Source organism: Onychostoma macrolepis, chromosome 08 (genome assembly GCF_012432095.1).
Source record: "Onychostoma macrolepis isolate SWU-2019 chromosome 08, ASM1243209v1, whole genome shotgun sequence".
In the NCBI taxonomy this organism is placed as follows: domain Eukaryota; kingdom Metazoa; phylum Chordata; class Actinopteri; order Cypriniformes; family Cyprinidae; genus Onychostoma; species Onychostoma macrolepis.
Genome location: NC_081162.1, coordinates 19015104 through 19303461, shown reverse-complemented (window position 1 = coordinate 19303461; position 288358 = coordinate 19015104). Strand labels below are relative to the sequence as shown.

Sequence of the window (288358 nt, the reverse complement as noted above, 5' to 3'; positions counted from 1 at the left end):
TTATATTAATGTGTACATTGTTTACAACACACTCCAATAGCAGCAATAATTATTTAATAATAATAAAAAATAAAGTAGAAATGTTATAGATGTGAAGCAGTGGGCTTTGCACATACTCAGGACATATATGAGCTCTAAGCTGCTGTCCCAATACCATTCTCCCTTCTCTTCTCTCACATCTGCTTATCTATCTGCGCTTTACTTTCCTATAAAAATACAGGCAAAAAAGACCTGCAAAATTATATCAAAATATTTAATATTAATGTTAAATAATAATGTTTAAGATTTAAATATAATATGATATATTTAAAACTTATACAATACAATACATACATACATATATATATATATATATATATATATATATATATATATATATATATATAAAATTATATATATTGTATATTACAAAATGCATATATTATATTAAATACATATTTTAACAATTTAATATATTTGACAACATGATAATACATAATACTAATAAAACAGCAATTTTACACTTTTACATATTTCTTCAATATTTAGGGGGCTTTTTGGTCTTTGTGCTCTCTCTAAGCGCATATACATATGTATATATATACATTATATATATACATACATTATATATATATATATATATATATATATATATATATATATATATATATATATATATATATATATATATGAAGAGTTTATTTGCAAAAACTGATAACTCTTTTATTAGTAGTTTTTATTAATTAGTTATTATTTATTAATTTATTATTTAAAAATGTATTTATTAATTTATTATTAGTTTTATTATTAGTTTTATTCATTTTCTTAAATCATGTTTTTATTGTGTTAGATAGCTGTATTTTTTGGTTATTATTATTTAATCAAAACAACCCAACTGCAGTTTGATTGATCTTAACTGGAATGCAGGACAAAAAAAAATTACATGATTTTTGAACATTTTCAAAAACTGAGTTTTCTGTTTTTGCAAATGAACTCTTCATATATATATATATATATTCTATTTACATTTAAATACACAGAATATCATGTGATGTTAGATACTTACTTGGTTCTTTGTGCTCCTCTGGGCCAGATGAACCCTCTACCAACAGCCCAGACAAGCCAAAGAGCTTCTTCCCAGCATCCTCAGCTACCTTTAGGGTGTTTGGTGAACCAGTAGGAACATGCGCACCCCCAAAGTCAAAATCTTTTCCCTCCACATCTGTGTAGCGGAGGTGGGGTGATGCCTCTGGTTCCAGACAACCCTTCAAGCGCTTGGCAGGGAGGAAGGCAGACTGGTAAACCCCTGCATCTCGCTCCTCAGGTGGGGAGGAGAACGGCCTGAAGGCCCCGACTGCTCCGTGGTTGAGCATACCCAGCGGTGAGCAGTCAAGATTGGGTGGGGCAAACTGTGGGTGAAGGTGGAGCAGAGGGGTGGGAAAGTCTCGAGTGGGAAAGCCTCCTTGCCGATGATACATGGAGGCAAATGTGTATGAGCCGCTGGGGAACGAGAGGTGCATGTCCTTTTCCAAAGTGACCGGCACTCCAAACGGCCGAGGGGGCTGGCAGGGTACAGAGGCATCTCGTCCAGCCTCAGCTGTTGATGCCAAAACCATGAGGGCAGGGGAGGTCAGCGGGCTGGGCATGTAAGAGGAGTTCTCCATCTTAAAGGCAGTCCGATGGAGGTCCATTTGAGCAATGAAGTGTCCACTTAAACTCAGTGTAATGTGATGAAGAGGCCTGAAGAGCACTTGACTCAATGATTAAAGACTTAAGCCTTACAGATCAGTCATTCTCTGACGGAAATCTGTTGGACAAAAAAAAATAAAAAATCTAAGTCAGAATTATGAGCCCTTCTGGTGGACAAAAGAAAAGCAGTTATTTAAGTAAACAAGCAGACATTCCTTAAAGTTGATATTTTCATGCAGTCATTTTCTTTCTTTAAAAAAAAAAAAAAAAACTGTCACACGATTGAGACAGAAACATTTAGTGGCTAGAATAATTAGACCACAAATGAGTCCTTAAAGAAATGCCTAATAGTGCGTGCAGGATGAACATTATTGTGCGAATTTAAACAACAAGGTGTTATTAAAAGAAGTATGTTAAATAAAGTTAAACAAAGTTTGAGCTAATTAATGAAATGCATTTTCATAAATAAATAAATCACTACATAAAATTATTAATTTATTATAGTTTAATTTATTCTTGTTTAGACTATGGTGCTGGTGTTCTGCATTAATTAGTGTTTATAAATTCTAAACAGCTCTACACTTCCCTGTATGTTTTTTATTTATTTATTTATTTTATGAAGCTAAACTTAATCTAAACTCTAATAGTAATACTCTTAATTTAGTGTTTGGCAATTCCACTTTAAATAGTTTAAGATTAATAATGCTAGTGAACTTTTTGTATTGCTAATTTTAAATGAACATTTTATAACAATTTTAATACTGAATAGGCCTATAGTGTTTTAAATAACGAGCTATTTATATACATTCTTGGTCATTTGCAAATAGCCTAATTGAGTATCTAAAGATATCAACAATAGCCCATCATAATAACTATTATTTGTAATAACAACAAAAATAACAATGATAATAAATAAATTCTAAATAATACAAATTTTAAAACTTAATTCAAAAGATATTAATTATACATATGGAGCAATTCATTATTTGTTCCTATCATCGTTTTTATAATACAAATAAAACAAGTATAAAACTTACAATTTTTACATGAGTTCGCATAAGCGGTGTGAGTGATTGTCTTCAAAACGGTGAACAAACTTTTAAATATTGCCTTTAAGAGGTGATACTGAATCTGAAATCTGCTTTAGCCTAAATTCGATCTAAATAGAACCAATCTGTTGCTGTCCGTTTTTAAATTTAGACTTAAACTTTCTGATTTTGTTATAAATTGTTCAGGTCACAGGTGTTATTCCGTTCTTTAAAAGATGTAATTATGCAGCTTTCCCAAAAAAGTAATAGCCTAGCCTATCAGACAACTTTTCTTGAAAACATGATGAATTTAACGCATCTTACACTCAAAGATTTAATGCACTCCGGAAAAGTTAACTCCCAATACAGCATGCGACAACAACTAAACGTAGCTAAATGATCCTTTAAAAAATAAACATCTAACATAACACAACAAGAAAGACTTGTGAAAACATATTGTCCAGCAAATATCACATTAGTAAAACATAGTAAAAAAAACAAACAAAAATAAAACAGGACTTGTAGTAGCCTACTCACAATACTGTAGCCAAACATCTTTATCATCTCAGTCGGACATCAAACTGTTGGTTTTATCCAAACTCGAAAAAAGAGTTCGCAAATGACTTAAAGAAAAAGCGCGAAAAGACGCCTTAGAAAAGCTTTTTTACGGTTTTGAAAAGAATCACGGAGGTTTAAAGCAGTTTAGCGCGTGCCACCGCTGTGATGTAGATTATGCAGATGCGCGCGATGTGTCAACATCCGATCCGCGCGCACTTCTGTAAATGCTGGCGAGCCGCTCACTGTACTCGCTCTCTCTCTCTCTCTCTCTCTCTCTCCTCTCAGCCCGTCCCGCTCTGTTAACTTTAAATTTATCATCTTCTACCTCTCTGTCCGACTCGAATGTTTTGTCAAATGTAGATCTCCATCCCGCGCCTCTATAGGTAATGTCAATTTATCTGAAGCATATAAATGAACACCAAACATTTACAATGCCTCAAACATACCTTTTGTATGTGTATTAGTTAGTACGGACTCAATACACTACCACGGGTGTCCATCTGCTGGTTAAACATCATATGGCACCGTTAGCGGGGCATTCAATTCACTTAATCTGCCAACCTTCAGAGAAAATTATTGTAGGCCTATTACAAACAGTGTATGTGTAAACAGTAGCTACCACAAATATAAAACTGTGACAAAACTCGGCTTATTGACTGTAAGACAAATGCTTCTTCTTTGTTGAACAATATATTGAGAAAACGTTCCATCCATTTCAGTATCTGTTTTGAATCTCATTTAGCCTGTTAATAGAATTATTATAGTGTAGTATTTTATTATAGGCTATATAATACATGAATGCAGTCTTAAAGTTGATAGGCCAATATTAATGTAATAAAAAATTTGGCCAATGTAAATATAGTTTACATTATAAAAAAATATATATATATATGCATACATTTATTGAGGACTTTGGCCATCCTGTCTCATAATGAGAAACTGTTTGTATATAGAGAGAGAGAACATAAAATAAAGTTACTCTCTCATAAAGAACTAAGGTATTAGCTTGAGTAAATTAAATCACAGTTTAATAGAGGTTTCAGACCCGCTAATTATGACTTCCAAGATCATTAACAAAGTCTTTTAAGTCTCTTGCTTCATAATCCAAGTCCTTAAATGAAAATAAACGAATAAATTTGTATGCTAGAAGGCATGTTTTTGAATATTGAGTCGTACTCTTCTTTTTGAAATTCATTTATTCAGTGGTGAATCAAATTACTTCAGTTAATTCTGCAAAGCCATGAACCTAATTGGAGTTTAATTGCTGTTTGCAAGTTTTCGGGACAAGCAAGAGAGCAGCGTCTTCGGTCTCGGGTAAAGATGCTTCATAGAATGTCATGCATTGGCAGAAAGCTTTATGTATATTTAGTTCTGGAGAAGTTTGAAATAAAACATTATTTTCTCTCCAAATATACATATAGGCTAGGAAGATATTGTTGGCAGACTCAGGATGGAGAACTGTAGTAAGTGTCAAAGTGATGAGCTGTCTGCGCTGCCTCACCATCTGTGCATATGTGTGCGTGTGAACCGAAGAACTCCCAACACAGGCAGAAGGCTTGAGTGTGACAAGGAATACAGCGAGACGCATTATGGTGTCCATCATTGATCGCTTCCTCCCAGGAGTCTTGGCGCCTGCTACCAGGAAACAAAAGGTTAAAATATGATACTCCCATTCTCTCCCCCTCAGTGTCCCAGCAGCACCTCTGTTTACAAATTCACATCGCATTCTCTTTCACTCAGAGTATCCCGCAACCACATCTCCACAACAGAATGCAAACAATACAGTCTTAAAATCTGACATCATAGAGTATATTCTAAACTAGAAAGGCAACAGAAAAACTGTTTATTTTCTTTCCGTGCTGAAATAATTTCACATGCATAAGGGTTTCTAAAACGGACAAGGACATGCAGCAAATCCTCATGTCTTTTTGGTCAAGTCCGGGCGGGCACTGAACAGGAGTGTATGGGCTGTGAAGTGAGTAACAGTGAAAGGCAATGACAGGCTGAGACCCCCAAACCCACTGCCTCCTCCTCCTCCTCCTCCTCCCCGCCTCCCTCTGTAAGCTCTGTCTCTCCTCGCCACAGGGCTGACATTGACATGACACTCCCAAAATAATGATCAACAAACACTCCTTGCCCGAGCGCAAACGGTCTTTTCCCTTCCTCACAGTGTCAGCAGTGATTAAAAAAGACCCCTGCGTTCACTACATACAGAAACACCCAACGATAGTCTGAGGTTGAAGGTGGAATGGACTGAACAAATTCACACAACATGATCAACTTTCTTATACTGGGCCGTTGTGTTCATACTGTGACCGGAAGCAAAAACACAGACTATATATTGCTTTATAACACAAATGTAGGAGAAGTGTGTGGGAAAATCATTATCCTCACCCGTATTCATGTCTTCAAAAGCCCTACAGACATACCAGGCTGCACTTCTGTACTCTGACGTTACTGCATGTTACCTTTAGGACACAGAGAAGGAGAAAGAACGATATTACGTCCCTCCACAATTACCAAGCTAAGCGAATATTAAAATGTCTGGCTCCATCAGTCGAGGCTATCGTGATTGGTATTTTAACCTTTGACTACAGTACAAAGGAACCAGCTCTTGGAACCAATATTGGAAGGACGGAATCTAATTCCGGAATGATCCTTAGTAATGAGGGGGCTGCCGTGGGGGCTGGATAATGCATATATGAGATATTATTTTGGGGCTGAAAGTGTTGAGGCAGAGGGGGCTCTCCGAGAGTTGAATAATCACAGGCAATGAGGTGTAGCCTGTGTGATAGAAACACCTTACTGTCTTGCCCAAGGACAGCACTCTTAAATCAAATACAAATGATTTTTATCACATGCAAATACCCCTTAGGTTTTTTTGTGCATGTGTCGTGGGGCTTTATTTTCAGATTTTCAGTGTAGTGTAAATTTATGTCTGTGACTTAAATGGACAGTTTGTCAATGAAAAGCTTAAAAAAAAAAATCTAAGCTTAAAGGTGATGTAATATTTTTAATGTTAAATACTTGCTAACGAAACATGCACTGTTTGAGCATCCTGATCAGTCTAACATACCGTTTCAACATTGGCTCAACCAATCGAGTGAGTTTGGAGTTTGGACTTCCTGTTTGTCAGACCAATGGAACACAGGAAAAAAATGTGTGTAATAAAATATGTTTTTGCCAACTGAAATAAATAAATAAATATGGGATGAATATTTAGGGGGAAAAAAAAAAATCAGCAAATGAAATTAAATGAGTTGAAGTATTAAAATTACTTTAAAAAAAAATCTAAAACAGAAGTAAAAATAAATTACAGCAAAAATGAAATATTTAAAAACTAATAAAAATGACAAAAGTATTTTTGTAAAATTACTTTCACTTTTAATAATTTAACAAAATGAGAATGATGTAAGGAGTCAAAATAAGCCTGATAAGCAAATGAACATTAGATTTTAAATAATAAAATAAAATAAAATAAAATAAAATAAAATAAAATAAAATAAAATAAATAAAATAAAATAAAATAAAATAAAATAAAATAAAATAAAATAAAATAAAATAAAATAAAATTAAAATATTACTGACATCATTTACTGACCCTCAAGTTGTTCCAATCTCAAATGACTTGATGTCTTCTGTGGAAGACAAAAGATTTTCTCTTCATATATTCATATATGACATGACTATTATTAGCCTGTATTGTAAGTTTTCTGAGTGACATGATCATTTTGTGTGATGAAAAGACTGAAATTTACCACTTTATTCACTCTCAGTCATGTCAAATTAAATCAAATAACTGATTACCTCATGTATACAAATCAAATATAGCAGCACAACACAAGCACCAACAGAAAGCCTAGAACGACATAAGGACGAGCAAAATATGACATTATTTTCATTTTTAAATGAACTATCCCTTTAAAACTCAAATTCCCTCTCTCTACTCTCCCACGCCTGCTGTCCCAATTAAACAATTCCGGCTGTGTGAGTGACTGGCGGGGGCAGCGGAGACAGGTCTGGCTCTGTTAAAGCCACACTCGGCTAGTCTACCGTCGCCCAGGACCTCCGCCGGCTCTATTCCCGGCCCCTAATCAGTGTGTGAGCGTAATATCAGGCTGGGTTAGGTGTCACCATGTTAGAGGCGTTAATGGAAGAGCTCCATCCACTCAGCCGGGGGGACGGCATTACCGCGGGCTGTCACAGTCTGCTGAGGATTGGGACAGTATTACTGCTGGCTTTCATACAACGTTGGTCACTAAACTAATGGGGGCCTCGGCGGAGGAGACGGAGCTGGGAGAGATGGAGATGAGATGGAGAGGTATGGGGGAGGAGGAGGAGAGGAAATGAGAAGGGGGAGTGGTAAAAGAGAGGGAGATGGAAAGGAGGAGAGGGTCGTCTAGCACCTTCTCCTAATTTGCAGGCTCTAATGTATAGGAGAGTGGGAAAGCTCCAGATGCTGAGAGATTCAATCTGATGTGATTTAAGAGGGTGAATGAATAACTTTCTTGAGAGAGTCGAATCCCCGAAATGATAAATGTTAGGCCGAAGACTCTTCAGAACATCCAGCACTTACCCTAACGGTTCACACGCCACAATTCGGCAGCGTCGGCCTCTGTGAAAGATATCTCTATGCAGGGTGCAGATATGCCAATTCATTTTGTGTCCAAAGATTTGACAAGCTAGACTGAGTCTGAACAGCGTCGGTCAAACGCTCCGCTGCTGCCAATCTCTCTCACTTCTCCTCCTCCTCTTCCACCCTGACTCCTCAATCTTCTTTTCTCCAGAGATCCTTAAGCCGTTCGCCAAGAAATCGAAAAGTCAAGGCAGCAACAAAGACTGTAATATCGAAAAAAGGAGCTAATACCATTTTAAGTGTCGGGAATGAAATGAAAGCCTATATATGCAGCTTCGGAGCGAGAGATAACACCTTGAGAATGGGTGACATCAAGTGAAAAAGAACTGAGGTGGCGGGGGGATCAGTGGCCTGGGCTCAGAGTTGAGGAACTGACACTGTCTCTAATACAAGTGTTTAAATATTTGATGCACTGGGATAAAGAGGGCTCCCCTTTGAATGAAATTGAGTGTCTGCTGGAGAATCTATTACCAAGAGTCTGATGCAATTTGACAGTGGCAAAGCAGCCTGGGTGTTATTCTTCAATGGCTCCCCAATCTCCTTTCATTACTCCTCTTAAATGTTTCTCTGTCGTGCTTGACTTACTTCTGATTACAGCCTCTTTCAAGGAAGGGAAAGAGAAGGGGGGACGAGAAGGAGAAAAAGCGGGGGCTGTTTGCGATTGCGTATACTGATTCAATCATACAGAAGGCCAGACATTTGTAGTGGTATTATATTTTTCTGCGCAACAGATCTTCTTTGCAGTGTACTGGTGACTGTATCTATAAGACAACAGGAAAAAGAAAAAAAAATTAAGCATGAAATATCAGTTTTTATTATATAAGACACTACCATTCAAAAGTTTAAGGTCAGTAACGTTTTGAAAGAAAATCGATCAAAAATGACAGCAAACACGTGACAAAAAAATTGTATTTAAAAAAATGCTGTTCTATTCTTTCTATTCAAAGAATCCCAAAAACAATTTAGTAAAAAATATTAGGCAGCACAAGTGTTGTCCACACTGGTAATAATAATAAATGTTTCTTGACCAGCAAATCAGCATATTATAGAATGATTTCTGAAGGATCATGTGACACTGAAGACTGATGTAAAGATGCTAAAAATTCAGCTTTTCCATCAAAGGAATAAATTATATTCATTTTTAAATATTAATAATATTTTTGATCAAATAAATGCAGCCTGGGTGAGCAGTTTAAAAAAAATAGGTATATTTCCTCACATGACATAATTAGTCTTATGGCTAATACTTCACCTGAAAAATATCAATACCACAGAACAGAAGCAGAATATTCTCAATCATGCAGTATCTTCATATTGTGAGTCTCTGGTGCTGTGAGCTGCTGCAATAAACATCATTTTGGATTTCTCTCTATCACCCAGCAGCACCTGCTGTGGCTGTTGGCGTGTAGTCAAGCAGTCTACCAGGTGTGCATAAAAAGACAACAGCATCCTCCAGGACTGACACTGATGTATGGCTTGTTAACACCGCCGCTTTCTTGTATCCTTCCTGATACCCATTATGGCAGGCTTCACCCAGTGCTGGCGCGTGAGTTGCCTTTTCTTCAGCAGATCAATAGTTAATGGCACTTTGTTCCACAAACCAGGAAAAGCAATTAAAAGCCATTGATCATGTGCCACATCACTGTCATTAATATGCATGTCTCCTTAACCTTCCATATGGAGGAGTTTAATCTGCCGCCTCCTCTTACCTTGGGGGTGCCAAGGACCCCAAAATAAGATGATTCCCTTGCAAGAATCCCCTTCCTAAAATATAAAGGCAGTTATATACATTTTCACATATACAAACCCATTTATAATGTAAAATATAGTTATTGTGATGATAACCATGCTGTTTCTGAAATTAAATAAATTAGCTTCTATATCATTGTAAAGCCAAAGCAAATGATTCATATATTATCTGCTAAATATTTCATTGTGTTAAGTTGATGGCATACCTACTTTTAGAGAGTTGTGTGATGTATAAAACTAAAAGAATCAATTAAATGCTAATTTATTTGTATAACACTTTTCACAATAAATATGATTCTAAAGCAGAGTATTTTGCCACAAATTATTTTCTATGTCAGTAGGATAAAATAATCATTATTCATTTCAATAATTATTTCCAATCCGTTTTAAATTTGAATTAAATTAAAATAGTAATTAAATTTTATTACAATAAACAAAATAAAGTAATATGTTAAATTTGGCAGTCTTAAAAAAAATATTTTTGTAACATTTTTTTGCTTTCTCAAATTTTCTGTGGACCCCCAAACAACTTTTCCAGAATCCAGTTTAAAAAAATCTACATGGTCTAATCTACAATTTAAGACCAGTCGATTAGTTCTTCCTGTTTATCAGCGTGATTTCTGCTTTACACAGATGTGCTTCTCACATAAAAATGCACATCTGGGGTCTGTACAACAAAGCAAGAATTGTATGTGCGCGCACAAAAATACAATCTCGCACACACACACACACACACACACACACACATTCATGAATGCACAGTAAAGAGATCATCAGATCATCACTTTATAGATGCATCCAGTTACAATCATATGTAATCTATACGGCACAAGGGCCTGTGTTAAATTACATTCTGCCTGCCTCTAAATTCCTCACTTGTCTGAGGGGAGAAAGAGACCAAGTGGAAAAGGCCTCTGAACTGCAGCTTGCTACCTCTCAGCTTTGATTTCCTGCCTGGTGTCGCATCTGTTTTCACTGACGACACTGTTACAGGCGGGAGGTGGCAGGTAATCAGCAAAACAAGGCGAGAGGAGAGTCAATGGTATCCAGCAGTATTGCAGGAGGCAGGAAGATCAGATGGGTCAAGCAAGGAGGAGGTGATCTAAAAGATTTGAATCCAACAGACACAAAATATTTGAATTACATGAAAACAGACAAGGGGAATTATACGGTTCATTCAGCCATGCACAAAACAATGCGGTGTGCATTATCTCCTCAGTGTGCAAATAGCTTTGGCAGTCCACTCTGACAAGCGAACCCTTAGAATGTTTAATTCACGTATAGAAAGCTTGATGGTGCGATGCAGCGCAGCCATTTTTAACCTTTCCTCTATTTGTGTGTGACTAATGTAGCAGACATCAGTCTGCTGCTCTTTTTCAGGCTTGTGTAAAATGTTAAGTGGGAGCAGCACCACCTAAGGGGAAGCTATTCCTGCCTAATTACCGCAGTACTAAGGACATCTGCATGTTAGCACATACAAGCTGCTGTGGCACATCACTTCACTGTCATGATGAGGCCCTCGGCCTTTGCCAATCCCTGGCAAGGGCGGCCTCATCCCACGTCACCACGAATTAGTGGAGGCAAACTCTGAGCCTTAAGGCAAAGTCACAGATGGGAGGGGGTTAAAAATGAGAGCTGTCAGGAACCTTGTGGCACGCCTTACTGACCTCTTATACTGCTGTTCTTAAGGGAAATCATGAAAAACCTCAGTTTTGAAGTAGGTTGAAAAGTGCACATCCATCCATTTCCCAAACTGCTTGTTCTATGCACACATGTAGATGCAAATAAAATATTTTACTTCAGTGTAGCATATCAAATATAATTCTGACATTTAAATTTTCATTAATACACAAAATTGCACAGCAAATATTACATATTAAAAAGTTAAAGAAATCACACTTATTAAACTGTTGTCATGTTTTTCAGCACTATTAGAACTGTGCTGTGTTTATCTGGGCCAGAGGTGCAGTAGCCTATAACAGTATAGTAGTCTAATACAATAAAGTAAATAATAATCTATAATGTATTTAAAAAATTATATTACTACGTAGTATATAGTAATAATAAAGTAACATTATATGACTTTTCTCTCTAAATTAACAAACATTTGTAACTTTACTTTTTTGACGTGAAGAACAAAACTGTGTGTGGTGCACACTTTGGTAGAAATTTCAGAAGAAAAATCAGTTTAATTTAATATAGATTTTGGCAAAGCAATAATTTGACAGAATTGATTTTTTTTTTTTTTTACAGAATGAAACAGAACGTTTTTTTGTTTTTATTATTTTAGTAGATATTTACTTTAATCTTTGTGTATTTTTTTATTTAAAAAATGTTTTAATATTTACCACAGGTAAATATTATCACCATACTTTCCCAGTTGTCCTTTTTTTTTTTTTTTTTTTTTTAATTAAAAAAAAAAAATTAACAGTCAGAAAAAGTCACCATGTTTTTAGGAAAGGAAGGTTATATGTGACCCTGGACCACAAAACCAGTCTTAAGTGTCAATTTTTCAAAATTGACTGGACAATATTTGGCCGAGATACAACTATTTGAATATCTGGAATCTGAGGGTGCAAAAAATCGAAATATTGAGAAAATCACCTTTAAAGTTGTCCAAATGAAATTCTTAGCAATGTATAGTACTAATCAAAAATTAAGTTTTGATATATTTACGGTAGGAAATTTACAAAATATCTTCATAGAACATGATCTTTACTTAAATTATTAAACAATAATATTTGTTTAAATATTACGTTTGACAGGAATGGTATTTAAACCCCTCTGCAGCTTTTTCCCGCTATTGTTGAAAAAGTGAAAGAAATGGTTCCTCTGCCCTGTGGATGTAATGCAAGTCATAACGGGCAGCAAGAAATCCAGAACAGAGAGAACCACAGTACCTCCTGTTATCCTGTGTCCAAGATAGGTGGCGGTTGAGGGGGAGGGCTGTGAGAGGTAGCGAGGCATCACATCTCCTCCATTTAATTGGCAAGGGAAATGAGTAGGGATGTGGTTAGTATGAATCCAGTCAGTCAGTCACATAGTCTATTACAGGCACACTGGCATTCCGAACTGGCTCTTACTGTCCTGATGGAGGTGTCAGGTCAGTGCCGAGCATGGCCCCCCTCTGGCTTTAACGCCTCTGTCCCGCTCTGTGCTGTCCAGGTGATGGTGATTGTCTCCAGGATTCTCGTGGTGGGACGACTCACCTGTCACTAACTGGTCACAAAGCATTTACCTTGTGACAGAATTCCAATTAGACTGTGATAGAGGTGACACCGGAGAAAGAAGGGCGGAGGTGAGATGCAAAGACGAATGCAGGCACAGAGCGAGGGATGGAGGAGAGAGAGCTTATGTTTACAGACTGAGAATGAATATTACACGTTACCCGTTTCACCGACATAAACTTTCAAAGGACTAAAGCAAATATCATGAACTGTATTGTAGTAATCCTGTGTCTCTCAAAACCATTGTTGACAGAGCGATTAAATAATCCTTTGGGACTAAAGGAGGCAACGGAGACAATCCCTGAAGAATGTTACCTTCATCTTTAATAGTTCTACAGCGGCAGATGATGTTGATCCTCACCTCTACAATGTTAAGCCGTGTGTTGAGGTTTGTCAGGAAACCGTCTGACAGTGAAGTGTCAGAGGTGAGCATGCCTCTGTGTTGTGGACGACTGCGCGTTTACACATGACACAGTTCTAATTATTGTAGACAGGATGTCCTCACCTCACACAGATAGGGTCACTGGGGTGGATCATGTTGATATAACTGCAACACATCTATATTACCATGACAGGATTCTGTTGACCCATAATCTGGAAAATGGAAAGCATGAACAAATAAGGACTTAAAGAAATAGTTCACACAAAAAAATTAATTCTGTCATCATTTACTCACCATTAAGTCACTGTAAACCTTCGTAAACCTCATTGTCTTTCTTCTGTGGAACACAAAAAGAGAAGTTTATCAGCATGTTAACATGCTATTCAAAGAAAGCATATAGTAACAATATATATGCATATATTGTATATAATTCAACTCAATTCAAGTTTATTTGTATAGCGCTTTTCAAGATACAAATCGTTGCCAAGCAGCTTTACAGGAAATTAAGTTTCTACAAGATATTTAGTAGTAGCTTATCAGTGGTGACTATGTCAAGTTGATGTGCATATGGCAGAAATGTACGGTAAAAATCAGTTAATGACGTAATCAAACACACGATGAACACTTAACAGCAGTGATTATATGTTGCTATGTGTTGTTTCAGGGTTGGCATCATCTGGGGTCCTCTGAGGGGTTGGCATCATGTCTTCTCAGATCTTTTAAAGGTTGGATCCAGATTGAAGCTTGTGTAATCCCTAGTTACCACAGGATGTCAATCCCGTGGCAGAAACAGAGAAACAAATAGAGAAATAATTAGCGTAGTTGCTGTTCCAACCAAGCAAAAATGATTTGTTCAACCCAAGCTAAAGAATAATAATGGGCATTTGATCAGGTATAACTGCAGTACAAGATTATGAGACGCATTATATGAATGCTTGGCTAAAGAGATGTGTCTTTAATCTAGATTTAAACTGAGAGAATGTGTCTGAACCCCGAAATTTATCAGGAAGGCTATTCCATAGTTTGGGAGTCAAATGCGAATAAACTCTAACTCCTTTAGTGGACTTTGCTATCCTAGGTACTACCAAAAGTCCAGAGTTTTGCGACCTTAGGGAGCGGGATGGATTGTAGCGAGATAGAAGACTAGTTATAGTACGTAGGAGCTAAACCATTAAGGGTCTTATAGGTAAGTAATCATATTTTGTAACTGATACGGAACTTAATAGTCAGCCAGAGTAGAGACCGTAAAATTGGGGCAATATGATCATATTTTCTTGAACTGGTAAGGACTCTATAGCCGCCGCATTTTGGACCACCTGAAGCTTGTTTATTGAAGACGCAGGACAACCACCTAGCAGTGCGTTACAATAGTCCAGTCTAGAGGTCATGAATGCATGAACTAGCTTTTCTGCATCAGAAACAGGTAACATGTTTCGAAGCTTGGCAATGTTTCTAAGATGGAAGAATGCTGTTTTTGTAACATGGGAAATATGATTTTCAAAGGAATATAACACCTAGATTTTCAACTGTAGAGGAAGTAACAGTTCATCCGTCTAGTTGCAAATTGTAATCCAAGAGATTCTGTGTACTGTTTTTTGGTCCAATAAGTAATATCTCTGTCTTATCCAAATTTAATAGAAGAAAATTATTGGTCATCCAATCTTTTACATTTGAACACACTCTGTTAGCTTAGAAGTTTCATCTGGTCTTGTTGAGATATATAGTTGAGTATCATCAGCATAACAATGAAAACTAATCCCGTATTTTCTAATAATATTACCAAGGGGCAACATGTATACTGAAAATAGCAGAGGACCTAGGACAGATCCTTGTGGTACTCCATACTTTACTGGTGATAATTGAGATGACTCCCCATTTAAAAAAACAAAGTGGTAGCGATCGGACAGGTAGGATCTAAACCATCTTAAAGCCTGCCCTTGAATACCCATATAGTTTTATAACTGTATACTGTATAGTTGTGTAACATAACTGTACTATAATTTAGATTTTCTATAAAATATTACACACATTTCAAAAATAAAAAATAAAATCAATATTTTCAATGTCAGTATTATATGCTCACCAACTCATTTGATAAAAATGTTTTTGAAGAATATTATGTAAAAACTGTAATATACTATGAAGCATTGTTACAATTTAAGATATCTGTGTTCTATTTAAAATAAATAAATAAATGTAATTTCTTCCTGTGATGTAAAGCTGAATTTTCAGCATCATTACTCCAGTTGTCAGTGTCATATGATCCTTCAGAAATCATTATAATTTGCTGATTTAGAGCTTTAGAAACATTTCTTAGTATTATCAATGTTAAGAACAGTTGTGCGGCTTGAAATCTTTGTGGAAACCATGATGAGGGTTTTTTCAGGATTTTCTGATGAATTGCACATTCAAAAGTACTGCATTTATTTGAAATATAAATCTTTTATATATCTTTTATATCTTGTATAAAACATTACGAATGTCTTTACTGTCACATCTGAATAATTTAATGCATCCTTTTATATATATATATATATATATATATATACACACACAATATATTAAATCCTTATACTTCCCCTAGCAATTATAAGTAATATTATAACTTCTTCCAAAAACAAACAAACAAATAATTGTGCTGTCAAAATTAGCGTGTTAATGCAGGCGATAAATGTAAAAAATATTTAACGCAGTTAACGCAGGGTCGGAGCTAGGGTTGGCCACCCCATTCACAACTGCTGCTTCTGTCTCTATCCTTGACAAGAAATGCATTTATTTAGATGCAGAACATCTTTACGACCACATCGAACAGGAGACTTTTCAGATGCACACTCCACTTTAGCGACAGGCGCTAGTCAAACGAGCGCTGAAACAGTACAGGTGACAAGGAGATTCAGTAGAACATCAGTGACCTGTGGTCAAATAAGATGGTGTCAGGCCATATGTCAGTAAAAACGAATTTTCCTGTCCTGTCAGCCGTTATACTGTGCTTATAGCACATACTCTTCAACTGTATGCACAAATACAGCGGTGCACACTGCAGCCTGTATCATTCCATATTAAAACGTGAATGAATCTATGAGCATGCTTGTCAGATTCGTGTCACGTTCCGCAGTGGCAGCTCTTAAAATAATAGCAGCCAAAATAACCTAATAACCCAGGTGCTATGATGTCTGTTAATCAAAGAACAAAAGAAAAAAAAAAAGAGGAAATCAATAACTTGTGTAGCTTTAAGGATTCATCTATATTTAATTTAGAATTTAGTGTTTGATAACTTAATTCAATTTCTGTATATTTCCTACTTGCTGAAGGGCACAGGTAAATATTACTTAAAAAAAAAAAATTGGTTTATGTGAAAATTGTTTTAAGTTCACTTAAATTAAAAGTTGTTAATTTTTAAAGTGTAATAAATGTTCAAATGTATAGCTCTCAATTATACTGCAATGTTAGTATAGTCAACATTACATATAGTGTACAATGGTTAAATATTTGGGGGGGGGCAATTTCCTAGAGACATCAGTAGTATTGGTATCAATGATACTCGCCTTCAGTCATAAAAAAAGATTCAATTAAACAAATATTAAAAATATACTGTCTTTATGTTGTTTCTACATTAATTTGAAGATTGAATGTGAAATTATTGCAATATAAAAGTAGCCTACATTTAAAATCTTTAATGGTAGGTGTGATTAATCGCGATTCATTTCAGAAATTTTTTTTGTGATTAATTAGTTAATTTTTTTAATCGATTGACAGCACTAATAAATAAATTTACTGACCCCAAACATTTGAATGCTAGTGTATAACTATTACAAGCTCAAGTGTGAACCGGAGAGCTGATTGAAAAAGACACTTTCAAGAGCAGGAGCTACTTTGTGGAATACAACATATCTCTTTTTTTCTGCACTGGTTTGAGAACTGAACCATAACGGATACTCCATAACAACTGAAGAGAGAGAAGTATCGCTCCATGTCCAGATCGATAGTGAATTAGCCAGTTCGCTCATCTCTTCAGTGGACTGTTTTGGTGGATCGATTTCTGGCTGCGTAGGGCAGTCGAGGTGACACTGACCAAGAGCATTGTAAAACTTTTTTGAACATCCCACTGGCTGACCTCACAACTGTGGGGAGTACGTTTACATCCCATTTCAGTTTGAGGAGAACGAGTTATAACGATTGTATCCGTCTCACCACACATGAATGAGAGCGTGAAAGTGAGCGAGTGTGACATTAAGCAATCCCCGCTGTTCTTCATTGGTTCCTGTGGTCTAGAACAAGCCAGGTGTGTGTGTTTGTGGTTGCAAGTTGGTGGTTTTTGATGGATGAGCAGGAAGGGAACTGATGGATGAGTCAGTTCTCTGTTGGGACAATATGATGAAGACTATGAGCCAACATACCCAAGAAAGAAGTCTCATCTCTGGCCCTTCCCACAGTCCATTACACACAGGCATGCACTCTTCTGCCCACTGGTGATGGAATAATGATTCACTGAGATTTATTGACAGTATGCTGGTCTGAACTGGTAAAGAAAAAGACCCACGACTGTACTCTTTTTTTTTTTTTTTTAAATACCCAAACAATCATTTTAACTAATATTAATAAGTTAGGGCATCAATATTAGGATTAGGCATCCATACATATTTCCAAATTCTATGCAATTTAGATTGTCAAGCACTCTACTTGATTCATGTGAGTTTCAATGATAATTTCCATGTTTTTTTACAAACAAAATACACACACCCGTCCCACACATATACATCGTTTCTATGTGAATACAGTTTTTCCAGCTGGATTCAGATCAATAACATCTATTTGAAAAGTTCATTAAAATAACCGACTCATAACAGTCATTTTTTTGGGGAATCGGACTACATTGGTCACATTATATGTTTTTGATTCACTACAAAGAGCCAGTTCATAAGAATCATTTGTTTGCGAATCAGATTACATTGGTCGCGTTGTATGTTTTGACTCACTACAAAAGAACCACTTCATATAGAATCATTTGTTTGCAAATCTGACTACATTAGTTGTGATTCACTAAAAAGAAGATTTATCTTGGGATTTTAAGTATTGAAATACAAAATACTGTTCCAATGAAAACAGCAATTAATTAAAAAAAAATAAAAAAAATAGATAAGCACTTTTATCTATCGTGTTGATAATAGCTTTAACATAATCCCTCTGCTGTCCTAGATTAAAAACCTAGACATATTTGCTATCTTTCCTTTATCTCAGTCACCTCACTGTGTCCCATGCCATCAGATTCTTCAGTGTCTTGGTGGCATCAGATTCCTCAGCCAATCTATTATGGCCTCACAAGGGGAAGTGCGGGCCATTGTCCCAAGTCGTTCTATCGCCGATTACTCTTTGCGGTATTGATCGAAATGCTGTCAGGTTTCTTGTCACCTTGGTGATAAATTATAAGTGTGTGTGTATTTGTGCTATGTGTGTATGTGCCTTTTATCTCTCTGAGAATTTGATAAAATGTGATTGATCTCTCTTGAGGCTGCCAGAAGCTAAAGAGGCCCTAGGTGCACATTTTTTATCATCTTATAATCAGATGATTCCCAAAAAGCAAATCAGGGAATCTTTTATCACTCAAGTAGAAAACTGGATTAGTTAGGGAGAACAAGAGAGGAAAACCATACATTCAGTTATGTGAGCCAGTCTAAACCAGTGAGTCTCAATCCAGGGAACCAGGACCCAAGAGGGACTCAACATACTTCCAAGGAGGCCAAAAAATTGCTTAAAATTATTGAAAATAAGACACACACAAAAAAAACTTTAAAATAAACTAGAACAGACACAAATCAAGATGTAAGCTGACATCATATTTTTATTTTAATCGGTTCTCTCAACAACTGTCATTTTTATTTAAGAAACACGGTTCTCATATACATTTTTCAAGTTACGTCAAGCTAAAATATTTTATAATGTAGAAATTGCTATTTGTACGAAAGAGGATTATGGCCAAGCAATAATAAAAAATAAAACCATCTCAAGATTCAAGTCATTATAATGCGAGATTAAACTTGTTATATTTTGAGAAAAATGTCTAAATAAAATGTTGAGAATAAACTCATTACAGTTCGAGAATAAAGTCGTGTTTTGAGAAAAGGTTTGTTAAATTTTAAGAAAAAATGTCGAAATAAAATGCTGAGAATAAACTCATTAAATTTTGAGAATAGTTACTGTGTTTTGAGAAAAGGTTCGTTAAATTTCAAGAAAAAAGTCCAAATGAAATGTTGAGAATAAACTCATAAAAGTTCGAGAATAAAGTCGTTGTGTTTTGAGAAAACTTACAAATTTAATTTTGAGGAAAAATATCCAAATAAAATGCTGAGAATAACATCGTTGGACAACAAAGCCCTCCCCCCTATACCTACCCATTTAATATGGTATTATTAAACACTCGTTAGGCAATTGATTTCCACTTTTCTGATGTGATATGTGATTATGTGATGAGAAAAGGAAGAAGAGCGAGTTTGGCCAAAAGCTGATTTGAACCCTAGTCAATTGGGTCATTCTTCAACTGGGGTGGCAAATGAGAGGCAGAATTTGTAAAACTGCTTTTTTTTATCTAAATTTAATGAGTTTAATCTCACATTATAATGACTTTAATATTGAGATGGTTTTCATTTTTATTATTGCTTGGCCCTAATCCTCTTCCTTATATTTGAGAGGTAAATTGAAAAAAAATAAATAAATAAAATGACTGAAATGACTCAAGCAAACTAACTGCCCATGAAAAATGGAAATGCTAATGAACTTTTTTTTTTTTTTGAAAACAAGTTTGAAAGTCAGCAGATTTGTCATTACAGCAGAAGTACCAAAAATACAATGAAGTGCCATGGAGTCAAAAAGGATGAGAACCACTGGTCTAAACACGATCAGTATGCCATTAAACACAGGGTTTTCATCTAAACTAGCTACAATTAATAATCAGTAATACTGCAGACCATAGGTTACTGTAGTGTAACTGTAAACCAGTCAGCTAAAACAGATTCAGAGTGGCTCTGTAAGAATAGAAAACTTCACCAAAACATAAGTCGAAAAAAAACTACACAAGTTTGAGGAGATGTGCTGAGCAGAAAACATTTTGTGATGCTTCTTAGACCACTGACTACCAAAAATAAAAATAGAGCCAATTACTATAACATCCTCTCTGAGGGATGCCATGATAGGTTGTCAATAGGCAGGCTAAGTGAATGAGTTTGCATTGTCAGTGCAATGCATTCTAATTGACTCCATCTCCTCCTAGTGGCAGTCCGATACTGAAGTGGGCAGACTCGAGTTTCTCATTATAGCGCAAGTAATTGTGGTCTGAGTGGGTCTGTGGATTCAGTCCTACAGCAGTCTGACAACCTCTGTGTGCGAGAATGAGTGTGTGCGTGTTTTGTGGGACAGATTGGCTCTTCTGCGACTGATTGTGGAAGTAAATGAGTCTTCATCTACTCGAGAATGTCTGTCCCTCAGCCAGAGTGACAGAGAAACAAGAGTGGTTAACTTTCCTTTCTCTGTCTGTTAAGTTTTAGGGCTCTGCAATGCAAATTGAAGCTTAAAATAAGCCATAGGGGATGTGCAGAACAGTGTAAAAAGTTAACTTTTTCTATATTTTGTCACACTTTTTGTGTTTTAGGGTATAAGCATGCACCCGTGTGACAAACAAGAACTCAAAATGTTTATAAATGAAACAGACTTTAACCTAAAATGGTCACACAGCAATATTCCTCCTCCTGAGGAGACAAGACACATTTTTTAACAGTCCTAAATCATAAAAATTCAGCTCAAATCCAGCTATATTTCAATAAACCACAAGCCAGTTTCACAGAAACACAGAAAAAGCCCTCCCATAAACTCATGGGATATAACAATGAAGAAATAAATCAAGTTCTCTCAAAAAGCGTGCAAATGGCATCACACCAAGGCATAACAATAAAGCCTGGGCATAGATGTTGTTCAGATGGGAGATGCTTATGGGGAGCGTCTCGCTGCTGCCTTACGGCCGTGACTGTCATTTGGCTATTATTATGAAGAGTGAGTGTAATGCCTGGCTGTATGAATAGGATTGTCGCGCTGATTGTGATGTATAGTTTTTCATTACCATTCCCTGGCCTTTGCCATCCAGCATGTAGGAAATCCTATTTATCCCCTAATTTGTAAGCCCCCCAACCTTGGCTGATAGCAATCAGAGCCTGTAATTGTGTGCGCCGCCGACGGACAACGTAAAGGGTGACAGCGCGAGAAGGCAGGGGAGGGGCGGTGAGAGAGAATAGAAAAAGTGACAAAGAATGAGAAAAGAGAGGGAAACATCTGACCTGAAAGCTCTTTTAAAGCACACAAAACACATCGCACTCTTCAAAACAGGAAAACGGATCTATTTGTAGCTCTTGCTGCCCACCACAGAACTGTTAGATGTGGGAGAAATATGATATCACTTCTGCAAAAATATTAAAGGCACAGTTCACCATAAAATGAAAGTCAATCGGGTGCAACAACAACAATAAAAAAACAGTTCTACAAAAAAATTATTTATGTTTTGCAGAAGAAATATATGTCATACAGGGTGAGTAAATGAGTAAACTATCCTGAACACCCAGCTTTCTAAACTGTGCATTTAGGCAGTTAAAACAGTTTTTATTAGTAGCTTTTTAAACATTGCTATCAAGACAAACACTCCATGCAATTCACGCTGCACTTACAGTCTGTCTGCGCTGCTAATGAATACGTAATTGACTCATTTCTATGCACTGTGCCAAAAGGGATCTTTGCATTAAATGTGTGATTGCGCCCTCTATTAGACATCATTAAACCAATTCCAGATCTGTCTTAATAAGACTTTATGAGCTTTCTTAAAGCTCTAATTCTCTTCTCTGCCCTCATTCAATACAAGTCAAATATTCAAAAATATGAAAATTGCAAATTATATCCTTATTTTGTGATCATTTTGAAGCTTAATAATGGACTGGGAATGGTAAAGTATAAAGATGAAGACTTGCTAATGAGGTTTCTATGGAAGCCCATTTATGCCACATAAAAAAATCACAAGTCGAAATCATGAGATAAGTCATAATTATGAGATTATAACATACTAAATCAAAATATCAAGATTGGCATTATAAAATAAAACATAATTATGACATATAAATGCCACAATTAATTAAATGGATAAAAAGCCATAATTTTAAAAAAGTATCCCCTTTAATTTTCTAATTGTTTTTTTTTACTTTTTATTTCAGAATTTATATTTATTTCATAATTTTGACTTAATATGCCATAATTTCAGCTTTGATTTTTTTCTTATGTAAGCGTACATTCAAATAAAACATGTCAGGTTTGCCTTGTTAACTGTTATAAAGATGCTTTAAACACAACCTTATTCCAAAAATGCACACACTGAATGAATCCAACCAATCTGACATGCATTCCCAAAGCATCTTGTCTTTCTACAAGCACCCTGAGCTGTAATTAAACCCTCTGTTCAGGATTCCAGCTGAACGTATTGATTTTCTCACATTGGGAAGGACTGAAGATTACACTTTAGTGCCTTTAGAGAATTGATAAGTCTGCCTCGCTCACCCGAGGCCATGTCAACAACAATCTGTTTATAGATAGAAAAGCAATTAATATCACTGGACTCAAAAGTGAAATTCAAATGATGGTTCAGAGATAGCCTATGACAAAGTCTTGACAAGAGGTACCAAAGTCTTGAAATTTTATGGTCCAAGCTTTATTCTTGGGTTTAATCTCTCGCTGAAATTGACAGCAGAGGAAGAGGCCTGTCATCCGTGATAGCTCAACAGCATCTTGGGGTTGAATCCTTTAAATCTGCCACTTTCCCTGGGCTTAGCCCTGCGATAACCTCTCTCAGAGTACACACGCAAAGCCTGTTTCAACCGTCAACTAAATTTCCAAGGCTTTGATAGCAAATGTAACCCTGGCTTAGGAATTTTTGGGATTTAATATAACGGTTCCTAAAATTAGCAGCCTAGGTTAGCAACTAGCATGAGTCGTTTTTACCTTCACTTCTTCTCACCACACTTCAGTGCTCCTCCACTGTGGCATCAGCTGCTGAAGCTAATGAAACGTCAGTCTGATAATTGAGGCAGTGCTGGTCAAAGGGATGGAGCAGAATAACTACTCTCTGTCTTGCTCACAGCCATCTGGTTCATTGGCTTGGCTGCTAGATGGGACAGAAACAGCTTTCTCTCAATGCACTAAACAATGTTTTACTTAACAGTGTGAGTAAAAGCTTGTCAATGTCACTTCAAACGCATTTCCTTTATACTGTTAATACTTTCTAAAGGATATGGATCTTGTTATATATGAAGAGTTCATTTGCAAAAACAGATAACTCAGTTTTTAACAATTTTAAAAAATCATGTTTTTTCATTGTGCATTCCAATTAAACTCAATCAAAACGCAGTTGTTGTTTTTATTTTATTTATTTTTTTGATTAGGTTAAAAAAATAACAAAAAATACAGCACAACAAAATAAAACACAATAAAAACATGAGATAACAATAAAAAACATGATTTTCTGTTTTTGCAAATAAACTCTTCATATATTCATTAGATGTGCCGATAATTATTTTCATGTTATGACCGATATTAAAAGTATATATAAAATAATATTATGCCTAAATAAATAAAAAAAATAGCTCAAATGATTTTGAGTGTATGCTATGAGTGTATAAAAAAAATGAAAGAAAGAAAAATACATAACCAATTAATATTTTATAAATAAAATATTTTATATAAATATTTGTGATAAAGTATGCATCCCTAATATATATTATACAAGAAAAATCAGCAGTGTAATATTTGCAGTGTTAAAAGTTATTAATTCCCAAAGAGTTGAATTAACAATCTACAGTGCTAAACAGTACTCATGTTCAGCGTTATTACATGGTGTAATATTTATGTAATTTCACTTTTACACTAAAAAAAAAACCGCCGAATTGATCGGACTCCACCCTTCAAGGACTGCTGCCTCGCAAAGCGACGACGATTGCTTTTCTCTTTATAAAATTACACGGGAGAAATACTTTTTGTTGACAATTTTACTCAAAATATGATTGGTGGTGAACACATTTGGAAATTACTAACTGCCAGTGTTTTTGTCAGGTTTACAGTGTTAAGTTCGTGAGGTGTAGAGATGCAACGTTAGGCTGTGTGAAAGTTTCTAATGCGGGTTCGATTTCCTGAAATAAGGTGATTTTACATGTAAAACAATTCTTGGAATGTGTTTACAATTTATGTTATATATGTACTTTTAGCTTCTTTCATTTTGGTTCGTTGACAGATCCTCTGGCCTTCATTCTGGCACTGAAGATGAGGTCTGAAGTAGGGATGGGCATTTAAAGCAAAAGTAATATTCGAAAATCGCTGGGAATTATTCGATTATTCGAAAATAGCACCCCTTCCCTGTATGCATGCACACCCATAAACAGAGATAGAGAGAGAGACCATTCACGCTTTTAATCTGTATAATAAACCCTTTAATTTATTTAAAGATAGGTATCTTAACTCACGCCATATAATGATTGTAACATGCTGAAACATATGAATATAATAAACATAACAGAATGACATCACTTATTAACCTAGCAGTCCATCAATTAGCATAAATCAACTGCTCAAGGTATTAAACTGCTCAAAAATATATATTCCAATACTTTCTCTTGCAATTATATCGTTGGGTAATTAACCTTATACTGTATATTAACCTCTGGCATCAGTGAGCCGTTTATTAATATGAGGGGCATTGAAACGCTTACTTTCACTTTGGAGATTTGCGATCACGTTTATACTATGGAGCGGCAGTAGCTACTTACCACACTTTTTACAAGATGTTTGTCAGTGGTGCTCAGGATCTGCAAATCATTCACCGTCGTCCTACTCTGTTGCTAGTAAGTGAAACTGCATGTACTGTAATGTAACAGGCTATGGCTAGGGTGTGGCTAACAATATGTCCCTTTAGTGACTCCATAGAACGCGTTGTAATTTTCGCGGGAGTCTCCCGCAGTGTTCGAATTGAGGGGGGGGGGGTCCCGGACCTCCCATAAGCATTAAGGGACCCCTCATAACACCCAAAATATATAATTGGGCTGCTGGTTTTGGTTTTTCGATAAAACTATAATACTTGAAACACTGAACTAGTGAAAATGAAAATTAAATGAAAAATTCGATGGCTGTATTAAATTCAGACCTGCTCATGTTACATCGTATTTTATTTTTAAGCGTTTGTACAGTGTTACTCATCATAACCAATCACACACGATTCTGTTGAGCTTAGGAATGCAATGGCCAATCAGAGGCGGCCAGATTAGTCATCGCTGAATTTTGTTCAGACTTGCGCATAAGCAGTAAGCAATAAAAGTGCAGACATATGTACGATAAAAGTAAGAGATTCATTTATCATACAGATTATAAGAGGAGCTATGAGTGCTTAAACACTAGCTAGACTGACTGAGTGCATTCTTTCACTGCATGATTCAGTCTAATAAAATGCAGAATGCTCCCAAAATTCAAGATGTGGCAGAAAATATGTATATATATATATAATTTCATATAGTTATTCAATATCACACGAAGAGTGCCATTTTTCCCCCGGCAAAAATCACAAATGTGATATTGAGTTTATACAACAGTTCAATAAACAATAAGTTATTAATAGACTTACGTTTTAGACACCATATTGCTTATTTTTGCTCTATTTAGCCAACAAAAAATGGTTCCAAACACATCAGCTACAGCAGTGTTTTGAGTCTCTGAGCAACATGACCGAGTTTCGTTCCTGAATGAATCAACCGTTTAAATGATTCGGTTCAATCGCAATGAATCACTTAATAACAATGACTTACTGCCACCTATTGGCGGTTTTAATTTCACATTTAAAGTATATATTTTTAAAATAATTTCAAATATCAGTATTCAGTGTTTTAGGATTAAAATATCAAAACATTAATGCATTTGTAACTGCAGGTTAAATGCATTCATGTCTTGCATTAAACTGTGTAAATACATCTGAATGCCACTTCAGATGCAGATTCTGTGTTTCCTCTGCATTGCAAAGATGAATTTTGTTGATAATGATTTTAATGATAATGATATTCTAGGGAAAAAAGGCTTTATTTTTAAGAATATCAAAAACTTTAGGAGTCAGCTGCCCACTGCAGTCCTGCAGCTCAGTACACTCAGTAAAATATCGTCATTATCTATCTATCTATCTATCCCCAAAATATTATTTTTTTTTGTCTATATTGCACACCCCTAAGATAGATATTAAAATCTTCTTTGCTTAGTGATTGTTTGCACATAATTCACTGATCATCGTAAAATAAGCTTTTATCTTAGAATTAGGTTTTCTCAACGATAATGAGGACAAGACAAAAAATATTAATCATATTTAGACTATATACAAGGTTTTATATATATTTTTTTGAAGGGGGCGGTCATCGCAGTTTCTCTGGCGCTGCTGGCTGCACGAGCTCTGATGACCTTTAATTCACGATTTACCAGACTCACCGTATTTCATGTCGTGCTTTAAAATGGTAACAAACTCTTGTAAAAATTCTAGTTATATTAATGCAATCAGGGGCGAATTAATTTCTTCCGTGGGTACGCACTTCCCTTACGTCTTCCCCTTCTCCCAAAACAGACTAGCTACTGTTATTAAAATAGTTCAGTTTTGTATGTAATGGAAAAGTGATTGTTTTTTGTTTTGTTTTTTTATAAAGTTAATTTAGAAAAACGAATGGAGCATTTTTTGTTCGTTAAATGCATTTTTTTAAGCAAGGACCAAGCAGCCAGCGGCAGCAGTGAGTTAATCAGCCTGTGTTTGATTAATTTAGCTGTATCAAATCATCACGACTTGCCTAAAATACAATATTTAGATATAAAACAGTTCAAGCATATCCCAATGTTAGTTTAAATGTTTAATCTATATAAATGTGCGCTGTTAGACGCATATCCAACAGTTTGTGTGGAGAGTGTAAGCTGAAGCGCGCTCTGCCGGACATGGAGGCACCAGCACGATCACTTGCATTTTTTTCTTACAGTAGAAACAACTTACAACAGGCCTACACCGTAATTTTTGCTCATTATGGTAAGAAAAATACATCATTCGGAGCTTTAAAGGGTCTACTTTTATTTGTGTGCATTCACAATATCAACAAAATAGGAAAACAGAGGATGCGCTTTCTGCCGGTCTTGAACAGGAGCGCTTCACAATGATGAACCGAAACTCAGCGAAACTGACTCACAGATGTGATACATATGTCTATAGAAAGCTTTAAATTACCATTTTAAAACGAAATAATTCAAATCGATAGTAAAAACCCTTTCATTATGTAATCGGTAAAGACGCATTTCTCTCTAAAAGCATGTACAATGAGGACATGGCGAGTCATTTTTCTCATCACCGTGACACCGTCTAAAATATAAAAAAATGGAAAAGCCTAAAACAGGCCCGATTATAATTTGCGTTTTATTTTATAATTGTATACAATATATAAAATAAAACAAATTATAATGGCATATGTAAAACTTTGTCCTTTAATTGTATAGCTGCGTATATTTTCTGATATTTATGTTGCTCTGTCCTGAATACCTTAAAATTTAAAGGATTAGTTTAACTAGCTACTTATAGCCTTCTATTTTTCATTTGTTTTCTGAATACAGTTAAATTTAAAGTATTTATCATCAAGTGAGAACAACTAAAAAGTTTTTAGAAATGTTTATCTGTATTTATAATGTAAGTAAACATTTAGCTTTATTTACCAGCATTTTACATGAATGTAATAATAAAATGTGACTTGGCCTTAGCCTGCCTTTTTTTTCTTTTTTTTTTCTAAAAAATGCAATTTTATAAAAGTTATTTTTAATTCATGCAGCAAACGTTTAAAACATATCTTTAAAACTTTACTTTAAAAAACGATTAACTTTTTTATGTGCGCGCGCTGGCGCCCGTGCCTGTTTTGTCATTGCGCATGTAAGAAGTGGCGCCCCCCCCATGGGATTGAAATGCCCCCCCAGCCATAACATCCTGGCGCCGGGCCTGACTAAACCACATTATATGTATTGATTAGTTCATGAAGTTTATGAAGTATCAAAGTGGCTATATTCTATTAAAATATCTTCAGTTGTGTTTCAAAGATAACGAAAGTCTTGGTTGAGTAAACCATGGAATTTTCATTTTTGAACTAACCCTGTAATAAAACAATGTGGCCATATGCATCTTGTGTTTGTTCACTTGTGCATCCCCCAAGATGCATGCTAATGCCAGGTGTGAACAGAGCCACAGTGTGACTACACAATCAACTTAGCAGAATGGTTCCTGAGAGAGATATTGTCATTATTTTTGATTTTTGATTTTTTCCAAGAAGCCAAGTTCCTGGTTTTTCCCAAGACCTTCAAGGACACAATTGACCTCGGAATCAGCTGTAAAGGAGGATGAAACCGATGCTTATAAGGTTAGACTATATTTCAGAATAAGATTATCTATATTCATTTATTATCTTTATTCTGTGTTCATGCATTTTTTGCTGAAGTTGTCATATCTGTTATTTAGAATGGGACAGTGATATTGCATCAATTTGTCTCCTACTTCATTTGGTTCCACCATCACCACAAGGCTGCAAGGGACCTGGAAAAATGTCCTCCTATCAAGCTGAAAAACATCTTCAAAAAGGTGCATTTCTGTCAGTACCTATTGTCTGCCTCAAAATATTGGCAGATGTGTTGTATATGAAAGACTAATAAAAATAAAATCAATTGGAGAGCTGACCTTAATTGTTATTTTTGTCTTCGATCTGCAGGCACTAACAAGAATACCACCTTGATTGCATAGAAGAGACCACACAGCCATACCTGCTTGCTGATGAGACAAAAAGGAACATCATTCATGGATGCTACACAACTGTCGACAAGTATCTTGCTGCAATCTTGTTCAAATCTGCCTGTCATGTTTGTTAATGTCTAGGTAAATTTGATGATTTTATGTGTTTTATTAACTATTTTATGTTTCCATGCAACACTTAATGAATGTGACTGACTAATTAACCTCTACACATCTGGTATATGCTTTAAAGTTGCCACTTTCCCCATTTGTTAAATAAACGTTGGAATTTGTACATCTGTCTGAAGACATTAACACCATACAATAGCATTTTTATATTTGCACTGAAAATAATATTTTATTAATAACACTTAAAGGATTAAAACAACATCAGGGGTGTTAAATACCCCATAGTGTAAAATTTGAACAACAAATTGCAAGTGTAACAATTTACACTCAGAGTGTAATTTTTCTACACTGTAAGGTGCTATATTAACACTAAAAATTCAACACTATGAGTGGTGTACTTTTAACACTAGATTGGGACCATATATGATCTTTAGTAGTGTTAAAATTGACACTTTAAGTGTTAAAATGACACTGCGTTTTTTACTGTGAATAAAGACTACCATTGATAAGTTTGGCGTAAGAAAGTATTCTTTTTTTTATATATATTTTTGAAAGATGTCTCTTATGTTCACCAAGGCTGCATCTATTTGATCAAAAACTCAGTAAAACCGTAACTTTAACTGTTAAGTAACTTTTTTTCTATTTTAATATATTTTAAAATGTAATGTATTCCTGTGATGGCAAAGTTAAATTTTCTGCGGCTATTACTCCAGTCCTCAGAGTCACGATTCTTCAGAAATCATTAATATACTGATTTGGTGCTCAAGAAACATTTCTTATTATTAGAAACATTTATAACATTATAAATGTCATACTGTAACTTTTGATCAATTTAATCCATCCTTGCTGAATTAAAGTATTCATTTCTTTAAAAAAAAAGAAAAGAAAAACCCTTTCCACACACTTGCCACTACACAATTAAAAAGTTAATAAGTTGCATTCAGTAAATCACGAATGTAAATGTTTCTGCAGTGTATTCTAGAAAAGTGCATTATGTCTGTCCCCAGTTACATTTCCCCTTCTTACCAAGGTGTCCTACTGAGTGAACAATGAGTTTTCTCCAGAGAGAGACAAAGTGTCCCCATTTAATAACCTTTTCTAACCATCTTAAGGGCATAGATAACGAAACATTGTCCAAAACAGTCTGGGGTGGTTAAAACTGGCCGTGAGCATAAGTACTAACGGGTGACTGGGACAGTAACCTCATCTAATAGGTAAAAGGAAGTTGAAATGAGCTACACTGACCTTTCCCTGCAGACGTCCACTATTTATTCTCAAAACTGATGTCAGCAAAGTCCACTGTAACTCAAAGAATTTCATCGTCTTTCTTGGAAATGAATTCACCTATAAAAAAAAAAAATTCATCAGACAAGTTTTTTTCTAGATTAAATGAGTTTCACCCTTTCAGAACATTTACTGTGGAGTTCAATGAAAGCTCATTATCATCATCTGACTGTGATGGAGATCTATGCATTTTGATAGAGTGATGAAAACTGTATGAAGCCTCGCTCCCTCGATGACAGACCTCAAGTCGTCTTTTTCTTGACTAACTCTTCTCCATCACATCCCTACCGCATCTGCTTCTAGGCGTGCTCTCAGACAATGACGTATAGCCACAATTAGCCCTGGAAAGACTTCAATTATGATAAAAACCCTTCACCCCTCTTAGGCCATGATTAAAAAGCTCTCCTCCACTCCAGTGCCTCTGATAAAGAGCTCTCGTTTCACACCATCACTTCTTCGTCGGGATAATAAACCACTCCGCCAGGGTTCTGCCCGATGCCTTTTACCTCTCCATCCCTTTACGTCTGGTGTCCCACTGAGGAGGAATGCTCAGCCATTTACATTTTCACATGGGTAGCAATGCAATAACCCTGTTTGGGCTCCCAAAGTCAAATTAACATGAACGCAAGCCATTCACCCTGCATTCAAGACAAAAATAAACATGAAAAGCATAAGAGGAAAGACATGAGACTGCTCACATGACCTTCATCCTCATCTGAGAATGACACAAATGCCCATTCAGTATTTTGGAATGAGATTTGCTTAGTAACACGTTTGATAAATGGATTTGCTGTAATGAGATGGAGCCATCACAAAGTCATGAAAAGAAACATAGAGGAAGAGAGAGAGGGGAAAAGAAGGATCGTCTTTCGGCTGTGTTCTGTCAAGGGAGAAATTACACACTTACTGATTTTTTTTTTCCCAAGGATGGCCACCATAGATCATACGTCAGGATTTACGAGCCAATTTCCAACATGAAATATAGACACCAAGAATCAATTTTACCACTGTTTTTCACTTTCTCTTCTCTCAACAGATCACAGCTGCTAGCTTTCCTCAGGTACCATGGAAGCCGCTATCTAAAGTCAGACAAGAAAGATAAAGAGGATTAATTATTTTCCAGTGGACACTACCACTTACCTCATATTTAAAACAATGAAACTACTAACTCTGATTCTGTGCAATAGTAAGCCGCAAAGCCTGTTGCTGTGGTTTCTTTAGAAGCCATTTTCTTTGGTGGAGAAAAATATACTGTCTGAATTTTGTCCATAATGATTTCATGTGTATAGAATTTATGTATTAAAAATAGCACACTGCTAATATTCATAAATAATAATTAATAATTTATAACGTGTCTCACATCGAAACACCAACCGCTCCCCGGGCGCCACAGCAAATGGCTCCGGGTGTGTGTGTTGCTGTGTGTGTGTGTGTTCACTGCTGTGTGTATGTGTTCACTGCTGTGTGTGTGCACTTAGGATGGGATAAATGCAGAGCACTAATTCCGAGTATGGGTTACCATACTTGGCCACATGTCACTTTCACTTTTCACAACGAGAACTATATGAGAACAAGTTCACACCACAGGTATAACGAGAATGACACAGGAACTTTCAGAACATGATAAAACACTGACAGCCAATCAGAATCCAGATGTCAAAGAGCCCGGACATTTAAAACGGCAAAACGACAGAACTACACAATCAACAGAACGTTATCATCAATTGGTGTGGAGTGGACGCTAATAGTTATCAAAGAGAACTATGCTTACCATTGTTGGTGAGAACCGGCCAAGTGATTCCAACGAAATCGTTTCTCTGGTCTTCCATGGCCTATTTTTATAGAATTATATACAATTACTAAAGCTCTATAGTTATTGTCCTTGCTGTTACTTGCTTTTTAACTGAAATTATACATATATTTTAATAAAATATATTTTCAACTACAGATAAACAAGGTGTTACCTTCTAAATAAAATAAATTTGTCATATAAAATAAAGGCTTCTTTAATAGCAAACCTTTAAGTCGGAAGGTCTTCTGTTAAGCTACTGCCTCAGCGGCTCACTACCGCTCTTTACTGTCTCGAAAAAATTTATCACGGGTTATGCGGAGTTGACATGTAAATTATAAATGTTTCCTGTCATGTTCAATACTGTAATGAATTTACTGGAGATGTCTTTATCGCGGTGAATTCATGAAGTGGCGATGACGAGCGGCAGAGCTCGTGCAGTTCAAGTTATTGATGCGCGCGCTTGACAGCTAATTTAAAACGCACCGAGCGCCTCACAAATGCGAAGTGAAATACACGGATGTCATGGAACAAATCAGCGCATGGGTGTGTTCAGTTAACGCTTTCAGCTTCAATATCAAGTGATGGTGAAAATTTTTAACTTTGGCTTTTAGTGTTTTTACAACTACATTTAAAAAAAAATCTAAATCAGTCCATAACCGAACAGGATATTTATATTCTACCTCCTAGATGATAACCAGAGATAGAATACAAAATATTCATTTTTTTCCTTGCATTAAAATTTAGCAAATTAAAAGTGAAACGCTTTGAAAAAAAAAAAACATTTATTAAACACAAGGACATTTTACAGGTAAGGAGCTCAACATACAAGAGCATCTATTTGAGATGGGTGACACTCTGGCTCTTCTGAGAAAATGCAGGATTGCAGGTGAAAACAGGCAAATCAGGATGGCAGACGTAAAGACGCCAGTTAGACAGGGACACCTCCAAAAAATGAGATATTTTTCCAGAGCCTGCTGTTTCAAGACGCAGCCAAAAAGCAAACACTCTTTCAATAAATTCCCCAACAGGATCCAGATTCACTCATACCATCTGTCCAGCATACGTTCATTTCAGACAGACAAGCAGACTTTTCTTTTTTTCTGTCTACTTGCTTCCGTCTTGTCATGTTCCGATTAGCTCTCTTTGCCAATTTAGTTCATCTGGGTTTGGGCTGCCTGGTTGGACAGAAGAGGTGGTATAATGGAATAGGTTGTCAAGGGTGGTCTGTGTCATGGTAGAGGTTTGGTCTGGAGAATGGAGAGAGGAGGGAAGCGGGTGGGACTGAGGGGTGGTGGACAGAGAGGGTAGTCATTGTGTTGAATACATTAACAGAGAGAGCGGTCATCAAAAGAGAAGATAACAGATGACCTACAACCACAACCTCACCCTCTGACCCTGAAGCAGGCAATCACTTAAGAGAGCTCCACAAACCTCTCTATCCTCTTCCAAAAAATGTCCAATTGAGTTTACAAAGTCATTTATGTCACGGTTTCTTCACCTTCTTGATAGATGAGGAACTCGAGGCAGATTCTCTGCGTTTGCGCTGTGAAAAGAGAAGAAAACATGTTGAAATATTAATGCCAGTGGAATTGTTTTAAATATTTTAGTTTAATTTCAGTCATATTCATTAATTCATTTAAAAAAAAAAAAGCTTTTATAATTTTGAAAAAAAAGAAGCAGCGTGCTTTGAATCAATACATTAGTAGACAATGTACAATCAAAATGAATATGTAAAAATACATATATAAATTAAAATAAAAGACAATATGAAAACAACTGAATTTGGGTTTCAAATAAATGTGTCTAATGTTTAAAAGGAGATCAAATTGCACGATGGTGCCTGCTGAGGTCTATCACTAAAATGGTTCTATCATATGAATTACCAAAACAATAATTTAATGTCATGGCAATTTACAGATACGCACTTATAAAAACCTTCCTCTGAATACTCACCGAATTTGGAGTTAGTGGAGCTCCAACCACATCAATAATCTGCTCTTTGGCTTCGGTTTTAATGTCATCAGCGCCAAGCCAGGATTGACTGTCAGGTGCTCCACTGCTCTCGCTCTGTGGTGTGATGGCGCCCCCTGCTTTTAGCAGAGCATCATAGCGGTGCCGCAACATCTGCTGTTCGTACTCACAGTTACTGCAGGCCTGCTTCAACTCATACACCAGGACCAGGTCGCTGCGGAGTTCGTTAAACATCTGTACAATCTCCTCAGTGGGCATGGGGTTGAGGTCTGTCGAGGAAAGAAAAAAGGGATAAATTATGAGATGGTTCAAAGCAAATTCTGTGTTTGGAACTTGTAGTTATCTTTTTTGTTTGGAAGAGTTGATTTTAGAAGGTTTAGATGACGAACACAATACCTGGGTAAAGAATTTCTGCTTTCACAATCCCAATACTGATTCTAAAAATTCCATGATCAATCTATAATTTTATTCTATGCCAGTGTTTTCTGCACCATGGCACAATAAGTCATATTTTACCAGAGTTTAAAGTCTGAACTGAATATTATTAAATAAAAAGACACTGTACTGGATAATGGAACAAAAATATAAATAAATTTTTTTTTTAAAAATAAATATTTATATAAATGTATGTTTCTACTGATTTGTCCCGACAGGCTACATGCAATAGTATACAGCATGAGCATTGTAGTCCAAGTCACAAACGATTCTTTTAAAAGTTATTTTAAGTGAAACAAAGCTCAAACATTGCAATCCATTTCATGAGTAAATAACTGCTTTGAGCCTGTCCATATAATGCTCATCATTCTTTAAAAAATCATTTATAAACCCTATTCAAAAGTCTCAATATCTATACTATTTAATGTGATTTTCAGCAATTTAGCATTAAAAAAAATAATAATAATACAATGTTATATTATTTTTATACAAGAAATGCAAATGCAAGAAAAGAAAATTTCACCATATGCAAGCAAAATAAATATTTTACCTGAATTTTTTCTAAATGAATCACTTTAATTCTAATAATAATTGAAATCATTGAACCTCTTTATTACCATTCATTAGAACCATATGATAGGTAGGAAGTCAGAAGACAGAAGGAATGCTTATAAAAAATGCTACTCACCCACTCCTTGCTCCGTCAGGATCTGTTCAATTGCTTTTATTTTCTTCTGTCCAACTGAGCTGGGCAGCTTCATCTAAGCACACAAATTTATTAGTTAACAAAATCTACAAATAAACTTTCAGTAAACTTAAGTTGTGCTTGTGTACTTGTGTCTTAATCCATGAGGTGTTGGAACATTAACACCTTTAATCTCAGATGGCTACATGGTAGAAAAACGTGGGAGCAATGGAATAAAAATGGGGTCATCTTTCATTCATAATACCCCTGAAATGCACTTCAGAGAGGGCAGATCAAAACATGTTTATGCACCCAAGTCTGACTAACAGATGACCAGCCACATCTGAGTCATACACTACCCCAGTACCATCCTTAATGCGTTTTATATAGAGCAACCTCCCTTCATTACTCTTTAAGAGGAATGCCTTCCTGTGCGTAGATTACTCTACCTATGACTGTGTGAATCAATCAACTCCTGGCTAATGAGAGAGAAGTTAAACGCCACAGGCCCCTGCAGCGAAGAAGGATGTATCATAATATTCTGCATGGATCGTACATTAAGAAACGGATCAGGGGTCAGTTTTGTCGAAGCGTGTAAGTTGATCTTACTCTTTGACTCCGTAGTGAAACACCAGCAGATTTGAAGTCTGGGAATTTGATGCCTGCGGTTTCAGGAACAGCCTGCCATTGGACAGATGAGAAGGCATTAGAGGAGCAAATGCTAGGAAGTATTAAAGTTCACAGATTTTCTTTTTTTTTTACATTTTGCAAAGAATGTGCAAAATTAGAACTATCATTATTGAAAATATAGTTTGTTTTTTCCCCTATCAAACCGCTATTACTAATAGCAGACAGGTTAAAAATTGAATTTAGACAGTTTGAGGTGTAAATAAAGAGATAATTACAGGTTTTTCCATCTCTCGTTTCTGCGGCAGCTTCTTCTTGGTGGCTTTGCGTTCAGCTCTGCGCATCTCTGTCGTCGTGTCAGCGGCTGTAATGAGCTTCTGGAGGTCCTGGGCCTTCTTTTCACGCTCCTTCTTACGCGTCTCAATCTTCCTCAGCTCCTGGATCAGGTATTCCTCTTCTGCCACCTACAGGAAGGAAAAGGAAGCACATTGTCTAAATGAGATCAAGCTTGTCCCCATCAGATATAATGAACTTATATCAGTATCTCCACTGTGTCCCATTAATTACCAACATTATTTACAGACACCAAGATAAATGCAAAATAAATTGTCAAGCTAAGATAATTTTCCTACTGAAGAGTAAAATAAAATTTTATTTACATATATTTTACAATACAGCTGTATTTCAATACTAATATATTTGTGTTAAGGGATGATAACAATAATACCAACATCATTATATTCTAATTGACACTGAAAATTGGTGGGAGCACTCAAAGTGCACCAGATTGATAATGCATAAATGTTTCTTCCACCCCCCATAGTCTCACAAAATCCTGTGTAAAAACACTGCATCACTGCAATAATTATGCAGTATGAAAAAGATCAGTCTTGTCCTCACCTGCTCTGGAGTGCGGCTGAAAAGTCTCTCGAGCTGCTCCTTCCTGCGTCTTTCATGACCAGCATCAAATATGAAGATCTTAGGCTCTGTCCCTGTTCCTGCCCGAACTTTTGTCAGTTTGCCACAAATGCTGTAATAACGCTCCTTAAGATCCTCCACAGATCGCTTCTACAATAATATCAATGAAATCAGTGAAAAAATGTGATTAGAAGGAAGTAAACTGCAACACGGTCAAGTTACTATTTTATGTTCGCTACAAAGCTGAATCGTGATGAAGAACTTACTCTATACTGTTGGTGATCATAGCGATCATGGATAACAATAAACCGCAGGTCAAAACGTTTGCATAAGTCGAACAGGTGATCTGTTTCAGCTTTCGTCCATCCATCGTCATGAAGATACATCTGATACTCCTGCTCTGAGTACACAGGCACCTGCACAGTCTTGGAACAGGAATAATATCATTTTTTAGTAACATGCAATTAGATGAATTTCAATTTCAAAACAAGAATAATACACAATCTCTTCTCTCCTCGACCAATGCCATTTTTTCTTTTCTAGAACTCTGTTCAGTATCACCCTCTCTTTCCTACCTTGTTGAAGCGAGCAAATGGGTAGTCCTTTCCTTCCTCTGCTGCACGTCTCCAGTGATGGAAGATGGCTCCATCTTTTCTGGCTGGATTGGAAAAGGGCATCCACTTCCAGGGCCGCACCTTCTTACAGCCCAGTTTTGCTTTCACTGTCCGGTAGCCTTGAGTAGTATCACTCGGTAACAGGGGAGGGGCATCCCGACTGAAAGAAGCAAAAGCATACAAAAGTTAATTATATGCTGTCACTTTTCAGTGTAACAGTATCAGGTCCACAAGCAGCATACAGGTCTCAACAATAAAAGTTTTTCTTTTATGCTGGATCGGTCAAACCAATAGCTCAAATTTTTACTTCCACCTGCCAACATTTTAACTAGTCCCACAGCAAAACACAATATAGCCTACATTATTTTTATCAAGATATTTTCATGTGCAGGTCAAGATACTCATATATATATATACAGTATCTCAAAGAAGTAAGTACACCCCTCACATTTTATTATATCTTTTCATGTGACAACACTGAAGAAATGACACTTTGCTACAATGTAAAGTAGTGAGTGTACAGCTTGTATAACAGTGTAAATTTGCTGTCCCCTAAAAATAACTCAACACACAGCCATTAATGTCTAAACCACTGGCCACAAAAGTGAGTACACCCCCAACTGAAAATGTCCAAATTGCGCCCAATTAGCCATTTTCTCTCCCTAGTGTCATGTGACTCATTAGTGTTACAAGGTCTCAGGTGTGAATGAGGAGCAGGTGTGTTAAATTTGGTGTTATCGCTCTCACTCTCTCATACTGGTCACTGGAAGTTCAACATTGTATTTATTTAGAAATACTTTTGATAATAGTTGGGTAAATTTATACTGGGATTGAAGCGATGTGGCTTGGTAAACGTTTTATTACCAGTGTAAAGGCTGATAATGGCTGAATAAAAACAAAAGAATAATGATAAAAGAATAATAAGGATTATGTCTCGTACCTGGCGGAAGTGTGAAAGCTTCTGACAAACTAGTTTGTTATGCATTTCTTTTTCAACAAATTTACAGGTAAATCCTAGTATTTTAAATGTGCGATTAATCATGATTAATCACAATCCATGACTGTGATTAACACGATTACATTTTTTAATCGATTGACAGCAATAATATACACACACACACACTACGGTTCAAAACTTTGGGGTCAGGAAGTAGTTTTTGAACAAACTAATATTTTTTATACAGCAAGGATGCAATTGGTCAAAAGTGACAGTAAATACATTTATAATATTACAAAAAATGTCTATTTCAAATGAATGCTGTTCATTTGAACCTTTTACTCAAAGAATCCTGAAATGTATCCTGAGCACCAAAATAAAACCCAAACTTTTAAATAGTAGTGTATATGTACTTTACAAAAAATATGTTTATTTGCTTTTTCATTTACAAGAGCTATCTATAATAAAATCTCATGAGAGCTATGAACTCATACAAACCTATTTGCTGTACAACTAATACAACAAAACATGTTACTCTTTTTTTTCTAGTCATTTTACTAATTTCAAGGAATGATCAATTCAAACAGCAAAATTATCTGCCATTAAGTCATGGGAATCCATTTTTAGAAGGCATAAGGCAATGCAAATACAATCTATGGGCAATAAAGCAGTTAGGCGAAAAGGCTGAGCAGAGAAAGCCAACTTACTTTTTGTCTGAATATAGCAAGGCATAAACTTCTCTGTGCATTCCTTCTGGTCTCTTGAAGGTTAAAGTCTCTGTCACTTTCTTGGCTTTTTTCTACCACAACAAACAGAATGAAAATTGTCTCAATAATGCAAAGCCAAAACGTCTCACAGTAAAATATAACACCCATTTTAAAGCTCCATCTATAGTCAAAAGCCCAATAATGTTGGTTGTCCGCTGACAGGTTACCTTGTCTGAGTTGATGATGTCCTTCTTGCTGATGGGACCTGAATCGTCTCCTCCTGCCAGCTCCAGAATATCCCTCACATCAGCACCGGTCGCCATGGTGAGGGACTAACAGTTTAGACAAAATGATAAGCAAAGAGGTGCACTATAATATACATAACATACAATGAAGTGTTTGGTTTTCTTTATTAAATAAGAATCGTCTTTGTTATATGAACTATTTGCTGAAGTACATCTGAAAGTCGTTACCCACTAACACAGAAAATACATCAGGGTTAAAGGTTCAAAATTGTCTGCTGGATCTGTTTGAGCAAGTAGAAGATAAAGACATAAACCATAGCTAATAAACGAAGCGCTAATGAACTCGAATCTCGGAATCAATGGGCTTACATGCTACCTGACAGGAGGGAACCGTATTGAGCGTATATATTATTTCTAGAACTGTATTTATGAACTGTAACGGTATTAAAAGTAACGTTTGATCTTACCTGACAAAAATACGGGTAGCCTGTGTATCTAAAATATATACGCTAGTCTTTATTTACGGAACAGTCTTAGCTGAGATGCTATATTCAACGGCGGACGCAGATCTCCTCTTCGATGGTCGGCTCCTCTGTGCATCTTGACACAGTCGTGCAAACCGTCGCCACCTATCGGACAGAAGGAAGAAGTGCATCTACAATACTGTTCTCAACCAGTGTTCATAAAATGCCTTACTTTGGGGTTTGTGTGTTTAAAAATGTCAAATGTCACTGTATAGAGTCAATCAAACAAAATAAGTTTTACAGTGTAATAATAAATTTATTGTAAGTACATGGCAATTTGCAGACAAAAAACATACATGCATTGTGTGAAACTATTATCGTCACAGCAGAGAGGCAGCAGTAACCCTTAAATTGACCTTACCACTCTTATAAAATCTACAATCCAAAACCAATAAAATCCTTATACATCAAGTAAAATTTCAAATCAATAAAATCCTAATACATTAAGTAAAATTTGCATTAAAATGAGAAAAAATATAATTGATGAATAAAATACTGCATTTAACCACATCATGTAAATCATACTATAAAATTGTCCCTGATAGAGCAGTGCCATAGAATTTTAACAACACAGGGCAAAAAAAATGCAGGTAATATAATGCAGTGATAACCTGTTCTATTGTGATAACAGTGAAAAAGGATAACCTCTTCTACATCTTACATTCACATAGATAGATAGATTAGATAGATAGATAGATAGATAGATAGATAGATAGATAGATAGATAGATAGATAGATAGATAGATAGATAGATAGATAGATAGATAGATAGATAGATAGATAGATAGATAGATAGATCAGTCAAGAAACTCTAGATGGCGCAGGCTGATGGGTTGTTAACGTAACTGATGATATTCAGAGAGTTAAACGACTTGGCACAAGCTTATTGATTCACGCTGCATATGCAGCCAATGAGCTTACTGCCTTGCGTTTATATGGCTGGCTAGCAATCACCTGAGATTCCTGCAGCGTGCTTTCAGAGTTTCTCTGAAACCCTCCACCTTCCCCAGCTCCACCTGTATAGATCTGCTACGGGTTATTTTAAATGCTATTTGTGCAGCAGTATGTCTTAACTACTCACGGCACCATATCACCATATGTATTGGCAGTAGCAAGTTCCTGTACTTGCTTGCAGCAGCAGCAGCAATAGTCTACAACTATAGCAATAACCAACAGCAGCAGAAATTCATTAGCAGCGTAGCAGATCTATTCCGCCAAGACCAAATACATTAACATTGCCATATCCATCACCATGCTAAAATGTTCCAAGAGTTTTCATGATTGAAATAGATATATAATATATTGATAGATATGCATGCCAAAAGCTATAATACGACTGATCTATATAAATGACATTTATTTACACTACTGCAAAGCAATAACTGAAGCCATGTCATGCAGATTGCCTGATTACGTGTGTTGAAAAATGTTATATCTAAAGAAATAGAATTGATTATCATTACAGCTAAAGCTTTTCATCATAATCTTTCCTTGTGGGAGAGCGGCACAGCTTTTAAAAAACTACAAAAAGCATTTCACAGTTTCACACATCACTTTCAGCCTCCAAATATGTTCTGTCCCTTGAATTATGGGAAGGGCAGATTAATTTTTGTGCGGACATGGTCTCGCTTGACTTCTCGTTCCCTGAGATAGGCCTGCAGCTTGTCTGTTGAGAAACAGACCACAGAGTCGGTGTGTTTGGAGGAAGGACGGTCTCCTTGTATCCAGGGGTTTTGGAGGCACTCTGCAGCTGTAGGTCTTGCCCTGGTGAAACATGAAGCCACATCAAATACTGCCTATGTCCACAAATTAACTGATTCAGTCAACACATTAAGTTTAGAAGCAGGATACATTTTAACTATTGGTTTTGGGTCTAATGATGGAAAGCTTTTCATAATGATATTAGTTTTGATTAGTTTTCTGCCATTAAAGCATCATCTGACTACGATGACATGAAATCTCACTGTCTGTTGTTTGGATATAAACACTCAAAATAAGCAAACATCATCTGTGAATTTATTTACCAGGCTTTGTTGCTCATGGTGTTCTTCATGAAGTTGATGGCTCCCTCTGAGAGACCCGGGTAACAACGATTAAATTGGATCTTGCCTTTTTTGATGTTTCGATCCCTCTCCCAATTTATATCAGCATGGAAGGGACTGTCTGCACTCAACCTAAAGATGAAAATTAAAGAAAATTGTGGAAATCAATGAATATTGGTTGAACAATAAGAAAGCCCTAATGGTGCTGTAACTATTCCTTATGGTTATGGATTTACTGAATGAAAGGACTTACATTATAAAAGCCAAAACACCAACAGCCCAGATATCAGTTTCAGGTCCGACTCCTTGTCCTTCTAAGATTTCAGGAGCTTTAGGAAGGACAATATAACCTAACAAACGAAACAGAAAATATTTTTCATAAACTAAATTGGTTTGTTGGTGATAAGATACTGGATACTTTTTTTTTCTGTTAAGATGCCAGGCAATCCAGAAAATGAAAGTAGTTCTATGTGCAATTACCATTCAACAGTTTGAGATCAGTAAGATTTTTTATTTTAGAAATTAATACTTTTATTCAGCAAGGATTCATTAAATTGACCAAAAGTAACAGTAAAAATGTCTGACCGATTCCATAAAAATTAGCAGCACAACTGTTTTCAGCATTGATAATACTAAAAAATGTCATCACAAGCATAAATTACATTTTAAAATAGATTTAAAACTGTCATTTTAATGCTGTTTAATAATAATTAAATAATATGTCTCAATATTACTGCTTTTGAATGTATTTTTGTTCAAATAAATGCAAGTTTGGTAAGCATTTCAAAACATTAAACAATTCGACTAAACTGACCCCAAACTTTGCAACAGTAATCTATAATGACTGAATAAAAACACAGCAACAAATTCTAGATCATAATACAGTATCATTGATATACCTTTATTATCTGTCATTTCTTTGATGTGTTCAATGTTTAGTGCCTGTCCTGGAGTGAAGGGCTGAGCAGAGCCCAAATCCACAATCTTCACTACATTTCGGCCCGTCACAAGCATGTTGTCCGACTTCAGGTCCAGGTGTACAATGCGTCTGCTGTGCAGGTAATCCACAGCACTCAGAATCTGCTCTAGTAGGTCAGTCACCTCTGTTTCTGAATATAAATTCCTGTAGGCCATCAAGAGTAAAGAGTAAGGTCATTTTGTACAACACTGATTGTTATAGATAATAATTTTCACTAGTATCTGTCAATATATCATTTGTAATTTATAGGACTACATACGTAATTGAACAGAACCCTTTTAACAATGTTATTACTCGCACCTTTCTGCAAGGTTATAAAGAAGCTCTCGTCCTGAGCACAGCTCCTCTATAAGCACCAGGCAGGTGGGGGTGAGGATGGCTGACTGCAGCTGGACGATTCGAGGGTGGTTCAGTCGGCGAAGCAGTTGATATTCCCTTAAAACCAACTGCCTCTGCTCTGGTCTGTAATGTGTCATCTTAGCGGCTAACATCTGAGAGCTGCGGCTATCCTCACACTGCATTACCACACTGAAACGGCCTCTGTTAAAAGAGAAACAAGATTATGTACTTAAATGTAGTTAATTAAAAAATTACAGAAATAAGCAACATAAAAAGGATCGGAAATAATGGTAATCAGCGTTTTGTGAGTTAACAATTCTGCTTTCATGTCATATTTATATGGATTCATTAAAGCTATGTAGAGCTTACTACTATAGTATTAGAGTTTGTTGTGGCAGTGTGAACTGGCCCATAGATTGAGTTTACATAACTTATTAAAGAGGTGTAAATATTCAAAATACACACACACACACACACACACACACACACACATATATATATATATATATATATATATATATATATACATATATATAGATAGATAGATAGATAGATAAATATAGACATAGATATGCATGTATATATATATATATAAATATATATATATATGATGTCAAGTACCTGTTGATTTCAGACAGGAAGCTGTAAGATTTCTCAGTGCCAAGACCTCCAGGTACAGTGACCTTTGACCCAATAGATTCCATTTTAATGAGAGGATTGTGAGAGTCTGCAAAAGTAAAATGAAATAAACTATTTGTAATTAATTACAATAAATTCACTTTCTTTAAATTTCCTTGAAGTAAACTCCTTTATATGACCATATTCTGAGAATATTCCATTTATTTTATAAAAAGAGATGATTGCATTATATTTAAAGATAATAGGGTGTACATATTTAAAGATGTAGGGTGAGGTAATCAATTTGAAGTACTTTTGGATAAAAATAGGTATTATTTCCAGCAAGTCTGTACCTTCATAAGGCATGGCCATAAAGGCTGGTGGTGAAGGGTCACTAAAAGGTGCCAATCCTGTCTTTGTGTTATGGGACACTCTGAACATATATCCCGGTCCTCTCGGAAGGGCATTTGCTGTAAAACAGCTGTCTGTAACATTCTCTGACAACATTCTCCACTCCACACCTAATATAAAGGACAAAACTTTCTTTATGAAGCACCATGGAAAAACACAATGAAAAACAACGCTCATAATACAGGATGTATATTCCCAGTATGTATTCTTACCATTTACACTATACTGAATACAATATGTGACAAGTTCTTTTGATGGCACAGGTTTCCAGAACACAAGCGCTCCTCCCCCTGCTAGCTGAATGACATCTGGCCTGGATGGTTTGACTGGACTTTCTGGTTGGAAATCAGAAAAACATTTTTTTATAACTATTTGAAATACTCTACCATTTGGGGTAAGTTAGATTTTTTAAATACTTACATTTTCACTGAGGATGCAATCAATTGAACAAAAGTAACAGTAAAGACATTTACAATGTTAGAAAAGATCTCTGTTTCAAATTATTTAAAATGTTCTAATCATAAGAAAATCCTGAAAAAGTTTATCATGATGTAAACATTGATAACAATAAGAATATGTTTCTTGAGCACCAAATCAGCACATCAGAATGATTTCTGGAGGATCATGTGACTGGAGTAATGATGCTGAAAATTCAGCTTTATTACATGAATGCAGCCTTGGTGAGCATAAAAAACTTTTATGAGCATTTTTGAGCATTTCAAAAACCTTTTAAAAAAATCCCAAAAGTTTGAAACGGTAGTGTATCTATAATAAGCAATTATATGGTACAGTTTAATGACTTTTTAGTTGTTTAACCTTTGGATTTCTTAAATATTGGCACTTTCAGCGAGAACAATTTGGACTTCTTCTGTGGACTTTCGGATGAGGTGGCGGCTATTACTGTGGTCATTTTCTCTGGCATGACAGGGGAGGAGTTCTTCACAATTGGTCCTGTTAGAAAATTTTTTAGATATAATTATTATGCACAAGCAAATGTATTTTTGAAAATTGAATAGTGTATTTTCAACTGTGTTAAAGCAACAATAGTAGCCTACTGCCTTTCTTCTCTTCATCCTCTTTGCTGGACTGTCGGGTAAACAGTTTGGTAATGCTAGAGGCTGAAGCTCGCATCTTCTTCCTCAGGGTTAGAAGAGGGGTCTTGGGTTGTGAGGATGCTCCTTCTGTTTGTTTGTTTTCCGAGCCTTCTAGATGAGGAGAAGAATGGCTAGCCCATGAATGTTTACGGAAGATCTTCATGAATCCAGGCTTGGAAGATTTCCCACTAGGAGGTTTGGCTTGAAGAGCTGGGGCTGAGGCATGTCTTTGAAGTAACTCTTTGCTTTCTCGTCCTGCTACTGCAGCCTGGACAGGAACCGCAGATGAGCTTCTTCTCAGAAGGATGTCACTCTTATTGCGCATCTCATTTAGTCCAGAGCTTGAACTGTTGGAGCGCCGTCTTGGCGGGGCTTGTGGGAGGTCTTGGCGAAGAGATCTCAGGACCCTCTCCATGTCTTCATCCTCAGAGTCTTGTAGTAAAGAGCATGGAGATGTTTTCCCAGAGGATCCAGCGATCAAGGTCCCATCATGGTGGTGTCTGTGGGAGAGTTCTTCATGTGAGCCTATCCTGCTAGAAGCCTCTGAACCGTGGTCAAGCGAACATGCTAGTGAAAGCTGTGAGCCATCCATGCTCTCCTCATCACCTAAATGTCTTGTCTCTGTTTCCGTGACCTGCAACTGGTTGTCATCCTCACAAGAACTTTGCAAGACTGGCTGATGTCCTTCTTCAGGCTCATGAACCTGTGCTCTCACCTTTCTCACAATTACTGGGCCCTTCTTCGACAAAAATGCATTGCGATGGCAAAGTTTCCTTCTCACTTCGACTTCTTCAGTTTTCTCCTCTTCTTCATCAGTCACATCTGGTTTCTGGCTTTCTTCAACATCATGCTCATCCTCTCCTTGCACTGTTGTCTCAGTTGAAGCTGGAGAGCGTTGTGTGTATACATCTAATGACCTGCTTCTTCTCTGGGTGTGTATGCTTGGCTGGGCAGCACTCACTCCACTATCAAATGAGCTTGACTTAAGGAAAGATGAATGCATTGATCCTCTTCTTTGGTTACGATTAGCTTCTAAGTCTGGGGAATCTTCTACATATTCTATGAGGGGCTCATTTAACCTGCCAGAGAGGCTGGCGCGGAGGGGTTTACGGCCACGCTCTTGCTTTTTAGCTAAGATTTTATCCCGAAGCGTCATGTGACGAGCAGACATGGGTGAGAGCTGCTCTGAACTGCAATGAAAAGTGCTTTTGATGAGGCTACGACGTGGTATTGGATCCAATCCTTCATCTCTCTCTGAGAGGTGAAGATAGGGACTACTGTCCCTACTCTCCAAACTGACTGGCTCTGTTGATGGTGCAGTCATGGGAATCACCAGCGGGCCACTGTGAATGCGGTCCTCACCAATAAGCACATCTTCTTCATCCCGTTTTAAAACTGTGGGCGTCTTTGACACATGAGCGTACGGGTTATATTCCTCTTTCTCTTCTTCTAAATCATCTTCATCCTCCTGGCTCACCTGTTGGAAGAAGTCCCAAGCATCTGCTTCATCAAACTCTGAGGAGGATCCACTACTTAGGGAGGTGCTGCTGGGCTCCTGGGTTTCCCTTGTTGCTGTAATCGAAACGTCACGCAGAGGAGCCTCCAACAACTCTGGGATTGGTCTCAAAGTCATAACCGAGCCGAGACATGTCAAGGAACACTGAAAGAAAAGGGAAGAAGTACGGAAAAGACATGAAAGAAGAAAGTTTTCCTGGATAATCAATGGCAAAGGAAATCATTTCAAATCTTACCTGCCATTTTCTTCTTGAAATAAAAGATTTTAAATTTTTGGTATTTATGTCCTCAGGTTCTTCATCTTCATAATAACCCTAAAAATAATTACATTTCTGATGAACGTCAATTTTAATTTATTTGTGCACACAGCTTATTTTATGTTTGCTTCTTGGTATAAGCACAGATGACTACCTACCTGAAACCACTCGTGACTTAAACACTCAGATGCAGAGGGTCTCATTCTGTGAAGGTGAAACAAAGCAACTTTATCAACTGCTGCTCACAAAAATTTTAATTACATGCAAGTAAGCAGAGCTTACTCTGGGTCTGGCTGTAGAACCCTATGTAGGAAGTCCTGTGCCTCCACACTTCTGCTTGTGATCTCAGGTGTGTCCCAATACAGCATGCCCTCAGCGACCTTCATCAGTGTGGCACGGTCGTTCTCCCCGAAGAAAGGACAGTGGCATGTTAAGCTACCCAGAAAAAAAAGCAATATTAAAGAAAATATTAACAGTACAACTATTTTTAGATTTTATGGCCATACATAATTGCAGCATACTGCGAAAATAGAAATAAAAACAAAGAAAAATATCTGCTTGCTCAATTTCTTCAATGCACTCACCATAAGTAAGTAACCACACCAAGAGACCTGAATAAATGCATAAAAAATGAATTAAAAAACATTCACCAAGCAGTGAGAAAACATGAGAAATTCCGTTCACCACAATTTGCAACAAGCCACAGTAGTTTGTTTACCAGATATCAGTGGCTACTGTCACAGGTTCTTGGTGGACAATTTCTGGTGCAACAAATTCAGGTGTCCCAAACTTGCTGTACTGGTGTCTGGAGTTGTCGATTTCCTGGCAGAAGCCAAAATCACAGATTTTGATGTCTTCTCTCACAGGGGACACCATTAGGATATTGTCTGTCTGCAAAGAAGAGGTTTAAAAATAAGTTTGACAAAATGTTAGAAGGACAGCCACAGGTCAGAAGATGTCTTTACCAAAGACACCAATTATTCCAATTTCAGAAAAGGCTTTTCTTGAAAAAGAATTATTCCTCGTAATATATTGAAGCTTAAATTAATGCCACTTATAATTCCTACTCTTCCTACGTATAATCACTTACTTTGATATCCAGATGTAAGATGTTCATACTGTGTATGTATCCAATGCCCTCCAGAACCTGCTGAATATATAACTGGACCTAAAAACAATGAATAATAATTATCACTTTTTCTTGATTACTGTATAAAAGTGTAAATGACATTCAATAATTTCTCAATATTACCTCCCTCTCTGAAACCGATCCCTTTAAAAACAAATGATCTAGAAACCCCTGTGTAGAACATCTGTGGGAGAGGAAAAAAGAAATGTATATATTTGAGACATTTGATTAAATTTTTAAAAAGCTAATAATAATTACTGGATAAAATTAATAAAGCAAGAAAAAATTAAATCCTACAATTCTACAACCAACACCAGAGTGCGTCTTGTGGCGAAAAAGTCCAAGAGGCATGCTAGTCTGCGGTGAGCTAGACGGGACAGCAGGTCTCTCTCCTGGAACGCTCTGGTCCGTGTGCTGCTTCTGAGTGGAAGGAACTTAGCAGCAAAAAATTCACCACTCGCCTTGTGTGTGACTTTTTTAACCACTCCAAAAGTGCCCCTGGTTATCCAGAAAAAAATTGAAATTATTTTAATAAGGGCTATAAAGGATGTCTTACGATAAATCAGATATTACTATTATTACTATTGTTGTTAACTATTATGATAATTTAAAAAAGAGTTAATGCTAGATTACATAAACGTCAAGATTTATATGATGATATTACCTCCCTATCTCTTCATGAACATCATATACAGAATGTAATTTCCGTCTTTTTCCAAACTCCACTTCTCTCTCTTCCTCAACGTCACCTGGACCTTAAAAAGAAAAAAAGTTAATTTACTTAAACACACTATTCCTTGGCAACAGACATTTAAGATTTGTAAAGATCTGATAAAATGTAAAAACTGTAAAAACTGTAACTTGAATGCAATGTAAGTCGCTTTGGATAAAAGCGTCTGCCAAATGCATAAATGTAAATGTAAATGTAAGATAAATGGAAGGTATATCACCTGTGTCAACGCTGAGTTTAGCGAGGCAAGATGCTTGTCCTGCACTGTTACTAGCTATGCAGGTGTAGGTGCCACAATCCTCTATTTGAGTATTTAGCAAAGTGAGAGAGCAACGTGCACTACTTTGAAATATTTCTGTGTAGTCATTGGATAAGATTTCCTTGTCATCCTGCAGGAAACCAAATAATGAATTTCACTGCGGTAAATACAAGTAAAGATTATTGTGTTTGCATCATAACAATATCAGTAAGCATTGTAATCATTTTGTTTTTATAATACCATAAACCACTGAATATCTGGGGTGGGCTGGCCAGTAATAATGGCAGAGAACGTTGCAGGCTGACCAGGCCGGACTGTCAGGTCTTCAATGGCAACTTGCACAGCTGGAGGCTCTGAGTAAATAAATGACAGATTGAAAAATTCCTCCGGTGATAATTTTTTACACAAGTTGTTTATAAACCTCATATAGTCTGTACCTGTCAGCAACTCCTCCTCTGTGTCTGAGTAAAAGTGCTCCTCAGGCTCCATGGGTGCCTCTTCCTGTGCCGCCTGTACCTGCCTCTCCACGTCATCCTGTTCTTTAAGTGTTTCTGTGTCTTCAACACCAGCAGCAGGTCTTCAGTACCACACATTTTGCATTAAATTGATTGACAGACAGCAAAATGAGATAATCAACTGTCCTGAATATCACTGCTTAAAGAACCACACAGTACAGTATGTATGCATTGCAGTATAATTAAACTATTCATAATAAAGACTATGTTTATAGCCCACAGATTGCACAGACTGTATGTAAACTTACGGTTCAGGGTTTCCAGGCTGAAAGAGTATATGAAACAGGTTCTTCACAAAGGAAGTGGACCAACCTTCTGATTGGGGCTCTGTTTGAAAACAATTAGGTTGTCAAACTGATAAAAACTATTTCATTTTACATACACTACCGTTCAAAAGTTTGAGGTCAATAAGATTTTCCTTTTTTTTTATAAGAATACTTTTATTCAGCAATGAAGTCTTTTTTAAAGACATTTAAGACATGTAAAACTTAACAAAAGATTTCTATTTCAAACTAATTCTGTTCTTATCAAATAGCTTTGCGATCACAGCAATAAATTACAATCTTAAAATATAGAAAAATGCTTTTAAACTGTAATAATATTTCATAATATTAATGTATCTACAGTATTTTTGATCAAATAAATGCAGCCTTGGTGAGCATAAGAGACTTCTTCAAAAGCATTTTTAAAAATCTTACCGACCCAAAACTTTTAATGGTAGTGTATACTGTAAAAAATAAATATAATCTATTAAAAATATATAATATTTATAAAAATTAGATATAACTTATGCCCAAAGTAAATAACTGTACTTACATAAATAATGCAAACATAAAAAAATTTAAAATATTAAAAATACTTATTAATTAATTAAATTAAGGTCTGTGGTCATTCAATCAGCTTTAAATAAGGAATGAAGTAGAATATTTGTTTTAATTTCTTCTCTAAACTCAACTGTAAAATAATATATGCACTTACCCGTATAAGGACAGGTATACAAACAGAGCAAGAAGTGTCATAGCTTTTCCCGACCAGTGTTTTAAGTCACAGATCACATGTATACAGTCACATTGCCTCACAAGCAGCGCAAAGAGCCACTTGGCCCTATCTGCAGCAAGGCTTGAGTCTTAGCACATAACCAGCTTTGAAGATGGACGTGGCATGTTAGCGGAGCATGCACTGGCCGGGACACCATGAGAACATGTATATAAACAGATATGTGGAACAGACAAGGAGAAGAAAAGAGACAGAAAGAAAGAAAAAAGGGAAAGTAGCATGCATGCAAAATGCTGAGGCATCTGTGTGAAGACACTTACATGATGATTTTGATCAGATCTTTAGTCTCCTGCTCTGTGACTATAAAGGAAATGGGATGGAAAGTGTGTTAAACTGGATGTGGAAATGCACATGATTGACAAGTGTTCATAAGCTGCTTATGAAACACGTAATGTATAAATGAAAACATATAACCACAAAGGCATATTAAAGAAAATGTATGACATGATATACTGTACATATGATATATGAAGTAGCATGCAGTTTTATTTAATACCAAATGAATTAAAGACAAATAAAATGAAAACTTACACTGCAGTTCCAAAAATTGGGGTCAGTAAGATTTGTTTTTGTTTTTTTAATTAATACGTTCATTTAGCAAGGACACATTAAATTGAACAAAAACAACAATATAGATATTTATAATAAAAGATTCCTATTTCAAATAAATGCCTCAAAACTTTTAATTCTTCTGAATTCTTTAGAATTTTCTATACATCAAAATATCCTGCAAAAATCAGCATATTAGAATCATTTCTGAAGGATCATGTGACACTGAAAACTGCTGAAAATTCAGCTTTGCCAACACAGGAATAAATTACATTTTAAAATATATTAAAATAGAAAACAGTTATTTTAAATTGTAATAATATTTCACAACTGTTTTACTGTATTTTTATTTTAAATAAATATAGCCTTGATAAGTATAGCAAAACATTTTTAAAACATTAATTTTACCGACCCCAAACTTTTGAAAGGTATTGTATATGTACATATAAAAAATGTAATATTATAATGTAAGTAAATGTTTCCAGTGACATAATGCAATGCAGATGCCTCTATGAAGATGGCCGATGAAGTTTTTGATACAAGTTTGAGTGATCCCATCAAAGGTTTCTTCCAGACCAAGAAGCTCTTGAAAATGGGAAACTGTTGGTGAAATTCAGCACAACATAAAAGTACAGTTTATTAATACATATGATTTTAATCTGAAAATGGTCTCCAGACTACAGAGCTAGTTGTTAGAGGAGTGGAATGGATATTCAGAAGATCTGGAGTTCCAGTGACGGAGCATGAGGAATGGGTGGGAAGTCGGAGTTGGAGATGACTGTGGTATGTGCTCCTTCAAAGCCTACTGGTGCCCACCAACACATGGTGAGACTTAGTGGCCAAATACACACCTTCTCTGCCTTAAAACAGCAATTGCTGTTCACACTCTCTTCATCCTACCTGGAGTTGGGGTAGTTTGTGATTGCTTTTGGGTCCTGACTGTCACAGGTAATGGTGCTGGAGGGCAGAGTTCAGCTTTACACTTAGCACTGCCTACTTCATTCTGTAGCTGTATCATAAACACAGAGAAAAAGTATAAAATGGGATCCAAATACTGTACGATATAAAGTCATCAAAAAGTAGCAGAAGACTCTGGTACCTCACACTGGTATTGACCTAGATCTGCCTCTTCAGCTCTCTTTATAGTGAGAGTGAGAATTCCTGTTTGGACATCAGATTGAATCTGGTGTTTCCTGTTATCCTCAAGCTGAATACCATCCTTAAACCACCTGTGCACATAGATTGTCTGAGCTTGTTTATGTCCATATAAATGCCATTACATTAATATGAGTGAATGGAACCAGTTGTACCTTATTGATGGTAAAGGAGCAGATTGTGTGGAGCACTTGAACTGCACATCTTGTCCCTTTACAAACACTGAGTTGTGCAGTCTGGTTGTAAAACTTGGAGGCACTGTGGGAAACAAAAACCTTTTTCTCAATTTATATCCTTGCTGAATAAAACTATGTAAGAAATCTTACCGACCCCAATTTTTGAACAGTGTAAATGCAACACATGAGTTTGGAAATAAATACAAACATTATAACAGATGGCCATACTAACAATTTCTCCAAAACTTACCATCAATCATGATATTAGCCAGAGTGCTTGCGTTCCCTGCAGGATTGGTTGCATAACACATGTATTGACCTGAGTCCACCTCTGTGACACCAGTCAGTACAAGATAACAAGCACCTAACTGTCCTTCTGATGTAATGTGATGCTCGTCTTCTTCCACAGAGTGACCATCTGAGGACAGCACATCAGCAGAACCCACTTATACACTATGTAAATGTTAACTTTCTATATTTATATACACACAGATAGTATTATTTACCTTTATACCACTTTATTACTGGTTTTGGTGTTCCAGTGACTTTGCAAACCAGTTTTACAGTTTGTCCTAGCTTTGCTGGATAGTCAGTAAGATGCTGCTCAAAGCATGGGGCAGCTGTAGATATGAAACAAAGAGGTGTTGCAAAAATGCAATCATTTCAAGCAGTCAAAACAGATTTATTCTTAAGTTTGCTCTTCTGTGTCCTAACTTACTCCAAGTGGGCTGTTTGCTGCGCTGCTGCAGGTCTCTCAGATCTTTGAGCCAGGAGAGGCGGAGGAGGATGGATCGAGCTTGCAGAATGATTTTTCTCACCATTCCCCGGTGCTCGTGCCAAAGACCAAATGACCTGTCATCTCCTTCCACTGTATCCTTTACATCAATATCACTCAGCTGTGAAGAAAGCAAATGCATTTGGAATGGATGTGAAATGGACTGCAGTGATTAGTGCTGCCATGATATACATGACATTACATGCGCAGTGCACTGTACACATATCTTTTCAAATGCAAGGTGAAACTGTTCATTGAACTGCATTTAGATTGAATTTCATCAGTGAAATTTAGCTATGTTTTCAGCAGAACAGCATGTAGAATAGACTGTAAAAGTTCTGCATTATTAAAAAATGCTATACTAATAAATGCATATCTGATTAAACCTTCATCTTATTCTTGAATATGTAGGCCTCAGTGTATGTGCCAAGTTCTCTCTTCAGCTTGCAGAAAACAATACAGTCTTTGAAGAGAAAGACGTGGCGGTGATGTCCTCTTTGAGAGATTTTGACATCAGGAATTTCCTCCCATACTGTAAAATGGCCCTGGAAAAAAAACACATCGACACTATCATTAGCAGGATGATACCTTCCAATCCTTACTCACACTTGTCATCCTGTCAACCTGCAAACAAAGAGGTTCAGGGTATAATGATACAGTACCTGTCGAATGGGTTCTCCAAGCCCCTTGAGAGGTGCAGGGTAATTCTCAATCATGGACAGATGATGCAAGTTCTCTGCACGCCATGGCAAGCTGGAAACAATGGCAAAGGCATTCTCCAGCAGGCAACAGTTCTGTCCGCTTTTTGCTTTGTTCCTGATCAGCTCCTAAATAAGACAAAAATGGAAGCTGCTAACAGGCTGTATTGAAAGCAATAATTACGACTTTTTAAATATTGTTTTGTTTTTTATTGTTTGTGTGTGAATATATTTTAACACAGACTGAGCCCAACTTTTGAATGGTTGTTGAACCTAAATCATATATATAAATGTGATGTGTGTGTGTGTATTAAAGAAAATGATTAAGCTACCACACCTTAAGTACATTTTTGTATGTTTGAATTCGCTCCATGGGTCTCTGCAAATACGTGCTAACGTTGAAGACCTGGGTATCCAAATGTGCCAACTCTGTGTTTGCATATTGCTGGAACACAGTAGAAAAATAATTTTGGTTTATTTTAAGGTACTTCACATAATTTAAAAGAAGGATCACTTTCTGCCAAACTTAAAACAGTATGTGCTCTTACCTTGAAGAAATGCTGTGTGTTTTTGTCTGAGATGCAAGCCTCGGCTTGGGGCAGGCCTGTAATGAACTGGAGATACATCTCAAAGTCCAGTGCATAACTGACAAAACACTGGGCTACATCATCATCTGAGAAACACATCTCCAGCTTAGGGAGAATACAGCTGTGATGGAGGGACAGAGGGACAAAGAAGTTAAACCACAATGTGAACGCATATATTATATTATATAGAATAAAAGAGATGTGTTTACCATTCATGGAAACTTGCAATATCTCTGATATTGCGGAATATGTACTCTTTTTGACTTAGGATGGTGAGAGGAACTTGAGAGCTTGTCTCTAAGTATTGTAAATGGTGCTCCACAAAGAAGTTTATCTCGCGCACAAAATTATTCTCACCATCAAGGAGTCCCTTGATCAAGCGACTAGAAATAAAAAAGTTAGGCAATTTAGCATTTCACAAAGCCTGATAATAAAATAAACAATAAAGACATTCTTATTTGTGATCTGTGCATACTTAAGTGAAGCTGAAATAGTGAAAAAAAAAACAATTCTATATGAAAAACAAACAGTCTTGTAAGACTTTGAACTTCTGGTAGACTTGAGTCTGATTTACCTTTGGATCAAACTGTGCTCATCCTTTGTAAAAACTATTTTGCTTTTCTCAGGGGATTCTTTTGTCTCTGCTTCATGGGCCAATGAAAATATTTCCTTAGAAAAAAAGAAATGTTATTAAAATAATGTAACAACATTTTTTACCATTTATATACACACACACACACACACACACACATCCATTCACCCTCGTCTTCTTTTCTAGGTATGCCGGGGATACCCAGCCTTGACGGGATGGTGTGATCTTGGTTGGCTTTGTACGGACAAGCCACCTCACAGGATGGGCTGAGTCCAGGACCTCCACAAACTGGCCTTCCTTTAGAACAAAAACCTCTTTGTTTCCTCCGAGAGGCTGACAATCACTTTTGGCTACATAAATATCAAAGGTCTGCAAAGTGACAAACACATATACTCCATTATCAGTGCATTTTATGTTTTACTTTTCACTTGTTTCTAAAGCACTCTGAAATACAATATGCACAAAAAGTCCCAATAATTGAAGTTTATTATTATTATTGTTCACTTATTATAAAAAGTTGCTACCTCTCCTCTATCATCATCTCCATCTGACTCAGAGAACGACTCAGCATTTGCAGAGGACTTGTAGGAATGTATGCGTTTGGGTGAGGGTGTCTGGCTCTGTGAATCACCACCTATGCCAAATACGAACGCAACAATACAGAAGCCCAAAAGGTATATTAAGCTTCTCAAACTGCTATTAGCTGCATATTATTTAATTATCTCTGAGCTTTAAAACATAACTCGTAGTACCAATAGAACTGACCTTTTACTTTTAGCTGGTCTGTATTGTTTGGGAATTGTACACTGATTCTTTTTTCTTCTTCACAATTCTGAGTAGTAGAAGCCTCAGTTTTTGACTTCTCTGCCTCTTTACCTCTGTTTGAGAACATATTCATTTAAAAACATTGCAAAGTATTATTCCAAAGTACAAATAAGTGAAAAATGCTCTTACACTGCCATCATTCTTTATAATTAAGACCCCCTGAGAGGTCTTTACGATGTAAAACTTACCTAGATTGGTATTCCGTCTCAACATCTGGGGCTGTGTCATAATCTGAGTAACAGGATACTAAAGAGGATTACAAAAAACAAAAACGTTCAGCTGCTATTGATGTGCAAAATTCTAATACTACACAAATTAATCTTTGAGAAATAAATAATTTATTAACCTTTAACTAATTTAATATCTAATATTTAATATTCTTTTTTGTGTTTAATTTTTATTTATTTATTTAATTTAAGATTGTTTTTATTTTCCGATAAGGTGCCATTAATCAGTCATAGAACATGACATAATACAGGGAATAATTATTGTCTTTATTGGCATCAGCCAGAAGTTAACATCAGTGCAAACCTACTATTGCGTCTATTATATAGCATAAACACTTTGAAACAGATTATTTAGACAACTCACTAGAGCTGACTGAAATTAGACTTCTCCTTTTCTCCTGGATCTTGCTGTAGGTAGCATCTGCCGGTAGGTCATAGACGAGTCTCAATGACTCCTCTTCAGTGTTAATTGTTGGCAAAACCTCTTTCTCAGAGACCATTTCTGTACCTGGTGTTTGTGCAGTCTGAATTGTTTGTGATGGCTTCTGTGGTTTACCCACCATCACATTCCCATTGTAACTAATTGCTCCAAACTTGTTTGCAACTTCGCATGTGTAGATTCCAGCATCTTTGTTTGTAAAGCTGGAAATTTCTAGAAGACACCTACCATAGGCATTATGGGTGATTTTGTGCCTTTTCCCAGGCTTGAGATCTACTCCATCTTTAAGCCAATGCGCAGTGCTTATTTGACCTTCCACAACACACTCTAGGAATGCAGTGCCACCAAGATCAATATTCTGGTTCTTGAACACTTCTTTAAAGATGAGCCGCATGTCCTTTCTAGTTTTGTAGCCCTTGAAAGCAGCTTGTATTTTAATCGCAGCCTCAAGCATCTCTGGCTCATCTTCAAAATCTATGTCTATACCAGCACCACCTTGTTCTGCTTTTAAACTCTTCTGTTTGTCAGTATCCACACTTGTGATCTGCTCTGGCATCATCTCCTCAGGTTGAGTGTTTGATCCTCTGGAAACATCTTCTTCAAGGACAACCTCCTTCACATTTTTCTGATTTTTATTATCCATGTGTGGCAAGTTTGGTTCAACTTCCTGTGATGCCTTCTGCACGTCCCTAAAAGATGTTGTTATAGCTTTCTCTGCAGGAATTATTTGTTCTCTTAAATGCTGTCTTGTAATGCTTGGTGCCTTTTCCTTAACATGCTTTGGTACTTTTACGTTACATTTATCTGTGACCTGCTTCACATTTTTCTCATCTCTGCTATCAATGTGTAGTAAGTTTGGTTCAAACACCTGTGAATCCCTTTGCACATCCCTAATGGACATAGCTTTCTCTGCAGGAATTATTTCTTCTTTGAATTGGCTTGCAATTGCAATATTTGTTGCTTTTCCTGTAGCATGCTTTGGTACTTTTCCATGATGTTCTTCTACATTCCACTTGACGTGTTTCAGTTCTCCGCTATCAATGTGTAGTAAATTTGGGTCACCTGCTTGTAATTCCTTATGCACATTTCTAATGGGCATTGTCGTGTCCTTCTGTGCAAAAATTATTTGCTCCTTGGGTTTCTGGTTGGTAATGGCAATATTAGTTACTTTTCCTATAACATGCTGTGATGCTTTAACCTTATCTTCATCCAGAGCTTGCTTCACATTTTTCACATCTTCACTATCAGTGTGTGGTAAATTCAGTTCACCTTCCTCTGAATATTTCTGCACTTCTTTAATCGCTGTAGTTTTCTCTGCAGTAATTATTTCTTCTTTGAATTTCTGGCTTGTAATGGCAATATGTGTTGCTTTTCCTGTTACATGCTTCGGTACTTTTCCATGATGTTCATCCACAACCTGCTTGACATGTTTCTGCTCTCCACTATCAATGTGTGGTAAATTCAGTTCACCTGCCTGTAATTCCTTCTGCATATATCTAATGGGCATTGTGGTGTCTCTGGCTTGCGGTGGTTTCTGGCTTGCAATTGCAATACTTGGTGCTTTTTCTGTAATATTCTTTGTTATTTGTCCATGATGTTCATCCATGGATTGAACCTTTTCAATTTCTGATCTCTTTACAGATTGGAAATTTTGATTTTCATGTGCTGCATTCTTATCCAATGATTTCTGTTTTGGTTCTTCCAACTCTGTTTCCTTGTTCACAATTTTCTCTTTCTTTGGTTCCTTGTTTACAGTTGACTCCAGTTTGATATACTGATTATTTTCTTCTAAATTACATGATTGTTCCTGAGATGATTCAATGTGTTTCGCTGTTATCTCTTTGAAGACTGGGGTATTTAAGTCATGTTCTGATATCTTCAAAGTGGTATCCACAGTTTCTTTTATGTCCATATCTTGGATCTTCGTTTCCAAAACATAGGGTTGCCTTTTGGTTTCAACATGAAGCTGGGAGACATTCTCTTTAGGGAGTGACACTGTTAGGTCAACATGCTTTGATGCCTTTGTGGTCTCCACAGTAGCCTTAATGACAACATCTTGTTCCTTGCCTCTCTGGTCTTGGAGTGAATCATCTGGATGTGTGGCCTTACCCTTTGACCGTGGTGGAGGCAGGGGAACGTCTCTGGGTGGTTCCTTGCTCTGTTCATTTGTATCTATGCTTGGAGTTTTCTTTTGAACTTGCCCTGAGATCTCTTCATTGTGCTGGTCCACAGAAATCTTAGTAACCCATTTGGAAGCTGTGTCCAACCCCTTTTTTCTTGGTTCTTCAGGTACATTGGTTGCAAGAGAAGGAATTTCAGGTTCTCCCATGGTCCAACTAGACTCATTGATAACCATTTTGGAACTCACATCTTTTCCCTTTTGTCTCACCAATGATTTTCTCTTGACTTCCTGGTCATCTGTCGATTTCTCACAGAGATCCTGGAAGTGAACCTCTGATGGCTCTAAGATAGAGATGTCTGATTCCTCAATGACTGCAGCTTGTTTCTTATGGACTAGACCACTGTGTGTTTCCTCCATAATGTTTTTTCCTTTTATTCTTGGTGGGGCTTGAGGGATGTCTTTAATTTTAGGTGGAGATTCTGGTGTGAAAATATGAGAAATGCAACAATACTTATTTGAATGTTTTAAGCAAAAATTGAAATTTGGAAAAAATGGAAATGCACATAAATGTACCTTTTACAACAACAGAAGCTGTTGTCTCCATCCTAGCAGCACAGCATTTGTAGACACCACTGTCCTGACATTTTAAATCATGGATTTGAAGGTGCAATTCAGAGCCATTCTGTTTCATCTCATACTTGTTTCCTGGTTTTAGCAACACTGTTCCCTTTTTCCACTGCACGGCAACTCCAGGTTTTGAGAGCTCACATGTCAGGAACGCAGTTTCACCTTCTTCAGCTTCAAGGTTTTGAAGGATCTTGCAGAAAAATACAGGTTGCTCTGTGCATGAGAAAAAAAAATAAAGTTTGGTTTCTTCCATGTATGAAAAACGTTCTACATGGACAAAAAGTTGGGAACTGCAGATACATGTTTCACTAAAACAATATCTGTACCTGTCACTTTAATAGAACCATTAGTTGCCAGGCTTCCAGCGCAGCATTTGTAGGCCCCACTGTCCTGAGCTGTTACTTCATGGATTTGAAGCTGTAGTTGGCAGCCGTCCTGTTTAATCTCATATTTTTTACAAGGTTTAAGTATTACTGCTCCCTTCTTCCACTGCACAGAAACTCCAGGTTTAGAGAGCTCACAGTGCAATGTGACTGTCTTACCCTCCTCTGCTTCTTGGTTATGGAGTTCCTTAGAGAAGAACAAGGGATGTTCTAGTGGGGGAAAACAAAAATATGTTTACATGCCGAACAGAATAAAATGGACAAATGAACAGACTAATAAATTCATTCCTCTGTCACATCTATAAAAACATTTGGAAAATGGCATTTAAATCAAATCACTCACCCTTTACCACAAGAGAATCAGTTGTCACCATAATACCCGAACAACATTTATAAGAGCCACTATCATCACTTTTCAGGTCACGTATCTGGAGCTGTAGCACACAGCCATCTTGTTTCATTTCATACTTGTTTCCAGGTTTTAGCAACACTGTTCCCTTCTTCCACTGCACAGAAACTACAGGTTTTGAGATCTCACAGGTCAGGGTGACTGTCTCACCTTCCTCTGCTTCAAGGCTTTGTAGGTTCTTGCAGAAGAATATTGGTTTCTCTGGACATGGGGAAATAAAAATACATTTCATGTTTCTACCATTTGTGGCTATTCACAAATCATGTGCTCTTAACGAATTATCATGACGTGCTGGTTTAATAGCAAGCAATGTTGTTAGAGTGCTCTACATGGAGAGAGTACTTTTTCCACTTAAACATGTTTTTATACCATTCACTGTAACAGAGCAAGTTGTCACAAGGCTTCCGACACAGCATTTGTAGGCCCCACTGTCTTGAGTTGTTAGCTCATGGATACGAAGCTGTAGTTGATGGCCATCCTGTTTTATCTCATATTTTTTACTAGGTTTCAAAAGCCCTGTTCCCTTCTTCCATTGCACTGAAACTCCAGGTTTAGAGAGCTCACAGCACAATATGGCTGTCTCACCCTCCTCTGCTTCTTGGTTTTGGAGCTCATCAGAGAAAAACAATGGCTTTTCTTGAGAGGGTAAACAAAAACATATGTTGTCATGTTCAACAAAAACAAAATAAACACATGAACAGATTAATAAATTAATTATTATTTCAAAAGTCAAATTGTGAAAAATGGTATTTGCATAATTCATTTACCTTTTACCACAAAAGAAGCAGTTGTGACCAGGTTTCCAACACAACATTTGTAGGCCCCACTGTCCTGAGCTGTTAGCTCATGGATCTGAAGCTGTAGTTGACGTCCATCCTGTTTTATCTCATATTTTTTACTAGGCTTCAAAAGCACTGTCCCCTTCTTCCACTGCACTAACACTCCAGGTTTAGAGAGCTCACAGCACAATGTGACTGTCTTACCCTCCTCTGCTTCTTGGTTATGGAGCTCCTCAGAGAAGAACAAGGGATGTTCTGGTGAGGGAAAATCAAAAATATCTACATCTTTACATGCTCAACAGAAAAAAACTGGACACATAAACAGTCCAAAAAAATTGTTATACCAAACACCATACTTACAGCTATCACATTTGAATAACTTCACTCACCTTTTACCACAAGAGAAGCAGTTGTGACAAGGCTCCCAACACAACATTTGTAGGCCCCACTGTCCTGAGTTGTTAGCTCATGGATCTGAAGCTGTAGCTGCTGGCCATCCTGTTTAATTTCATATTTTTTACTAGGCTTTAAAAGCACTGTTCCCTTTTTCCACTGCACTGAATCGCCAGGTTTAGAGAGCTCACAGTGCAATGTAACTGTGTTACCCTCCTCTACTTCTTGGTTTTGGAGCTCTTCAGAGAAGAACAATGGCTGTTCTGGAAGGGGAAAACAAAAGCATATATGTCTGTTTTCTGTTCATGTGTCTATTTGTTTTCTATTGAACATATACTTTATTAATTTTTATATCAAATGTGGGCATGTGAATAATCCATTTACCTATTATTACAAGAGAAGCAGTTGTGACCAGATTTCCAGCACAACATTTGTAGGCCCCACTGTCCTGAGCTGTTAGCTCATGGATCTGAAGCTGTAGTTTGCGGCCAACCTCTTTAATCTCATATTTGTTACTAGGCTTCAAAAGTACTGTTCCCTTTTTCCACTGCACTGAAACTCCAGGTTTAGAGAGCTCACAGCACAATATGGCTGTCTTACCCTCCTCTGCTTTATGGTTTTGGAGCTCCTCCGAGAAGTACAATGGCTTTTCTGTAGAGGGAAAACAAAAGCATACATATCTTTAAACTGTTCATGTGTCCATTTGTTTCTTGCTGAAATTAATCAATTCTTATATCAAAGGTCAAAATGTGGAAAACTGGCATTTGAATTACCTTTTATCACAAGAGATCCAGTTGTGACCAGGCTACCAGCACAACATTTGTAGGCCCCACTGTCCTGAGCTGTTAGCTCATGTATCTGAAGCTGTAGTTGACAGCCATCCTCTTTAATCTCATATTTTCTACTAGGCTTCAGCAACACTGTTCCCTTCTTCCACTGCACAGAAACTCCAGGTTTAGAGAGCTCAGAGCAAAATATTGCTGTCCTACCCTCTTCTGCTTCTTGGTTTTGGAGCTCCTTGGAAAAGAACAAGGGATGTTCTGTAGAAGGCAAACAAAAAATATGCATTCATGCTTTACTGAAAGACAACTGGATAGAAAAAAAAGATTAATGATTGAGTGATTTTTATGTCAGAATATTGTTATGTCCCTTACCCTTTACCACAAGCGAAGCAGTTGTCACCAGACTGCCAGCACAACATTTATACGAGCCACTATCTTCATGTTTCAGGTCATATATTTGAAGCTGTTGTAGACAGCCATCTTGTTTCATCTCATACTTGTTACCTGGCTTTAGCCTCACTGTTCCCTTCTTCCACTGCACAGCAACTCCAGGTTTAGAGAGCTCACAGGTCAGGGTGGCCGTCTCACCTTCCTCTGCTTCAAGGCTTTGGAGCTCCTCTTGAAAGACAACTGGTGATTCTGGAGAACATCAAATAAATTTTAACAATTTCTGCTACCTGAAAGGAAGCTAATCTTATGCTGGATCACGCCATACTTACTCGTTTTCCTATCCAGTGCATAGATTGTTGCATCTCTACTTTTTTATATTTTATTCAAGAGTCAGTCGATTTAACAATTTTGTAGAATTTTCATTATAGAAAAACACATACCTTTCACATCGATAGATGCTGCGGTCACCAAGCTACCAGCACAACATTTGTAGACGCCACTGTCCTGACTGTTGAGCTCATGTATCAGAAGCTGTAATTTACAGCCATCTTGCTTCATCTCATATCTGTTTCCTGGTCGAAGCAACACAATTCCCTTCCTCCACTGCACTTCCACTCCAGGTTTAGAGAGCTCACAGCTCAATATGGCAGTCTCACCCTCTTCTATTTCTTGCTTTTGGAGCTCCTCACAGAAATACAGTGGTTGTTCTGAATGCAGCAAATGAGTATGTTAATTAACGTGTACTCTAACAACTCAAATTGGAAGCTAAATTGAATATACCATACCTTTCACTTCCAGAGATGCTGAGGTCACTAGACTACCAACACAGCATGTGTAGACACCACTGTCTTGGCTTGTGAGCTCATGGATCTGAAGCTGCAGTTCACTGCCATTCTGCTTTATTTCATACTTCCTTCCAGGCTTTAGCAGCACAGATCCCTTCTTCCACTGTACGGCAGCCCCAGGTTTGGAAAGCTCACAGCAAAGGAAGGCAGTTTCGCCCTCTTCTGCTTCTTGACACTCAAGCATCTTGATGAAGTACAAAGGATGTTCTGAAAAATAAATTGTAATCTTTCAATTATTCAGTCTTTAGGAATTAAAAAGTCTTTAATAAATAAGCTAATTATGTATGTTTATGTTATTTCAAGTAGTTTTTATTTTTAAATACAGTGGGAGAAAAATTATTTGATCTCCTGCTGATTTTGTACGTTTGCCCACTGACAAAGAAATGATCAGTCTATAATTTTAATGGTAGGTTTATTTTAACAGTGAAAGACAGAATAACAACAAAAAAATCCAGAAAAACGCATTTCAAAAAAGTTATAAATCGATTTGCATTTTAATGAGTCAAATAAGTATTTGACCCCTTCGCAAAACATGACTTAGTACTTGGTGGCAAAATCCTTGTTGGCAATCACAGAGGTAAGACATTTCTTGTAGTTGGCCACAAGGTTTGCACACATCTCAGGAGGGATTTTGTCCCACTCCTCTTTACAGATCCTCTCCAAGTCATTAAGGTTTCGAGGCTGACATTTGGCAACTCGAACCTTCAGCTCCCTCCACAGATTTTCTATGGGATTAAGGTCTGGAGACTCAGTAGGCCACTCCAGGACCTTAATGTGCTTCTTCTTGAGCCACTCCTTTGTTGCCTTGGCCGTGTGTTTTGGGTCATTGTCATGCTGGAATACCCATCCACGACCCATTTTCAATGCCCTGACTGGCTTCAATGACCTGGCCCTGACATTACATGGCCCCGTCCATCGTTCCTTTGATGCAGTGCAGTTGTCCTGTCCCCTTAGCAGAAAAACACCCCCAAAGCATAATGTTTCCACCTCCATGTTTGACGGTGGGGATGGTGTTCTTGGGGTTATAGGTAGCATTCCTCCTCCTCCAAACACGGAGAGTTGAGTTGATGCCAAAGAGCTGGATTTTGGTCTCATCTGACCACAACACTTTCACCCAGTTCTCCTTTGAATCATTGGCAAACTTCAGAAGGGCCTGTACATGTGCTTTCTTGAGCAGGGGGACCTTGCGGGCGCTGCAGGATTTCAGTACTTCACGGTGTAGTGTGTTACCAATTGTTTTCTTGGTGACTATGGTCCAAGCTGCCTTGAGATCATTGACAATATCCTCCCATGTAGTTCTGGGCTGATTCCTCACCGTTCTCATGATCATTGAAACTCCACGAGGTGAGATCTTGCATGGAGCCCCAGACCGAGGGAGATTGACAGTTATTTAGTGTTTCTTCCATTTGCGAATAATCGCACCAACTGTTGTCACCTTATCACCAAGCTGCTTGGTGATGGTCTTGTAGCCCATTCCAGCCTTATGTAGGTCTACAATCTTGTCCCTGACATCCTTGGACAGCTCTTTGGTCTTGGCCATGGTGGAGAGTTTGGAATCTGATTGATTGATTGCTTCTATGGACAGGTTGTTTTTTATATGAGATATAGATGAGATTAGGAGCACTCCCTTTAAGAGAGTGCTCCTAATCTCAGCTCCTTACCTGTATAAAAGATACCTGGGAGCCAGAAATCTTGCTGATTGATAGGGGATCAAATACTTATTTCAATGCAAATCAATTCATAACTTTTTTGAAATGCGATTTTTTGTTGTTATTATTTACCCCCACTGTATGTATTTTAATATTGTACAGCAAATCAGAGAAGGGGGCAAATTCTTGGCCCTCTAATTTCACGATTCTCACCTTTGACTACAATGGATGCTGTGGTAACCAGGCAGCCAGAGCAGCACTTGTATGTGCCACTATCCTGACGTGTCAGGTCATGGATCTGTAGCTGTACTTTGCACCCATCTTGTTTCATCTCATATTTGTCTCCCGGTCTCAATCGTATTGCCCCCTTCTTCCACAGCACTTCAACTCCAGGTTTAGAGAGCTCACAGCAAAGGAAGGCTGTCTCGCCCTCCTCTGCTTCCTGGTTATGGAGTTCCTCACAGAAGAAAAGAGGTTGCTCTAAAAAGGGAAAGCATATTAGCGTTAACTAGATTTGCAGGTAATCAACTCAAACACCATAGTGACAGATGAATATCCATGCCTTAATTAAAAACCTATATTACCATTATACACACACTCTGTTGCAAACATTTAAGGATGCACCGATAGTGATTGTTGTCTGATGATCAGTATTAAAATATATATTATATTATTTTTTCACATTAAAAATAAAACATTAAAAACTAAAATGAATAGTTTTAAATTCTACAAATGAATTTATGCATCACAGCATTATAATGTACATTATGAAAATTATATTTGCTAAAGATTACATTTAATAATGTTATATAACTATTAGTGTTTTAAGTGATCTACATTGAATGTAAAAATAGGGGAGTGAGCACGAACAATTAAATATCCAATATCGACTAATACTACTAATACTACAAAAACTAAATATATTTCATAACCGTTATGGTATATTGTACATTCCTACCTTTAACAATAATATTAGCCCGTGTCTCTATGTTGCCAGCACAACATCTGTAGGTACCACTATCCTGACTTGTGAGGTCATGGATCTGAAGTTGTACTTCATTGCCCTCTTGCATCATCTCATACTTCTGTCCATTCTTCAGCAGCATTGCCCCCTTTTTCCACTGTACTGTTACTCCAGGTTTAGAGAGCTCACAGCACAGGAACGCTGATTCACCTTCTTCTGCTTCTTGGTTTTGGAGCTCTTCATGGAAAAACAAAGGACGCTCTGTGGCACAATGGGAGAAGAAACGGTGGTAAAACAAATGTTCACATTGCAAAAAAAACAACATATTTAATAAATACATCTTCGATGAATGTATGCAATTAATGTATTTTTTAAAGTATCCTCACCATCAAATGAAACATAGACAAATAATTATTTTGGTATTACCTTTTACAGCAATACTAGCCCTTGTCTCAATGCCATCAGCACAACACCTGTAGGCCCCACTGTCTTGACTTGTGAGGTCATTGATCTGTAGCTGCAGATCACATCCATCCTGTTTCATCTCATATTTGTTACCAGACCTAAGAAGAACTGCTCCCTTCTTCCACTCAACTGCAACTCCAGGTTGAGACAATTCACAGCACAAGAAAGTAGTCTCACCCTCTTCAGCTTCTTGGTTTTGGAGCTCCCGGCAGAAAAACAAAGGACGTTCTGAGAGTAAGCAAAGAGCCCCTTAGGTATATGTGCTATTTCCAAAAAGTACTGTACAAATGTAATTTGTATTTTGATTTGTAAACAGTTAAGTTCTAACATGCTTAAGACTTACAACAGATAAATATACCATGACAATTTCACAATTTCCTTCTCTGAAACAATACTTACAATTTTATAACTGAAATATGAAGTACTAGGAGTACCAATTAAAAATAAAAAGGAATTAACGTATGAATTTAAAAATAAATCATGTTTCAAACAAAAACAAACTAAAACTGATCATTTAATTCATTTATAAATAGTTAAATATATCAAATAATGATTTATTTTATTAGTAAGTAATTATTATTAAGAATATTATTATTACTAAAATAATAAAATAATCTTTAAAGCTGGAGCAAATGTGTTTCAAGCTGTTCCTACCTTTGACTGTAAGAGTAGCACTACTCTGCATGTCTCCTGTATCACACATGTAAATCCCAGCATCCTCTTTTCTGACTTTATGAATCAGAAGAACATTACGTTTCCCGTGTTTCAGAGGTTCATACTTTTCCCCAGAGAGCAGGGTTACATTATTTCGTTTCCAGGTGACAGGTGTGCAGGTGTCAGAAGTCACACAGGATAGGGTGGCAGAATCTCCTTCAAAAATGGTCATGTCCTTCAGTCTTTCCTCTATGAAAACTACAAAGAGAGAATGCACTTTAGAGTATGCAGTTAAAAGGATACATTACATTTTGGGTTTATCAGTTTATTTTATGTATCAGTTTGACAGCTGGTTAATAGTAAATAAATGAAAGAAATTATTTGCAATTAGGATCCTTACACTCACCTGTAGGTTTGCTGTTCACGCGAAGGCGAGCAGAGGTCTTTTCATTTCCCACCACAAAAGACACAACACCTGACTCTTCAGTTGTGGTCATAGTGAGCACCAAGTGATGTTCTCGACAACAGATACTCATCTGGTTCATCTCGTTCTCCTGAAGTTCATTGGAACCAAGCAACCAAACCCCGTCAAGGATGTTCTCGTGTGAAAGCTCGCACATAAAGTGTGCGCTCTCGCCTGCAGTAACTGTCAAGTCACGCAGTCCTTTCATAATCCTCACACGCTCTGGAAAGGAACCGAGCAAAGGAACACCTCTGTTGTGAATTCACAGGACTCCTTGGAGTTTGTTTATGTTTGAAGACAAGCTAAACTTTATTGTTAACTGTTTATGTAGGTTTGTTTTGATTTACCTATCACTCTGAGGGTTGCAGAGGTCTTCTTGCCTCTGACGCTGCATGAGTACATGCCAGCATCCTGCACTCTCAGTCTCCTGATTTCAAGCTCCTGAGTTGCACCTTTACGGTGGAGGGTATATCGCCCACCCTGTGTGATCTGATTTGCATCTTTTCTCCAAGTCACTGGGGCATTATCGCTAGAGAGCAAACAACGAAACAGGACAGAATCCCCCTCCATTGCTTCTTGAGCTTCAAGCTCTTTCTCAAAGAACACAGAGGCAGCAGCTGTGAGAGGTGTAAGAAGTATGATCTCAACAACAGCTCAAAAGTATTTTGAGAGAAAAATTGCAAATTACAAATCATGTCGGAATGTTAATTGGTAGAGTTTATGATATGATATGACATTGTGTGTGTATGACCCTGTGATTCATGAAGGGTATCATACAGGGTTCATGAAAGGATCACGAGGGTATCAATAATGGTGGAAATGAATGAGATTCAGTTGGGGGACCCTATCTGAGGAGTCAGGAGAGATTTTTTCATTATTCCAGGGCAATTTTGAGATGACCAGATCCTATTCAAATAAAAATACTCCTATACGACCATTCAAAATTTGGGGGTCAGTAAGATTTTTAATGTTTTTGAAAGAAGCATTATGAAGCTTATGCTCACCTAGGATGCATTTATTTAACAGAAAATAGAGTAATATAAATGTATAGAATATAAAAATATAAGTAATATAGAAATACTATCGCAATTTGAAATAACTGTTTTCTATTTTAATACATTTTAAAATGTGATTTATTCCTGTAATGGCAAAGTTGATTTTTCAGCAGCTTTTACTCCAGTCTTCAGTGTCACGTCTGACAGTATATGTGTGCAGTAATTCACAGAAGGGATTTTAGCTGTTCCCCAGTTTCATGTGGTCACTTCCCTTCCTTTGAGAGTCTTATTTTTATTTTAAAGAATAAACTGCCTATTTTATGTGTTATAATCTACCGACCTCCTAAATCTATTTCCAGTTTTATTCAGGACTTTTTATCTGTGGTTATGCTGCATTATGACAGAGTTCTTATTTTCGGTGATTTTAATATCCATGTTTGTTGCTCTTCTTCTTCGTTTACTTCTGATTTTATTAAACTTCTAGACTCTTTTGATTTGACTCAATATGTGAAGCAGCCTACTCATGACAAAGGGCACACGCTTGACCTCGAGCTCTCTTATGGTTTGTGCGTGGAGGATGTGAAATTGATTGATTTTGCCATCTCTAATCATAATGCAGTGTTATTCCAGATTCCACTTGTTCTCTCTGATTCCAAACCCTCTACACTGATTCGCTCTCGCCCTTTAAACTGACTCTCAATTTCTCACTTCTGCCAAGCTTTCACTGCCTTTAATTCTCCTTTTAACACTAGCAATCTGAATTCTCAGTAGAGGAATTAGTTGGTGTGTTTAACAGCTCTTGTAGAGATATTATAGATTTTGTAGCTCCAGTTAGAGTAAGAAAGCTGAAACCTTCTTTACCATGGCTAAATGAAGAAATAAGAAACTTAAAGAAACAATGCAGGAAGGCAGAACGAAAGTGGAAAAAGGATAAACTTAGTGTCTCCCTTGCCTCTTTAAAAATTCTGATGTCCACTTATCAGTGTAAAGTTAAGGAAGCAAGGAACACATATTTTTCAGACCTGATTACTAAACAGGGACATAATCAAAGAATACTTTTTAAAACTATTAATTCTATTATAGGTCCTTTGCCTAGCCAGCCAGTTGAATCTATTCCAGAGAAATGCAATGCCTTTTTGAATTACTTTTATAATAAAATAGTGGAGATTAGACAGGAGTTTAATACTGATTTCAGAAATAATGATGTTGATTCGTGTCCACCTTCAACATTTACTCATTTGAATGAAATCTCTTTGTCTACCTTGGAACGCATTGTTGTACTTTCAAAATCCTCCTCCTGTCCTTCTGACTGCCTTCCTACTTGGTTTTTAAAAACTGTATTTTACATGGTTGGTCCAGATATTTTAGCTATTATTAACTGTTCTTTGTCTTCTGGCATTTTTCCCACATGTTTTAAACATGCCACTATTTATCCATTATTAAAGAAGGCTTCTCTAGACTCCTCCAATTTACGTAATTTTAGACCTATTTCTAAGCTTCCATTTCTATAAAAGATCTTAGAAAAAATTGTGTCAATGCAACTGATTTCATATATAATAATAATTTAATCTTTGAAAAATTTCAGTCTGGTTTCCACTCTCAACAGCACTGAGACTGCCCTGGTTAAGGTTGCTAATGACTTACTGCTTGTAGCCAATGCTGGCTTGTACTCCCGTTTTAATCCTTCTTGATCTCAGCTCAGCTTTTGACACAGTGGACCATAATGTCTTGATCAACCGTTTAAAAACTTATGTTGGTATCAGAGATGTAGCTCTGGATTGGTTTATTTCTTATTTGTCGAACAGGTCTTTTTCCATTGCGCTTGGAGTTGCCTCCTCTTCTCGTGCTCCTTTATTTTGTGGGGTCCCTCAGGGATCTATTTTGGGTCCCCTTCTGTTTACTATCTACCCCTGGGTCAAATTATGCGCAGTTATGACACTGAGTTCCACTGCTATGCAGATGATACACAATTGTATGTCCCGGTAAAGCCTGGTATTATTGATACATCCCATATTATGTCATGCTTCATCGAAATCAAAAATTGCGAGCCAAAAGAGGCTCGCAACTTAGGTGTAGTTTTTGAGTCAGAACTGTCCTTTGATGTTCAGGTGACTAAAGTGGTGTAGTCTTCTTTTGCTCAACTGAGGCAACTAACGAAGATAAAGTCATTCCTTTCTTTGGCAGATTTGGAAAAGGTCATTCACGCTTTTATTTCTTCCAGACTTGATTATTGTAATGCAATTTATTCTGATATTAGTAAGAGAAACCTCCAAACATTGCAGCTGATTCAAAATGCCGCTGCTAGGTTTTTAACATGTACTAAGAAAAGAGACCACATTACACCGATTCTTGCTGCTCTTCACTGGTTGCCTGTGAGTTTTAGAATTGATTTTAAGATTTTGTTGCCTTGAACGGTCAGGCTCCTGTCTATATTTGTGATTTATTAATTCCTTATGAGCCTGATCGCTGCTTGAGATCCTCCGGTAGGGCTCTATTAATGGTTCCAAAATCTCGACTTGTTACCAAAGGTGGCCATGCCTTTGCTATCCATGCGCCTAAGCTATGGAACTCCCTGCCTGGGGATATTAGGCAGGCTACTACTGTATCCTCTTTTAAGTCTCTTCTTAAGACTCCTTTTCATCGTATGGCTTTTTCTTAATTTTGATGGTATTTTCTGTATTTTGTTATTGTACTGATCTTTTTATTGTAAAGCACTTTGTAACTTTGTTTTGAAAGGTACTATATAAATAAATGTTTACTTACTTTACTTACTATTTAACAAGTTAAATATAAATCTTCTGTAATGTTGTAAATGAAGAATTCAAGAAGATTTAGGTATCATAGAGTGTTTACAGCACTGTGAAAATGTTGTCAAGGTAACGGGTGTAGACACAAACAGGTGTCTTTAGATAACATTAGTTAGTTTGCAATGACAAAATATGATTTGGCTGAATATGATAATTCAGCAATCAGAACGATCTTGTGTGTACCCATTGAGAGTGTGTACCCATTAAAGTGGCATTGGACCTACCCCTAACATTAACTTCAGCTGTAGTCTTCTGGTCTCCAACAATGCAGCTGTATTCCCCAACATCCATGGGAAGAACGTTTTTAATGTGTAATTCGGCAACCAATCCCTCCTGCTTGATCTTGTATCTAGTCCCATTGCAGAGCTCCTCGTCCACTTTTAACCATGTTACCGGTACTCCAGCTTTGGACAGCTCACAATGCAGAATAACAACACCTCCCTCAGGGGCCTCTTGGTTCTTCAGGTTTTGTTTGAACGTTACTGGTGTGGCTGAAGAGTAGTACAGTAACACGTTAGCTCATAGTGAGCTCAAGCAACAATAAAAGCTCAATTTTCTGTAAAACTTTCACCCATACCGGACACTCGGATCGTGGCTTTGGTCTTCTGCTCCCCACAAATGCAGCTGTAGACTCCACTGTCTTCAGGCATGGCCTTTATGATGATCAGCTCCCTTGTAACATCATGTTCTTGGATTTGATATTTATACCCTGACCTAAGAAGCTCTTCCCCCTTCCTCCATTCAACAGGACATCCAGCTTTTGAGAGCTCACAGTGTAACACGAGTTTATTTTCTTCTTCAACTTCCTGATTTTTCAACTTGACTTTAAAAGTGATAGGTGGAACTGGAAACGTTAACAAAAAGGTATGCCTGATTATTTTACAACAAAGCCATGCAGGCCCTCAAAGCACCGCAAAGCTGAAAAATACTGCACAAGTAGCAATACAACGTAATAGCAGCAAGCCAAGAAAGACCAAAGTGTGCCAAGCTGCCGCTGCAAAAAAGCCTACATGCCTTACCCTTCACGGTTAGCTCAGCAGTTGACTCAGAATCCTTGGTTTTACATGAATAGTTCCCAGCATCACTTGCTTCAACATTACGTATGACCAGTTTGGTGAATGTGCCCTCTTGCTTCATTTCATATTTGTCATCAGGCTTGAGAATAACTCTTCCTTTTCTCCAGTCGACTTGAGCACTGGGTTTAGAGAGCTCACAGCTAAACACAGCTTGCCCACCTTCTTTGGTTACTTCGTTTTGAAGTTCTCGTTTAAAAGTGACAGGTAGAGCTATGAAAACCATACAAAATGTATTCAAGTTGGAGAATGATCCGAAAGAGGAAAGTCACTACGTAATTACAAAATGAATGAAAGATCAAGATCAGATCTTGCAGTATTATAACGTACCCCTGACTTTGACCTCCGCTGTTGTTTTTTCCTTTCCGGTAGTGCAACTGTAGAAGCCGACATCTTCAGAGTTAACATTTTTGATGAGAAGTTCAGCAATCCGTCCTTCAGTCCTCATCTGGTACTTTTCTCCAACCTGCAGCACCTTTTCATCCCTCCACCATTTCACCGTGGCTCCCGGTTTGGAAAGCTCACAATGGAAAGCAACTGTGTTGCCTTCCACCGCTTCTTGATTTCTCAAGTTTTGTTTGAAAGTGATCGGGAGAGCTAAGAAATTGCAAAAATATTTGGGTCACCTAAGCAGAATATTTGACCTAAAAGTCTGCATTTATTTAAAAAATTGCTTAAGTTTTGTACCATTGATTTTAACTGTAGCTTTGGATGTCTGATCAGGACATACACAAAAGTACACTCCACTGTCTTCAGGTGTGGCTTTTCTGATAACAAGCTCCATTTTAGTTGCTATCTGTCTCAACTGGTACTTTTCTCCATGCTTGAGGACTTCCTCTCCCTTCAACCACTTCACATCAGCACTGGCCTTAGAGAGTTCACAGCGCAATGTGATGTTGTTCCCTTCTTCACCTTCTTGATTCTTAAGTTCTTGTTTGAAAGTGATGGGGAAAGCTACACAGAGCAGTAGAACGATGAAGATGTTGCATGATCTGTTAACCTTTTTAATTGTTTTAGAATTTCTAACAACAAATTGGGTAATGCTTAAATACAGGAACCTGCATATGAAAACGTCTTGGATCATACCATTAACTTTGATGGTGGCTTCAGTCTTGTGATCTCCACATACGCAGCGATACACTCCACTGTCTTCTGGTTGTGCCTTTCTTATTAACAACTCTACTGTTGCTTCTTTCTGTCTCAACTGATATTTTTCTCCAGTCTTGAGCAGTTCTTTTTCTTTCCACCACTCTACTCGAACTCCAGTCTTAGAAAGTTCACAGTGCAGAGTGACACCGTTCCCCTCCTGAGTTTCTTGGTTCTTCAAAGTTGTTTTAAAGGTAGCAGGGAGTCCTTTAGAAAGCCAAAAATTGGGTAAGCCTGTATTCATGAAGGTTACAGACTAGCCAAAAGGGTGAATGTTGTAACTTTCCATCAGCAAAGAGCTACAAAATTTTTTACCAGTGTATACTTTTTGTGCTTGAGAGCAATCACCTTTAATAATTAAATCAGGTAAAGTCATCAAAGAAATGTCATCTATTGAGGTTCATTTTATTGATGTATTATGTACACCAACACACCACAGATCTTTATAACTAGCCCATGCTGTGATGAATGGGTCAAGATAAAAAAAAGGCTACCTTTCTACTGTAGTTTTAATCAACTAATAACAAATAAAGGGATTTCAGATAGCAAGACTCTTCTAATGTCAAATAATGACTGTAATTTGAGGGTATGAATTTAAACATCATGTAATGAAAAGCCAACAGTGATTTATATCACTGTTGAGAGATTAATTAAACCTATGAACGTGGCTGATGTAATGTCATGACAGAGTGCTATTGTAGCTGTGGAAGAAATGGACATTTTTAATTAAATGGAAGAACTTGATCACTCAACACTAGACAAAAATCAAATGGTGATGAAAATGAAATGCATATGAAATCCATAATGTCAGAAAATTCAGCAGTACTTTGCATATCTTTATAACGGATTGGATCTTACCTCGAACCGTCAATTCGGCTGTCGATTGTGAATCTTTGGTTTTGCAGGTGTAATTTCCTGCATCACCCTCAACAAGATTATTTATCAGCAGTTTGGTTAATCGCCCCTCAAGCGTCATCTGATATTTGGCTCCGCTTTTCAGCATCACTCTACCCTTCCTCCACTCGACTGGAGCACCGGGCTTTGAAAGTTCACAGGTAAATACTGCACTCTCACCCTCTGTAGATATCTGATTCTGAAGCTCTCGCTTGAAAGTAATTGGAAGGGCTGAGGAAACATTGACAGGTCTTTTAATATGAACAATTGAACTCACAGGCAGTAATCATATGATATATAAACTACTGTAAAATGCTGCTGAATATTTTTGCATAAAGTATGATACTTTTTTTTAGGATTCTTTGATAAGTAGAAAGTTCAAAAGAACTTTACTTCCACTTTTTTAGATCAATTTAAAGTAGCTTTGTGGGATAAAATGATTAATTAAAAAAAAAAATCTACTGACTTTAAACTTTTGAACGGTACTGTACAGTATATATATTTAACATGTTTTTGACATTACATTTGACTTTCACTTCAGCTGTGGTCTTTTGGCCTCCAGTCACACAGCTGTATATCCCAGCATCATCAGGAAAAACATTAGTTATTTCTAACTCTGCAGTCTTTCCATCCAGCCTCATCTGGTACCGTGACCCTGGAAGGAGCGGTTTATCTCCTCTCCACCATTCCACGGGTACTCCAATTTTGGAGAGCTCACAGTGTAGGGTTATAGATTTGCCTTCCAGAGCTTCTTGGTTCTTAAGGTTTTGCTTAAAAGTAGCAGGAGCACCTGTGAAACCACCATATTTTATAATAACATACATTTTATAATAATGAAAACAAATCAATGAAACAAAACCTTACCAACAATTTTGACTGTAGCTTTGGTCTTTTGGTCTCCACAGACACATCTGTAGACTCCACTGTCTTCAGGCATGGCCTCACAGATGATCAGCTCAACTGATGTGTCTCGTTCTCTCATCTTATACTTCTCTCCAGGCTGGAGCAGTTCCTCTCCATTCCACCATTCTACTGGGACACCGGTTTTGGAAAGCTCACAGTGCAATGTTATCATCTTCCCTTCCTCGGCTACCAGGTTTTTCAGCTTCTCTTTAAAAATAACAGGTTGAGCTACAGAACAAAAAGAAACAAATAAGAACATCCTTATTTTTTTTTGTTCTTTCAACTTTGGCAAACAAACAGGTGAACAGATGACTGTATTTGCTCAATTTATGTGTGTGTGTGTGTGTATATATATATATATATATATATATATATATGACCCTGGACCACAAAACCAGTCTTAAGTGTCAATCTTTCAAAATTGAGATTTATACATCATCTGAAAGCTGAATAACTAAGCTTTTGAAAATCTGGAATCTGAGGGTGCAAAAAAAATCAAAATATTGAGAAAATTGCCTTTAAAGTTGTCCAAATGAATTCTTAGCAATGCATATTACTAATCAAAAACGACGTTTTGATATATTTACATTAGTAAATTTACAAAATATCTTCATGGAATATGATCTTTACTTAATATAATAATGATATTTGGCATAAAAGAAAAATCTATAATTTTGACCCATACAGTGTATTTTGGGCTATTGCTACAAATATACCCCAGCGACTTAAGACTGGTTTTGTGGTCCAGGGTCATGTATATATATATATATATATATATATATACGCACACACACACACACACACACATACTGTATATGCTTAACAAACTTATTCGACCACCTGTCATAAAGAGAGAAAACAAATATTTTAGGATTAGGCAAATAACAAACTGAAACAACTATTAATAGTCTTTATTCACACGTAATAACCAAAAGACTTTTATTTTGTATGGCATCTTTTGGCCTTGATAACAGCTTGTATTCTTGCTGGCATTGTTTTTATGTACTTTTCCACAGTCTCTGTTGTTATTGACTTGCAAATAGTTTTGAGTTGTTCCCAAAGACTTTTGATTAAATTTTTGTGCGATCTATCTTAGAATCCATTAAATCCCAACAATAATTATATGTTAGAATTACTGAACTACTGGACCGACTGGGCAAGCACAAAAAATTCTTACTCCTTATTCCTTTTTCCTTATTGTTAACCCTTACTAGTGAATTGAATTAACTTACCGCTAACTGTGATGTTGGCTGATGTCTCAGCAGTTTCGCTCGTACAGCTATAGACTCCGCTATCCTCTTGCGTCAAATTAAAAATCTTCAGCTCTAGCATGCAGCCTCTCTGCCTGATTTTGTACTTCTCCCCAGACCTGAGAAGGTTGCTTCCTTTTCTCCACTGGACAGGGGTGTCTGGTTTGGATATCTCGCAGTGTAAGATTACACTGTTTCCCTCTTCAGCCATTTGATTTCTTAACTTCTGTTTGAACGTGATAGGTTGAGCTAAGGAAATACAAAAGGATATATAAGCTCCATTTTCAGCATTCAGAGTACTGGAAAAGCAAATTCTATATATTTAACATCTTGTCTTACTTCGTATTTTGACAGTGGCTTTGGTCCTTTGATCCTCACACACACAGACGTATGTTCCACTGTCCTCAGGAACTGGACTTCTGATTACCAGCTCTAGTATGGTGACTATGTGCCTCATCTGATACTTCTCTCCAGGCGAGAGAGTTTGTTCACCTTTCAACCATTCCACTGGGATTCCAGGTTTAGAAAGCTCACAGCGTAATGTCACATTTTTACCTTCATCTGTCTCTTGGTTCTTGAGCTCTTTAATAAATGATATAGGAACCGCTGGAATGGAGGAAATGGAATAAGTGAAGCTGAAAGATCAACGGTGAATACTATGAATTCATTTTCATAGCAATCAATACTAATACCATTGATTATAAGAGTAGCCATAGTTCTTTGGTCTCTGCAAATGCATGTGTAATTCCCTGAATCTTCTGGCTTCAGATTGTGTATTGTAAGAGAAATGCAAGATTTCCTCTGCCTCATGTGGTACTTCTCACTAGATTTTAGTGTCTCGGGTCCTTTGCGCCACACAAACTGGACCCCGGGTATAGAGTATTCGCACATCAGCGTTACACTCTCTCCCTCTTTGACCTCTTGGTTCTCAAGCGCTTTTGTAAACTCAGCAGGAATAACTAATGTGAAACAAACATAAAGATTTCAAATTTCAAACAAATGTTAAAAAAACGTAGAAAAACAAAAATTTTATGTGGTAAATTGCAGAAAAGAGACGTTTGAAACACCTTTAACAGTCAAGGTGGCTTTAGTGCTGACAGATCCTGCATCGCACTCGTACACCCCTGCGTCACTGTCTTTCACATCACGGATGGCCAGCCTGGCCTCATTTCCCGATCGACACACTAAGTACTTTGAGGAATTCCAGATTAAACAGCCATTTTTGTACCAAACAATATGACATGGCTTTGAGGTCTTGCATAACAGCACCAAACTTCCTCCTTCAATTGCTTCTGTGTCCTCCAATGCTTTAGTTATCGTGGGGCGTCTCTCTGTAATTCAAATAAGTTGTATTACAAAGATTTTTAAATTGTATGCTGTACACTATGATCTGTATTGTATTATTTTTCACATTTTTTATTTTATAATAGTCAATACAAAGACAAAAATATTGTTTAAACATAAGCCTCTTTAAAATAGCTTTTCTTATTTAAAATTCCTCTTTTGAGGTTTTTGAACCATCAAAAAGTTGTCAGAAATTATACATAATTTCTATTTTTAATACCAAAGCAGTAAAAGAAACTGACAGTTTCATCTCAAAGTATCTTTTGTAAAGGTGTCTTATGAGAATTTTTAATAGTTATCCACTATATTTTGTCAAGTGTCAGGATTTATGACAGTTACCTCTAACTAATAGTGATGCGTATGATCTTTTGTCCCCAGCCTCGAAGGAGATGGTGCCCGTGTCTTTACGTGCAAGCTGTTTGAAGGTAAGAGTGTGGTATCCACCAGGTATCATCTTGATCTCGTTAAGATCATTAGTGTAGAGCAAGGTCTCATCCAGGTACCATTTGACATCAGTGTAGTCACTTGGGCAGATCCGACACTTAAAGGAGATGGTATCTCCTTCTAGACACTCTTTATCTTCTAGTTCATCCACAATGACCACTTTTTGACCTGAGGGCCAGATTCATATGAAAAATATGACAGATGCATAAATACTGAACATGTCTTAAAATTCATAGTGTCCAAATGTTACCATTCTTGTAACGTAACATCTAGTAATCTAATTTACAACCTTATTATTACAGTGTATTATATTTTTTTATGACATTTATTATTTTAAGTCAATAAAGACAAATCTAATTTGTCTACCTTGAATTGTAAGTAAAGCCCTGCTCTGCATTGTCCCAACATCACAGGTGTAGACAGCACTGTCACTTTTCTCCAGATTGATGATGGTAAGAGTGAGGACAACATCTTTCTTCTTCATCGTGTACTTCTGTCCCGAGCTGAGCACCATTAGGCCTTTTAACCAGGTCACTGTAGCAGCAGGCCTCCTGGTTTCACACTCCATGGTCACCATACCCTTTTCCTCTGCACGCATATCCTTCAGTTCCTTTGCAAATGTATGCTGCAAGTCTGAATTCACAATGAGAAAAGAGTAACAGAGTTAAAGGCATTCAGCAGAATGAACTAAGCTTTTGCACTGGGAAAAATTAAAAACAAGTGTATAAAATGAGTATTTACCTCTGACATCTAATCTTGCCCTTGTAGCAATCCCATCAGCCTCACAGCAGTACTCTCCTGAGTCCATTATAGCTGCATTATGGATGATGAGCTTCACCAGATAATTATTTTGGGTAAATTCATATTTTGGGCTGACTCTAATTAGCTGCCCATTTTTCAGCCATTTAACTGTTGCATCAGGTTTCGTGATCTCACAGCTGAGCTCTGGATCTTCACCAGGTGTTGCTTTAACATTTAGCATATCCCTAAAAACTCTCACAGGTTTCTCTGAGAACAAAAGAGACACAAAGTGAGCAATGCTTGTAAAATGTGCGATATTTAAATAATAAGGGGTCTCACCTTTAACAAATAGCATAGTCCTGCAGCTGAGCTCTTTTACGGTAAAGACCACTTCGCCAGCATCAGATATTGTAACTTCCTGAATGCTCATTGTGTATTTGCACCCATTGTTAGCGACTATGATCCGTCCATTGCTCACAATCAGTTGGCCATTCAAAATCCACGATGCTTCATCAATGATTTCATGGGACAGGACACACTCAAACCTGCAGTTTTCCCCTTCCAGCACAGTTGTTGTCCGTATGCGTTTGACAATGGTAATGTGCAGGTCTGAAAAAAAGTCCCTCACATTAAATAAATTGTTTTTTGTTAAATTAATTAGATCTAATTTTAATTAGATTCAAATATATATTTTAAAACCTACCACGAACTATGACTTTTGCTTTGGTTTGGCTGCAGCCAATATCACAGCTGTACTCCCCTCCATCGTCCTTTCTCAGCTTGTGAATTATAAGAGTCAATGACTTTCCCACATGGAGAATCTCATACTTCTCATTGGCAGTCAGAATTTCACCATCTTTCCTCCAGACAGGTGTCACTAATGGCTTGGAAACGTCACACTGCAAAAGTATTTCACCACGTTCCTCACCTGCTATGTCCTCCAGTGACCTGAGAAACACTGCTGGCTTCTCTAAGAGACATATAGAGCAAATGTCATATAGCAACCAAATTCCATCCGATAACTGATAAATGGCTTATATCAGAAATCTATACTACTTTGTTCAAAAAAAAAAAAGAGTCAACACCATAAAAGTAAAGTTTGCATATTAAAGTGAATTTAGGCATCAACAACATTATAATGTACAATAAGAAAGTTTAATTAAATTCCAATAAATTTCTGCTATAGATCACAGAGTTACATGTACAACCCGAATTCCAGAAATTTTGGGATGTTTTTTAAATTTGAATAAAATGTAAACTAAAAGACTTTCAAATCACATGAGCCAATATTTTACTCACAATAGAACAGAGATAACAAATGTTTACACTGATAAATTTCACACTTTTATCCACTAAATGAGCTCATTTCAAATTTGATGCCTGCTACAGGTCTCAAAAAAGTTGGCACAGGGCCACAAAGGGCTGAAGAAGCAAGAAATTTTGAAAAGATTCAGCTGGGAGAACATATAGCAACTAATTAAGTTAATTGACATCAAGTCTTTAACATAAAAGGGATGTCTTAGAGAGGCAGAATCTCAGAAGTAACGATGGGCAGAGGCTCTCCAATCTGTGAAAGAGTGCGTGGTCTTCGGGTCTTCAGGCCCTCAGACGACACTGCATCACTCACGGCATGATTCTGTCATTGCCATTACTAAATGGGTCCAGGAATACTTCCAGAAACCACTGTCGGTAAACACAATCCGCCGTGCCATCTGCAGATGTCAACTAAAGCTCTATCATGTAAAAAGGAAGCCATATGTGAACATGGTCCAGAAGCGCCGTTGTGTCCTGTGGGACAAGGCTCATTAAAAATGGACTGTTTCAAAGTGGAAAAGTGTTCTATGGTCAGACGAGTCCAAATTTGACGTTTTTGTTGGAAATCACGGACGCCGTATCCTTGGGGCTAAAGAGGAGGGAGCCATTCCAGCGTGTTATCAGCGTTCAGTTCAAAAGCCAGCATCTCGGGTGGTATGGGGGTGCATAAGTCCTTACTATGTAATCTAGAGAGCAATTTAACGGTGTGTAATTGTTTTTAACCCGGTTATATGTTGGTTTTGTAATGTATGTTGTAACTATGTTTATCTGTATATGCAAACTCTGCTGCCTATCTTGGCCAAGACACTCTTGGAAAAGAGGTTTTAATCTCAGTGAGTCTTTTCCTGGTTAAATAAAGCTATTATTATTATTATTATTGTTGTAAGTGCATAAGGTATGGGCAGCTTGCATGTTTTGGAAGGCACTATGAATGCTGAAAGGTATATAAAGGCTTTAGAGCAACATATGCTCCCCTCCAGACGACGTCTATTTCAGGGAAGGCCTTGTGTATTTCAGCAGGACAATGCAAAACCACATACTGCAGCTACACTGTAAAAAAAAAAAAAAAGTTGAGCGAACTTAAAAAAACATTTTTTACCAGCTTCAGCAGATTTTTGAGTTTGCTCAACTTGTTTTTGTGGGAGATTCTCAAATTTTTGTTGTATAAACTTAAAACAACAAGTTGAGAAAACTCAAAAATCTGCTGAAGTTTGTTGCCTTAAAATTTTAAGTTGGCTCAACTTTTTTTTTTTTACAGTGTATTACAACAGCATGGCTGCACCTATAGAGAACATTTAGCGCATCATTAAATGAAAAATACGTCAAAGACGACCACAAAGTCTTCAGCAGCTAGAAACCTGTATCAGGTAAGAATGGGACCAAATTCCAACACCAAAATTCCAGAAACTCATAACCTCGATGCCCAGACATCTTCAAACTGTTTTGAAAAGAAAAGGAAGATGCTACAGCATGGTAAACATGCCCCCGTCCCTACTATTCTGAGACCTGTAGCAGGCATCAAATTTGAAATGAGCTTTTTTTGAATTTGTGTTTGTGCATAAAATTGTAAAATTTCTCATTTTAAACATTTGTTATGTTATCTATGTTCTATTGTGAATAAAATATTGGCTCATGTGATTTGAAAGTCTTTTAGTTTTCATTTCATTCAAATTTAAAAAACGTCACAACATTTCCAGAACTCGGGTAGTAAAAGGAAAGAAATATTGCTCTGAAAGAGTAAAAACTTTTTCCGTTATTTATTGATATCCTTTTAAGATGTAAAAAATGTAATTCCAACATCTGTTGTTAATTCTTGTATATGTGTCTCTACTTGAAATGTAGAGTAGTTGGAAATCAGCTTTTCCTAGTCGCATGGTAACTGAAAACTCACCTCTGACCCTGAGAAACGCAGACTCGCTGATATCAAATGTTTTGAATGTTACACGGCTCTCTTGAGGAGCTAGTCGTTTTAGAATCAGACTGTAGACTTTTCCAGAGTTCTGGACTTTGTTGATGTAGTTGGTGTATAGAACTCGGTCATTGAGCAGCCACTGGACACTGGGTGACTCGTGATTCAGTTCACAGCTGAACACTGCAGTTCCATCCTCCTCGACCTCTACTTGCTCTAAGTGTTTTATGATCTTCAACCTTTTCACTGCAGGAAAAGAAAAATTATTTGTAATGTACTGTATGCGTCATATCATGTGCTCTAAAGATGCAATTTCAAGACAATTCCTAGTGCATTGATAGATAAAAGCAGGTACCCTCCACAGTGACTCTTCCTCTTGTCTCTAAGCCACCAGCCAGACAGCGATACTCTCCTGAATCTGCTGCTTTCACACCCACGATGGTCATCTCAACCTGGTTCTTCACCTGCTTCATTGTGTGCTTTTTGGAAGCAAACAGGGGGGTTCTACCCTTGAACCAGCGCACCACTCTGGGGGATGGACAGAACTCACAGCTGAGAGTAACTGACCCGTTCTCCTTCACCTCCACATCAGAAATGGGCTGTTTGACAATCAAAGGGCGCTCTGTTAGGAAATACATAAGCAAGAATACATTTAAGGCACATGATTCACAATCCACATAAAACAAATGCTTTGCCCCATGTTCTGATATTAAAATTCTGGCTAATAATATACACCAATAATACTTTTTAATTATGTTATGGCTGATTAACAATAAATGGTTAATATTAAAAAGAAATACTAGTTTAAATAAACACACACTCACACACACTAAAATGAATCATGTAAAATGCTACAAGTGAATTTATGCATTACAATATTATCATGTACAGTATGAAAAAAGAACATAAATTTTGAGATCTGCTAAGATTTAATTATTAAAGAGGGTTATTATTAACTAAATCTAAAACCAAACTTTTTTGTTAACTGAAATAAAAATAAACTTGAATTTAAATCCTTAAGCTTATTTCAGCGAGTTGCCAAAGCAACATTTCTTACAGTTCATATTGATGCACTAAAATAACTTAAACTGAAATAAAATGAATGAAAACTATATAAAAAAATTAAAATGACACACAACAAAATTGCTAAAACTAAAATTAAAATGAAAACAAATATAAAAATAAAAACTAATTCAAAAATATTAATAAAAAACTGTAATAGTATCTCAATGATACTAAAATAACCCTGATTATTAATGGTTTCAAAGCATAAAGTTTAATTGAGCGTTACATGACTGCAAGGTAATCTAAATGTCAAAATAGTGGAAATGACCATGCACAATTAAATAATTAATATGCTGATAGCAATTAAAGCCTGTAATATTGGCTATAACTAATATGACACCAATTTGTTGTGTATCACTACTCTGAATATATGAGAAGATAATTACCTGTAACTGTGAGTTGAGCTTCTGACTTGCTCTTTCCCGAGGCGAACTGCACAGTGCCACACATACTACTGTCGGTTTGGGTGAAAATAAGTCTGTTCGAGGTTCCTTGCCTCTCAATCCTGATTTCAGGACAGGGACATAGTATCTGCCCATTCAGGGTCCATTTCGGTGCCCTCTCTAACTTAATGCTGGTTTCCACTTTAAAACGAGCCTCTTTAGGCTCCATGACCTCCACAGAACTGAGTCCTTTCAAAATGCTGATGGCCTGCTCTGTAAGAATGGATCCAATATTCACTGCATAAAAGTCTTAGCATTTCAAAAGGATAGACTAACAGACTAAACAAATTTAAAGTAGACTAAGAATAAGTCTGCTAAATCAATGCTTATACTGAGACTGGATAGTAAATTGTACATGAAATATGATTAAATTTAACTTCTCACCCTCTACAAACAGTTGGCAGGAAGTCCTGTCATCGACAGCATCACAAATAAAAGTGTCTTCATCTGAGGATCCCACATCATCTATAATAAGCTGTCGGTACACGCCTTCACTGATAGTTTGGTACTTCCTATTTGGCACAATTTCATGATTTCTTCTGTACCATTTAACCGCAGCATTGGCACGAGAGACCTGGCACTCCAGCAAGGCACGATGTTTGTACATGGCAATCTTCACTCTCAGGGGCTTCACAATATGAACTGGAAGCTCTGCAATGATCATCATTGTTAAATTTTAACAAAATTGAAAAAGGTTTTTCCAAAAGCTCTTTTTTTTTTTTTTTACCTTTGACTCGTAGTGTTGCTATTGAAGAGACCCTCTCAGCAGTGAATCTGATCTCTCCAGCATCTTCTGGTTTGACTGATTTGTAGGTTAGGGAGTGTATTTTACCTGCGTTTATGAGATTTGACTGAATTTGAAAGAGCTGAAGAAAATTAGAGTCTAAAACAAAACGTGATCATTTTCTGTGAAAGACTTTTTTGGTCATCCTCAAAAAGTTTCATATTGTGACTTTTTAAACAATATAACACCAATGACCAATTTAAATGAACTACATAGAAATACATTATGATAATTTAAAGGGGTCATATGATGCAATTTCAAGTTTTCCTTTCTCTTTGGAGCGTTACAAGCTGTTTGTGCATAGATACACAACATCAGAAAGATCGGGCCTTTTCTAACAGAGCATGCTGCTCAAATTCTTGTCCAGACCCTTGTCATTTCTAGGCTGGACTACTGCAATGCTCTTCTGGCTGGACTTCCATCAAGCACAATCAAACCTCTACGAATGATTCAGAATGCAGCGGCATGACTGGTCTTCAACGATCCCAAAAGAGCCCATGTTGCACCAGTTAAAGACATTGATGCTTGCATATAGAACAGCCACAGGCTCAGCACACGCCTACTTCCACTCACTATTACGAATCTACATCCCCCTCCAGAAGTCTGAGATCCGCTAGTGAGCGACGCCTCGTGGTATCATCACTGAGAGGCTCAAAATCACTCTCCAGAACATTCTCGTTCACCATTCCTGGCTGGTGGAATGATCTTCCCACCCTTATCCGAAATGCTGAATCCCTGACAATTTTCAAGCGACAGCTGAAAACCCATCTCTTTCAACACTGCTTGACTTCATCATAAATTAAAAAAAAAATTTATTTCTTCCCTTTCTAGCTTGTACTTGTACTGCTGTGCCAGCAGCCATATCACCCTGTAGCCCAAGACTGGTCGCCCACTGAAGCTAAGCAGGGTTGAGCCTGGTCAGTACCTGGATGGGAGACCTGGGAAAACTAGGTTGCTGCTGTAAGAGGTGTTAGTGAGATCAGCAGGGGTGCTCACCCTGTAGTCTGTGTGGGTCCTAACGCCCCAGTATAGTGACGGGAACACTATTCAGTAAAAAGTACCGTCCTTTGGATGAGACGTAAAACCAAAGTCCTGACTCTCTGTGGTCATTAAAAATCCCAGGATGTCCTTTGAAAAAGAGTAGCTCCTAATCATCACTCTGTCTCCTCTCCACTAATAAGCTGGTGTGTGGTGGGCGTTCTGGTGTAATATGGCTGCCGTTGCATCATCCAGGTGTATGCTGCACATTGGTGGTGGTTGAGGAGATTCCCCCTTTCATGTAAAGCGCTTTGAGTACCCAGAAAAGCGCTATACTAATTATTATTATTATTATTCTCAGAACGATGAGCTTTGTAAAAATCGGCGCGTTTCAGAAAGGCGGGGCATAGAGGAGCAACAATAATGTACAGTATGTGGAAAAGAATGTGTTTTTTGAACCTTAAACCACATAAACACGTTGCATTACACCAAATACACAAAATAATGTTCTTTTTAGCAACGTCATATGACCCCTTTAAAGATAAATTAAAATCATTAAATGAAAATCAACATGCATAGGTTTAAACGGCTTCTTTTTACTCTGAACTCAGAAGTATTTTTCCACAGCTTTTTGTATTTTCTGAATACAAATTTTGTAAGAAATCTAGGAACAAAAGTTTTTTATTATTATCCACCTTTTTTTTTTGCAAGCTTGTTATATACGTAAATGTTTAATTAATAATTTTTTTTTATCAACCAATATATATACTAGATGTAGGAGATACAGGGTCTTTAGGCAACTGACAAACTCAAAAAGTGCAATATAGCATGAAACTTTATTAAACTTTAGGGTAGATTGTAGTATAATGCTTTTCATATGGAGTTTGCAGTCTTCAGTCTTTTTTCACGACTGAAAAAAAGTTAGTTGCCATGTTTGTCACTATATTTTGCGAATGACCCTTGAATGTACATAATGAACCACCAGTCAATGTGTTACTCAACCTCACACATACCCTCACATCTTATTTTAACATTGTCCCCAGCTCTCAACCGGCTGTCGTCCTTGTACCACTTCCCATCCACATCTTCCCAGTTGACCTCACAGATAAATGCCACACTCTCCCTCTCGGTCACACTGACATTCTGAAGAGCCTTCACAATCTTTATATTCCTGGCTGAGAGAAAGTACACATGAAAGTAAAGAACTGCTATCACAGGCAACTCTAATAACTTTTAAACTGACTGTAAATGCTCCAAAACTTCAGGGTTCTGAGACATTCCACCCATTATCCCACAAAGAAATGACTTTATACTGCATTAAATACAGGTTGCATATGGTATAGTACCTGTGACTGACAGCATAGCAGAGCTTTCAATCCCTTCAGCCTTGAAGCTGATGACACCCATGTCAGCAACCGTGACGCGCGTGAGTGTGAGTGTGTGTTTTTTTCCCTGCGTGGCAATTCGACACACAGGCCTGGATTTAAGTGGGACTCCATCCCTGCTCCATTGACCCTGGACGTACGCATGACTGAGGAGCACCTCAAATGTACAGGCTTCTTTCTCACACAGCGTCACATCTTCAAGCCCTTTTACCAATTGAATTCTATTCACTTCAGACAAAAATAGAAGAATTATCTCTGTTTCTTTTTTGTAACAAAAACTGCCCTATACGAAACCCCAAAGTGACATTTCAGGGGAAATTGTCGCATTCTCAAGTTTTCTAGCGTTTACTTGCCCCAAATTCTTCTACTGAATCGTGCACACGCTAATGTCACTTCAGGGATTTCATATATTCTTAACAGCAGCAATAGTGTCAAATACAATATGATATAATAAAATTCAAAATGCTTAATTAATAAATGAGTCTTACATGCCATGTTTAGGAACTTGTCTTCTCAGAAGCCTTTAGGAACGGCCAGCAACTTCAACATTACTGCTCCAAGTTGAATTCTAAAAAGTATAATCGTATTGACATTGTAAAATAAAAATGAAAAATAATTATGCTCATTAGACTATTGTTATTTTTTACATGCACATAATTTCTGTATCAAGTTTATTTGAATATTACCTTTGGCTTAATTGACAAAATGCAGTAGACTATGTCTAATTTAATGTCTAAAACCCTTTCGTGTATCACAGAAACAGATCTTATTGGTGAATACAACCTGTGGCTGCTCTTACAATATGAAATATGGTACTGACAGAAATAATACTCCCTGCAGCTTAGCCTCTATGTAATTAGTTAATAATTTGGAATGCACCGATGTCTCTGCCACTCTAGCTTACTTTATGGTTGGTTCATTAATTTTTGTCCATATGTGCAGAATACAACTGATGTTTGTCAAGGTCAAACAAAGAGACCAAGACAGTAACTCCCTACACACTTCTTTCTCACATTACAACAAACAAACACTTCTTCCAGTTGTCCCATTGGTATTTCAGCAGTGTTCAATTAATAGTTGGTCTCAAGTGTATATAATGCTTTGAAACGTGACACCATCCTTGAGGTTAAAACAGAATAAGGTTTTTTGTTGTTGTTGTTGGTATTAATCAGACTATACTCAAATCAAAACAACCGGGAATGTCTAAATATCTTTTGTGAATCATGCACCAGAACAACAACTTGAGATCAAGCATAAGAAAAAAGTTCATATTGACCAGATTTTTAAGAAAGAACAAATGGATAATCTTCTGTTTTACTCACCATTAGCCGAATCTGACATTTTCCTCACATAAAAGTCCAAAAGAGACACTTCTTATCATCATATTTGAAGCTGGCGACAAAAATACTGAAAGACATCAAGGTTCACCCATAATTTTCTGTAGTTCAAGTAAATTCCAACAATATTATCCCCCAAACTTTGACAAAAGATACCCAGGTCAGTGTGCTATCCCCTGTTTCCATTGGCAGACAAGCAGCTGAAAGTGTTTTTCTTTTTTTTCAGCTTTCCCAAAGGCTAATACCGAACAGCTGACATATCTCTAAAATAACTGTGCGTCATTATACATAAAGATAGAAACATCTTGGCTACATGGAGAAAGTCCTGCCTGCTAGCATTGTTTTCATCCACTGCAGATAAATGACCACCGACCTTTCTCAAAGGATGGTTTGGTTTATAACAGTTAGTCTATTTATCTCATAACTGACTATACATCCCTTAACAAATGAACCCAAAGAAACTGATTCACAGGATTGATTCCCAAAGTTTTAATTGATTAATGTTGTGTATATCATAAGCTAGGCTATTCACAGTAACACATGGTTCATGAATCATATTTCTCTGATAGTTGCCAAAATAACTGTTGGAAAGGTCAAAAAGAGATTAAAAGATCCTAACTGTCGTGAAAGAACTTGTTAAATCATTCTGAATGCCCATACTAGCATCTAATCAAGCTGTTATATAAAATAAGCAGGATTCATTCTGACAACCAAAGCTGCAGTGACATTTCGAGCATTTACCATTGTTTGTTCTGTTGGAACTTTGTTAGAGAACATCTCAAAATAAAAACTTTCATTAAGAAAGAATGTAAAATGAGAAAATTTGGATTTAAAACATTTTTCATTTTACATTTACATTTAGTCATTTTGTCAAGTATAAATAGTTAATACAATTTTTACATCACTGACATAAGCTGCACAGATTTGACATGGTTTTGTCTTGATGCATAACGCTTACAGTTCAAAGTGAAATGTGCCATTTCAATGTTAGCAGCAACATACACAATTAATTTGATGGTCTAGCTGAGCTAGACATAATAATTGGCTCAACCAATGGCATGAGTTTGGGGGCGGAACTACCTGTTTTTGCTAACACTTGCTGGCTGTCAAAGCATGTTCAAAAACCAACATTATTTCTGTTTCGACTAAATACTGTAAATGCACCAGAGGCGGACAAAGTACACAACTTCCTTACTTGAGTGAAAGTACAGATTCCACTGGTCAAATACTACTCCACTACAAGTGAAAGTTGTAAAGACAGATTTTTACTTAAGTAAAAGTACGGAAGTACATGTTTTTAAAAGTACTTAAGTATCAAAAGTAAAAAGTAAATGCATTGTCGCATTGTTGTATACTTACAGTACCTTATGCCACTAATGCAACCTACTGAATACACTGATTAGCTTGTGTTATCTTTGGAATTAAGAGGTTTTATGTTACAAAACCTATTGAAATGGAACAACTGAATGAAGATAATCATCTTTATTTTTTATTTAACACTCCTACAACTACATTGAACTCATTTTAATACTTGTTTAAAAGTTACAAAGTTATTTTTCAAAGAGATATTGAAGTCTATGATATGGTTCATTTCAGGCAGGCAAAGCAAACACTGAAAAGAAAACAAATCTTTAGTCTTTTCAGAAAACTGGATCATACTCTCAGTATGGCCATGGGTGTGCAGCTTGCACCAAAGAAGCGTCTTTTTGAATCTTGCCATCAACTGATCAGTGTTCATAAAATGCTCAGAAATCAGTGAACTTCACAACATGTGGCTGGTTGGGCATTGTTTGAATTTTATCCATTCCAATTCTGATTCTGCTTATTGATTTCAATTCTTATTGATTCCCAGTTTAGATTCTAAAGTTTTCATTTAGCCTACTTTTTGATCATTTGTTTGCAAAAAATATATTTATTTATGTGCAGTGTTTTGACAATAAAATAATGTTCAGATTTATATATATATATATATAAACTTAGGTCTACTGGTAAACTGCTGCTAAAAACTGGTCAGGCAAGTATATGAATTAAACATAAATTTAACTATAGTTACAATGAAACTAAATTTAAATCTGTGGTTACTGAAGTTTTACTACAAATAACATAATTATGGTTACTATAGTGAGATAATGGTAAATTTGTGGATACTGTGATTTTACTGCAAATACCATAGTTATGGTTACTATAGTAAAAACATGGTTAATTTTACAAAGGACTTTAATGAGTTAACACATGCCTTTTTAGAGCGCTTTTAGCTGTGCAGTAGCGCAGACGTTTACATTAGTTTAGTGGGGAAGATCTCGAGGTTGCCAGATTTGCGTAAAAAAATCTGCCAAATGTCAATTCAAAGCTAGGCGGAAAACTGCAGGCTTAGAAATACTGTAACACGTGGCAACACAGGAAGGTCCTGGCAGATCGCAGGCCGGATTTTCGCAGAAAAAGGGTTCAGTGAATCTGAAAATGCACACACTGTAAAAACTGCTACATATAACGACTTTCTACTTGGGGACTTTTATAGAAATGTAGTTGAGTAAAAAGTACGATATTTTTCTTTCAAATGTAGTGAAGTTAAAGTCGCAAGTTTCCAGAGAAAATAATACTCAAGTAAAGTACAGATACTCAAAAAGTGTACTTAAGTACAATACTCAAGTAAATTTACTTCGTTACTGTCCACCTCTGAAATGCACTATACTGTTTTCACTGAATAAACCTGCAGAACTATTGAATTTAGCAGTTGTAAAGTCTGTCTGATGAGTTGCAGACATCCACCAAGCATGTGCAGAAGATATCTCAACTCAAAGTAACATGGAAGCAATATTACCGATGGACCGAAGACACCATATAAATAGCAATTTGTTAAGGAACCAGGGCCATGTGAGAATGTGTTAGGTGAAATTAGAACTTGACGAAACAGCTGAACACTTCACCTAAGCTCACAGGTCCTTGTTTGGATGCCATCTCTGCGAGTTTCACATGTCCTTTGGTACTGTCTCTCTCTACCCTGCTGACAACAGATTTACCAAGTGCCATAAATCAATTCGAAGTCACCTTCTTGCCCACAATATTATAATGCATTGCACTCCACTATAATTGTTATGATTCTTATAATTATAATTCTTAGCAGTTCAACTTGAACGTCATTTGAATCAATATAAAACTCAAACTATTTCAGAATCATGCTTAAGACATATATGAATAAACGTAAATAAATTTGGCTAAATTCACTCTAGTACCCATGACAAGGTTGGAATGTAAGTGTAATTATAGTGAGAGCAAAAAACGCATGTTCTTCTGGACATCAATGATCTTGATGCTGTGCAGCTTATTCCTGTATCGTAAGTGAAATAAGGCACCAAAACCATAATTTCAACTCTTTAATCAGAGTGCATTGCACAAAAGTTTTTCTTCTATGAAATATGCAGATCTACATGTTTACCAGGACTGAGTAACACTGCTTTGACAGAGTGGCTGTCCATTTGTTGATCTGCGATAATCCCTTAAACCCTAGTCTGGGGGGCTGTCTCAGTTTCAGCCCAGACCAATCACAACTCCACATATCTAACTGGGGCTACAAAATCCCCTTCTCCCATTAGTTGTCCTTGATCTGAAGCACATACTGTCTTTTCACCTCTATGTATGGACCCCAACAACCCACAGCAGACCCAGGAAGAATCCTTATGCAGGGAAACTTATTAGCTTGACATAAATAAAAACACACATTTTTAGCTCAGGTTCAGTTTAGTTTTAACAAGGGTTTTTTATATAAAGAAATTAATCTATTTAATTAGCAAGGATGAATTAAATTGATCAAAATAGACATTAAAGAATTGCTACAAAAAAACTATTTTAAATAAATGCTGTTCTTTTGAACTTTCTATTTAAGAATCCTTACAAAATATAACATTTTCCTCAAAAATATTAAGTGGCACAACTATGTTCAGTTCTAATAATGATAGGAAAGTGTTAGATACGATAAACCCTGTGATCATGTTTTTCACGCTGGGGTTTACACTCTTAAATGGACTAGGAGATACGCCTTTCCTCTTTAATGGAGATGATATGTGTGTATTTATAGACCCACAAGCTCTTTTCCACCCCTCAATTTGGATTTTAATCTACAACTGAACAAAAAACATGCATACTGTCATAAGATAATGACGTCATAAGCAAATTGATACATTTATTGGTAAAGGCAGGGAAATGTGGTACTATGTTTGCTCATGTTAACACTTATATTGTTACTTTTTTCCTTTCTTCTTGCCACCTTTGCTCCCTGCTTTTGAGGACTCTTCATCACCCTCTTTCCCCAAGGCAGCTTTAATTCTTTTCTTTCCAAGGGGAGTCTTGGCATACCAGTTCTATGGAGAAAAAAAAAAAAATTTTACATTCAAAAGATATAGAGAAGACTAGAATCATACTTCAATGTGCAATGCAATGAAAAGCCATGGTATCAGATATTTGGGGGTTTTACTTACTTTCAATGCCTCTTCTTCCTCCTGAAACACAGGGTCGATTCTTGCAAGTGGAGAGACAAACTCTGAGGCAGTTAGTGGACGTTTAGGAAATTGCTGAATGCGCCGTTCGGTCAAGATGCTATGCACCACCTGCACCATGTGACCTTGTGTGTAGCCATCAGAGATCTTTGCCAGAGAGCTGAGGTCCAGGTCACTGGTTACTTCTCCTCCATTCTTTTTTATCAGCTCTTTCCACATTACTGTGACAATATGCATGATTGGAAACACTGTGATTTTGCTTATTTTTCTTAAAAAATTATATACACTATTTTAGGCTCAGTAAGTTTTTTTTTTATTTTATTTAAAAGATCATTTAAATTGTAATTATGATTCAAAATATTACTGTTTTTTTACTGTATTTTTGATCAAATAAATGCAGCCTTGGTAAGCACTTACCATATCTTGATGCATAGTCTGGCCGAGGTATGAGGATGATCTTATTGTAGAATTTGCACAAGGATTTCAGGTCTGCGCTGTGTGGATCACTTGTCGTTCCTACTATTAAAACACAATCTTCTCCTTTGATGGACTTAAGGATCTTGGGTAAGTCTTTCTTCAGACGTTTCGGATCTAACTGTGTACCAGAATGAAAACTAAGGAAACAGCTCATTACATGTCATTTCACCACTAGACAGATCACAAGCGGGTTAGACTTTTTACCTCCTTCTCCTCTTTTGGTACTTTTTTGTAAAACATCTTTTCAGCTTCTCCAATCCATATTACAGAAGGCTGCATCAGTCTGGCAACCTGAACAGAATACAGAGTACAGAATACATCAAAATATCAACAATTAGCAGGCCAGTATCACAGATTAGGGCCAATTTCACATTAAACTTTACCTTAAACACCACATGCAGCATCATCTGCAATCCACTCTTGCCAGGGTATTTTCCAGCCACGTTTAAAGGTGAAAGGTCAAACAGATTGGCTCCAGTCTCCTGGCAGATGGCATGGACCAACATTTTCTTACCCACCCCTGACGGACCTACTAGCAGCATGGTCTTCACCAGGGGAGCCTTCTCATGCACTGCTTGGGAACCTATAAGACAAAGAAAATGTTTTATTTGATCCATTTAGCTGGCCAGCTTGACAACATATGAAGAAGTTGGCATTTCTAAGGCAAAAATAAGAAAATCCTGAGCTAATAATTTAGTCACCTAATGGTAAGACAGCATAGAGTGCAACAACTTGCCGAACATCAGATAAGGACGGCATAGGCTCAATGTCAGACTGTCGTAGAGTTGTGCCGAGATAGCTATAGTCCCCTTTAAAAACAGAGCAAAAATTTATGACCCCATTTTAACTTATGAAAGGGCCAAACAAGCTTTAGAAGTGTTTGCTTTTTTTTTTTTTTTTTCAAAATATGTACATTTCTAAGAGAATTATAAATAGACTGTAAATACCTAGATAATCTTTTAGTTTAACATTATCTGCCTTTTTCAGCAATTCCTGTTCAACCAGCTCTTCAAACAGTGACTCAATGGCCCTAAAAATGAGAGCGAGAGAGAGAGAGAGAGAGAGAGAGAGTTCAATTAACTCGAGTTCAATTCATGTGATCAAAAATGGAACCAGGGAAACAGTAATATTGTGAAATATTTTTTTTATATATATCAAAATGTAATTAGGTACATTTTTCAGCAGCTACTTCAGCCTTCAGAGTCACATGATTCTTCAGAAAACATCTAATATGCTAATTTGGTGCATTTCTTATTATTTCTTAATATTATCAATACTGACAATAGTTAGCTACTTAATATTTTTGTGGAAACTAATAATTTTTTTCAGGATTCTTCTGATGAAAAGAACAGCATTTAATTAAAAATCTCTGTAAATGTCTTTACACTCACTTTTGATCTATTAAATGCATATTTGCTGAATAAAAGTATTTTAAAAAATCTTACTAACTCCAAACTTGAACAGTAGTGTATTATTTAACTTTTATGGCAAAAGTTCGCCCAAAAATGATAATGTCATTAAGTACGGTACTTAAGTATTCATATTCATATTCAACATGTATAACTTTCTCCAGTGGAACACAAAATCTGAATTTCTGTGGGGTATTCTGGCATTTCCATATAATAAAAGTGAATGGATATCATAAAAGTGGTTCATATACTGTAACTTGTGTAGTATATTTCAAGTCTTCTAAATATAGTGCAAAAGTCATACAGTTAGGTCCACTTTAATTGAGCTTTTGTGTGTGCTTTGAAGCTTGAAATCCTTAGTCATCAATTAAAAGTCATTAAAAGTCACTATTCATTGCAAAAACATCCTATACAATAATTAGAAATTTCTCCTTTTGATTTCCATGGAAAAAAGAAAGTCATACAGGTGTAAAACATAATGACAGTGAGTAATTAAAGATATGAACTATCCCTTTACCCTTCCAAATTTTCAAAGACACATTAAAAAAAAAAACAATAACTAAAAAAAAAACCTATCCGCTGTAAGGTCTTTGTCCTTCTTCTTCTTTTTTCCACTTTTTGATGCCTTCTTTTTCTGTGTAGTAAGAAACAAAATGTGCATGAAGACAAAGTTTTCAATTTCTTCATTTACAATGTGTAACAAAAGACATACTGTAGTGTCATGATGTTATCCAATGAACCCATGTAAACAGAAGTGATTTACTGTACTTTTGCAGCACCCTTGACCTTTCCGCTTTTTTCTTTATCCACAGCCAGCTTCCAATTAGCCAGTTCCTGTCTCATCAGTTCATCCACCTGAACAAGCAACAAAAACTGATGTCTCTGAAAGCTAGGATTAACGTTAATAAAATGGCAATAATTGTGAGGGACACGTGGCCTTAAATATTTGATCTTAGGGAGACTTTAAAAAGAAAAACGGCAGTAAATGGAAAACAGCACGTACAGTACATACAGATCAGTTTAACAGCAGTAGCTGTAGTTTCACAACAAGCTAAAAGACATTCAATGAACCATCAGTCACCTGTTTTCTTATTTCCACCTCAATATCTTTTCTTTTTTCCTCCTTGATCAGCTCCAGCTCGTGTCTTTGACTAAAATTCTTGGACTCGTGTCTGTTTTTCCAAACCTCTGCCGATCAGATGAGATAATCACACTCACACCCTCTCTCTTGAGAATGATATGTTGTTATTGTAACACACGAATGTTTAAATATTAAATTTTCCTTGCCAGAAAATGTCTTGTGTCCCCTCTCAAGATCTTCCAGATAGGCAGATGGTAGCATCTTCAGTCCAGGCTCTTCCTCCTGTGATAAAACAATTATGTTACATATCAATGAGATATAGAGAAATACTTGGTAATCATATTCACTAATGTCCTTTGCGGTGTTTTCCTACAGTATTTACTATTTTGTCATTGTGGTTTTACAAAATGTTCCTTCTATATCCTTTCCTCAATACTTACCTTGTCATCGACTTTCTCTTTCTTTCCTTTTTCTTTTGTCTCCTCCTTGCCCTTTGGCTTTTTGTTGGCATCTTCCTCCTCTTTTGCTGCCAGTTCTTCTGCCAGCTTCAAAGGAAGACATGATTGTGCCAATGAAAACATGACAGGTTTTTTTTATTCATAATCATACTGAATAGGATGGGTAAAGAACATCCCAAACAAATGAAATTCTAAGTCTTTTCTATATATACATATATAGGTTTTGGTCAAAGATGAACATATATTTACCTCCTCAGGTGTTTTCTCTGTGAATATAAGTGCTGTGCCTCCATCCTCCTCCTCTGGGTAGTCAGGAAATGAGCCTGTAGCATCACTATTCACAAGTACGTAACATATGCTCAGTAAAACACCAAGGTAATGTTAATTGTGTGCAACCATCGGCAAAAGATCCCACTCACCGGCACTCTATGAACCACTGTCGGATCTGATCTTTCATGGTCTCCTTCATTTCTGGGCCCTCCACTTCCTTGAGCTGATAAATAACAGATCCGATGGATTTCTGATAATCATCTTCATGTTCATCTTGCCTGGTCCGCCTGTTGGCCTCATTGTTTAGGGCATGCAGCTCGGTTTGAGATGGATAGGACAGTTTTGGATCCATGGCCTGAAGATGGCACAGCCAGAGAGTGAAATAAAAGGAAACAGTATTAGAGTTCCATCTACTGGTGGCAACACGGTGGTTGTACACTCAAAATGTAGTCAAGCTGTAGAAGCACAATGAACTCCAAAAATATTAATGACTTGCTTTAAATATTAATGATTGACTAAGGACAAAGGATGTACCTTTGTTAATGTACTTAGCATGTATTATAAAGTACCCAAAGAGTACTTCTTTATTCAGCAAAGATTGATTAAAAGTAACAGTAAAAAAACTTTTACATTGCAACAACAAAAAATCTATATCAAATAAATGCTTTATTTTTTTCATTCAACACTGATAATAAAAAAGAAATATTTCTTAAGCAACAAATCAGAAGACTGGAGTGACGGCTGATGAAAATTAATCTTTGCCATCACAGGAATAAACTAAATTTTGAAATATATTAAAATAGAAAAGTTTTTTAAATGTAATATTTCACATAACGTTTCACAATATTTCATTGCTGTTTTACTGTATTTTTGATCAAATAAATGCAGTCTTGGTCAACATAAGAGACTTCTTTCAAACACATCAAAATAATTTATCAACCCTAAACTTTTGAATGGTAGAGATACATAATTCATCTTACCATTCCAAGAAATATCATTTCCTCTTCACGCAGACTTTTTGTAATTTTTCTTTGCATGAAACCTCTCCACACCTAAATAGAGATTATAATTAGTTTAAGAAATGTAATGTGTTTCTAAACCTCTTTTAGTGTAAACTAATACTTGTATATTAATTATAACTATTTTGTGTGAAATAGTAATAATAGCATATTTTACCTTCTGGATACAAACTGCGGCCTGGTCAGTGCTAACTGCCTCTTGTTCCTCAGCTCTCCTCTGTCTCTCAGAGTCTCTATGGATCTCTCTCATGAACTTTGCCCTCAGTCGGCCTTGCCGTGCTCTTTCAGCCACTTGGATGATTTTAATGGCCCTCTCCAGAGTCAACATGCGCATTACAGGAGGCTTTGAGAGGCAAGAGAAGATGCGTAAGCACATAAATCAATCCAATTATTGTTGTTTATGATGAAACATGAGCAATTGAACTCATTCCTACCTTTTCTGTCACATCCATTTGGTTTAATATAGCAGCAAACATTCTTTCTCTGTCCTGCAGCACGTTGTTCCGCTCCCGAATGAAATACCTGGGAACTGGAATCTCAAGGTCCTCCTTTGAAAACATGATTGAAATTATGATTTACGGTTTAAATATGTTTACTAAGTCCATTGCCATATTGAAGACACTCACAGGGGTTAATTTTAGATCTTGGATTATGTCATCCATGTAGTGGTACTCAGAAAATTCCTTTTCCACCATTTCGTTCTTGAGCTCCAGAACACGGCCTATCACACTGTCCAGCACCTGCCTAATCGCACGCCTCTTTTGGGGGTGAACGCTTTGGTCATAGGCCTCTTCCAGCTGCCTGAAGATCTGCACGTAGCGGACATAGAGGGTGGCGAGCCTTTGGAAGAACACCACTCTGTCTCTCTCAGGACGGAGAGGCTCTTCTGGGAGTTCTTCGTCCAGCAAACAGCTGAGCTCCTCATGAGCTTCAGACCAGAGTGTATTGTATGTGCTGCCAGAGACAAACTGTTTTACTCATTGGATTGATGCGTACAAGCTAAGCCATTTATACGAGAATAAAATGAAATAATATCTTAAATTAAACAGAAAGAGACTGTATGTTGTAACATTTAGAAGAATTACAAACACAGACATTTTACAATTTTTGAGGCAATAATTTCTTGCAAGCACATTTACTGTCACTGTAAACTACAAACCTGTGCGACATCGTTTGATAAAATCTCTACACGGTTCCTTTATATCGCAGGAGTTACAGCACTTCCTCTGCACGTCTATCACAGTCTGCAGCGGTAGCTAAAACATCCACTTTTGGGGGTTAAAGATAAAGTTATTAACAGTTAGAACGACACTCCCGACATCAAATAAAGTGACTCTTGAATTCAACTCATTTCTACAGCAGTAGGCAGTTGGATACATGGCTGACTAACTTGCCTGAAAGTTGTTGTCAACTTGTTTCTACGGTAACGGTTACGTAGAAAGGTAGAAGATCAAATGTCGAACTATACGAGGAGGCTGCAGATCTACGGCCCAGACAGTTTTACGCCCCTGTTGTTCCTGATGCGTCCAGTAGGGGGAGGCTGCACAGTATATGAACCATCAGAACAGAATCAAACCAAACCAAATCTAGAAGCAACACGAAAAAGAGGTATGGTATGATATGGTATGTTATGTTATGTTAAATACTCGTTAAAGTTATTGTTGTTCAGCAACCGTGCAACAAGTATAATTTATAAGCGATTAGCTAAAGGTCGCAATCAGTTCATTTCAATATGTCAAGACATCTTCATTATTTATAAAAATTAAAAAGACAAAATTGACGGTCAGGTTGATGGTTTGTCTGGTGTGTAAATTTAGCTGCCTCATATTCTATGTAGGCCTCACTTTCTTATTTAATTGTCTTTAATTTTTTGTTTTCTGTCTCTAGCTTGCGTGAGATGGCCTTTTCTGGTAAGATATTCTTCTAACCCTGTTACTCTTTACACACTCCACATGGATTTTGCAGCAAAGTACATGTTTGATATGTATGAACATACAAAAGACAGATTTATAATAGGTCTGTATGTATGTAAATCTTTAAGTAAGGAGTTAACTGCACACAACAATTAAAAGACTATTTCTTAAGTTTATATTAAGAAAACAAATTATTCACTATCAATAATTGCGCACCAACAATCACAACGTGATAAATCCTACATTAAAAACTTTGGTCCCATATGGTTTGAATGTAAAATTTTATTTGAGTTGTTTCTTATAAATGAGATGATCTAATTATCTAATATCTAATTAAAGTTTATTTGAACTTAATGTGGTTTTTATCATGTTTGTGATTGTTGGTGCACAATTATTTATGGTGTATCTTGTTTTATTAATATAAAGTTAAGAGAGTATTTTAATTGTTTGCTGGCTAATTGTTATTATATGTTAATTCAATTGTGATGTTGATCTCACCTGTGATTAATTGTTGGTTCTATTTGTGGTGCTCTCCATTTTATAGTAAGCTGTATCTTGACAAAGGTTGCTTGCCTGCCGAAATGTTGGAAATAAGTGAGTGAGCAGTTACACTCTTTCTTCACCATGTTCTCTTTAACTCGCACCTCACAAAGGTGTGTGGTTTCTCTAGCTTTTGATCTACTTAAGGAAATGTATCTCTCTCTCAACTTGTATAAACTATAAACACCTATCTACTCTTTCTCTTTCCATCTAATGTAAATTGTATTCTCTCTTTAGGTGTAGAAATTCCATCAATACAGAGGTTTTGAATTACCAATGCTTAACAAATGCACCTCTTGCTGTTCCCTGTACCAATGTCCATTCTGTACTACTACTTTTTACAAACCCTCAAAGAAAAGTAAAGTACAGGCTCATCTTCAGCTTCACTTTTCGAGGGCAGTTATCCATGAAGGTAACATCATTTGTGAATGATTTTTTTTTTTTTCAAAATATTATGGAATGTTGGTTAAATGCATGATTGATTTGTTTTGGTATCTCTGAAACAAAACACTGTCAACATTGTCAGGGCATGTTGCGTATGAGTTTTACAAATAGTTTACAGATAAAATGTGCTGGGTATTGTTACCTTTTTTCTAAAACTTTCTAAATCATGCAGATCACATAAAGTAGGAATGTCAGTAAGGGAGTTAATTTTCTTTCTTTTTTTTTCTTTCTTTTTTTTCCCCAAATTATATAATACAATACAATACAATACAATGATCTGAATTGTAGGACAAAACTACACTACCAATATGTGACCCTGGACCACAAAACCAGTCATAAGTGTCTATTTTTCAAAATTGAGATTTCTACATCACCCGAAAGCTGAATAAGCAAGCTTTCCATTGATATATGGTTTGTTAGTATAGGACAATATTTGGCCGAGATCTGAAAATCTGGATTCTGAGGGTGCAAAAAAAAATCTAAATACTGAGAAAATCACCTTTAAAGTTGTCTAAATGAAGTTCTTAGCTATGCATATTACTGATCAAAAATTAAGTTTTGATATATTTATGGTAGGAAATTCACTAAATATCTTCATGGAACATGATCTTTACTTAATATCCTAATGATTTTTGGCATAAAAGACCCATACAATGTATTTTTGGCTATTGCTAAAAATATACCCCAGCGACTTAAGACTGGTTTTGTGGTCCAGGGTCACATATGTATATTGTTCTTCCATTTTATTCTGACGTGACAACTTTGTGGTCCACCTTAAAGGATGTAAGATCCACAGTGTACCCTTGACCACCACTACGTCAACGAGCATTCCTGATGTGCCACCCTTGACCGCTACTATTGACCGCCACTACATCAACCAGCATTCCTGATGTGCCACCCTTGACAGCCACTACATCAATCAGCATTCCTGATGTGCCACCCTTGACCGCCACTACGTCAACCAGCATTCCTGATGTGCCATCCTTGACCTCCACTACGTCAACCAGCATTCCTGATGTGCCACCCTTGACCGCCACTACATCAACCAGCATTCCTGATGTGCCATCCTTGACCTCCACTACGTCAACCAGCATTCCTGATGTGCCACCCTTGACCGCCACTACATCAACCAGCATTCCTGATGTGCCACCCTTGACCGCCACTACATCAACCAGCATTCCTGATGTGCCACCCTTGACCGCCAGTAGGTCCTCCATGCCATCCTGTCAAGTGGACATTGACTTAGCCAGGAGGAGTGGACTAAGCCACTACAGATGCTATCACCTCCAGTCACTAGACTATTGTGGATCCTTTGCTGATGCTCCTACTCTGTCAGAAAGTACCCTGACAGACATGGTTGGGTTAAAATGGTTTGGCAGGGAAAGAAAGACAGACTGCCTACAAAGACAAAGCCTGGCCACCCAAGACAACAAACCCTTGTCTGTATCAACAAAGGCTACAACGCCATCTTTAAAGAGGTGCGTTTCAGTCTATGAGCCACATGCGTCGTATTATGCCCAACTTGGAAGAATAATGGACACATATGATGTAAAGCAGAACCTGGCATTGTCCTTGTGCCAGATCAAGAAGATCCTGCCTCCATAAATACATTGCAAAATGGTACCTTTTCCAGACTGAGCATCAGCTATTCTGGACAGTCCAAAGCACAGAACAGACCAGTCCAGTTCATGAAACTGTAGATGATGTAGGCCTACTTTACCCCCCGATAAAAGAGCTTGAATCTATGATTCAGTACATCATGAACAACAAGACCATCCCTGCTGCTCCTCCTGAGCACCTGCATCTGCCTTCATTTTCAAGCACATACCCAACCATGTTCTGCCAGAGATGTGCTGGAAATGTACCCTTATCAGACCCTCTTCTTATCACATCAAAGGCCAAAATTCTTACAAATACGAAAGTTATCAATGGCAGGTATTTATGGTTCTAACAGGGATCTATAAAATACATACAAATGACACCAGATCTGCAATGAGATTGCAGTACAGTTAAAATTTTTAACATTGTGTTTTTCAGATGTTGCCACCTACTCAAAATGTTGCCACCAATGTGGAATCCACTACAGGTATCAAGAGTGGAAAGATGGGCTGCACAATTTTAACCACAGTGTTATTCTTGACCTCCCTCTATGCCTACATATTTGAAACATGCTACAGGTCAGGTTATCTTATTAAATAATTTACCATTACCTCTAATAAAAATACAATAGTGCTTTACAAGATTTTAAGAAGTGGGCGGATTAGCAATTATTATTTGGGTTATCTTTTATCATTGGCCCACACCACTGTTGGAAGAGTGGTTCAGTGTCTGGAGCTCACCATAGGGGAACAGTTTCCTCCATTTTCATTTTGAGGCACTCACAAGTCACGAGTACGAATACTCTTGTGTGACATGTGGGGATCATCCGCCCATTGTCATCATGGATCTCCACAGAAAAGGAGCATTCATCATGTCATGTAAGTATGTTGCCATGGACCATATTGATATTCTGTGCTTTGGGCAAATACTTTCTGGGTGATTTGACACTGCGTGTACATATTTAGCCACAGCAGGCGTATGTCTACTGTTTTCTATTATATAGGTCATCTTATTAATATTTTGACTTTCTGTATGTTGTTAGTGAGGGCTGGAAATGGGGGGGACGCGGGGGGACGGAGTCCGGGGAGTGAATTTCGAGGGGGGACGGCGTTTCATTTCCAACTGGTTAGGTTTATTTGGAAATTAACATGATTTCTATATTTTATCCTTTCAAAAGACTACAAAAGCGATCCCAGTTCTGCATATAAACGTAGCGCTGTGTTTATGGTTCGCTGCCCAATGCCTTCTTTTGCCATTTAATACCTGCAGACTGCAGCCAATAGAAATGCTTCTCTACCGCCGCGCGTCCTGCTCCTCACAGCACAGACCGTGAAAGCAGACTGCAGTTGTTGTCATTCATTGTAACAAACAAAGTGTAGAGATGATGTAAATAATATATTACGTGTGCAGTGTAGAGAGCTTTTTACATTAAAATGGAAGTTTGTGAGATGAATGGAGGGTAACAGCTTTTTAATGATTATAAAGAGAGCTTGCAAATGTGAAATTGAATTTATATAACAGTTTATACATTTTTGATTTTATACAAAAGTTAATATTAAGTGACTTACATTTTAGGAACACTGTCTATTTTGCTCTATTTCGTCAACAAAAATATAGTTAAAAAACAAAGTCACAGCTGAGCCTCTGCGCAAGTCTTTGACACAGCGTCAAGAGTTTCGTTTATGAATGAATCTTTGCTTTTGAACAAATCTAGTGAGTCAATGATTCAATGACCCATTCATAAAGAGAGTCACTTGCTTTGTTAACTAAATGAATCAGCCGTTTGAACGAATCGATTGAATGAATGATTCATTGACAAAGACAGTGACTTGATGCAACCTACTGGCAGTTTCTGTTTAATTTTTAAAGTATAAATTGAGTCTTTTAATTCATTGAAATTTATATATTTAAAACATTAATCTCATAACATTGTTATTATGAGATGCATTAATGCCACCTCTGAGTCTTGTCAAAAATTTCTTAAATTCTGTAAATATTCCTTAATGCCACATTTGTGCTCTTCTGTGCCATGCAAAGATGAATTGTTGATGCTGATTTCATTTGACTGGAAACTGCTTTTTCCTGATTGTTATTGTTATATCTTATTATTTTAATTTATTGTGTAGTTAATTTTTTGATAAAAGTTTATACATCTAAATTTTTTGGCACAAAAGATGACATACATTTAATAAAGTTAGAAAAATGGCATTACAAAGGTTTTTAAACATGCTACAGGTCAGGTTATCTTATTAAATAATTTACCATTACCTCTAATAAAAATCCAATAGTGCTTTACAAGATTTTAAGAAGTGGGCGGATTAGCAATTATTATTTGGGTTATCTTTTATCATTGGCCCACACCACTGTTGGAAGAGTGGTTCAGTGTCTGGAGCTCACCATAGGGGAACAGTTTCCTCCATTTTCATTTTGAGGCACTCACAAGTCACGAGTACGAATACTCTTGTGTGACATGCGGGGATCATCCGCCCATTGTCATCATGGATCTCCACAGAAAAGGAGCATTCATCATGTCATGTAAGTATGTTGCAATTATTGCATTTTTTATTTTAGCATAAAATAATGTCTTATACAGTATCTATCTTAACCAAGCATTTTGTAATGTCCCTGAGTTAGTACTTAGACTGTAAAGTTATGTCTCTCAGTCTGAACTCAACCCCGTCACACTAACCATTCTTCGCCCATAATAATTTAGTCTCCGCTCATATGTGACTTCATCCAGGTCTCTTTAATAGTGGTGCAGAAAATGGTTAGTGGTATACTTTTTATTCATATTTTTGAGGCATGTTATGGTCAGGGAGGGCACTGTCAAGCTTAACAACTAAACCCCGTCATATAAAATTAAGATGGAAAATTATTACTTTTACAACATTTTATTTTCATTTGTAAGTATATACAATGTGTTTATTTTATTGCTGCCATATATGGTCTACTCTCCTATGCTACATGAGCAGCAGTGGCCACAACCCCGTCACACTCAACCCCATCACAAATATATGTATTTCTCATTGTTACAGGGTTGTAAACTTGTGACAGGATTGAGTTATTTGCTTCATTTATTAATATTTTAATGAAAAAATATAAAATAGTTATGGTTTCAGTAAATATATATATACTCCAAAATCATGACAACTCATATTTTTGTTTTAAATAGAATTTTTGACATAACATGTCCACTTAAACGTGGACAAGCATCATACATCAGAAATTGCGCCCACATTTGCAGCAGAAAGACAATGTTGGCCATGCAGATATGTAGACCCAGAAACAAGGGGACACTATGAGAGACAAACAAATCTAAAAATGTAAATTTAAGGCAATGTATCCCTTCAAATGTGTTTCAGTCTTCAACCCCATCAGAAAAATATAGGGAAGAAAATTAAGAACAAGCGTATTTCTTGCTGATTACCATCTGACATGTTAAGGGCTAAAACAATAAAATTGTGGTTTTAGTTAAAATTTTAAATTAAAAATATTTTTTACAAAAATAAAGAGACTGTAGACAAACAATTTGTGTATTTTTAGCTTCAGTCCTATAAAAATGTGAAAATGATGATAATTGTGACATTTGTTATCATTAAATTGTTATCAGGGACACAAGAGCAGTAGGTAGATGTTTGTTTTATAACGATTTCTGTGTAAAATCTTTTTTAAACCAATCCCATTTTGTCCGTTACGGGGCTGAGGAAAAAAAAAGCTGGAAAAAAACTCAAATTGATAAAAGGTCTTTAATGCCTGAGGTGGGAAAATATGATATTTTGAATATGATATATTCAAATATGATGAATATTTTTGGGAGGTTTGATATGTGCCTAATGATGTGGGGTATTTAGAAGTTGAAAAACATGTATATTCCAAGTTAAAATGTTACCGAATCCCAGGAATGATCCTCCTGTCATTGATCAGAAGGTCTGTTCCTATTTTTTATTTATTTATTTATTTTTAAGTAGGAGCACTAGTCCTCCTGAAAAGAAATGTAAACATAGAGTCCTCAAGAATGAAATATTAAAAACTAACTGCAAACGTTTTTGCAACGTAATATGTGCAAATTCACACACAACGTATCTTTAATTTGGCCAGAATTGCAGGTGCTTGTCTAAATATAGAAGAAAGTTTAGAGAAAATATTAAATTGTTAATAAATGTTATTATAGATTATAAAGTGTTGTATAATTAAATACATCCGAAAGGTCATCTAAAATTACTATTATTAACCCCTCCGCCCCCTTTCCAAGCTAGAGTCCGCCCAGTGAATTCTGGCCATTTCCACCATCAAACCACACCAAAGATTTCAATGGGAATGTGAATATGGAAGACTTTTGGAAGAAACTGTCACTGCAAATGATTGGTCGTATTTGACATCAACCTTAAGTCAGAAGTAAAATAAAAAGTGTTCTGTGCTGGTGTCATTTATGTTTTTTAGGAAAATGCTGACGTGAAGGATGCCCTTGTGTTGCCTGCATGGACACAAGCCACCGGCCCAGATCATTATCTGTTATGTGTAAGATTTTTTTCTTTTCTTTTTTCAAGTCATGGTTTAGCTCATAAGAACAATTTATGTGTGTCACATTTTATACAGCTTTGACTACTTTGTGGGTTAGAGGGATTGTTCTTTTATGCTGGTTTTAGAGTGAGTTGTTTTTAGCCTAGTGTCATAAGGCAAAGGTAATGCAAACATGAAATGTATTTTCCTAGCACTTTCTATACTCCCTGGCCACAACCATTACTTATGTATCCCTATAGGTTGCATTGTTCCAGTGGTCTATTTGTTTAGTTGAGAGTATATGGTTATAATATTGAATACAGTTGCCACGTTCCCATGGCATATAATGTAGACATGCAGTTGCATTGTTCCAGAATTTTGACTTAATTTAATTACGAGTTAGTGGTTAACTCTTATATTAACTGTCATATTAACGGTTTTCCCTTCATGGTAATAGGCATGATGTGAATATGACAACTTGTTTAATAAGTAAAAGTTCAGTCTTGATAAGTTAAACCAGAAAAACAAAAGCATAGGTCTTTGTGGATGAGGATGTCCAGTAGACCGAAATGGGTGTGAGCAGAGGAGGAAAAAATGCTGGTTTAATTTATGGCCATATGCTGTTATGCTGTTGCATAAGCATCGTGACATAGGACTCCCCATGGCTCTGTATGTTAATTTGTGTCTTTTACCCTAATCTTAGGAGTATCGCACATCGTTTCGACCCCGGACAGTGGACAGAAGCCATGGGATTGGATATTGGGATGGCACAAAACTACAATTACATATTTTTCATCTCTGTGTGTTTCAAATTCTTATCTTTGTATCCTAGGTCCTTCCTCAACAGACCAACAGCAATGATTGTGGTGTCTTCATGCTCATGGTAAGAAAATGGTAAAACCGTTTTTTTTTTTTGCACTTTTTTTTTTTTTGTCTTGGAAATGAATCTTTACTGTTTTTCAGTATGCCCTCTACATCATGCTAGACGTTCCATTCAACTTCTCTCAGGTGAGATTCAATATTTTTTTTCCTTAGAAGTTTGCTATGAAATTGTAAAAAAAATAAAATAAAATATTTTATTGCTGGTCATTAGATTCTAACAATAAAACTTGAATACTAATCTAGTTAACATTTCATTTTCTGTTAGCTTGACATGCCTGCAGCCAGGGAGTGATGGTCTATGTCTAATTGAGCGGTTTGAGACAGAGGGCTGTGTGTACTAGGTTCTGTACATCTCAGTGTGGCGTTTCATTCTTCAAGTTCCTTCCTTGCCAACAGAAATAACTGACCAAACTGACTTTGTTGCCAAGAGTAGCCGAATGTCATCCAACCAGGCGTTGGTGGACTTCATTGTGGCAAAAAAAGGAACGGATTACCACATTCAAGTATGTGCATCAAGAATGCATTTCAAACCAATACCTTGTCTAGTATATAAAAGACTTGCAGAGACATACATGGTAATGTTTTTAATGTCATTCTCAATTTTGTCTACACAGTCCATCATCAGAGGCCAAAAGAAATGAAAGTGGTTTGACACTTTTTCCAAGTGTTCTGTTAAGACGGTGCCTGTGCCGGTGAAAGAAATTTCTGAGAGGACCTGTCATCGACAAAAGGTATTGCAAGGATAATATAAAGGAAAAATTATCAAACACGACATCCTGCCATTATGTACAATTGACCATTTTCTTTACAACTGTCCAACTTCTTTTTTTTTTGTTTGTTGTTTTTCTTATCAGTGAGTGGGAGCATTTTGACAGGAGGATAGAACAACACTTAAAGAAGATTGGCAAGCCCTAGGGTCATCAATGGGTGTCATTAATAAATGATGTTAATAAAAAAATTGTTGTTCACAAATGTTGTCTTTTTGTTCTCAGATGGCTAAATGGCCTTGGAATTTTAGAAGGGGTGAATTGTGTTTGTCTTCATAAAGTTCTGTAGCTGTATGACAACCAGTAGTGAAGATATCTTATCAGTGGTCCATATCATTACATTGTGTCTGAGGCGGAAAAATGTGGTTATTATCTGAATGTAACTTTAAATATAAATTCACAACAACATGTATATCACACAATCTCTCTATATAAAAACCGGTAACTAGGCTACAGTTGATCACATCATTATTGTCCATCTGATCCAACTATATGTGTATATTAATTTTTCAATTCACAAAAACGTTAAATTCAATTGCAGTTCAGTTGTCTCTTGTGGGTTATGTATGAATACCAACAGTACAAATCATAACTAATATCATAACTAACTAATATCTATTATATATCTATATAACTAATATCATTAGTGCATCCTTACACTGTCTATCTGTTATGTTAATGTAGCGTTTATATTTAAATTCACAAGAAAAGAAAAAAAAATTCAACATCTATGAATGGGACGTTTATTACTTGTGTAAGTTTCGTGTTTTGATTTGGATGATGTTATTTCGCCGTATATCTTCCTCCCCCTACTGGACGCATCAGGAACAACGGGCATAAAACTGTCTTGACAGATGACATTAATGTACACATATGATGTTGTTGACATGTACACTCGTTAAATAAAATATAACATTAGTGTAAATGTCATTTATTAAGGTTGACAGTTAGTTCAAAACATGAACCGTAACAAGATAAAAGTCAAACGCACAGCTTTTAAATGCTGCTTTTTATATATTTAGGGCTTCTTATTGAATCAATAAAGGTTTAACAGTCATTCTTGAGAAATGGGACAAAACGGTGCAAAATTGAAAAAAATAAAACCTTGTACTCAGACAAATGAAACTACATTTATGTATATTATATGTACTAAGTTACTGAGCTACGCTTTGATACAACCTCCCAACTTTTCTCTTTTTTTAACAAAATGTGCTTTTTATCTTGGACTGTCTAATTTCAACTTTATCTTTAACAGCATTCAAGATGTTTTTAACATTTAACAAAACACATTCTCATGTTAGCAGACAGATTACTTTCACATGTGCCCAAACATTCCACAACACATATAAAATATCATAATGAAATATGATCAAAATATGTAACTGACGGAGGTGACAGAACTGACGGAGTTAACATATGTGGTGACGAAAACCTGAATTTATAGTATTTTTAACTACAATTATCAAATACATTGAATCAATCAATTACTGTATTAAAACAAACACAACAAATAGTGAGTATGTTATTATTTATAAAGCTTTTATACAAGAGTCACATTTGAGTAGGCTATTTTGATATATCATTGGAACATAAAATCTTATGGTGGTGACATCTGGTGGTGTTGACAAATTTGGCATTAATCTTTCACAAAACAAATGGAGTTCATGTAGTTGCCATTTTGTTTTTGTTTTTCTGTTGATGCTAGATGCTAATGGAACCTGCTTCAGGAGAATAAAATGATCTAAATATTTCAAATAATTTCCTCAGAAACTGGCAGATGGTGCAAGGGATGAGAACCAGAAGGGCGTAAGTGACATTTTTGGTGAAATGGAGATATATACATCAAATGAAAGCTCTTTAATGAGCTCTTTCTACTGGCAAAAGTACTGTCATCCATTAGCGTACAAATGTGTATTATAAACAATTGAAATCAGTACACAAAGTCAGATCAAACTATGGTAAAAAAAAGTCTCCTGTAAAGTTGGTAAAATGTCACTTACGCCCTTCTGGTTCTCACCCCTCGATAACATGGTTGTGGTGATTTAAAATATTCTAAAACTATAAAACTGACCAGAGCCTGTCTGCAGTGATGTACTCTGCAGAAGAGGAATGTGGCAAGGGGGTTGTTTAGAGTGACAGGCAGCTGTCCCTGATATTCCCTGATTTTATTAGGCTACATTTTAATGAATGTCTGATGGTGTTGACAAGAAGTGAGGACACAAATTTGAAACCTTATGAAACATGCATGTGTCACTGAAAAACAACCTTGCTTTGATATGAGATATTATTAAGTGTTGCTTTTGATAAAGCAAGGTCTTTTCATCATTAAAAAAAAAATAAAAATTGGCATATGAATGATTGAACCCTCCTCTGTGGACACACTGTTTTAGATGTAGCCTAGTGAGAAGACAATAACGATTTCACTATTATAATGCTAAAATTAAATTGAAATTTTAATTTCACAATTGTGATAAATACATTCTATTATTAATCCCCACAACATTTACAATTGCAAATATTTTTATTTTTTAAACCTGATAGCAGTTACAATTGCTGGACGTGTTTTGTCCCATGTCTCAAGAATTAGCCTACTGGTAAACGTCATATTATGCGACTAAACATAACCTCGCGGAGAGTTTAGCTACTGGTTAAGTTATGCCTTCAAGTGGTGCGACCAAATTACCAATATAGTTGTTAGTTGCAAACTAACTTTATTATTAGTTTATTGTGAGTTTTTCAGCCCCTATGAACGTGACATTTTGACATCTTAACAAGAAGTATGCGAAAATTCCTAGAATTAAATTAGGCATTTTGTATAGGCTAGATATAGGTTTACAGAGCATAATTCAAAATCATATTTATTGACGTAATATATATATATTTTTTAATGCACTAATAATCTACTGTGGATGTGTAGGGGGTAAAGCGATATTATTTGTAGTTTGAAAACACACCGCTTGATGTCGCCAAGTACAACATCTTTATTGCTTGTCCGTAACTGTTAGAGTTCATATGAGCAGAGGCTTTAAAACATCCCATGGTGGTAAGTAGACTACAGCATTCCAATAATCATATGTCTTAGGTATTTGGTTAAAGGCCATATTAGGACAGCGATCAGTGTAGCTTATATCTGTGCCGAGATTAAGCTTTGCAATGTCGACAATGCAGCATTCCATTGTCATGATCGTATGTAAAGTTAAAAAGTTACTTCAAAAGTAAAGCAGTTTGAAATGTCCTCATGCAAATGTGACATTTAAGTATCTGAAGATCATTTTTTTTCTGTTCCTTATGTCAGTTTGAACCCAGTGTGCATCTTGAAGTCAGGAAAGAGCAAGGCCGTTTCCTTCAAATTCCCACATGAGATGCAGGTTCAGTGACATCCTGTAAGAGCAACAAGAGCTGTGTGAAACTTCACATTTCTTCACATGTCTTTCACATTGTACTTTTACATGAATTCAACAGAGAAGAGTTTATAACTTTTATACACCCAGGGATCCCCTGGATAAATCATTAACGTCATCAGTCTAGGGATAATGGGTAGATCACAGCTTTAAACTATTGTCACTTTAATTATAGTCACTATTCTAGGATTGTCCACCACACAGACCTTTTAATTCCTAAAAAGTGTCTACTTTTTTGATTGTTTGTTTTCTTAGGGCATTTCAGAATTTAAATTCATAACAATTTCTTATTATTTATACAATTTGCAATTAATAAGCCAATGTTAGTTTGTTGTTATTTTATTTTTTATTTATTTATTTTTGTAAAAATGCAGGCAACATTTGTTTGGTATTTATGTATAGGCTACATTTTATTTATGTTTTAATAGTAAATAACTGCTGTGCATTATTATTATTATATAGCCTAAATATTGCCATCAATGCCACCATTCTTTAGAGAATTTCATTCTTAGAGCATTTCAGAATTTAAATTCCTTACAATTTGTAATTATTTTTGTACTTAGCAATTAATACAAGCAGAGTTTCATTCAGATCTTCCCTCAAAAGTGGAAAATGTAATTACCATCACACATAATTACCCACATAACTTGATATGAAACTTGAAGGCCAGATTTCCAGGACATGACCCCCTGCCGGAAGGGGGGGGGGGTGCACACTCTGGCAACAGAGAAATATTAAGAAGCTTAAAGAAATAATCAAAAAATAACAGGTGGAAATAATATGATCATTTATAAAATATATAAATGCTCAATATCATTCCAATCAGACCATTGATCTGTGTTTGCTTGTTATGACATACAAAAGTTAAGAACCCTGGAATTTATGCGTTAAGCGTGTAATACCAGCACAAAGCCAAGTGCAAACTTCAGTTGGGAGGTGGAAACAAGCGGGGCTTACCAGGATAGCGCGCTTAGTGCAGTCACAAGACCCGACCATCCATGAACAAAAACATCCAGGCGTTATTTTCACAGCTCAGCTACGTTTAAGCAAGTATATTTAGATATATGGATACTTGAGGTTCCCCGTCGTTTCCCTGGGGACACATGGCGCGATGGATATCTCCAAGAACATTTACGCGTCCAGCCCTCTGCCAGCTATGAATCTTTTAATAAACCGCAGAGAGGAGTTTTGAGACACTTTTTATAGTTATCTGAACTTCTGTGATGAATTTGAAGCGAAAGGAGGGGCGAATGTCAAAGGAACTGACCACGAGTTGAGGAGAAAAAAAAAAAAAAACCTAAGGGAAAGATGTCTACATTTGCCACCCACCCGAAATCGATTGTATTACATTCAAGAAGCTTCGCACTTGACGTATAAAACAAGACGCATGTTCTCAAGAAAGACACGAGACAACAGGAACTGTTGGAAGATATATTTTTCTCTGACAACTTTGCGTGCACATCATTAAAGGTAGAAGCACCTACCAATATATATTCGCGTAAGTTTCTATTTATGTTTGCTTATGTGAGTAGGCTATATACTTTAAGGTTATAGTAAAGAGAACTGATTATTTCTCAGATTTCAAAAAGTTTAAACATGTAGACAATGAAGAATAGTTGGATTTGGGTCATTTCGTGTAGCCTACATTAAGGTACCGTTGTATTATTTATTTGTTTTGCACATATTTGCAAAAAGTACAGCGTGTAAACAGGTCGAGAGTTTTAGGTAGGACTCGAATCTAGGTGTAATATTTACTGCATAAACACAGGACCACTGCGCCACTGCTCTGACATCTGCGTATTTTACGCACGGTCAGAACTTTTACGAGGATGTAATGACTATGTTTACTTGTTTTGTTCGTTTATCAGGCTGGAAAGCCATGCGGGCTGAGAAGAGATGGCACATATTGCTGAGTATGATTCTTTTGCTCATCACATCCAGCCAATGCATGGATAGCAAGGAGGTAAAGGAGTCGGAAAGGAAAACTCTGCTTAATCTAATCCTGCAAGTGATCGAGGACAAGCCCGCGTCCAGACGCGTCACAAGTGGCCTCTACTCTGTATCTCAAGATGTGAAGTTTTCCTCTCGTGAAAAGACTGCACATTTGTCCAAGCCGGACAACAGCAGACCAATAGGTAAGCTGATTTGAGATCAGGTGATGATACAAAAGTAATCCTGGGCATTAACTCCTTCCTGTTAGTGGGAGTTTTTCGTGCATATCAACTGCACTTTTAATGCGTTAATCACTTAATGCATGGACAGCTGTTCATATTTTGCCTTACATACTCTTGATTGAATTGCAAAGACAATAACATAACCTGTATTCTTTGAGTAATTTTGAAAAGTTCTGTAAAAAAAAAAAAAAAATTGAAATTGGATTAAGGGACATTCTTTTGATCTGCAGAGTGTAGTAAAATGAATGCTTATTATGGTCTTGTTAGACTGATCACACAGTGCTGAAATCATTGGTGTAGACAAGTTTAAAAGCTTGAGAAATCATGATGCTGGTTGTCATGTAATGGTGTGTGCTGATGATCTGCACTTTGTGAGTAACGACTTGGTTAATGCATTTATTAAGTCAAAAAAATATATATTTCATATGATTAATCAACCTGACCTCACTAAAAAAAACAGTATTGATTGAACAGCAAGAAATGATTCCCAATTGCACATTACATCTACAGTTTAGGCACAGACTTTTCCATGTCGTACAAATATAACATTTGAAATATGGCTTTTTAGAACTTTTTGATGCAATATGGATATTACTTATATATAATAACTATACTGTTTTATAGTTACCCCAGCACTCTAGCATATGTTACAAATCTGTTGTGCAGTCACATTCTACCTCTGTATACCAACAAGAAGAAAAGCCAGATGCCTGTCCATCTTTGTCAATTATTTTCTTGCTTTCGGAGACATCATTAATAGATAAGACCCCCATAATAGATAAGAGCCCCATCTACATTTGTAATGGTTAACATGGTCATTGTAAAAAAAAAAAAATAAAAAAAACATTCCAAGTGCGCACAACAAGTAGGCAAAAAGTTCAATGTGGGTGTTCCACCACACAAAAATTTGAACCAAAAAATCAAAGTAGGCACACCACCGGTCTAGAGATAGAAAATATTTATTTATGTTCTCATTCTTCATCAACGTCACCTGTGGTGAGAACATAAATAAATATTTTTCTATCTCTAGACCGGTGGTGTTCCATAATTTGATTTTTTGGTTCTAACATGATCACTGTCACATGAACCTCCAGGATGGTCAGTCGTGAAAGGGTTTGAAACTAATAACTTCAGTCTCATCTTAATACAGCAAATATAGTAGAATTATCTCTCCACTGACTCTGGAGACTCTGTGGTTCTTATTCTTTTAGATTTATCGTCCGCTTTTGATACCGTAGACCACTCCACACTATTATCCAGACTAGAGTCCTGGGTGGGTCTAAAAACTACTCTTCTAAATTGGTTTCAGTCATATCTGTCGGACAGAAAGTTTTTAGTGAAGCTGGGTAATTTTACTTCTTCCCCTGCACCTCTATCCCGTGGCCTTCCGCAAGGTTCTATCTTAGCTCCTTCTCTATTTTCTCTCTACATGCTACCTCTGGGCTCTATTCTACAAAAACATGGTGTGTCTTTTCATTTCTACGCAGATGATACTCAAATCTATCTACCAATCAAAAGAAACAATTCCGCAGCGATTACCTCTTATACAATGTTTAGAGGAGGTTAAACCATGGCTCGCCCAAAATTTCCTCTTCTTAAATGAAGACAAGACCGAAGTATTTGTTTTTGGTTCTAATGAGAATTCTCAGTATATACGCCCCGATTTGAACAGTTTATCTGTGGAACCTAGGTGTTCTTGTCGACCAGCATTTAAAATTCGATAAACATATGTGACCCTGGACCACAAAACCAGTCTCAAGTGTCAATTTTTCGAAATTGAGATTTATACATCATTTGAAAGCTGAATAAATAAGCTTTCCATTGATGTATCACAAGGATCAGACAATGTTTGGCCGAGATACAACTATTTGAAAATCTGGAATCTGAGGGTGCAAAAAAATCAAAATATTGAGAAAATCGCCTTTAAAGTTGTCCAAATGAAGTTCTTAGCAATGCATATTACTAATCAAAAATGAGGTTTTGATATATTTACGGTAAGAAATTTACAAAATATCTTCATGGAACATGATCTTTACTTAAAATCCTAATGTTTTTTGGCATAAAAGAAAAATTTATAATTTTGACCCATACAATGTATTTTTGGCTATTGCTACAAATATACCCCAGCGACTTAAGACTGGTTTTGTGGTCCAGGGTCACATATCTCTTCCGTTATCGGTTCCAGTTTCTATCAACTTCGTCTACTGTCTAAAATCAGAGACTTTCTCACTCCCAAAACTCTAGAAATGGCTGTTCATGCGTTTGTTCCATCTCAGCTAGATTACTGCAATTCTTTGCGGAATGTCTAAATCTCAAATTGCGCGCCTTCAGCTAGTCCAAAACACTGCGGCCAGACTTCTTTTGAAGTGTCACAAACATGAACACATCACTCCTATTCTCAGATCTCTACTCTGGTTGCCGGTTCATCAGAGAATAGACTTCAAAATTCTACTCTTTGTTTATAAATCTTTACATAACCTAGCTCCTGTCTACCTCTCTGAACTCCTTCATTTATACACTCTGTCTAGAAGCTTAAGATCTTGCGACTGCTTTGTTGGTTGTTTCACATGTTAGACTTGAGCGTAGAGGGGAGTGTGCATTTGCGGTGGCATGCCACGACTTTGGAATACCCTGCCTCTAGAGATTAGAATGGCCCCTTCCCTGTCTGTTTTTAAGTCCCTGCTAAAAACCTATTTGTTTTCCTTAGTGTACTGATTACTGATATACTGTAATTTTAAAATGGGTTGTTCTTTTTTTATCTGGTTTGTTCTCTGTGTATGTTTTTTAATTATTCTCTCCTGTAAAGCACTTTGGTCGGCCGAGTTGCTGTTGTAAATGTGCTATACAAATAAAATGAACTTGAACTTGAACTAGAATTATGTGAAGATGAATTTATATATAAATACATTCCATTGAAATATCTTTCGCTGAAACATTACTTATGCCTTTAAATTGTATGTACTTGAGATTGTTCATGCTGGAAGAATAATAAGTGCTTATTGGTGTAATTTTTCAAAGAGTGTTACCATTTGTGCTTAACTAAATATGTGTCATTTAACAGCAACTACTGAATGTTCCTTGTCACATCTAGAAGCTGTCCAGTGTTTTGATGTCTTCAGAGGCATTTTAGCATTTCTGTTACTCTTGGGAATAGTTTATTATACTCAAAACAGACAAAAACCTGCTACTGCTGTGACACCCCATTAATTTAACTATAAAACAAATTTCATGAAATTTTGACAGTGCTAGTGCCAGTTTTCTGGTTGGGCTGATTCTATTTAAATGGCTTACCCATAACAAAAGAAAAAGAAAAGGAAAAAGAAAAAAAACAAAAAAACACTGATTGACATGTGTTGTTACACAGAATTCGTGTGCCAAAGACAAATCACACCCATAAACATCTGCTATTGCTGATCTGGATGACCTTTGAATGAGTTTGTTGCCTTTCAAATTTTGCAATGAGAATGATTTGAATTCCGTTGAAAACATGCTAGTTTTGAAAACTGAGTTGATCATGGACCTTTATATAATCTAAACAGTCAACACACTGTACTGTACTGAACCCTCCCGAATAGAACAGCCCATTAGTATTGGCATTTAGTCATCTTATGTAAGACTCAGGTGCGACAACACGCGTATAGACCTGGAATTATCTTGATAGGTGTTTGATAGTGCATCATCTCTATGATTCTCTTATTAAAAATGGAAAAGAATGGCCCACAGTCGAAGGATCTGTGTAGACATCAAAAAGGTAGAGCGTCATTGTATTTTGAATGAAAGAGGAACTCATTCATAACATAGTGTTGGTTATCCTACATTCTGAGGCAGGTTAAAATTAGCTGCTGCATGGATTTGTGGACCTGACATTGATAGGCATTACAACTTTGCATGCAATAATCTCCTTACTCCGATAGGCTGGAACTGATATGGTCTACATGTGGGGATGGTGTCCCAGGGTCGGGCGGGCTACAGATTGTACATAATTAGCAAGGACCCCAAGCCTCTAGCAGATTTACTGAGCGCTGGATTATCAATCTGGGATTGCATTTTACATCTATGCTTTAAATGGCTGTCCGTCTTTCTGACGTCAAGCATGTAGTCTCCACAGTAAAACGCATGGCGTGTATGACTGTAATCAGTTATATCAAAATCTTACAATGGGAAGTTTTCCAAGAGGTTGCTGCATGTTTGTACACTGCAGACATTTATGAGTTTGAGATCTGACAGACCGTTAACAGTATTTACAAGACTATAAACAATCTGTAAATTCATCATTAATTGTGTGCTAATGCAAACTGAAGTCATGTCATGTTTTGCAAAACCTTTGGGGAGGTTGTCAACAAAATAAATGGTTTATGAAGAATGTCTTCATTAAATAACAATAGAAGTCAGTGGTATGTCTCTACAGATAGCTAAGTAAGCAGACTTACAAATGACTTCATGCCATGTGCTAGACAGTGTATTCAGTGACTAAGCTGGACGCAAGCTGATGACATAATCATTCCCCGGCTAAATCACATTCATTAATATACAGTAAATTACACAGTAAATGGTTATACTGTACAAAGCTGTCTCTTTGTAATGTTTCGTTTTTAATGCTCACAATTAACAAAGAACAGAAATCTCTGAGTTTTATGTACCGGCAATACATTTCTGTTGGAGTTGTGATGAATATCAAACATATTCTATAGCTGCCACTTGACTTGAGACTTTGTGATTGTCCACTCGTTGCCCAAGGGGATACTTGGGTAGTTTCAGTTTTGTTTTGTTATACATATAAAACAGACTTTAAAATTGCAATAGGCTATCAAAACATTTCATTAATGAAAAACACACTTAGAAAAAATAATGTGTGCATTTTAATTTGGATGACACAAATTATAGTGGAATGTCTGATAATATATCCAGACAGAGACAGATTTCTCCACAAAAATACAATGCTCTTTCCCATTTTCATCCATCCAGCCAACCTCAAGCTAAATGCAATAACAGCTTCTATGTTTCTATGAGGAAGCTACTTGGTGAGTCTGTTTTGTTCACCCACAGTATCGATTGCTTATTTCAGTTTATTTAAGAATGATCAAGTTGCTAATTAATATCCAGTATTATACGAGTTAAAAGAACACATTTCTGGTTTGGTATAGTTGAAGGGGTATATTTACTAGATTTGAATCTTCTTGATTAGGCTGGTGTGGTGGCAAAAACATTAACACTGTCTTTTTGTCTTTTTGTTTCAGAGGTTGTTCCACGAGACATAAGCATGAAAGACAGATTTATAGAACATTTTACAGGTAAAGAAAACACCATTTCAATATGTTTCATCTTTTTTGTAGTATTAAATATTTCAAGCAGCCCTCTAGATGAGGTCTAGATGTGTGGCTATGTATTCTGTGTTCAGAATAGCGTACTAACATACTACTCTTACTGTTGCTGCGGTATATAATTAGTACAGTATACAGTGTATGCACAGTGTGTGGATTTTCTTTTTCTTATGACCTGCTACATTTGCCACATGTTTACTTTGTCGAATATTGTATTCTACAATGTAGTGCGTTCAACCTCCTTCCATTTCCAGTGTCAGGAGTGAAACAGAAGTATCTATTTCTTGAGTCATTTAATTTGACTGCCAAAAATAAAAGCCATTTTTAGGCAAAACTGGGTTACGAAAAAGATAATAACCAGACACCATTCACTGACTTGCATGCAGTGATTAACTTGATGAGGTCATGTGACAAATGTACCATTCTGTTTAAAATGATGATTGTGGAATAACACCAACTGTTTCACTTGCTATTTTTAAAAAGGAGTATGCAGTATATACTGTGCAATAGCCATTCTGAATACATCCTCTGTTTTCATTCTCCTTATAGGCATAATCTGAAATCTGCCTCATTAGAAATGAGCAGTTTTCATCCTGTAACACATAAAGCCAGTCAAATCAGTTTAGCCTACAGCAGATTAACTTAGTTAAATTGTTTTACAGCCTCTGGGTTGTGAAATACACTTTGTACTCCAGCCAAATGTTGTTAGAAAAAGCGCTTTTATTCACTGCAGAATCTTTGTTCACCTACGATAATTATCGTGAAAATTTGTTATCCATACAATGAAACTTTGTAAGAGCTTTGCCAGAATCAGAATCATCAGAATCATTAAGTCTCTGCCCTTGTGAGAGCATGTCAAGCGCTAGCATGCGCTAATTCTCCTGAGTTTCTGCACAAGTGAACAAGTTACAGCAACTTTACCATTTCCTTTGTACAAGTTTGTGAGATTAGACTTAATGCTTAAGCAGACATTTTGAAATTAAAAGCTAAATGATTTCATTCACCAGAGTAATTAATCTTTAAAATGCTATTTTTTTTTTTGTTTCAAGCAGGACCAGTCAAGTTTCCATCTGAATGCAGGACACATTTCCATAGAATTTATCACAATACAAGGGATTGTTCCATACCGTCATGTACGTATACATATATCTTTAACTAAGAAATAATTCATAATTTACTCATTTACCTTAATGTCATATCAAACCTGTATGTTTTGTGCGTGCTGTAGAAGATATTTTGAAAAATGTTTCCATGTTTCTTTGTCCATATAATGAAAGTAAATGGGGTCCAATGTTCTTTAAATATTTTTGTTTTTATATATCTTGTGAATAAATGATGACAGAATCTACATTTTGGGGTGAAATATTACTTTAAAGACATGAAACGTTTCCCTGTAGTTTCAAATTAGAATTATGTTATGATCTTAATTGATTTTTGTATTATGCTGCTTGTTTGTGCTTGTTTATTTTGTAGAGACTTTAGAAATGCTGCCTATGTTTCTATTTTTCTGAAGTAAAAAAAAAAAGTTTTGACAGGGCGTTACACCGCAACGAAAATGCTCCTCCACCCTTAGTCCTCATGGACTTCACAGTGTTCAGGAGAGGTTTAGAGTTTTCCATTAAATAACGCTTTTCTAATGGTACAGCTAAAGTGTTACTCTGTATAGAGAGCATATATGTCAAAACGAATCAAGTCTCCTTTTCTTCAGTTGTACTACATTTTATATTTCACAAAATAAAAGACAAACTAGCTTCCCATAGTGATGATCAGATTTATATTTTGGGTCACAACAGTTGCCTGTTTCCTCTAGACGTTGGCAGTTCAAGTGTTTTGTTTTATTTTTCTTGAGTAAAAACACTTGTGTGTTAGTGGCCAGCGATGTTTTGTGAACTTGCTTCACGACCCTCCTCTGTGGTTCTCAGTAGAGAAGGAAGAATTGTGAAATTCAAACTTAGAAACTGTGGATATTTCTCTTCTAAATCAGGATCTATGAATTATTGCTAGTAGTAAAGAAAGCGCAGCATGCATATTACAATGCAAATTTCGTACGGTGGGCTTTGTAAACATGCAAATCCGACCAGCTGAATGTGAGTTTTTGGCAGCCACGAGGAACTCTGGGAATGGCAAACGCATAATAATTCATTCGTAAATCAGAGTTTCTGTCTTCCAGAGCATTTTTATGACATAAATGCTCCCTAAACTGCAGTAAACTTAACACAAGATACGTTTTCATGTATGGTAACGGCATGTCCAAAGCCATTCCACAACGTATACTTTCAAGATACTTTGTAGTGTTTGAGTTCTGCTTTGACAATGTCACTTTTAAATGGGAGGGAGGGAAACGTGGCAGTACCTTGAGAGAAAATGACGGCAATGGTGCTTGGAACAGGACAGCAATGGGATGTTCAGACTTCACAAACACCATTAAGGGTGGAAGCATGTGGTGCTTGAACCCACACAGTCATTTTAGGCCATCAAGTACATTACTGGGGCAGAGATGAAGCTATTTACAGGGATCCATCTAACCCTTAGCCATGTTCATACTCTATACGTCACCCCGTGATGGCATGAGAGCTCCACTTAAAACTGAATTTCATCAGTGCGTTGGAAGTGCTGACGTGTGCTTCATGTCACACAGCACAAGCCAGAGTGTCAATGTCTGTTTAACATTGTGAAAGTGAGAATTCCTTGTTTTCATTTCTTTTTGACTTGTCCCCAACAGATTATAAAAGATGTGCACGATTGCTAACAAGGCTAGCTATGAGTCCCCTTTGCACACAATCATAGAAACCGCATGTAAGTACAAAACTGTTTAACTCATGAGTGTATGAACTATTATTTGTATATTTATTATGTGTTTGTGTGTATTTATTATTGTCTGAAACAAGAAAACTGCAAGATTTGTAACATGATAGCCAAGCCTGCTCCCGGTTACTGTTGGGAAAGTTTTGCATGTTTCTTTAACTGAAACCTTAGAAGAAACATTGAGTAAGATATAATGTCATTTTAATCATGGCCATCTGGTACATTCTTAGGCATGCAGTTAATACACGGTTCACACAGGCAGAATAGAACTTCCAGAGAGTCACATTTAAATTCCACTTCTAGATTTTGCATTGTAACATGCGTGCAACTAGAAACTAATCACTTAGAAGTAATTATACACAACAAAGCCTCTCAAGAATCCATGTTCTTGCAGTTGAAATTTAAAGGTATAATGCCTTTGACTTCAGATTTATGTCTGTATAATTGATAAGAAGCCAAGTTGCAGATGCCTAATGCATGTTTTCTGATAGATCAAATAATTGTATATTAGATTTTGCAATAAAGTGATTAAATAACAGTCTTGGCAAGTCAATCAGAGCTCATGTGTCAAAGAATCAAACATTATTCATTTAATTCCTAGAAACATATTCAAAATAGTTCACCACCAAACTGTGACGCTGGAATCAGTCTGTGCTGTGACAAAATCAGCTGGAATGAGACATTCAAAGAGCCTGTTAGTGAAAGGTGAAAGACTCCATTACCAATCTGAATGTCAAATGATGGGGCTGGTGAATTAGGTTTCCTCTGAATCAATTAGAAATGGTTAAATTGCCTTTTGTGATGTGAATAAGTGATTTCCATTGAAGTGGAGAGAAATTCATTCAAGTCTGAAGTTCATTGTTTCTGTGTATGACAGGTTGAGCTGGTTGAGGAACTTAATTTCGTACGCTGTCTTCCTCATACTTTTTTCTAACTGTAACCGAATCCTAAAAGTATTGATTTCAAATATAAAGGAAATTTTAATATGATTAAATATTAACATCATTCTATATGTGTCGCAGGTCCTGAGGATATAAACGAAGAAACTCCAGAGATGTTGGAGTGAATTATTTTTTCCAAGGAAGTGCCTTCAAATCACTGCAATTAACTGTCATTGTTTTCATTTATGTCATTTCCATTTCCAAAGTATAATTGTTCTATAATAATAATAATACAATTTTTATTTTTTTGCTTTTTGTCATAATTTATGTTTGTTTTAAAATGCTCTTAAAATATAGTTTTGTTTAATAGCTTTGCTTTTTATATTATGAGAAAGTATTATTTATCTTTGCATCCAATTATTTATTTAAATGATATGTAAATATTCTGTCCTGATTACATTTGAATATGTATCTCATTAAGCCACCATTACGCTTAAATATATTTCTGTTCCAAATATATTATTTCAAATCTGAATATTTTATTTCATTCCTTACACTTTAAAAAAAGATTGTGTAGGCTATATGAAAGTTTCTTACCATGCTGTCATTTCCATGATATCTACCATTGGCACTTATTGAAATTCAAAAGATGAATTATTTCGAATGATAAAAACACATTGTTTGATAACAATGGTAATATTGCACTGATGCTTTGAAAGAATAAAAACATTCAAGCACAATATTTGATTTCCTGTTTTTTTTTTTTTTTTTTGTTTGTTTGTTTGTTTCCTTTTTATGAATTCAAATTTTATTAAAACAGCCTATTAATTCTAAAACTGTTTGATCTGATGATATATTTCCCTAAAGCATTCCTGTGGCTGATAATAAATGACTAGAGCATGAAAACGTCATATTTTGGGTTTCTTTTAGCTTATTTTGTTGGATGATTGATTGGAATATGGGTTGTCAGCTATTATGAAATCTGCTCCATTCCAGTAATTGAGCAGATTTCATAACAGCTGACAACCCATTTCTTCTGTATCAGGGGGAACATAAGATCATAAATCTCTCACAATATCACATTCATATATCCCAACTGTGGGCACCAAGTCTCTATCACCCTTAAAAGTCTTGTTTTACTTAATTGCTTACATGCTTGTATAATACTTCTTTATATGTGACCCTGGACCACAAAACCAAGTCTTAAGTCGCTGTTGTATTTTGTAGCAATAGCCAAAAATACACTGTATGGGTCAAAATTATCAATTTTTCTTTTATGCCAAAAATCATTAGGATATTAAGTAAAGATCATTTTCCGTGAAGATATTTAGTGAATTTCCTACCATAAATATATCAAAACTTAATTTTTGATCAGTAATATGCATAGCTAAGAACTTAATTTAGACAACTTTAAAGGCGATTTTCTCAATATTTAGATCTTTTGCATCCTCAGATTCCAGATTTTCAAATAGTTGTATCTCGGCCACATATTGTCCTATCCTACCAAACAAAACATCAATGGAAAGCTTATTTATTCATCTTTCAGATGAGGTAGAAATCTCAATTTCGAAAAATTGACACTTATGACTGGTTTTGTGGTCCAGGGTCATGCAATTTGATTTGCACCTTTATTTTTACTTTATGTATGTATTTATTTTTAGAGTAGATATCAGTTTGGATTCATAGTTCTGTAATTGTTTATCGGGATTTCGAAAGTTGCTTATCTTGACTTTGTCTTGGATTAAAGTAACTCATCTGTTTGTTTTCAACAGCTTTGCAGATACAACATTGGTACATTGTGTCTTTTTTAGCACTGGAGTAAGACTCCGTATGAGAAAGTCTTAAAAGAAAAGCACACAAACAAGAGTGGACCCTTTCAAATGAGCAAATAATCAGAGAATATTCACTCTTGGAGATCCTGTTCTCGTATTAGAAATGACAAACATTTTGTTTTCCCCTTCTGTTGGTTTTACTAAAACGATGCAAATAGAGATCCACTAAAACTGTGGCTTTATCTATATCTCCATCGTAATCAAATATTTCCCTGATCTGATTATTAACACAAACATGAAATGTGGCCCTGAGCTGTGCTTAACTGTTGTTTAGATTGACGTAAACATATTAAAGCGACCACTTGAAAGCTGCGCCAGAACTCACAGTTCTCACGCCAGAATGTCTCTGAAAACTTATCAAAATAATTAGTAGGCCTATGGCAAATGCATGACAGGATTTTGCTTATCAGACGTATTTGTCTTTCATACTGTCTAAAAGGGTCATATCATGCATTTTTTTTACAGTTATTTCTGTTCCCTCGCGTTCATTTATAACGAGTTTTTAATGAAAATGTTCCACTCTTTGACATAAACTGATACATTTTTATATTACTTTTCTGGCTGCTGTGCCTTTAAGACTCCTTTGTAAACACTACGTTGCGTGTGCAATGAGTAAAAGCAGACGTCATTGACGTGTAATGTGAATTTTCAAATGTATTCATCTATATGACGTCAGAAAGTTTTTTTGCAGATTAGTATCAATAAATCGTACTTTTTCATTTTGGAAGGAAGCTTTTAAATAGCAATCAAAAGATTAGCTTGATTCTTCATGATATGACCCCTTTTAACTGTTCTTAATAAACCAAAACCCTCTCCACAGATTTTGATGAATGTGAACTCATGAACGTATCGAAGACGCCAGCAGCTTTCTGTCAGAAAATGGGATTCTCGCTCCAGCGCTCCTCAGTGAAAATCTGGGAAAGTAATGCCGGGAAATCATTTTCCTTCACCATTCATCATTGTTATCTCGTGTGACATGGTTTGAGTGGTTTTTAGAGCCTTCTATGAAATAGCAGTTGGCTTTACTGCTCTAGAGGGAGTATAAATCCTCAGACATAGTGACTTTAAATGTCTGGCAACAAACAATTCAGCCACTATTTAAAAAACATCTTTAAATGCATCCCTCGCTAATTGACGGCTTGCGTCGTAATTAAGACTCTGTCTGAAAGCATCAATACATCACTTCAGACTGAGATTATTGCGGAGTCAAAATGGCAGGTATCTTGGGCTTTCACAAACAGTCTAATTTGATTCCGACGCTATAAATAAGGTGGATCCACCGGGGCCGTTACAGAGCCTTCCTCTCATCAGGTGGGCATAAACAATCTATCGTGATCGAAACGGGATATCACTTATCACAAAGACAAACAGCGGAGATTAAAGAACGAGACAGAAGACGCACAAGGGAGGATATGTGGGAGGGTTCTAACACAATTACACCCAAACACACAATCCTCCAGTTACCGGCAAGCTGTCCGGAGACGAGTCTAAGGCATTCAGAGTTCTTCATCATTGAACTGAAGAGCCCCGGCTCCATTCATGAAGTGATGAATTGGAGAGACTTTTTGTCCAATAGTTTCCCTGCTCGTGATTCTTGACCGCATCCTCAGAGTGACTCACCAGAGAGTGATGTGGTGTCTATTAAAGCAAGACCCAATTCGTTTGTGTGTAGCCTACATCTGTATAGGCCTACTTCATGTGTGATTCACATTCACAAACTAAAATAATGATAATGTATTTAAAATGTGACTGATTCAAAGTTAGCGGCTGAGCGTTCAGTATAACAGTAAACATGTTCAGTATAAGTGTATGAGGCACTTTCCACGAAAACGACATAGGCTATGGCCTAAAATAGGACTTTTTAAAAATGAAGTAGCCTACTTTTATCTTTCCCTGCAAATCAGTGAAAAATTATGCTTAACCTTCAGAAAATGTCAAACTAAATATGTGAGTGTTTATTTTCTACTAATAGGCCTACTTTGGGTTTTCAAATTGCACATGAATATATCAGACAGAATATATCAAAAATGTGTACAAAGTTAGCTGGGGCTAATTTGAGATCAAATGTTGAGGTGATATATTTCCAGTAAATAAATAAATAAGTATCAGGTGAATGCAATCATCATCAATTTTTTTGTAAACAAATTACAATTTTTATTAGATAAATAGATAGATATGAAACAAATGCTGTTCTTTTGAACTTTCAATTGATAAAAGGATCCTGAAAAAGTCTCACATTCTAAAAAATAAATACATTTCTGAAAGATCATGTGACAGTGAAGTGAATCACAACACATTTTTTTTTCAATTTAATAAAATTTTACAATATAGGCTGTTGTTTTTACTGTATATTTGATCAAATAAATGCAGTCTGTCTATCTATCTCATACATACATACATACATACAGTACATACAAAAAGAAAACAACTGAACTGAACTTTTGTTGTCTAACAACTGCTGCACTCAAAATAATGATAATAGAAACATAGAAACCAGTCTGACATAAAAATGATTCCTCAGGAAAAGGATGAGGAAAGGAAAGGATGCTTGTACTGAAATGAAACATGACGTACTCCATAATTTTGCCTCTGAGGCAACACTCTGCAAAGTAAACATTTTAATCCCATTAGAAGATCCTGAGGGGCCCTGTCCTGTTATTTATAGCCGATTCCATATTCTTTTGAAACCCACACATCTCCTTCTGAAAGACCCTTGATCTATTTTGTGCGGTCTAACGATTTATAGTTCATACATCAGTGAGAGGGGGCAGGGCCAAGCTTTGTGTTTGCCAGTTTATGACTAACACCAATTTAGGAGAAATACAAAACATGAATATGAATTAGCTGACACTCAAATCAATACCGCCCAGACAAATACTTTGACATGTGAAGTGGAAGATCTTACAGACAGGCTGTGTTTTAATTAATTCAGCACTTAACTTGGATTGCCATTCAGTGGCATTAGCATTTAAACGCTTTTTGATGTTTAATAGGGGCCTCGGGTTTTATTGGTCCCAAAGTGCATGCACATGACTACAGAAAAAAAGAAGAAAAAAAAGATCTTTTCTCCTCAGGACATGTGTTATTTGTCAGGTTTCCAAATCTTCCTTTCCTCCTTCCTGACACATCACACGGGAATCTTTCACCACCTCCACTCATTTTGCGCCTGCTGGTTTGTGATACTCAGGCATGAATGAAAAGAGACAGGTGATGTCAGTATTCTTCATCCATGAAGACATAATGGCAACAAGGCAAGTTTGGGAGCAAACTCTTAACACTAAATATATCCACCTTATTTCGCAACGCGGAAGTAAGCTATTTTCTATAAATACTTCCGATTCATTAGCTGCTACAGTGCAATCAACGATAAAACTATTTGCTCTACAACGTGTTTATGATTACAATGATAAATAATATAATAAAAAATAAAAAATACTTTGCACATCAATATAAAAAAAAGCACCATAACGGACTGTATTTGTTCAGCTAAAATAACTGGAAACCGAAGACACCGGAAGTCTTGCACACATGCAGCTTACAAATTGATATACAGGTTACAGGTTGATATATGCTCTCTAAAAAGTCAGTTCAAATAATAAAATGTACATAGAGCATAAAACGCTCTTAAATGACTACAACTGATAAAAGAAGAACACATAATATTGAGTCTACCATTGACAGGAAGCAACGTCAGAACAGCACAAGGGCTAACTAGATTCCTTACCGCTTCTAAATAATGTCAACTGAGTAATATATCCCCATGGTGGGTTAACGACCGATACTTTCTGTATTTATGACATCACCATGTGTGGGTGGAAATTGTTCCATTATCAGGGCCCTAAAAATAAAACACCAGATGGCCCTTATAAAATGATTGGGAGCCTCAGATAGGAGACTCACATATGATAACATCAGGACCGTTGTCTGAGATGTCAGTCTGTAAGGATTATGAACGTTGCTGTGTTGCAGTTGAGCACAAAAATAAAAAGTGTAGAGAAAAGAAAGTGAACATGAACTGTCATTGTCAAACAAATCACTTCTGATTCTAATTATTTTCAGACAAAGTGCTTATACTTTATGTACAAACATTTGTTGTGATTGAAATTGGATTCATGACACAACAGAGGCACCTTGAGGACAGTTTGAGTACTGTGATACACATACATACACGCGTGCGCATTTGTTTGTGTGTGTGTGTTTCTGTGAATTGTGGTGACTTTCCATATTGACTTCTATTACTTTTATACTGACCAAACTATATTTTTTATCCTCTAACCCAACCCTAAACCTACCCCTAACAGTTTTGCATTGTTACCCTTTCAGATAAACATTGTCTAATTGCAGGTCAGTCCCCACAATGTCAAAAATGTCAGGTTTTACTATCCTTGTGGTCCCCACAATGTAGCATAAACAAGTACACACACACACACACAGAATTCAGTGTCACTGATTTACATTTAGCTGTCAGTTAGTAAGGACACTAAATCAGACCTTCAGACATGGCCGTTTATGAGTTTTATTTGTAAGTGAAAATATATTTGCACTTTCAGCTGCAGGATGGAATCTAGTTGAAAGTTCCACAGCACAGTGATATGTTTGCGTGGAGTGATGCAATTTAGCTGTGTGGAAGGAAAAAGACAGATCAAAGTGAATGAGTTAGTGATCAGAGTCAGATGTTGTAAAAGTATGATATACTTTTGCCAGGAAATACTTCTGTTTATAAGATCTGGGATGTTTGTGTTGCAATAAACACTTGATTGGTGGAAAAACAACGCAATATTTGTGTTTACATTGGTGTTATTAGTCCAAGAGTTCCGCTATGCAAGCATATCTCAAATTCCAGGCATGCGTGCAATATAACATCAAAACTCACATAATCAGCTCTTAGTTCAGGCTATAACCTCAGCTGCAGTTGTTGACTATTATCCAACTATGAGACCCTGAGTGACCACTGGTGTTTAAGGTTCAACCAGAACCACTTCCCAAAATGCATAGCTATTCAGCCCTATTTTGGTGGCAGAGGTGGATGTTATGTGCATATGAACACAATTTGTGAGTCATCAACTGCTTCAATATATTTTTGCAGGTTTGCAGTTAAACCATCTGTGTTGTATCACGAAGACCGTTTTTGTATCGACTTAAAATATGATTAATGATCAAGCAAACATCTTGTAAAGGGGTTATAGTATTGATCAACTAATGCAATTAATGTTCTACACTTTGTTCTTTTACATGTGCACAAATGAGTATTGCTTAGTTCAATTTGTTGCTATAGGGCTGTGATTATTTCATAGAATGGTAACATTTTAAGTCAGTTGCAGTTCTATATAAAGCATGTTTACAATACTATGTCACTATTAATTACAAATTATACTTCTAAATTACAATGATTAATTATAGGCATATGATGATAACATTACTAGGACAGAAATACTACACCAGAAATAATAAATGATCAAACACAGAGTAAACTGTCCTCTATTGCCATAAACAGAATGAAGAGAGCTCTTAAGAGACATTGGCATAACTCATTGATCCAGTTCAAAGAAGATTTAATATTTGAAATGACATTTTAGTAAGCCAAAGAGTCTTCACCATGCAAGGGTTCCTCCTTTTGGGACACACTGCAACAAAAGAATTCTTTGCACAAAATGACACTGTATATCCTAGTTAGAAATCTTTTTCTTGCACACAGTAAAAGGGATAGTTCACCAAAAATGGAAAATTCACTCATGTCATTCCAAAAACTGTATGAATTTCTTCAGTGGAACATTGAAGTTTTTTGTCCATAATTTAATGGTCATGCAAACTGGTTACCAACATTCTTCAAAATATCTTCTTTTGTGTTCCTCAGAAGAAAAAACCATATAGATAGGTTTGGAACGGTATATGAGGGTGAGTAAACAATGACAGAATTGTAATTTTCACATGAACTATCCCTAGAGAGTGAACAATGCCAATTATTCACAAATCGCAAGTTATTCTCTCTGATAATTTAATCATGATTTGAATAAAGGCAAAAAAAAAGTCTGTCAAAGCATAACAGTTCCTAATGCCATACTGTTAATGTGACACTATGAGAAACAAATATAAAGTAGGTCAGCAGACTGATGAAAATACTATAAATATTGAGAATGGCAGCAATCATAAAAGACAAAATAAATACTAAAAGCATGCATTTTGAAATATCAAACCTAACTGAAATTTGTTTAAGACCAGATAAAATCATACAGAGGTCAAATAAAAATCTCCTTTACGTGCATTATCAAAGAATGGGATCTGTGTTATTCCAGCTGACCACTGCATTTCTCCATCTGTAAGACATATTTGAAGCATTAATATCACCACATGTTTGTATTTCACAATATCAAAATGGCATGTTATTGGAAACATTCTGATAAGCAAGAGACATACGTTTCTAAGCACTGATGAAATATAAGACTTACTTCGTTCTGATGCAGAGCTCCAGTGGAGGAATGAGATCACTGTCTGCATTGTCATTCTGAGCAGCACCAGCAGCAGAATGTGGATCTGTTCAGAGACACAAAACACACAATGCCTTTTAATACTGATTTATAATAAACCCCAATTACAAAGCAAGTGTGCAAAGGTTGTGTTTATTTTGTTTTTCTCAAATCCTATGGATAATACAACCAGTGTTTGTTTTGTGTGTGTGTGAGACTCACAGACTGTTAATCTAATTGGTTCCTGCTGGTTGGCCAGCCCATCATAATAGTACAAGTCAAACTCTTCCTCTTTGCAGTGATCGGTTGCCAGGTCTTCAGAGGGGCAAAAGAGCACACTGAAATGACTCTCACTGCACACTACCCAAATTGGAAACTTGGGAGATTTCAGGTGAGATCCAACCTTTAAAAAGAGAGGAATCTGGAAATAAGAAATTTGGACATAATATCTAAGCATATGTTAGAGTGTTTGAAGCCGTATTACCTTACATATATTATAGTGCTCAAATAAAGACAACAGCCCAATATTACAACGTGCTTTAATTCCCTTCAGAAGTGTAAAATTTCCATTTCCGGAATCAAGCTTCATTTCATCATCAAAGACGTTTGAAACTGCCCCTCCACAAAGCAAAAGATTTACCAATTCCTTAAGAAAAATGAAAGGGAAAATATAAGAATTAATGACTTGATCATATCAGAACACTGTACACACTGGAGCTGTACAAAAATCAAACAACACTGTGTCAAATAAGAGAAAAATTGAATATGCTTTCATATGTGTATCAAGATAAGGACTGTAAAGTGTTAATATGGCAAACCTGTGTGCAGTAGCCGTGAGCTCCAATGAGGGTGGAAGTTGGCACATCCATATCGCTTTGTATACTAAATCCCAAAAAGACAAATCGATTAGCTCTGTGAATATATGAAAGTAAACAGTCTGCATTGAGTTAAAGAGGTGGAAACTCACATTGCAATAGTTCTGGAAAGAATGGCAGAGACGGTAAGCAGGATACAGCCAAAGGGACCAGACTCAAACTAAAAGGAAGAAAGAAAACTGCTACTAATTGCCATCATCAATCACATTGAGAGCTATTAAACAGGTGATATATGACTTAACATGCTTCAAGACTATCACTGGATGTGCTCAAATACAAATCATGATTGCACATTAAAACATTATAAATATAAATAACAATATTATAAACAATAATAGTAACACTACATGAATAAATATTTAACAATATTGTACATAATGAATCTTACAATATATTTTCATACCTTTTTGAAAATACGTATTCTACAAGTAATAGAAATCAAGTATACGGGATGTGTCATGAGGCATTCAAGTGCAGACTTACTTGTCTAACATGCTGCTCAAGAACTAAAGCAAGATCATCTAAGGTCTCCACAGTGACGTTCGTTATCTGTGGAATATGAAAAAAAAAACGATTAACAAAAGAGAAATATGTAGTCATCAAAACATTAAGAAGCAATTAGAAGACAATTTAAGGGTCAAAGAATGACCTTACCATTTCTAGAATACCATCTGATTTGTAGCGTCCAATCGGGGTGAACAGACTTCTTCCTGTGTTTCTGTGGGGGTAGGTCCTTTACAGTTGAGTAATGAACAATAGGTTTGTAAATAGAAGTGATAATTCGAAATGTGTGACACTTACATTGCGACTGTGGCTCTCTTCATATTCCCCGCTCTCCATAGTATGTCAGCCAAAGCCTGAGACAGACATTTTGTCCTTAAAACACTTGATACCTCCAGTCTCCTAGTGACATTAAAAACATTTTTTTAGACGTCAATGAAATACAAATGGTTTATGTATAAAAATGCAAATATATCTGAGATCAATAAGAGCCATGAAAATTATATTAGTGATAATAAAAAATAATATTTGATCTTTCAACCGAAAAATTTGCAAAAATATGACTGATGTTCATACGCACTCCTCCAATGAGTCATTACTCAATTCTTCAAACAGAAGCTTCTGTAGAACACAAGCTTGAACTACTGCAAGGACTCCACACGGTCCTCCCTGAAAAAAAAATCCCAGAAGATCTCATGACGCAAAGGTTTACACACCAAAACTACAGTAAATCTTGAGGTTGTCTGAAATACTGTACCTTCTTTTGTACAATCCCATACTTCAAACCAGGAGTATCTGAGAAGGTAAAATTCTGTTGTTTCCACTCCTCAGTGAAACAAGCCATAGAAGAACCAAAGATGATCTCCTTCAGAGCCTGAGTAAGACACGAGAGCACAGATATCATATCAGACTGCGCTGATATCACAGATAATGGTTTGAGGAAGTTAAAATGATAATGCACTTTACAGTGGCAGTCATCTGGTCCATGGGAGTCTTGTTCAAACTAAGTTCTGGCATGGATGTTCTAGAAACATCACACAGGCTCCCCTCATTCTCTATGTCATCTGTAAAATTAAAAAAAGAAAAGAATCGGGAGGCGTCTCAAAACAATAGAATTTTGAAAACAGATTATTTTAAAGCACATTTCAGTTGCACTGATTTCAAAATGATAGGATTAGTAAAATAAATATTAAAAGTTGACAGCTGCACAAGTATTTAATGTGGACAAAAACAGCACCTCATTTATTTTAAAGCAATACAACAGCTGCTAGTGTATTGGCTATGATACAAAATGTAATCTGTTGAAGATTTAGGTACACTACCCAAAACCATTTCCAACACATGGAGTCCATCCAGTTTTGGGCTGGGTGCCGAATTCTTTCTGGAGAGGAAACAATAAAAGTTAATAATCACACACTTGACATATTGCAGCTGAGAATAAATACCAACAGCCTCTTTTTTACCATCCCAAATTTCATAGTCTTAGAGCCATACAGTTTTACGTATAAGGCATTTCACTCATATTTAATTCATTTTTAAGGTTGTGGAAAGGAATTCTGTGCCCCCTAACTGTAAACTGCTTTGGGCCCCTTATCTTTTTAAATATACAATTTAGAAAGTGTTCTGGGTCCCCCTGGACATATGGGCCCCTAGAATTATTCCCACCTTTCACCTCTAGAGTTTAAACTGATATAACTGCATTAATGCCTCAAAAATAAAAGCTTTTGACATTTTTCAAATGAAGGTTTACATAAAATATGTAGAGTATGTTTCCCAGACACAGGTTAAGTACTGGGCATATTCAAACAAACTTACAAGCGATGTCCGCTACGGTCTATGACTCCTGTATGTAAATTAGAAAACATGCTGCCCTCTTCATGAGGGGCTGATGGGATAGACTTTGTATTTGTAGTATTGACACCATTTGTCCAGTTTGCTGCTTCCCTACAGTCCTCCAGTGTTGCTATAACAGATGACGGTGCCTTTCGAGCTGGACGCCTCCTGTTACTTTCCTAAAGAAAATTAAGCAATGCAATGCTGTTAAGGAGGAATAATGTAGAATAAAATCTTAGTAAATTATTTAAGCTTTTTAAACAAATGAATATTAACTTAATTAATCAACATTCATCACCTGCGAGGAGCTGGCAATGGGGCCTGACATAACGCCCCGTCTTATTCTGCTACTTCTGTTCTTCTGGCTGTCAGTGTCTACAATCTTTTTCTCAGAGGGAAATCCCTCTTTCGATACTGTTAAGACACTATCCTGGCTAGATGATAAACAGTAAATACTTCTCTCACTTTCAGGGTGAACAGCAAAGCTCTTGCACAGCTTTTCAGAAGGCGTTTGGGAGGGCACAATAACTTGTGACACACTGCTTTCAGATAACCTGCGTAAAAGGTGAATGTTTATTGCTGTCAACAGATCTTGAAAGTCTCAAACAAATGAACACACTGGATTTTTATAAAATAAATAAATACCTTGGAATTTCACACAACAGATTTTCCATACAATCTTTATCTATCTTAACATTCCCAGTCGTGTCTATGGAAGAACTGGATGTGGTTTGATTGTCACCATGTCGGCGTCCTTTGGTTTTACCACCTTCACTCATTCTGTCCTTCACAATCATCTCCAACATTGATTTCAAGGGATGTTCTTCAGCCTAAACACAAGTGCATTTTATGACCTCTCTGCTTTTTCAACATTCTTGATATTTTAAGTACAGATGTTGATCACTTTGATACCTTATTCTTTTTGTAAAGGCCCTCAAGGTGAAGTATTCTGCGCAGATCTGATCTGTTATTAATGCTTGAATTAGTTCGTGGAAGCTCTTCATCCATACAAGCTATGGTTTTCTTCAGGCCCTGCAAGTACATTTCATCATCCAACCAGGGCAATCTCTCAGAGAACAAACCAATTTAAAGACGAAATCTACCTTTAAAACACACAATATGTATATCACGCTAAGTAAATATGTTTAAACATCACCTAAAACGCTGCTTTGAGTGGTACAGGATAGTTAGCATGTGTACCATGTTTACAAGTCTTCCAAATAGAATAAACTGAATGAAACTGATCTGTCACCCACCTTTCGACTGAGATATTCCCGTACTAGAGACGCGGAGACTTCCTCAACATGTTTGCCCATCATGGATCAGAATGACACAGCGGTAAATATGGGACCAAGGTAGCAAGTTGGCTAGTTCGATGTAAACATCCCAAAACTTCACACACACATCGAATACTGTTGGTCGGCATAAGCCATATTTTCATCTACACGCCGTTACTGCATCTTCAGCATGGTATTTTAATGTGTTATGAACTGACCGGGGATAAATGAGGTAAGGATAGTTGCAGAGGCTTGCTAACTAGCGGTCTAGCTTTTTGCCTTGTTGCTATAGTTACCAGCAGACCATTGTTGCGTGGATTAATGACACAGCTGCGCCTCCCTACGGATGCAACATGTATTACTGTTACAGAGTTTGCAAAGAAGGAAATAGTTTTGACGCGTTTGTGTTGGCAAAAGTGAGTACAAAATACTATTTTGTAGTATTCTGTTTGGAGAATATTCTGTTTAGGTGACAAGTGTGGAGAGGACTGCTGTATATTATAGTAATAATTTAGAATAATAAACCATCAAGATAGCCTATCTCCATCTTAAAGTGAACTGATCTATTTAGCCGGAAGATAATCAAAGTAGCAAAAGGAAAGTTGTGTCAGATATGGTCAAATTTATGAAAAGACACTGAAAATGTCTAGCAGAAAAGTCTCCAATGAGTCTTGTTTGTTCACTGAAAATCCAATATATGTCCATTTGAGCTGGTTGAGAAGAGTGGTCTGTTATGAGACAGGGAAAATTATTTGCCAAGGGACACATTTCATAATACAATTAGCTTTGTCTATTGCAAAATGGCACTTAAACCAGAGCTTTTCTATTTTTATTTATGTTTTGTCTGTTGTTCTGACATTTAGAGCCTTCAAGCTTTTAAAAGACTTGATATATGTATTTTTTATATATATTTTTGTCAAGATATGTATTTATATATATATTGTCAAGCTAACATGTCTTGAGAAACATTGTTTTTCTAGTTAAAATAAAGGTTATGTGTTTTTTGTTGAATTTGAATACATTTTCATTATACTTACATTCAAATTAGGAAGGCTTTCAAACCAGTTTGCATTATGTAATAACTAAAAAAAATAGCATATTTACAGACAATCATGCATTTTGTTCTATTTGAAACTGTAATCAGATGAATCTGTCAGGCCTCTTCTCTAACTAATGGCTTTATTTCAAAGAAAAGTATCATAAATAAAGGTGTTAGTTCATAAAACAGACAACATCACTTCAGTTTCATGAATTTTATTATAATTTTGTACATTACACAAATATTCTGCCTAAAACCTAAAATCACCTTTTGCTAAACCTACATACACTGTCCATACATTCATTTACTCACTACACTTTAACATAGAAACATCTGGGGTTATGAAAGCTCCATGTGTACATTTTTATTCAAAACTTGAAATACTCAGATCAAAACATGAAAAAAAAAAAAACATCTGAGTCTGAACAGAGATGCTTATAGGAATTTAACTAAGAAAATGCAACTACAGCTCCTTTACAGATACTGAATCAAACTCTCAAGTAACGTCTCATTCATTCAATTACAACGGTGTGAAATCCTTCCTCAGTGACGTGGTGACTGTATTTTGTACATACTCAACTGGATTTCTTTTTCAGCTATGCTATGTATTTATGCTAGAAGATCATGGGAATAGTATCTGTGTTTTTGGCACAAATTCATCCCAAATATGGATTTTTGTTGTTGTTGTTTTGTTAACTGTGAGTGCAGCATCTAATGTAAACAACAGATTGCACTTCATCATTGAGCATATCTTCAGGAGGAATGGCAAAAAAAAAAAAAAAACCTCCTTGGTTTTTGGCCCTACCTTCAGAAATGAACTTTTATAAAAGAAAAAATAAAATTTTGGGAAAGTTCCAGAGAAGGAGAGCATCAGTAGTCCTCAGCTGGAAAGAGAAAGACAAGGAGACAGAGAGACACAGATTAACAAGAAGAAGAAGAACCGAGTGGAAGCGGAGCGTGCGATCCGTTCGAGGTTAGAGACGCCATAAGAAATCTCAGCATGCAGGTAGTTAGTGGAGATGGAGGGCGGCTTACTTTCAATCGTGAGAATGCAGGTGCTGGCGGCAGTTCCTCGGCTGTTGACGGCTTTGCACATGTACTCTCCTTCGTCCTCGGGGAACGTTTCCGGCAAGTACAAGCAGTAGGTCTCCCCTCTCTCAATGTACTGGTAGTCTTCAGAGTCCGGCAGCAGCTCACCTTCAAACCACCAGGTGACTTCTGGTTTGGGTTCTCCTGTGATCTTCACTGTGAACCGCACAGGCTCTGCGTCGACCACCGACTGGTTCTTCAGGGGCTTTTTAAACCACGGAGCACCCGACCTGGCGTGGTCCTCTTCATCCTCGTAGGCGGCGGAGCCATTAATGATGCTACCCTCTTCCTCCTCCTCTTCTTCCTTTTTCTGACAAGACACATGACAAAGTGTTTCACACTCGGAAAAAAACAGCAAAGCAACAGAAATCACACGCATGCAGCTCTGCCATGCATTAGTGCTGAGGTCGGACCACCATTTAGCTCTTAAACAAAGTAGCCCATGAGAGGTTTACTTTTTGAAGAGCAGCGTCAATTTCCTGTTGTTCAAATTGCATCCTTTGTAACTTCTGCTCTTCAATCTTCCTCTTTTGCTCTTCTTCTCTGGCCTTGGCCATTTGTTCAAATCGCGCACGCATGTCCACTTTCTGTCTGAACGGGACATCTTCTGCTTTAGCTGGAGTTGTTTTATCCTCATCTTCATCCTGTGAAAGAAATGAGCAACATTCCTCATTTCAATGCTCTTAAGTGAGAATGAAAATGTGAGGAATTCCCTCGTTCTTTTACCTCCTGACAGCGCTCTGCCTCTCTCTCCTTGATTTTCTCATCAATTTCTTTCCTTCTTGCTCGTTCCTCCTCGATCTTCTTCTGGATGTCCTCCTCTGTGAGCTGCTTGATCTTCTCAAACTTAGATTTCAGGCTTTTGGCCTGGATGGAGCCGGTTCGCTTCAGCTTTGTTAGTTCTTCGTACTCGGTGCTTACCACCTCAGAGCTTTCATTGATCTCATCCTGAATCAAACCCACAAAACAATGTAAATAACTGAAGCGTATTGAAATTGTAAGTGTAATGATCATTTTATTGGCATGTGAAGCTGACCTCGCCCATCTCTTGTCGCAACTGTTCAAACTCTTTCTTCTCCATCTCCATTTTTTGGCGTCTGGCCTCCTCCTTGCGTTTCCGCTCTGCCTCCTCTTTCATTTTCAGCATCTCCTCAAAGTTGATTTCTAGTTTCCCTGGGTGCATTGCTTCCTGTGACTCTGTCCTTACCAGGGTTTCATCATCATCCTGCACCTGTCACAAGAACAGGACAAACATCTCATCAGAGACTGATATTTAATTGCATATGAACATATGTTTTATACATCTTTGCAGGCAACAAGAGTTTTCCTGTGTCTTCCTGCATATAATCAAAATAGGTTTGCAGGTAATCAAACATCATGAATATACAGGTGCATCTCAATAAATTAGAATGTCGTGGAAAAGTTCATTTATTTCAGTAATTTAACTCAAATTGTGAAACTCCTGTATTAAATAAATTCAATGCACACAGACTGAAGTAGTTTAAGTCTTTGGTTCTTTTAATTGAGATGATTTTGGCTCACATTTAACAAAAACCCACCAATTCACTATCTCAACAAATTAGAATTCATAAAACTAATTTAAAAAAAAAACATTTTTAGTGAATTGTTGGCCTTCTGGAAAGTATGTTCATTTACTGTATATGTACTCAATACTTGGTAGGGGCTCCTTTTGCTTTAATTACTGCCTCAATTCGGCGTGGCATGGAGGTGATCAGTTTGTGGCACTGCTGAGGTGGTATGGAAGCCCAGGTTTCTTTGACAGTGGCCTTCAGCTCATCTGTATTTTTTGGTCTCTTGTTTCTCATTTTCCTCTTGACAATACCCCATAGATTCTCTGGGGTTCAGGTCTGGTGAGTTTGCTGGCCAGTCAAGCACACCAACACCATGGTCATTTAACCAACTTTTGGTGCTTTTGGCAGTGTGGGCAGGTGCCAAATCCTGCTGGAAAATGAAATCAGCATCTTTAAAAAGCTGGTCAGCAGAAGGAAGCATGAAGTGCTCCAAAATTTCTTGGTAAACGGGTGCAGTGACTTTGGTTTTCAAAAAACACAATGGACCAACACCAGCAGATGACATTGCACCCCAAATCATCACAGACTGTGGAAACTTAGCACTGGACTTCAAGCAACTTGGGCTATGAGCTTCTCCACCCTTCCTCCAGACTCTAGGACCTTGGTTTCCAAATGAAATACAAAACTTGCTCTCATCTGAAAAGAGGACTTTGGACCACTGGGCAACAGTCCAGTTATTCTTCTCCTTAGCCCAGGTAAGACGCCTCTGACGTTGTCTGTGGTTCAGGAGAGGACAACTGTAGCTAAATTCCTTGACACGTCTGTGTGTGGTGGCTCTTGATGCCTTGACCCCACCCTCAGTCCATTCCTTGAGAAGTTCACCCAAATTCTTGAATCGATTTTGCTTGACAATCCTCATAAGGCTGCGGTTCTCTCGGTTGGTTGTGCATCTTTTTCTTCCACACATTTTCCTTCCACTCAACTTTCTGTTAACATGCTTGGATACAGCACTCTGTGAACAGCCAGCTTCTTTGGCAATGAATGTTTGTGGCTTACCCTCCTTGTGAAGGGTGTCAATGATTGTCTTCTGGACAACTGTCAGATCAGCAGTCTTCCCCATGATTGTGTAGCCAAGTGAACTAAACTGAGAGACCATTTTGAAGGCTCAGGAAACCTTTGCAGGTGTTTTGAGTTGATTAGCTGATTGGCATGTCACCATATTCTAATTTGTTGAGATAGAGAATTGGTGGGTTTTTGTTAAATGTGAGCCAAAATCATCACAATTAAAAGAACCAAAGACTTAAACTACTTCAGTCTGTGTGCATTGAATTTATTTAATACACGAGTTTCACAATTTGAGTTGAATTACTGAAATAAATGAACTTTTCCATGACATTATCATTTATTGAGATGCACCTGTATTTATAAATGCTAGGTATATCAAATGTACACTCTTAAAAATAAAGGTGCTTCACGATGCCATAGAATAACCTTTTTGTCTACATGGTTTCATAAAGAACCGTTAACATCTGAAGAACCTTTCTGTTTCACAAAAGGTTCTTTGTGGCAAAACAAGGTTCTTCAGATTATAAAAAGGTAAGAAAGAGATGGTTCTTTAAAGAACCTTTGACTGAATGGTTCTTTGTGGAACCAAAAATGGTTGACTTCAGTTCATAAGTTCAAATTTGAATTTGATCCACATCCAACAGAAAGTTGAATTGTAATAAGTATAGTGCAAAATGCAAAACGATACAATAATCACAGTTTTTGACTTGTTACTGTGAAAATCAAAAACTCACATAGGCTCAATTGAAGGTTGGGACCCCTAATTCTGATCTGTACTAATAGTCAAAATAGAATATTACACTACAAAGGATTATACAGTGCATTGGTATCTTGTTTTATTTAAAAGAAAAAGATCAAAATATCCTTTAAACAAGACATTTGCTTGAGAAGCAAAAATATGCAAAATATTTAAGAAGGTCATATCACAAGGAATCAAATTTTCTTTGAACATTTTAGTTATTAAAACTAAGTTTATTGTGCTATAAAAAAAAAACAATAACATTATCCCTAGCCCAGAAAGACAAGTGGCAATAATACAAGTGAAACTTAGTGGGAAATATTACCTAAACTAATATTTGTAAAAGTTCTAAGAGTGTATAGTATCCTCAATATATGTTTATCTTGTCTAGTTCCACTAAATATTTTGGCTTGTTTTAAGCCTCACTTTTTATTATATGTGTATATATATATATATATATATATATATATATATATATATATATATATATACACTGTATATACAGTGGGGCAAAAAGTATTTAGTCAGCCACCAATTGTGCAATTCTCCCACTTAAAAAGATGAGAGAGGCCTGTAATTTTCATCATAGGTATACCTCAACTATGAGAGACAAAATGAGAAAAAAAAAAATCCAGAAAAATCACATTATAGGATTTTTAAAGAATTTATTTGCAAATTATGGTGGAAAATAAGTATTTGGTCAATAACAAAATTTCATCTCAATACTTTGTTATATACCCTTTGTTGGCAATGACAGAATGACAGTTGGCAAGAGACAAATGTTTTCTGTAAGTCTTCACAAGGTTTTCACACACTGTTGCTGGTATTTTGGCCCATTCCTCCATGCAGATCTCCTCTAGAGCAGTAATGTTTTGGGGCTGTCGCTGGGCAACACGGACTTTCAACTCCCTCCAAAGATTTTCGATGGGGTTGAGATCTGGCTAGGCCACTCCAGGACCTTGAAATGCTTCTTACGAAGCCACTCCTTCGTTGCCCGGGCGGTGTGTTTGGGATCATTGTCATGCTGAAAGACCCAGCCACGTTTCATCTTCAATGCCCTTGCTGATGGAAGGCGGTTTTCACTCAAAATCTCACGATACATGGCCCCATTCATTCTTTCGTTTACACGGATCAGTCGTCCTGGTCCCTTTGCAGAAAAACAGCCCCAAAGCATGATGTTTCCACCCCCATGCTTCACAGTAGGTATGGTGTTCTTTGGATGCAACTCAGCATTCTTTCTCCTCCAAACACGACAAGTTGAGTTTTTACCAAAAAGTTCTATTTTGGTTTCATCTGACCATATGATCATCCAAATGCTCTCTAGCAAACTTCAGACGGGCCCGGACATGTACTGGCTTAAGCAGGGGGACACGTCTGGCACTGCAGGATTTGAGTCCCTGGCGGTGCAGTGTGTTACTGATGGTAGCCTTTGTTACTTTGGTCCCAGCTCTCTGCAGGTCATTCACTAGGTCCCCGTGTGGTTCTGGGATTTTTGCTCACAGTTCTTGCGATCATTTTGACCCCACGGGTGAGATCTTGCGTGGAGCCCCAGATCGAGGGAGATTATCAGTGGTCTTGTATGTCTTCCATTTTCTAATAATTGCTCCCACAGTTGATTTCTTCACACCAAGCTGCTTACCTATTGCAGATTCAGTCTTCCCAGCCTGGTGCAGGTCTACAATTTTGTTTCTGGTGTCCTTTGACAGCTCTTTGGAGTTGGACTGTTTGAGGTTGTGGACAGGTGTCTTTTATACTGATAACGAGTTCAAACAGATGCCATTAATACAGGTAACGAGTGGAGGACAGAGGAGCCTCTTAAAGAAGAAGTTACAGGTCTGTGAGAGCCAGAAATCTTGCTTGTTTATAGGTCACCAAATACTTATTTTACCGAGGAATTTACCAATTAATTCTTTAAAAATTCTACAATGTGATTTTCTGGATTGTTTTTTCTCATTTTGTCTCTCATAGTTGAGGTATACCTATGATGAAAATTACAGGCCTCTCTCATCTTTTTAAGTGGGAGAACTTGCACAATTGGTGGCTGACTAAATACTTTTTTGCCCCACTGAATATATATATATAAATTAGTGAGGCTTAAAACAAGCCAAAATATTTAGTGGAACTAGACAAAATAAACATATATTGAACATATGTGACCCTGGACCACAAAACCAGTCTTAAGTCGCTGGGGTATATTTGTAGCAATAGCCAAAAATACACGGTATGGGTCAAAATTATCGATTTTTCTTTTATGCCAAAAATCATTAGGATATTAAGTAAAGATCATGTTCCATGAAGATATTTTGTAAATTTCTTACCGTAAATGTATCAAAACTTAATTTTTGATTAGTAATATGCATTGCTAAGAACTTAATTTGGACAACTTTAAAGGTGATTTTCTCAATATTTCGTTTTCAAATAGTTGTATCTCAGCCAAATATTAGTCCTATCCTAACAAACCATACATCAATGGAAATCTTATTTATTCAGCTTTCAGATTATGTATAAATCTCAATTTCGAAAAAATGTACACTTAAGACTGGTTTTGTCGTCCAGGATCAAAAACATATATACATATTAAAACTTTTTTTTTTTTGGTATAATTAATCATTGTGGCAATTCTTCACATTAGCAGAATAGCTGTTTCTTTTTTCAAAAAGTGTCTTACTTCTGTATCTCCATATCCAGTCAAATTATCCTGATCCAGTCCAGGGCTCTTAAAGACACAATTTGAAAAGCATAACAGACAAGCATTGCAGCAGGTATACCATTTGAGCACACTGGAGATTTGAACACGTGTTTACATTTGCATCTGAATTAATTATTTTAGATTGAATCAGAGACCATAAGTAAGTTGTTGTATTGAAATTGACACCGGTTAACAGTTGTTAGCTGAGAGACAACATGTGCTCAGATGATATAAATATAATGAGCAGATTGCATTACAATAAACATGCAGCATAATGTACGTATATGCTATATTATTAATAAGCAGAACAGTAATTGTATAGTTTCCTGAATAGAATGTTAAATAGAAGCCCATTAATGGACTTTTTATTGTAGATTTGTTTTGTTCGTATCATAAATTAGTGCATGCAAACAGACTGTACATGTGCAAATACATTCTCATGCATGGTCCTACCATATTCTTGCGAGCTTCTGCAAAAAGTCTTTTCTCTTCTTCCAGACGCCGCTTGGCTTCTTCCTCTTTTCTTTTCTGCTCTTCTTCTCGTCTCTGTCTTTCTAAATCCTCAAAGCTGATGGCCAGCTTCCCGGGTTTAGCCCCATCTGAGTTTATCATGGCCAGCGGGATGTCATCATCACTATTTACAACCTGCGAATCAATATATTAGGTTTGGGGAAAATGAGTTAAGCGGAGTCAAGAGTTTGATCTGGTGTCCAACTTACATATCCAACTTTGCCAAGTCAGTAATCCCTTATCTCTGTCTGATTGTGGATTGCAGCCGTTATATTTCAAGTCAGACATTTCGTACATGCTTTCTATGACCTTTTGTAATAATAGTGAGCAGTTTATGTCTATTAAATATTACGTAGGCCTGATCAGAACATCACACTGATATATGCTGTCAAAGAATATCATGGGTTACCATAGTACACATTAAAAAACAAACAAACAAACATGATATTACCATGGTGCTGTCACACAAACTGACCATGCTCTTTCTGGCCTCGGCAAAGGCCTTTCTCTCTTCTTCGATGCGTCTTTTCCTTTCTTCCTCCACTCGCTTTTGTTCCTCTTCCAGCCTCTGTCTTTCCAGCTCTTCAAAGCTGAGACGAAGTTTACCAGGTCTGAATTCTTCCTTCTCCTCCTTTGTATCCTGAGTATCCTCATCATCCTGGGCCTGTGATAAATAGTTTATTTTTATTCATATTACACATATACAGTGGCCCCACTGTAAAAACTCTTTGGACACTGAAATCATATTGAAAAATGTCTTAGTTTTAAGATACAAAATTAGTAGTAGCATCTGCTGCTAGTTTTTTTTCTCAGAACTAACTTCACTTTATGAACCACTTTATCAGTTACTTTAAACCAACTGGTCTTGAGGCCATTTTTCATGGACATATTAAGTCATTTCTCCTTAAGTTAACGCAGGGTCATTGCAGAATATCCAATAATGTAGCTCATTACATTAATATTTTTTAGAACTGCTTTGGACTGTTTCACTTCTAAATAGTGCTTCATCTGTGAATATTTATCTCCTGATTTAAATAAGACAACTTTTACATTCGAGAAAGTAATATTATGGATAGAGGACCGAAGCCGGAAGCAACAGTTTAAAGTTAAAAACATCTTAATGATGGATTTGTTTTTATTCCAAATGCACAGCTTTTTGCTTCACAACACATTAATTGATGGACTGAAGTCGTGTGGATTACTTATAGATTATTGTGATGTTTTCTATCAGCTGTTTGGACTCTCATTTTGACGGCACCCATTCACTGCAGATGATCTATTGGTAAGCAAGTGATGCAAAGCTACTTTTCTCCAAATCTGTTCTGATAAAGAAACAATCTTATTCACAGTACTTTTTGGATGGCCTGAATGCGAGTAAATCTTTAGCAAATTTTCAGCTTTGGGTAACTATTCCATTAAAGTTTATGCAAACTGATATACACTATATTGCCAAAAGTATTGGGTCACCCCCTTCTAATGAACAGGTTTGACTACTTCAGTAATTTCCATTAGTACAAATCTTAATGTTTAAGCATATAATGATATTCTTGGGAATTGTGTGCTTCTAATTTTAAAGCAACAGTTTGGACAGGACCCTTTTCTATTCTAACATGACAATGCCTCTGTGTATAAGGCAAGGTTCAGAAAGAAATGATTGATTTAGTCAGTGTGGAAGAACTTGACTGGTCTGCAGAAAAACCAAGTCGTAAACCAAGCTGAACACCTCTGGTGTGACTTTAAATGCAGATCTTGAGCCAAAAACTCTTTACCAAACACCAATGACTTGTACATATGGGTACAGTCATTTTAGACACTTCCAAAACTGTTGCAACAGAGATGGAAATACAATTTTTAAATACATGAATTATGTTTCCATCTTTGTTGCCACAGTTTTGGAAGTGCCTTTTTCTGTTCTAAAGAAGAGGGTGTCCCAATACTTTTGTCCATATAGTGTATGTACAAGTCATTGGTGTTTGGTAAAGAGTTTTTGGCTCAAGATCTGCATTTAAAGTCACACCAGAGGTGTTCAACTTGGATTAGAACTTGGCTTTCTGCAGACCAGTCAAGTTCTTCCACACTGACTAAATCAATAATTTCTTTCTGAACCTTGCCTTATACACAGAGGCATTGTCATGTTAGAATAGAAAAGGGTCCTGTCCAAACTGTTGCTTTAAAATTAGAAGCACACAATTCCCAAGAATATCATTATATGCTTAAACATTAAGATTTGTACTCATGGAAATGACTAAAGTAATCAAACCTGTTCATTAGAAGGGGGTGACCCAATACTTTTGGCAATATAGTGTATCTGGCTGTGGAAAATATACCCACCATGCCCAGCTTGGCCTCTTCAAAAGCTTTTCTTTCCTCCACCAGTCTGCGTCGGGCCTCCTCCTCTGCCTGTTTTCTCTGCTGCTCCTGTCGCTCCTTCTCCTGTTCTTCAAAGGTCAGATGCAGTTTACCAGGGGTCACCGGCTCCTTCTCCTTGGTAGGAGAATCTGCATCGTCCACCTGTTCAATCATGGAGCGACGCTTGGCCTCTCGGAAAGACCGCCGGTTTTCGTCATATCTCTTCTTCTTTTCCTCCTCAGTTCGCTTTTTTAGTTCCTCTTCTCTGTTCTTCTCCAAGTCCTCAAAGTTGATCTTGATCTTTCCCGGTTGTTTTTGTGATTTTGCAGGCACCACTCGTACCAATAGACTGTCATCGCCTTCCTGTGATGAAGAAGTGAAGAAGTCACCCAAACGGATAAAATAACAGTTTTAGCACTGGAATTACAAAGTTATGATAAAATGTCTTCCTGCTTTGTTAGGATATTTTGAAAATCAGAAACAAATGTGAGGTCTAATCTGATGCAATAACAAATTATGTATATTTTTTTTATTTATACTGCTTTGACCTGCAACATTTCTGCAGTCATGGACAAGCATCCAGACAGGCTTCAGATAAGGCCTGACAGCAGAAGACATTCTTCTGGCACAGTTGCCTTCATTTGTGTCATACTAGACAGAGATATGGGATTGCTAATTCAGTCAGAGAGCATGGCCTGCAAGTGGTGTGGGAAACAGTTGGCAGTCACATGTTGTCCATGCTTGTTAACTCTGGCTCCAGAAAGAGTGGCATTTTCTTAAATTTAACACCCAGTGCCATGTTGAATGTGAATTGACATGTCTTTGTAATGGACAGTAGGTCACTTGGGCATCATTGCTCACATTTTGCATATCATTTCACAGTTTCTATATTACATGCTACCATTCAAAAATTTGGTAAGATCTTTTAAAAATGTTTTGGAAATGTTTACTATGCACACCAAGGCTGCATTTATTTGATCAAAATACAGTAAAAAAGAGTAATGCTGTGAAATATTATTACAATTTAAAATATCTGTTTTCTATTTTAGTATATTTAAAAATGCCGATTTTTTCAGCAGTCATAGAAATCTTTTGTAACATTGTATATGTTGTTACTATCACGTTTTTGTTTAATTTGTTAACTTCAGTTAATAAATTAGTTTGCATGAGCTAACAATGAACAATACTTCTACAGTATTTATTAAACATAATTAATGTTCATTTCAAATAAATAAAAATGTTAAATACTGTATCTGTTAACATTAGTTAATGAACTATAATTATATATAAAATTAATAAATGCAGTTACAAAACATTGCTCATTGTTAGTTCATGTTAGGTTCTGCATTTTAAAAAAATTACAAATGAGAACTTATAAAGTATTTTTTAAAAATCACACTTGAACAAAAAGTGTGTTTGTGTGATTTTTAACAGTGGGTCATTTTATGAATCCAAATGTATATTATATTTATATATTTAAACAATTAAAATTAAAATGAATAAATACATAAAATAACATATTACAATGATAAAAATGATTTAATTCAACTCATAGTTTATGAATCCACTATATTAATCATGTTTAACTTTGGTTGGTTATGAGAATGTCATACCTTGCAGGTCACTAAAATGTGACATTGTTCTATAATATAAATCCATTCAATGATTTTATTTCACTCCCATATATTGCTAGGTTTTAAAATAGTGCTTTACATTACATCAGAGGATTACCTGAGTGATTACAGATACTTTGGTGGAGATTTTCTAATAGTAGACCTGATAAAGCAGCCGACTGCCAAAGTCGCATTAAAAGCATCCTCCTGTAGCCACAGCCTGTTATCATGACACACTGACTCACCTCCTCGGCTTTCTTGGCCAGCTCTCTCTGAATCTTGGCCTTCTCTTTGGCCTCCTGTGCAGCTCGCTTCTTTCTCTCCTCTTCTGTCCTTTTCCGCTCCTCCTCCTGCCTTTGTTTCTCCATCTCTGCAAACTTCCCCTTCACACTGCCTGTGAATGGACAGAAAGCCGACAGTTGGTGTCTATAACGGGATTAAAGTGCTGTTACAAAGATTAAGTTGGATCAGTCCTAAAATCGAATATTCGATATCCCTCCGTTTTTTTTCTCATTTCACCCTACCTGTAATCTTAGGAACATATGATTTTTCTATCTTCGTCGGCTTCACCTCTTCCTCTTCATCACTAGAGGCGAGGAGTTCCTTTATCTGTGGAGGATCCGACAGTTGTTGTGAGGTTAGCCGTTTTATCCAGGATCAGAAACCATGCTGGTCGTAGCAAGCCAAGCAGACCTTAATCCTTGTAAGACAGGCACATATGACCTACAGAGGCGGATGCTGATTGGGCCATCAATCATGACATGGGCAGGGGATCAGTGGAGTGTGCATGCAGCAAGCAGGCATCACAGATACTGCGGTGTTTTACTGATTAAAGGCTTTTTTATAAGAAGGTTTGTGTAAATACCTGAAATCGGGTATTGATGCATGCCAAATCTTATGCAAACACTGCATACCCAGCAAGCAGTATCTTCATTAACCTCAAGTCAAAATTTCCTACTGTGTGTTGTTAGTGGCGGGGCAGTCAGTGGATGAAGTGATAAAACAAGATGCCGATGGGCACGTTTCTCTACTGACCATTTGCTTCCTGCGAACATACTCTCTCTCTTTAACGTACTGCTCTCTGCGTTTCTTTTGCTCCTCCTGACTTCTCTTTTGGTTTCTCTCTTCTCTAGCTTTCTGCATGGCCTCAAACTTATTCTTCACATCTTCTTTCCCCAACTTGGGAACATAACTTCTCTGTACAGGCTTAGATGTTTTAAGCAGTTTCTTCAGAAGAAAGAGAGAATGAGGTATGAGAGATTGTTAGTAAAATAGAGAAATGGAAAATAAGTTCATTTCTATTTTTTTCTTCTTTTTGTTTTGCGGAGATTATTGATTATATAAAGATTATAAATTACACAAAACGCATTTGACTACTTTTTCATTTCATAAAAAGCATATCATTTCTTTAAAATGTCGAATTTAAAATCATTCATAAAATAAAATAATATTGATTTTATTAAGATTATAAATTATATCATTCATATTATAATTGGCTATTTTTATATTTAAATATTTAGCATACACTGTTAGACATTTTTGTAATTTCTGCAGTTATTTACTGAATATCACCCAGTATAATACTGCAAATTCCCTTTACAGTAGATACCTGTAATACCCTTTGCATCATGGGAATTTTCTGTGACGTCAGACCCCATATACAGAGACTTACTGTATTTTTAAAAATTGCTGTATACTACTGTATTTGCTGTAACGGCTTCTTTGGCGCCATTCTATTGAGGTTGTTTTATTTTCCTCATTTCTTTCATTTGGATTGACACGATTTGCCCAACACCGTGTCTATAACGCCGCAACAGCTTGGGACTGACTACACTGGACGTGTTACATCGCTTGTAAAGACTGGAAAATCCATTTGTGCTTTGTGTCAGAAACAGCGCGAGCGCTTGGAGTGCATCTGTACATCAGAAATATACCGGGGCATTACTTTACTGTCCACATCCACTGTAGATAGTATATAATATTACTATATATACCATATATAATGGGTTCTGTATTGTTTTTTATCGAGTCGTGCCAAGCCGCGCCACTCGCGTCCAAGGAAGACATGAAAGCAGCGGGGCAGCGCCGCGGGTTTTGCCTGGGGATGAACCTGCAAGAGTGGGAGAGTTCCGGAGAACATCTGCGCTGTGTGTCGATGCACCTTACGAGATAATAAGACCAGCAAGCAAGGTAAAAATATACAGTGTGTACGTTTGTCTGTGTGTTTGTGTCAGATTTTTGCACACCAGTTTACCTAAGGTTAGTAACATTTACCCGTCGACATGTCGGTAACAAACTTACTATGGTAAACTGCACTGTTGTTTCAAACGACTTTTGTCAGCTTATTGAATTAAGTTACCGAATTAAAATTATTTTTAACGAGCAACGCTTACCTTATATTAGCATTAGGTTAACGAATGTGAAATTTTGTTCAGGTGTTAGTAGTTAATGTTGGCCAACTATGGTTTTGAGAGGTTTGTGTATTCTATATGGGGTTTGCCTTTTAAAAGTGTGCCATTTCTACTTCTTGTTTTTCAGAGAAGACATTTCTGTCACTAACAAAGTGGATGGTGAGCAAAGGTGGTGGCCACGTTTTGGAGCAGCACCTCGGGTTTTGCAGATGTTTGTCTTTTTTCCCCATTATGTTTCTGTTGCCTAAAGATTCTTTGTGAGGATAAATCCAGAGGACACAATATAATGCACTGCAAAACGTCCTAAGACAGGAGAAATGGTGTAGATGCACTGTTCCAGCATTGGAAGACTATATTTTTAAGTGTTATACATGCAATGTTTTAAATAAAGAATTTGATATTTTGTAATTATTGTGTCTGTTTTAACTGAATGCCAGTAGTACCTATGTAGAGTAATAATAAAATGAATTCTATATATAAAATAATGAAATCTATATTAAAATGAATGAATTACAGTAATTTACTGTAAAATAGTACAGTTTGCAACTGTAAATCAAATGCAGATTGCTACTGTAAATCTTAATTACAGTAACTTACTGGCAACAGTGTTGCCAGTAAGTTACTGTAAAAACCCATTGAAATGTCTAACAGTGTACTTTTATTTTATAAAATAATTTTATTCATAATACACACAAAAATACACACTATATTTGAGTCTGTTAATTATTTTTTAATATATTTTTTTTTTTTTATTAATTTAGTGGTATGTAATTATTTGAAAATATTTAAATATTTATGTATGTATTTACTTAGCCTACTAGCACATTTTTATAGCCTAATCATACTGTACCTCTTGTTTTAGTGCCACCTCTGACATATTTGTCAAATCATGTGATGCATCCTCCTCTTCATCTTGCTCCACTTGGTTGATGTTTTCCTCATTCGTTTTTGAAACCCTCTCTCGTTTTCTCGTCCTGCCAGTGGTCTTTGTGTCCTGTTTGGGCTCTTTCATCTCTGGTAAGCTGGTCGTCTTCGCTTCATCTGCAGCACTCTTTATCTCCACTTCTTCAGACATGCTCACATCACATGTTTCCTCTTCATGGTTTTCATCATTGATTGTGTTCTCTGTATCATTAGCATCAGCTATATCGTTCGTGTTGTTTATATGCGTCATGTCTGTTGACACGTCCGCCATGTTCATCACTTCAGTCATGTTGTCGTTTCTAAGACGCACTGTAACAGGGCCTGTTGCAAGATACGTCCGATGAAGCTGACATTGGGAAAAAGACATCATGACCACAAGATTCCACTGTAATCTTTATTATGTTACAGATTCTTGGACTGCTACTTGTTTTCTTTAAAAGGTAAGTAAATGGTACTAAAGTCAGCTTTGAGTCTTGATAGTGTTAGTTGGTGGTCTACAAAAGAACAGATGTGTGTGGGACCTCCACCAGGAGCCTTGTGGGACATACAGGGCCCTAAATTTAACTCCCAGTCTGGGTCCGGCCATGTGATTGGGGCTATTTTTACCTGGAGATATGAGTCTAAGAAGAGGTCAGCACCCAGATGGCACACGAGACCCCTGACTAAATGACTACACTTTATATGATTCAGATGTGTTGTGTCTCTACAGTGCAAAAGTACAGTTTATTTATTGTAATGGTTTTTTTACACTATGTGCAGTTTTCATAGGTTCTGCATCTGACATCATTCATCCAAGCTACAATAATCCCAGAAGAACAGCAGCATTTACCCATGCAGCACAGAAAAACACAATTTTAGGCATGATTCACTACATGTGTAATATATACCTGTAGTCATCTAAATTTTGATGCATAGTCACTCTCCTTTGCTATTCATGACAACATCTCACACAACTGGTGAGAACTCACAACTGATCACACCTCACTTTTAGAAGATGACGAAGACAATATGGCCCCCGCAAACAATGTTGCCATTTTTAAACATTGTTTCCCACCACATTTCCAATTGAAGTATTAATTTTTAATCAGTTAATGTGTTTTATCAGTTAACTTTTATCAGTTAATATCAGTGAATTTATGCAGTAGGTAAGCATTTTCCACAGACATCCATTCCTTACATACATATGTGGCCACACTGTTTACCATCTTAATTTGTATTCAGACTTAAACTTAATATTTAAGGTTGATTTTATTGGATGTTCTTCTGTTTAAAAGCATTTAGATAAAGGTGTCACAAAAATGTCAATATTTAATTTAGTTGTTATTTAATAGTGTGTTCAACATAAATGAATACATATAGGGCCTATCTTTACTTTGACTAAACAATAATTTATTAAAATTTCTCATAATGTGGTCGTTTTTATGAAGATCTTTCGCTTTTTGCAGTTGTGTTTTTATTTATAAGCCCTTCCCCCTTAAATATTAGTGATTAATTGGGGATCTAATAGAATAAATAAAAGTATATAAGAAAAAGAATAAATTAATTGGCCTAAATAAGAGTCTATATAGTCTACTTTATTCTCGGTGAGTGAAGTAAAGATATGAGGTCGAGCATGTAATGCCGGCCCTCATCCGCCTGTGGACTTGCCCTTTGATTCCCCCACAGGCTTTATTAAATTCTTAACACTTCATAAACGATAAAGTAAAATATCCTACCTTCTTTAGAGTGATATTCTTCCTTTGTCTTCAATCATAAGATTTTTTTCCCCGTAGTTCACGGTGACTTTGATAATGCCAAAATCAAGTCTAAATCCCCAAGCACAGGTTTAGTCCTCTCTTCCCGTGCGACAGAGAGCCAAATGAGAGCAGTCGGGTGTCGGTGGGCGCTATCCATAAAAATATCCGTGCCCCTCTCCATCTACCGCATTCCACACGCGCCACCGGCTGACGGCCTCAGCTGTCGCACCACATATGTCTCCTTATCTCCGAGTCTGAGGCTCTTTTACACAAAATTAATTGTTGGAACACCCTAATTGTTATTTTCAGTCTGTCAACGACACGAATTAGGCTACCTGTAAGTTATTATTTAGTAATGTGCTTATTGATTAGTTTATGTATTTTTAATGGCAGCCTGCATGTACACTAACAAAAAAATCATGTAAAATTTACGTTAAATTCAACCTTTCATGCTTCACTGGCGACGTATTTTTTTTAGTTTATTTTTACTAATGTTATGTCTAATAGTAGCCTATTATTTGCAGTTTATTTGAGCTAGGCTACTAAAACATTGTACCACAAATATCATAATAATAATACAAGTTAAATTAGGTCACGTGATTATTTGATAATAATAAATACATAAATATACTTATAAATGCATAGACAATAGCATGACATTAAAATTATGCTATAAATAAAATGCAATATATAACCGCCCTGATTGCAAAATCTAGAAAAAAATTGTTAAATTGAACATAATTGAATGTTATCCGCCATGCAGAAACTTCTGTATATATCTTAAACAAGAACTATATATATATATATATATATATATATATAGGCTATATATATTTTTTTTCTGATCAAAAATGTTTTATTGAAAGATAAATTTACTGTAAATTATATGGTAATTCATACTTTTTCCACAATTTTTCAGCATTTATTCCACATTAGAGGTAGGTTTGTATATATAGACGCTTTATGCATCTATCAGGTTTGTTTGTTTTCATTCATATTTTCCACACAAACATCAGCTTGTTTACATGGAAAGCTATTGTTGGCCGTTGGAGCCAGTAGGCTTTATCTTGAGAGTGTGTGGCTCGTCCAATCAGTTCTGACCCACTTATCACAGTCACATAGAGGTGTGTGATAACCCAGATATCTCAATGGGCAACTCCAGAACTCAAACAATATCACAGCGTATAACATAGCCTACGTGAAGAAAAAAAAAAAAAAAAAAGGTAAGTGGATAAAAATGGCTTATTTGTTACTTTATTGGATTCATGATTTTAGAAAATGCAAATATTACTTAAAAACTTAATAAACAACAGGTCTTGTTGCTGTGGTGACAGTGTGGTTCAGACCTGTCAGTGGGGATCTATTGGCTCATTCCTCTTTGACACAGCAGCTTGCTTTCGGATGAACAGTTCTGATGCCTCCCACCAGAGCATTCATGCATTGTATTCATATTACAAATGACTAATAATACTATGAACACACTTTGGATGCAGTATGAACAGGTAATTGATTGCATCTCTCTACCTCACCAGCCAATAGTGCCAAAAAACATTATTTTTATTGTTTGTTTGTTTTTTTGCGCGGGGGTTGTTTTTTTAATTTTTAGATGCTAATTATTGTCAATTTTAATATTTTCAAATGATTCATTCAGCAATTGTTAACCATAACGAGCTGGAAACCCCCTCAGCCTGAAGGACACCACCGTCATCTGTAACATGAACTCAGACCCAGCATGCATCTCTCTCTCCCTTCAGACTGCGACACCTTCGGTACTGGAAGACTCATACTCAGGGTTGAAGGGGTTTAACCAGCAGCTTTGAGAAGCATCCAAAAGGAGGATGCTTGCATGAGATGTTTGTATAGTGTCATGCAATCATTGCATTTCCTGCCATGAAAGAAAAAAAAAATTAGATTTACTATGTGGTTCTGACTCTTTATGACATTTTATGAATATATTTGGACCTTATACTGTTTGAGCCTCTGAAAGACACTCTAAAAATGAATTTTCTTCAATCTGAAGGCCAAAGTGCTATGCTAGAAGCTCCACTCTGGAAGACCAATGGGAACAACAAGGGAGAGCCCAAAATAGCATCCCACCTGTGGGCAGAGATCAGAGCTATAGAGACAGCTAGCTGCTAATACTCACTGCTGCTTCTCTCACTGCTTAATCAGAACAGATTTGGAGAAATTTAGCATTACATCACTTACTCACAATGGATCCTCTGCAGTGAATGGGTGCCATCAGAATCAGAGACCAAACAGCTGATAAAAACATCATAATGATCCACAAGTAATCCACACGACTCCAGTCTATCAGAGAAGCAGAAAGCTGCGTGTTTGTAATAAACTTCTGACTAAAACATGGGTCCTTTATCCATAATATTGCTTTGCAGTGCAAAAGACATATTGTCTAAGAAATATACACAGATCAAGCACCATTTGCAAGTGAAAACAGTTCTCGTATTTTGGCCAGAAGCAACGGTTTAAAGTTAAAATGCCCTTATAATGGATTTGTTTCTTACAAACACACAGCTTTCACTTCACAAATCTTTAGCTGATGGACTGGAGTCGTGAGTATTACTTGTAGATTATTGTGATGATTTTATCAGCTGTTTGGACTCTCATTCTGACGGCACCCATTAGCTGCAGAGGATCCATTGGTGAGCAAGAGATTCTAACATTTTCCAAATCTGTTTTGGTGAAGAAACAAATTCATCTACATCTCAGAAGGACTGAGGAGTACATTTTCATCAGATGTTCATTTTTGGGGGAAATACTGCTTTAGGCAGACTCAAGGCTTGTTAAGAGTACACCACGTCTTTCAAAGGGGCATGACTTGACAAACACTGCAATAGGAGGTTGTATAAATAGCTCATTGCTCTGTGGTGAACGGTGCTGCAGCAGGGCTTCTCCATACAGGTGGAGCGGAGGCAGTCTGGCACTTCCTCAAGTTGTGACCCGTGACACTTTTATGACCAGCTGCACTTTAAAATGGTTTATTAGGGTGGAAACAGTATCCAGCAACTGTAAAAATAAACGTTTTTTATTTGTTTACACTGAAATTTAGTCAAAATTATTTATTTACAGTAGTCAAACTGTATTATCTTTTTTTTGTTGTTGTTGCAAGCCAATGCTTGAGTTCTCTTTGCAATGGGAATAGCGATAGATATTTTCTTCTGTATTTTGACATACATCTAAGCAAAACTGTAGGGTGGGGACTTAGTTCTGTCCATTGGTTGTTGAATGGATGGAGGTGGATCTAAATGTGAGCTTACAGCTGATTATAGAGGCGGGGTTTAAGAGGATGAAATGATTGGAGAAATACTGCATATATCACCTGAGATAAATCTGATAGATCCAGCTGATATTTTGAATAGAAAGGAAGGAAAAAGTTTTTTGTTTTTTTTTAAGATAAAATGTATGGATGAATCATTCAGGAAAAGATCAATAAGATGCATTTAGAAAATAGATCTTCTGAATTTAATTTCATGCCAACTTTAATGTGAAAAATGACTCTTTGGACATTTTTAGAGATTAAACTCCTTAAACTCCTCGGGATGGAGAAATTATGGAGCCGCTGACTGTGCATCATCATGTACGTCATGTACTTAATGGAAATCTGTCTAACTATGCAAAAAAAAAATATATATATATATATATATATATATATATATATATATATATATATATATATCACACAACAACTAATGCCAGGTTTATTGGTTTTTATGCAAAAAAACAAACAAACAAAAAAAATTCCCACAGGAAGCATCATGTCAAATGTAATTTAACCCCTCTTTATTTCTTTATTTCTTCCTCTCTTTGACTCTTTACTACTGTTTTCATGCCTGCCTTGCTCCCTCTCTCAACAAGTCAGCTGTTGGCCTGGTTGGGCATTTACTCTACTACAGGAACAGGTGCAGACCACAGCAGGACACTGGGCAGGATGGAAAGTTTACAGTTGGTTTGAAAGAGAAATTGTAACACTTGAAACACTTGTATTTGCTTCACAGTTGCTGAAATATGCTGCATAACAAATTTACTCAAGCATGTTCCATTATTTCAGGCCCTGAAATCTAGCTTGATGGGTCTAGTTTTCTTTGTACCTTTGCTCATTTATCAGAGTGATTTGTGTTAGAATACAAAAAGATAATTTAAAAGATCTGAAACAATAGTCTATTGATTATAACTTTCTCATAGTTTTACTTTTAGATCAAAATGCATAAATTATTGTTGTTAAAGTATTCAAGTATTGTTCGTAAAACATTAAGATATCCATTTCTAATCATGACCGAGGTCTAAAGAGAGCTGTATTTCCTCTGTGTATCTGCTTACAGATAGCTGAAGTCTTCACTATCAGGTACCAGAGCAAAGCTAAATTAGGGCTTGTGACAAGTGAGAACTGGCTGACTGCCCAGGGGCTCAGAGAAGATGTTGACTTATCAATCTCAAATAACTTTGCTATGATCTAAAATCCTGATCTGTGTCAGAGATCCCAAATAGACATATGACATAGCTATTCCACTGTGTATATTTACAGTAGCAATATGAAGTCTTGATTGTGTGCTCTTTGTCTTGAGACAAACCTTCAAGATCACAACAAGGCCTTGGATCTTAGTGCATATTATCTTGATCTTGGCCTCCTAGTCTTAAAATGTAAGACTTGGTCTCAGCTTGTGGAAAAGATGTATCCATAGCTCCTGTCCCTTTTTGATTTTAACTAACCTTACAAATGATTAATAAGTGCTGTAATAATTTTTTTTTTTTTTGCTTGTTATTTAATGTTAAACAATGCCTTATCTAACCTTAACTAAAAGGAGCTTATTGTAAAGTGTTACTGTTCTTCAGTGTAATTCTCAGATGTCATATGCAGGACTATTTAACATAAATCAGTTCATAAATGAGTTGCCTTCATAGGTCTGTCAAGAGGGAGGGTTTCAGAGCTATTTGTTATTATGATGCTAAATCATATCTGTAGCTGAGCTGCAGTAAATTACTCCCTCATCTGGTGAACTGTAAGAAAAACATCTCAATGCATTGAAATTTGTGCACAACTCTTGATGCTTTGGGGATTTTTTTGCCTTCTAATGGATCAGGCTTTGGGTTGTTCTTTACGATCAAATGGATATTGATGTTAAACACATTAAACATAGTAGAGGCAGTATAAATGTATTTATTAACTCTATAAAGCCTACTGTATCATATTTGATACAAGGCTCTTAAATTATCCACATGATCAAAACTTTGCTGAAAAACTTGGTTTACACAAAGTAGCTACTACATGCATTCTGTGGTCTGATTGTGATCTGTATAACTAAAAAAAAAAAACAGATCCTTCGGGTAATGGTAGGCTACATGTTACTTTTTGATATGAAATCTTTACTGATTTTTATTAAATAACGTAACAATAGCTTTTATATTGTTAATAATATTTTAAGTTGAACACTTAATGAACTGAAGCAACTAACTTTTTTTCTTTTTTACAAAAATCATGTTAAACTGTTATATGCAAATATGCATATATTTATATATGTAACATTTATTTGTAGATCTCTCAGTCATCATTGTATTGCACTGCATTATATGTTTTGCCCCATGCACAATAAAAACTATAGAGAGTGACAACTGATATTTTTATCCTATGTAAGCATACTGTTTTACAGATCTCAGTGATATACATTACAAGCTATCAGAATTTCATCGTACATTTTGGCCGTAAACATCAACAACTGCACCAAATTGCCCAAATTTTTGCCAAGTTTGGGCCACTGTTCTTCTTCAAGCATGAGCTTCATATTGTCTATATATCACAGACAGCCATTAAACCTGATGCATCAAATAGCCAATGATATGATGATTTAAAAAACATATGTCAGGCCATACAGGGCTAAAGTGTACACAAAGATGTCCTATATTTCCACACTGCTATGTAGGCTATAGACTGTATTGGTTACTAATGGTTTAGCAATGTAGCTAAAAAAGGCTGAGTTCTACGAGTTAAAAACAACCCAATTTGGGTCATTTTGGCAACCAGGTTGCCAAAATGACCCAAATTAGGTTAAATCAACCCACCGTCCTTTCCCAGCAGTCTCAATCCAAGATTTGGGTTGAAAAACTAACCCAGCGTTTATCTAAGAAAAAAAAAAGCTGTCACTGGGACTTTGTATTTACCTTTAATGGGTTCTTATTACTACCTAATGCGTACATACTGGGATCTAAAAATCACATATATATTATATTACATTCTGAAAGATTTACACCCCATACTGAGTGTAAAGGACCTCGTTTCTTTTACCCCAGCCCGACAGAGGGCATGAATGTGCCGTATATCGTCACATGAGAAACCTTCAACCGGAACGTGAGAGGAAGAGAAATAGGCGTAAGTGAAGACGACAATTTTGTTGCGACTGTGCTAACCGCTGTGATCCCTGAAGAACCCCGGTGAATCGTTGTCATTTCCGATCACCTCAGCAGTCCGGTGACACACCCCCTGTGAAAAGCCTCGCTTGGATGGTCAATGGCCGTGAGGGTCCGGCGCACGGTATGTTGTCGTGCATATACTGTTATCATCACGGCGAGCAGCCAGCAGTTGTTTGCACTGCATCGAAACTGACAGCGAGTGTTCGTATAAACTGCTGCTTGTTTCTTTTTTACGATGTCAGCAAGCTTTTGGCAGCTATTGCGTGCAGGATTAGTTAAATGTCAGTTAGATAAACACGCGGGAGCGGCGCGCGTTGCGTTTCCGTTTCTCCCTGCGGCTAAAAACCGGACGGCTAGCGGCTATGCTAAAGCTAGCGGTTAATGAACAGCCAGTGGTTTTCTTTTTCTTTTTTCCAGAGATAACTACGTGCGAGTGAAACGATTGTGTTTATCGTGATATTTACATATGTTGAAGAATAATGCGGAAACTTTGTTTTTGTAATGAGACACTGTTGTCTGTGTTGATCCCGTCAATTGCGGCTTTCTATCTTTGTCATCATGTAAAAATAGCGTCGAGTTGTAGCTCTTAAACGGATTTGGCGACGGCTCGTCGTGGTTTCGCCGCGATCAGGAGGCATCTGACACAGGTACTGGGCAGAACTGTCACTGCTTGACTTTAATGGTTTCTTTTTGGTAACAGATTGTGTTTTTTATGCATGCTTAGCTGGCTCAGCTAGCAGGAGACAGTGCTGGAATGAACCTGCGCTTGGTTTGTGTTGTCGAGAAGAACTGAAACTGACAAGGGAACCAACCCATCATGAAGTTGATGTCGTTAATACAATCTAAAATGTTGGTGTTTAGTTTTGTTTTTGCTGGCGACTCAGGCTTATTGTATATAAAACTGGTCTTGAATTCACATGCATCTTTGTGTTCTAATGTGTCACTTGTATTTGTGGCTAGTTTGAGGTCGGCTCCCATCCTTTGAAATTGCTTATGTTCCGTTTAATAAATAAAGTAATAACAGTGCTGCAATTATGCTTATGACAGTTAGTAACACCTGTCGTGTGTGGATGGATGAAGTAAATTAGAGCAGAAGGGAGTTGTATGTGGTTCATGTCTCAGATTGCAGGTCGTTGCCAGTGGTGAGATCGCTAAACACAACACAAGCCATTCTTATGTCACACACAAGATTAGCTTTATATGTCTTGTAGCTTTGCATGTACACCGGATTTACCTGAGATATAAACATGCATTACCATATAAACACACGTTTGTTCTGATAAATAGCAGTTTTTCAGGTGCAGATATGAAGTCTCTGTTCCTGTCCAGTAGTGCGACATGTTCACACTGCGGCAGCCGAGAGTCTGCGGCCGTCTGGTGCATAAGCGACCTTAACCCTGTGAAGCCTGATGTGTGAAATGATAGTCAGAAAAAAATTAAAAGTTTTGAAATGGAACATAAATCTAAAAAAGCTCATATGTTTTGTATCATGTTTGATACAATCCTGGTCCTGGGGACCCACACTGCTCTGCACATTTTGTATGTCTCCCTTATCTGACACACTCAAGTTCAGTACATGGATCTCTCACCTAAAGAGCTGATGATCTCAAGCAGGTGTGTTAAATAAGCTCAAATAGTTGTATAGGCTGAGAGAAAATGGAGCTCACATTTGAGGAAGAAAAACACAAGTTTATTCAGAGGCCCAAACTGTGCAAAAATATGCACTTTTGTGCAGATGTTGTTATTTATGTTAGTTGTTGTCTGTTGTTAATTACAAAAGGATGAAATTCTGATAACTTAGTGTAAATTAGTGAGGTCTTTATAAACGGTCACTCAATATATCGCTCTATATCTCCTAATATTTCTTAGTAAGATGATATTTTAATATTTATTTTTATGATCAAAGGTCTGTAGTTTTTATTATTAGGACATACACTGCAGTGTGATACAACGATGATTAAGTGATGTACAAAAAAATTTGCTTAAAAGCTTGTATCATGTTTGATGCTTATGTTTTATCACCATTTTTATGCTGTATGTATTATCAAGGGAAGTTGCTTCAGTCAAGTAAGTGTTTATCTTGAAATGTTACCAACAATATAAAAGTTATTCTTACATTTACTTTATAATATAATTAAAAATTTCAACCTAAAGGTGGACAGTTTTGGAATTATACTAAAAGGTCTTTTACTTCTCAAGGCATGTGGCAGATTGTGTACAACAGTTGTTTTTTTAGCAAAGTTTTGATCATGTTGATCATTTAGTAGCCGAGTGGTACTCGAACCCAGGTCTCTGGCATGGGAGGCGGGCGCACTAACAAGGAGGCTGAAGACTGCAGCCAGTAGCGCGTCTCTTGAGATCAGGGGAGTGAGGTTTACCTGCACAGCACCTCACCGCTGGCCTCTATTGCACCTAGGCTTTTTAGGGTTAAAGGGATGGTTCAGCCTATACTCACCATATCATTCTGACCAACTCACACATAGGGATGCAACGATTATAGATTTTGTTGGTACGATTATAGTCTGAGGAATAATCACGGTTTCACGATTATTACGATTATTATGCATTTATTCATTTCACAACATAAAATCACATAAACACTCTTTAGATATTAAAGTGTTATTTATTGCTGCCTTTTGAAACAGAAATAACACAGTAACCAATAATACAGCACAAAATAATAATACTAAAGAAAAAAAAAAGTCCATCTCTCCTATTGGAATTAAAAAAGGTGACCTCTGCTCTGTAAATATCCATGTCAGTATTTCCCTTTTGAAAATAACAAATGTATTTGGTGTTTTCATTTCATTCTTTCTACATTTCTTTTGGACCTGAGGTACAGAACTTGGAAAGATGGTGAAAAATAAATTGACTTATGAATAATACTATAACAGGGATGATAAATCACAATATTAATGAAGTATTATTAATATATGACTAATATTAACTTTATTTATCCCACAGAGGACACTGTTACTAATGAGGGGAATAAACTAAACTATTATTGTAATCAACTGTCATCAATACTTATTCATTTTAATAATCTTTATTCATCTGATTTTACATAAGGCCTGAGAAAATCATGTCTGTTATTTTGGTTTGTGAGATCGAGCTGCCCACAAACATTTAGGAGGACAGAAACGTGTTGTCAACGCTGCCCAGCGACTTTCATTAATAAAATAGCTTAGATACTGGATCGCTACATTATATTAATCCGCAAAGAGGGGGTAAAATGACTGTTTAAATAACTAAACTCAAATCTTCATTGTTTGTAGTGACGCAGATGCAGGTAGGCTAAAGCCTCGTTTATACTCGCGCCTGGCTCGCCGCGAGCCTCCGCTGACTGCGCGCTTCACACACGCGCTCGCGCTCTCTCACTGCACTATTTCATCTCTGAAGCGGCAGAATGTTCGAGCTAACGAACGTCGCGTCAGGTGGTCCTTGCCTTCACGTCGTGCATTAAAATCGTTTATTGCACAGCCAGAACAGGTTGGCTAGCTGTGCATTATCCCTTATGTATTCACTCTTTAACAGCGATTTTTACGGCAATATTGATGTACCCAAATTTAAAATGGTCCCACACTATCGAATTCAGTCATTTCTCTGGTGGAAATAAAGGATCGCTGTTTGGTTCCTCTGTCATAGTTAATCTAGTAGCCTCCGTGTCTCTGATAAGCACGGCATTTTAAGCTGGTGCACCGCTAGTGTAACTTTGTTTTCGTTTTGCTCATGTTTCAACAGTTCTATTCCATACAACAGAAACACTCGGTGTAGCAGAGCCTTTACGATTAATTAACCGTGACGTTTTAAAGCGCGGTTAATCGTAAAACCGGTAAATCGCTGCATCCCTACTCACACAGGTTTGGAACAACATGAGTGTGTGTGAATGATACCAGAACTGTCCCTTTAATGATTTCTCTTTGTTGCAAACACCCCAAGGTAGTTTGTTAGCAGTGAATGCGAGTTGTCCAAATCGATCTGTGGCTCTGATGTGATGTTATTCATGTGTGTTGTCAGGGGATGAGAGGAGAGCAGGTGCTGCGCTCCTGGCTGCGGACTCAGTGACTCTCTCTTTGGGCTCAGGATGGCGCAGGGAGGCCCTCAGTTGGACTATCACATACTGCAGGACCTCAAGCAGCGCTTCCCAGAGATTCCAGAGAAAGTAGTGTCTCAGTGCCTTCTTCAGGTGAGGACCAGCAGTCACAATTGAAACAAATGGGATGTTAAGTATGTATGTGGCGTGCTCCAGCATTTTGAGTCATTTTGACCCTGAAACACACGTGAATGAAATGGGAAAGCTTTTGCTATCATAATATAATAACATAATTAGGTTTCTCCAAAACTGTGGATTATATGATCATCTACAGGGCTCTCATAAAAACTTGTTTTTGAGAAAATGTTCTTTAGTCATTTTTATTATTTCCATTTATTTTTTAATATTTCTAGATTTTAGTGATATTCTCTAGTATTCTTTTTTTCTACCTAACAAACCATGGTCATAAAATGGCTTTCCTGAGATAAATGTCAAGTCAGGTGGCATGTTGTCCACAAGTGGTTTTATTGATGTGAATCACTGATTGGGTGATTACATCACATGACTTAATTTAAAAGTTGAAAGTTGGCATTGCTTTATCAAAAAAAGTTTCTCCTCAAAATGGCATGTTCATCTCCAACACATTTTACAAATGATCTTATGAAAATCAACATTTTAAGTAGGTTGACTGTAAGGGTCACGTACACTACCATTCAAAGGTTTGCAGTTGGTAAGATTTTGTCATGTTTTTAAAAGTCTCTTATGCTCACCAAGGCTGAATGTATTTGATCAAAAATACAGGGAAAACTGTAAATATTATTATAATTAAAATGAACCATTTTCAATTTTAATATAATAATTTATCAAATATAATTTATTCCTTTGGCAGGAATCATTTTTGATGATTTTTATTTATTTTTTTGTTCAGGATTTGTTGAATAGAAAATTTAAAAGAGCAGCATTTATTTAAAATAGAAATCTTTTGTAATGCACTGTCACTTTTGATCAATTTAATGCATTACTGCTTAATACAAATAATAATTTCTTTAAAAAAAAATCTTACTGACCCCAAACTTTTGAACAATGGCATGTGTAAACCTTATGATAATGATGTGCAGTGAGTGTGAAGTTTAATCAGTAATATTTAATGTAATAGTCATTCTGGCTCAATGCAATTACTGAGTGTATCAGAGTGCCATTAGGTGCAAGAACATGTTTACTTTACTGTCTTCCATTTCCTCTTCAGAACAACAATAACCTGGACCTCTGCTGCCATCTGCTGGCTCAGGAGAGTAATAGATACCTGTATGAGGAGTACCACAGCCCAGATGACTTGCACTTAAACCGGAACCACATGCTGCGCATTAGCGTGGGTTACCCTGCTACTGAAGGGACTAAAAATAATGCTGGTGGCCGAGCTTTGGTCCACAGTTCCAGCGACGGGCACATCGAGCATCCTCGAAGTGGTTTCCCCGAGCCCCTCTCCGCCCCAGCTACTATGGCGCCGTCACCCGGCTTCAATCCCTTCTTCATGAACGATCAAGGACGCTCGAACATCCCCACCCCTCCACCCAGCATCCAGGGCATGTCGCCCACATACCATCCTGTCCCACGTTACATGCCTCCCATAACAGTTACCCTCTCACAGAACATCCCCTCTGTCCCACAAGCGCTGCAGATCCCTCCTGGTGCCTATTGTAACAGTGGGAACACCGTGTACATGCGTCCCTCACCGTCCCAAAGTCCTCAGCCCACTCCCTGGTCCAAATCTGGGACACCTGTGTACCAGCAGTCTCCTTACGCCACTCCGACATACCCATCCCCGTACAGTTCTCCCCAACATCAGGTCCAACAGCCACCCCAGGTGTTTCTGCCCATAAGTCCCCCCACTCTCTCTGGGCTGTCCTACCAGCAGCCGCCAGTTTCCCACAGGCCTTTTATGTCCTCCAAAGGCCCTATGAAGAACCAGATAGAGATCACACTGGAGGGACAACGACCACGGAGCAACTCCCCTGTACATGCTCCGCAGGGATCGCTCTATATGGCCAGCAGCCCTTCCCCGAGCTCCCCGTCCCGGGCCATTAGTTTGACCGGACCCCCCGGAGCCTCCATTCATCAAGGAATATATGTCCACCAGGGAGTGGCAAGGCCTCGGCCCACATCCTCTCCTCAGCCGGCCACCTCTGCGTTCATCAAGATCAAAGTGTCCCCTGGACAGGCGCAGCGTTCCTCGAGTTCTCCAACAGTTGAGACAGAATCCCTCCTCAATATAGTGGACCAGGGCGAGCGCCACGGCGCCCCTCCTCCGATCCTGCCAATCTCTGCCCTGCCAGGGAATATCTCCAGTCACATCAACCGCATGCCTAGACGATCCAGCTCCGGCTCGGATGACTATGCATATACTCAGGGTATGAATCTGCTTACGCGAGACCTCATGTGTTTGTATAGAAATTACACGCATAATTAAGTATATTTATTTATTTATTTTTTCAATATTTTTATTCAGCAAGGATGCATTAAATTGATCAAACGTGACAGTAAATGCATGTAAATTGTTACAGAATATTTATTTTAGATGTATTTCCTTTTAAATTTCTATTAATCAAAGAATCCTGAAAAAAAGTATCAAGGGTTTTCAAAAAAATACTGAGCAGCAAAACTCTTTTCAACATTAATAACAGTAAGTGTTTCTTGAGGACCAAGCCAGCATATTAGAATTATTTCTAAATTACATATATTACACTTTACAGATAAATTACTTTTTTTAAATATTAAAAAGGGTAAATTGTAATAATATTTCACAATAGATCACTTTTTTTTTTTTTTATATAAATACATTTTAGCTATATCCCACAGCCCTAGTATCTATGCATATGTGTGAATAAATATAATAAAATATTTATTTATTCAGGCTGGCTTATTTATGTCTGGACTTTTCAAGGAGCACATATTTTTAACTGAATGTTGAGAAACGTGAGAAAGGCATGTTAAAATGATCAATATTATAAAATCTAGTAGTTACTAGTCCTTGCTTTGTAAACTGTTTTTTTTTTTATAAAACTGCTTAAACAGTGTGTACATACAGTTTTATAGTAATGTAGTATACTATATATGTTTTTTTTCTAGGCAGTTAATATCCAGTAAAACATATTTATTCTTAATTATACATCACTCATGAAAAAAAAAACTATGCTTGGGTTGATCAGATAACTTTTTCCTGTCAAAGTGGCCATTTCCTGTCCAGAATAAGCTGGTTATACAACTCCTTTGCATCTGTTTATGGTGTTTGTATGCATCAGGGTTGGGTGTATGTGGGGAAGTGTTGTTCAGTCTTGTATACTTGTGTCTAATGCTGTATGTCTCCTCCTCAGCGCTGCTCTTGCACCAGCGTGCTCGGATGGAGCGTCTGATGAAAGAACTCATGCTGGAGCGGCAGAAACTGGAGCAGTTGAAGGCGGAAGTGAATGAAATGGAATTTGACGCCCTGCAGAGACGCTTCAGACGGGTGAACAGCACCAGCCTGATCCCTCGGGTAAGAGAGAGACAAAAAAAACAAGGCTTCTATAGCATGTGAATGCATCTTTTTGAAGGAGTGCGGAACACTTGTTTTACAACACTAATAAAGAGAATGAATGAATCATCAACTTCTCCAAATGAGCCTTACGGAAAAAGAAAAAAAAATCATAATCGTACATACCTAGAATCTACGTGCAGAACTTGCAAATACAATAAGGTGGAAATGAATCACATCTGTTCATTTGGTTCTCGCTTGGTTCTGTGCATGGTTCACAGAATATGAATGAATCTCTTTTCAAAGGTTAAACTGCTGTACATAATGTACCCATCCAGTGCAACCGTCATCTCTTTCCTCTGACTTTAACAAGCTACTGTGAAGAGAGTAACAGCAATAAACTGCTTTTATGTGTGTGGTTAATGTGAAAAAGTCATGTACTGTGTGTGTGTGTGTGTGTGTGTGTGTGTGTGTGTGTGTGTGCGCGCGCACATTTCCTAGCCCGAGGATATGACCAGAATTCGGTCGCAAAACAGACAGCTCCAGATTGACATTGATTGCACCTTGAAGGAGACAGACCTGCTGCAGTCCAGAGGTAAAAATAGCACAAATGTAGTCTTTATGACTACGTTAGCACAGCATAAATTCATGTGATTGCACAGATTGTTGAAAATTGTGCTGATAATTATCATTAATCATTTGCTTCATCCATCTCTTATTTTTTGTTTATTTATTTTTTTTAGGCAAGTTTGACGTGAGAACCATGAACAACTTTTATGATAATATTCAGCCTGGCCCTGTTGTACCTCCAAGAGGTGGGAATTCTATCATTTTCTTTCTATTTTATTTAGTCAACCGTCACAATGTTGCATATTCAAACATGTAATCATTCTATTTTTTGGTAATTCTTTACAACAAGGTTCAATTCGTTAATATTAGTTAATGCATTAGGTACCATGAACCCGAACTGAAAAATACTTAAGCATTTATTAATTTTTGTTATTAATTTCTTCATATTTTAATACATTTTCAACATTTCAGATGAATGCTGTGTTCATGCATGTCATAATTACTGTAATTGTTAGATGACAGCAAGGACGTTCTACATTATGCAAATGCCTATTTAAAAAAAAAAAAAAAAAAAGATTATTCAGCGTGTGCAGTATGCTTGCTACATTAGCATTGTATGTCTTGTTTATTTTTAGATTATTCTTGAATGAAGTAGACAATTATAAGAATTATTGAACAGAAATATTATGAAATAACTGCATAAGTACTTTTTACAGCGGCTAAAGCCGCTGTCATTTTGATTGTTTCCGCATGTTGTTGCAGCAGTCAGGTGGTAGAAGTTGGAGCTGTCCAAAAATCTTGTGAGTTTAATGATGCTCCAAAATTTTGGTAAGAGAAAAGATTTGGCCGAAAATGTTAAAAGAAATATATAAATATATATATATGTATGCATGTATATATGTGTGTGTGTATATATATGTATATATACACACACACATATACATGTATACATATATATACATACACACACACACACACAAATAGAAATATTTATAATAGAAATTGATTATATATGAACTATTTTGATTAATTGGTTCTTAAATATATTTTATTATCAGTTTTTTTTTTTTTGGCTGAAGAGTGTTAATTTCAGTGCATCATTATTTACTATTTTAAAATGGTATATTTATCAATTAACCTAGATTAATAGAAGTTGTTAAAAAAAAACATTTTTAGTACTGGACACTAGATACATTAATGTTAACGAATTGAACCTTAAGTTACAAGTTTTGTTCCTTTGCAATGCTAGAATTTGCCTAGATGTGGTTTTCATTAAAAATCTCATGGAATTTCTAGACTAACGTCCATTGAGCTAAAATTAGCTCTTTGCTCTCTGAATATCCTGTCAGATTTGTCCTGACCTCTGACTACACCAGTGGAGTGGAGAGTATTGGGTTGCTAGTTATGATATAGTGTTTCTTGCACCCTGGTTCTATTTTCATCGCTCTTTTGTTGCTATGCGGGGCCAGTGGCCCAAATTGGCAATGGGTGTGGCAGAAAGCTAGATCTTCCTCAAGCCTTCAAATTTAGCTCACAGCAGCAATAAATAAGCGTGTGTATGCTTTTTCATAATGTTTTCTCTTCTGTCTAGTTAAGCCTCCGGTCGTACAAAGGGACGAGGATTTTGAAGGCGCTCAGTGGAACTGTGAAAGCTGCACTTTTCTTAACCACCCCGCGTTGCACCGCTGCGAACAGTGCGAGATGCCGCGCAACACTTGAGCCGGCTTCACCGCGAACCTTCCCGACAAGCCATGAACCTCACTCTTCCTAATAATCTTCTGTTCCATCACACAACGTTCACGTCCCACCTATCATTTGGCGATTTCTGTCCCTTGTGCCCTCAGCTTCACCCAGCAATAACTGAGCCGTACCCCACAGAAGAAGAGACAACTACTCTAGTAAAATATTATCCAATCAGAACCGCCCTGTGTTGCCTCTTGAGGAGCTTCCTGCACTTGTATTTACTTTTTTTTTTTTTTTCTACTAAAAGATGCTTTAAAAGAGGAAGTAGGGTGACTTAACAGAACAAGGGATTGATTGATTGGCGCTGGAGTGGACCAAGAAGGCGTGGTTTTAGGAGAGGGTGGAGCTTCCAGATGTTGAGGAGGTGTGGTTTACCAAGCTACCATTCCAAGCAGAATAAGACTGCCACGTTTACACGGAAAAAGCCCTGAACAATCCCACAAACGGGACTTCTCTCACATGTATGAAATGTATTGAGATAAGCAGGGGCTGAATAATTTTAATGTAGACTTTACACTGTATGTGCTCACTATGAGCTCTTCTCATGAATGAAGAACACTACAAGACCTGCATATGAACCTATACCTGGTACTTTTATGCATATGCCACACTGTATTCTGTGTTTAAGATGTTGATTTCCTGTGCAAATGCCTCAAGTTGCTGTACTTAATAAAGGATCTGATTCTATGTGACTATATGCTAATGTTGAGATCTTTCGAATGCAAAACCATGAGCGTACCACATTGTTCTTTTTACATGTTTATTTGGTTAGTATATAAATTAGTACAATATGTCACAACTGCATTCGGGACAGAAAAAATCCCAACAGAAAGCACGCAATCACTCAAACACGCACTCAAATGATACATGCGCCCTCATTCAGACACACCAACATGCACACAACAGACTGACAGTGCTAAAAAACAACCCTACAGTCTGCCTTTAACTACCTGTATGGATACTTATGCAAAAGACTAATAATCACTCTTCAGATACCAGTCAAAAAAACTAGTCTATATGCAAGGCTTGGTTACACCACAAGACCTAGGTTTTCTACAATGCAAAGTATCTTCTACCAAATCCCTTTTAAACTGAATATGAGATATGCGTAAATATGTTTCCAGGTGTGCACAAATTAACTGTATGGTGACAATTCATGTGCTATGTACATGATATGTGCTTAAAAGTAAAATCTATTTTTCTTAGTGTTTTATGAGAGCAATTATGCTTGGATGCTATGGATAACGGTGTGGTCACATTTACCATTTGGCAAATTTTTGCATTCAAAATAGTCATTTCATTTGGAATCCACGCAAAGGGGAATTTCACGGGACTGAAATTTCGCAATGGTTCAAATTGGTCATGTGATTTTGCCACATTGACCAACACTATCATTTTTAATTCGAAAACATAATTTCAGTAGGAATCCAAGCAAAGAAGAATTTCACATGAGAGTGAAATATTTCGCAACTTGTTCAAATTGGTTATGTGAATTCACCACATTGACCAACAGAAAGTTGCTTGGTTTAAAAGTGACTTCTGTGTGAGTTGTGCTTCATACATCACTACACTATTGACAGTAGACTATGGACCTTCGAAAGTTATGTAATTATTTTTTACCATTACTAACATTTATTTACTGTTGATCAGTGAAATTCTGTGATGAAATCTATTCATTCCAATAGGAATCTGTGCGATCGAAAGAGTTCCCCCTGGCAGATTTCACTTGAATTCAAGTCAGTCGTGCAAATTCCCCATGCTGACCAACAGAAAGCTGCTTGGTTTGAAAGTGACTTAAAGCGATTAACATTGGACCTTTTTTTTTGCCTGCAAAATCTCGCGAACATGACCCCACCTTAAGCATAAGATCTTTTTGACAGTTTACAATTATACAGATGTCTTTAATTTGGCTGATTAGTACTTTACTGTACCAATAACACTGTTTCTTATTTCAAGCTGCATGATTTTTAAACTTTATGTTCTTGGGTGCATTCTAAACAGTTTAATTTTGTCTTTAAACCTTCTATCTTGTATCTTTCAGGTCTCAAAACACATGTCTATCATGACATAGAATTGTAGACTTCTGTCTGCCTTGTTTCAGATCCCACCACAGATGGAGGTTTCCCCACTGATTACATCACAGACTGGCAGTATTCCTGTGAACATAGGCTGACATCTGGATTCAGATGCTCATCTGACAGTCAGAAGAAGATCAGGTGTTAGAATGACATGAGGAGAGAAAAACGAGTTTTGATGGTGGGGTTTAATTGTGTGATAGAGTAATCTGAGGGAAAAAGAATCAAAATCTATGTATCTAACAGCTCGACATTGCCCTGCATTACAAGGGTCTTTGTTTGTGTTTGCAAAGTCAAGGGTCAGTTCCGAACCAACGTTCAGTGCATGAGCTGCTATCACAACAGTGAAGAGGACATTGAAGTGCATTGTGGGTATTGTAGCATGTTTAGTAGTAATCTTCGTAGTTCTTGGGGTTTAGGCAGTAGAGAATCGCTCCTCCGAAGGAGAAGATGGTGGCTCCCCAAGCCAGACCGTAGCCCCAGTTAAACTCGTGGTATATTCTCAAACTGATGGTCTCGATGAACTTGATGGGATACAGCACCAAACAGCAGGCCTGTAGGACCACTGTGAGAAACAGAAGAGCGCTGGCAATGAAATTTGCAATCATCAAAGAGACAAAAGTAGGTTAAGAACATTAAAAGTCTTCTGAATCCTCAATGGGCTTTATTCCTTGATAAGTTCCTCAACAAAGTGAGCGACTTCAAAGCGATGTAAAAATCCTCTCAAAAGAGATGCGAAAATGTCTGCTTCAGATATACCTTACATCTGTTCCCTATGATGCGTTCATATCGAGAACAACTGATTACTGAAGCAGCTGTGTGATGTGGCTTGGAAAAATAATGCATTTGCTGTTTCCTGGTCCATTAGCTGCAGCAGTTCCATCTTAGAGCCAACAACACATTTTAGATTCATAATACATGAACCCTAATTTAATGTGCATGGAAAACAGAAATGGGAAGCCAACTCAATGTCTTCAATGTAAGTGTGTGTGTGTGTGTGTGTGTGCACGGTTGTGTCTATTTCACCTGCGGCAAAGAGCATAACAGCGACCGGTCGGTAGAAGCGTCTCCTGGAGCGAATGCAGACAGACACCAGGGCAACCAGGAAGGAAAGGAGGATAAGGAACGCTCCACCCAACAACAAAGCCAATGTGGCGATCTGCCAGTCTGCATTAAATCAATACATAAAAACACAACAGATTGATTAATTGGTGATTAAATAATATGAAAAAAAATATAATATAATTATATTCATATTATATGAACATTATATCAGATGAAAGTAAATTCTCATGGGATATACGCCTCATTTACTAAATGTGCTAAAGAAACCTTCAAGACCTAACCATCCAAAAATAAACATTTTAACAAAAATTTGGTCTCTTTCAAAAGTATTCTATGGCTTCAGAATACTTGGAATACAGCATCCTATGGACCATTTTCCTTATGTTTTTATGTCCTTTTTGAAGCTTGAAAGCTTCAGCCTCTATCAGTGGATAGAAAACAGCAACAAACATAATAATCGGAAATTCCTTAGAAACCAATGGAATGAAATAAGGATGAGAGGTAACACTTTTATTAGTTATCATTAGTTAATGCACTTAACTAACAATGAGCAATACATTTTTACAGTATTTATTAATCTTGGTTAATGTTAGTTAATAAAAACTACACCTATTCATTGTTAGTTCTTTTGGTTTTAATAAATACTTCAGAAGTCATTTTCATTGTTAGTTTAACTTATGTAGCTGACTAATGTTAACAAATGGAGCCAGTGTTACGAGACCAGTAAATAATGACAGAATTATAATATTTTTGTAAACGATCCCTTTAACAGACTCTTAACACGCTGGAAAGTCAATACACACATGCCTACAGAATGGCTGACACAAACACTCACATCTTGGGTTTGCGTAACTGAAAGAATGAAACTCTACGGGCAGCAGAGAGCTTATCGACAATTCTGGTGGGCTAAATGGGGCATCACGTTATGTATTCCTCCTTCCCTTTCTCTCTCCTTCAGTCTCTCTTGTTTCTGCTTTTCATTCAAGCACTCTGAGACACTCAGCTAGAGTAGGGCCCAGAAATAGCAATGAATCCTCCATGGAACGCAGGAGTGAGGGAGGGGGCAAGGAGAAAGAGACAGAGAGGAGGTGCCTGACACAGTATGCCTGCTTCCATATCTGATGACATGAGAGTATATGTGTGGAATCTCACATGCACTTCGGGACGACTCCTGAGGAATCTCATTAGGTAGGCAAAGGGGAAACTCAGACAATCTCTGAGGAGTGACTTGCCAAGATTTTTTAAGCTACAGAAGCTGAGGGAGTCATTTTTTTCTAATTTGTCATATTACATTTATTTCTCAGCATGTCAAATTCTTTAAATTAGTTAACAGTAGCTTACATTTAGAGACAAATATGCTCCATAAAAATAAAAAACAGATCAAAACAAAGCCATTTTCATTTTTGTATGAATCAAAGTGAAAGATTCAATGACTTGTTTTGAATCATTAATTAATCAGTGTTTGTGCATGAATCAGTTGAGTGAATAATTAAATGACTGGCTCATAAAGACAGTTATTTGTTCGGAATCATGAATGATTCACCGTTTGTGAACAAATCAGTTAAGCGAATGATACAAAGACTTTAAGGAATTTTCACTTGTGTTGAATCATGAATGAATGGGACTGTCCCAAATGGCACACTTTATGTGCACTTGCAGTCTTGTGGACTTAAAGTCGATGGAGACTACTGTGGACAGTCAAATTGGTGTTACAGATTTCTACTTGGCATTTAAAGCAGCGTTATGTCATGAAAGTGTGGATTCAGAGGAAGACCGTGAGGATTTGGGATGACTTTTTGGACAGGGCCAATCAATGTTTAACATATCAGTTGAATAAATGATTCAATGACTCACTCATAAAGATCACTTGTTTCTTTCCTGAATCAATCAGTGTTTATGAACAAATCAGTTAAGTAAATGATTCAATGACTCATTTAAAAGGAAAGTCATGTGTTTTGAATCACAAATTAATTGGTCTAAATGAATCGGTTGAGTAAATGATTCAATTACACACTCATAAAGACAGCAACTTGTTTTGTTTCTGAATGAATCATTGTTTTTGAACAAATCGGTTGAATGAACAGTTTAGTGACTCACTCGTAAAGACTGGTGCATTAGTTCCAGAAAATCGAACACTTTACTTACAGCATGTCTGTTTTTTTCAGTATGGGGGAGATGGGGAATGTTGAAAATGACTTAACAAAAAAAGAATAAGATGTCTGCATATAAAAATCTCAAAGTTTTCATTTACTTTCTATTATTCAGAGGTAAGCAAACAATCTGTTGCAACACCAACCATTATAAATAAAATCATAGACACAGCGTGTTTGCACTGTTACACAATTTACAAGAACACTACCATTGGTCATTAATGTTCAGGGTTTGTTGTTTTAGGTCTTGTATTACTATATATATATATATATATATATATATATATATATATATATATAACAGGTCAACAACAGCAGGCCAACAACAGCAAACTATGGCATTTTGCATCTCTTATGTTCACAAATAGGTTTGTCAAGAAAGTTACAAAAATTACTGAAATGATTATACACATTAGAAACAAAAACTATGATGATGTTTTTGTTTAGTCATCATATGATAAATGATTCAATTACTGAACAAAGCATTTCATAAGACATTGATGGCTGTTTGTTTAAATAAAACCATAAAAGCCCTGGATCCTGTCACAGGGTTTTGTTATTACACAGTGATGTCTGTAAATAGAAACATTTTCATCAGCTTGGAAAAATGATCTATAATTTTCTCTGCTGGAAAATAATCATTTCTAGCACTAAATCATGTCAAAACATCATTTTCAGAGATGGCTGAGAGCTGCTCTGGGCCACTTCAGCTTCATTCCACCATACTATAGTTTCAAACATAAACAAAGCCTTTTACCAAATAAGGTTTATGATTCAGCATAATAAATATGTCTGTCACCGCAGGAAGTTGGAGAGAGATGTATGAAAACAGAGCTGCTGATATTCGCTTCTATATAAAAACAAAATTCTGACACCTCGACCTCCGACCCTTCTGGATAGCCACCAAAAGTCTGCAAATCATCAACAAGAGTGTCTTTCTGCCATCTGGGAAAAAGATTTTGACTTTATGTAACCTTGAGGTCTATGTCTGAGGGGTCTCTGGTAGAATGGAGCTTATCCGAAAACCCCTGCAGGACTACAGATGGAAATGAGGATACGAGATAAAAATCAAAACATTCATTACTATAATCTGTTTTTCAGCAAGCAAGTGCCTCTTGGCTAGTTCTTTCAATCTGATACCGTGATGAGGGGAGAAAGAAGTCCAATGCCATAGACTGAATTACGTCAATAAGACAGTGTCTCCACATTCCTCGCCATCCGCAGACGGGAAGAGAAATCAGTATACTTTGCGCCGCGGACTTCACATTGAACTGCTGCCTCTTCTCCAGTCGAGCATAACATCAGCACAAAAAGACTCTCACACACTTTCGCCACATTCCTGTTGTTCGCGATTATCTCTCCCCGAGAGCTTTCACAACCTCGCATTTCTGTGTGCATGTAACAGGGAGTGCATTTATGTTAACATATCTATGTTGCTTAATTGACAGAGGTAAACTTAAAATGATACCCTGGAGTCGATGAAAGGTTAGCAAGCGAATATGTTGGTATATAGCAGGCTGTGGAGTCAGCCGGTAATTGCGAAGCTAATGAGATTTAGTTTAATGCACAGTGCATGACACAGAGAAAACACAGAGGAAATGGAGTGACTGATTACAGAAAAGCCCAAAATCAATAATGCGCTGCAGAGGGAAGCCATTCACCCAGGCCGCTCCTTTGGTATTTTGACTGGAGCTTCATGGCTTTATATGGAGTCAAACTGTGCTTTTTAAAAATGACGGGACAAGGTCCAGAGCCCAACAAGTTGTTATTGCAAACCAGAACTAAAATAACATCTTAAATCTTAACTGCGCTTGGCTATCCGAGACTTAATGTGGCCCCAAAGTGAATATGGAGGGGGAAGTGCCCCAAACCGTGGTTTATTCGCTAGTAAACCTTCACGGACACCAGAAAGGAAGTTTCTTTTTCAGGGCAAAATGACATTTCTAAAATGCAGCACTTGTTTCCTTGGTAACTAATCTGTCCACATTAGGGCCTCTAGGGAGCTCTCCTCTCAAACTTAACCTCACTCCTTGGCCGGTGAGGAGACCTTAACAAAGGCTCATTTTGTAGACAACAAAAGCAGAATGAAACCCCAGCTGGACCACTGATTCCATCACACATTCCCAGATCATCCAAAAGCCCTTTCACCAAACAAGCTGTGAATAAAATACAGCGTCCTAGTAAATGTTAAGGATCGATATCAATTAATTAATGAAGCATTCTTCACAAACAGTGTCTCTGTAATTAGATTAATCCTGACTTGCTGTAGGCTGGAGAGTCCTTATATTAAACAGGACAAATTCAAGGTTGCTTTCACCACAAAACCATTAGCTCAAGCCCCAAGCTGTTTTCCTTTAAACTAACTAGTATCACTAGGATTTATTTTTAAGTCTTGTACCTAAAAAGAAGTCCTGGTGATACTAATTAGCAAATACTCCAACGGTAACTAGTAGGCTATCTTTTTATTATATGTACTTACTCATTTCACACTAGCACTTATCAGCTATTAGAAATAAACTACTGTTTATTCCAATAGTTGGTAACCTTTTAATATTTTTAACTTATAGCTGGAAAAAAGAAATTGAAATAAAGAATGTAACTATTAACAATTGGGATAGATTTTTACACATTTAATAATAGGCTACTAAAGTTGAAATAGATACAAGTAACATTAAAGGTCTAAATGTGTAAAAACGACTTGTCACCTCTGTTTTAATCTGACAAAGAAATGCAAAACGCAAATTGTTGACTGTTTTCTCAGTATTTAGAAAGAGCTGGTTAAGCATGAGCTGAACAATGAGTGATAATGATGCGCTAGGGAGCGAAGGGCCCCTTTTGTTATCTCATAAATCAAATATGTACCTCTAGGGCCATGTTGCAGAGCTCACTAAAGTTAAAAAGACTGCATCCTTTTTTGTTTCCCCCGCATCTTAAAATATGTATGTGCTGCTCATCCTGTTCGAACATTGTTTACTGCAAAGTTACAAAAGTAGCGGGTCTCACCGGTCCCTTTCTGCCCCAGCGTGCTGTCGCACAGCCAGTCCGTGGAGGCAGCGTGCTTCCTGCACGACTCCCACAGGGACAGGTGGTACTGGTCATCCGCGGTGACCCACGCCGGACTCAGCACGGCCCCAATATCCAGGCACAGCGCGAGGAAAATACACACCAGACCCACCAACTTCAGGGGCGTCAACGCCGACACGCGCACTTCCTCCGCTCCGCTCACGGATGAGGCCATGTCGGCTGGATGCGCCGGTGATGAGGAGCGATGTTGCGCTGCTTCGCGGAGAAGCCAGGAACGAAGATCCCAGACAATGTTTTTGGATCCGTATTCGCGATCAGTGTTTTGAAGATTGTGGAGCAGTTGCGCGAGAGGGACGCTGTAGCAGCTGCCCTCGCGCCCCTGTGAACGCGACTGCACTGCACATTATTGAAAAATCTCTGCTGCACCTGCAGGGTCCTAGTGCCTAGCTAGACCCTCCCTGTTCACAAACCCAGTTTGAACGATTCGTTTACCAACAGAAATGAAACGGTCCGAGCGGTTATCGAGTGAACAATTCACCACCAAATTGAACCGAGTCGCCCGAAACGCAGTTAGCCTGAGGTTTTGATTAGTTTCATAGAGCAAAACCTAAATTGCTTTAATAGCCAAATCAATTTATTGATTATTTGATTATTGATCAGTTTTATTCATTTATTCATTTTTTCATGCAAAGCCTTTTTCATTCAAGAGTTAGCCTACTTTATTGTAAATACAAATTATATCTAGGTTACTGTATGCTTTTTGTGAGGTGAATCATGGCTACAGCAAAATAAACTAACGGTTATTAAGGCTATAAAAACATAAGAAACGTGTCGAGAAATCTATGTAATCTATAATCTATGTAGATTATGTTACATAATATATGTAACATGGAAGGAACCGTGATGATTTGACGTGTAAAAAGAATCGCTGAATCGTTTTCTTATCCTGTTTTTTGCAGCGGACTGTTCAAAAGAATCGATTCGCGGAAATGAGTCGGACGTCCCGTCACTGCCTCTCATCTGGCGTTCATGGTGGCATATTTCTCTCACATGCTTTTGCCTCATTTGCTATTTTCTCCCATTCTCCCTATTCATTTATCTGTGCTATGTGCTCTCACAAACACGCTCATGGAGCAATGTGTTTTATTTCAAACAGGCAATCATTTTTCTCAGAATAATTAGGCTGAGTGCTGGATTGCATGATATGAATGCTATCCAAACGTTTTGTGGGAAAGGGAAAATACTTAAATATTTAATCCCAAAATGAACTGTTGTATAATGTAGCCTATCTAAAACTGTTCATTTAAAAATAGGCATATTTATTATTTTCTGTAAGTAGATAAACGGCATATTATTAGACAAGTAATCATGATATTCACTTATAACTCAAATGAATCAGATGAATCAGTATCCTCCATTTAGTGTAGTAATGTAAGGTTATTGTGAAAGTGCATTCAGCCTGAAAAGGAATACATTGTTCATGATTGGAAAGTCTGTCAACAAGGACACCTGAAACTTCATAACACCATCAACGGCTTGGCCTTGCTAACAAAAGTCTATAACAGAATACCACCCTTAATACATTCTTTGTTCAATTCACAAGATTTACACTCACATTCTTCCTTAACTCCACTGTGTATTAACACAGCAAGATTAAACATCAAATTCAATTACTCTTTTCAATTCATCATGAATGAGCTTTTCATCTGGGAATAAAGAAAAATAATTCCTTCTGAGTTAAAATTGATGATTGTTGTTTAACAGGTCAAAATACTGCCTTGAAGGTGAATAATACATTCAGAATGTAACAGACTGCAGTCTCCAGTTGCCTGCAGGCAGTGTTTTTTTTCTTTTATTTTTTCCACTGCAAAGACATGACCGCCTCTTTCTCCTCTCATCTAGTCAGGTCAATAGAAGTTTTTTTTTTTTAATTATCAAGGGTTTTGTGAAAGAGGTGGTAATAATAGAGAGAATGAGATACTGTGTGTGTGTGTGTGGGTGTGTGTGTGTGTGTGTGTGTGTGTGGGTGTGTTGCATTCTTTTGCCTGTTTCAGAAATGAATGTGTACTGATTTTCAGGACCATTTTTGTTAGCGTTATGTGCATTTTTTTGTCTAACAATATAAGCAAACATTAAATCAAGAGAAGTAACTGTAAATAAAGCACACAATATTATGACACATTAAATAGCTTGAATACATTAAAAAAAACTGGACAGTGTTATGTCATACAGTTCCCTACCTGTCAAGGTTGGATATTCAAAAATCAAACTTGCCTTAGCCACATTTTTTGATATTATATTTTTTACCCTTAGCCACATTTAACAGCTTTCCCCTTTGTGAATACACATAATTCTGGGTATATCTGACCTTTATGTATAGAATATAAAAGTGTGATTTAAGACATCATAGGCCAAATGTGCTTTCTAGCAACTCATCATTGATTGCCGATTCTAAACAGAGAGAGAAGAAAATGAATGCCCGCAAAAAGACATTATTCAAAATAATAGTTCAACAAGACACAAATTTATTTAGAGAATCCCTGTTGATTAATACACATAAGAGAAAATGAGCAAGATTACTGTGATAGCAGTACACGTGTCTGTTCACCATAATATCTAAATGTATGTCCATCACTTATAACACATTCTTCATCTTTTGTTTATCTTAATAACTTTTGTTTCAATTGAATTACTTTATTACTGTAGGCCTATTATTTAATTTTCTTTTACTTTCTTTTGAAATATGGATATTTAATTGCTTTTAGGCTAGGCTATACTTGGTTATTTGTACAATTTTGTTTTACTTTTTTACACACACACACACACACACAAAAACCCATAGCTATGCAATAGATTCATTTTGATAGTATACTCTAAGAGGAAAAGGTTAAAAAATGAACCTTTTGAGGTTCCTAAGGATTGCAACTGTGGGGGAACCTTAAAGGGTTCATTTCTGAACCTTTTTGAAAAGGTTCTAATTGGAACCTTTACTTAAAGGTGAATTAATGACCCCCATGGGTTCCTTTTTGAACCATTTTTGAACATTTTAAAGCATCCTTTTGTTAATATTTATTATTATTATTATTATGTAATATATTACTATTTATATCCCAATTCACAACACAGACACAACCTGTAGGCTAATTGTCTATGAAATGTTTATTTCATGAATGTTTATAGACCTACAAAATTTAATCAGGACACTACTTTTGAAGCACACTGAAATTTAAATTAAATTTAAATTATGGAAAAAAAAATAGCCTATATAAAAACGATGAGATAAAAAGCAACAGTTAAGACCGGCGGAATAAACTGTTCATCACAACTAAATTTAACTAACTGTTAATGCATTAATATAGGCCGGTTCACTTGTTTCTCACATTCACTGGCAAGCAATTATCACCTAAAAGCCGATATAAACATTACAAATTCCTTCCTGTCTCATATATCTACAAAAAAGGATTTACAAAAGAAGGAATCTTGTTCTGTAATTACACCCCATATCCCGAAACCCGCGTCAGCGGCTTACTATGTTCGTTCCTATCCAGTTAATTCTGACTCCTGACTGCGCATGCGCCAAATCAGGACATTGGGAGTAACGGTGTACGCGTTTGGGTGGAACGGGTAAACAGTTTTTGTTTATTTTTGTTCATCTAATTTAAAGTCGCAGCCTTTTCTAATTATTATATACAACACATATAGCTTCGGGCGCGTCGATGGTTATATTAATTTGTGCCGTTTTTATGTATAAAACCGCATCGACAAGCTTCAGTCGATAGTCATCACGTATAGATTGAATTAACGAACAATTTTGTATGCCTATCATGTTTTTTTTAACGTTTCGAGGCGGGAGCTTTACGTTTCTGTGTAACGTTAGTGAAATAACAATCGTTTTGTGCTTGTCAAAAACGTACCTGTTTTTATTCGTGTGCTGACAATGGTTGACTGTGTCCTGTAACGTTACATGCTAGTAAGCTAACAGTCCTTGAGCCATACAAAATGATTTATGTTTTTGGACAGATTTGTGCTGTTTATTGTGATTTAACATATGGACACCGCTCTGTAGTGTCTTATGCCGTATTCCATCGAGAATATTGCTGTTGTTTTGACTTTGTTTTGAGAAAGTGAAAATGTTTGAGCACAAGTGATATACGTTACTGTAAATGGGTGGTCGTTGATTAAATCTGGTCGTCTGTTCTGTCGTTCCCAAGGTCCAGTTTCCCCCTTTGAAAAGCGGCAGGAATCATGGGAGCCGGTGAGACTTTTTATACTTTATTTCTGCCAGAGACTGTGATATTTTCAAGGATGCCGTTTTGTGTTTCTTGACGTTGCCAAGATATGTAGTGGGTGTGTTTGCTGAGCCAGCTTGTGATCTCATGGATGTCATGTAAAGGTGATGCATCTTTCTGTCAGTAATTTCCCAGTAGTATTAGTCACAGATTGTCAACAAGGGTCTTGACCTAAATAGTGTTTCTAATATTTAATCCATGCCTAATCAGATAATTATGCATCACAATATAGCATCTGTTTTATTTCTCCCACTCTCAATGCTGAGGAACAGTAGACTATTCTTTCACAAGCTCCTTGTTCCTGGGCGGAACCAGCCATTTCAAAGAAATCACTTTGTCGGTCATAGCCCCCCTCCTTGTTTCTTTGCTGTATGCTTATTGTTTGTATCTCCGCCAGTATTCCTGCCAGCAGATGCCGCGCACTCGGTGCTGCGGAGGCTCCCAAGAGCAAACTTCTTCTTGGAGGAGATGAAACAAGGGAACATCCAGCGAGAATGCAGGGAGGAAATCTGCAGTTATGAAGAAGCTAGGGAGGCGTTTGAGAATGATGAGAAAACGGTGAGTTTGGAGTAGATGGGTGCTTATGGGTTTGCATGAACTTGAACATAACTTCCTCTCAGTCATTCCACTCCGTGGTATTTCCTCTAGGCAGGAAGTGAGCATTATCGACAGGAAAGGCTCAGTGGGTACACATTTTCTCAGGCTGGTTAATTATGCGTCATTCAGATTAAGGATGTTTGAGTTGTGTGCTTGTGGGCGTTTACACTGTTTATACAAAATATCAGAACAGTGATAAAGTCAGTATGTTTTTACGGAATGTGTGCACTTGTTGAGTCCAGGGTAGGGTGGATGATTTGGGGGGAAAATATAATTGTGTGGGGGGTTTTCTCTCTCTCTCTCTCTGACGATTGTGATAAAAAAAAAATCACTACAGGTTTGATGTGCTTTTGTAGATATGCACTCAAGCACATTTGACCAAAAATGGTTTTGATAATAATTGTGAATATAATTATTAATATTGTGATGATTATTATTTGTACTAAATAAAAATATTACATGAAATAAAGAAAATCAAGAATTTAAGAAAAATAGTATAACAATAATTTTATTTTATAGTAAAACTTTAAAATTACAATACTAATATATATGACACTCTTTATTTCTTCATTTTCAAATGTTAAACCGTCAAGATTTTATTTTGGTGTAAAACCTCAGAGAGCCTTTCAGCCTCAGGCTTTCAGGCTTCCTTTTGAATCATGAATTTGAATTTGAATTGGAAGAAGAATGTACTAAATTGTAACAAATGTAATACATTCTGGACAATGAAGTATTCTTCCACCCTCGTCCACAAATGTTAATTTAAATAGAAAAACCGAATGCAAATTTCTATAAGGTCTCATTTCAATCTGTCTGTCATTTTCTCTGTCCACTTGTCCTTCAAACTTAAGGGCTTTTTAAACTTTCTTCAAAACTTTTAAACAAGTCAAGATTCAAAGTTTACCTTAACAAACTTTGCTTTACAAGTTAAAAATGTATTTTCACCATTATTTATTTTTTTATTTAATTCATTTATTTATACTTCCTACATTCTGAAATGTTTTGAAATGCAATTCTACATCATGCAAATTCAGGAACTGAATTGTAGTTCTGAAGGCATTTTCAGGTCAGTTCTATGGTGCACAGTCATTGCTTTGTGTTGGTGTGCAAAGTCTTGATTATCGGTCTTGATGACATTGAAGAGGGTGTGGTTTTTGTTTTCAATACAAACGATTTTGTTGTGCTTATTATTTACATTTATCCAGACAATGTCCTTAACTAATTGTGTTTTTCCACCCTTACAAATTGAATGTTATATATTTATGGAATTACAAAAATGCTTTTGTTCAATTTTCCAACTATACAGTCGTCTTTTGCTTTTGATACAAATGACCTTTTTTTTTTTTTTTCATATTGCATTTTGTGCATTCAATATAATTCAATATAGCTACCTGATGTCAATAAAAACACCCTTACAGAGGCGATTCTGGGAGGAGTACCAGCGTGAAAGTAGCCCCAGGCCCGGAGGACTGGAGTCCATCGCCGGTGGCGTTCATTCCCTGTACCTGATCTTACCCCTGCTGCTGGTTTTGCTGCTCATTGCGGCAGTTTCCATCACAGTTTGGAGATGCCACTCACGCAAAAGATCCCAGCAGAGTCCTGCCATTGGGCGCCCACAAAGAGACACAACCCTATCAGTGGTGTCAATGGACCAGTGGGGTCGGGACTACCATCCTGACATCAGTCCTCACTCAGAGATCAGTGCCCACAGTAGCCCCGCCTACCCAGGTGCTGACCTCACACCTGGGCGGGGCAGTCGGGGTGACCCGCCCCCTTCATACGAGGAAGCTGTGGGCCATACAGATATACAGATTGAAGCGGAGCCTCCACCACAATACGAAGACATCATCAGTAACCACGGTAACACTGTTATCATCTCCCAGGGAAAGTGAAGGATCTTCCAGGCATGTTATCCTGCCTCATGTAGGGATGCATTTTGATACCAATGCTGCAAACCCTGTCATTCCTTACTCGCTGTGTCTCTCTTCTCTTTTATAGCTAATGTTTTTGCAGGATGTGAACATGCTTTGGCTGTTTATTTTTTAAGTACTAGAAGTATTTTTTTACAACTTCACTACTACAATTACAGGCTTTTCAACTCCAGCACTAGCATAAGAGCTGAACTTCTTTACTTAATGTAAAGAGAAAACAACTTATGCAATAACATTATTCTTAGTACCGTTACATTGTTAAACATTGAATTGCTTTGATTTCAGAGATGTTCGTAGAACTCATAACAGCATGAATCCTAATCCAAGCCCAAATCCAATGACAAAGTACTGTAATGTCATTAGCCATTCTTCCAAGTTAGCAAGTCCTATGAGTGTCAGAACATCTTAGAAATGAACTGAATATTTGGTCAGTTGTGGCCTCTCATGGGACAACTAAAAAATATAATTGTAAATAATCAGTTTCAGAGGAAAAAAATGCACAATATTTTCAGGAAGTTGTAAAGTTTACTGACATTCTGTACTTCAAGGTTCATTGTAACCTTTATCAATAGCCATCTAAGCTTAGGCTATCTCTATAGAATTGCATAGACGTCACTATGCACTGGACTCACAGCCTCAATGAAATATTGATATTGGGTTGATTTTTCTTTTCCACTAGTTGAGGTGTTAAACACTGTGTTGTTAGATTTGGTTAGCATGTTGGAAACATTTCAGCTAAATGGATAACCATTTGAATTTGCTGATAATACATTGCTGATAACATTGACCAAACAAATTCAATCCTGATTTTATGTAGCATCGTGGTTGTTAATGATGAATCAGACTAAGTGGGCACAAAGTCAACGTGTGTGAGGTTTTGCATTTCGGAAAATACAATACTGAAAGGAATAGTTCGGCCCAAAAATGAAAATTTGCTGAATATTTACTCACTCTCAGTTTATACAAGATGTAGATTAGTTTGTTTCTTCAGTGGAACAGATTTGGAGAAATTTAGCATTACATCACTTGCTCACTGATAGATATTTTGCAGTAAATGGGTGCCGTCAGAATGAGAGACCAAACGGCTGATATAAAAACATCACAATAATCCACATGACTGTAGTCCATCGGTTAACATCTTGCGCAGTGAAAAGCTGCATGTTTGTAAGAAACAAATCCATCATTAAGATGTTTTTAAACCATTGCTTCAGGCCAAAATACCAATCCTCTATCTATAATAAATAAAAATTCCGGTGAAAAATTCTGACGGCACCCTTTGGAGCAATTTATGGTCACAGCCTTGTGAAATGTGTTCTTATTGTGGCCAAGGATTAAACGAGCATATTAAGCGTCCCAAGCTGGGGATTCTAGGACAAGCAAGATGAATTGTCCATTGTGGAGGTAATTAATAAGGAGCAAGAAGCATGCTTTTTGTGTGCAGCTGAGTTGTGCAGGCTCTCTTTTAGATTTGTTTTAGGGTAAATAACTTGTGTTTTGTTTCTCTAACCTCTTAGAGAATGTTGAGAAATAACAATTATGACTGCCTTTACCATGCTGGTTGTTTTTAACTGAATTCTGGTTTATTTTGAATGTGTTGAAGGCTGATTTTACACATGGTTTGATTGTTTGAAACAGTAGTTTGATTCAACCCTTTTGCTTTCACACTGTGGTTTTAGGTCAGAATTGCGGTATGTTTGCATTTACAATGCAAGTGTTAGTGGCAACTTAGTAACGCTAAATAGAGTGTGCTACAAAGCATAACTCTCCTCCCACGACAAATGACTTTTTGCGAACACTTTAACCTGACACCTTTTATTAATGTACATTGTAAAGCATTCTGTATTTTTATAAATAATTGTAACCAAAGTTAAAATGCATTATAATATTTGCAGATTCCTTGTTACATCTAAAATCAGTTGTTTATCATGTGTTTTAATACATCATATTTTCAAAAAGTGTAACAATGAATAGGTAAGTATTGTGGTTACAATTATTCATGAGATCATACAGTGGATTTTAATGTATATGTATATATGCACTTCAGGTAAAGTGTTACTGATTTTTCCTCTTAAAATGTCTCTTCACTGTTATAAAACAATTTAGGATATTTGACACTATCAGGTTGGGCTTGTCTGTGTGTTTAACAGCAAGCAGACACCGTTTACCTCATACCATTTATTCCTGGTTCTTACTCAGAGTCTAGGTTTCACCTCAGGCCCAGCTACAATAAACAAAAACCAGGAGAATTTCAGATTAGGATCAAATTATGGGAACAAGCTGTCCTAGTCCCCTAAAAAATTAGAGGGAAAAATCAACAAGGAAATATTCAGTATTAAATATCAGGAAAGTGTGTGTTTATGGGTCTGTGTGTGTGTGTGTGTGTGTGTGTGTGTGTGGGGTGGGGATATGAAGGAAAGAGAACACAATGGAAAAGTCGACGCATTTGTACTTATTCAGTAACTATGAGTGAATGCACTTTTCAGGGCAGCGACTGCTCTTTGTAAAGAAATATTAATTGATGTGTAAAGGAATATTAATTGATGTGATCTTATATGAAAAAGATGTGATAAATTACTAGAGGAAAAAATGGCAAATGCTGTTTGGTTTGTCGTCTTGGCTTTCTACAGTTTATATTCTTAGTTCATCAACAACATGCTCGGCTGACATAAATATGCAAGAAAATCCATCACCAGCACTAACTCAAGAAAGCTTTGTGAAAATCAAAACAGTTTCACTTTGCCTAAAATTGTTTGTGTTTTTAAAGGTAATGTGAAATAAGACTACCGTCATTTGAAATGCAGTCTGATGATGATACAAGTTTGGCAGACTTTGACTGATGTTGCTGTACATGTGCAGGCTGATATTTCTGTGGCAGTTAAGAGTGATTGTGGTGGTGTTTATTGCTTAAGCCTTACTCAGAGATAGATAATGTGTGTATATATAAATGTATTAAGAACAAATTTAATTTTTTGTAATGATTGAGCTTGACTTTTATTTGTAATAAAAGTTTTTTTGGCCCTCACTCCTCTGACTTAGTTCTTATACACTGAAGTATACATATTTAGAAAAAAAAAACGAAGACAGAATTGATCAAAAGTAACAATGAAGACTTAAAAATAGTTACAAATAATTGTTTCAATGACGGTTTAATTGTATTATTCAAAGAAAAATGTATCATGGTTTCCACAAAAATATTAAGCCGCACAACTGTTCTCAACATTGATAATACAGAGAATTTCTTGAGTAACAAATCATTATATTACAATGATTAATGTTAGTCACAGGAATGCATATTATTGTAAATTGTAATAATTCACATCATTATTGGTAGCATGAGAGACTTTTAAAAGCAAAATATCTGACAAAAAAACAGATGGTAGTGTATGTATGAAGTTTATAAAAATTTGCTAAAAGTCTAATATTATAGCAATATTATTACGTTATGTATAAATGTACAAAGCCTTACAGTATTCCCTTATAAATTTAACAAATCCAAACAGGTTACTAACTTCGGATTTAATGTACTTGCTTTAAAGTTCAGTGTAACTTCAACATACCCATTAATGTTAAAATGCAGCACATTTGCTACCTGAATTACTTTGGACACAAAGTTTGTTCTGCTGCCTTGGAGACATCAGGTGAATATAATTAACCATGCCTAATATAAACTTGAACACAAACCATGCAGTTTTTATATCAGGAAAAGCTAATAATAGCATCTCAGAACTGAATGTTTTTTTAGGTTTATGAACACCTATTGACCAGATTTATCAGTACACCAGATTAAACCACATAGAAAAGCTTTATTTTGTTTCGTAATACACAGAATATCAACATTATAATGTCCTGAGAATACTCCTATTTCTGATTCCTATTTTATTATCAGTATAAAAAAAAATACAAGGATAAAGATATGTTAGCACATGGACACAAAACAACCTTGAAGTGAGGCACAAAAAATTAACAGGGTAAGAAAAGCAATAATGGCATGGGTGCTTGCATCAGCACATGGTAAACATGACCCTTTAGACATACGCGATTAACACATCCATTCAAAAACAGCATACCAAAGCCATTACAGGTTTCGAATACACCAGTAGTCATGATTAAAGCAGTGCAAGCAGAAACAAAGCTGTAACTAAGTAACAGTGTCACAGGAGTAAACACTGCATCTCCAGTGAATCCATACAGCCGATGGCAGTGATAGAGAGTTCATTACAGCCAAACCAGTAATCGTGCAGTGCTGCAGTCAGTCAGCAAAAACAATGAGTCAAATGATGAGAATGTGTCCTGTCTGAGAAGTTGATTTTCTGTTTAGTGAATGTTGTACTTATTGAAGTTGCTGATGTGTTTGGTATCACTGAGCTAATCCAAAGAAAAACCCACCCACCATTTTCACAATTCCCATCCAATAATGGCAATATTGATGACTAGTTAAACTGGTCTTCCTCTCAATCAGATCCATTCTTTAGGGTTCCGTAAGACCTCCAGCATCTTGGCTTCCTTAGTGCCTTTTGTTGGCTCGTGCATGTACTCCCACCTGAAATGAAACATTTATGGCTAGTGAGTTAGTAACATTAAACAATAGATTAACACAATAAAGAGAGTTTAAAAAAGAAAGAAGTTTACTTCAAAACATTACTGTGATTTTTTAAAAGGGTTATATCATGAAGAATTTTCCTTTATTGTTTGAGGTTATCATATGAGCTCATTTTTGGAAATGGTTGTGAAAATCTGTTTGGTGTGGAAAAACATTTACTTGTGTTAAAAGTGGAGCTCAGGTAAAACGTTAAAAAAAAAAAAAATTTTTAAAATGTAACTTTTATTAATTTTTGCAAAATGTTATAATAAAATCTAAAAAGGATACAAAGTACTTTAAAATACAAAGTCCTTTACCTAGCGGTAAGTGGTAGGGACATCAGGATGCTCTCAATGCGAGACCCAGGTGTGGCCAGGCCGAATTTCACCCCTCTGTCATACACTAAATTAAATTCCACATACCTAAGAGACACAAAGAGTTTTGAACATTTGTATATTACAGACATATTATATGACAAACATCAAATTAAACTCAAAAAGCAATTACAAATGTAGTAATAACTATGCTATATATGAAATATAGACTATTGAATATTATTAATATTGAGTTATTTTAGAAACTAGAACTAGACTTAAGACCATCTGAATTCACATAAGACAGTATTTTTATTTTTGTATATAATTTTAAGATATTTCTGTATGTAGGTCTGTATGTTGCTGGCAATATAATATTTTCAATATAATCAATAAATATATATTTTAGTGCTGTCAAATGATTAAATCGCATCCAAAATAAAATATTTTGTTTGCATAATATATGTATGTGTACTGTGTATATTTATTATGTATATATGAATACATACACACAGTATATATTTAGAAAATATTTACATGTATTTACATGTCTATATTTATATTTTACAGTATCTCACAAAAGTGAGTACACCCCTCACATTTTTGTTCATATTTTATTATATCTTTTCATGTGACAACACTGAAGAAATGACACTTTGCTACAATGTAAAGTAGTGAGTGTACAGCTTGTATAACAGTGTAAATTTTCTGTCCCCTCAAAATAACTCAACACACAGCCATTAATGTCTAAACCGCTGGCCACAAAAGTGAGTACACCCCTAAGTGAATGTCCAAATTGGGCCCAATTAGCCATTTTCTCTCCCCGGTGTCATGTGACTCGTTAGTGTTACAAGGTCTCAGGTGTGAATGGGGAGCAGGTGTGTTAAATTTGGTGTTATCGCTCTCACTCTCTCATACTGGTCACTGGAAGTTCAACATGGGACCTCATGGCAAAGAACTCTCTGAGGATCTGAAAAAAAATATTTGTTGCTCTACATAAAGATGGCGTAGGCTATAAGAAGATTGCCAAGAACATGAAACTGAGCTGCAGCACGGTGGCCAAGACCATACAGCGGTTTAACAGGACAGGTTCCACTCAGAACAAGACTCGCCATGGTCGACCAAAGAAGTTGAGTGCATGTGCTCAGCGTCATATCCAGAGGTTGTGTTTGGGAAATAGACGTATGAGTGCTGCTAGCATTGCTGCAGAGTTTGAAGGGGTGGGGGGTCAGCCTGTCAGTGCTCAGACCATACGCCGCATACTGCATCAAATTGGTCTGCATGGCTGTTGTCCCAGAAGGAAGCCTCTTCTAAAGATGATGCACAAGAAAGCCCGCAAACAGTTGCTGAAGACAAGCAAACTAAGGACATGGATTACTGGAACCATGTCCTGTGGTCTGATGAGACCAAGATAAACTTACTTGGTTCAGATTGTGTAAAGTGTGTGTGGCGGCAACCAGATGAGGAGTACAAAGACAAGTGTGTCTTGCCTACAGTCAGGCATGGTGGTGGGAGTGTCATGGTCTGGGGCTGCATGAGTGCTGCCGGCACTGGGGAGCTACAGTTCATTGAGGGAAGCATGAATGCCAACATGTACTGTGACATACTGAAGCAGAGCATGATCAACAGAGCAGTATTCCAACATGATAACGACCCCAAACACTTGCTAAAGAAGCTGAGGGTAAAGGTGATGGACTGGCCAAGCATGTCTCCAGACCTAAACCCTATTGAGCATCTGTGGGGAATCCTCAAACGGAAGGTGGAGGAGCGCAAGTTCTCTAACATCCACCAGCTCTGTGATGTCGTCATGGAGGAGTGGAAGAGGACTCCGGTGGCAACCTGTGAAGCTCTGGTGAACTCCATGCCCAAGAGGGTTAAGGCAGTGCTGGAAAATATTGGTGGCCACACAAAATATTGACACTTTGGGCCCAATTTGGACATTTTCACTTAGGGGTGTACTCACTTTTGTGGGTATATATATATATATATATATATATTTACAAAAATGTGAGGGTGTACTCACTTCTGTGAGATACTGTATATCATAATTTATATTATAAATAAATATATTTAATATATAAAATAACATTTTTCTGAAATATATACATGCATGTTTGTGTGTGTATATATATATATATATATATATATATATATATATATATAATAAATATACACAGTACATATGCATATATTTTGTAAACAAAAACTTTTATTTTGGATGTGATTAATTGTTTGATAGCATTAATATATTTATATACACATTACTGTTCAAAAGTTTGGGGCTTTTTAAAATGTTTTTGAAAGCAATGTCTTATGTTCACCAAGGCTGCATTTATTTGATTAAAACACAATAAAATAGTACAGTTGTGAAATATTACAATTAGAATTTTGATGTTTTTAATTTGGGGTGTCAACGTTAACGCATGCGATTCATATTTTTTTAATCGCAGATTAATCGTTTGATAAGGTTTGACCCCAACTTCTTCCCGTCATCGCAGCGCGGAAGGTTATCTATCATTGTGTGATGAGGGTACAGAGAACCAGTGTTGCCAGGGTAACGGCACAAGTGGTTTATTTTGAAAATACAGTTGCGGGAAAAATGACAGAGCGGGTTGCGGTTTTTTGGGCTACTTTTTTAATGTACCGCGGCCGCCCAAAGTGTATATAGACAAATAAAAATAAAAATAGATAATTTTACTAATGTGTATTATACTTGTAATGTATAACTAATGTATAACTAACCTGGCGACTTAAGAACGGAGAGGCGGTTAACATCACAAACAACGTGAGTTTCAGCAGAGCAGCAGAAATAAACATGACAACAGCCACTATAGATTATATAAGATAATAAACACACGATTACGATAGATATGGTCTGTATGTGATTTTCTTGAGATTGAATGTGTACATCTGAAATGCTAATTTGTGCAGCGATATAAAAGGCTATAAATAGCATATTTTAACAACAGTAAACGACCAAATTCCACACGTGAACGCAAAAGGAAGTTATTACAAACACTCGATGGTGGTTTGAAGTGAGTTCTGAGTAAAGTTGTACTATTAATATTGTCTTATGTAGCATGATGCTAATGTTAGCTCTAATGCAGCTGCAGAACAGGTCCAATTCTTCTTCATAATGCATTTTGTCATAATACTTCACATAAGGTCGCAAGAAATGTTTTGTTGTATTTATTTAGAAATACTTTTGATAATAGTTGGGTAAATGTATACTGGGGTTGAAGCGATGTGGCTTGGTAAACGTTTTATTGCCAGTTTAAAGGCTGATAATGGCTGAATAAAAACAAAAGAATAATGATAAAAGAATAATAAGGATTATGTCATATCTGGCGGAAGTGTGAAAGGTTCTGTTTCCTTAAACTAGTTTGTCATACATTTCTTTTTCAACACATTTACAGGTAAATCCTAGTATTTTAAATTTGCGATTAATCATGATTAATCACAGTCCACGACTGTGATTAACGTGATTAAAATTTGTAATTGATTGACAGCACTATTTTTAATATATTTCAAAATATAACTGACCCCTATAATTGCAAACCTGCATTTTCATATCTATTACTTCAGTGTCATATTGTCCTTCAGAAATGATTGTAATAAGCCGATTTGATGCACAAGAAACATTTCTTCTTATTATATTGAAAACAGTTGTGCTTCTCAGTATTTTTGTGGAAATCCTGGTACTTTTTTCAGGATTTGTTGATTAATAGAAAGTTAAAAAACAGCATTTATTTTAAATAGAATTCTTTTTGTAACAATGGAAGTCTTTACTGTCACTTTTGATCAATTTGATGCATCTTTGTATATATTTAAATCACTTACATATATATATATATATAAAATCACTCTACATCAGTTTAGACTCCCTCTTTAACCAACCTGCCTCTCCTGACTTGTTGCCAGTCCTTCTCCTCAGGGGTAAAGGAGTCGTTTAGATGTTTGTTTACAATGGGCAGGTAACAAGGCACCACAGTCTTAGCGCAGCTCTTCACAAAATTAAAGACCTCCTCCTGATTAGGGGAATCCAAATCATCAAAAAAGATCCCACCAATGCCTCTCGTCTCCCCTCGGTGACGGATGTAGAAGTAATTGTCACACCTTGAGGAAAAAAGAAAATATACAAGTGCTAATTTAATATTTAAGGAGAAAATCTATTTAATCACAGATTTAATCAAATTAATTTTAAAAAAATTATAAAATATCAAAATTAAGTACTAGCAATCAAAGATTTTAAAGACTTTGTCTTTTGAATGAGCATCTGTCTCATTCATGATAAACTGAAAAGAAAATTAAAGGGATGTCTTAAAACAAAAGTGTTGACTCACAAAAAACAACACAAAACAATAGCTGCTGCAAATAATGGGAAATCTTATCATTGCTGAACAGTTAAAATCCACCCAGGAGATAAAACGCTCATCCACCACACGCATCCTCACACCCATAACAGCTGTAACACACCCCGTTCAAACTACACACAACCGTAATGAGATTCCTACCACTTTTTGAAGTCTGGGTAATACTTAGGATGGTGCTTGTCACATGCTTCCTTCAGAGTCTTGTGGAAATGGGCGGCATCTTCCAAATCAACATAAACAGGAGTGAGATCCGTTCCTCCACCAAACCACCACTGCTTTGTGCCTGTGACAAGGAGTGAGATGAGTAGAGAACGTGATGGGTGGTGGTCACAGATAGCAACATCTCTCTTCTCACAGCCTCGAATGACTTGGCAAGAACACTCACCGTCTGCTTCCTCAATCTCAAAGTATCTGTAGTTGAAGTGCACTGTGGGAATGTGGGGGTTTTTTGGGTGTATGACTGAACTCACGCCCATGGCACAGAACGGCAGCTTCCCTGGAACACAGAGATAATGCTAAACGGTAAAAACAATAAATTAAGCATCAAGTCACGTCCTCTCAATCACCCTCAATTCCATGAGGCATGACAAATCTTCACAGTAAACGCCTTAAGACCACTAATTCCAAAATTAAAAACTAGAAGTAGAACTAAAGATATAAGGAACTGGTTTCAGTCACACTCTGCATTCACCTAGAAATAGGAAGTCAGTCTCTCACCATCTTTCCCTTTCAGAACTTTTCCACGGCTGCGCATTTGCTTGGCGGCCTCTTCAGTAAGGTTCCCAAACACCACGGACACGTTCACACCTGCTTTTTCAAAAACCTTCCCATCTTGCATCACACAGCTTATGCCACCACCACCTTTATTAGACACAAGAGAAACATGCAATCGGTTTTGTTACAATGTAACTCCAGCAAAAATCTTTTAGCTAAAATTTAATGAATGAATGTTTCTGTTTTTTAGCTTAAAGCAAAATCTAAATTTTTCCAACGCCTTGTTGGGAATCACTGATCTATGGAAAAATTTACTTTATATAGCAGATTGTTATATTATATAATCATAAAGCACACATTTTTGTCACAATGACAGCTTAATAATAATTAGAATGCAACAATAAAAACCTAAGATGCATTACGAATAGTCAATTAAGTCAAAATGAAATGTTTTGAAATAAGCCTGACACTTTACCAATTACGTTTTAAAAGGAACATTTGGAAAGTGTTTTTTTTTTTTATTTTTTATAAGCTATGGAAGTCCATTTCTGATTTTGATGTTGGATGACAAAATCACCTTATAAAATTCATAGAGAGATGGTAGAGTGCATCATATAGGTGCATAGTACGTCATCTGGGACAACTTATTCGGCATAATTAAGAAATAAAAAAGTAGAAATTATGAAAACTGTTAAAATTAAGACAAACAGTTATGACATAAAAATGAGACATAAATAACGAGATAAAAAGTAGAAATTATAACAAATAAATCATCATGACAGAGTCAAAATTATTAGATAGAGTGATAATTGACAGAAAAAGTTGAAATTATGAGATAAATAGTCATAATTGTGACACAATTAAGTCACAATTATGATAAAAGGCCGAAATTATTATATATAAAGTCAAAGTTATGTTATAAAAACGTATACATCTACCAAAATGTAAACTTTTATTTATTTATTTATTTTTTAACAAAACATTATGTTAAATAATAACATATTATTATTTCCACTTATGTTGTGGAAATGGCCCCCCATATACCTGTAATAGACCCAAACATAAATTAGACTTTGGACCACCATGTTTGCTCTACTTTATCTAAGCCTTGTGTTGTGTGCCACTAGTTATGTTATGGTAAATATATTTTGTTTTATTTATAGCATCACTGAAAATGTTTTTAAATGAAACACACATGAGCAGCAGAAATGAGCTAACCTTCCTTCCTACTCCATCTGTCCACCATGAACGAGCCTCCATCCACCTCCTCAAGAGCTCTACAGAATGCAGCTTGTGTCTCCATGATGAGCATCTCCATTCTCGCAGACATCGCGTCTTTCCTCTGCTCTAAGACCTTGATGTCAGTGACTGGTAGAGACATGAACGACTTGCATCTCTCCCGTATAGTCCCTTCTTCTTCTTCAATTCTGGGTATCTTCGTTGCCATCTCGGCCCGCTGAAAGTGACTTACACCTGCCGTCAGAACCCCGGTGACAGCTGCTGCCCCAGCAGCCAAAAATACACCTTTACCGTACCGTCCGAGTGAGATCCTCCCCGGCGATGCTTGAGACATCTGTCTCGTTGCTGCTCTTATGAATGACCATTTCCCTCCCGGAAGAAAGGCACATTTACGGAGGGTAGAGTAACGGACTACGAAAGAGTGGAAATCAGCTGTACCATGCGCAGAGCGGGACACTTGGCACAGTCTTGCTATTGATCTCGCTGAGCTGTTTATTGTGCACAGAGCTATAGAAGTCATTTTGTCTACTGAGCGACAACAACTGTATCGGTCCACGAACTGCCAGTTGATAAGAAGATCATAAATGGGTGTAAAGTAACTATATGCAGTTTTGCACGTAGCTTCTTCAACAGTTCTGCCAGTGGAGGCGTGTCGTGACTTTTATATGCGGGTCGAGGTGTATTATGGGAAATCGAGTTTTTCCTCCTATGAACTGTGTTTTATTTAATCTAGTAGGGACTACATTTACCATAAACGTGAAAATACGAGCTATTCGTGGTACTTCCGAGATAATAAAAAGAAGAGATCTTTTAATAATGTAGTGCCAGGACCTTAAAGTTATTATTCACACTCTGTCCTGTTATAAATAGCTTTTAAATATTATTAACAGTATTATAATATTAATGCACAATCATTTTTGTCTTTGTACTAGTTTTGTTGACAAGATTTTTTACAAGAAAGTGAAATCCAGGTAAGCGTTAGGGTAGGCAAAACTTTATTGGCATGGTTGTTAAAAATTCGAATATTGCCAAAGCATATAATAAAGTACAATTAATAGACGTAGAAAATTATTTCTTTGCTTACGTCACCTTATTTAAGGAAATAAACTTTAATTGTTTATTCATAACGATTTTGCCAAAGTATCCTTTGTTGTATCTTATTTGTTTTTTCCACTAACTGTATCACAGATAAAATCTGGCTGGATCTCCCTTCTACATTTACAAATAGTCTGCGCATGCGCGCGCTGCCACGACAGGCCGTGTTGTGCGTCTCTATGGCAACACCTGTTACATGCTACTTTGAAGCTGAGGCCAGCAGAGGATTAGAGCGACCTGCTCTCTAATGTGCAGGTGCGCGTAGAGACCAGATCTCTAGAATAAATAGGCCGGCTAATGAATTACCATTCACTATTTTTTGCACTTAACGCGAGGCAACACCATACTAAAGTTTTGAAGGTAAGCTGCATACATTTTCAGGCGCGGGAAAGTAATAAAGCTGAATTCTAAAACCAGACGATAGGTTAACTATATCATGCAATGACAAGACCACCAGGTTTTGTGTTGTAATATTAGCCTTAATGCTCGTTAAAATGTTATTTTATCACAGAAATTTCACATTCAAATTATTAAGGCATTGCAGTGCATTTAGTGGAATGGCCATATGTGGCATTTACAACATGAAATATAAAGTCCCTCTTTAAATATGTAAGCTGCGTCTGCAAAGTTTGAGTTAAAAACAGTAAAAAAATAAATAAATAAAGAAAGAAGAATGAATAACAATTTAGAATTACAAATGAGATTTTTTTATTGAACAGCAATGTAGAATATTGTCACTGTAGACCAGTGTTATTTTAGTATCACTGAGATACTATTTGTTTTATTAATACTTTATTTAAATTAACATTTTAATAATTTAGTTGTGTGTTTTTGTCATTTTTATGATTATTTTATTTTTTAAGTTAGTTTTTATTTAGTTTGAGTTCTTTTTAATAGTCTACATGAATTTAAATCAAGTTATTATATTTGAATTAACGAATTTATTAAAGGTTTTAGTTTTAGTTAACTATAATAACCTTTGCTCATTATGGATCAGTTGCTGCTCATTTGGATCAGTTTCCATGTCTACGCTCCTGTGTTTCGCTTTCTGAAACTCTCTGACATCAAATTTATGAGACTCCAAACGATTTGAATCTAAAGCCCTAATGCATTTGCATATTATTTATTACATAACCCTAGCTACAACCAAGTGTGTTGTACATTTATACAATATGTCTTTCTATACGTCACCTATATAATTGTAATTGCTTTTATGTAACTAAATTAAAGTGAGAATTAAGGATGATCAATAAATCGGTCTAAATAAAATCTAGCATTCATTAATAAATGGGCAAATAATTATTTCAAATATTATATTACATATTTTATTCATATTTATAATCATTTACATCCAAAAACAGATCATTTTAATTAAATTAAAATGGTTCTATCTTCATTGTTTGGAAACAGAAGGGAGATGTTTTTTTCTATGTGCTCCATTTTTCGTTTGCTGTGTCTTAGAAGAAAGTGAAGAGAAAATGAGTGATTCTGCAGTCCAGAACACTTCAGATGAGTATGAGGATGACTTTGAGAAAGACCTGGACTGGCTAATCAGTGAGGAGAGCAAGAGTCAGGAACAGGTAGGTGAGTGAATGTGCAATGATGGCAGAAACAGGTTCATATCTCTGAGACAGTCTTCTGGTGTGTGGTATTCCATTACACAGACGCTGTACCTGTGTGTGTGAAATCAACCCCACTGACACAGATCCATACACACTTTCACTCACCCAGAGAACTATGTCTCATGGCCCTGCATTATTCAACACATACGCTCTATGTATCTGATTTAGCCTTTAGAAAACATGCACTCCTTAAAGGGATAGTTCAACTAAAAATGAAAATTCTGTCATCGTTGAGTTTCTTTCTTCTGCTTGAACACAAAAGAAGATATTTTGAAGAATGCAGGTAACCAAAAAGTTTCTAGTCCCCACTGATAAAATCTTTATCTTTACCATTGATTGCCATAGTATTTCCCCCCCATACTATGTTAGTCAATGGGGATATACACTGAACAAAATTATAAACGCAACACTTTTGTTTTTGCCCCCATTTTTCATGAGCTGAACTCAAAGATCTAAGACTTTTTCTATGTACACAAAAGGCCTATTTCTCTCAAATATTGTTCACAAATCTGTCTAAATCTGTGTTAGTGAGCACTTCTCCTTTGCCGAGATACTCCATCCACCTCACAGGTGTGGCATATCAAGATGCTGATTAGACAGCATGATTATTGCACAGGTGTGCCTTAGGCACTCTAAAATGTGCAGTTTTACTGTATTGGGGGGGGTCCTGGGGGGTCCGAAAACCATTCAGTATCTGGTGTGACCACCATTTGCCTCACGCAGTGCAACACATCTTCTTCACATAGAGTTGATCAGGTTGTTGATTGTGGCCTGTGGAATGTTGGTTCACTCCTCTTCAATGGCTGTGCGAAGTTGCTGGATATTGGCAGGAACTGGAACACGCTGTCGTATACGCTGATCCAGAGCATCCCAAACATGCTCAATGGGTGACATGTCTGGTGAGTATGCTGGCCATGCAAGAACTGGGATGTTTTCAGCTTCCAGGAATTGTGTACAGATCCTTGCAACACTGGGCCGTGCATTATCATGCTGCAACATGAGGTGATGGTCGTGGATGAATGGCACAACAATGGGCCTCAGGATCTCGTCACGGTATCTCTGTCCATTCAAAATGCCATCAATAAAATGCACCTGTGTTCGTTGTCCATAACATACGCCTGCCCATACCATAACCCCACCACCACCATGGGCCACTCGATCCACAACATTGACATCAGCAAACCGCTCACCCACACGACGCCATACACGCTGTCTGCAATCTGCCCTGTACAGTGAAAACCGGGATTCATCCGTGAAAAGAACACCTCTCCAAAGTGCCAGACGCCATCGAATGTGAGCATTTGCCCACTCAAGTCGGTTACAATGACGAACTGCAGTCAGGTCGAGACCCCGATGAGGACGACGAGCATGCAGATGAGCTTCCCTGAGACGGTTTCTGACAGTTTGTGCAGAAATTCTTTGGTTATGCAAACGATTGTTAGATTGACGATCTTGGAGGTGAAGATGCTGGATGTGGAGGTCCTGGGCTGGTGTGGTTACACGTGGTCTGCGGTTGTGAGGCCGGTTGGATGTACTGCCAAATTCTCTGAAAAACCCTTTGGAGACGGCATATGGTAGAGAAATGAACATTCAATTCACGGGAAACAGCTCTGGTGGACATTCCTGCAGTCAGCATGCCAATTGCACGCTCCCTTAAAACTTGTGACATCTGTGGCATTGTGCTGTGTGATAAAACTGCACATTTTAGAGTGGCCTTTTATTGTGGCCAGCCTAAGGCACACCTGTGCAATAATCATGCTGTCTAATCACCTGTGAGGTGGATGGAGTATCTCGGCAAAGGAGAAGTGCTCACTAACACAGATTTAGACAGATTTGTGAACAATATTTGAGAGAAATAGGCCTTTTGTGTACATAGAAAAAGTCTTAGATCTTTGAGTTCAGCTCATGAAAAATGGGGGCAAAAACAAAAGTGTTGCATTTATAATTTTGTTCAGTGCATATATATATATATAAAATTAAAAGAGGTTTGAACAACCTGAGGGTGAGTAAATAATGACAGAATCTTATGTCTTGGCTAAACTACACCTTTAACACACACAATTTCATACTCCTTTTACTGTGGTTTTCTCAATCTGAACATGTTATTTTCTCCAACAAAGGATCCTGATGAGGATGACATTGAAGCTCAGATAGACAAAGAGCTTGAAGAAGATGAGCATAAAGATGTACACAAACGCAAGGAAATGGCTGATGAAGAAGCAGATGAAAGGTGGCCAACGCCCATGGAGCCATTAGAGGGTGTGTTAGATCCTGACAGGGATGACCTTGTAACCTCTCCACATTTACAGAGCGATGAAGAGCTCGATGAAGAAAAGAAATATATTTTGGAAAAGATCCAAGAGGCTAACAAACAACTCCAGGACCAGGATCCTCCAGACCATAGCCGGCGCAGACGGCTGCAGTTTAAAGACACTCTGGTTGACCTGGTGGTGCCTGCACAAGAGTTTGATGCTCAAGAGAGCAACAGTGCCTCCTATAGGGACTTAGAGGAAGAGCAAGAGGTGTCCGGACAAATGCAGAGACTGAAGATCTCTCCGAAAGAGGAGAGCAAGATTCAAGAACCTGAGGATGAACATAATGAGGGAGTGAAGGAGGGACGGGTTTTGATTGAAAAAGATGGAAAGTTTGATCTAGTGAGTCTAAAGGAGGTGGAAAGTCAGGGATTGCTTCCTCCCTTGCCGGTTTCTCACAGCGACAATCAGCGAGCATTTTCACGGCAAAGTGAGTCTGGTCTCCATCTCGGCAAGAGTCCTGTCTCCTCACCGAGGCAAAATTCTATCTCACCTTTTCCCCCTGGCACTGAGACTCTATATATCCCCAAACCTCCACCGAAGCACCGAAATAGACCCAGTTCTGCCAGACCGTCCCAAAGGGGAACCTGGGTTCATGGCAACAAGCGCAGGGTCCAGTCTGCAAATGGAGCTCCTTCACATGCCACTTTCACTCTTTCACCACAGCAGAAAGAATTACTGGCCAAACTTCAGCAGCAGAGAGAGAGGCAAGCGAAAGAGGTGTGATGTGGTTTTAATATCAGTTTAATATCAGTTTCTGTTGTAATATATAAAAACTGATGTAATTTCATGTTTTTGTTCTGTCTTTCTTTCTGTTTCTTCTGTTACTTTTCAGGATGAGCTGAAGAAAAAAGAGGAAGAGGAACAGAAGCGTCAGGAGAATGAGATAGCCTTCCGATCATGGCTTATGAGGAAGAGAGAACAGCTGCTGGAGGAGAGGAGAGTTCAGAAAGCCCAGGAAATGGAAAGGATGAACGGCAGGGTATGTCCACCAGGGGGAGCCGTTTAACCAGTAATTATGATGCCAGGCCATGTGCTATGTAAATATATATATATATATATATATATATATATATTAGTGCTGTCAATCGATTAAAAAAATGTAATCGCGTTAATCACAGTCGTGATTATCATGATTAATCACAAATTTAAAATACTAGGATTTACCTGTAAATGTGTTGAAAAAGAAATGCATGACAAACTAGTTGAAGGAAACAGAACCTTTCACACTTCCGCCAGGAACGAGACATAATCCTTATTATTCTTTTGTTTTCATTCAAGAAAATCACATACAGACCATATCTATCGTAATCGTGTGTTTATTATCTTATATAAGCTATAGTGGCTGTTGTCATGTTTATTTCTGCCTGTGTAAAAGCCTTAACATGTATGCTCTGCTGAAACTCACGTTGTTTGATGTTACAACCGCTTCTCTGTTCTTAAGTTGCCAGGGATACATTCCAAGTATAATACACATTAGTAAAAGGATCTATTTTGATAGATAACCTTCCACGCTGCGATGACGGGAAGAAGTTGGGGTCAAACCTTATCAAACGATTAATCTGCGTGAAAAAAATAAAATAAATACTAATATTGCAAAATTACAATAACTGTTATATGTTTTAATATATTTTAAAATGTAATTTATTCCTGTCATGGCAAAGCTGATGTTTCTTGTTATCATAATAATAATATTTCCTATTATTATCAGTGTTGAAAACATTGTGCCACTAAATAGTTTGTGGAAACAATTTCAGAATTCTTTCATTTGTAGAAAGTTCAAAAGAACAGCATTTATTTATTTATTATATATATATATATATATATATATATATATACCGTCATGGCCAAAAATATCAGCACCCTTGGTAAATATGATCAAAGAAGGCTGTGAAAATCAATCTGCATTGTTAATCCTTTTGATCTTTTATTTAAAAAATTCACAAAAATCTAACCTTTCATTGAATAATAAGAATTTAAAATAGGGGGAAATATCGTTATGAAATAAATGCTTTTCTCAAATTCACGTTGGACACAATTATTGGCACCCCTAGGAATTATTATGAGTAAAATATCTCTGAAGTGTATTCCCATTCATACTCACAATTTTGAGCACTCCAGGGTGATTATAAACATGAAATTATCCAGCCATGGCTTCCTGTTTCACAGAAATATAAATAGGAGGGAAAACAAAGCCCAAATTCCCTTAATCATCCATCACAATGAGAAAAAACAAAGAATATATTTCTGATGTGCAGCAAAAGATAATTGAGCTTCACAAATTAGTGAAGTGGCTTTAAGAAAAGAGCTAGAGCAGTGAAAATTCCCATTTCCACCATCAGGGCAATAATTAAGAATTTACAATCAACATAAAATGTTACGAAACTGCCTGGAAGAGGATGTGTGTCTATATCGTCCTAATGCACGGTGAGCAGGAGAGTTTGAGTGGCTATAGACTCTCCAAGGACCACAGCTGGAGAATTGCAGAAAATAGTTGAGTCTTGGGGTCAGAAAACCGTAAAAATAAAAAGTCAAACAGCACCTTCATCACCACATGTTGTTTGGGAGGGTTTCAAGAAAAATTCTCCTAGCTCATCTAAAAACAAACTCAAGCATATTCAGTTATCAGACACGACTGAACTTCAAATGGGACTGGCTTCTATGGTCAGATGAAACTAAAAAAATTAGCTTTTTAGCAGCAAACACTCAAGATGGGTTTGGTGAACACAGGGATAAAAAGTACCCCATGTGTACAATGAAATATACTGCTGTATTTTTGATGTTGTGGGCCTATATTTCTGCTGGAGGTCCTGGACATCTTGTTTAGACACGTATTTTTACACACAATTTAATATAATTGACTTTTGACTTTATGGCATTAAACAGACTAATAAACTGCTTTTGTCGTTTTGCCAGAGGGACTGTGGTGACCCAGAGGAAGCCTTTAAAAATTGGCTCCAGAAAAAACAGGAACAGCAGTTCAAAGACAAGCAGATAGAGGAGATGAAGAGACTGGAAAAGGAGAGCGGCTTTTGCCTGCACAGCCGAGAGGAGAGTGAGAAGGCCTTCAGACAGTGAGTTTAGCACCATATATTGCTCTTATAAAATCAGGAAACAGAAGGAGAATTTTATTTAAATTCAATGTGAAAGCATTTCCCTCTTGCTCTGTTGTGCAATAGGTGGCTGAAACGAAAGCGTACAGAGAAAAGAGCAGAACAGCAGGCAGCTCGAGAGCGCTCACGCAGACTCATGCTGGAAGAGCGCAGAGCAAGACGCATGCATGACCTCCACTGCACTGTCAATGAGATCAAACCCTTCCGATTCAGTGACCCCTATGGATACCGCTACTGATCACCTCATAATATACACTCATGACCATTGTTACCACCAGGATCTGAACTGAAGGTCCTCCAGTTCAGCAATCACTCTGGTTACTGCTTCAAGAGACACCTATTCATCTGTATCTATGGTTACTGTTCTGTTGAGCTTCTCAAAGTTCTGTTGTCTCATCTCCATGATACAGTGGATGAAAGAACATGTGGTTAGGAGCACAAACGGGAGCTCTCCTTTATTAATTTTCCATTCATCCTTTTTTAATATACAGAGATCAAACAGGTGCTCGAGTGGATATCCCTGTTCCAACAGCTTTAGGCACTTAAAATAATTGCTACTCCAAGATGATTTAATGGAGTTTTGCATAACTGCTGAATCACCGGATATTCTCATTTTTTGTTTATCTGGCCGTCCTGTAGACTTGTCACGTGTCCACTGTGGGCATTAGTGTGCTACACAGCTACTGCAGTCTGCAGGAACAATATTAATGCAGCAGTTCAGGCCCAAAGCTACAGTTCAATGATCTGTATGTGGGTAGTTGACTTAAAATGCTTTGGAAAATGTTTATACTTTATCTAAAACTATTTTAAACAGCATTTCTTTAATCATTATTTTTACATGCATCTTTTATGGCCTCATTTTAACTTAGAAACTAAATGGAATATATTTACTTTTAAAATATATTTAATAATTACAGGATCATTAAAAAATCTTGTGTTAAAAAAGTGTTTAAAATAATGAAAACGTTAAAAATAGATATACGATTTGCCTTATTCATTCAAACAAATTAAAACTGAATGTTGATGAAAATTCATAGGCAGGCATTATAAAGAGTTGGTCCTTGTCTAATGTGCATCATTCTGTGTTTGTGAAGTTTTTTTTTTTTTTTATATTGTACTTAAGGTAAATGTTTCACATATTTACAGAAATCAAGACATCTAAAAATAAAAACAGTTTTGAACATTATCATTAATCCCACAAGAATCCCAAAACCCTACTCAAAATAGAAGAATAAATAAAAAATAAATAAAATAAAAAAGCCTCGAAACATCATTGTATGCACACTACCAAACAAAAGTTTGGAATATTTAAGACTTAATTTTTTTGCTGAAAAATCAGTAATATTGTGAAATATTAGTTTCTTACAATTTACAAGAATGCAATTTATTTATGTGATAGCAAATGTGATTTTTAGCAGCCATTACTGAAGTCTTTAGTGTCACATGATCCTTCCGTTACTTGTTTTAATTTTTTTTTTAAGTATTTGATCAAATAAATGTATCCCTAGCTTAAGAGACTTCTTTCAAAAACATTGTAATTATTCCAAACTTTTGACATACATGTCTACAGGCTATATATCATTCAGCATTTGTGACAAATATATGTTCAACATATGAGACATACCAGTGTTTACTGGCAACAAAGTTCACATTTAAGGTTCATATTTTGTTTAAAAAAATTACATAACATAATTAATAACAGTGAACAGTTGCACATTTGTGACCCTGGACCACAAATTCAATCTTAAGTCACTGGGGTATATTTGTAGCAATAGCCAAAAGTTACATTGTATGGGTCAAAATGATCGATTTTTCTTTTATGCCAAAAATCATTAGGATATTAAGCAAACATCATGTTCCATGAAGATATTTTGTAAATTTCTTACCTTAAATATATAAAAACTTCATTTTTTATTAGTAATATGCATTGCTAAGAACTTAATTTGGACAACTTTAAAGGCGATTTTCTCAATATTTTGATTTTTTTTGCACCCTCAGATTCCAGATTTTCAAATAGATGTATCTCTGCCAAATATTGTCCGATCCTAACAAACCATACATCAATGGAAAGCTTATTTATTCAGCTTTCATATGATGTATAATTTTTAAAAAAAAAGACACTTCAGACTGGTTTTATGGTCCAGGGTCACATTTGTGATGGAGATTTATTAAGAAACTACATTACCCAGCATCCTTGTCGTGCGCCTGCGCAGTACTCACTTTGCCGCTAACGAGTTGTTGAGGGATGCAATGCTCCATAGCAACATCAGTACCAGCGGAGGAGCGCTGTCGCGGACGACCTGGGATAAATATCCTGAGAATATCTGAAACAGGTGCTGCATGCGGACAGCATGGACGACCAGAAGGTAAGAAGCAACCGAAATAGAGAAATTACAAACGACGTGCTTCTGTTGAAAAAGAAAGAGGATGCTGCGTGAAAAGAGATACTAAAATACGAAATACCGTTAGCTTGTAGCTTCACTTGTCGCGTCCTTCGCCCATTGTGTTAGTGGATGTGTGTCCTTAGAAAGGACAAAGTAACAACTTCGCACCTTTAGGATGTGCACGGTATTTAAATGCATGATGTAGGCCTGTTCGTGAAGATTTCCTCAAGTTAATCAACAACAGCCAATGTGAATCACCAGAAACCGCCCCGGTTCGCGCACCTCTGTAACGCGAAACGAGTATTGTTTTCAAATATTCATTGCAGGAAATGCTCTAAAGGGAGGAAATAACATTTCAGTATATTCATAGATGAATACCCACAAGCCAGAGCAAATTTTGGTGCAGGACATCCCCAAACCGGCCTGTATTGTTACAAGCTTCTGCTTCAGGGAGGCGCCCCGGATATAAAGCCGCCTCTGTGTGGCTCAACATCAGTGACTTAATCCAATGCAAGTGGCCTGGATGAGAGGAGAATGAAACATGACATTTCTGGTCAACCCTGTATGAATTTCAGTAATATTAGCTCCCTCTCCTTGATGTCTAACGTGCTTTACAAGTCTGCACTTGTCTCCCCATGAAACACTCAAAAATAGACAAGGAAACAATGACGTCGATGGGAAAGTATCATCTGAAAGACAAATCTAACAAATTGTGTTAAAGATGCGCTCAGTTATTCTTTGCTAAATAAAATGCATTTATTTTCTGTTGTGAAAATAGCACTTTTGAGAGATATTACAGTTATTTAAGCCATATCAGTCTTCTAAATAAATCTGTTTATTCTTCATGAAGAGGGTTGCTCCCTCATTAGCACAGGCATGTTAAGATCACATGACCAGGCATCATGCAACTGATCATTTAATAACTCAACAAACATGTTTTATATAGTTCTATTACTAGCTCAGAAAACATGTACACTAAGCATAGTAATAAAGGTTTTACAATTTGTTATATATTCCATGTAATATTTTTAAAAGCATAAAATTGTAAAATTATGATTGCTCATACATGTTCAGTAAGCTCAGTAATAAAAGCTTTAAAATGTTATAAATTCTATATAATATCTACAATATATTTATATTGTTTAAATTAAAGGCGTAAAATTGTCAAAATATAATTGCTCATATGTGATCTTTATATGCAATGAGCTTAAAAAACATGTACAGCAAGCAGCACAATAAAAGCTTTAAAACGCATTATATATTAATTCTATATAATATTTATAATCTATATATACTCTTTTAAATTAAAGACATTTTTTGTCACTTCTACTTCACAAAATGGTAACAAAAAGCAATGATACAACTATAACAATGAATATGCATTGTGAGACAGTCCTCCACCTTGCACGTGCAGCCATTGTCAACCTATTATTGTTTTGATTTTTGGTTTTGGTTTTGGTTTTATATGACTCATGCATGTGAATCAGAAATGCATTCATTCACTGTTTCAGGAGTCACTGAGGAAGATTATCACTACGTTGGCTCTGAAGAATGAGGAAATTCAGAATTTCATCTGCTGTCTAAAGCAGAATCTAGAGAACCTAGAGGTAAACACCACAGCAGGCCTTCTGCTCTTCCTGCTCACATTTACTTATTGAACTGTTTGATGAATGAGGAAATCTTTCTGTCAGCTCTCAGGTGGCCCGAATATGTTGCAAGCACAGTGTTTGTCCAGATATATTTCACTAAACCAGCAATTTGCAACAGCAATACAGTTTTAAGCTGGAGGAGAGACAATGCAACTTTAACTCTGCGTTAATGGTGTTTGCAGGCGAATTCTAACCGAGTGCAGGAGGATCTGGAGTCAGAGTTTAGCTCTCTGCATGCCGTCCTGGATGAACTGAAAGAGGGCATGGTCACACGCATCAAGCAGGAAAGAGCCAGTCGCACATATGAGCTACAGGTGAGAGCACTGTGAGGATCCCTAGCCATAGCACAACGTAACAAATTCTACCTAAATTAATTCAAATGTTTTATATTTTCTCAACAGAATGATTAGATATGTATCAGTAAAAGGCAGAGTGGGATGGCTTTAGAGCTTGTGCATGATTAGATGTGTCATGTTAAGAGAAGGATAATAAGAAATCCTTGAGGATTACAGTGTCTGTGTGTGTGTATAATCCAGATTGCATCCTTATATAGCTGTACATATGAAACAAAGCATTTTACAGCACACATTCCACACCTCTGTCATTACTCTCTTTGATTATTTACTTCCTTGGAAGAATATAATTTTAAATTTCCTTGTGACTAAGTATGTGAGCCTGAGGTCACAATATGAAAATATTTAGGTTCACCTTTTTATCCACTCATGCTTTTCTGTCAGTTTGTAGTTTTTATATATTGCATGATATACGATTACCTTTCAGAAACTTGTTGTTTTCCATGATGATTAATCTAATTTGTGGCTTACATCACCAAATTTGCAACTCTTCTCATTGAATGTAATTCGCTTTACTTTTTGTTGTATTTTCCTCAACTATTTAATTATATAGTATATTATTATAAAATGTATTATATTATAATCATTATTTGGTCACATCTGAAGCCCTGTGATCAAGAAAATAAAAGTTTTTTGTTTGTTTTTTGCATTTACACTGCTTTTTAAAATGTTAGGGTCTGTAAGACTTTTTAATGCTTTTTTAAAAAGTCTCTTATGCTCACCAAGGCTGCATTCATTTTATCAAAAATATAGTAAAACCGTAATATTCTACAACATTGTTACAATTTGAAATAACTCTTTACTATGTTAATATATTTTAAAATGTAATTTGCTTGAAAAATTTCCTCTGATGGCGAAGCTGAATTTTCAGCAGCCATTACTCCAGTATTCAGCATCACATGATGTTTTAGAAATCATTCTAATATGTTGATTTGGTGCTTAAGAAACATTTCGGTCACATTTTATATTAGGTGGCCTTAACTACTATGTACTTACATCCAAAAAATAAGTACAATGTACTTATTGTGTTCATACTGTATTGCAAAACACTATTGCTGCTATTGAGGTGGGATACGGGTGAAGTTAGGGACAGGTTTGGTGGTATGGGTAGGTTTAAGGGTGGGTTAAGGTGTAAGGGATGGGTCAACAGTGTAATTATAAATGTATTAACAGAAATTAATTACAGATGTAATTACATATAGCTATTTTTAAAAATATAAGTACAATGTAAAACATGTATGTACACAATAAGTGCATTATGCCAAATGATTCATTTAAATGTAAGTACATAGTAGTTAAGGCCACCTAATATAAAGTGGGACCAACATTTCTTATTATCAACGTTGACAACAGTTGTGCTGTTTAATATGTTTTGGAAACCACAATAGGTTTTTTCAGGATTCTTGGCTGAATAGAAAGTTTTGGAACATTATAAATTTCTTTACTGTCACTTTTGATCAAATGAAAAAGCATTCATTCTTTTAAAAAAAATAAATACATCTTTCAGACCCCCGACTTTTGAACAGTTGTGTACATTGCTTGCATGAAAACACATTTTGATTAAATGGCAATTACTAGAACAGGTAGCAAACAAATTGTAGTAAAGTAATCAAATGCAAATAAAGTTAAGTCTCTAGTACCAAGAAAAACAGCAGTATGCAAAATACAACAAAGCTAGAACAATTTAGCACACTGCTAGATAAATTGATACCAAAAGTTCAAAAGTTGTTATAGTCACTATAGATGAATAGAAGGTACAGTCATGGCCAAAAATATCAGCACCCTTGCAATTCTGTCAGAAAATGCAACCCTTCTCTTAGAAAATTGTTGCAGTTTCAAATGTTTTGGTACTCACATGTTTATTTTTTTTGTTTGCATTGGAACAACACAAAAAAACAGAAGAAAAGTCAAATCTGATACAATTCCACACAGAACCTAAAAAAACTGAACAGAATTATTGGCACCCTTACTTAATATTTGGTAGCACCCCCTTTGGAAAAAATAACTGAAATCAATCGCTTCCTCTAACCATGAATGAGTTTCTTACACCTCTCTACTGGAATTTTGGACCACTCTTCTTTTGCAAACTGCTCCAGGTCATTCAGATTTGAAGGATGCCTTCTTCCAACTGCTGTTTTGAGATCTCTGGATTCAGATCTGGACTCATTGCTGGCCATTTCAGAACTCTCCAGCGCTTTGTTTGAGTGCTTTTTGAAGTGTATTTTGGGTCATTGTCCTGCTGGAAGACCCATAACCTCTGGTGGAGACGCAGCTTTCTGACATTGGCTACTACGTTGCGCCCCAAAATTCTTTGGTAATCATCAGATTTTATGACACCGTTCACACAGTCAAGGCATCCAGTGCCAGAAGCAACAAAGCAACCCCAAAACATCTTTGAACCTCCACCATGTTTAACTGTAGGGACTGTGTTCTTTTCTTTGAAGGCCTCATTTCTTTTTCTGTAAACAGTGCCATGACGTCCTTTACCAAAAAGATCTACTTGCTTTTTTATGCCTTTGTGTCAGCAGTGATGTCCTCCTGGGTCTCCAACCATAGCGTCCCTTTTCATTCAGATGGCAACGGATAGTGCGAGCTGACACTGTTGTACCCTGTGTCTGCAGATCAGCTTGAATTTGTTTGGAAGTTAATCGGGGTTCTTTATCCACCATTCGAACAATCCTTTGTTGTAATTTTTCATTAATTTTGCTCTTCTGTCCACATCCAGGGAGGTTAGCTACAGTGCCATGGGCTGTAAACCACTTGATGATATTGCGCACAGTGGACACAGGAACATTAAGATCTCAGGAGATGGACTTGTAGCCTTGAGATTGTCCATGTTTTTCTCTCAAATCCACAGACAACTCTTTACACTTCTTTCTTTTCTCCATGCTCAGTGTGACACACAACACAAAGGTTGAGTCAACTTTTCTTCATTTTAACTGGTTGCAAGGGTGATTACTATATTGCCCACACCTGTTACTTGCCACAGGTGTGTCTAAATACAAATTACAGGAGCATCACATGCATGAAAAGCAATTATTTCTTACAATTTTGACAAGGTGCCAATACTTCTGTCCAGTCCATTTTTGAGTTCTGTGTGAAATTCTGTGAATCAAGTTTGACTTTTCTTCTCTGTTTTTTTGTGTTGTTGCAGTGCAAACAAAAACAATAAGCACGTGAATACCAAAACATTTGCAATTGTAACAATTTTCTGAGAGAAGTGTTACATTTTCTGACAGAATTGCAAGGGTGCCGATATTTTTGGCCACGACTGTATGTAAACCTGCCTAAGCATTTAGTAAACTTCAACCAGATTATGTAATTGTCAAATGATATTATGAATGTTGTGATGGTCTTTTCAGAGTCAGCTGAGCGCATGCACCAAAGCCCTAGAGAGCTCAGAGGAGCTGCTGGAATTAGCCAATCAGACACTCTGCTCATCTGAGAATGACAACTTCACTCAGGTACCGCCCACATGGAATGTTTACAACACTGTTACAGCTAAATGACTCATTTATTTACACTTAAAGGGCTCCTATTATGTTCCTTTTTACAAGATATACTGTAAGTTTCAGGTGTCCCCAGAATGTCTGTGAAGATTCACCTCCAGATATCACAATTGAGGCGTTTGAAGTAGTTCAGAAACAGCACTTACTGATATAGAGAAAATAACTCCCTTTCAAGAGGACTTTACGCACTAAAGGAAGTTGAAAGTGTAAAAAGCATAATAGGACCCCTTTAATGACTTTATGGTGTTTCAACCAATTACCTTTTTTAATACATATTTGAATGAAATTATATTTGTACAGTTGCTTTTAAGAGACTTGTCCTCAAAATGTACTTAATAATAAATAATTATTTGACTGTTTGTTTTGGAACTGCTTTTGTTGCTTTCTCTAACAAAGTGGCAAATTGTGTCAGACGCTGCTAGCTTTTCCTGCTAACATGTGCTGGTATGACTGATGTATTGTGTTTTGTTGAGACTCAATGAGACTCAGTTCTCTCGCTCCCTATGTCTCTCTCTGTCCCTTCTTCTTTTTCTCTTTCCTCTCTGCTGCAGGCGGCCAAAGAGATAAAGGATAGGTACTGTACAGATGTCCATACTTAGATCTTTGATTGAGTTCAATGCACAGTGTAGAACATCTTCAAACACTCCTCCCCTGAAAGTTCATTCATTTTATCATTAACTCATTAATCTTTTTTTTTTTAGCGAAATTCTAGTGATTTTTACTAGTAAAATTTGGCTCATTTTCATTTAGTCTGACTCCCCAGGTGTGTGCGTGTGTATATGCATGGAGTGGTTTACTGTGCCCTCATTTACGTTTTCCTTCATGACATTCCCACATTCCTGTTCTCAGTCTGTCAGATGAGTTTTATTGTCTTTATTGTAGACTGACTGTAAGTGTTTATTGTGGGTCTGTGTGTCTGCAGTGTGACTATGGCTCCGGCATTTCGTCTGTCTCTGAAAGCAAAGGCCAGTGACAGTATGAATCACATGATGGTGGACTTCACTCAGGAAAGAAATATGCTACAGGCCATCAAATTTCTTCCAGGTTGGTGTAACATCCATAAGGAAATGCCATAAATTGTTTAAGCAAAGCCCAGCTGACAGATTACTGCCTGCTTTGCATGTAAACAGTTTTATTGGTGTGTGGAGTGTCAATATATCTGATGGTGTAACAGCTTTGACATCAAAAATTTCCAAAATTTCACATAAATGCTGACAGGTTTTCTTGTAAACTGTTCAGACTGGTTTTTGTTGTACATGTAAACACGCTATGTTTTTAACTAAACATTGCAGACATAATCCCTGAGGCTGGGTCATAGCATGGTATTAATGATCAAATTAAATCAGATTTAATTTTAAATTAATTAATGAATAAATTAGAAATGATAATAATTGAATAAAAATTAATATAATATTTACGTTTAATAACTATAATAATTTCAGAATTCCTATATATATAACCATGGCATAATTTTAAGAAAATCTGACAATAAACAAAAAACAAGGTCTTGGTTGATTATATTGTGACTGAATTAGTTTACATTTTTATGACTTTATTATATCTCTTTTACTGAATCAAATTAGACAAGTTATTAGAAGTTATAACAATATAAAATAATAAATATATATATATGTGTATATATATATATATGAATGAATGAACATTATTTACATTTTGGATGACAAGAATTTCCATGTCTAGTGTTTCGGATTATTGGGACTCATGAAAATTTTAGGCTTTGGCTGGTATCTCTGAACAAAGGTCTCCTGCATCAGATATCTCTGTTCCTCTCACCTTTAGTGCCTGCCACACCAGAAATTCATGTGGTTGAATGCCAGGTGTTTGATAACACAGTCGCAGTGGTGTGGACCTTACCTGAACTTGACTCCAAAATTGACCACTACATCCTGGAATATCGGAGAACCAATCATGACGGTCCTCCTCGGGCTCGAGAAGACTACCCCTGGATGGTGGTAGAAGGGATAAAAGAGACTGAGTACACACTCACGGGTACCGGCTGATGTTTGGTTTGCTTCTGATCTTTTCTTGGGTAGTTTTAGATAAAGTTGTGACCATGATTTCATGTTTTTTTCAGGCCTTCGTTTTGACACGCGTTACATGACCTTTAGAGTGAAGGCATGCAATAAAGCGGTGGCGGGTGAATTCTCAGAGCCGGTTACTCTAGAAACACATGGTAAGTTGCACTTACACACATACTCACACACAGGGTAATGAGGCATGAAGTTTCTTCTCTGCACAGAGAGAAGAGTCTAACAAAAGTTACAAAGCACTATCACTACTGAACTGTCTGTTAAAGCCTGATTTAGAAACCACTGCTGTAGTACGTCTGTCCTTTGAAATAAAATTTAGGGCTGTCAATGTTAATTTAGTGTAATTCATTCGAAAATAACAGTAAGAATATAAGTAAGTAATAATGCCTATTCAATGCATAATATTTTTTGAATTGTCTATATTTAGATGTGATTATGTGATTAATTGTGATTTAATTTGATTAAATGACCTATCATGCAATTTCAATTTGAAAAATTATGGAAATATGTAGGGCTGCACAATTAATTAATATAAAGTGAAAATGCAACACACAGTTACCTAATCACAAAGGTTACCTAATCAGCATGTTATTTAATGTAATAAATATAAGCGCTACATGGTTTAAAGTTAAGCACAGCAGTCTGTTCCTTCATATGCAAGCAGCTACTTATGAAAAATAATATAATAATAATTTTCTTTTACATTACAGCAGTACAATTACAATTCCGTATAAACAAAGTTAAATTGAACTGAAATTAAAATTACAACTTTTTATTTTACAGTGAAATATTACACAAGTAATATTTCTTATTTTGTTTAATATTTTTATTTGGTAAAAGATAATAGTAATAATAATAATTATTATTATTCTTATAAAATCATATATATATATATATATATATATATATATATATGTATATATTTAAAATAACTAAACAATCTGGAGCTTTAAAAAAAAATCAATTTTTATCTAAAAAGGTTTTGATGAGTTTTGCATCCCTAGTTAAATTATTTATAAAATTTATACAATTTTTTTGGAAGTGTTGAAAACATGGAAAGCATGAAAAATAACATTTTATTCTTCAGATAAATAAACTTAACCTCTTACCTTTAACTCTCCCTCTCATTTTCTTCCAGCATTCGTCTTTAAACTGGACGCAGGTTCATCCCATCAGAACCTGAAGGTGGAGGATCTCAGTGTGGAATGGGACAGCAGTGGTGGGAAGGTAGCTGTCCAGGACATCCGTAAGGAAAAGAACAGGACCAGCTCTCCCATGCATTCTCCTGCCAGGTCAGACTCACACCTACTATTTTAAAACACTTACAAAGTGCTGTACACTGACAGGATTGCCACTACACAGCTGTTTCTGTTAAAGAAATTTGTTGATTGCTTCTCATAGCTGGCTCATTGCAGAAAGCAGCCAGCCACCATGGCCTATTAACACATGCTGTCATTGGCTAAAACATTTGTATGCCAAAAGCAGCCTTTGCTGGAATGTTTACCCAGCCTGAAGCCAGATAAACTGCCCTGCTTGTCCCATCTTATAATTTTGTTTTCTCCCTCAGGACAGCCATGATGTCCCCCAAAAGAGCTCCATCTGCCAGAGTGGGCCGAGACCGCTTCACAGCAGAGTCCTACACCGTCTTAGGTGAGTCAAAACAAACAAGACACTGAAGAACCCTCAACTTTGAGAGTGTTTATTCAAAAACTCCCCAAATTCTCTCCAATATTCAGGAGACACGATGATCGATGCAGGGCAGTGTTACTGGGAGGTACGGTTTGATAAGGAGAGCAAGGCGTTTGCAGCAGGAGTCGCTTTGCGGTCTCTAGGTCGCTTTGATCAGCTGGGAAAGAGTAACGCTTCCTGGTGCATCCACCTTAACAACTGGCTTCAGCAGAGCCTCACAGCCAAGCACAATAATAAAGCCAGAACACTGGACTGCTCCATTCCCGACCGCATCGGCATTTACTGCAACTATGAAGAAGGTGAGTTAAGCTATAAATATGACAGAATGAGTAAAATAGTGCCACAGTTAATGCTGAAGCTAACTTGTTAGCTATGGATGATGTTGACTGTGTGAGAAACGGCTGGTTGCAGCAGTCACAGATTGTATATTTAATATAGTGGTTGACAGATATATTACTAAGTGCAGTTGGCTTTTTTGTTTTTCTGTTTGTGTCAGAAGTTAGACTCTTTATTTTGACAATATCAGGACTTTTGTGTGAACAAATAGTCACTTTTTTTTTTTTTGTGAAAAATCATTGTTGCTCTATAGAGTATAAATGTGTTTATTTGACAGATCAAGTTTTTCATATTTCTTTATTCTCACTTTTTTTTTTTTTTTTGTGAATAATATGTAAAATAAACATAAATTTAATTGCAGCATGTGTAATTTGTATCTTCAAATTAAATTAAGTAGAATGATATTGTATATCTTTACATTGGCCATTGATAACCCTTCTCTTTAAGAAAAAAATGCAGTAATTAGTAACTTACTAATTAGTTTGTTCTTGTTTTTCCTCTCCCTTTTCAGGCACATTGTCTTTTTACAACTCCAGAACTAAAACTCTCCTCCATACATTCAGAACCAAGTTCCAGCAGCCTGTTATACCAGCCTTTATGGTAAGATATAATACAGCTCACTTTGTATTTAACAATTAAATCATACATAAATTAGGGATATTTTGAACATGCTAGATGGCTATAATTAAGCTACAGAGACGTGTTTCAGAGTCCTTTGCGTAAGATGCATTCTTTCATTCAAAAGCATCTGGAGTGCAGTGATATAGAACAGAATGCAGGTCTATTTTTAACTTGAGTTGACATCATAAAAATGCATGGTCATGGAACAAGATGCTGCAAAAAAAAAATGCAAGTCACAACATGTTTGTCTGGATGTGTGTTTGTAAGAGCGGTGCTTTTAAATGCAGTGCAACTTCTAACTAACTACTGTATTACTAAAAAAAATTTTTCAAAATATACATTTATTCATTTAGCAGACTTTTTATCCAAAGTGACCTACAAACAGAGGTGGACAGTAACCAAGTAAATTTACTTGAGTATTGTACTTAAGTACACTTTTTGAGTATCTGTACTTTACTTGAGTATTATTTTTTCTGGAAACTTGCAACTTTAACTTCACTACATTTGAAAGACAAATATCGTACTTTTTACTCAACTACATTTATATCAAGGTCCCCAAGTAGAAAGTCGTTATATGTAGCAGTTTTTACAGTGTGTGCATTTTCAGATTCACTGAACCCTTTTTTTCTGCGAAAATCCGGCCTGCGATCTGCCAGGACCTTCCTGTGTTGCCAAGTGTTACAGTATTTCTAAGCCTGCAGTTTTCGGCCTAGCTTTGAATGGACATTTGGATGATTTTTTACACAAATCTGGCAATCTCGGGATCTTCTCCACTAAACTAATGTAAACGTCCGCGTTACTGCACAGCTAAAAGCGCTCTTAAAAGGCATGTGTTAACACATTAAAACCCTTTGGAAAATTAACCATGTTTTTACTATAGTAACCATAACTATGGTATTTGCAGTAAAATCACAGTATCTACAAATTTACTATTATCTCACTATAGTAACCATATGATAGTTGTAGTAAAACTTCAGTAACCACAAATTTACTATAGTTTCATTATATTAACTATAGTTTGATTTTTGTAGTTAAACTATGACAATACAAATGGTAGGCTAATATATCTGTCAAAAATCGCTGCCCTCACTTTACTATATATACTGTATATAGGCTATATTTAAACTTAGGCCTACTGGTAAATTGCTGCTAAAAACTGGTCAGGGAAGTATATAAATCTGAACATTATTTTATTGTCAAAACACTGCACATAAATACATATATACAATGGGGCAAAAATGTATTTAGTCAGCCACCAATTGTGCAAGTTCTCCCACTTAAAAAGATGAGAGGCCTGTAATTTTCATCATAGGTATACCTCAACTATGAGAGACAAAATGAGAAAAAAAATCCAGAAAATCACATTGTAAGATTTTGAAAGAATTTATTTGCAAATTATGGTGGAAAATAAGTATTTGGTCAATAACAAAATTTCATCTCAATGCTTTGTTATATACCCTTTGTTGGCAATGACAGAGGTCAAACGTTTTCTGGAAGTCTTCACAAGATTTTCACACTCTGTTGCTGGTATTTTGGCCCATTCCTCCATGCAGATCACCTCCTAGAGCAGTAATGTTTTGGGGCTGTCGCTGGGCAACACAGACTTTCAACTCCCTCCAAAGATTTTCGATGGGGTTGAGATCTGGAGCAGTGTTAATTTTGGCAGGCATTTTTGATTTAGTCTTAGTCTTGAGACGAAAATGCTTAATAGTCTTAGTCACATTTTAGTCATTTGAGTATTTCATAGTTTTAGTCTAGTTTTAGTCAACGAAAAGTCATTGTATTTTTGTCAACTTTTAGTCTTTACTTTTAGTCAAAGTGCCGTTAACAACATTTATTTTGGTAGCTATTTTATATGTAGTATTCAAACAAAAATAGGCATCAATTCTTCTCTCTTTAGACCAAATGAATTAAGCTTATGAGAAATTTGAATCAAGGATTGAATTTGGAAAAACTGGAATACATTTTCATTTTTTGGTAGAGATACAAATTAAACTCATTTTTCAGATACAGTAGCTTTACTTAAGTATACATTTATTTAACATCTTTTGTTGGTTAACATTTATGACACGGATAATTAGGAATGCTGTCCCTTTAAGACGGAAGGCATGCATGTAATACTGACACACATTCAGTTTTCACCCACCTGTTTACGCTCACTTAAGCCATAACTGACTGTATTTATGTGAGATACTCTGACTCTACACGATAGACACAGGACTGCTGTGTGTGTATTTGAGCGCTGAGTACTGAGAGCTGATCGCGCTGTACTGAAGAAGTGGAGCGTGCGCGCGAGAGAGCGCTTCTATCAGCGCGACTCCGCCTATCCCGCCGTCACTAACTTTAAATTAATCGACAACGAATTGTGACTCCGGAAAACGGGACGTCTGGTCACCCTATCCCTAACCCTTCGGTGCTGAGGCTATTGTTTCAGATCGTTAGTTTGCGTTTTGATAGCCTATCCGTCCACTGCGGCTGCCATACTGAGACTAGATACGCCCCTCATCTGATTGTAATCCAATGACAGAGACACACATTTTGGATTTAGGATGTATTTTGAATGTCCGGTAGTCCTCAAATAACATTTTAGTCCCGTCTCGTCTTGTTAATGAAGACGCGGCATTAATTTCGTCATAGTTTTTATCATCAGACATTAATTTTAGCTCGTCAAGGTCTCGTCTTAGTCACAGAAAAAAGGTTCGTTGACGAATATTTTTCGTCTTCCTCGACGAAATTAACACTGATCTGGAGACTGGCTAGGCCACTCCAGGACCTTGAAATGCTTCTTACGAAGCCACTCCTTCGTTGCCCGGGCGGTGTGTTTGGGATCATTGTCATGCTGAAAGACCCAGCCACATTTCATCTTCAATGCCCTTGCTGATGGAAGGAGGTTTTCACTCAAAATCTCACGATACATGGCCCCATTCATTCTTTCATTTACACGGATCAGTCGTCCTGGTCCCTTTGCAGAAAAACAGCCCCAAAGCATGATGTTTCCACCCCCATGCTTCACAGTAGGTATGGTGTTCTTTGGATGCAACTCAGCATTCTTTCTCCTCCAAACACGACAAGTTGAGTTTTTACCAAAAAGTTCTATTTTGGTTTCATCTGACCATATGATCATCCAAATGCTCTCTAGCAAACTTCAGACGGGCCCGGACATGTACTGGCTTAAGCAGGGGGACACGTCTGGCACTGCAGGATTTGAGTCCCTGGCGGCGCAGTGTGTTACTGATGGTAGCCTTTGTTACTTTGGTCCCAGCTCTCTGCAGGTCATTCACTAGGTCCCCGTGTGGTTCTGGGATTTTTGCTCACAGTTCTTGTGATCATTTTGACCCCACGGGTGAGATCTTCGTGGAGCCCCAGATCGAGGGAGATTATCAGTGGTCTTGTATGTCTTCCATTTTCTAATAATTGCTCCCACAGTTGATTTCTTCACACCAAGCTGCTTACCTATTGCAGATTCAGTCTTCCCAGCCTGGTGCAGGTCTACAATTTTGTTTCTGGTGTCCTTTGACAGTTCTTTGGTCTTGGCCATGGTGGAGTTTGGAGTTGGACTGTTTGAGGTTGTGGACAGGTGTCTTTTATACTGATAACGAGTTCAAACAGATGCCATTAATACAGGTAACGAGTAGAGGACAGAGGAGACTCTTAAAGAAGAAGTTACAGGTCTGTGAGAGCCAGAAATCTTGCTTGTTTGTAGGTGACCACATACTTATTTTACCGAGGAATTTACCAATTAATCCTTTAAAAATCCTACAATGTGATTTTTCTGGATTTTTTTTTCTCATTTTGTCTCTCATAGTTGAGGTATACTATGATGAAAATTACAGGCCTCTCTCATCTTTTTAAGTGGGAGAACTTGCACAATTGGTATATATATATATATATATATATATATATATATATATATATATATATATTATTTTTTTTTTTTTTGCAAACAAATGATCAAAAAGTAGGCTAAATGAAAACTTTGGAATCTAAACTGGGAATCAATAAGAATTGAAATCAATAAGCAGAATCAGAATCGGAATGGATAAAATTCTAACAATACCCAACCCTAGCCACATGTTGTTCACTGATTTCTGAGCATTTTATGAACACTGATCAGTTGATGGCCAAAATTCAAAAAGACGGTTCTTTGGTGCAACCTGCACACCCATGGCCATACTGAGAGAGTATGATCCAGTTTTCTGAAGAGACTAAAGGTTTGTTTTCTTTTCAATGTTTGCTTTGTTTGCCTAAAATGAACCATATCATAGACTTCAATATCTCTTTGAAAAACTTTTAAACAAGTATTAAAATGAGTTCAATGTAGTTAAATGTTAAAAGGAGTGTTAAATAAAAAAATAAAGATGATTATCTTCATTCAGTTGTTCCATTTCTATAGGTTTGGTAACATAAAAGCTCTTAATTCCAAAGATAACACAAGCTAATCAGTGTATTCAGTAGGTTGCATTAGTGGCATAAGGTATTGTAAGTATACAACAATGCGACAATAAAACAATGCATTTACTTTTGATACTTAAGTACTTTTAAAAACATGTACTTCCATACTTTTACTTAAGTAAAAATCTGTCTTTACAACTTTCACTTGTAGTGGAGTAGTATTTGACCAGTGGTATCTGTACTTTCACTCAAGTAAGGAAGTTGTGTACTTTGTCCGCCTCTGCCTACAAACTTACACAGTACCAAGTGTCAAGCATAAACTAGACTAACATACTATCTGCCTTACTGACTGATACGTTTTTCTGTTCGGGTGATAAGTGTCAGAAGTGGAACTTTTGTTTTGGCAGTGCTGAGATTAAAATATATTGAGCTTTTTTGTTGACCAAAACCTTAAAACCTTGTGGTTACCACAAGCTTACTGTATTTTCCTGTTTTGCTCTACAATAAAATACATCAGTAAGTTTTTAAAGAGGACATAACACATACACAATTTCACCCAATCTCATGTTAATCTTGAGTACCTATAGAGTAGTATTGCATCCTTCATATCTCCAAAGAGTCCATAGTTTTATCATATTTATAACACAAAGATAAAGCTTTATGATTCTCTGTGAAAACAGCTGATACTCCTTGAGGCGGAGCTAAAGAGTCACGAACACTTGAGTGCAGTTTGCTAGCAAAACACAGAAATTTGATGCAGTTTTACGTGCGCATGCTCATCTAGGAGAAGTGTTCATACAAGGAATTGCTGCCATGCTTGAAAAAACTTTCTGATACTTATACGAACTCGGAAGTTTACTTGTCTTGAAAAAGGCAGTTAATTAAGAAGTAGCTAAATGGGACACTGTAGAGGTTGCAGAGGACATCACACCAAACAGGAAAACTCAACTCACTAGTGCACCTTTAATGCACTCACAAACTATTCTACCTCAAACTTTCAGAGAAAATGTTTTTTTTAAATAAAGATGGTGGTGACGTTGAAATTCTCTTTCGCCCCCTGTAGGTGTGGAATGGGAGTTTCTCAGTGCAGATGGGCCTTCAGGTGCCCAGCATTGTGCTGAGTGGTCAGAAGCGAAACAGTAATACAAGCAGCTCTAATGCCAGCCTTACTTAAATCACACTTCACTCTAGAACTGCTACACTTACGCACAGGTTTGGAGAACACCTGGCAACCCTTACACAAGCCTGGATGCTCTTCCTGTCATCAGTATGTCTTGCCAGCCCAAGGGGAGAGCTGCTCTAGATTGCTTTCCTCATTCCTTTTAGCTCACTGATCCGGATCCTGTGCCTTTCAGTGTCCTGAATTCAGACATGATGGGGTATTACTCTATTTCAACATGCAAAGAGCTTTAATAGCCTTGAGTTCATGTGTATATCACTAGGGCCAAAAGTTGTGTTATGTTTTTTTAGCATTTGTTCATTCAAATCACAGTATTTGAGCCACATTTGAACAGTTATTTCAATGCAACAGCAGCATGTTGGTGTTATTGTTTGAGATCTCAGACGAAACTGTATTATATTTACACACTGAATGTCTTTAATTATATGCCTCGAATTCTGCTACAGTAGCTGCTTCCGTGTACTTTTTAACCTTACTGTTAGTATCAGAGTAGCACAATAATCTTAAGCTAAAACATAGAAGTCAAATGCCTTTTATAGAATGTATTAATTCTGCAGTTCCAGCATCTGAAGAGGGAGGAGGCAAGTTTTACAAACCATTTGGTTGTGCACGATCAATGATGTGTGTGTGTTTGTGTGTGTGTGTGTGTGTGTCCATATTCATGATCTCTCACCCAGAAAGGTACTTTTCAGTGTTCTTGATGCAAATATTTACCAAACTTGACTTTTTTTGTATGCCTGCTGCAATTACATATTACAGAAGACAGTAATTTTTCTGCCACATTGCTGTCCTCTGAAAGCGTTCACCAAAAAATGGAAATTCTGTCTTCTCATCTGTTTCTCCAAAACTGTATGACTCTGTTTCGGTGGAACTCAAAATAAATTTGAATAATGCTGGAGCTTTCAAGCTTAATAAAGGACATAAAAGCATGTGAATAGTCATAAAAGTGCTCCATATATTCCAAAGTTTCTGAAGCTATTTGGTAGTTTTTGGTAAGAAACTGCAATTTGTGTCAACAGATATTGGAAGATATTGCTGAATTGGATTGTCTGATTCTATTGCACAAAGCAATCGAATACCTTCAAAAGACTTCAAGTATAGCGAGCAATATGGACTGTTTTTATGCTGCCTTTGAATTCATTTTAAAGCTTGAAAGCTCCGCCTGCTACTTGCATTAGTAAAGAAAGTCATACCGTTTTAGAACCACATGAGTGTGTATCATTAATGACAGAATTTTTATTGTTGGCCAATCTAACATAATCTGCAATGCTTTTAGTCAAACACCTGAACATTTTAAACATTACTGTCTGAAACTAAAGTCAACCTGTAAAATCGTGCTGTTACACTACCTGTTACATCAATAAAACAAATGCCAAACACACTTATTGTCTTTCACATCCACACAAGAAAGCAAGCGTGACACGGTATGTTTTTCCATGATCATTGTATTGGTCTCAAAATATATAGTATAAAACATGTTTTAACAGGAACAGAAAAACAACATTTGTTTGATCTGTTTCTCTATCTGGAGAAAGAAGACCTGCAACTTCCCCACATAGTAAAGTCACAATCATATTATCAACAACCATTTGTCATTGTTTTCGCAAGCCTGATATTTGTAAGATCAGAGACAGAGAAAAGAGACGTAGACCAGCTATCTGACACATAGGAATATTATATGTGAATTTTCATCTGAATAACCTGTGATAAATCAATGAGATAAACTACACAAACAACAGTAGTGATTTACAGTCAGCAGCTACATGACGCCACACATGATGATCGATAATAAACGATTGCGATAACTAATACATCATAATGCTGAAAGGATCAATAAAGAACATTTGATTCAATGGCCTATTTGTTGATCCAACCGGACAGCAGTGGGCGAATATCACAGATACAGTGTTCAGGAGAGTGAAGCTGTATCCATATATCTGCTGGTGTAGATTTAAGACGAGCTTAATACTAAGGAATTATTCCTCGTTCCACAATGAAACCATTATTATTATCATTTACTCCTGGTTTCGTCTCCTATTAAGAACCTCTTGGAGCCCATCTGTTAAACAAAAAAAAAACAGCGAGTTATGGATTTGTTGGAGTGAAAAAAAAAAAATTACGGATATCAGAAGCAGGAAATATTACTCTGATTCAAAAGTAAAAGATTTAGAGTGAAATAGTGGCACAAAACAAGAAATTGTTCTTACTTAAGTCAACATGTCGCTGACACTTGGGAATATTCTTAGGCACGCCTGACAAACTGTTGCTTCGGGAACTTGTTTTAGCGTAGCCAGGAGGTACCAAAGCTTTCCTTTCAACGTCTACATTAAAACAGAAAACATTAAGATGCCTCTCCTTTTCACTGAAATTGTTATTTACTAAATCCAGAGATCTGCCAAACAACAAGAGGGAAGTGATCACAGCTCAAACTTGCTCTGACTAAAGGTATAAAAAGTAGTTCATCATTCAACACCCTCACCCAAATCATCTGCGATCTCAAGATATCAGTATTTCAGCCCAGACAGCAATTCAAACTGAACTCACCTGAACCACTGTTTAGATCTGGAGGCATTGAATTCTGATGCGGCAAATGTCGCCCCGCTAAAACGAAACACCACCATCAGAATGATCCAGTAATGAACAATATTTTTTTACAGCATGTTAATGTAAATATCAAACAATGAACAGAAGTATAAATTAACAAATTAAACCTTATTGATAAAGTGTTAAGATAATGACATAAATTACACAGTATAATTTTATATAGTAAATAACATACAGTATTTGATACGATTTTTTTTTACGCAATTGAAAAAGTCTCTTTCACTCAGCCTGCATTTATTTGATCAAAAACACAGTAAAAAAAGTAATACTATTAAAATTTTAAATAAATGCTTTTCTGTTTTAATAGATTTTTATAATATAATTTCCAGCATCTTTACTCCAGTCTTCAATGTCCTATATGCTGATTTGGTGCTCAAGAAACATTTCTCATTATCTATGCTGAACATGTTTAATATTTTTGTGGAAATTGTGATTTTTTTATTCTGTGATGTAAATAAAGTTCCAAAGAACAGCATTTATTTGAAATAGAAATCTTTAGTAACATTATAAATGTCTTTATTGTCCACATATTTGAATATTTGACTCTTGGAAGACATGAAATGTTTGTATTTTTGTATATTTGACCAATGCGTCTCTGCTGAATAAAACTATTCATTGCTTTTCTATTAAAACCCTAAACTTTTAAATGATATTGTATATTGCACAACACAAAGGTAACTGTTAAAAACACAGAAATGCTGGAATTGAAAATTTGATGTAATAAGTCTTTAATTAGGAGTTTGGGACATTGGGCTTTTGGTGTTACCTGGAAGACGTGGCAGGACAGGAGGTGGAGAACATGCTGCCTCATCCATCTCATACTCTCCAACATCTGCAAAACATTACAAGAAGCTAAAGAACTGCAAAACCTTCGATTTACAGATATTCTGAAGTGTAAAAGGACTCACCTGAGACATTGATGTAGGTGCCTTCCTGTGTGTTTGGCTCTGGACTGGATCTTTGATTCCTTGGGACTGAACATGCAAATCAAAAGAGTTACACTACACTTCATGTCTTCTAAGAGTAGAGCTGGCAGCTGGATTTAGGCACTCATTAAACTCAATACAATATGTTTAAAATGATAGGTAAGTTCATCATACGTATTTGTGCTTGAAGATGATTTAAAGATGCATTACCTGGTTTTGGGGGTGGCGCTGGAGGAGTAAGCGAAGAGACTTTGGGACAGTGCACACTTGTCTCACCATTCTCCTTATCTGTGTTAGCTATCACTGAGAGGAAAAACAAAAGAATAGTATAAATCAGGCCTATTAAACTTGCCCACATGAGGTTGCCAGTTATTTCTCTTAGACGGCTTTTCTTGCATTGAAATAATAAAAGTAATTTGATATATTCTCTATTTCATTACTATTACTTGCTGTAAAACTCTGTCTGTCCTGCTCTGTGGAGAATGTGTGTCTCAATTTAAATTATAATGGAATGAGTATTAGATCACGCTATCAACATACTGCTTCTCAACCAATGTGTTTGTTATGCAAAAGAGACCATATTCATAGTGAAAAACTGTTTCAGCTTTGGTATCAGTCTAATTTACTTCTAAGAGGGCTGTCAGTTTAAATTAGACACTCATAAAAGTCAATACAATATGTTTAAAATGATATATAAATTCATTAACAGTATGCATTTGTGCATTACGATGATTTAAAGATGCATTACCTGGTTTTGGGGGTGGCGCTGGAAGAGTAAACGAAGAGACTTTGGGACAGTGCACACTTGTCTCACCATTCTCCTTATCGGTGTTAGCGATCACTGAGAGGAAAAACAAAAGAATAGTATAAATCAGGCCTGTTAAACTAACCCACACGAGGCTGCCAGTTATTTCTCTTAGATTGCTTTTCTTGTGTTCAGATACTATAAGTTATTTTTATTTATTATTTGCTGTAAAACTCTGTCTGCCCTGCTCTGTGGAGAAAGTGTGTCTCACCTCTGTAACTTTAAACTTTAAAATCAATACAAACAATACCAGCATTCATTAAGTCAGAAAAAGAGAGAACCAAAACTACGAGTTTCATCTAGAATGGAATGACAAGTATTATTGCACGCTACCAAACAAACTAGTTCTCAACCAATGTGTTTATGCAAACCATATTCATTACGAAAGAACGCGGTTTCAGCTCTGGGAACTTTACAAGCATTTTTTACACTTATTTTGTGAATGATATTGTCAAAAATCTCAAATTTACTGTTTCTGAATGAAAGCTTTATGGATTGAAGGAATGTGTTTAGTTAAAAAAAAAAATTATAATTTAAATAAACCAAAAAGAACTTGGTAAGCAAACAATTAAAAGAACAAAAAAATATTTCTTAGAAAAAAATGTTTTGTGCAATGTATTTTTTATATGATCAAATCAAAGGGGAAAAAAATGTCAGCCAACTGGAAACCCATGTCTAAATTTTTTATTAATTTTAGGTAAAACAGCAACAGTGGAATATTTAATCTCAGTGTGTCAATCATTCTTTCTACAAATTTCTATGATGGGGGACATATTTTTTGTCATTCATCTTTCATAATGTTAACATTTATAGATGTATGATTCATACCGACAAGTATGTCAGTTTGGCTGTTTTTCCCTAATAACTTTCTGAAAAACTCTACTAAAATAGTCTCTTACTGATTTTATCATGATAGTGTTCCTCCATCAGAAGAGGCACCAAAACCCCATTGGTCTTCTCCAGCAGGCAGGTAACGACATCATGCAGGGTCTCACAGGTGATCTGTGTGTTTATGAACATGGTGTGTGAACACACTTGCATCGTCTGATACATCAATGCACATACCAGAGTAAATGATTTGATTGTGGCGACAAGCTAAAAGTGTATGTTTGCTCACTGGAGAAGCATTTACCACTAAATACACAAAAACACACATAACCGGTAATACGCAAAAACTACAGATGCCACTGAATGCCTAGGGCAGGGGTGTCAAAGAGGGGCCGCAGCCCTGCAGAGTTTAGTTCCAACCCTGCTCCAATGCACAAACCATGTAGTTTTCAAATAAGAATGAAGGACTTGATTAGTTGGATCAGGTGTGTTTAATTAGGGCTCCGGCCCTCCAGGGACTGAGTTTGACACCTCTGGCCTAGGGTGTGGTTTAAGATCAAAATCAAGAGAAAGAGTGGCTCAAATCACAAATTATCACAAGTATATAAAGCCCTGTGGTAACTTCTGAGAAATGTTTAATGTATAACACATCTGCTGTACTGATCCACTGCATCTGATTCCCAACACTGACCCATAAAACTTTTTCTTATCAGAATTTCCTCTTCGCTTTCAGAGCAATCACATATTAAGACACTGAACAAAGTGTCTTTCGCAAGAGCTCAGAGTTCACACGAAATTACAAATTTGCAGATGATTAAATACATTGCTTGGTGTTCAGAGAGTCTTCCTATTATACACTCAAGCTTTTGTCAGGCATATTGTGAAACAAATCTATTATTTACCAGAGGCTTTTCATCTAAAGTCATCTGAAAATGAAAGAACAAACTATTACTTACAGGAGTCTCAAGAGCAATGGCGAATCCTCCTTCGTGCCTCCGAGACACACGATAATGTCTGAATACTGGTCTGTAGAGCACAAGATAAAAGTCTTCAGGATATATTCAGTCTTAACTAATACAGCTATATTCAGTTTTATTAAAGCAGAACTTCCCAGAACATGCTGACTATTGTGTAACATGCTTTATTCAAAGGATCAAGGTCTAAGGTTCAAGACTGTTCAACCAGCAATTCAGATGATCAAGATAAATGAGAAGATAAAGTTCTCGAGGCCATCCAGCAATCTCTGTCTGTCCAGCATTCAACATGACGCTCTACTGACTACAGATTGTGTCTTTTACCCGTTAATATCTTGGCGCGTAGTGAGAGCGAAAGACGTCCCATCATGACCCGGCCGCAGCAGTAGGTTTCCCCGTTTAGAGTTCCTTTCCAATAAGTACTCAGCTTCGACACGAGTGACATTATGATAACACCTGCACAAAGCATTATTGTATTATTACATAACAGGCATGGTTATTTTAATTCATTCAGTCACTGTGATCACATGAAGACCAGAAATTGCTAGAAACGACCATCTATCACTAACAAAGCAATACATAATATTAAAGGTTAAGTGTGTAATTTTTGTATCACAGTCAAAACTACTGAGAGTTTTCCCACCTCCCTCCCCATCTGCCACTGCTCTGCCAAACTGATACTTTCATTTTAACCAATGGCATGGATTTAGTTTGTTGTCCCTTCTTATTAAGCCGGGACAAAGTATTTAAACATCAAAAATATTACACACATCACCTTTAACTTTTGATGTTATGTTAGCATTTGTAAAGCAAGCAGTTTTAACTTACGAAGGCATGTCTGACTGTACAGTAACATAATTGTCAGAACACGAGGATGGTGGAGGAATTGAAAGAAGCCGCTGCCTTATTTTCTCTTTCTCTATTATTTCCTTCATCATGTGAATCTGGCCAGGCAGCAGGTTCAGAGAACTTGGCACAGATTGCTGAAGGACAGAAACAGTGAGAATTATTATTTTGAGTATGACATAGGACCGTTTCTTGTGATACATGGTGACCAAACAATAAGTCATACAGAGGTACTGACAGTTCATCAAGTAAAAAAAATAAAAATAAAATCTCTGGTTTAGTGAACATTAGCCTTTGAGATCAAGAAAGATGTGTATCAGTCATCACAGCACAATTGCCTTTACACATGAATAAAACTTTATGTGTCTCATCTGAACAAAACACTGATAAAAGTCTGCAGCGTTATTTGACAACTAGTTATTTAATAGTTGTAGTGTAAATGCATATGAGGAGACATCATCTAAATATTGTACCTTCATATTTCTAGTGATGTCTTTAGAATTTCACTTTAGCAAAATGGGTTTACTTGGCAAATCGACCTCCATAAAATCCTAAATATATCAATAATATCCTAAAATGTTCTGTTACATGAAAAAATGGGGGAAAATTCCAAATTTTCACTTTTTAAATTTTTTTTACCACATTATACATTAAAGGTGTTATTCAGAAGCACAACTAACCGTTGAAACTGAGAGCATGAAGCCTTTCCACAGTTCTCGAGTCTCAAGGCTGGGGGCCTGAGAAAACATGCATCATGGGTAACTGTGTATTATCAGATTTCAATAACTCAAGTTTAAACAGCTGTAAGTGTACTGCAGTGAAATCAAAGTCAAGATTATTTTTTACAGAGTTACAAAGTCCTTACAATCATTTTGATGTCTTCATTTTTCATGTGCAGAGTGAATCTAGCAGTGTCCAGATTTCGGTCACGACAGCAGTCATCTGATACAGAGACGAGATCAGAGAGCTCCAGCTTCTCTATATACTGTATTCACAAGCACAAGCACAAAGTTGATGTATTAATAATCTGTATATAGACAAACATGTACAGTACAGAATCAAACATCTTTCAGCCCTGCAAGCTTGTAAATTTGCATAAATGTATTCAAATACATGTTAGAAAATGCACACACACATTTAAATTATTCTCTAGCAGCTACACAGTAAAATTAAATTGAAAAGGCATCTTGTAAAAATCACTTACAACACTGTCTTTGTTGTTATTGTAGAAAAAGAGTGAATTGCCACATAGACTGGTCCAGAGTTTACGACCCATCTATGCAAAGAAAAATAAATGTTTACTGAAAATAAATACATTTTCTGAAAATAATAACAACAACAACAACAACAATAATAATAAAAATAAATATCTACTGAAAAATATTTATTATTATTTTTTAGTGCTGTCAAACAATTAATCATGATTAATCGCATCCAAAATAAAAGTTTTTGTTTACATAATATATGTGTGTACTGTGTGTATTTATTATGTATACACATACACATACACATACAGTATATATTTTGAAAATATTTACACATATATATTTATAAACTTAATATATAAACAAATATTTTTCTGAAATATATACTTGTATGTCTGTGTATATACATAAATATAAACAGCACACACATATATTATGTAAACAAAAACTTTTATTTTGGATGCGATTAATCGCAATTAATCGTTTGACAGAACTATTAATTTTACCTCACCACATTTCTATTTCCAGGTTTATATAGTGTTTTCATAAACGGCATATGTTTTTTTAAGAATGAAAAGCCTGAATTCATAATAAACACTTCAAAAAGAAGACACGACCCAGAGGCTTGGTTATTTTATAGTAATTTTAACCAGTTGACATGAAATTAAATTATCTTATGTTAGTTATGATCCTAAACTATTAGAAATGTGTATCGTCAAATTAAAGCGCAAGTCACAATGCAAAATATTTACCCTGTGCTGACCAGCAATAAATTATGAACAAATAAATGAGAAAATGTTCACAAATGGTTTAGTGGTGATGACCTCTACCAGCTGGATGTAAGCTAAGACCTGATATGTAAAACAAAAGAATATTTTTTACTAAAAACATCTTCAATAAATGCAAATCATTTATCTGTAGTGTTGGATCTGCACGCAAATATGCCACCAGACCAGTTTTTTTGACGACATTTTCACATTTGTAGGAAAAGAGTTTCCATGTTGTGACAGACACTTGCGTAATACTGCTTTGATGGCCACAGGAAACTTCTCCTGTTTTCTTCAGGTTTACTTGTCACATCTTTATTGTCTTTACTATTTATTTACATTGAAACGTAAAGCATTTCATAGAACATAGTGCCTGGTCATATCTTTATATTTGGTGTATTTACTATTTACTTATATTGAAATGTAAAGCATTTCACTGAACATGCTGTGTTACTGCTCAAAATGCACATTTCGTACAAAGGTTAGCCTTATGGGTAAAAAAAAAAGCGTCATTATTAGGATGCATATTTCCAAGTACAACAGAAAACTATAGATATAGTTAACATATAAGTAGGTTTAATACATACGTTTAAATAATTTTCAATATTTAAGAAGTTAAAGACACCAAATATGATATGTTGAAGATTAACCATGAGATAATTCAAATGACTGTTGTTTGTGCCATTTAGAGAGGGATCCTACAGAAATACAGTGATAAATGCTGATTAAAAATGTACAGTAACACAAGTAATGCGTGACAGTAAAAGATTACAACCCATGGTTATGATAAGATGGTTCACACTGTTAAACTCTAACTGAAGCACAGTAAATTCTTTTTATGCAAACCAGTGACTTTTTATCTTAAATTAAGTGGTAACATCTAATTAACTGTTTAAAAAAATAAATAACACGAATGAATACATTTTGACAAAATGGGTTACACAAATTGATAAAACTTAAGCCTCCGATCATGTATCCTATCGTAAGGAAAAGGCTTTTTACGTTTTGCACTTGTATAATAACCCAAACCATTTATGCACATGATGAAGATACAGGAACAGGTGTAGAAGAAAATAACCCTGCAGACAACATCTTTGTTTTTGGGGTACACCTTTAAGATAATGCAGATGGAACACCTCTTTACGATGGTTTAAGCTATTGTTTCCCTCAGTAATGAACACAAATGTCACCGTGCGTGTAAGCTACACAAACACACTGACTCACCTTATCTTTGATTGATTTCTTTTCCAGATAGCCTTCGTAATAGCATGATGGCAGCTGAGATCTCACTCGTCTAAAGCGATTTGTTGCTGCCATAAGTTACTCCCGTCAACGGCAAACTTCTTATAAAAGTGTTTGAAAAAAGACGCTTCAATGTCCACCTGCACGTTTAATGCGTTATTAAACGTTCAAATAGCCTACATAATAGAGTTCACGTGCTAAAGCTTTATAAAAAGTTAGTGACGAAGAGAAAGCTTGTGAGCCAGGTAACACGACCGAAGTCAATGCTTATTTGAAGAGGTCTACGTGCTGTCATCCTACTCTCCCACCCCTTACCTGTACACAGGTGAGTCAGGTGCGCTCGAGGGTTGCCGGAAGGCACGAAAGTCCCGCCTATTCAGAGGAATTGTAAAGCTGACACACAAATAACCACCCCTTTAGGCATGTAGACATAAGCGAATGGGGAAATACCCGGTTTAAAGTAACGCCAATTTCCAAAACGCTTCCGATAAATGGACGCTTTGATAAAAACAAATTTAAGTTCTTTTGATTGTAACTGTTACAGAAACTCAAGGGGTTTAGTAACTAAGCAGAAGAGTCCTAACAAGCAATTTGGGGTTATCCAAAGATTTCTCATAGCCTAGCCTACATACTTATATCACTCTCCCTGTATCTGAAAATGTTGTGTTTAAATGCTTTAAATCAGTGTTGTAGGCAAATATAAATTTTTGTACTTATTAATGCACATCTTTACTAGATTTACAACAAAATTATATGTAAATGAAATGTATATATATGTATATGTATGTATGTATGTGTGTGTGTGTGTATATATATATAAAATGTATATATATATATGTATACACACATACACATACATACATACACACACACACATTTGTTTTTGTGAAAAGTGGGGACATCCCATAGGCATAATGGTTTTTATACTGTACAAACTGTATGTGCTATTGCCCTACACCAACCCTACACCTAACCCTGCCCCTTACAGGAAACTTTGTGCTATTTCAGATTTTCTCTTTCACATTCTCCTTGTAATACCTATGTCATACCCTTGTCATTATACAAATTTATGTCTTCATTTGTCACAAAAACACACGCACACACACACACACACGCACACACGCACACACGCACACACGCACACACACACACACACACACACGCACACACACACACACACACACACACACGCACACACACACACAAATGTATAATGGTATTATTCTTTATTTATAAAATAATTCCACAAAACATACCCACACATACAATTTTATATAATAGTCTTTTGTGTGTGTGTGTAAAATAGTAACATAGGCTATATTTTATCTCTCTCTCTCACACACACACACACACAAACCCATATAATCAGTTACGGCTGGCTTTTCACTTTCTTTAGACTGTCTTGTCCATTAATTACATTATTTAACGCAACAATGATGACATCTGAAACACTATGCTAAAAGTGTTTCCTTAAAGAAACTACAAAAATGACAAAAGAGGTTGTTCTGGAAAACCTGATTCATGTCATTAAGGGGTTATGATATTGTTTGAAATAAATATAGTATATTTTGAAGTTTGATTTAAGATAGCATATTTTAAACAGATGTTTTTATTTAACCTTAAACATTTCAGGTTTGGGCTGATGACATGGTGATTTTTGTGTTGATAATTTTTAAATATGTGACCCTGGACCACAAAACCAATCATAAGTAGCACGGGTATATCTATATATCTGCAACAAAACATTGTATGGATCAAAATTATAGATTTTTCTTTTATGCCAAAAAATCATTAGGATATTAAGTAAAGATCATGTTCCATGAAGATATTTTGTAAATTTCCAACCGTAAATATATCAAAAACGTATTTTTTGATTAGTAATATGCATTGCTAAGAACTTCATTTGAACAACTTTAAAGGCGATTTTCTTAATACTTAGAATTTTTTTTTGCAATCAGATTCCAGATAGGCTATTCAAATTTGTATCTCAGCCAAATATTGTCCTATCCTAACAAACCATACATCAATGGAAAGCTAGTTTATGTGATGTATAAATCTCAATTTAAAAAAATTGGTCACATTTGTTGACGGTTCAGTTTTTCTATATGCGCTGGAATAATACATCGTTCTTTGACGACATCTAGTGGTCAGAATCAGACACTGCGTTCCATTCATTACCGTAAATCCTATATTATGTACGCATGTCCCCAAACTGGGTCCCAGACAGTCGACTGCTCATTTGACCGTGGTCCAGGGCCATTAGAAACTGTATCTTAACTGATATAAACAGAAAAATGGCAAACAATGGCAGCCAATTTGCGTGTAACATTTCCGCGAGTAATGCTTCCGCTGTAACAGCAATGCAAAACACATCCATCCCCCCGCGCTGGAGAGAGACTACCACCACAAACACTGCTAATTTATAAAGGGGAGTAAATGACAAGGACGGGTAGGAGGGAGAAAGGGGAGGGGAATTGACATTAAAGAAACACTACACAAGGAAACTACACTGCAGACACACACACGCCTTCATTTTATGTTTTTGAATAACAGCCTGGTGGCGAGTGTCCTCAGAAGTGTTACATTAACACCGCTGAACTGAAGTGGCGGAAAGAAAGACATCACACCAGTCTGTGGAGCAGTCTCAGGGCAAAGCGTTTCCGACGATTATCGCGAAATGGGTGAGAATAAAAAAAAATTAGTAATTTTTTAATAAGCGGGTGAAATTAATAATTACTAGGCCGCGGGGTTGCGGAGAGCAGCGAGAACAAAACACGCGAAGGACGAATCATTTCTCGACATATTATCAGAACCGTTTTGTTTCAATTTCCGAAAAAAGCTTGTCAGATGGAGATGGCAGCGGACGCTCGCTGATTCCCTGATGTGCGCTTCGCTGTGTTTACCATTTTTGTCCCACAATAAAATACATATTTTTCCCACACACGAGTCTAGAGTCCCGAGTAAAGACTTTGTTTAAAGGACATTATAATTTTACAATGTACAAGTTTGTGAGATTGCATTTGAAAACTTGATCTAAGGACCTAAAACTGTCAAATGTTACTAAATTCAATTTTCCATTCAACCAATGTGATTTTTCTTTTAATTTCTTGAGTAAAAGAGTAGATGATGTCTATTCTCTTTGCAAGGGTTTAATATGACTTCACCTCATTAATATTAAAATTGCTTAATAAATATGCATGATGTATTCTTGCCTGAATTAATTCAGTATTTCTGTCTGTTCATTGTCTTCAGGCTCTGAGCCACCCTCATCTCCTCAGGTGGTCGAGGAAGGAGCGGATGAAGAGGATGAGGAGTTGAGTGGGGCCGAAGATGCAGACCTTAGAGCTTCCTCTGGGAGGGGTTCCCTCCTGACCAGGAGAGGCATCACACTGAGAGTCCTCTTAAAGGACGGGCTTGTGGAGCCTGGAGACGGAGTTCTGTCCATACACTACCTGGTACTGTCCAGAAATGACACCATTAGGGCTATTACCACTTGTATATTCTATTGTTAAAGAAATAGTTCACCAATTAAAGAAAATCTGTTCACCCTAAGCTAGTTAAAAATGGGGCAAGAGAGTGCTGGGGGCTCTGTATAAACGTTATGGAAAAATTGTGTAAAAATATAAAAAGAAGATTAAAATAAAAGCAAAAATGTTCTAAAATAAAGATTTCCATAAAACATATTTACATAAATAGTACCGTACTGTAGTGTGTAGAAAAATAACCAATAATGGAATGCAATGAAAATATTTTCCAAATAATATTTTACATATAATATTGATTTTTCACAATATAAATTGTCTTTATGCATAAAAATATATAGCTTTCTTTTCAGTTTTAGGATGGGCGTCCCCCTCACAGAGATAATCATATTTGGGGGCCCATGACATCTGAAAGTAAAATATTTAAAACAAAACCCCTGATCTAACAGAATGTCCTAACTAGCTCCTTTCTTTTTTTTCTGAATGGTGAGCATGACTGTCATTAGGGTAAATAATAAATAATGACAGAATTTTTATTTTTGGGTGAACTATGCCTTTAATACTTCTCTGCTCAGGTTTAAGGACTCTGTCTGTCTCTCCACAGGGTAAAAAGTTTGTTGGAGATCTTTTGAATGATGGGAAGATTCGTTGGGTGGAGACTGGGCAGATCTTTAACTCTCCAAGCGCTTGGGCAACACACTGCAAGCGTCTGGTGAACCCGGCCAAGAAGTCTGGCTGTGGCTGGGCCTCGGTGCGCTACCGGGGACAGAAACTGGTCCAGTACAAAACCACCTGGCTACACAAATACCAGCCCAGTGCTGACATGGTGAGCAATGGAGGAAAAATGACTTAAGGTCCTTGCACACTGAGACTGAAATTTCCTTTTTTTTTTTTGTATTCGTGAACCTTTCCTATCCTAAAATGCTTGCTATGGATGCGAAAACGCAGAAAATCGAACCTGATCCAAATTTTTTTTTTTATGATGGACGAAAGTTTCGGAGGCAGTGTGTAACCGTGATTGACACAACGTGAAGTCATATTTTTTAACGTGCTAAAATATCGGACGAGGTGTGCAAAGACTTTTAGTCAAAAGAAAAGAAAGATGTTGCAAAATGTAAATAATAGTAACCAAGAATTTAAAAGGTTATTGATGAGTTACAATAAATATAAACAATCACAGTGCAGCCAGCAGTTTGTGTATGATTTGATTTGTTTACCTCAGAGTCTGATAAGTGAAGGAGAAGATGATGAGATGGGAGATGATGACGAAGAGGAAGGGAAAACGACCATGCTAGTAGAGGACAAGAATAAAAAGTCCAAACCTGAGCTGCACGGTATGATGTCATCATCTACATAATCAAACATTACATGGAAACATCTCCATTCTTCACAATCACCTAGACTCCTCATATCAAAACAGGACATCTGAGAAGGCATGACTTGGCCTGTTTATATATGTTATTTCCTGTTTTTCTCTCTCCAGACATTAGCCTGATGCAGAGGAGAGAGAGAGAAAGAATTCCAGTCAGGTATTGCACTCTTGGCACTAGAGATGCTTCAAGGTAATTATTACATTACAAATATAATGTTTATTTTTTATACAACAGTTGTAGAGTTTTATATGACATTTGTTGCACCTTCTTTTACCTGCCTGAGGCATTTAAGCTTAATTGTTCGGTTTTGAGTTTCGAGGCAGAAAAACACTGATGGAAACAGTAACCACTGTTTTTAACATTGATAACAATACGAAATGGTTTTTGAGCACCAAATCAGCATATTAGAATTATTTCTGGAGGATCATGTGACACTGAAGACTGGTGTAACGGCAGCAAAATTCAGCTGTGCATGAAACAGAAAAGTCATTTTAAATTTTTTTTTTTTTTAATCAAATAAATACACTTTCTTCCAAAACAAAGTGTATCTGAGTATTCCTGTTTGTCTTGACAGGGATCCTCACACTCTCGTAGAACTGTCTGCCTTTTCTGCGATCAACCGCTTCCAGCCTTTTAATGTAGCAGTGTCCAGCAATGTTCTGCTGCTAATGGTATGAAGTGCTCATGGATTTATGATTTTACAATAAAGAGTACGGTCAATACTGATGATAGTGTGTCAACAGTTGAAGCCAGTATAAACCTTTTTACTCACCTCTATTCATAGGATTTTCACTGTCACCTGACCACAAGTGAGGTGGTGGGGTATTTAGGGGGCCGATGGGACACGAACACCCAGTGTAAGTGTGATCATTTTTGTAACTGCTGTACAAACTTTGGAGGTTAGAAACACTCAAAATGTATATTTCATGTTTCTCAGTGCTTACTGTCTTGAGGGCGTTCCCTTGCCGTACACGGCTGGCAGATAAAGACGCCGCCCCAGCTGTCGAAGAAGAGGTCAGTCTGCAAAAAACATTTTGTTAGTGAAGTCACATAGTCTGAGCAGTTTACCTTATTAACTGTTTTGCAGATTTGCCAAAATCTCTTCATGCGGGGGCTGTCATTGGTGGGATGGTATCACAGTCACCCACGAGGCCCCGCCCTTCCGTCTCTGCAGGACATAGATTCACAGATGGATCACCAGCTCCGCCTACAAGGCAGCAGTAATGGCTTCCAGCCCTGTCTGGGGATTATCTGTGGTGCGTGATGGATTTTACAGACGATTATTATGCAACACAGCCTGTATTTTATTAAATGATCTGTATTATTCTTTTCTTTGTCCGCCAATTATAGGACCCTATTACCATGGCAACCAAGGTGTGGCCTCCACCATTACACCATTCTGGGTAGTTCCTCCTCCCGAGGTAACTGTTTTTAAACATTTACTGAAATTTTTTTGCTGTTGATGCCAGAATATTAAGCTTGCTCTTATTTTCTTCTTCTGCTTAGCAACGACCCAATGATTATGGCATCCCAGTGGCGGTAGAGGTCACATACGTGCAAGACAACTTCCTCACTACAGACGTACTCAACGAGATGGTACGATAGCAACATGCTAAATTTATGCAACGATGCCCATCTTGGGAAAACAGCGATTTTAATCTCTTCTATAGTTCTATAGTAGCTTTTGAAGCAAATCACTGGTTGTCTCTTCAATTTCCTGCAGCTATAAATAACACCTCAGTCTAGATTAGATTAAACCAACGTCTAAATTACATCCTGTAGAATTAATTAGTATGATGTGTAAAGTCTTGTGAGAAGCTTAGACTTATTTTTTTATCTCTGTGTATAGATGCTGTTGGTGGAATTTTATCGGTCTGCCCCTGACCTTGTGCAGTTCAGTCAGATGTGGAGTCCTAATACCTCAATACTTGACAAAATCAAGGTCTGCCATACTTTCTCTCCTTCATGCATACACAAAAAAACAAAACACAATATCAATTTTCATGATTTACAATTAACATGTTCTTTAAAGTAAAGTGTGTAATTCCAATGCCACTAGTGTCAACAAAGGGGACAGTCCAAACTCGCTTTAGAGCCAGTATTGCTATGTCAGATAGCTTGGGATATGTTGTTTTGATAGCATCAACTTCAAAAATCGAACTGACGTCATTTCAGAAGAACTGAAACTTTTACTTGGCATTTTATTGCCTTAGTCTGACTGAAATCAAACCTTTCACGTGCATATGCACAGACTTAATTATGGAAGCTTCTTGCAGCTACAGGATAAATAATAAAAAAAAAAAAGTAAAAATAAAGATTAATAAATAAAAAATAAATAAAAGGTGCGATTTTCTCTCACAATTCAGACTTTTTTCTTGCAGTTCTGAAAAAAGTCATACATACCATACAAATTTGTGTATCTTGTTTTAGAGCAGTTAAAATTTGGTGCTTTGAGTACAATTCTCTCATACTGACCACTGGAAGTTCAACATGGCACCTCATGGCAAAGAACTCTCTGAGGATTTAAGAATTAGAATTGTTGCTCTCCACAAAGATGGCCGAGGCTATAAGAAGTTCGGTAACACCCTGGAACTGAGTTATATTACAGTGGCCAGTGGCATACAGAGGTTTTCCAAGACGGGTTTAACTCGGAACAGGCCTTGCAAGCGTCGATCAAAGAAGTTGAGTCCTTGTGCTGTGCGTCAGGTGCAGAAGCTGGCTTCAAAAAACAGACGTATGAGTGCTGCCAGCATTGCTTTAGAGGTTGCAGAAGTGGAAGGTCAGCTCGTCAGTGCTCAGACCATACGCTGCACACTGCAACAAGTCGGTTTGCATGGCCGTCGTCCCAGAAGGAAGCCTCTTCTGAAGCTGGCTCACAAAAAAGCCTGCAAACAGTTTGCTGAAGACAACTTGGCCAAGAGCATGAATTACTGGAACCATGTCCTGTGGTCTGATGAGTCTAAGGTAAACTTGTTTGGCTCAGATGGTGTCCAGCATGTGTGGTGGCGCCCTGGTGAGGAGTACGAAGAAAATTGTATCTTGCCTACAGTCAAGCATGGTGGTGGTAGCATCATGGTCTGGGGCTGCATCAGTGCTGCTGGTACTGGGGAGCTACGGTTCATTGAGGGAAACATGGATTCCAACATGTACTGTGACATTCTGAAGCAGAAGATGATGCCCTCCCTTCAGAAACTGGGCCGAACAGCAGTTTTCCAACATAATAACGACCTCAAACACACCGCCAAGATGACAACTGCCTTGCTGATGAAGGTGAAGGTGATGGAGTGGCCAAGTATGTCTCCAGACCTGAACACCTGTGGGGCATCCTCAAGCGGAAGGTGGAGAAGCACCATGTGTCTAACATCTAACAGCTCCGTGATGTCATTATGGAGGAGTGGAAGAGGATGCCAGCAACAACCTGTGCAGCTCTGGTGAACTCCAAGCCCAGGAGGATTAAGGCAGTGCTAGATAACAATGGTGCCCCTACTAAATATTGACACTTTGGACACAGTTTTGACATGTTCACTTAGGGTGTACTCATTTTTGTTGCCAGTTATTTGGACAATAATGGCTGTGTGTTGAGTTATATTTAGAGGACAGTAAATTTGTACTTCTATACAAGCTGCACATTGACTACTCTAAAATATATCCAAGTTTCATTTGTGTAGTATTGTCCCTTGAGAAGATATACTAAAATCTTTGCTTAAATGTGAGGGGTGTACTCACTTTTGTGAGATACTGCATAAACCCGCAATTGCAAAAAATAAGTTTTTTGAACTAGTCACATTTACCTTTTTTTAATTACATGGCAGACAAAAAAAAAAAAAAAAAAAACAGAATCGCAAGAAAAAAGTCTGAATTGTGAAATATAAACTCAGAATTGTAAGAAAAAGAAAGTCAAAATTACTTATAATTATTATTATTATATACTTATTAATTATTTTGTGGTGGAAATGGGCTTCCATACTTGAAAGTGTACACTTTTCAGAAAACCTGCAAATGTCTTAAAGTTGTCTCTACCAATTATACAGTTAGTAACTTTAACGATCATCTTACAGCAAAGCATGACTATATTTCTGACTAGCAGTATTTAAAGAAATGCTCATTTTCTGTCTTCCTCAGGCTTCTCTGAGTGGCCACGCACCCAAAGACCAGGCGTACGCACAGATCCTGGAGCACGTGTACAACCAGCTGCGCAACACTCAGTGACTGGAGCAGTTTACGTCTGTGCATTTGTGTTACGCTGTAGAACTGTTGACTTGGGACCTCCCGCCCTGTGCATTACTGTGTGTGCACTGTTATACTGTATATGAAATGCCTTCATGGAGGATATATCATATATGCTTCCGTCCAAACTGTTGCCTTTAGGACTGTTAGGTCTGTATCACTGGCTGTGGTTTATAAGATTCTGCCATATCTGTGCTGTGAAACTTGTCTTCCTCTGTGGTAGAAATGTTTGGTGGGTAGTTAGGAAAGAGAAGAAGATGGGTAATTGAGTTCTCTCTCTCTCTCGGCTAGTATTTATCTGTTTGTGTGGTTAGATTTGTGCCATGTTGACTACACAATATGGGAACAATGCCTTTTACCTGCTGAATACCTTAAAATATACACTGGAACAAATTAAATATGCCGATTCCGTCTGCTTCTGGCTTCTAACCTCGTAGCAATGTTTTTCTTACCATACAATTAAAGAAACAGTTCATACTCACACAAGCAAAACAAATGGAGTACTTTCTTGAATTTATTTACTTAAAGACAAGTGGACACAATAAGATACAAATATTTAGGGTTTGGGATATTTAAGAATAACAATATAATGCAGTTAAATCTGAAACATACAAGAGGAGACTTTAAAACTACAACATACATCAGCCTGCTATTAAGCTAACATGCAAAAATCATTAATAAAAAAGGTTGAATGGTTTTGTATGCATATAAAAAAAATAATATAATACTAAAAAGAGCAGTACCAGAATGATTTATTGTCATGAAAATCATTCTGGTACCCTCATTCGATTAGACAGAAATAACCCATTTGTTGTTTTCTTAAACTTGTAGTGTTGCAAATGCACATCTGTACACATGCTTGTACATCTGGTCACAGCTCATGCCAAATACTGAAACCAACAAGCCCTTCGTAAATAAAGAAAAAGGACAGACAGAAACTACATATCAGCTCGAAAATCATAATTAATATTTTGTTTGGTGTTCTAGATCCATTCTTGCCATCGAAAAGGCACTAAAACTCTTTTTTTTTTTTTTTTTTTCACATTGAAACGGTGATCGTAGCCTGTCTGCTTCAGCACATCTACGTCGGTCTGTAACGGTGAGCAAAACAAACCGTGGACAAAACATGTAAACAGATGCTGAGAGGAAAAAGACACAGATGTGCTCTATGCAGACAGGACTTGGGAGTCAGGGTGGAGGGTGTGCAGGTCCATGCTTTTATGGAGTGTGACAAAACAGTATTTTAAAAAACATCCTAAAAACTAGGGAAAACTGAGTAATGAAGAAACTAGATCTTCAAACACTTTTAAAGCTCTAAAAATACATTGCAAGTGATGGGAGAGAGCAAGAGATGTAGCACCATCCCTTCACTTCTGAAGATGGGAAGATTTTTTTTTTTTTAATATCAAAACATTCTGTGTTAATTAGATTTTAATATGGGGCTCATGAGCCAACATCCACCCTAAACACGCCCACATATACACACCTGAAATAACGGGACACTGCCAGCAGCATCAGATGTAGAGACTACCGTAAACTGACATCAAAAGAGGAGAAAGAGAGAGGAAGACTATTATTCAGGCTGCCGGAAGAGGAACTATTTGGCTGTGTTTCTTTCAGAAAACTGTGTAAATTGTTTGTCTGCCGCCCTTAGTGAGTTAGAAGTTGTAAGGGGGGGGGGGGCACAAAGTGTTTCAAAATGGTTGTAGTGCTGTAAAACCCTCTCTACCTGACTAAACACATCCCTTAGGTGTTTTAGCTCACATTTACGACATAATCCAAGGTGCAATTCAGCATCTAATTTCTATTATCTTGTAAAAAATATACATGAAAAAATATTAGATGACAAATGTTAAAATTATGGAGCGTACAAAAGGACTATTTCCTTTCTACAGGTCTGTGGCTCAGGATTGCTGCACATTGGGACATTGCACGCATAGCCCCACAGTGCTTACGTGTTCGTCACAGATACAAGGCGGTTTCTCCTTAATCTGAGGAAGGTCAATGTCGCAGCCTGACCAGCAGGGGCAGTAAGGGGACCAGTTGAGTCAAAATTCTCACAATCCAACAATTAAGAACAGCCTGTCTACTCTATAAAAACATGATAATTTCACCACAGGGATATCATAGTCTGTTGTCATTTCTTTTCAGTTAATGCAGCACAAACAGTATGAGACAATATTAAAAGACTTGGACAATGAAGCGAGTTAGTGTGTCTGAAATGTTAGCTTAAGGACCAGGTTATCCCGTCCATACGTCAGTCAACCGGTCAGTCAGTCAGTCCTGGAATGTGAAAGGTCATCATTTCCCAAAGTTCCCTCCTTCAAAAAATAAATCAACGTGTAAAAGTGCCAGAGTACAGGTACATTTGGATCAACGGCAACAATGTGGTGAGGATGAAGACCAAGATGACTTCAACTGGCTCCTTTCTCCCTACCTCACTTCCCTCCAGCTTTCTCCCTTTCACTTTTTTTATTGCTCTTTCTCTCTCTCCCCCTCTTTTCCTCAACGAAGACCTCTTAGTGTGGCAAAGGAACGATCACCTCCACGTAGTTGAGAGGGAAGAATCCAGATTGGCCGCGCAGCATGCCTTCATACCAGTTTTCATCGATCTGATTGTTCAGAGTGATGATGTCACCCTCGTGGAAGCCCAATTCACCCTCGTTCTCTGGATCGAAGTCATAGAGAGCTTTACAGCATGGCTGGTCCGCTGCTATAAGGAGAGATGAAGAGATTTAATGAGAATGGGATATTAAGGAGGGATTTTGGGAATAAGGGATGTTAGTATACAGTGGAGGAAGTAAAAGCTAAAAAGGAAATATATTGTTGGCCCTTATAACAATAATTTAACTATTACATCCTCGTAGGTCAAATATCTGACATTCTTGGGAAACAAATAAGACAAGAATTAGAGTCCTAAAGAAAATATTTACTTTAAAATGTCATATGCAGGTTGTGTATACATACCCAAAATTAATTGTAAAAAATAAAAATCTGACACAAAAAAAAAACTCATATTTGAAAAACAAATGATTTTTAAAATGAAATGCACTAAAGAACCAACAGAATGCTTTCTAAACACTTTAATGTGTAATAGCAGTATTGTTATTGTTAACTAAAACAATTAAAATAGTTTTCAATAATTGAAATAAATTTTAAATAAAATATAAATATCAGATGAAAACGTAAATGAAAATGAGAACCATCGACATGGCAACTGACTGAAATAGCTATGTTTAAGTTGAAATACTAAAATTCCTAAAACTAAAACAAATTAAAATAAAGCCATATAGAAATTCTAGATAAACAATTATAGAAAACATAATAGACAAAAGCACACAATAAAAACTAAACTAAAATTAAAATGAAAACACAAAAATAAAAGCCAATAAAAAAAAAATTAAAATAGTATATAAATGACAGTAAAAATAACACCGTTTCATAGCTGTAAATCAAAATGTTAATCTTTCCTGGACCAGTCTGTCAAACCAGTCATGGAGTGCAATATGTGTTAGTGTTTAACACAGTTTTAATCTCACTACAACCGTCTGGGTTAGGACGAGGTGCTCGGTGTTAGTGAGGGGTCGGGTGCCAAAGCCTAGGTCTGTAGTCATGTGACAGAAGACCTCCAGTTTCAGTCTGTAGCAGGGGATCACTCTGTTAGGTTGAGCAGCACTCTGTGCTTGAGGCCAACACACATGCACACATTTGCACACATTTACACACACACACACACACACACATTTACACACACACACACACGCATCCAGCACACATACCCTGCAACAAGACACTACGTTACCTGTAGTTTGCTGTACATCAGTGCAATAAACTATCATTACCAAGAGGCATTACATCAACATTATCATCACCACCGATAGTGGAGTTAACAGAAAACAAATTCAATCAACAATTATGGTAGATTTGCTTGCCCCTTTGTTTTGGCTGCCATGATGTGCATATTTTTGTAGCTGTTGTGCTGTTGCGCAACTTCCCTCCACACTCTTATTTGGTTCTCCTCCATATAAAAATGCCAGGCATGCAACGACATTAAAATTCAAGTTGACATGATAAGCCCATAATTATTTTATGCCTGATAAATGATAAATGGCCTATTAAATATCCTATCTACAAAAAAATAAAAAAATAAATATCTAGATATTAAATAAGAAATTTAAGTTACTCATATTCAACATTTTAATGTACAGTTATGTAAAATGGATATTAATTTTGATGATTACATTCAACAGTGTTATTAAATTATCTTTAAATGAGCATTAAATGAAGGAAATCTAAGTCTACAAATATCCGACATGAAAATGCACAATTAAATATCCAATATCTGGTCAAATATAATGATTATATACCAAAAAAATGTGCCGTTTTGCACATTCCTACTTCCTTTATACTTGCAAACTTCAACCTTTCCAAACTTATCCTCCACCCCCAACACACATAAACACACAAACTTTCCCATGCAAACACATACAGAGCCACACACTCTGACTCACGCAATCTGGGTTTCCACGTGGATATTCTGCCAATCTGACGATATGGCTCTGATGACGTAATGGGAAGAGAACACAGAACAGGGTCACTGGCTGACGAAGAGAGCAGCTGACAGCTGTCCATTTGTCTTGCCTATCCCGCCACTCGCACAGGCAGTCTCATCACACCCTGCCACCAGGCCGCAACCGCACAAAGCACAATGTGTCTTTCTCTCACTAGTCTCAAGTCCAAGGCATTTCTTCAAATGTAATGAAGATCATCTATCCTCATCCAGGAACAGCTAAATTGGTAAAATGGGCATTTTATGACCGTGTTAAGCAGGTAAAATATCTGGTCTTACCTGCATTGCGCATGGGTGGAGCAGATGCCGGGGTGAAGCCACCGTTTGACTGTTCATTGGGGTCTCCAAAATCAATTACAGGCTTGGGCTTGGGCACATACTCTTTACGAGGACGTAACTGAGCATCTTTCATCCTGGTTGGTTAAATGAGAGTCATATATTGCTTCTTTCGACAGATCAAAGAACAAACACACATGCTTTGCAAATTGCACATGTGCCCACATACACACCTGTCTCTGAGTTTGTCAGAAAGCTCATCCAGGATCTGAACAGCCTGTCTGTGGTACTGCAGTTGCGACTCGACCAGTGACGACAGCTGGCTCACCTGCTCGATCTACACAAGAACACACAAACATTAAATATATAAAGATGCACTCACGCACATCTACACTTATGGTAACACTGGGAAATCACAACAACATTCCTAAGCAAATAGCCTAGTTAATGAGTAATTTCTGAGGCCTTGAGTTCTCACGAGTCTTACCAGACTGCTAAATTTAGACTTGGAGCTCTGCTAGCTGTTCACACTAAAGGCTTACTATGGTTTAAAACTGACTGTACCATACTGTCTTCAGTGTATTACTTTACATCTAGCACTTGATGACTTTAAAATAGTCTTTTTCCATAGACTCTACCAGCCGATGTTTATTCCCTCATCAAGTTACGGTCATTATCAACCAATAGATGGCGCTCTGACATCTCCCTAAAACATCAGATAAAAGCTACAGCCCCGAAGCAAGAGGATTTTTATCCTAGCACTACAGCTTTATTGGATTACCTGTCTTGACCCCACGGGTAGGCTGGAGTCAAAAAAGAACAGAAAAAGTTTCATCTTCAATACTGCTAATTCTAAAGTGATAGCCTTTGCCAAAAGTTCTTAAGATAGAGACAGTTGGTGCAAAATCAGTAAGGCAAGGTGTTCCAGACAAGCACTGAATTATTCAGTGCTGCTAATAGGATTAGCACAAACCCCAGAAAACACACCAAAAAAAAAAACACCAAATGAAGCATCAAGCTGTCATATGGTAAATCCTTACATCAGTTTCCAGAAGGTTGTACATGCTGATCTCAGCCACTTCCTTAGATTCATGGAACTTCTCCAGAGCCTGCCTGACCTCTTCATCTGGAATTTTCCCCTGACGTTTCTTCTTATAGTCAAAATCCAGCCTGCGTCCTTCGAGTTTTTTCAAATGGTGCTGAGAAAGAGGGAAACTCTCCATTTCAATACTACCGGTGTGGAATTGACCACATGAAACATAGTAAAGAAATGAACTCTAAATGTAAAATCTGTTCCTTGAGAAGGAAAAGGAGTACTTTATGGTATAGAGGATATTATTCTTCAGCTCATCATTAAATCAAAACAATTTAATTCTTGTAAATGGTTTAGCACATTTTATCTGCACCTTCAGGAAAAAATGTGCATAAATTGCATCTTCAGGGTATAACAGCTTGTCACTGGGGCAGTTTGCATGAAGGGACATCTACCTAATCTACCACTGAAAGGTGCATATTAGTACCTTATAGGAGTAATATGTACCCTTAAGGTACTACTATGAACCTTGCTCTAAAGGTACTGTCCCAATGACAAGCTGTTGTATCCCTAACGGCTTTCATCATATAAAAATTATACAGGTATCTTTAAATTATATGTGTGTGAGACAGAGAATGTAAGCAAACCTGTATTTCTCTCAGGTCCTTGTCAGCCAGGCCTTGTAAAGGGTCGATGAAATTCTGTTTGACATCAATGTCCAATGAATCCTTCACCTCTGCTAGCCTCTTCATACTTTCACCAACATCAACTAGAGCACCACCTACAGACACATGTGGTTGTTTTGTACATTTGGTTAGGAAGAGAATTGCAAACAAAATCTCTTGAAAAAGGTTTCAAAAGCTGTACTCATTTTGTAAACTCACCAAAGTTTGTGTCCTCTCCGAGTTCTTTGCCAAACTTTGCCATGCATTCTCCCAGCAGCCCCTCCGCCTGTGGATAACCTGGACTCTTCACCTGCCCTCTAATCTTAGACATGGTGTTCAACATAGAGAGCTTTGCACGTGATGCTGTGTGAAAGGAACGGAAGGAAAAATATCTTTTACAGTAATAATCAATAATGTTTATTGCATGCATCTGTTCTGCCAGAAAAAAAAGTATACATCTATTTTGATGCAGAAACTTAGCTCATGTATACAGCTGAACACACAGCCTTTCAAAGCATTTGATAGTGTGACCGAAAACAGGCGCTCAACACATGCATGCTAAAAGGTTTCATCCTTGTTCAGTGCCTGCGCTATATCTCACCAGATGTTAACATTGATAAAATGTCTCTGCACTTGTTTAAACTAGTTGAAAATAAACTTGTTTAAACTCGCTTTGGAATATGCCTACTTTCATACTATATGGTAGCTGAAAAACAATACATGAACTGAATAATAATAATGTCCGAATTCATAGCATTCATAAAACAGTGGGCAAAAAGCTCCTGGCTGACTTAATTTAAGACTACTGACGAGATTGTGTATTGCAAATCTGATGGGCACTTTTATCATCCCATGAGGCCACGGGAGAGGATTTGTAAATAAAAAGTGGATTTGTAATAAAAGTGAAGTGACTCAACTGACGCCATAGGCCACATGGCCACATGAAAAAATGGCGGATGTAGCACTATGCTGATGATAAACATTTGTGTCACACAATATATGCATACCCGTAAAAAACAAAGTAAACTCTGGGCTTAAGGACTATAATTTATAAAAACCTTAAATAGACACAAAGATTACATAAAAGCTCCAGGAGCATTTTTGATCTTACCTGGATTGGGCTGCAGGTACTCTGATGTTTTAGAGATAACTTCTATTACAGCTTTATTTGTCACATCTACTTTCTATAGAAACACAGAGGGGAAGTCACCACACTGAGAACACACACACAACCAGAACAGACACACTAACCAAGACACAATAAAAGAACAAAATTTCTTTGTAATGACATTAATATCACCTTCCAGATGAGGTTTATTTTGCTATAATGGCCAGCAGGCTATAATTGATCACTTTCTTATATTTTCTGCATTTATTATCCCTACGTAAGATCTATCAGAGCACTGCTCTTTAATTCATCTTTATGTGCTAGTATTCTAAGAAACCATTTACTAAAATACCGAATTACAGAAGAACTGAATGAAGAGGCAATATCAAATCTGTGAAGCCATTAATATTCAGTGTTGAACAAACAGATGATATCACTCAGGTATAGAGGAGAGGATTATTAAATTTAAAAAAAATCATGCAGTGAATAAACATTTCAGATAATTATAAAAACAGACAATCCTGGATCACTAAAGCCAAGCCACTTTCACTTCGTATGCAAAAGAAACTTTCCAGAAAAACACAGCTGGTGTAGAAAATCTTACTGATGGATGTGAGACAGAGATCAAGTCTTTGAATCACTTAATGTGTTTAAATCAATGTTTTTAGAAAGACTGTTGGCTGCAGTGTGGGAAAATACTATCCACTTACTCTCTCCAGGTCCTTGAACTCCTCGTCCAGTTTAGTTCCCTCAGCACCACCAACCTTCTCACTCACCATCTGACACAAACAGAGAAAGAAGCCATCATTAATCCAGTATAATCACAGTATTACAGTAAAATAGGTTGAATATAACTACCTAAGGTTGTACTGAAAATCAAAATCAAACCAAGACACAAATCACACACAGTGTGACCAGTTTAATCCAATTCATGAACAAATAACAGAGATATTTATATCAAAATGAAACATGTTTTGTGTTACGGTTTGTGAAACCTGCATCAGAATCAAAGCGTTATGACATTTTAATAAAAAAGAAATATTAAACGCATACAAATGCTGCATATACAGAAGTCTGACTGAAAAAAAAAATGTAGCCTGATTCTGTAACATCTAAAAATATGATATGATTCACCCAGTTCACTTTTAGAACTGTCAGTGATTATATAATTCATTGACAATCTCCCTGAATGTCAGGCAGAGAAAACACTTATAATGTTATGTAAAAGAAAAACTGTGTGGTGTCAGAAGCTCATTTTTCAAGTCTAAACCACACATAAAAGCAAGGACAGCAGCAGTTTTGACTCATGAGGGGTCCAAGGCAAGATCAAACATGACACACCAAATTTGCCTCAGATTCTGTCAGACAGACATTTATCAATTTACACTTCCCAAGCTAACTTTCACAAGGCACTCATTTTAGCACTGTACACATGTAAATCCAATTAGCCCTCCCCTCACCTCATTTCTCTTGCACTCACTAGGGTTGCAAAATTCTGGGAATTTTCAAGACTGGAAACTTTCCATGGGAATTAATGGGAATTAACAGGAATTAATGGGAATAAACCGGAAATTAGCAAAATTGCAGGAACTGGGAAATTAAATGTAGTTGAGAACAAAATCTTGCAGCATAATCTTGGTTAAAACAACCAGATTTAATGCAATTTCAGTTTAATTTCTACCCTACACATTACTCAGTCACATGCACACAGCACACCGCTTACTGCAGGGCTATTGAGGCCACACACACCCTACATGCACTGTGCTTTCCTCCTTAACATGCACAGATCATTTCTTAAATCCTGCACACAAAATATCAAAATGTCCATCTTGGTAAGTATTCACGTAAATTACATGAATATTACAAAAAAAATTGTGCTCTGTGTAATATACCGTGCCACTAAATTAGGCTATACCACTGTAAAAACAATATACTGACTGAACAAACATTTAGGCGAGATGATAATAAAACAAAAGTCTAAAAATAACCCTCCCCCACACACAATCCCCTCTAGTCACCTAAGAGGGGGATTCCCCTCCATTTGCTCTGAAGCCACACTTGCTGCATTTGAGCCCAAAGACTACATTTAAATATGTGACCCTGGACCACAAAACCAGTCTTAAGTCGCTGGAGTATATTTGTAGCAATAGCCAAAAATACACTGTATGGGTCAAAATTATAGATTTTTTTAATGCCAAAAATCATTAGTATATTAAGTAAAGATCATATTCCATGAAGATATTTTGTAAATTTACTACTGTAAATATATCAAAACGTCGTTTTTGATTAGTAATATGCATTGTTAAGAATTAATTTGGACAACTTTAAAGGCGATTTTCTCAATATTTTGATTTTCAGATTCCAGATTTTCAAATAGTTGTATCTCGGCCAAATATTGTCAGATCCAATCAAACCATACATCAACTGAAAGCTTATTTATTTAGCTTTCAGATGATGTATAAATCTCAATTTCGAAAAAATGACACTTAATCATTTAATCTATGATCTATGGGATTCAAGTTTAACTAGTAAATACCAAAAAGTGTTTGCAGCTAGACAATTTATGAGGTATGTGCTAGCTAGCTCGAGCTGTGATGCTCTTTCTGCTAGCCAGTTTTCTGTTATCATACAGAAGTACAGTACTGGTCAAAAGTTTGGACACATCACTATTTTTAATGTTTTGAAACATTGCATATCTTTTGCTCATCAAGTCTTCATTTATTTGATCAAAAATACAGAAAAAAAAAAACATTGCAAATATTGTGCAGTATTGCTGGTATTACAATTTAAAATAATGGTTTTCTGTTGTAATATACTTTAAAATATAATGTATTTCTGTGATGCAAAGCTGAATTTTGAACATCGTTACTCCAGTCTTCAGTGTTGCATGATTCTTCCGAAATCATTCTAATATGCTTATTTATTATCAATTTTGGAAACAGTTGTGCTGCTTAATATACCTGTGATTATTTTTCATGATTCTTTGATGAATAAAGAGTTTTAAAAAAGAATGCATTTATTTAAAATAGAAATCCTTTTTTAACAATACACACTACCATTCAAAAGTCTGGGGTCAAAAGAGTATCTTTTCTCTTTTTTTGAAATAAATTAATACTTTTATTCAACAAGGATGTGTTAAATTAATAAATTGAAGTAGTAAAGACTTATATTGTTAGTAAAGATTTCTATTTTGAATAAACACTGTTCATAAGTTTTTATTCATCAATAAATCCTGAAAAAAGCATCACAGATTCCACCAAAATTTTTTTTTTAATTTGTATTAGTTTGCATGCATGTGAGCCTATGATCAAACAAAATGTTTATATTTATGTTTGTATATGACACAGTTTTATAAATTTCCCCAAATTTCCAATTAATTCCCATAGTGTTGTCAAAAGAACCGGTACTTCGGTACCAAGTCGGTACTAAAAAAGTGAAAACGTCACGGTACCAGGTTTTTTTAAGTACCGGTGGTACCGAGTACCCGGTCAACCCGGTTCTTGACACGTACGGCCCTATGATTTCCGCGATGCAGAAAACGCGGACGGAATCTCGGAATCCAGTTATAAAAACGGAATGTCACGGAATTTGTCAAAGTTTGGATGAATTAATCAAAAGTAGGTCATTGCACTTAAATCAAATCGCGACATGGACTAGTATCTGTAAATATTAAGCCGCAAAAGTCGATTCAAATATGAATCCCGCATGTTCTGCGAGTCTCTGTGTGAGTGAATGAATGGCAGAGACAAGCGGTTTTTTCTTTTTTTTTACTACATACACTGAAGCGCGCCTGATGCTCGCGGTGATTCATCATCTGCCGTCTCAATGAGGACATAAATACATAAACAACATCTACATAACTGCTCTGAGAGTCCCCTCGCGAGCATTTTACCGTTTCATTGCGTCATATCATATAGCTACACACAGAAATGTAAAGGTATTCACGGCAACCCGTCAAAATAAAAGTTTATCTTAAAGACATTGTGCCAGAAATATAATTTTATATATATATAATTTTTATTTAATTTTTTTAATTAATTTATTTATTTTTAAAGAAGTCACACAATATTTCTTCCATATTTTAATTTTAATAGTAAATCCCCTTTATTTACCAAAACAATACAATGTGTTTAAATTTAATTAATTAAAAGACATTAAATTTGGGTGAAACTTGTTTACTGTTTTTCATACTTTTATTACTTGAGGAAAAACTAGAAACACAATTTAAATTAAAGTATAAAGAATGGCATTGATTTTTGTACATTTTTATTTTTGTTTGACTTTATTAAAAATAGTGTTTTTTTAATTAGCATGTAGTACCGAAATTGGTACCGAGAACCGTGGATTTTGACTGGTATCGGTACCGAATACTGAAATTTTGGTACCGTGACAACACTAAATTCCCATAAATTCCTGGTAAGTCTCAAACTTCAAAATATTTCCAAAATTCCCTGGACGAAGTTCCCATGGAAAGTTTCCGGAAATTTTCCTTTCCGCCCCTTTGCAACCCTACTTGGGAGGGATCATTTTTTCCCTCTGTATGTCCACGGTGTTCATTCTTAAAATTCTGACTGACTCCAATAAGACAATTTATTCTTAGTTGATCATTATGAATATTATACAGCACACCATCATCATGCACTACTTGGCCCTACTGTATTAAAGTGACAACAAAAAAAGCTCTGTGTGAACCTGTCTGCCACAACAGTTGTTGTTCTCAGGACTCGGAAACACATGCTCGTCCCACTCATCTTTAATGTCCTGAACATGGAATAGAGAACCAAAGACAGTGACTGTGCAACTGTTGAAACAGGGCCATATGTTAAGTCTCAATCCTCACCAACATATGTTATTCGTTTCATTGGTTTTTTTGACCCTAACTGGAGGAAGCGTATATTTCAACATGGAAAGCACTGGATGTTTGTCATATCACGTCATAAGAACATTAATCACAAACACATGTCATTTTATGGTGGTAACTTGCAATGTTGAGAAGTTCGTTTTGTTTTTATTCTGTTTCTATGACTGTGTTGAAGATTATACATCTATAACCACTGTTTCCATGAATTTTTCTCCTACTCTATACTGTAAGCACTTCCTTCGGTCTACTGAAACTGTAAACATCCAGGACTAGTTTGTGAACAACACAATCCAACTGATCTTTTAAGTCCATTCAAAGTTTAAAAAGACTTTCTCAAAACTATTTAAAATCCATTAAGGGAGGTTCTTGCAACATCTGCTGTATAGATTACAAAGAAATCTCTCGCTCCTAGGTTTGAAGAAAAAATAGCATTGCAATTCAAATTATTTAAACTATTTTAAACTAGGGCTGTCTATTGAATTAATGACATATGTTGATCACAATAGATGAATGTGTTAACACCACCATGCACAAAAGCAACCCTAAACAACTTGTTACAATTAGATCAAGATGAATAACACAGTTATTTTGAGCCAAACACATCAGCACAAGAACACTCCAATACAACCGTAGCTGTGTTTGATAAAGAGGTGTCTGCTTGCAGTGACCTTTTCACTCTTATATCCTCCAAGCATGTTTGCATATTTGTGCAATTCAGTTTGTTTGGCAGAGCAGGGCACAAAGGAAGCTAATTAATAATTAAACCAGTGTTTTGTGGCAAGTTAAGCAGCACGTCCAAACGTCTCCAATACGTTGAGGTGGGGAAAGACACTGGATAGAGTCAACGCCATAAACTGGGTGGAAAACATGATCTGGTGGCTTAGATTAAGGCCACAGATAAAGACTGACATGTTCAAGTTCCTTTTAATTTAACACTCTAATGACGGCAATATTGTCAGTGCCACCTTCCCAAACTATTTCAAATCCAATTTCATAAACAATCTTGTGGTAAAAGAATATATATATACTGATACTTTTCAGATACTTTAAATGTTTTTAAAAGAAGTGTCTCTTTGACTCACCAAGGCTGCATTTATTTGATCAAAAAATAATTATTGGGAAATATTTTTACCATTTAAAATAACTTTTCTGTTTTAATACATTTTAAAATGTAATTTATTCCTGCATAGCTGAATTTTCAGCAGTCATTACTCATTACATATTTTTCTGTGTCACAAAATCTAATATGCTGATGTGGCGCTTCTTAATTATTTCTTATTATTACCGACATGTAAAACAGTTACATGAATGAATGTTTTTTGAGGAAACTGTGAAAAAAAATTTATTTGATGAAGAGAATGTTCAAAAGAACATTTTTAATAACAATTGTGTAAAATTCGGTAGTCACTTTTGATTAGTGGTCGAGCTATATATTGCCAAGGCCGATATTTGGCATTTTTCAAATATCTGCATCGGCCGATAAGTTTTTCCGCTTTATTTTGACGGCGTGCCAAACTTTTATTTTCTGAGCACATAGCACTCACATTCTCCCCCTTGTTCATTGTTATCGTTCTGTCTAATATGCAAAGAAGTCGGTCTAATAATCAGATAGAAAGGTTAAACAAAGGAATTAAAATGTATACAAAAAGTATTATAACGATTGCTTTTATTAGTAATAGAAAGACAAAGTTTAAAAGACTTTCTCAAAACTATTTAAAATCCATTAAGGGAGGTTCTTGCAACATCTGCTGTATAGATTACAAAGAAATCTCTCGCTCCTAGGTTTGAAGAAAAAATAGCATTGCAATTCAAATTATTTAAACTATTTTAAACTAGGGCTGTCTATTGAATTAATGACATATGTTGATCACAATAGATGAATGTGTTAACACCACCATGCACAAAAGCAACCCTAAACAACTTGTTACAATTAGATCAAGATGAATAACACAGTTATTTTGAGCCAAACACATCAGCACAAGAACACTCCAATACAACCGTAGCTGTGTTTGATAAAGAGGTGTCTGCTTGCAGTGACCTTTTCACTCTTATATCCTCCAAGCATGTTTGCATATTTGTGCAATTCAGTTTGTTTGGCAGAGCAGGGCACAAAGGAAGCTAATTAATAATTAAACCAGTGTTTTGTGGCAAGTTAAGCAGCACGTCCAAACGTCTCCAATACGTTGAGGTGGGGAAAGACACTGGATAGAGTCAACGCCATAAACTGGGTGGAAAACATGATCTGGTGGCTTAGATTAAGGCCACAGATAAAGACTGACATGTTCAAGTTCCTTTTAATTTAACACTCTAATGACGGCAATATCGTCAGTGCCACCTTCCCAAACTATTTCAAATCCAATTTCATAAACAATCTTGTGGTAAAAGAATATATATATATATACTGATACTTTTCAGATACTTTAAATGTTTTTAAAAGAAGTGTCTCTTTGACTCACCAAGGCTGCATTTATTTGATCAAAAATAATTATTGGGAAATATTTTTACCATTTAAAATAACTTTTCTGTTTTAATACATTTTAAAATGTAATTTATTCCTGCATAGCTGAATTTTCAGCAGTCATTACTCATTACATATTTTTCTGTGTCACAAAATCTAATATGCTGATGTGGCGCTTCTTAATTATTTCTTATTATTACCGACATGTAAAACAGTTACATGAATGAATGTTTTTTGAGGAAACTGTGAAAAAAAATTTATTTGATAAAGAGAATGTTCAAAAGAACATTTTTAATAACAATTGTGTAAAATTCGGTAGTCACTTTTGATTAGTGGTCGAGCTATATATTGCCAAGGCCGATATTTGGCATTTTTCAAATATCTTTAGCTGCTGATAAGGCCTCTTTCACTCATAAAATATACATTATCATGTTGCCTGCTGTCTGAGCTGTACAGTTTCATTGCGTGGGTGTCTGATAGAGATCATTACTCTTGGAGACAACAAATGGTCTTTTGGTGTCTCTGGATTTCTTTGAACATTATATTTTCTGTAATACGAGTTTATTAGAATTGCGAGTTTATATCTCAGAATTGCGACTATATCTCAGAATTGCGACTTTATATCTCAGAATTGCGAGAAAAAAAAGTCAGAATTGCGAGCTCATATCTCACAATTGCAAGAAAAAAAGTCAGAATTGTGAAATAAAAAGTCGCAATTACCTTGTTTTATTTTTTTATTCAGTGGCGGAAACGGGCTTCCATAGAAAACACAGAAAATTCTGTGTTTGGCAGGGAAGCTTTGTCTCACGAATAACGGAAAATTCCGTGTCTGGCTGTGAAAGAGTTAATACATCTTTGCATTAAAGGGATAGTTCACCCAAAAAAGAAACTTACCCCATGATTTACTCACCCTCAAGCCATATAATAGCTTTATAATGGCAGTGAATAGTGGTAAAGGTTTTGTGGCTAAATAAAGTGGATAAATCCATCATAAAAAGTAATGCACACAGCTCCAGGGGTGGATAAAGGCCTTCTGAAGTGAATCAATGCATTTACGTAAGAATAATATCCATATTTACAACTTCATAAACCAACTCTCGCTAACTGCTGTACACTTGTTCACGAGAGTGGCATTTCAGCAGATGACGTGGGACGCAGGCATAGCGTAAGCTCCGGTGAGAATATGTCAGTCTCGCGAGAACCAAGTTTTGTTTAGAAGAAAAGGAAAACGTCTCCAGTCAGGCTTATATTGAAATCCTCTGACATTTATTTATTTATTTTTTTACAAATCTCCGTTTTGTACTTCTAATTCGTGTCCAGTGTTTTGTTTTGCTTTCTCCTCTGTGCTTCCACATTCGTCACTTCTCACCGGAGCTTAAGCTACGTCTACATCATACACCATGTCATACGCTGGAATGCGCATACGGCAGTTAGCAGAAGCTAACAATTAAGGTTTATAAAATTTTAAATATGAATATTATTCTTACACTTGAACACTATTAACTGCTATTATAAAGCCTGGAAGAGCCAGACCATTTTTAATATAACTCTGATTGTATTTGCCTGAAAGAAGAAAGTCATAAACACCAAGGATGGCATGAGGGTGAGTAAATTGTGGGGTAATTTTCATTTTTTGGGTGAACCATCCTTTTAACATTTTTCACAAAAACCAAAAAAAAAAACAAGCTTCATCTGACACGTATTCCAGAAAATATAATGTTCAAAGAAATCCAGAGACACCAAAAGACCATTTGTTGTCTCCAAGAGTAATGATCTCTATCAGACACCCACGCAATGAAACTGTACAGCTCAGACAGCAGGCAACATGATAATGTATATTTTATGAGTGAAAGAGGCCTTATCAGCAGCTAAAGAGATAATACAGAGGCTTGGCTCTGACACACACTTTTGATAAAGTAGGCAAAGTACAGCTAACTTTGACACAAATATTGCATGCACACAAACAGCCAGCCATGTAGCCAAAGCAGACCCAGCAGGAGAAGAGTGAAACCAAGACCAGACTCCATAGATAATGCAGTGCTTGTGAATCTAATGAAGAGAAGAATGCATGACTGTGAGTCAACTGCCACAGAGACAAATGCAATAAGGACTTACGCAATCCCCACATAACAAAACAAATGTAAAGCAAATGTGTTACACCTGCCTAAAGGTGATAGATCTGCTTTTTCAGCTAAAATACTTTCTACCATACCACTTTATGCCGAGGCAACTACAAAGTATTCGTAGGATGACTTCTAGGAGTGTAAACGATGTGGAACAGTTAAAACATTGCTGTTTGTTGAAGCATCCCAAAAAGCCTAACACAGCAACACTGGAGCAACCAATGGCATCTGTTTGTCTGACCAGTGGAGGACAGTGGGACTATTCATGAAAACAGTTCACTGTACTGCAGTGGTGCAGAAATTATTACCTTTTAGGCTGGCACCACCTCACTGACTGCAGTCGGTCAGAATTAGATGAACTTCAGTTTACAGGAGCCAGTCCACTTTCCAATTTCCAGACTTAATCAGTGTATCCACTTTCTAAACAATGACACCATTACCCAAGTAATATATTTTAAGCTAATAATTAAATACAAGTTTGTTTGTCAATAGAAAATTGCTATTAAAAATATTGATAACACATACTCTCTACAGCGGATAGACATAGACAAGCCCAAAATCTTCACAGTTAGCTTTGTTTGAGCTCTCCAAATGCTCTGAGAGTGGTTCAGCTTGTATATGTGAACAAACCAAGTGACCCCTTAAGTGCGGTTCATTTGTGGGTCTATTTGTGGTTCAATTTCCTTGTGATGTGTGAAAGCAATGATGTCCTGGAATGCTTTGTATGGACCTACATAACAGTAATTCTTGAAATTAAACTAAGCAGTTTATAATGTAGTACGATTCAGTATATAAACTTTTATGTTAATAAAAATTGTGTCACAGCGTTTACAACAAGTTTCTGTGCTTCTGAATGTTTTAGGATATGCGTTGAGTGATCTCTGATGTCTGTGTGTGATGTGCGTGTGTCAAAGAAGTGTATCAATATAGAACTCAGATTAAACTAATTTGGAACTATCTGTGCTTTGAGCAGTTTTAATGTATAACGTAATCCGGTATTCAGACAGACCATGGTATGATAGGCCTATATTTCTTGAGAAAAACAATAATTACTAAAACTGAACAATGAAATACAGCTTATTATGAAAAAAAAAAAAGGTAGGAGCAAAGAAACATTAACTTATGAGCAAAAAAATAAAGTTGAAATAAATAACTATGTAGCCTAATATTCCCTTTTAATTTTAAATTTGACTGAAATGCATTGTTAAAGCTCTGCAAATGTCTTGACCGGTGCACGATCAGTGATTGCCAGCTCTTCCTCAGCCCCTTCCCTGCTCACTTCACCTTCCCAATTTTCCAAGTCAGACTCCAGCATTCCACTGCTACAAAGAAAGCTGAGCTCTGAGTTCTTAAGAAGTTGTGGTGTGAACAAGAAACAGTCTGAGATTACTTCAGTGCTGAAGAGGACCAAAAAAAAAGAACCAGGTTCTTTTTGGAGTCCACTATATTGTGAAGACCATAAGGACTGAGGTCACTTTCAGCTGGTTCCATTTCTGGTTCACTTTAAGCGAACTAGGTCCGGTTCTTTTAAAAGGAACTATATGTGAAAACACACTAAATCCACCAACTTATTTTAGAATTGTCAGAATTTTTACTTGTAAATAGAACTTGATTTTTGCATATTTCACTCCTGATTCAGACGAGGTGATCTTTGCATTGAAGAAAGCAATATATGAATAGAGGACTCACATTTTAGCCAGAAGCAACAGTTTGCAGTTAAAAACATCTTAATGAAGCTTTTCACTTCACAAGACATAAACTGATGGACTGGAGTGAATTATTGTGATGTTTTTATCAGCTGAACTCATTCTGACGGCACCAATTCACTGGAAAGGATCCATTGGCAGCAAGTGATGTAATGCTACATTTCTCCAAATCTGTTAAAATGAAGAAACAAACTCTTATACATCTTTGGGCCCATGGCCTGAGGGTCAGTCAATTTTCAGCAATTTTTCATTTTTAGGTGAATATTGATTTAACAAAAAAATTAAATGGGAAAAAAAAATAATTTCATGGTGACTTTAATAGATTTATATGGAGAAGAAAACATTTAAACCTAACCTTAAAAATATTGTATTTATCCATGGATTACATCTTTTTTTTCTTTTGGCAGCAGATTAATTACAGGTATTTTTTCCCCTATATTAGCCAAGTTAAGCATTTTATATACCCTGGGTTTTTATACCCTGTCTCTTTGCAGCAATAACTGTAGCAAGCACGCCAGGTTCTATACCACAAAGACTATGCTGTAGTAAGATGTGTTATCTATCACATGCCAGTCATTTAGTTCGATCCACTACCATTTGGAAACAAGGCTGCAGAAAGCCAGAGCATAAAAATACTGTTCCTGCTCAGACAAAAAGCAAAATGAATAACATTCCCTGGTGTGTACATTAAAAAAGCAACCTCAAAGTAGCTCAAACAGTTCTCCGGACAGCACACCGAGAGGAAGGCTGGACTGAGGGTGTGACTGGTGTCAAGAGTTTGTGTTTTGGCAGGGTGTCCTGCCTGTGTCAAGTATTGATTACTCTGGAATGCTGGTATGAGTTCGCTGCAGCACTGCAGTCCAATAAAAAAGAGCCAGGCAGAGCAGAAGAGAGCACAGCAACCCCCTTAGTGTTGCATGATTCATACTCCGCCTCTCAGGCCCAAATGCTGGCCATTTTCCTTTGCCTTGCTGTACTCCTCCACTCATGTAAACCCCCCACTGGGGATCTGAGCATGTTCCTAACAGGAAATTGGGCAACCGATTGTCCCTTCCTGCTGAGATCAGCGAACAGGGACAGAAATGCGCTTCTTCCCCTACATCTGTACTCATGTGCCCTTTGGAAAACAACCGCTGGCAACGAGAAACTAACAAATTGACGAAAAACACATTAAGTCTTGAGTTAATTACACCATAAACCACAGACAAAGAACCTTCTCACAACACCACCACGACAATGCAAGAGCAGCCAAAATCAGGGAGCGGTTTTCATGATAACACATTTGATTGTCTTCACAGGGTCAAAGTGAGACTTTTGGCACATTTTAAGCCAACACATTGCCTGCTGCGAGCCCACGCACATGCATCATTCTGTTTTGCTTTTGCCATGATAATAAGCCAATATTCAGCTAAACTAAATGGATATAGTTTTGTTTAGATATAACTGGCCAGAAAAAATCTTTCTCCAAAGATCTGCTGTTATTGATGTTATGCAGTACATGTTCACGCTCCCATCATGTGTATTAATGTATTTGTTAATATACAATTGAAACCGATGTAAACATTAGTCAGTTTTCTGACAGCTTTTTAGTTTTCACTTTCCATCCTGTTAGCTGCTTTGCCTCAATCCTTTGGACAAAATTACAGAGATTGGTATAACAGTATTTGAACTTTTAATTCCTCCACTGAGCAAAGCTTGTTATTTTTATCCTGAATATAAGAATTTTCATATATTCTGCATTTCATGTTCTGGTCATGGTGTAAATAATAAGATATAATTAATACATTTGAAGTATCTTCACCCCAAAATGTCTGAAACATTGGCATACTCTTCCATATAAATTCAACACGTTGATATATGCAATATATTTATACGCATATTTATTTCTAAAAAAGCTTAAAAGGTACTGCACAGCAGGACTGACCCAAATTCTGCTCGTTTAATCACATACAGGTTTCTTTAACCCACTGACAAGTTACACGGCTGACTTTTGCTCATTTTTAAAACGAAAGCCAGCACTGTAAGCCACATTTTCCAGCTACAATATTGCCAGCATAAAGCGTGAACCATAGAAACAAGAGAGACACAAACAAAACGTGATTGTCCAACAGATGCCATTGAAGGAAACTGCGGTAATACTGGGTAAACCTGATGCTGCAGTATATTCTTTGTGTATTTCTATGCAGAATTTACATATATATGCTTATATTTTAAAACAACTTTAATTCACGAGTAGATCATGAACATATGCTTAGTGCCAAATCGTTGATTTTACTACAGTAAACGTGGCAAATAGAGCGATATAGTAAGGACGGGGGCGTTGTATTGCAATACCAAGCTAGAAGAAAACAGACACTCTTGTGCATATTTTTAACACATTGTAACCTGTAATTAGGCGTGAACGCACCCATAAAGTGACGCTGTCTATTTATGACCAGTGAAAGCTGTCAAAAATTTTAAATACTGCAATGACTGCAATTTAGGACAAGACCGACAATAAATACATAAAAGCAAGCAGTTTATAACTCTACAGGGATATGACATTTAATCAACAGCACGGTTTATCGTTGTAAATATTCAGAAAGAGTTAAATACACATAGAAGAAACACACACAAAACACTTTTAAAGTGCAGAATAGCGGACTGAAGTTTAGCGCAGCGTTAGCAGGCTAAGCTAATTGGCACAGCATTGCGGTTCAATGGAAGAAAACAACAGAAAAAAAGTAACTCGCAAACCTGGCTGGCTTTGTAAAACTGCTTCTTTAAGCCCGCCACGGACATCTTCAAAGCGTAATCCTCTTTTCCCGACGAAAAAAAGACCTGTAAAGTAGGTTTTTATACTGACACAACAGTGTGACAAAAGTCAACGGTCGCTGAGTGAAATCTAAAACTCAAGTCCTCAGATAAACGACACCCGCTCCACAAAAAAAAAATACTCCAGGTGGCTGCTGGGAAAGGTTTTTATAAAGCTATATTATTAAATGTTCTTCTGGTGGCTTTCTACTAAATTGTGACTTCAATACGGTTTACAGTGCATCCACCGCATTTGTAAGTCTTAAGAAACTAGCGGTTTCCTGCGCAACGCAAGCACATTCCTTGCGCGAGCGGAGAAGGGACTAGAAGCAGGACAACAGCGCCCGCTACCGCTCAGGAAATGCACTGCACCCACAGCGGAAGTGCTTCTATTGACCAGATGATGGAGCCAGATGTCTATTTTAGTGGAGCTCTACAAAAAGACTGCTAGTTTATTAGTGTTATTAAATACTATGCTGAGATGATCTTGGCACAGCAACTAAATATATTAGATTAACAGCAATAACTGAACTACAAATATTATATATATATATTTCATGTCAATTTCATGTCTCTTATGCTGACCAAGGCTGCATTTATTTGATCACAAAACACAGTAAAAACAGTATACAAATGTTTTCTATTTTAATATATTTTAAAATGGCAAAGATATTTTTAATGGCAAAGCTGATTATTACAGCTAAGCGGTTGATTGGCTTAACATTTATTATTATTCAATGAAAAGTTAAAAACAGCATACATTTAATATATATATATATATATATATATATTTAACACTCACTTTCGATCAATATAATGCTTCTTTGTTAAATAAAAGTATTATTTTAAATAATAAGAATCTTACTAAGCTCAATACATTGAACAGTAGACTATAAATATTTATCATCAAATAAATATGCACTGCTGTTGTAACTTCCCTTCACACTTTTCTTCCCCTGTATATAGCGATATAATAAGATATGGAAAGCTTGGGGATTTTGGTCTTGCATTGCATTTTACTTTGAAATAAGTCCTAATGAAAAATTAATTTAAATTAAAAAGAAATTTTTAGTAGCCACAAAACACTCGGTGTAAAGTAAAAAGATCTTTATTACATTCTGGAATCCATGTGTGTAATCCTTATTGTACAATAATATATCTTAATGTGTTTGTTTTATTCTCTGTATCCATAATACACCATAAATTATATTCGTTAAAATCTATAATATGATTTATTTGCTTAAAAATAAAGGTACAACTGAAACAACCACAAAAGGACCATGGCAAAGAATTAGGACTCTTGTAGGGGATTTTCTGCTTAAAAATGCTCTTTAAAAAAATAGGATTTTAATTCTTCAAGACAAAGGATGACACTACATGGGTGAGAAAATGTTACAGAAAAGGACAGAAATGAAGAAAGAAAACATCACAAAAAAAAACAACACTAGATTTAAAGATTAAATTCATCCTCATATATATCTATATACCTTATAGTTCTGATCCTATTCTTTTTTTAAGCAAGTCAAACTGAAAAAGTCCTCCAATAGCACTGATATAAGACAGGGGTAAAATTCTTTGATACTTCTGTGATTAACATTCACAAGAAAAGTTACCGTACACAGTGATCAATGTTTAAGGTCTTCTATTTGGTGCAAGGTGTCTTGCTAGGCTAACTGAAGAAGACATTTTAGGACAGAGAACCCAGCTATCTCCCTGAGTGACTGAGTGTAGATGTAAACGCACACTTCCAGAACTACCCTCAAGGACGGGCCAGACGCTTGTGGCAGTTTGTAGGGCAGCGAATTACACTCCACAAAAATACATCATCTAAATCTCTAAATGGTTTTTACAAAGTATTTGCACTTTGTTACAATCTTTCTCCACCTTCACACGTCAACTTAAGTTAGCTAATAGACGAGCGTAAAAAAAAAGCGCAGACAGAACTTAGCAAGGGGGTGTTAAATGATCTGAGCTGGAGTGCTTCTGAAATCCAAGGAGATCCTTGGCTTGTGAGGGTTGTCAATACTAAAAATGGAAAGACTGACTATTGCACAGGCAGACACTGTGATACTGTGTTAAACAACCAGAAAATGTGTATTATACCAACCATATAAAATTTTACAAGAAAATATAGACAGGCACTGTTCCAGCAGTGCAAAAATAAAACATCAGGCGACCTTTTAAAATGAACTGTCAGGAAACTGGACGTTGATACTTATCAATCAATCGAAACCTCTTTTATACCCTGTAATCTTACAAAGCTGGGCACTAAAGGGTTTTGAAAAGCCCTCCTTTGGGATTTAGTTTGTATTCTGGTGTCTGGGCCACTCTTAAAACTCCCCTGAGACCAACCTGGGCATCCTACCTCTGAAGAACGAAGGCTGCTTTCACACTGTGGAAAGATAGTAGATTTTTCTCCTTCAGGTTTGAACCGCAAAGTTTCAGAACATAAACTAACCATAGTATTCTCTAACTCAGGGGGGTAGCTGATGGTTCTGTCAACCAATAGTTGTGCTATAAGTGAACACAAAAGGTACATGGATGACGGGGGGAAAAAACAATCACACAGCAACACAACACTGATCCCCACATCGGACACAATGCAAAGCATGAGGTACGGCCTGTGAATCCACTTATCCTCACAGCTGTAGGATCAGAAAAGTCTGAATCATGACATTTCTGTGGTGTCCTCATGACTTGACAGCGAGCTCAGGTTGTCGGTTGTCTCTAGAAAATATATGGTTCCTTCCATCCACTTCCTTCAGAGTTCTTTGTGTTCTCCTGAGGCCTTGCTCCCAGCAGCAGTATGAGTGGTTTGCTACACTTCAGAAAGTCTCACAGTGGCATTGTCTTATTGTCTTATTGTCTTTTCGCCATCTAAAGTGAGGGTGACAGCAAAGTCCTGCTCCTGCAAAGTCCTTTTTTTGTGGAGAATTTAAGTGCCGTCCACCTGCCTCTAAACCTAAAGCTTGTCACGCCAATTCCATCTCCAGCCCAGAATTCCACTCCTATGGTTGGGAAGTCTTTGAAAGGGCTCGAGAACATCCACTCTAAGGTGCAACTTTATATCTCTGCCTACATATGCTATCTACAGGCTCTTGTTTATAAATATATTCTCAATTACATCTCTCATTCTACATACATGTGGTTTCCGATCAAATGAGGATATCAAAATATAATCTAATATCTTTATCCAAGTGGCATTTGCGTGGGAAAGGGTAATAAGGATGAGGTTTTCGTTAGTTTAGTTGCATCTTTTAAATTTATATGCAAAAATAAAGAGCTCAAAAGACAACACACCATGTGCACATGTGGTCTGTGCAGTGCGCTGTACGTTAGTGTTGAGTCTATGAAAGCGAAGGTGCTCATGTGGCGTTTACAAACTCAGGTGTGTATGCATTGGTCCCTTTGAACAGTTTCGCATGGATTCAAAACTGTTTGTCTACAGAAACCAAGCCTTAAGAGCTTGCTTTACATATGGGGCAGGAATACATAATACATTCTGTCTTAATCCTGAGGCTTCGCCACATGTCAGGTGGGTTACATTCATAGTTCTCTTCCTAAAAGTACCCGCAAGATGGGAAGGATCCACTTTTCAAGCACTTAATTTTTTAGGGAGATCTGAGCTCCAGGTTTAATCGAGTACTCTTTTTAATTAAATATACATCATTTGCTCTGTTTGAGTCATTATATGTAAATAACATGAGTAATAGTAACCAGCACCTTAAATGACTGCTGACATTTAACAGCGTCTTGTAAGAAATCTGGGTACTGTTCAAATAAAGGAGTGAATCACTCCATCAGGAGGGAGGTTATAGATGGAGTCCTAAAGTGTAATGTGCAAGATTGTCAGTGTGTTGCTGGTTTTTCTCAAACACATATCCATCTACCTCCTCCTATTTGCATTCCCTGTCTTTCTTTAACTGTCTCTTCCTCTCTGTCTCTCGTCAGAGCCAATATGACACTTCAGTGAATGTTAGCCCTCAGTGGAGTCTGGGAAGGAGATCTCGCTGCAGAAAACCTCTCTGTAGAGAGCAGGGAAGTTGTAGGCCGTTTCTGGGTGAAGCAGACGGAAAAACTCCAGCTTATCAATATGGAGATTGCAAATAGACTTCATCATGGGCAACTTGGACACCATCTATTGAGACAATAGAAAAAGAAAAAACAATTATAACATTTTCTTACATAACTTGACTAAAAAAATATTTATTTATAATATTTTTAACATGATTGATCAAATTATTAAATATTCTAATGCGGAAGTCTTCAACCCTGCTCCTGGGGACCCACTATCCTGGAGAGTTTAGCTCCAACCCTAATCAAACATACCTGAAGCAGCTAATCAAGCTCTTTAGGACTGCTTGACAATACACATGCAGGTGTGTTGAAGCAGGTTGGAAATAAAGTTTGCAGGACAGTGGGACCCCAGGAACAGGGTTGAAGAAATCCGTTATAACGTATATGTTCTTGTAAGTGAAAAGTTAATACATTTTAATGAATTTTAGGGAAAATAATATATATACTAGTGTGTGTATATACATACACACTAATTAATTTCTGACACATTACATCTATTATTATAATATTCATAATAAAATGAAGCGGTCTCCATTATTCACACAGAACATAAAAACAGTTAAAATGTCAAATTGATTAAGTGTGTGAACTGCATAAAAATAAGAACGTAATAAATATATTTATTAAATCACATATGTTTATTTTGACAGCCCTGATTTTCTCACATTTAACAGCTGTGAGAGTGTTTGTCTTTCTTTCGATTTTTTCCCCAGTACCTTTGCCAGTTTCTCCTCAGGGGCACCACTTTTACGAAGACAGTGTTGCAACGCAACATAGACCTTCTCCTGAAGTTTCTGCACCTTCTGAGCATCTGTTAACCAAGGACGGTCTGTGAAATAAATAAGTGGAAGAGTAAGCTCTAATGTCTGGCTATGTATACTTTGGAAACACTGTTAGTTAAAGATTATTTTAAACTAATGTTACAGTAAAACTACCTGGAGACAGAAGCACAGTGGCAGTAAAAAGAGCCATCTCTTCTTCAGACAGCTGTAGCCGACTGAGGGTTTTAGCCATCTCAAATACAGCACCCGCCAGATCATCACAACCTACGTACAGGAAAAACACAGAAAACATTTGAAAAATGTTCAAATTGTAAAATTTCACAACACTGTCATGTGTCCAGCAAAACAAGAAAATGTAAACAGATGGGAACCCAGCCAACTTTAGCAATCATTCAACTGACCTGGAAAGATTTTAAATGAACTGTTTTCCATTTAAATATATGTTTATTTCGTTTTTTTATTGCTCAGGTTAATTGCATACAAGTACCCAACATGCCCTTTGAAATGCCACAGGGTGCTAAATTATGTGAAAGGTCTGGGGAAGAGACTCACCGAGAGCTTTAAAGAGCTGAGGGCTTGCGAACTTTCCATCGAACAACAGCGTGTTGTTGATGGGGTTGTAGGCCCGACACATTCGGATCAACAGCACGTCCAAGCAGCCTGGATGGGCAGCGCCACATAGAAGATGGACAAAGGAAAGGCAGGAAAGAGGGAGGAAATAGGCAAACGAATGCTCCACGATGCACACATACACACAAAAAAAACAAAAAACAATTGGGATTTAATTGCACAAATTACGAAATGTTTTCAAATTCAGGATTCATTAAAACAGTCATCATTTTCACAAACGAATAGTGAATAGTCAACATTCAGTCGAATGGCAATGATGGTTGTTTTAAATGATGGTTGGTTGTTTTAAAGAGGAAAAAAAAAAAAAAAAAGACAGAAGCGTTTTTTGTTTTGATTTAAATAACAAATTGGTTTAAGGCACACCACACAATGCACAAAGGGAGGACACAAGCGGGGAAAAAAGGGTGAGAGAAAATGACAAAAGAGCCATTGTCAGAACACAGTTGAGATGCAAAAAAATACATACGGTCTGAACACAAATATACAACTATGATACCGTAAATATTAGAAGGGTTAACCAGAAATATAAACTGGTGACTGTATTTACTGCAGGTATTTACTAATGTGGACAACAGATAACTGTTTGCTCTCTTGCACAGAGTTGATGCTGACCTGCTTTGAGAAGGATAATCTGGTCATTTTGACACAAATCCATGAATCCAGAGATGCGCTTGGCAAACTCCACCACATACTGGATGGCATTCGTGATGTACACAGCACACTGCTGCCACATCATCTCTGTGGACTAGAGTAAAGAAATGTATGTTAGACTTTTCCACCCATATTCTGATTATCTGCAATTATGATGAGCATTTGACGTACTTTTTAATGTATTTTTAATCAGTATCTTAAAAATTAGAACAGGAACAATTGTATTCTGTGTGATTCATTAAAATGGAATGTAAGGTTGGGCAATTGTTTGGATCTCATCATACAGTACATATCGTACATGCTGTTACACCCCGTGGTATTAAAAAGTATTATGCATTCCATTGCCAGTTGTGTTAAATATACCTTGTTTTGGTAGACACGTATCTCCTCAGGTGTGTAGAGGGTCCAAGCAAATCTTTTCAGTTCTTCTGTGCTGTACTGACTTGTCTCGATGTGGGATTTTACCACATTCTGTGTAATCCGTTCTAAAGGAAACATACATTTATAAAATATGATCACACACAGAACATCACAAAGTTTGTATAGACTATGGAAACAAGTCACATAGAGATGCATGGCAGATATTATTATTATAATTTTCTTTTTTAATTTAGCGGTACCAGTCGATACTGGATATTTAATGATACATGCTCATTTTCAAATTGCTCGCTTAAGGTTAATATTTAAAAACACTAATAATTTAATAAACACTGTTAAATGTAATCTTTAGCATTTAAAACAATTGATTTTTGTTTATTATTTTTAATTTATTTAGAGAAAATAGTATAGTACAACATTTTTAAATGCACCAAAATAAACAGGATTCCTGTTTCTTCTGTATTTTTGATTAAATAAATGCACCCTTGGTAAACATAAGAGACTTCTTTCAAAAATATCTTTAAAAAAAATTTTATCGACCAGAGTTGTTTGAATGGTGGTGCATACTGGTGCATATTATATTACATGTATATATACACAATAATATAATATATGCATACATTCCCTTTACCACAGTATACTAACCGATTTCCATCAAGGAACAGCCTTCAGGTGGGTTAAGTAATGAGCGAGTGTAAAGTCCCGTCTCGTGCAGGGTCTGGTACTCGTGTTTGATGTGTGTCATGTCACTAAACTCCTGTCTGTTTGGCTCAGGAGAACTCTGGGAGGATGAACTGCTCCCACCGCTTCCTCCCAGAAGCTCTAGGCTGCAGTAGTCAGCAGCTTCCTCCGGAGTGAGCGGCAGATCAAAGAGAAGACCGTCTGGTAGCGTGGTTATATCATCCAGGTCACTAAGTGTGGTGCTGGAGCCCCGGCTGTAGGCCCGGCCGTGGCTGCTGCCGTTCTCCCCGACCTCATCACCAGCATGACTGTGTACACCGTTGCCCAAACCCCCTGCCCGCTCCTGAGACTGCTGGTGCTTCTGAACCTCAGCATAGAGGCTGTCGCGCTGCTTTTTTGACATGCGTCCAAACTTCACCGCTGCAAAGAAAAAGAGGGTGTGTAAAGAAAGTTAATGAACGTTAAATTTGATTGTTGCTAAAAACTGAAAAACAAGCTAAAAAACACAAGCAGGCCAACATTATACAACACGTGGTGAGATCAAAACTGAAACTACTTTCATGCCTGGCTGTGTTTCTTTGAAGTCCTGAAGTCCTTATATTCATACTGAGACTACAGCTGCGTTTAATAGGACTCAAGTAGTTTCCATTTCCAGTAGGAAATGCGCTCTTGCGTAAGATTAGACTCACCATCGCGGCTCATGCCCAACGCCAGACACTTCTGCAGGCGGCAGTGCTGGCAGCGGTTGCGATTGGTTCGGTCAATAAGGCAGTTCCTCTGCCTGGAGCAGGAGTACATCGCATTGTTCTGCTGACTTCGGCGGAAGAAGCCCTTGATGAATGAAAAAGAAAACAGAGGTCAAGAAGAGGCTTCATTTCTATTTCATCTGTGTTCATAATCAAGGTTATAATCTTGAATCAACTCTAAAACCTCACAGTATCAAAATCTCTAGCTGTATGGGTTCGGCCACCAGTGCAATTATGTGATCATTTATTAATGCCATGTGCAATCCATGATGGTTCAAAAACATGGTTGAGTAATGTGGTTCAATACAAATAGCATGTCATTTGGTAAAGATTTTCTGGCAGGGAGTCTGAAACGTTAGATCAGATCTGGCACACATTGTGTGTCCTGTGGTCAAATACAAGCTGACTGAGATTTCTGACTCGTCAGAAAGCCAATCAGATAAAGGGGTTGTATTGTTTACTGTTTCAGGGAACAGTCTGAAGACGTCATCAGGGTGTAACTACAAGGTACTCTAACTTTCTTGCAAATCTTGTATACTTTAATACTGTTTATTCAAGGTCTTTTTTTTTTATCTGAAGCAGTGGGAACATTTTGGGGAAAACATTTAGACAGAAACCTTTAAACAAAGTCTAAGAAATGTGGGTCTTTTAAAGAGAAACATTTAATTCTTTAACCATTTACTCACCCTCATGTTGTTACAAAGATGTAAGTCATTGTTCTGCAGAAAACAATGTTTTAAAAATGTCTCAGTGTTTTTGTCCATACAATAATAGGGGTTCAAAGTTTTGGATCCCTTTGACTTTCACTGTATGGACAAACAGTGAAACATTCGTCAAAGTATCTTTTGCACTACACAGAAAAACAGAACAACATACAGGTTTGGAATGACATGAGGGCGAGTAAATTATTATAAAATAGTACTTTAGTACTATCCCTTTAAACTTTGAGCAAAAATGTTGAACTGATCGATTGAAAGGATGCTCACTTACCTTGCAGCCTTCACAAGTGATCACCCCATAGTGGATGCCCGATGACTTGTCCCCGCAGATCTTGCATGGGATTACTTCGATTTGTGCTAAGAAAGGGAGAAGTGGTTGAAACATTAGCTAGAGTTTGACACACTTATCCCATACACGGCCTATAGAAAATTCCGCCCTCAAAGCATTGAAGGCCATCCGCTATCTACATTACAGTTCTAATGCGAGATACAGCGGCGTTCTTTGTTTGACCCATTGATCTTTGAGCAATCATTCAATGACATAAAAGAAATATAGGCCGGCACAGAGCCCGAAGGTCTGGTCTGACTCTCACAGGGACATGGAAACTTGGCTAGTGTCATATTCCTTCAACAGTAACAATACACAGCTAATGCATAAAGAGAGGGTTTAAGCGCTACAGCTCCTATTCAAAGACTTTAGGTTTTGACCCACTCAGGGTGACATAATAACACAAGTCCCTGGACCACAGAATCAAAAACAGCTTTATAAACAAAGCTCGCTCTCTGTCGTGCTGGAATTAAGCGGATTGCGATGCTCTGTATGGGAATTATAAACAGCTGCAGGTTCATGAATAGAACCTTTGAGTGCAAAGAGTTCCTTAGAACCAAACAAAAGTATATACACTTACATTCGCACAAGTAAGTCCTCTATATCCCAGTAAAACAAGCTGTTCTTTTCAATAAACTGTTTATTCAAGTATTCAAGGGCTATCATTGAATTGCATTTTTTTCTGAGAGGCCTATGATTAAGAAGTTACCCCATTGCAGATGACTCAAATGGCACAGGATGGATCCCAATAAAGGTTATTACCAGGGAACACAGTCCTCTCAGGTGATATGGATGTAGGAAATGTCATTAATGTGTTTTGCACAATGACGCAATATCTTAGGTAACGGCTAATGTGTGGTGACAGGGAACCAGCCGCCCAGAGATAATGACATGAGGACTCTCACTTTGGCCCGAATGCTTGTTGATGTGTGCGTCACATTTGAGCAATAGAGTCTGAGAGCAGGGGGATAAAAAAAAATAAAAGAGGGAACAAGAGACACGTCTGCTTGATGTTTCCAGAAGCTACGTTGATAAACACAATCTGCTAAAGCACTTTTCAAAGCATTGAGAAGAAAAATTAAATTTATTCCATAATGCAATATGTCAGTGAAATTACTAAATGGAACATATTTTTCGCTCGCTGTCTTTCCTTCTACCCCATTCTGAGCCCCCGGCCCCCACCCTCCCTGTGTTATATAACTGCTGTCTGGCTACATTCCATGAACACTCTCATTCAGAGGAGATCACCCTAGCAACGCAGTGACGAGCATTCCTCCATCCCACCCCTCCCACTTTCCCATTGGCTCGTGACAGCGTGGCTTTGATTCTGACTCGTCCACTCACATGCCACTCACCTGCGTAGCACGGTCAGGCTATGTGGCTGAGCTGTTCTACTGACACACTTTCCTACTGAGCCGAGGGAGGCGCTTGTGCGGTAGCCTCGCAAGTGCTGTAATCTGATTAATTTTTGTTTTTCTTTTTTTTTTCTTTCCTGGCATGTTTAAGGTGGAACCACAAAAATCAAAGACCATTATATTATCAGGAAAACTTTCAGTTTCAGACAAATCCTGAAACAAGGCCTCCATGAGCTACTCTGACTAACTTTTTTTAATCAGAGACATATGATCAAGAGGTGCATTTTATGTAATGCATGGGAGTGATATATGACTTTTGCACATTTGGAATATCTACAGTACACTCATTAAAGGCTCTGTAACTTACACTTGCCCTCAACATGTGGCAGCCTGTCAAGAATTTGAGCACAGTCCCAGCTGTCTCATAGCGCTCACGTAAATCTATTTTTAAGTTATGACTGGGGTGCATGGTAGTTGGAGGTTGAATTTTGTAAAGCCTTGGTTTTACCATGCTATGCATCAGATATGTAGTTATACACACACACACACAAACATTCATAAAGCAAAACAAAACCTTTCAAATTGGAAATATCACATTGCAAAATGTCAGATAAAAGCAAACCGCAATGACTACACGGAAGTATGAGTCACCAAACAGTAACGGCAAGAAACTTTACAGGTTTTTGGCACAGTATTAACAAATTCTGATAAATTCACCAATGAAAAATGGAATAAATGTGTCACCGACTAAAACTTTGAGGTCAAAAGGGTTGACAGAACTACCAACAATATGTCTGACTGTTGTTTTGGTAATACAAGAACCTCTGATAATAGGCTAATGAATAGGCTAATGTATAAAAGACAAAAATCCCCTTTTATCAGTTTAATAAGTTAATGCAGCTTTTAAAAGCTGTTATTCATAGCATATCAAGCCAATCTCCCACAAACACTCAGTCAAATCAAAAGTATTGCAAACAGCTCTTGTTTGATTAACCGATTCGAGCACTGCTGTAGAAGCCGGAGGCAAACGAAGTCAGACAGCCGAAAACTAATTAAGAGGAGATTTATTAGAGTGCTATGTTTATCGGGCAAGCTGGGGTTAGTAATCTAGCTCTTCTTATCTCCTCTCTCTAGGCCACTCTATGTCAGTTAGTCAGTGTGTCAGTCCATCAAACACCAGTCAGCAGTTTCATAGAGCGATGCTGGGAAAAACCCAACACATATTCAGAGACTTTGCCCTTTTATCTCACATAATCAAACAACTCTGTTCAGCAACGTCCAAAGGTCCCATTTACCCTGCACCTTGCATTAGCATTGCAGAGTGTATAACTAACCTAACTTGTGTGATTTGATTTGTGTGTGACATTCAGACTAGAGCCAATTTTTGAGTCTGCTCTGTGTCCTCACCAGCAGATTTGCTTTGAACTCACGCAAACAGGATTCAATTTGCATCCGCTCACTTGTACTTGAAGTTTGTGGTCAGCTGTAATGATTTTTCCTCTCCCACATCACTTACCTATGCTAAGTAAACTGAGATGGTGGAATGACACCGCAAGGCTCTCTTTAAATATGTACAGAGGGATTGAGTAATTCTTTGGTATAAGTAACAACACCAAGTTGAAAAACATGAGCTGATAGGGAGTGTAAGGTGACTCTTGATGGGCATTAATTATCTTGATGCCTGCTGGGATTAGGAAATAATAAAAATCTCTATAAAAACAAGCATTTTTTCCACATCTTTTTGGTTTTATATATTGAATATATAAGAAAAAAAGTGGATAATGTTATATAAAAATACTAAAAAGATGAAAATTTTTGGTCGTTATTATCATCAAGGTAAAATTTTTTTTTTTTCCCTTCCAAATTTTTTTTTTTAATGTTTTTCCTTCCAGTCATGAACATAAGAACACACCTTAGGTGTGCAACAATTAAGACAATTAAAATCTTCTTTTTCAACAACAATTCAAGATCTTAAGGTTTTTTTTTTCTTGTTTTTTTTTCTCAAAGTTCAAGCGGCTGGTCACATTCTACCACTGCCTGGGTTTAAGTTGTGGTTTAAATGAATGGAAACTTCATGGGCAGGTGTCAAAGTGCCACTGCATTAAGCTGCTCAGCATTCATTTATAGACTGCTCATTGCTTAAGTCTTTAAAGCCATGTTGGCTTACAGTCTACAGCTCTCAGATTACAGAAGAGTCCCTTTCCTCAGGATCATGGACAAAGTCGGAAAAAAATATATATACTGAATATCCAATGCTCATTTAATTACATTTTTTCAATGGCTGTGCTTCACCACACATTGTCAGTTCTACTGTTACTGTAGTCTCTGTTCAGCACATTCTATGAATTTCAGTGATGAACCTCATACAAACGTCTGCAACAAACATAAATATAGCAACTCAATGAAAAAAATCTAGCATTATATAAACAATTAATATAACTGAAATGAAAGGTAACTAAGCTTGACTGAGCACATGTTGTTACGCCTTTGCACCAAAGGAGGCGCTGTTTCCTCCATACGGCATTTTAGGTTTAACGTCCCTTTGCCATCACGCTGTTTGTTATGCTGAGATTCAGCACTGGGTAAAGGTTAAAATACGATGCCAATGAGGAAAACATTAAACCGAACTTAATACGGACCAATTCTCTTCCTGATCTCTTGGTGTTGTAATATGCTGTGTAATCCTCAATGACAGAAGTAGGTCATTGGAGCACATAGACTCTGTCACACCGGCGGCCATGCTGAGACTGAAAAACAACAACACGCAGAGCGCAGCAGATACACCCCCAGTCCATGTGCCCCAACAGCTCACACAGCCTGCTGACAAGCGGAGAGGATCCCCTGAACTTATCGAGAACCTTTATCACGATAAAGACACAAACATTCAGCGGAGCTCAAGTTCAACATGGCGGTTAAGGGCTTATACATACGTGACCAAAGGCATATCAACTTTGCGCAAGACCATAATGCAGTATTTGAACTTTCTATGAAGTAAACAAAGTTCAAATGACAGCATCCAGTGATTATTCAATTTTAAGCATTTTTAAACATGTTGTTTGATTCTTACATAATGGGTTTGGCTTAGTGGCGGTTAACAGTAACTACAGTGAGAGGAGTGTTGCCAAATATTGCAAGATTTTTTTATTTATTTTTTCTGAATAAGTATACAATGCAGAATAGAGTTGAATAACTGATTTATTCTAGCGAAATATACAAAAATTCTAAATTTCAACATTTATATCCCTTTAAAAATAATTTAAATGTTTCACATATAGCCATCTAGCTTAATAAATAAATCTCTTATGCGCACACCATTTGGCTAAAGTGTGTATTTACATACTTACATGCGCGACTATATTCTGACAAAAACGCCAAAACATAAAAACATCATATTTATAAGAAAAACAATTACAAAGTGGCTTATAAAAAACGGACATGGCAACTCATGAAACGTTTCCTACATGACGCTCATCGCTTCCCTTTCATGGTTGCAAGCGAAGAAACAAAACAGAACTATGCAAAGTTTATCGTTTCCGTGTACTTTTTTTTCTGTACGTGTTTGAGTGGCGAAAAGCTACCAAAGCAGAACGAAACATAACATGTTACAAACAACCAAACAGTTGCAGATTATCCGTGCGATATTTTTGCGCGCTTGCGCGTGCTTTACTTTGGATAAGTCTTTGCGCAGTTCCTGCAACATCAAAGCAAACCCAATCACGATTACCGCTGTCATGTCAATGTGACAGTTTTGTTTCAGTTATTAGGCAATATTATTGTTTATATAAATGCATTTTTTCTTTGAACTTACCTCTCATTTTGATGCTATATTATCTGCGAACGATAATATAACTCCAGTACATTTGATCAGCGCCGAAAGTTAAACTCTGGTAAAATTTTGAAAACTCCAAAACAGAGCGGTTGCAAGTAAATAACTACTAAACCTCGTAAGTTATTGCACAGCCTACTTGTTCTTATCATCCAGTTGTTCAGAGTAAATTCCGCTCCATTATAGGCTTTCTTTCATGCGTAAATGCGCGCACTGTGAGCTATGCAATAAAATGATGCCCTCTTCTCTTTCCCTCTCTCTCTGAGTCTGAGCTACTCTGTAGCCTAACCTACTTTCGGCGCGTGGACTCTCACATGATCTCGCTCCACCGGCCCGCCTCGTGCCCCCAGGCAGCGGCGCGCGCACTCGCACTCGGCCACGCGCTTTAAGGAGGATCCGTGTGCCAAAGCTCGAGCGCGCGTGGGAAAGTGTGGCAGTGTGTCACCACAACAGTATCGTGGGAATCTCTCGCGGGCTCGCGGTTCCTGCGGCTGCGATTGTTTGCGATTACAGCACAGCGCCCGTTGAAAAAAAAAAAAAAAAAAAAAAAGACTTCTATTCCTTCCTCTTAAAACCAAATGTTATCGACTACTGCTACACAGTTTTACCTAGTGATAAATAGTCAATCCAAATTAAGGTGAAAAGGTCAGAGAAAGTATGGATCTGTAGATTAAAGTTTTATGGGTTTAAAACAGACCAGCCCAGCCCATTTAAAAAGGCAGATACATCTACGTAATAGTATTATTGTGTGTTTTTAGGTGGTTTTGATTAAATGAGACATTACATGCATGTACCATAGCTTTACATCACAATCACTGCAAAGTGCAGTATTTAATGTTGACAAAGGAGACAACATCAGTTTTGAAATAAGAAACATGGACATTACACTCCTAAAAATGAAGGTTCCAAAAGGAGACTTTTGTAGCAATGCCATGAAGCACCATTTTTGGGTTCCCTAAAGAACCTTTCTGTGGACAATTCTTAAAATATTTTTTTTTTTAGTGTTACTTACTTTTTTCCACTATATAGAACCTTTTGTGCAATGGAAAGGTTCTATGGATCTTAGAGGTTCTTCATGGAACCATAGATGCCAATAAAGAACCTTTATTTTTAGGAGTATATGATGGAAAATAGAAACACTAGTTTATAAATACACATATGCTAATATCTTCTTTTAAATCTTGAATCAAAAACTATGATGTTGGATAAATACATAATGTTGACGTGCATAATGAGCTCTTATCTACTAGATACACCAGTGTGTATTGTATATGCAAGTATTTTTGAATGGTATAAAATCACTTCTCACACCTCAAAGAACGTTACTAAATTTCTGTGAACATCTTGTGTATACAAGCGAGGGTGACTGAGAGTTGAAGCAAAGTTTGAGGCAAAGCAGGGAGTTTATTTTAGGATGCTACTCTAACAATGACAATAATAATGTGGGATGAAATAACAGGACGTGCGAAAGTGTGCGGAAGATAGAAAGGATATGATGTAACCAGGGAGTCTCCATTATGAAATGAGGAGAGAAGAGATTATAGTAAGTAGGTTAGTGGAACAGCGGAAACACACAGAAGCTGACAGAAAGCTTTGTCACTCCCTCCTGCGTGGCCACTCCTTCTTCCCATCCTCTGATTTCTTTCAGTCTAATATATCTCTCATGTGTTCCCTTTTATTTAGATTTACGCCTGTTTATTTTGAATGATGCTGTTGTCTTTATCATTATGAACCATTCTTATTCCCTCAGACTTTGTCTCCGACTCATTTCCACCGCATTAAACTGAGTTTTCTGTTTTAGACTAGGGGAAATCAGCCTTTGTCACAATGTTTGTGCAGCGTTGTCAAAACAGACCTCCTTGGGGTAAATACACGAACGTTTCCGCTCCAGAAGCATTGCTTCCCTTTTTATTATTTTTCTGTTTAGATGTCTGTTCCTGTTTCAGAGTCTCTTCCTCACCTTCCTGCAGTCTTGAATTGCATATTTTCATTCAAAAGCAACCCCTTTTCTGTCTTTTTTCTCTACATGACACAAGGACAAACACACACAATCGCTGACCTCCTGACCATCTGTCTTATATAACCACAGTCTCTTAAATTAGAGCTTGCTCGCTCAGAGAATAGAGCGAGACGGGAGGGAGGCCGACATTAGATGGAGGCACACGGAGAGACAGTGAATGAAGCACAGTTTATATTGAATGTCTGCTGGAAAATATGACAAGAAAGTTACTGTAAAGTGAGATTAGAAGTGCATTATGATCTAATGGCAAATGAACTTCAGGCGGAGTAACAGAGTGGATGAGGTTATGGAGGAGTGTATAAAACAATCAGCGCTAGTGTGTTTGGCAGTTGATAAAATGTTGTTTTTTCAGAAGGGATTATTGTGAATCCAGCTCTCATCAACGTAATCCCCTCACCACTCCTCTTCGTTATCTGTTTAATCCGCTGACTCCTCTCCTCTTTCAGAGGCTGGATAATCCCTCTCTTTCTCTGCGCGAGGGTGTAATCCAGTTTTACCCTGCCCATCCTCTCCTCCATCATTCTCTTCCCCTTTCATCTTCTGTTCCTTTCTCCTCTCCTCCCTTCTGCAGCTCCCCTAGTAATCTTCACCCAGGCTAAAAATACCCCTTTAAAATCCCTATTACTTCAATTACATTATATAAACTACATTATATCGTACTATAGGAAAGAATGTTCCTGAATGAACCCTTCTGTCCTAGGAGACTTTCAGAATTGTAGTCAGTGATTATTCCAAACCGTCATCTTGGGCCCGTTAAAGTTTCCTCTGCATACCGTTGCTCATGGTTTCCATGATCTGCCTCGTCCCAGATGGTCGGAACTGCGTCGTCTGGGCATTTTGTTTAGCAGCTAAACACAAGAAGCCATGAGTCTCTGTTGACTCATCTCTAATTATCGAGAATATTACAAAGAGATGATTATCTCGTTGCTCATCTGCCATATACAATGGATCATTTTCATTCTTTTCTTGAGTGTCTCAAATGAAACTAATGAGCAGCAACATATAATCATCTTAATCTCAGGCTGTTCCCACAGGGCATCCTCAGTATCATTAAAAAACGTCAGATGACGCTATCTGAAAATAAATTAGCGACTTGCATACTAGTGTTGTGCAGATTACAGTTCTGGACCAAATAAACATATATTACTCATGCAAGTAAACACAAGCTGCCCAACTCATTTCTTAAGGGACAGACAGTCGCAGATGGCATGCTTGCCAGTGGATATACAATACGTCAACAGCTATAACGTCACCACAGAACAACAAAATTAGGTTAAAGACTGTGAAATGGTATAACAAAATGTGTACAAACGACTTAAGGGGGTCATATACAGTGTTGGGCAGTAACTAGTTACTAGTAATTTAGTTACTGTAATAATATTACTTTTTGCAGTAACTAGTAGTGTAACTAATTACTAATAAGATTTCAGTAATAATATTACAGTTACTTTCCATAAAACAGCTTAGTTACTTAGTTACTTTTGATGCCTCAACCCCGCTGATTTAAAATTCAACAATCAAATAATTTCTAGATTTATTTTCATGACTCGCACATGCATGTGATGTCCCCAGTGCAGCAGGCAAACTTGGAATATGGAAAAGCTTACATTCAGCAGATAGAAATATTGCATTATATTGATTTTGTCAGGGAAAAAGATCTGTTGTGTAAGTTGTGGCTTTATTTTACTCTGGCATTACATCCCTCTGATCAGCATGTGGTACATTATATTAATATAATTAAAAATATTTTTAGAAAATTAAACAGTTTCTTACAAACTCATGTGATTTGATAAAATACATAACGAAATTTAATCTCATATGGGTAACGGAAAAATTAGCTTCAAGCTACACATGACAATTAATGAGATGAATACAACACTTCTACTTGAATGCCACTATCAGTCACTATTGAGTGTTTGTGATAACTTCTGACTGCGATCCAATGTGGATTTTGCTCAAATGATGAGGCAGAAATATGTTGTTAGTAACATTCTAGAAGAATTTTATCTGGAAGATACACAGTTACAACTTCTGTGGGGCATGACGAAAAAGTAATGTAACTAGTAGTGTAACTAATTACTGTTGCCAGAAAGTAATAAGTAAAGTAACAATATTACTTTTGAAAGGAGTAACTAGTAATGAGTAATATATTACATTCTTTGAGTAACTAGCCCAACACTGATCATATATATATAGTGTAGGATAATTTTTATTCAGCAAGATGCATCAAATTGATCAAAAGTGACAGTAAAACAATGTCTAACAACTGTTTTCAACATTGATAATAATAAGAAATGTTTCTTGAGCACCAAATCAGCATATTAGAAAGATTTCTGAAGGATCATGTGGCACTGAAGAGTGAAAATTCAGCTTTGCAACACAGAAATTTTAGAACACTAAAATAGAAAAAAAGCTAATAAATTACTGTATCAGTTCAAAATATTAAGTATCACAATATTACTGTTTTTATTGTATTTTTAATTTAATGAATGCAGCCTTGTTCAACATAAGAGTTTTCAGTTAAAAGCCTTCTTTCAAAATCTTACTGACCCAAACTCTTGAGTGGAAGTGTATATATGCTATTATATATAATCGTTTTAGAAAAATACAGCCAGTGGAGTAGTTTTGCTTCCTTAGATGGGGACGTGAAGGAAGATGACTGTACATCTTCCCTTTTTTTTTTTTGTCATCCTGCTGTCATGACAACGACTGGCATAACATGACTATCCTCACTGTAATGAATGGCCACTACTGAAGGTCAGGTCTCTTACTCACTTATTTTTCTTTCTAATGATACCACATCTCTTCTCCTGTCCTTTTCCTGCGGGTTTACATGTCCTATTTTTCTAACAAACACTCAGGTCTATCGCAGATACCAAGTTACTTCCTCCAACAACACTCTCCAAGTTAATAGACATGTTGTCTATAGCTCTCGTGACAGCTGATATCTTTTATTACCTGCTATCTGATATGTAAAAAAAAATTATACTGTTGTTATAGCAGTTCCCGTAAATGCTGCCTGAAAATGGCCTTTGAAATCATCAGTGTTATCAAGAGATTGGCACGCAGATGCTACTAAGCCTGGCTGTTTACCCAGAGAGTCACACCCTTAATATGAAGTTTATCTTTGCTTTCTTATGAACAATGCTAATCGAACAAAGGGCGAACATAATGCTGACAAACACACGTAGACAATGAATGCCAGCCCACACACACCCTGAATGCCAGCTCGGGGTGGAAGAGAAGTATTGTCATGAAAATGCAAATATCAATGCAAAATCAATATATCTTCTCATAATCGAATCCTATACCAAAGTTCATGTTGTTCTACTTTAACAAGCCACACACATCGCAACAGCTTGTTAGCTCAACAACCATGGGCTGTGGGCACACGGCGCTCGTTAACATGACGACAAATTTTTGTTTATCTATTATGAATCAGCATGGCACCCAGTGTCCACCATGACTGACCTACTTTTAAAATCATGCTCACACATACAAATGCCACGCCACCAGAAATACACACACTTGCAATGACTCACACCTCTTCCACCCATTTGTTGACTGCAGCTGCAACGCTGGACAGACACACAGATGCGTTACAGTTGAAGATTTTAAATTTCATATCACTTCATCATCTACCATCCATCCCTTCCAAGTTCCTTCTTTTCATCCTTCACTTCTGTAGTCCGTTGTGTCCTAGTTCCACTATCTTTCTGTTTCCCTTGTTGCCCAAAGGAAGTGTGGGACACACTGTCTGTCCATTTCTATCTCTTTATGTCTCCCTCCCTCCCTTCTTTCATCCCTTATCACAAAGCAAAAAACTTGTGCAGTTATATATTTTTCCTCCATCCTCTGTGGATGCTTTGCTTGGCTCTCTATCCAGAGAAAACTGTTAATTACATTGCACCCTTTTCAGTGGTCATATGTTGGTCATTTTCTATCACAGTGATCATTTTTCACCACACTCATCTGTCATTATTTGTTTGAAAAGATGAATGCACATCATAATCTTCTTAGGTAAGCTGGATAGATAATGACTTCAGTCATGTAATTCTGTTTGCTATTATTTGCACTCAGGCTTTTAAATCACAGTTCCAATCATTTCCACATTATTTACAATGTAGTAGTTACGTGGGTGAATGGAAACATTACAATGAGGAGGAAAATAATCCCTGTGCCCAGAAAGGGGAGAAAGAAAGGTAAATAATGAAATATAAATCAAAGGCACTGGCATTGAAAATACAACAATTCTTCAAATAACACATTAGTACATACTCTGAAGAAAGAAAAAAAGCGTCTGATAATGTCGTAATCTCAAATTAATCCAACTTTGAAACGTCATTCCTTTTATTGTTGTGTTTTTGTATTTACGTCTGAGAGAATTATGGGGAATTAGAGACCTCTGGTGATGACTTTGGGTACTTCACATTTTGGCTTACATAACAGACGCTTATCCACTCTCTGCATAGTCAGTTTAGCGGTTAGGCTAAACTGTGTAAACATTAATATTCATCTACCAGTTGCATTAAACCTTGTTGCAAACTTTCAAGCATTTCTACCAGTTAAAGTAGGCAGAGTTTGACGAGAATTTTCAGTTGACTGCAGAAAACGTCTATTAAGTAGGTTAAACTTTTTTTTTTTAATTATTACATTAATGATTTTTTATTACATTGCTGAATTTTATTCTCAGGTTTATTCAGCGGTAGACAGTTACCATAACACAAAGACTATGAAAGCTATAAATCACTTCACATTCATTATTCATTTCCGTCAATATTCCTGGCCACCATTTCAGTTTCCATTGAAGAGGAACAGCAAAAGCAGACAGTAAATGAGAGACTAAGCAAAGTGTGGTTAACATTACAAACAAATATCTGTCAGTGGTCAACTCTGCAGCGAATGGAAAACTTTTTCAGTGTATTGGTTGTTTTTTCCCCCCTTTGCCATCTGGAAAGTAAAGTTTTGGTACCTTGTGGCTGGAAAGATTAGCCAGGCTGAGCACTTTACAGACATGACAGAAACTTAGAGAGCGAGAGATGGACGTCCAGGAAAATGAGGAAGGAGGGAGAAGTGGCTATGACCTACTTAGTGGAGTAAAAGGAAAACACGCCCCGGGGACGGTGTAGATACACCACACACATGCTTTCCAGCAACTATCTACACTGAGATGTAAATCCACACAGTCAGACACAGTCCCACAAACTCGACTGTCACATCTTGGAAGTGGGTTACAAAATCCTATTTACTGCTGACAATTATCTACATGAGCAGTTCAAGGCCGTGCAGCTCTGACGGGTTGGCAACAGCTGTAGGATCCATGCTATTTTCCACTGCAGCGGGTGCTTCGAGGCAGCGGTGTCATTTTCAAATGCGACCGATCGATTAACACATTTGCCACATCAAAGCATAACCACTGCTTATAGTTCATTTACCTTCATTACAACAGTTAAAACAACCTGAAACAGACATGTGTGCTTAAGCAACCACAAATTAAATTGTGGAGCAATATGTAATTTCCTGGGAGCAAATCCCATCTGTGCGTCAGTAATTTCCCTCAGAGGACTAAAAATAATCTGCACAGTGAGATTTAATTAGGTGCAGCATCATCTACGGGCTTTATAAACATGAGTTTGTAGGGATCCACTGCCATATGGGGGAAGTATCAGGCACATTGAGATGACAAGGAAATGTTTTTCTCCAGAGAGATTGATACTGTAATATGTAATGCAAATGTGTAATCTATCTTGTTGTGAAGAAACTACACAACCTAGCTTTCTTTACAGTGTGAGTCTACAACTTAGAGTTTTCTTCATATCATACCAAACCCTACTGTCTTCATTTGAACAAAAAGGTGATGTTAGTCTGGATGACCGCTAACCCTGTTCACTTCCACTTGAAAAGAGCAGTGTTAACATTCTGCTAAACATTTCCTTTTATGTTACACGAAGAAAGAAAGAAAATCATGGGTTTAGAACAGTGTTTCTCAACCCTGGTCCTGGGCGCCCTTATAATAACAATCTTAAAGAGCAATGCTTGTTTATCATTGCTCATCCTGTCCCTCTAAACCAGTGTTTCTCAACCCTGGTCCTGGGCGCCCCCCAACACTACACATTTTGTATGTCTCCCTTATCTGACGCACCCATTTCAGGTCCTGGAGTTTCTTCTAATGAGCTCATGAGTTAAATCAGGTGTGTTTGATTAGGGAGACACACAAAATGTGTAGTGTTGGGGGGCGCCCAGGACCAGGGTTGAGAAACACTGGTTTAGAGGGACAGGATGAGCAATGATAAACAAGCATTGCTCTTTAGGATTGTTATAAGGTTACAAAGAAGATCCCTGGTAAACAACACTCTAATCATATTCTCATGTGTATGATCTTTGACTTGAAAAATGTGTTTGTCTCAAGAAAGAAAAAGCTCTCACATAAATTTTCCATTTCCACAGGAGACGTTTACGCATGTGTGAGAGCGAAGTCAAACCTGGAGACTCTTAAAATGAGGGCAGGCAGAGATAAAGCAAGCTCTGTATGTTTTCTTAGAAAAACCTTGTGATTACAGGCTGTCTTGTGATCAGGACTTGTGATCAGAAATACCCTGACTGTTAACAACTTTGTGACAGAAGACGAAATGAGGATCGCATCTACCGGACATTTAACACAAACTCACAGAAATGTGAACATTGCTATGAGATGCATGACAAATAAAACAATGTTCTAAAATTGGCTCAAAATACCATATGTTTGATATCCTCTTCTGACTTCTTCAGACTGTGACCGAGGCAAAAATTTGGGCGTATTCCAGCCAGACCGAATCAGACTGATTCATGAATAAAATCATTTAGACTTGTTTTGTGTGCTGCCGATTTGGATTCTACGAAAGAATGATTCGTATATGAGCAACACTACTTGGCTCATGACTTTTCATTCACCTTCAGAAGACTTGATAGCACATATTAGCCACAGGCTTACTGCCATCCTTTTGTTGCACCTTTTGCTTTTTATATGTGTGTGTGTGTGTGTGTGTGTTGATATGTGCCTTCTGTGCCCAGCGGGTGTCTTGATGCCCACTTGTGCCGCTGATCAAGTCAGTTTCAGCAGTGAGTGACTCAGGGTCAGCAAAGATTGGGAGGGTTGCAGAACAGACAATGAACTTCTCAACTTCCGTCAGGTTGTACGTGAGCAGATGACACACCTTGTTTTACATGTAACATAATGCAGTAAACAAGATCACTGATGCAAACAATATGCTAATAGTGTAACTCTTTTTCACTATCAAATTTATTTCCAAACAAAAGCTTTTGTCTTCATGTTTATGCTTTTTCATATTGATTTGCTAGAGGGAACTGGGTTTGTTTTCATTTCGAATTTGTGGATAAAGTTTTCTGAAATGATTAATATGTTTTGGAATATTTTATGCACACTGTATAATGACTTTCATTAAGCTACTAGGTACATTTTACCCTGCCGATAAATTCGCATTTTTATTAATTTATCAGACATTTGTTTAAAGGAGCTTGCAGGCGAAGTATATATTTAATCCTGTGTTCCCTGGGAATTGGTGTTGTTGGTTGTGCAATGCTCTAATTAATGAGCTACAAAGAGTCTGACAATGCATGTCAGTCAACATTTGCAGATGATACATTGTGGTCATATATTCACACCTCAGGTGGAACCTGATTCTGGTGCTCTGACTTTTCATGTAATTACTACCAGAGCAGCAAATCCTGTCTGGCCCAGATCTGGCAGAACCTCATCTCTCCAATAAAACAGGAGGATAGAATGACCCCAATTGTCACCTTAATAACAACTGAGAGTGAACCTTTTGGCTCTGATTTCTGCTGTGTCACAGAGGTAGTCTCAATAATTCATTAGCCATGACATGGCATAATACCTTAAATTAAATACAGAAAAAAGTTCCTTTTTTTTGTTTTGAAGGTCTTTAGTAGTACTTTGTTGAAATCTTTTAAGCTGGTGACATGATGTGAGAGATGTTTAACTGATTAGTGTTAAACTGAGTGAAATTGAGACAATTACAATTCACCAGTGGTTCACTGATTAAATGAAGTCAATCGCTCTTTGTCTTATTAGCGTTTAATAGTGATTATTATTTAGTGCCTAGTGAGAAATGGATATCACTCTTATATAAAAATACTGACAAGCTTGATTTAAATGAAACTATAAATTAAATAAAAATGTAGAAACGTCCACTTTTCTGTTTCTAGACTTCACAGAAATATTACAATTGAAATACACATTAGGGTTACAATTTTTTTATATTTTAAAATGAAACAATATGTTATTTGAACAATTACACCTTCCTGAGCCATCAATGTGGCATAATTATTTTTTATTAATTATATAGAATTCCAAGTACCACAAAACTGCTCATCCTCACAGCCATGTACAGAGGGAAAGTGCTTTATTTTGAGGTCAAAAACAGGATTTTCTACCATTTAAAATACAAAAGTCTATTCATAACTATCAAATATATTATATAAATGGCATAATAAAACAAAATGCCAAAAAAAAATATTATAAAATATATAATGAAAATAGTGGTCCCCTGGAGTTGTGTCACTGGTGTTACCGCTTAACGAAAGTCTTTTATTTTGGAATAAAAAATCACACTGATGACATCACTCGACTTCCTCCTTCTTATTTTCTAAAGATCTATGAAAAAAGGCCCATGTTTAGTCCACTGTTTCTTTTCAGTTATCAGAAATGTTCTCATTTATCTCATGATTTCATAAGAAGCTTTTAGATGATGTCACTGGTATGACCTA

The 288358-nt window shown here is 36.8% G+C and overlaps 17 protein-coding genes and 2 long non-coding RNA genes across 47 annotated transcripts in view; 6 read left to right on the top strand and 13 right to left on the bottom strand.

Moving 5' to 3' along the window:
* Positions 1 to 9694, bottom strand: part of rnf220b (ring finger protein 220b) — a 38419-nt gene extending 28725 nt beyond the window's left edge. For 4 of the 9 annotated variants that reach the window (XR_009272344.1, XR_009272345.1, XM_058783724.1 and 1 more), the window contains exons 1-5: positions 7831 to 9694; positions 6856 to 6892; positions 5649 to 5722; positions 4756 to 4889; positions 1046 to 1786 (exon numbers count right to left, since the gene is read on the bottom strand). Coding sequence is in view for 7 of the 9 variants with exons in the window: in XM_058783724.1 (XP_058639707.1) it covers positions 1046 to 1670 (625 nt within the window). In the remaining 2 variants the exon portion in view is untranslated. Of the gene's footprint in view, positions 1 to 1045; positions 1787 to 3233; positions 3448 to 4755; positions 4890 to 5648; positions 5723 to 6330; positions 6348 to 6855; positions 6893 to 7061; positions 7107 to 7830 lie in introns of those variants that run through there. The other 5 variants (XM_058783719.1, XM_058783722.1, XM_058783720.1 and 2 more) reach the window with 5 other exon arrangements.
* Positions 9695 to 11133: 1439 nt separating this feature from the next.
* LOC131545956 (uncharacterized) lies at positions 11134 to 15105 on the bottom strand. Its single transcript, XR_009272535.1, has 3 exons — positions 13543 to 15105; positions 12540 to 13460; positions 11134 to 11401 (listed from the first exon to the last, which is right to left on the bottom strand). It is a non-coding gene; the product is annotated as an uncharacterized LOC131545956 (long non-coding RNA).
* Positions 15106 to 33069: 17964 nt separating this feature from the next.
* On the bottom strand, positions 33070 to 40074 carry dmap1 (DNA methyltransferase 1 associated protein 1). Its single transcript, XM_058783710.1, has 11 exons — positions 39904 to 40074; positions 39419 to 39523; positions 39192 to 39283; positions 37509 to 37707; positions 37200 to 37358; positions 36916 to 37083; positions 36294 to 36479; positions 35998 to 36069; positions 35392 to 35464; positions 34251 to 34537; positions 33070 to 33840 (listed from the first exon to the last, which is right to left on the bottom strand). The coding sequence occupies exons 2-11, from the start codon at positions 39512 to 39514 to the stop codon at positions 33781 to 33783; spliced, it is 1392 nt and encodes a 463-aa protein (XP_058639693.1). The 5' UTR covers positions 39515 to 39523; positions 39904 to 40074; the 3' UTR covers positions 33070 to 33780.
* A 150-nt stretch (positions 40075 to 40224) lies between these two features.
* On the bottom strand, positions 40225 to 88694 carry obscna (obscurin, cytoskeletal calmodulin and titin-interacting RhoGEF a). Its single transcript, XM_058784226.1, has 84 exons — positions 88650 to 88694; positions 87816 to 87895; positions 87289 to 87555; positions 86956 to 87117; positions 84908 to 85012; positions 84565 to 84831; positions 84124 to 84393; positions 83028 to 83294; positions 82655 to 82918; positions 80153 to 80419; positions 79789 to 80058; positions 79450 to 79716; positions 79075 to 79341; positions 78604 to 78876; positions 77988 to 78251; positions 77613 to 77879; positions 77260 to 77526; positions 76903 to 77169; positions 75632 to 75898; positions 75291 to 75557; positions 74732 to 74998; positions 73814 to 74080; positions 73415 to 73681; positions 73058 to 73324; positions 72674 to 72940; positions 72232 to 72498; positions 71879 to 72145; positions 68200 to 68469; positions 67796 to 68074; positions 67390 to 67647; positions 66697 to 66963; positions 66265 to 66531; positions 65520 to 65786; positions 63598 to 63864; positions 63253 to 63519; positions 62795 to 63061; positions 62414 to 62680; positions 62025 to 62291; positions 61637 to 61903; positions 61236 to 61502; positions 60838 to 61104; positions 60403 to 60669; positions 60003 to 60269; positions 59623 to 59889; positions 56853 to 59528; positions 56450 to 56507; positions 56202 to 56314; positions 55961 to 56070; positions 55605 to 55805; positions 55419 to 55513; positions 55054 to 55227; positions 54806 to 54965; positions 54595 to 54702; positions 54222 to 54386; positions 53946 to 54104; positions 53503 to 53680; positions 53291 to 53404; positions 53035 to 53202; positions 52764 to 52866; positions 52553 to 52682; positions 52354 to 52462; positions 50097 to 50175; positions 49771 to 49910; positions 49574 to 49686; positions 49295 to 49463; positions 49009 to 49099; positions 48642 to 48842; positions 48468 to 48528; positions 48306 to 48383; positions 47934 to 48106; positions 47800 to 47826; positions 47498 to 47650; positions 47374 to 47419; positions 47195 to 47272; positions 45405 to 47103; positions 45166 to 45300; positions 44562 to 44684; positions 44292 to 44459; positions 43942 to 44047; positions 43282 to 43521; positions 42902 to 43125; positions 42256 to 42352; positions 41985 to 42134; positions 40225 to 41724 (listed from the first exon to the last, which is right to left on the bottom strand). Exons 2-84 carry the CDS (start codon positions 87820 to 87822, stop codon positions 41547 to 41549), a joined length of 20316 nt encoding a protein of 6771 aa, XP_058640209.1. The 5' UTR covers positions 87823 to 87895; positions 88650 to 88694; the 3' UTR covers positions 40225 to 41546.
* A 3331-nt stretch (positions 88695 to 92025) lies between these two features.
* Positions 92026 to 99259, bottom strand: zgc:153738 (uncharacterized protein LOC558115 homolog). Its single transcript, XM_058784225.1, has 19 exons — positions 99031 to 99259; positions 98498 to 98825; positions 98306 to 98419; positions 98029 to 98214; positions 97833 to 97904; positions 97002 to 97207; positions 96832 to 96916; positions 96565 to 96669; positions 96331 to 96406; positions 96125 to 96231; positions 95812 to 95898; positions 95616 to 95677; positions 94582 to 94664; positions 94336 to 94443; positions 94018 to 94217; positions 93839 to 93925; positions 93575 to 93752; positions 93140 to 93378; positions 92026 to 93022 (listed from the first exon to the last, which is right to left on the bottom strand). Exons 1-19 carry the CDS (start codon positions 99039 to 99041, stop codon positions 92903 to 92905), a joined length of 2454 nt encoding a protein of 817 aa, XP_058640208.1. The 5' UTR covers positions 99042 to 99259; the 3' UTR covers positions 92026 to 92902.
* An 11435-nt stretch (positions 99260 to 110694) lies between these two features.
* On the bottom strand, positions 110695 to 113012 carry LOC131545194 (uncharacterized). The gene is made up of 3 exons (XR_009272350.1): positions 112875 to 113012; positions 112540 to 112634; positions 110695 to 111897 (listed from the first exon to the last, which is right to left on the bottom strand). It is a non-coding gene; the product is annotated as an uncharacterized LOC131545194 (long non-coding RNA).
* alkal1 (ALK and LTK ligand 1) lies at positions 111487 to 123829 on the top strand. 4 transcript variants are annotated; one of them, XM_058783776.1, is made up of 7 exons: positions 111487 to 111559; positions 111812 to 111899; positions 113786 to 114052; positions 119329 to 119382; positions 120462 to 120545; positions 122135 to 122208; positions 123240 to 123829. In XM_058783776.1, the coding sequence occupies exons 3-6, from the start codon at positions 113797 to 113799 to the stop codon at positions 122197 to 122199; spliced, it is 459 nt and encodes a 152-aa protein (XP_058639759.1). In that variant the 5' UTR covers positions 111487 to 111559; positions 111812 to 111899; positions 113786 to 113796; the 3' UTR covers positions 122200 to 122208; positions 123240 to 123829. The 4 variants fall into 4 exon arrangements, with proteins under 4 accessions (XP_058639759.1, XP_058639758.1, XP_058639757.1 ...); XM_058783775.1 differs by lacking the exons at positions 111487 to 111559; positions 111812 to 111899 and adding an exon at positions 112892 to 113387; XM_058783774.1 differs by lacking the exons at positions 111487 to 111559; positions 111812 to 111899 and adding an exon at positions 112892 to 113415.
* Positions 123830 to 130465: 6636 nt separating this feature from the next.
* mindy4 (MINDY lysine 48 deubiquitinase 4) lies at positions 130466 to 135999 on the bottom strand. 2 transcript variants are annotated; one of them, XM_058785121.1, is made up of 18 exons: positions 135860 to 135999; positions 135516 to 135635; positions 135249 to 135433; positions 134902 to 135157; positions 134586 to 134782; positions 134093 to 134151; positions 133737 to 133834; positions 133528 to 133644; positions 133351 to 133439; positions 133071 to 133172; positions 132924 to 132987; positions 132753 to 132818; positions 132362 to 132429; positions 132213 to 132276; positions 131879 to 132040; positions 131617 to 131797; positions 131377 to 131461; positions 130466 to 131244 (listed from the first exon to the last, which is right to left on the bottom strand). In XM_058785121.1, the coding sequence occupies exons 1-18, from the start codon at positions 135920 to 135922 to the stop codon at positions 131196 to 131198; spliced, it is 2025 nt and encodes a 674-aa protein (XP_058641104.1). In that variant the 5' UTR covers positions 135923 to 135999; the 3' UTR covers positions 130466 to 131195. The 2 variants fall into 2 exon arrangements, with proteins under 2 accessions (XP_058641104.1, XP_058641105.1); XM_058785122.1 differs by lacking the exons at positions 130466 to 131244; positions 131377 to 131461 and having other exon boundaries at positions 131623 to 131797; positions 131884 to 132040.
* Positions 136000 to 136003: 4 nt separating this feature from the next.
* On the bottom strand, positions 136004 to 153714 carry nexn (nexilin (F actin binding protein)). Of its 3 annotated transcripts, XM_058785118.1 has the most exons (14): positions 153556 to 153714; positions 151767 to 152186; positions 149541 to 149732; positions 149030 to 149114; positions 148751 to 148899; positions 146875 to 147255; positions 145019 to 145207; positions 144487 to 144678; positions 144013 to 144060; positions 139045 to 139239; positions 138735 to 138956; positions 138464 to 138652; positions 137955 to 138318; positions 136004 to 137803 (listed from the first exon to the last, which is right to left on the bottom strand). In XM_058785118.1, exons 2-14 carry the CDS (start codon positions 152127 to 152129, stop codon positions 137790 to 137792), a joined length of 2583 nt encoding a protein of 860 aa, XP_058641101.1. In that variant the 5' UTR covers positions 152130 to 152186; positions 153556 to 153714; the 3' UTR covers positions 136004 to 137789. The 3 variants fall into 3 exon arrangements, with proteins under 3 accessions (XP_058641101.1, XP_058641102.1, XP_058641103.1); XM_058785119.1 differs by lacking the exon at positions 144013 to 144060; XM_058785120.1 differs by lacking the exon at positions 149541 to 149732.
* A 6184-nt stretch (positions 153715 to 159898) lies between these two features.
* On the top strand, positions 159899 to 170550 carry tab3 (TGF-beta activated kinase 1 (MAP3K7) binding protein 3). Of its 6 annotated transcripts, none has more exons than XR_009272490.1 (8): positions 159899 to 160117; positions 164014 to 164182; positions 165276 to 166437; positions 167401 to 167561; positions 168042 to 168135; positions 168284 to 168355; positions 168876 to 168938; positions 169702 to 169840. XR_009272490.1 is itself a non-coding variant. In XM_058784793.1 (8 exons), exons 2-7 carry the CDS (start codon positions 164081 to 164083, stop codon positions 168884 to 168886), a joined length of 1605 nt encoding a protein of 534 aa, XP_058640776.1. In that variant the 5' UTR covers positions 159899 to 160117; positions 164014 to 164080; the 3' UTR covers positions 168887 to 168910; positions 169702 to 169815. The 6 variants fall into 6 exon arrangements, 4 of the variants coding, with proteins under 4 accessions (XP_058640776.1, XP_058640777.1, XP_058640773.1 ...); XR_009272489.1 differs by having other exon boundaries at positions 168873 to 168938; XM_058784793.1 differs by having other exon boundaries at positions 168873 to 168910; positions 169702 to 169815.
* Positions 170551 to 170625: 75 nt separating this feature from the next.
* Positions 170626 to 178629, bottom strand: tmem47 (transmembrane protein 47). Its single transcript, XM_058784795.1, has 3 exons — positions 178147 to 178629; positions 172955 to 173095; positions 170626 to 172493 (listed from the first exon to the last, which is right to left on the bottom strand). The coding sequence occupies exons 1-3, from the start codon at positions 178379 to 178381 to the stop codon at positions 172315 to 172317; spliced, it is 555 nt and encodes a 184-aa protein (XP_058640778.1). The 5' UTR covers positions 178382 to 178629; the 3' UTR covers positions 170626 to 172314.
* Positions 178630 to 181681: 3052 nt separating this feature from the next.
* On the top strand, positions 181682 to 188006 carry prrg1 (proline rich Gla (G-carboxyglutamic acid) 1). 3 transcript variants are annotated; one of them, XM_058784118.1, is made up of 4 exons: positions 181682 to 181791; positions 182379 to 182422; positions 182854 to 183014; positions 184472 to 188006. In XM_058784118.1, the coding sequence occupies exons 2-4, from the start codon at positions 182413 to 182415 to the stop codon at positions 184943 to 184945; spliced, it is 645 nt and encodes a 214-aa protein (XP_058640101.1). In that variant the 5' UTR covers positions 181682 to 181791; positions 182379 to 182412; the 3' UTR covers positions 184946 to 188006. The 3 variants fall into 3 exon arrangements, with proteins under 3 accessions (XP_058640101.1, XP_058640102.1, XP_058640099.1); XM_058784119.1 differs by lacking the exon at positions 181682 to 181791 and adding an exon at positions 181838 to 182137; XM_058784116.1 differs by lacking the exon at positions 181682 to 181791 and having other exon boundaries at positions 182422 to 182560.
* cpox (coproporphyrinogen oxidase) lies at positions 186649 to 196867 on the bottom strand. The gene is made up of 7 exons (XM_058784113.1): positions 196183 to 196867; positions 194968 to 195111; positions 194636 to 194746; positions 194392 to 194533; positions 193775 to 193993; positions 189881 to 189985; positions 186649 to 189524 (listed from the first exon to the last, which is right to left on the bottom strand). Exons 1-7 carry the CDS (start codon positions 196721 to 196723, stop codon positions 189440 to 189442), a joined length of 1347 nt encoding a protein of 448 aa, XP_058640096.1. The 5' UTR covers positions 196724 to 196867; the 3' UTR covers positions 186649 to 189439.
* A 231-nt stretch (positions 196868 to 197098) lies between these two features.
* ccdc181 (coiled-coil domain containing 181) lies at positions 197099 to 205600 on the top strand. Of its 4 annotated transcripts, XM_058784108.1 has the most exons (7): positions 197099 to 197174; positions 197392 to 197658; positions 198760 to 198878; positions 201041 to 201952; positions 202068 to 202214; positions 204149 to 204306; positions 204412 to 205600. In XM_058784108.1, the coding sequence occupies exons 3-7, from the start codon at positions 198777 to 198779 to the stop codon at positions 204581 to 204583; spliced, it is 1491 nt and encodes a 496-aa protein (XP_058640091.1). In that variant the 5' UTR covers positions 197099 to 197174; positions 197392 to 197658; positions 198760 to 198776; the 3' UTR covers positions 204584 to 205600. The 4 variants fall into 4 exon arrangements, with proteins under 4 accessions (XP_058640091.1, XP_058640093.1, XP_058640092.1 ...); XM_058784110.1 differs by lacking the exon at positions 197099 to 197174 and having other exon boundaries at positions 197352 to 197553; XM_058784109.1 differs by lacking the exon at positions 197099 to 197174 and having other exon boundaries at positions 197352 to 197658; positions 198763 to 198878.
* A 972-nt stretch (positions 205601 to 206572) lies between these two features.
* Positions 206573 to 223888, top strand: fsd1 (fibronectin type III and SPRY domain containing 1). The gene is made up of 13 exons (XM_058784112.1): positions 206573 to 206711; positions 208241 to 208336; positions 208561 to 208692; positions 212094 to 212195; positions 212792 to 212814; positions 213163 to 213284; positions 214041 to 214250; positions 214336 to 214434; positions 215430 to 215583; positions 215859 to 215941; positions 216028 to 216279; positions 216828 to 216916; positions 222393 to 223888. The coding sequence occupies exons 1-13, from the start codon at positions 206697 to 206699 to the stop codon at positions 222501 to 222503; spliced, it is 1488 nt and encodes a 495-aa protein (XP_058640095.1). The 5' UTR covers positions 206573 to 206696; the 3' UTR covers positions 222504 to 223888.
* A 39-nt stretch (positions 223889 to 223927) lies between these two features.
* On the bottom strand, positions 223928 to 233034 carry stap2b (signal transducing adaptor family member 2b). 2 transcript variants are annotated; one of them, XM_058784114.1, is made up of 15 exons: positions 232689 to 233031; positions 230697 to 230768; positions 230358 to 230477; positions 230173 to 230229; positions 229475 to 229629; positions 228971 to 229102; positions 228629 to 228698; positions 227744 to 227846; positions 226788 to 226880; positions 226250 to 226342; positions 226022 to 226087; positions 225880 to 225945; positions 225054 to 225110; positions 224717 to 224830; positions 223930 to 224568 (listed from the first exon to the last, which is right to left on the bottom strand). In XM_058784114.1, exons 1-15 carry the CDS (start codon positions 232779 to 232781, stop codon positions 224525 to 224527), a joined length of 1335 nt encoding a protein of 444 aa, XP_058640097.1. In that variant the 5' UTR covers positions 232782 to 233031; the 3' UTR covers positions 223930 to 224524. The 2 variants fall into 2 exon arrangements, with proteins under 2 accessions (XP_058640098.1, XP_058640097.1); XM_058784115.1 differs by lacking the exon at positions 226788 to 226880 and having other exon boundaries at positions 223928 to 224568; positions 232689 to 233034.
* Positions 233035 to 234973: 1939 nt separating this feature from the next.
* Positions 234974 to 242284, top strand: mpnd (MPN domain containing). 3 transcript variants are annotated; one of them, XM_058784871.1, is made up of 14 exons: positions 234974 to 235155; positions 235260 to 235387; positions 235959 to 236161; positions 236793 to 237014; positions 237411 to 237522; positions 237672 to 237750; positions 238136 to 238232; positions 238346 to 238418; positions 238499 to 238575; positions 238649 to 238817; positions 238912 to 238982; positions 239068 to 239157; positions 239411 to 239503; positions 241684 to 242284. In XM_058784871.1, exons 2-14 carry the CDS (start codon positions 235384 to 235386, stop codon positions 241768 to 241770), a joined length of 1377 nt encoding a protein of 458 aa, XP_058640854.1. In that variant the 5' UTR covers positions 234974 to 235155; positions 235260 to 235383; the 3' UTR covers positions 241771 to 242284. The 3 variants fall into 3 exon arrangements, with proteins under 3 accessions (XP_058640854.1, XP_058640855.1, XP_058640853.1); XM_058784872.1 differs by lacking the exon at positions 234974 to 235155 and having other exon boundaries at positions 235186 to 235387; positions 237672 to 237717; XM_058784870.1 differs by lacking the exon at positions 234974 to 235155 and having other exon boundaries at positions 235186 to 235387; positions 241684 to 242283.
* sh3gl1b (SH3-domain GRB2-like 1b) lies at positions 242285 to 263703 on the bottom strand. 2 transcript variants are annotated; one of them, XM_058784873.1, is made up of 10 exons: positions 263325 to 263703; positions 250151 to 250219; positions 249444 to 249516; positions 248552 to 248695; positions 248315 to 248448; positions 247675 to 247833; positions 246868 to 246971; positions 246638 to 246771; positions 246300 to 246347; positions 242285 to 244501 (listed from the first exon to the last, which is right to left on the bottom strand). In XM_058784873.1, the coding sequence occupies exons 1-10, from the start codon at positions 263367 to 263369 to the stop codon at positions 244308 to 244310; spliced, it is 1104 nt and encodes a 367-aa protein (XP_058640856.1). In that variant the 5' UTR covers positions 263370 to 263703; the 3' UTR covers positions 242285 to 244307. The 2 variants fall into 2 exon arrangements, with proteins under 2 accessions (XP_058640856.1, XP_058640857.1); XM_058784874.1 differs by lacking the exon at positions 246300 to 246347 and having other exon boundaries at positions 263325 to 263700.
* A 770-nt stretch (positions 263704 to 264473) lies between these two features.
* rorca (RAR-related orphan receptor C a) lies at positions 264474 to 277934 on the bottom strand. The gene is made up of 10 exons (XM_058785058.1): positions 277537 to 277934; positions 272317 to 272402; positions 271270 to 271411; positions 270545 to 271000; positions 269885 to 270006; positions 269483 to 269615; positions 268793 to 268900; positions 268394 to 268504; positions 268175 to 268287; positions 264474 to 267519 (listed from the first exon to the last, which is right to left on the bottom strand). The coding sequence occupies exons 1-10, from the start codon at positions 277541 to 277543 to the stop codon at positions 267358 to 267360; spliced, it is 1440 nt and encodes a 479-aa protein (XP_058641041.1). The 5' UTR covers positions 277544 to 277934; the 3' UTR covers positions 264474 to 267357.
* Between the last annotated feature and the right edge of the window lie 10424 nt (positions 277935 to 288358).

Excerpts from the sequence above, each read along its gene's own strand:
- dmap1 (XM_058783710.1), bottom strand. The coding sequence starts at position 39,514 with ATGGCGACCGGTGCTGATGTGAGGGATATTCTGGAGCTGGCAGGAGGA. Across the intron at positions 36,070-36,293 it reads AACGAGAGATGGAAAAACCT|GCTGTTCCTGAAACCGCAGG; the intron begins GTAATTATCTCT and ends GTCCAATGGCAG. Across the intron at positions 33,841-34,250 it reads CTCCACTAACTCCAAATTCG|CGCAAACGCAGAGAATCTGC; the intron begins GTGAGTATTCAG and ends CTCTTTTCACAG.
- obscna (XM_058784226.1), bottom strand. Across the intron at positions 59,529-59,622 it reads AGCTTCTGTTGTTGTAAAAG|AATCTCCACCTAAAATTAAA; the intron begins GTACATTTATGT and ends TTTTCACACCAG. Across the intron at positions 52,683-52,763 it reads GCTCCTTTACCATCAATAAG|GTGGTTTAAGGATGGTATTC; the intron begins GTACAACTGGTT and ends CTATGTGCACAG.
- zgc:153738 (XM_058784225.1), bottom strand. Across the intron at positions 98,215-98,305 it reads AAATGGATGTGACAGAAAAG|CCTCCTGTAATGCGCATGTT; the intron begins GTAGGAATGAGT and ends TGCCTCTCAAAG. Across the intron at positions 96,670-96,831 it reads CAGAGAAAACACCTGAGGAG|CTGGCAGAAGAACTGGCAGC; the intron begins GTAAATATATGT and ends CTTCCTTTGAAG.
- alkal1 (XM_058783776.1), top strand. The coding sequence starts at position 113,797 with ATGCGGGCTGAGAAGAGATGGCACATATTGCTGAGTATGATTCTTTTG. Across the intron at positions 114,053-119,328 it reads GGACAACAGCAGACCAATAG|AGGTTGTTCCACGAGACATA; the intron begins GTAAGCTGATTT and ends TTTTTGTTTCAG. Across the intron at positions 119,383-120,461 it reads ATTTATAGAACATTTTACAG|CAGGACCAGTCAAGTTTCCA; the intron begins GTAAAGAAAACA and ends TTTTGTTTCAAG.
- mindy4 (XM_058785121.1), bottom strand. The coding sequence starts at position 135,922 with ATGATGGGCAAACATGTTGAGGAAGTCTCCGCGTCTCTAGTACGGGAA. Across the intron at positions 135,636-135,859 it reads GGGAATATCTCAGTCGAAAG|GGCCTGAAGAAAACCATAGC; the intron begins GTGGGTGACAGA and ends ATGTACTTGCAG. Across the intron at positions 134,152-134,585 it reads GACCGTAGCGGACATCGCTT|AAAGAATTCGGCACCCAGCC; the intron begins GTAAGTTTGTTT and ends TTTCCTCTCCAG.
- nexn (XM_058785118.1), bottom strand. The coding sequence starts at position 152,129 with ATGACTGAAGTGATGAACATGGCGGACGTGTCAACAGACATGACGCAT. Across the intron at positions 147,256-148,750 it reads TGGCCAAGAAAGCCGAGGAG|GAAGGCGATGACAGTCTATT; the intron begins GTGAGTCAGTGT and ends TCTTCATCACAG. Across the intron at positions 138,653-138,734 it reads AGGCAGAGCGCTGTCAGGAG|GATGAAGATGAGGATAAAAC; the intron begins GTAAAAGAACGA and ends TTTCTTTCACAG.
- tab3 (XM_058784790.1), top strand. The coding sequence starts at position 164,081 with ATGGCGCAGGGAGGCCCTCAGTTGGACTATCACATACTGCAGGACCTC. Across the intron at positions 164,183-165,275 it reads TGTCTCAGTGCCTTCTTCAG|AACAACAATAACCTGGACCT; the intron begins GTGAGGACCAGC and ends TTTCCTCTTCAG. Across the intron at positions 168,136-168,283 it reads AGACCTGCTGCAGTCCAGAG|GCAAGTTTGACGTGAGAACC; the intron begins GTAAAAATAGCA and ends TATTTTTTTTAG.
- tmem47 (XM_058784795.1), bottom strand. The coding sequence starts at position 178,381 with ATGGCCTCATCCGTGAGCGGAGCGGAGGAAGTGCGCGTGTCGGCGTTG. Across the intron at positions 173,096-178,146 it reads GCTGGGGCAGAAAGGGACCG|ACTGGCAGATCGCCACATTG; the intron begins GTGAGACCCGCT and ends GATTTAATGCAG. Across the intron at positions 172,494-172,954 it reads TGTTATGCTCTTTGCCGCAG|TGGTCCTACAGGCCTGCTGT; the intron begins GTGAAATAGACA and ends TGTTTCTCACAG.
- prrg1 (XM_058784116.1), top strand. Across the intron at positions 183,015-184,471 it reads TTGAGAATGATGAGAAAACG|AGGCGATTCTGGGAGGAGTA; the intron begins GTGAGTTTGGAG and ends ACACCCTTACAG.
- cpox (XM_058784113.1), bottom strand. The coding sequence starts at position 196,723 with ATGACTTCTATAGCTCTGTGCACAATAAACAGCTCAGCGAGATCAATA. Across the intron at positions 195,112-196,182 it reads CAGATGGAGTAGGAAGGAAG|GTGGTGGTGGCATAAGCTGT; the intron begins GTTAGCTCATTT and ends TGTCTAATAAAG. Across the intron at positions 189,986-193,774 it reads CAACAAGTCAGGAGAGGCAG|GTATGTGGAATTTAATTTAG; the intron begins GTTGGTTAAAGA and ends TGTGTCTCTTAG.
- ccdc181 (XM_058784108.1), top strand. The coding sequence starts at position 198,777 with ATGAGTGATTCTGCAGTCCAGAACACTTCAGATGAGTATGAGGATGAC. Across the intron at positions 201,953-202,067 it reads GAGAGAGGCAAGCGAAAGAG|GATGAGCTGAAGAAAAAAGA; the intron begins GTGTGATGTGGT and ends GTTACTTTTCAG. Across the intron at positions 202,215-204,148 it reads TGGAAAGGATGAACGGCAGG|AGGGACTGTGGTGACCCAGA; the intron begins GTATGTCCACCA and ends TCGTTTTGCCAG.
- fsd1 (XM_058784112.1), top strand. Across the intron at positions 215,942-216,027 it reads AGAGTCCTACACCGTCTTAG|GAGACACGATGATCGATGCA; the intron begins GTGAGTCAAAAC and ends TCCAATATTCAG. Across the intron at positions 216,917-222,392 it reads CTGTTATACCAGCCTTTATG|GTGTGGAATGGGAGTTTCTC; the intron begins GTAAGATATAAT and ends CGCCCCCTGTAG.
- stap2b (XM_058784114.1), bottom strand. The coding sequence starts at position 232,781 with ATGGCAGCAACAAATCGCTTTAGACGAGTGAGATCTCAGCTGCCATCA. Across the intron at positions 230,769-232,688 it reads AGAAATCAATCAAAGATAAG|ATGGGTCGTAAACTCTGGAC; the intron begins GTGAGTCAGTGT and ends TTCTTTGCATAG. Across the intron at positions 227,847-228,628 it reads CCATTGCTCTTGAGACTCCT|ATCACCTGTGAGACCCTGCA; the intron begins GTAAGTAATAGT and ends ATAAACACACAG.
- mpnd (XM_058784871.1), top strand. Across the intron at positions 238,576-238,648 it reads CCCCAGCTGTCGAAGAAGAG|ATTTGCCAAAATCTCTTCAT; the intron begins GTCAGTCTGCAA and ends ACTGTTTTGCAG. Across the intron at positions 238,818-238,911 it reads CTGTCTGGGGATTATCTGTG|GACCCTATTACCATGGCAAC; the intron begins GTGCGTGATGGA and ends CGCCAATTATAG.
- sh3gl1b (XM_058784873.1), bottom strand. The coding sequence starts at position 263,369 with ATGTCCGTGGCGGGCTTAAAGAAGCAGTTTTACAAAGCCAGCCAG. Across the intron at positions 247,834-248,314 it reads AGGACCTGAGAGAAATACAG|CACCATTTGAAAAAACTCGA; the intron begins GTTTGCTTACAT and ends CCTCTTTCTCAG. Across the intron at positions 246,348-246,637 it reads TCCACCCATGCGCAATGCAG|AGCCATATCGTCAGATTGGC; the intron begins GTAAGACCAGAT and ends TTACGTCATCAG.
- rorca (XM_058785058.1), bottom strand. Across the intron at positions 271,412-272,316 it reads TCACTTGTGAAGGCTGCAAG|GGCTTCTTCCGCCGAAGTCA; the intron begins GTAAGTGAGCAT and ends TCATTCATCAAG. Across the intron at positions 269,616-269,884 it reads TACGTGTCTACCAAAACAAG|TCCACAGAGATGATGTGGCA; the intron begins GTATATTTAACA and ends TCTTTACTCTAG.